The sequence below is a fragment of the Amblyomma americanum genome, chromosome 8 (assembly GCF_052857255.1).
Source record: "Amblyomma americanum isolate KBUSLIRL-KWMA chromosome 8, ASM5285725v1, whole genome shotgun sequence".
NCBI lineage: Eukaryota > Metazoa > Arthropoda > Arachnida > Ixodida > Ixodidae > Amblyomma > Amblyomma americanum.
In genome coordinates this window covers 17,659,448-17,914,652 of record NC_135504.1, presented here as the reverse complement: position 1 = coordinate 17,914,652, position 255,205 = coordinate 17,659,448, and the positions used below count along the sequence as shown (strand labels likewise).

At 46.1% G+C, this 255,205-nt stretch overlaps 8 protein-coding genes and 2 long non-coding RNA genes across 14 annotated transcripts; 6 read left to right on the top strand and 4 right to left on the bottom strand.

Moving 5' to 3' along the window:
• Positions 1-2,685: 2,685 nt before the first annotated feature.
• LOC144102182 (uncharacterized) lies at positions 2,686-8,884 on the bottom strand. Its single transcript, XM_077635495.1, has 2 exons — positions 8,779-8,884; positions 2,686-3,208 (listed from the first exon to the last, which is right to left on the bottom strand). Exons 1-2 carry the CDS (start codon positions 8,882-8,884, stop codon positions 2,967-2,969), a joined length of 348 nt encoding a protein of 115 aa, XP_077491621.1. The 3' UTR covers positions 2,686-2,966.
• Positions 8,885-11,621: 2,737 nt separating this feature from the next.
• LOC144100107 (complement inhibitor CirpT4-like) lies at positions 11,622-16,056 on the bottom strand. The gene is made up of 3 exons (XM_077633143.1): positions 15,747-16,056; positions 13,948-14,059; positions 11,622-11,740 (listed from the first exon to the last, which is right to left on the bottom strand). The coding sequence occupies exons 1-3, from the start codon at positions 15,853-15,855 to the stop codon at positions 11,638-11,640; spliced, it is 324 nt and encodes a 107-aa protein (XP_077489269.1). The 5' UTR covers positions 15,856-16,056; the 3' UTR covers positions 11,622-11,637.
• Positions 16,057-23,015: 6,959 nt separating this feature from the next.
• LOC144102181 (kelch domain-containing protein 3-like) lies at positions 23,016-24,104 on the bottom strand. Its single transcript, XM_077635494.1, has one exon. The coding sequence runs from the start codon at positions 24,102-24,104 to the stop codon at positions 23,016-23,018; it is 1,089 nt and encodes a 362-aa protein (XP_077491620.1).
• A 24,024-nt stretch (positions 24,105-48,128) lies between these two features.
• LOC144100105 (uncharacterized) lies at positions 48,129-59,422 on the top strand. The gene is made up of 4 exons (XR_013307523.1): positions 48,129-48,949; positions 57,025-57,122; positions 57,855-57,956; positions 59,308-59,422. It is a non-coding gene; the product is annotated as an uncharacterized LOC144100105 (long non-coding RNA).
• Positions 59,423-67,218: 7,796 nt separating this feature from the next.
• LOC144100104 (uncharacterized) lies at positions 67,219-69,293 on the top strand. Its single transcript, XR_013307522.1, has 3 exons — positions 67,219-67,413; positions 67,985-68,129; positions 69,132-69,293. It is a non-coding gene; the product is annotated as an uncharacterized LOC144100104 (long non-coding RNA).
• A 1,234-nt stretch (positions 69,294-70,527) lies between these two features.
• Positions 70,528-130,019, top strand: LOC144101003 (uncharacterized). 2 transcript variants are annotated; one of them, XM_077633979.1, is made up of 8 exons: positions 70,528-70,616; positions 71,369-71,470; positions 72,818-72,938; positions 74,214-74,346; positions 76,407-76,504; positions 76,997-77,230; positions 79,532-79,763; positions 117,384-117,522. In XM_077633979.1, the coding sequence occupies exons 6-8, from the start codon at positions 77,195-77,197 to the stop codon at positions 117,488-117,490; spliced, it is 375 nt and encodes a 124-aa protein (XP_077490105.1). In that variant the 5' UTR covers positions 70,528-70,616; positions 71,369-71,470; positions 72,818-72,938; positions 74,214-74,346; positions 76,407-76,504; positions 76,997-77,194; the 3' UTR covers positions 117,491-117,522. The 2 variants fall into 2 exon arrangements, 1 of the variants encoding a protein (XP_077490105.1); XR_013307908.1 differs by lacking the exons at positions 70,528-70,616; positions 71,369-71,470; positions 72,818-72,938; ... (3 more) ...; positions 79,532-79,763; positions 117,384-117,522 and adding exons at positions 122,514-122,650; positions 123,954-124,051; positions 127,017-127,141; ... (1 more) ...; positions 128,976-129,115; positions 129,921-130,019.
• On the top strand, positions 101,621-114,264 carry LOC144101005 (uncharacterized). Of its 4 annotated transcripts, none has more exons than XM_077633980.1 (10): positions 101,621-101,755; positions 102,564-102,685; positions 103,831-104,057; positions 105,906-106,028; positions 108,187-108,309; positions 109,464-109,694; positions 110,271-110,410; positions 111,220-111,341; positions 113,443-113,540; positions 114,036-114,264. In XM_077633980.1, exons 7-10 carry the CDS (start codon positions 110,378-110,380, stop codon positions 114,134-114,136), a joined length of 354 nt encoding a protein of 117 aa, XP_077490106.1. In that variant the 5' UTR covers positions 101,621-101,755; positions 102,564-102,685; positions 103,831-104,057; positions 105,906-106,028; positions 108,187-108,309; positions 109,464-109,694; positions 110,271-110,377; the 3' UTR covers positions 114,137-114,264. The 4 variants fall into 3 exon arrangements, 1 of the variants encoding a protein (XP_077490106.1); XR_013307910.1 differs by having other exon boundaries at positions 105,906-106,135; XR_013307911.1 differs by lacking the exon at positions 105,906-106,028.
• A 9,190-nt stretch (positions 130,020-139,209) lies between the features above and the next one.
• On the top strand, positions 139,210-148,599 carry LOC144102180 (uncharacterized). The gene is made up of 6 exons (XM_077635493.1): positions 139,210-139,227; positions 141,091-141,237; positions 143,208-143,309; positions 144,141-144,281; positions 146,050-146,184; positions 148,513-148,599. The coding sequence occupies exons 1-6, from the start codon at positions 139,210-139,212 to the stop codon at positions 148,582-148,584; spliced, it is 615 nt and encodes a 204-aa protein (XP_077491619.1). The 3' UTR covers positions 148,585-148,599.
• A 3,576-nt stretch (positions 148,600-152,175) lies between these two features.
• On the top strand, positions 152,176-190,607 carry LOC144101002 (multidrug resistance protein mrp-7-like). Its single transcript, XM_077633978.1, has 21 exons — positions 152,176-152,287; positions 154,562-154,690; positions 156,246-156,408; positions 160,958-161,215; positions 164,764-164,967; positions 165,949-166,095; positions 167,359-167,452; positions 168,109-168,329; positions 169,518-169,694; positions 170,358-170,525; positions 171,986-172,170; positions 174,329-174,401; positions 175,657-175,864; positions 177,341-177,651; positions 179,724-180,050; positions 181,001-181,099; positions 182,859-183,053; positions 183,955-184,113; positions 186,332-186,498; positions 187,266-187,460; positions 190,453-190,607. The coding sequence occupies exons 2-21, from the start codon at positions 154,638-154,640 to the stop codon at positions 190,601-190,603; spliced, it is 3,555 nt and encodes a 1,184-aa protein (XP_077490104.1). The 5' UTR covers positions 152,176-152,287; positions 154,562-154,637; the 3' UTR covers positions 190,604-190,607.
• Positions 190,608-190,674: 67 nt separating this feature from the next.
• Positions 190,675-205,668, bottom strand: LOC144101001 (uncharacterized). Its single transcript, XM_077633977.1, has 6 exons — positions 198,938-205,668; positions 197,297-197,563; positions 196,496-196,605; positions 196,022-196,139; positions 194,185-194,370; positions 190,675-191,931 (listed from the first exon to the last, which is right to left on the bottom strand). The coding sequence occupies exons 1-6, from the start codon at positions 205,640-205,642 to the stop codon at positions 191,656-191,658; spliced, it is 7,662 nt and encodes a 2,553-aa protein (XP_077490103.1). The 5' UTR covers positions 205,643-205,668; the 3' UTR covers positions 190,675-191,655.
• Positions 205,669-255,205: the final 49,537 nt, after the last annotated feature.

The following is a 255,205-nucleotide window of genomic DNA, read 5'->3' as shown; positions in this document are numbered from 1 at the left end:
TTTTACATGTTAGAATTAAATACTCTTTATTTGTGCTTGCAATATTCGTCACGGTATAACGAAAAGGAGCTTTTCAAAGCTTCTAATAGTATACAGAAGGGCACTGTCCTCGTTGTCCTCAGCGATATTTTTTTAATTCCTGAAGCAGCGAAGGAGGTGGAGGACTCTAGCCATAGCTGCGGTCGTCCGCTGCAGAGGGCCCTTCAGCATGCAGTCAAAAAAGAAATTGAAAATTTTTATGCATTTAGTCGGAATGCAGTGCATGGATTGTCAGCATACAAAAAGTATATGATATCGTTGCAGACTTTGGTCTATAGACAGTCTATCGGCTATGGTCTATAGACAGTCTATATAGACTGTCTATAGACAAAAAATTAAGGCGGTTATATACTTTAGTCTACAGATAGTTTACAGACCGTCCGAATACAAAGCAAGGCTGTTATACAGATTCGTCTATAGATGGTCTATAGACCGTTTAATAATAATAATAATAATAATAATAATAATTGATTTTTTGGGGAAAGGAAATGGCACAGTATCTGTCCCATATATCGTTGGACACCCAAACCGCGCCGTAAGGGAAGGGATAAAGGAGGGAGTGAAAGTAGAAAGGAAGAAAGAGGTGCCGCAGTGGAAGGCTCCGGAATAATTTCGACCACCTGGGGATCTTTAACGTGCACTGACATCGCACAGTACACGGGCGCCTTAGCGTTTTTCCTCCATAAAAACGCAGCCACCGCGGTCGGGTTCGAACCCTGGAACTCCGGATCAGTAGTCGAGCGCCCTAACCACTGAGCCACTGCGGCGGGTCAGACCGTTTATCGACGAAACGAAATTAAGGCGGCTATAGACTAGTCTATAGACTGCCTTAGACTGAAGGAAAAGTCTAAAGGAAGTCTATAGAGTCTATAAAACTCTATAGAGTCTATAAAGCTCTATAGAAATTATATTGAACTTTTCATACAGGTATACTAGGACAAACGTAATGAATTCTCCAGCGGCATGCGTCACGGAAGCAGCGAAAAACAACAGAGGAAAAAATGAAGTGAAAACAAAGTGAAAACAAAGCACGCCTCAAATTTCTGTACCAACTCGATTATCACCAGTTTAATATAGGTACATATAGATACAAGACTCACACGCCATAAACATTCTGTGGCTTTAAATGAATTTATATGCCATTCTGACTGTTTTAAACACTCATTTTTTCCCTTTGCAGTTAGGGTGTGGAACAACTTCAAACCATCAATTACACACTGTTTAACACTCGATGAATTTGCTAAGTTAGCTGAGGGTTATTTGTACACAAGTTCGTGAATTTTATATCCCATATTCCTAATCAGCATACATTAATGACTCTGAAATTGTGCTAAATATTTGTGTTATGAAGAATTTGTACATTTTTATTGTGATACCTTGTCACTGTATCGTTTCACCGATATGTATCAGCAGTTTCTTTGAGTCTGTATTGATTTTGCATTTTCTTATCTAAGAGCGCTTCATTACGGTAATTAATGTACACCTAACATTGTTTCTTCGTTCATAACTTACTGCAATTTTTATTCATTTACAAATCACTGGTCTTGCTGTGCAACACTTTTCAAATAGTGTCCGGCTTTTTGAATGTTTCTGCCCTGCCTGTAAAAATCCTGCCGGTGAATGACAATATTTAAAGCTAACTAACTAAACCGTTACATTGTACGGCCCCAGGACGCCAGAAAATGCATGCTAGCTCGTACGTTGAATGCGCGAAGGTAATGGTGCATGCGACGTTTATCGAGACGAAATACCTACGTCAGGCAAAGCCGACGCCGCTTCAATAACCACGAAACTATCAACTAACTTTGTCCTTAAAAGGAAGGTAACGTGTACCTACGAAAACTGTTCTGACGACAGCACTCATGAGGCGTGGAGCATGGCCCATCTTTTCCGGTAATGCGCGAGCCACCAATAAGAGGATATGAGTGTGACGGAATATTTTCAAAAAGGCTAGTGACATCAGATGTCATAAAACCTTTCGAGGATAAAAGTGAACAGGAAAAACATGGCTTTGCAGAAAGGTATCTTTAATGTCAGAACACATCTGGTAGTCGGCAGTCGTACCGGGTCTGTGTTGGACTTTGCACCAGCTCGCTTATCTTTTAGCTATATCTAGCGAAACAAAATTTATCGTAAGCAAGGAAATAGGAAGAAACAAACACCCAGCCAGTGTAACCAGCTCTCCTTTTTGTAGTAGTAAATATTACGCAGTAGTTCAGAGCGGTCTTGCACGAGTCAAAGCCATGGACGGGACTCGCATGCGGGGGCTTGTACGGATGGTCTTTGCCTTGTGAGCGAATTTATATTGCGCTTGTAAGTATTCTTCACCGAATAACACTTCACATGCCAGCGATTGCATTGTATTATTAGAACAGGCTTGTCCCTTTGTGTTTGTGTGTCACGACTGAGGAGAAAGAACACTGGCTGTCTATGCCAAAACCAGCGGATTAGGCCTAGAAGCTTGCAGATTCTGCGCGGTCCGCCTGTGATTAATTGCGACTCGGCGTGACTAGCTTTCACGTTTTATTTCAGCAGCACGGCGTCATGGCAGTGGGCTTAGTAAATATCGGGTGACTGAAGATTACCAGTTGGAGTTATATGAAAAAAATTCTCGCAAGGAGCAATTCGGCTTATATGATGCAGCGGTTCACTGCTACTTGGAAGTTTCTTGGAGGCGATACACAAACGGCTTAAAACCGGTCGGGCGTTTAGTTTTCGGGATGGAAAATTCCTCATAACGCCATTACCAACCTGTACACATGGCACGATTGGCGACCGGTATTGACGTCACCGCTGCGTCGTCACTGTGGCGTCAAGCCCACAACTCGTTGATCCAGCTTGGACAGGCGTCCGCGTCACCGTAAGGTTACTAGGAGTCCCTGGTGTTGGACATAATTAGTGGTCGGCCCCGAGTGCGGCACTGTCGTTCACTCTTCTGGCAGGCTTTCTACGTAAGGGGGTGGCTGTGAGTCCTGCGTGACGCACTCTTCGTACGGCGGTGGCTTCGGCTCTTCCTCGATCACAATCGGTTCGAGCGGGAGCGGCGGCAAGACATTGGTCCCTTCGGCAGGGTCTTCGACGAATGAAGTGGTTATCTCCTGGCAGGGTTCTAGGACCGATCCGTAGAAGAGGTCGTGGCCAGAGGGAGGCGTGTGGGGGGGCACCATTCCTGCAAAGATAGTTGCAGCGTATAAGGTACCCAAAGATAAATGTCGACAACGGTGTGACATGCGGCCTGCAAACAACGAAACTATGTTATCGGCACAGGCCGCTTCACTGCTGCGCAGGTTTTCTAGCACGCCGATATTGCGAGCAGCACGAGCTGGTACGCAAGGAAGAAGCGAAAGACACATAATACAGCGCTTTTGAAGGACGTGAGATAAAGTGGGATTTTCATCGGTAAGTATTTTGAGAAGTGCTCACATATAAGCCCTTCAGCGAAGAGTCTTGATTCTATACATATATGTATGTGTAAAAGACAAAAACGTTACCGAAGCAATTATATGTGGCCATTTCTGAAGCGAAAGCTTCGCTACGCTAGGTAAAGCCGATTTCACCGTGCGTTGCCGGTTAACCTTCAAGTGAGCGAGAGGTCAAGTGTGGCTATGGGCCTTCCATATGTGGTCCACCGTGGTGTCGCCCCAATTGACCTTTGACCTTTCGATTCGCCGGTAGAGGGCGGTACAGTAGGCCACAGCGTTCATTCGGTGACCAACTTTTCGCGACCAACCGTTAATTTAACTGCCACATGCCAGAGTGGCAGGGTGGGCGCGCTGCCTGTCCAGTGGCCAGAACGCTCTCAACGTTACAGAGGCCAAGCCGCGTCTAGTTTCCCGATACTCTACAACTTTCGCTCTCTAACCAGGTTCAGCAGTAGTTAGAACACAGATAATTTTTGTCACGTGTTTCGTAGCGAAAATGTGAATATTTCTAGGGGCTGGACGCGAGCCTACTAACAGTGTTTGCTGGCGCATCACCGCTTAATTTTCGTTAGGTTAGACGTGAGAGTAAAATTCGATCGTAAAAGCGTTCTCCGCATTACTATCCGCGCTACAGTACAGTTGCAGATAATATTCGGAGAATCGTATTCTGCGGTTGAATATTTTTTCCACTCGCTGCAAGGAAAAATAATACAGGCGTTAATGAATAGGGTATCGTGTGCGTTTGCGCATGAAGACCCCAAGCCTTACTATTTCTGTTACGGAACGTGGGGAAAGCGTTGAAACGTCGAAGAGCAGTCCGTGTTACACAACCCGCGGATGTGCAGTCGTGAGCAAGCATAACAGGCCCCCCTTCTTATTCGAACGTTTCCAACTTGTTTACATTTCCTGCAGCGCCGTGAAGTCATAATTCCAACCAGCTGGGGGAGATACATATACACACAAGTTGAAGATACGGCATGGGTTAACCATTTGCACAAGATACAATGCATGACTTAAAAAATAACCAGCGGCAACTGTGCATTCACATCCGCCAATGTTACGGCAATAAAAAAAAACGCGAAAGAAGAAAAATCGGGAGACGGCAACTGAGCACTCAAGCACGTCACACGTCCGACAACAGTGCTCGGAACTGAGCCTCGGATCGGCGTTCGCGATACCGCCAGAAACATTACTAGAAAAAATATGTTAGCGCGTATAATTACTGAAGTAGTGACTTAAAACGTTGTTGCCTTTCAAAAAATGATTGACAAGACCAAATACACACTTCAAAAGTTTGTACATGAGGCGTGGTGCAGGATTACCGCGCGGGATATGTTTGCCATGTCTGAAAATACTGTGGCGCCCACAGATATGGACGCTAACCTTTTGAATGGTTTTTATTCATTCTTCTAAACTGCCGATACGCTGGTTTATCGCTTTGTTTGCGATGCAAGACACAACCAGATTTATCTCTATTGATCGCAGCCAGGCAGAGCTGATTCTACGTTGTTCCAGAATGTTCTAGCAACTTTGCACGCTTTATCTCGAAAGTTCGCTATCGGCTTTAAACTGAGCACGGCCGACAGCGGCGGACATTTTGCTCGATGATCGCCGAGCACGTTTGTCGCTTCACCGCCGCCGAGTGGTTCAGTCCATTGTGGGCGCAGGTCAGCCCAAATAAAGAGTTTTCATTTAGAAGAACTTTTCGCTGCCTTGACTCCTGTCATCGCTACGTGCCGATATCATATGATCTACAGTCACGAAAACGGCGCACTCTGAAATATATCTGGGGCGGAATGTAACGTAACATGCCCGCCAATCTTTGTGCAAGTAATCAGAAATGCGGGAAAAGCCGATAGTACAAGTTTCATTAGAAAGCACCCCGTGCTTTCCCTTAACGTGCACTGCCATCGCATATAGCACACACGCGCGTAATTTTCACTTCGCCTCCATTGAACTTCGGTTCCCGGTGCTGAGGTTCGACCTCGCGACCTCAAGCTTAGAGACAGAACGTCATAATCAGTGATCAACTCCGAGGGATTGCAGAAGCAACACCATTTGCATTATCTTTTGACGTGATTTTCGAACTCAAGCTATCCGCCGCTCTTCTAGTGATAGCTTTGATCGCTGTCCACTTCGAGCATCGCTCCTGTGAATAGCTTAAAGCGGTGCGAAAGTTCGTTTGGCGAATTTCAAAAAGAAGAAAAATAGATTGCCACAAGTACAGCTATGATGTGTCCCGTAGAGATGCTTGTTTATTGATCACTCCGCTCTCCTAGCGCGATGAAACGGTGAAGTCTATAGACAAAAATGGTCTATAGACTCCTTTGACTATTTATTTCCTATACATATTTATTTTTGTCTAATCATATTCAATAGACTGTCTATAGACAAAAGCCTACTAAAATGTGTGGCCATAAATCTAGATTGATTATAGACGATTTGTATTGCCTGCGGTCTGTCCTCTAGAATTCGCTTATGGAGAGTGCATAGACTTTATAGACAGAAGTCTATGAACAGTCTGTACGCTGTCTAGAGAACTTTTGTAAGGGTTCAGATGCGTGCCGGCCGCCAGCCTCTTGCGTTGTATCATTGGGCGACACGAAGGAGTGAGTGGTGTATACGTCCGCGCGGTAGCCGAAGTTGCTGCTCTTGGTTTATCGAGACGCTTCCATTGCGTTTCGTCTACAACGCGACGCGCCTCCGGCAGCAGCCTCTGACGTCATTCCACTCCGTCAGCAGATATGTGGCGACAACAGTCACAACGTGCCTGGGGAAAGCCTTTTATCGCTGTTTGGCGGAATGATGACGATACACGGCCTCGCTTGCTTCTAGAACATGTTGCTCAGATTAAACACCTTGCAGGTGAACTTCAGTTCACTAGTATGTTACTTAATCACGACACCAAATTAATATCAAATTATTAGGTTACTTCATCGATGACTTAAAAACATACGTGCCTAAAATTTTCCGCCCAGTAAAAGGGTTTGTTGTGGCTGCGTTTTTGAAGAGAACTAATTGCTAACTTGGCAGAATTTATCTATTATTTAAAGCAGTTCATTAGCAGCCAGTTTTTAGTATGGGCATTTTCTTCTGAAGAAAACTGAATGGTCACGCCCGTCTAAAATTGTATCGATGTGTGTTAAACAATTTTGTTAAGACCTACTTGCTAATCAGCTTCTTTTCCTGCTCCATAATTAAAAAATGAGAATAGTGAACTAATTACTCGACCTATGAGACTAAATTTATAGCGCATTTGACCGCCCAGCGCTCCGCGAGATTAACTAGTTTTGAAGAACACACACACAACAGTTGACCTCGACATAAAGGCCCGTGCGTCCGCTGCCACCACTGCTCAAATCTCCCTACATTTATATCTATAGGATGATTGCTTGTAGCGTACGTTTTACTGACCTTTCTCTCGGTCCATCTTATTACTACTTTCGTACTTATCACCCTGGCCACACTATTTATGTTGGCCGCGGATAACGTGGTCGAGGTGAATGCGGCAGCATCTGCGATCAAGATTTTTTTAATTTCTATTTTTTACGTGATGCACCGCAGTAGGCAACGCTATCATGACGATTTAATCAAATAAGAGTCGCAAGGTGATTAGCACTAACATCGCTCAATGAGGGCTATCGTGCATGCGAGGTGAATGTTGAAAACATTCTTTCTTATCGTTATTTCAGAGCGGTTAGGAACGTTTGGAAGCAGCTTCCCGTCTTAAATCGCATTGCTTGTTTTCAAGCCTACTGTGGTTTCTACACTGCGTTGTTAGTTCAGCCTTATTCGGTTCGGGCACATCTGAACAGAAAGTTGGATTCTTTCTCAGCTGTCTCTGGAGATGATACAACCGTGTTTAAACACAGTCTGGATGCTCACTGGGGTCACTGAATACACCCCTTATCAAGTTCAAGCGGGGGATATACAAGTATACAGTACGTTTGCTGAATCGTCAGCCACGCTTTGAGGTATGTACCAAGAGCGGATAAAATTTCCCTTTTTTCGCAAAAAAAGCATGTTATCTTGATACGCTACACCTGTTATACAACTGATGTTTTGTGCTTATTTTTGCGCACATATTGCTTACGGCATGTGCAGTTTGGTGTAAGAAAAAAAAGACATCGGACAAGCGTACCAGTACCACACTTACGAGTTCTAACACACCCAGTATTTATTAGCACTGAAAACTACTCGGTCTGCTACCCCGTGAAAACTAACTGACTTTACAGCGCAAAGAAAGAATGTGACTGGCTTTAATTGGGCCGAGACACAGTACATTTTTCCCGGTCTTCTTAAAATGAGAAAAAAAAAACGCAACGCAACGCTCGATATCTCCGCACCCTTGAGAATAATAATAATAATTGGTTTTGGGGGGAAAGGAAATGGCGCAGTATCTGTCTCATATCGTTGGACACCTGAACCGCGCCGTAAGGGAGGGAATAAAGGATGGAGTGAAAGAAGAAAGGAAGAAAAAGGTGCCGTAGTGGAGGGCTCCGGAATAATTTCGACCACCTGGACAGAGGCTGCGTATTTGCTGCAGCGACAACCACACATGAACCACAGTCGCTACCCGCATGACGGAGACGAGAGGCTGGGCAGGAAGTTTGGGAATGGTTCTCAGCACATTCCATTATAAAGGTGACGGCATATGGTACCATGTTTCAGTTGCTGCTTGCCGCTAGCGCGAAAGTACATACTTTACTCACTTTAGACCGTTTCGGCAACAAGGCTAGGTTTAATGGTTTGTGACGAACATTTAAATCCGATGTAAATTTCTAAGCCTGTACAGTATACGCCTTGCATTGCTTACGTAACGACTGGCAAACAAAGCTCACTGTCGAAACCAACAAAAGTTGATAATTGTCGAAAGCAATGAAGGGTCCATGAAAATGGATTCTGGAGACATAGCAGCATCACCCAGTACTCTATCGACGGGTGACTGTCGGCTCTAAAAAAAAGTATGCGCAACTACTGGTTATGGTTAGTAACTTCCCAAAGTGACTCAGCTTATGAGGGACGCCGTAGTGGAGAGCTCCGGAAATTTCGGCTACCTGAGGTTGTTTAACGTGCACTGACATCGCACAGCACACGGGCCTCTACAATTCCGCCTCCACCGAAGTTCGGCCGCCACGACCGGGGTCGAACCCGCGTCTTTTAGGTCAGCACCTGATCGCCATAACTGCTGAGCCACCGTGGTGGTCCAGGATAGAGCCACTCAGGTCCGTTCGGTGGACGAAAATTGTTTGCATACACCTATGCTTCAAATAGCGCGCGGAAAAAGGTGAGAGAGAGATACGGAAACATGGCTTACCGAGGACGACCTTTCTGGAGTAGATGTAGGTCAGATAGGCCTCCGACAGACACCAGACGGTAACGAAGGACGCTGTGACGCCGGCGACAACTGTGAAACCGTCCATGCTCGAACTGTGCTTCTGTTTTCCGGGCGTCGCTCTTCCTTAGGGAGCTCGTCAGCGCTGGTCTTTGCTTTGCTTCGGTAGTTAAACAACAGCCGGGCAGTAGTGCCGCTATCGCCGCGGCGGACAATATCGGCGGTGATGGGTGGAAGCTGGGTGCGCTCGTTATCTCCTCGTCATCGGAATATGCGGCCGCAAACACACCTTTCATTTCTTTCCTGCATGCGCTTGCACCGATTTCCATGTCGAGCTGTTTGACCCAGCGCACGAAAAATAAACTGCTTCGGCATGCTGGTAGAAGGGTGGCGAAGGGTTCTGGAGCAGCGCTTACCGGACAGTGCAGTGGAAACTTCTAATCAACTCTGCACATCTGCAACAAAAAATTTTAATTTGAAAACCACGTTACTGCCCCTAGTCACCCCTGATGAATGAGCCGAGCCAGCTTCGAAACGTTGGGTTTCAAATTAAAGTTCTTGGTTGGAGATGTACAGAGTTTATTAGAAGTCTTCAAACCTAACAAGACAGGCAAATCTGTCAAAATGTTTAGTTTTCAGTAAAAACTTCCAGTCGATCGGTTAAATGCGCTTTGATTATGAAGGGGCTAGGTTCCCCTGGATGTATCTTGGTCAGGGTCGCTATAAAACTAATGGCGAATTCCAATCTACGATCCGGAGCAAACTTTTTTGCTGCGCGAAACCGAAGAGGATGTTTAAATTGGCGGTTGGCATTCATATCTTGTGTTCTGACTGGACCGTGACGATGTGGTTCCTATAGACTTCGAAGGCATCTTGTTCCTACACGGATTCAGAGAGCGCTCTGGAACGCTGATTCGAATTCGTCATAATACGTTACCAGTGGGGTTAGGTACAACATTTTTTTGGGATGCTTGTACGGGAAAAAGAAAACATTTCTACCAGGTCCCGTAAAGTATTTCACTGAAACGCATGGAAGCACGAAGAATTCTTTTTTTTTTTTGCGTGCACCTGTCCACACAAAACTTCGTCGCCGACTACAGAGTTGGATTCGCTATGATGGCGTTCTGTTTGTAGGCTCGATTCACTCGGTTTAAAGTGCAGTATGATGGTTTCTTTTGCCTGGAAATCTGACTGCAATTAACAACAGCCCAACCGTTACCTCTTGGTTTATTTATTTACACTCACGGCCGAAGCATTACAGAGAGTTGTGGGTAGTAATAAAAATATATACAAAACAATATTGGCACAGCAGATCTGTTGATCTTGTCTTGCATAAGCGAAAGCCATCACTGTCACGTTGACGCTGACCGTACTGTCATGATCACTGTTAGCGGGAACGCGTGAGCTTGTGGCGCTGTATCTTAACGGCGCCATGTACAACGAAACGCTTCAGCTAACAGCTTTGCTACCGCAACGATTGCGTCGTTATCTCACCAGTGATAAATCTCGTTGTGGCCTGCGTAATATGTCATGCCCGGAAACACCAACGGTCGCATGCGGACTAGCGAGGCAGTAACTCAGGTTTAAACCTAGGTCTTGAGTCACGTGACGCGTCAGAGTGGGCTCATTCAAGAATGCACCACGTGTGGTCAAAAGAATGAGGTGGTCCTTTTGCAAGTTCGCTGAAACAGAAAAAGGAGGGGACGCAGGGAGGGGGGGGGGATCTTAACAGCTTTCGTCGTTACTACCTCAGGTAGAAAAGTCGGGAACTTATGGTCAAGAAAAATGGTCAGCAAAGCGCAAAACAATTTTTGTAGACCGAGAGAAGGTATAGAGACGATTGCACTTTCAATAGACAGTGGTGCCAATGCAGGGAGGACCCTTGGTGGTTGAAGTATCCGCCTAGCAAGCAAGAGGTGCGGGATTGATTCTCCAGTGCCTCTTAGTGCCTTTGCAGTTGATGCGAGCTTTGCCATGTCCTGGAAGTCGGCTTCTTTACGGTGAAAGTCTTCCGAAAAATTGATCTTTGACCCGACTCAGTAAAGACCAAACACGTTAGCTCTGGCTTTATTTGATAAAGCTCTCCTTCTCGTGTTCTGCGAAATCAAATAATCACCTCAGGACGCGGTGCCATTTTTTAAACGCGATTAAAAACTCTCAGGCCATTAGCAGTCCTTCGAATGGGGATAGCCACCCACCAGCGGCGACTCCTTTTCCCCTCGCCGTCCATGAATAATAATAATTGGTTTTTTGGGGGAAAGGAAATGGCGCAGTATCTGTCTCACATATCGTTGGACACCTGAACCACGCCGTAAGGGAAGGGATAAAGGAGGGAGTGAAAGAAGAAAGGAAGAAATAGGTGCCGTTGTGGAGGGCTCCGGAATAATTTAGACCACCTGGGGATCTTTAACGTGCACTGACATCGCACAGCACACGGGCGCCTCAGCGTTTTTCCTCCATAAAAACGCAGCCGCCGCGGTCGGGTTCGAACCCGGGAACTCCGGATCAGTAGTCGAGCGCCCTAACCACTGAGCCACCGCGGCGGGGCACCGTCCATGATGGGGCACCCACATTTGAGGTCCGTGTAGTCGGTGCCTGTAAGGGAATCTCCTCCACGGAATATGTATAAGAACAGTCAAAGGCAACAAGCTAACAACTAAGGAGGGAGCAAACGTAAACCAGAACGTAATTCACATAGGGGCAATAACTTGATAAGAAGGTTGCCCGGGTAGCTGGTTTGACGCAGTTATGGCTACTCGCCGAGGTGAAAGACAGCATGATCCAACCACGGGAAGTACACGATACGTTCTTGAGCAGGGCGCGGTGCACATTTGCCTTTATTCATGAGCCGTGCACGGGGCACACCGCCTTGGGACAGCAGTGGGGGTACGCGCCTTTTCCCGTGACAGTCTTGCACGGCGGCTGTACGTAGGAGGAGCCGCACCTGTAGGGAGAGCGGGCACGTCACGTGAACCCATTCTGAACGGTGTTCACATCCAACATTCTTCGGCAAAAATTTTTAATATTGAATTATTGTAAGGTTTTTGTTATGCAAATATTGGAGATGGTAAATTCTTCCGATGAGCAGCAAAATCTGTCCTTTAAACTTTTTCCATCGCTCGCATTGAGTAGTTAAAATTTCGTTAGAAAAGTAATGGGGAACGTTTTTGGCGACAGCAGAAACGTTAACGGCAACAAAATGCAAGCCTACCGGCGGGGAATCTGCGGATATATCGATTGTCATAGAAGAATCTTACAGTATATGAAAAAAAAATGCGTTCATAAACTCTTTCCTGTTGAAAAGTGCGTTTGTCCAGAATTGCTGGGCATGTCTCGTGAAGTAATGATACTGGTTCACTGGCTTTAAGCATATTTACATTCCATCAATACAGCTGTTCTCTTTAATGAAGATTTTTGGCGGTGTATTGGTTGACAAGTGATCACTGATAAAAAAGTCAGAAAAAGGATGAGTATGCCGATGGAGTCAGATGAGAGGGTGAACGGGTGAGACAGTCATTAGATTCGTGCCTTATGGCGTGAACTGGTTAAGAAAAAAAGAAGAATGGCTGGAGTTGGTAAACCGTGAGTTTGTACTATTCATGAATTTGGGAAAGCTCCTAACTAGGGCCGCAAAGCTTTGCGGCCTATGATGTTTCAATGGGAGAAGTCGCATTTTATGTACACAATTGAAGAGATAACATTTTTTTATTACAGGTTTTACGTTCTAGTTGATCTGTTGTATGCGTCAAAGGTAAAGGCGCCCCGATGTCTGACCTAAAATTAGTTCCGGAACAATCTAAAGCTCCAGCAATTTGCCTACGTCTATGGAAAATACCAACATTTAAAGACCCTTCAGGTGAAACAAGCATGGTTTTTTGAAGTATCTGCAGCTCAATTTGCGTTTTCCAGAAGCTTCTAAATAAAACAGGGCCTCGGCTTTCTGTGCTTTGAAACGGTGTGCGTTGAAGCAAACAGAATAAGCGTCCGAAATTGACAATTTCACAATAAGGTTATCCCATCTCACGTTGCTGGGCACCGGGCAGATAAACAGGTGCTCAGATTAAACCTCAGTAATTTTCCACGCGGTTACCGAATTGCCTCCATTAGACCCTACGATATCTATTACAAGCACTTTTTCCCAGCAGCGGCTTGAAAACTTGTGCCAATTCTAAACAGGGGAGGAAATTTGGGTTCTTAAATTTCTCTGAGTGCCATCGACGTATCCGTAGCGAAGTGTTGCTCTTGATGTTTCCACGAATTTTTCTAAACTCTATTGTTGCTACATTATTGTTCAAGGCCATCGATACGCGCCTTATCATTCTTTTTGTCACGCCAGAGGAGACCAGATTTCTCGGGAAAAATTAGAACCAAGCATAACAGACCATATGACGTTCGAGATTCTTATCCGTTGATTTCTGGTCTTAACACGAAAGTTTTTCGCCTTTAAATTTGCCCTAGCTTAGAGCGACAGCGATTCTGTTTTTCAGCGACCCCCTAACAAGCAGGCTGCCATCATTGCAGTGGGATGGACACTTTGGCGATTTGGAATATGTGCGTATAGGGTGCAAAAGCGGAAGCAGACGAAAGACAGACAAAACAAGAAAACAGCATCGACAGCGCTCGTGTGTGTTGTTACCTTCTTCTTTCTCTCTTTCGTATTGTTGCGCTCTTCCACCAAATACTCTGTCATCGCTACTGTTTATTCACTGGCTGAAAAAAAGTAACTAGTGCTAAAAACAAAAGAGACAACAAAAATATACCGAAGATACCTATGTGTTTTTTTTTTTTTGAGCGGTAGTTACCATGCTTCAGCCAGTGAATCATAAGCGCCAACTAGCCCGTCTTTCTTCTTTGATAACGCTCTTACTGAGTTATTTCCGTTCGTGGGTGCAGATATCCAGGCGAACCGTTTTCCAATCTGATATAAGTCTGGTCTTCTTCACTCTGGACCGCCTTCCATCACCACAGGGTGAACATATTACTCCGATTTGTACCTTCCGAGGGTGTTAAATCTGAAACCTCGCTTCGTGTGTTTAATCGTCTACGACATCGTTGATTTAATCGCTAATCAATCGTTTGAAACAGCCCACTCGTCGTTTCATCTTTCCGAACTACATTACCTTTGTGTGGAGGGTACAGAGAGGCACTTACCCAATGAACAGCACCAGATCTTCGGTCTGTTCGCAGGACCAACGCTGGCAGGGTTTCTCCATGTCCACGTGCGCCCCGCGCGGGATTGTTTGATTCTTGTACAGGCACATACCTGAATGTCGAGAGAGCGAGAAAAAAAAAATGAAGCTGAAACTGGATGAGACACGAATTCTGGGAAGTAAGGAAACTTCACTATAGCTGCGCGACCTCACCTTGTCGTTAGAACATATACTTGCAACAAGGACTTATCGCATGTGTAGAAAAATATGTGATTGAACACATGCCATCGCGTTCAAGTTCAGTATGTTGCTAGCTACTAGTAGGATTTGATGAGGTACAATCCCTGCGCCTCGTTAAAGATGGGTTTTAGTCCACGGCAGTCAAATTGGCATTAAAACGCCGATAGCGTCTAGTATAGTAAAAACGTTTCTGCTCTATAATTCAATCTACTTTTGTAATCTGTTTCGTTTATGGCGCTTAACATCCCAAAGCGACTCAGGCTATGAGGGGCGTCATAGTAAAGGTCTCCAGAAATTTAAACCACCTGGGGCTCTTTAACGTGCATTGGTGTTCTTTAGCGTGCACTCGAACCAGCGCCTTTCAGGTCAGCAGCCGAGCACCATAACCACTGAGCCAACGCGGCCACTATCTCTACTATATCAGTCCGAAAGGTAATTATTAAATCGTTAAATCATTCACATTCCTTTTTTACAAAGCGTAAAGCAGTTTGGCGAGGTGACTACGTTGTTCAGTAACCAAGGCGCGTTGCGTACTAACAATGTGTTTCACATTTATAAAGGATCTCATGTACAACTTTTATAATAATGTGAGTAATTACCCATTAGCACCCATTTAATGGTAGCTGTGAACGGCTACAAATGAAAGCTAGCTGTCCTAGTTAGCTCAGATGGCAGAGCGACTGCTCTTCTTGAGGCGATGGTCTCGGGTTTGAACTGCGCACCAGGACGGATTTTCCTTCAACTACGAAGTTTCTGTGAAATTCGTTCAGCTTTCCTCTGTACCTGCGTGGCTACGCTTGGTTGGATGCTAACTAGTAAATATTCTCAATATTACAAATGTACTCCACCTTGGCGGATTTCCCTATATATGTGCACAACTTTTACGGATGAATCAATCGCATTTTTATGCGGTCGGAAATTATCCCTTAGTTCCTCGTTCATAGTTTACACGTTAATATTTAGGTATAAGTAGCATGCCTTGCTAGTTTTAAGGCTCAATTTTTAAAATGCTTTATTCGCCAAGCCAAATAGTTTGGAAAAGATGATATTTGGTGCAGAAGACAAGCCTGTGGTACTATTTCAAGTTAAAAATATGACACTAAAACATACAAAACGAATTGCTGGCGCTTATATCCAGGGCAGCAATAATTAAGGCAGCAATAACAGCGGTATAAGCTTATAGCGTCACAGCAAATATCGACCAGTAATTGACTGCATTATCAAAGTAAAGCCCAATTTCGGCGATGCCAATGCTTACTCAAAGCTGTCTCCACGCACAAATTACTCCTAGTAGAACGAGCTTCTCGTTGAAACTCTAGCCACTAATGCGATATTCATTTGAGTGACACAACTGCTAAGGCCGTAAAAATGAGCAGCTGCTTTGAATTGTAATAACGACATACCTATATTTTATAGCTCACAGTGTCAGCTGGCTCATCCCTGTCTATCTTATAGCATTATCCTTATTCTTCACGCTTGTCACCCCCCTCTCTCTCTATTGCTACCGTATCTCATGGCGGTGTATTAAAATGAAATGGAAATAAAATCTACGTTACTCGCCTTGGTGGATTTTCACCGCCTCCCAGCCCATGTCGATCCCACTGGCCAATCGCGCCACGACGACCATGTTCACGACGACCACAGAAAACACTATGTCCGTCCCCATCATGAAGAGTTCGTCTACCGCTAGCCTGCCGCTCCAATCGTGCTCTCAGAGAGCGTCCTTTCAAAACCGCGCTCACACATACATTGCGCTGGCCTCCGTTCGTCACCGCTGAATGCGATACGGGAGGCGTTAAATCTTTCCTTTTCAATTATGTCTCCCTCTTGAGGTATACGAACAGCGCGTCAGCATTGGTCCTGCCTCTTTCACGACGTCCTTCCGTATACCTACACAAAATCATGTCCGCTAGTTTATGCCTTTGCGGTGTGGCGTCGCTAGCATCTGTGGTTTCTCTTTTGTTTTTTGCCGGAACACGAAACGTTCGAATTGACGGCTTTTCTTGTACGCTTCGTCTGTGAAGAAATATGCAGCGCTGTCGAAGCTACGCTGGGCGTCTACTGATTCCAGACCGTATTCTCCAGGCTCTTAACGGAGCTTTCCAATTTCATCGGTTGTGACACATTGGACGTCAGCGGATGAAAGCGCTGCCTGTCAACTACGGTAGCGAACTGCAGACTCACCTCAATCTTGCTTTTAGCAGCATGATGTACTTCGTTTTAGTACCCCAGGATGGCGCGTTAGTTCGCTAATGCTGGGTCTTAGGACCAATAAGTTTTCACGATTTTGAACCGTCTAGCTTATCTTTTAAACCATCTTGCCTCGGTTTCTAAACACATCTTTGTCTACTGAACTTAGTGTCATGTCATTGTCTTCATTCGCAACCTGTATACCTAACTGCACTGTTAACTAAAACATTGTTTTTGCTGGAAAGCACCATGCTCGAAATGCTGTTTGTGATAGTATAAGAATGCAATCTCTCATTTTACTATTTCTGCAGTAGAAACTGGTATTATCGATATATGCCGCGTTCTTCTTAATGTTGCTGTCATGCCAAATAATTTTGTAATGCCCGAAAAACTAAAATAAATAAAGTAATGATGACCCACTGCAGTGGCTCAGTGGTTAGTGCGCTCGGCTACTGCTACGTAGTCTCGGGCTCGAACTCGACCGCGGTGGCTTCGTTTTTATGGAGGTAAAACGCAAAGGCGCCCGTGTGCTGTGCGATGTCAGTGCACGTTAAAAATCCCCAGGTGGTCGAAATTATTCCGGAGCCCTCCACTACGGCACCTGGTTCTTTCTTCCTTTCACTCCCTCCTTTATCCCTTCTCTTACGGCGCAGTTTAGGTGTCCAATGATATATGAGACAGATACTGCGCCATTTCCTTTCCCCCAAATTCAATTATTATTAATATTAAGAAAGAAAGAAATGAAATGAAATGATGGGTGCTGCAATTGATGTGATAAAAAGCTCGGTAGAGCACTAACGGAGAAGGATCGGCTGTTGGTGAGAATCCTCTGCACGGGACTCCTTACCATCTCCATTCGTTTTTACGTGCGAATTTCTCCGTTTATTTCACCTCTAAACATTTGAGAATCTAGGCCTGGCTAGTACAGCCCTGCATGCTTTTAGAGAGGCAGGGTAACAGCTGCAGCAAGAAACAGCTCCTTATCATGCGTCCCGTTTAGCACTGAGTACTGTGTTCACTATGGGTCGCGAGCATATATTACTGGCGCAGTTGTTTGCGACAAATTGAAAGGCGTGACGAATCGGACCGCCATAAAAGTGGCTAATTTATGTGACTGCCTGTCTTCAGCGGCGTCTGTCAAGACGTGAGATTGTAAAGAGTGTTAATTGATTCTCGGTAATCAGTTTCTTTGTTTGAAGACCGACAGCTAAGAAATGCTTTCAGTGAGGAGGAAAAGCACTGAACATTAAAAGCAAGGTAAAAGATGTAGAACTGCAATGATATGGAAACAACAATATTTGGTATGAAGCGCTTAAAAACATAATTCTGTCTGTCGTAAGTGCGCTTGTTGTATTGTATTTGTATTTGCATTGGTAGGAAACGGGTATACAAAATGAGCAAGAAGGATTACAAGAGGAACATTCTCCATGTACACATACTTTATGAACAGATCGGCAAGATGATGTCACTAAAACATGTCACAGCTTTCACAAACCACTTAGCTCCTGCGTTTTGATTTATTCGTTTCGTCTGCGTATGCATACTTCCAGCAGTTCTATGGGTCGAGGAGGAGAAGAAGGGGGGGAGAACCCATGATAAACTCTAGCAGGGTCAAAAAAGGACAACAAAACAAAGTCATGAAGGCAAGAAAGGGCCACTTTTAATAAAGAAAAAAAACAATCATTTAATCTAGTATACCAATCACCGTATGACAGGCCGTACCACAGCTCCATCTTTTTATCCAGTCCAGATATCACAGTAGGACACACCGTATCCTAGCTCGGCTCTCCTTATCTAGCCCAGCAACCACAGTGGGACACGCCGTATCCCAGTTCCATTATAACGATTGGAATCAGGTCACGAAAAGTGTTAATAAAAGCGGAAATTCAAGAAAAGATAGAGTTCCTGGTAAAGTCCAGTGCAGCTAAAAGGTAACATCATTTTATGTTTCCATCCTCGCAGGGAGAAAACATTTCAACTGAAGCAGTTTGTTCGTTCCTTAGCGCAGAATATATATAACGTCTTCAAGGCCGATTTATTTGCCGCTAGTTTGGGTTTTGATAGGGCCTAATCAGGAGCAAGCAACAACGTACGTAGCCATTCTCGTTCGGGAGAAGTAGCTGCAGTCTGAAAGTGTGCCTGCATGGAAGAGAAAAACAAAGAAAACTTTGTTTCTAAGAATCTGAGTCAACGCACAAAACCGCGCAGTGGGCTATGATTTACGACACGGAGTGAATTATGTGGCGCAAGTAAAGGCTTATAAACTAGGAGTTCACAGGTCTTTGTGGATGAAAGCCCGGCGAACCTATAAAAATCCCTGCTACTGCTACCTTATCAACGACATGATATGTTCCTTTTGTTCGCTAGCTAGCCTGCTCTTCAGAATGTTTTCATTTCATTTCATTTTATTACCTTAAAGACCCCTCGCGGGGTATTACATAAGGGGTGGGATTAGCAGGAAAAGGCACAAAACAATGCCATTAGTGATCATGAACAAAAAATGTTGTTTAAATTGTTTGCAAATGATGAAGGACAGGTGATGTCGACGATGTGCTGGGGAAGGCCGTTCCAATCCTTAGCTGCACGTGGGAAGAAGGAGGCTGAAAAAGTAACAGTTCGGGCACGTGGGCGAAAAACTTGAAGCGTGTGGCTAGTGCGATGAGAAATGTATGATGCTGGCGTGATGTAAGGGGCACGGTTAAGTGATGAGTAAAAGAACTTGTGGTACAGTGATAGCGTGGCTATGCGACGACGAACGGAAAGAGGCGATAGTGCTGATTTGGTTTTTAAGGCTGAAACACTGACGTCGTAGGAGTAAGAGGAATGAATGAACCTTGTAGTGCGGTTTTGAACGGCTTCTAGATCGTTTACGAGGTTAATATGATGCGGGTCCCATATGGCGGATGCATATTCAAGTTTAGGTCTAATGAGTGACTTGTAGGCGAGCAATTTCACGTGATGTGAGGTGAGGCGAAGGTGACGTTTAAGAAATCCCAGAGTTTTGTTAGCCGATGATATCACGTTAGTAACATGTGCATTCCATGTTAGGTCATTAGATAATGTGACGCCTAAGTATTTGAAAGATGATACAGATTCTACGAACTCGTTAGCGATTTTGTATTGGAAGGCATGAGTCTTTTTGCGACGGGTGATGGAAAGAAGCTTGCATTTGCTAGGGTTGAGGGTCATAAGCCAATCTGCGCACCACTGTTCAATTTGGTTAAGGTCCTGCTGGAGGGCTTCATGATCAGTTATGTTTGTTACTTGGCGGTAAATTACGCAGTCGTCAGCGAACATTCGAATTTGGCAGGATACGTATTGAGGGAGATCATTAATATATATTAAAAACAATACGGGTGCAAGAACAGAGCCTTGTGGGACGCCGGATGTTACAGGGAGAGGGTTGGAAGACTGGTTATTTACAATGACTGACTGAAAGCGATTTCTTAAGAAGGCCTTGATCCAGTTTAGCACGTTAGGATGAATGTTTAGAATAGAAAGTTTTTGTATTAAACGTTGATGTGGAACTTTATCAAATGCTTTAGCGTAATCCAGAAAGATGGCGTCAACTTGAAGGTTAGCGTCCAGGTTAGTATGTAAGTCGTTGAGGAACATGGCTAGTTGTGTTTCGCATGAATACCCCTTGCGGAAACCGTGCTGGGATGGATGGAAGAAATTGTTAGCGTCTAAGAAGTCCATTACCTGAGAGTATATGACATGTTCCATGATCTTGCAGGGGACGCTAGTTAAAGAAATAGGACGGTAGTTCAGAGGGGAATTTTTGTCACCTGATTTGTAGAGTGGAACGACCTTCCCAACTTTCCAGTTTTCCGGAATGAGACCTGTAGAGAGTGATTGCGAAAACAATAATTCAAGATACACTGCACTGATACATTTTGTGTTTTTTAGTAGTTTAGTGTTTATCTCGTCGATGCCGGCTGACGAGGAAAGTTTCATTTTCTCGATTAAAGACGAGATGCCAGTTGAAGAAAAAGTTATTGCGTCCATCGGTGAGGTGGCATTAGTAGGAGGTATTCTTGGAGGCGGGTTGCGCTCCTGGGTGAAAACTGACGAGAACGCCGTATTGAAGATGTTAGCGCATTCTATGTCGGAGGCTTGAATACCGGATGCATGAGTGAGAGTTACTGAGTGTGATGGTGCGGGATTGATAACGCGCCAAAATTTTTTGGGGTTATCGCATAGCATGCGCGGTAGGTCGCTGTTAAGAAATGAGTGTTTAGCGTTGTTTGCCTGTGAGCGCGAGGTAACTTCATGTTATCGAAGAGGGATAAACTGGCCTTTTGCTAATACAGAAGTGTTGTGGATCTTGGACGCGTGCCTGTAATCGGTGATGTTTCACCTCTTGTGTTTACTTAGGCACCGCTTCAACAAACCAGCCCCGTAACACAGCGACCATGATGCAGTGCTGCAGAGTGCAAGTTCGTCCGTTACATAGCTGACCTCGGTGAATGGTTTACTGTATAGCGGACGCGCTGATAGACTTTTGATATGCCGTTTGTTAAGCACATTACTAGAGGCCGAAGGAGGGAGAGGAGGCAGAGAGTGAGCGTCCTTTCGTAATGGAGGGTGTGTACTTATTCGTGCCCCCTGTGGTTGCTTAAGGGGTACTGAACACCACACAGTAAAAAATTGTTCCGCGCGATACCATTAGAAGCCTCATGGGAGGAAATATGCGTTGTCGGCTATAAAATTTACTGAGTGGCTGGGAGAAAGTGACGTCATCAGATCGGATAATTCCCATTGGCTGGAGGGAAGTGGCGCCGCCAAACCGGAAGTGACTTGAGGTGAAGACATCAATATCTTTCAATGCTACTGCGTTGCCAACACAGAATGTTAACGCAGAATGCTAACAGAGTGACGTTAATTATATGCGCACTTGTTTTAACGTTCTCTATTGTCACGCTTAACAATCACTCTTTTTAGGCGCTATCATCCCTTCTGCGTCACGATTTGCTGACGGGGCCGCATGCTGTGCTTCACGCTTGGCAGGCGTGACGGCCCTCTGCACCACCTCGCCACTCTCCAGTTTATTTCGTCCAGGTTTTACAGATTGGCAGTGCTGTTGACACCTCTGAGAACGAGCGTTAGGATCACCTGAGCCAGACCGGTTATGGGATGTAAATATGTCATGAGAACGCTATCTTTATGGGCATGGGTGGCCATCATTCTGAAAAGCGTGCATGAAAAAGTGTGTCGATAGCAGTACCATATGTGCCGTCGAAGTAATGCGGCTGATTAATGATATCATCATGAGAAAGTTCTAACGAAAACAAATGCACACGCACTCCTGGTGGGGTGCACACACGATTTTCACACTGATGATGTTCTCTAGTGAAACAAACGGCAAGATGAAATGAACAAAGGAGCAAAAATAAAAACTGGTTTTGTGGGGAAAGGAAAGGCCGCAGTATCTGTCTCATGTATCGTTGGACACCTGAACCGCGCCGTAAAGAAAGGGATAAAGGAAGGAGTGAAAGAAGAAAGGAAGAGTTGCCGTAGTGGAGGGCTCCGGAATACTTTCGACCACCTGGGGATCTTTAACGTGCACTGACATCGCACAGCACACGGGCGCCTTAGCGTTTTGCCTCCATAAAAACGCAGCCGCCGCGGTCGGGTTCGAACCCGGGAACTCCGGATATAAAGGAGCAAACGCGGCCTGTTCAAGGCGGTATGCAAGCTACGCTGCCTTCAGAAAATTCATCTAATGTGCAAAGACCTCGCGAGCGAGCTCTAGTGTACGCTTCCTGATAAGGCTTTGACTACAGTGAAAGTCAGGAACTGGCATCTTGACTATCCGGCATACGTCCACAGCAAGAGGAAATCTCGGAGGGCTGAAGCCTCCCCGTGCGCGTCGAGGTCGCCCATCAAGCTACGTATTCTCGTCTGCTGCATTTGCTGCTGCCACCAGGTAGGTCCTCCCTCCCTCCCCACCCAAGCACCTGTGCTGTAACTTTAATTGTACAGCGCCTTTGTTACGGACATTACATGTTTGCCTTATGGTTCTTCGTTTTTTAGTTCCTCCTAGTTAGGTTAGAGAGCAAGTAAATAAAAAGTAAGCAACTGGAGATTTTCAGCGTGAGCTGGGTGGTGCAGAATGGATCCGTTGATAAGGAACACAGTAACGTCACGAGTGAATTAATTGTATTTGGACCAATAAGTGATTGCAATGGTTCATTGCCAGCGTGGCGACTTGGCATCGCGTGACATCACTGAATATTAAGAAATCAGGGCCTGGCACCACCGTTATGTTATGCGTGACGTCACTTCATTCTGGCCGATCACAAAGGCGGCGTGTCATGGCATCAAGCGTGACTTTTCAGCGTACAACAATCAGAGTGACGAATTTCATCTGGTGTGTTACATCAAGCGGCCAACGCCGCATAAGTCAGGAACATGGAACCAGCACATGCCGCTGTAGTATGCGGCACGAGGCGTAAATATAGCAGAAAAAAAAGGATTTCCGCATTTATGTTAAAGTTGGCGCAATGCATGTTCTTAGTTGCCCTAGAGGAGCATATCCGTTGTCTAGTGAAGCAGCGCTGCCGTAGTCATCAACAACATAACAGGAGCGTTGACCGTAGCAGCGTCCAAGGGCAAAGCGCCGCGCCGAACGGTCGACTACAATGCGCTGGAGGTGCGGTCGTTGATCAGTACAGCGCAGATCTCGTTCCCAATGACCGGTGGCAGGCGATCGACCTCCAGACCTGCATGTATAAAAGCCAGTAGAGACAAGGTCTTCAAACTCGGCGCGAAATCGAACACGTGCATATCCATCACAGACTCGTGGTCGAAGGAAAACAACCAGACATGCTGCCTTTCCCGCAGGTTCGGTCTCCGACGCAAACCATTAAACACAAACACCCTGTCGCCAATCACGGAGCAGCCGTTGAGTCTCCTGGCACACGGGCCTGAGCCATGTGGCTTTAATTTAGTCCAGCGCGAGTTCTTGGGGTCGTACCTATGCATGTCCGCAAAGTCGATACCGTGGTCCAGGTTCGCACCTCCAAAGATGTACATGTTTCCTTTGTAGGCGAATGCAGAGTGGTCTACGCGACCTTCGGGGGGCGCGCCTTCGACTTGCGGGTGCACCCACGTTGAGGTGGTAGTTTCCAAATAACACAGGGAAAGGTCGTAGCGTCGGCCCCATGTACCATCCACTTTGCCACCCCAGACGTACATGCGGGTCCCAATGGCGCAAGCAGTGTGGAAAAAGCGCGAGTCCGCAGCTACTTCCCCCCTCGTGTCGACACGATGCCACGTCATTGAGTCCAGGTCGAGGAACCACACGTGCTGCCAGGGATCCCTGTGCAAGCCGCCAAAGATATACATCCCGTGACCCACAACACACGCCGAGTGGCCGAAAAGCGTTGTCGGGACCTCACCGCGCACTTGAGGACGGCTCCACGTCATCGTGTTGGTGTCGAAGCGGTAAACAGCATTGTCTGGCTCCCCGTCGTCCGTGCCGCCCCAGAGGAACGCGGCGTCGCCGTAGGCGACAATAGTGTAGCCGCTGAGTTTCACCGGCCCGCCGTCAGGGAGTGGCTGCGTCTTGACAAGGTCCCACCGGTAGCATTCGGGGTCGCAGATGTACACGTAGGTGGGCTTGCCTCGTTCATAGGTGTAGAAGGAATAGATCTTTCCTTTGATGCAGACTGCCTCGTAGACACTCACTGGCTCCGGAATGCCTTTGAGCCTCAACGTCCACATGCCACCGTTACTGATACTCTCGGCGGAAGATTCGGGGCCTTGTTGATGATGATGATGATGATGACCTCTGGTTTAATGGAGCGTACCCACGGTGGGGGATAGGCCAGGGTACATGTAATATGTACAAACTATTTACAGAATAAGAAATGTGTCCAGGTTGTGCGCGTGATTAGTTAATTTTAGAGGAATTAAATCACACACGCGCACAGCACTGGGTTGGTTACAACTGGAGTGGGGCATCCAGTTATTAATCGTTCAAGGTAGAACTCGCGGAGCGTTCGGTCATTGCGTGTAACTACCTGACGGAGAACAGACGGGACGTCAAGCCCGTGTTCAAGGAATGCACAGAGGCCAATGTTCAATTTTTAGTTTTCTCTTTCTTCTTTCCTTCTCACCTTTATCTCTTTCTTTACGGCGCGGTTCGGGTGTCCACTGAGACATGTGAGAGGTTACTGCGCCATTTCCTTTCCTCTAAAACCAAACGAAACAAGTGAGCCGACGGCGTCTATAGAGTTCATTGGCGTTGACAACTTTGCAAAGGCCGTTCATGTTTTATGAAAGGAAAGGCGCACAACCGGCTCCGTGTGTCAGTGGAGACCTCAATCTCGCTTTCATGTACGTGGCGGTAGTGTCCAACTGCAAAAGCGTGCTTTGATTGCGTTGCGCACACTGTATAGACAGGGCGCCCTCCCTGGAACCCTGGTAGGTGACATGCAGTTAATGGTTGGTCGCGAGAGATTGATCAAATGAACGCTGCGGCCTAGCTATTGCTGCAGTGCCGTAGGTCAGCCACAACGCTGTCAGCGCTAATGTATTCGGGTCACACCTCTCACCACCGCAGCATGTATCAAAGCACGAATGAGGCGTTATACGCCCTTCCTTTCCTCAAAGCCATCGCCGTCTAGAACATTGTCAACGCCAACGCCAATGAACACCGTGAACGCGGACATCTTTCGCTTTGTATATCCTGGAATAGCTGAGCTAATCTACATTATTTTTTTTGTCTTTAACCTTGAATACCTGAGAATGTGTCTTTTTTTAATCTGCCATTTTTGCAGAAAATAGTTAACATGTATGCAGTAGTGATTTTTATATGATAGCTTTACTCCAATAAAAAAACCATGCAACAGAGAAAACAATGAAGAAACAGTAAATATTAGGTATAAAATAGTTTACTATTTCAGCTATAAGAAGACAAAGTGGAGAATGAAATGCGGTCGCCGGAACCACATTTCTTCAAATATTATGTTTTCTTTTCGTGTACTTAGATGTACACATCTGCACATCCCAAGATTATCGTATACATCGACGTTCAAAAATAGACGTGACAGTAAGCACATAAGGCGTTTCTATTAAAGTTTGATGAGCATCTCTGCAAAAGTCGTAAAAGAAGCCTTAACCTTAGAGGTGGCAGTTTCGTCTCTGTGGTGCTCCAGAAAGCGATATCCTCAATTTCACCATCGTCAATTTCGACGGTTACTAGGGCACTTCACGCATAGACAACCATTTGCGGAAAAGAAATTAAGTTACAAGACCAAATTGGCACATGTTTCAGCGCTGTTAGCAAGAGACCTTTAGCCTAAACGATTTCATAATTAGCAAACAATTGTAAACTTGCACTCTAAATTCTCCTGAAAATTTTGCGCGGGTGGGTCAACGGCAGCCTCACAGCAAAAAGAGCAGGTGAAGGAAATTGAATTGCTTACGAGAAAAGGAAAGGCGCACTAACCCGCTCTCGGTGGACACCTCACCTGTGCCGCCAAGATAGGTTTTAAGTCGCAGTTTACTCGCCACGGTGGCTGAGTGGTTAAGGCGCTCGACTATTGATGCGGAGTTCCCGGGTGGGAACCCGACCACGGCGGCCACATTTCGATGGAGGCGAAACGCAAAGACGCCCGTGTGCTGTGCGATGTCAGTGCATGTTAAAGATCCCCAGGTGGTCGAAATTATTCCGGAGCCCTCTTCTTCTTCTTCTTTTTCTTCACCCCAGGTATATGGCACATACCCACGTGGGGGATTCCACTACGGCACCTCTTCTTCCTTTCTTCTTTCACTCCCTCCTTTATCCCTTCCCTTACAGCGCGGTTCAGGTGTCCAACGATATGAGACAGATACTGCGCCATTTCCTTTCCCCAAAAAACAATTATTAATTATTATTATTACTTTCCACCTTAGCCATTTTTCTTGACGTTGCGAAAGCTTACGACAACGTGCTCCAGTGCTCAATTCTAAACAGTTTGCAAGGCATGGGCATAAAGGGCCATATGTTAGGATTCATTTACAAGTTTATAAGTGATCGTGCGGTTCGTGTACGGCAGCGAGTACCTTAAGCACCGAAAGGGTTCTATCACGAGGTGTGCCTCAAAGAATTGTTCTTCCCCCCCCCCCCCCTCTTTAACGTCGAAATGGCTGGTCTTGCCGATTCGTTGCAAAAAAATTGCAGGCAAGTGCGTATGTCAATATATGCTGACGACGCCTGTATTTGTATTAATGGCTACCAACACAAGCGATTAGCCCTGATAGCTCGACCGGCCCTACTTTCGGTACAAGCTTACCTTCAAGGTGTGGGATTGTCTCTGTCAGTGGAAAAGTCCCGCTTTTTTCTGTTTCCAGGTGTAGGAGGACGTCAAGCGCGGTTGAAGATATATCTCGGTCACTCTTGCATCCGTCAATCCAACCACACGCGTTTCCTGAGCACTGCACTGACATCGTGCACTGACATCGCACTGCACACGGGCGTCTTAGCGTTTTTCGTCCATAAAAACGCAGCCGCCGCGGTCGGGTTCGGACCCGGGAACTCCGGATCAGTAGTCGAGCGCCTAACCACTGAGCCACCGCGGCGGGTATAAGGTGGAAAGGCCGAAAGCTCTCTGGTGTTCAATGTGTGTGTAATCCACCCGATTCTTCGACTGGGTTCTGTTTACGTGTCGCATATTTTACGACCCGCGTATTCCGTTTTTCCCATTTTGTCCTTCAGCGGAGGAAAGAGGGAAATGCCTCTCACATCCCGTTGACCCCACGGCGCAGATATGACGACGACCATCAGCCTTGCCCGCCGCGTGTGTGAACGGTGTAGCCGCTCTTTGAACTTTGCTACTCGACTCTTTAAACGGGCGCGGATAAAGAATGCATGAATGAAGGCCTTCGGCCGCTTGGTTTCCCACTGGACTTTGCTTTGTACACAATGTATATCCCTCGAAGTCAGTTTTGGGTTCTAAAGGCTTTGTAAGAAACTTCTTTGTTTTTCCACAATTTAACTTCTCTGTATTCCCTCCCTCCCTCCTTGCTTCCCTGCCTCAGTTTCTCACTCTCGCTAGTTATATATAACCAAGAAATTTGATCCCGTGTTGGCTTTCACATATGATACGCCACCGTAGTTTACGCTACTTTATTCTTGCGACCGCAGCTTATATTCTTGTGCCGTTGTGTCGATCGACACCTTTGATTTTTTGTGGGGATCCATTTTGCATTTTTTGTTTCAGATAGGTTTGTATATGTATATATTTCAAAGCCATACACATTGGCATCAATATACCTTTATCATTCATCATTCGCCTGGCTACGCCCACTGAAGGGCAAAGGCCTCTCCCAGGTCTTTCCAATTAACCCTGTCCTTTGCCGCCTGCGGCCACCGTATGCCTGCAAACTTCTCAATCTCATCAATCTGATCTTTGGGTACCATTTGAAGGAAAATTAGAACCGTTTCGGAATAATCATAATAATTCGTTTTTTGTTAAAGGAAATGGCGCAGTATCTCTCTCTTATATCGTGGGACACCTGAACCGCGCCGTAAAGGAAGCGATAAAGGAGAGAGTGAAAGGAAAGGAGAGGTGCCATAGTGGAAGGCTCCAGAATAATTTAGGCCACCTGGGACCTTTAACGTGCACTGATATCGCACAGCACACGGGCGCCTTCGCGTTTTGCCTCCATAAAAACGCAGCCGCCACGGTCGGCTGCGTTTTTATGGAGGCCGAACGCCAAGGCGCCCGTGTACTGTGCGATGTCAGTGAACGTTAAAGATCCCCAGGTGATCGAAATTATTCCGAGGAGTGTTTCAGAAAGGTGCTTCTTCAAGTCCTGTCCACCCGCCACGGTGGCTCAGTGGTGAGGGCGCTCGGCTATGATCCGGAGTTCCCGGGTTCGAACCAGACCGCGGCGGCTGCGTTCTTATGGAGGAAAAACGCTAAGGCGCCCGTGTGCTGTGCGATGTCAGTGCACGTTAAAGATCCCCAGGTGGTCGAAATTATTCCGGAGCCCTCCACTACGGCACCTCTCACTTCCTTTCTTCTTTCGCTCCCTCCTTTCTCCCTTCCCTTACGGCGCGGTTCAGGTGTCCAACGATGTATGAGACAGATACTGTGCTATTTCGTTTCCCCCAAAACCAATTATTATTATTAAGTCCTGCCCCTAGAGATTACTCGGCAATCTTAATTAAACCACTGCAAGGGCTGCAGGAAACGGTACTCCCACCACATAAATCTCTCTCCAGGGAAGACGCCGTCGCCTGAAGGCTGCTACAGACGGGCTCATACCCGAATCTAAATACACTCAACAAAATACAACCCACACAGTACACAGACAAATGCCCATGGTGCCATGAAACACCACCGCTCTATCACATAACGTAGGCCTGCCGGAAAATAGAGGTGGCACCAAAAATACCAAACCTGAGTGCGGAGCAATGAGAAGGAATGCTCTCCAGCGACCGTCAGGACGTCCAACCGTTGTTTAAAAGTTTAATGAACCGCGAGTTTATAATAGGACGTAGAACGAGGAGTACAGGACAAGCGGTACCGCTTGTCCTGTCCACCTCATCTTACGTCCTGTTCTGAAGTAGCGGTTCTTTTACCTTTTAAACATGTCACACCAACCAGCCCAAAGTTTTTCCTTGTTCAACCGTTCTTTGTACAACGTTCCGGGTGGTGTCACGCACAGAAACCCTTAGAAAAAGAGCTTTAATGCAGGTTAAACATGACGCGTAGACAATGCAACCAGGGAGATTTTCAGTAGTCTTAAGTGGCTCTCAGAATGTCTCTTTTTAATTCTGCCAATTTCGCAGAATAGTTAAGACGTACGCGGTAGTGACTTTTCTATAATAACTTTATTCCAATTAACAAAAGCAAAAACAGCCATGGATGTGGGAAAAAAATGAACCAGTAAATATTAGTAATTGGTTTTTTTTGGGGGGGGAAGGAAATGGCGCAGTATCTGTCTCATATATCGTTGGACACCTGAACCGCGCCGTAAGGGAAGGGTAAAGGAGGGAGTGAAAGAAGAAAGGAAGAGAGAGGTGCCGTAGTGGAGGGCTCCGGAAATAATTTCGACCACCTGGGGATCTTTAACGTGCACTGACATCGCACAGCACACGGGCGCTTTAGCGTTTTTCCTCCATAAAAACGCAGCCGCCGCGGTCGGGTTCGAACCCGGTAAATATTAGCTGGAAAACAGTTTTCTTCTTAAAAGATAAGAAAGGAAAGTGGAGAATGAAATGTGAACGCCACAGCCACATTTCTTTCAATATCATCTTTTTTTTCGTGTACTTTATGTACACATTTACACATCTCAAGACTATCGGATACATCAGCCTTTAAAAATATACATGACAGTAAGCATGTAAGGAGTTTATAGATTTATGAGCATCTCTGCATAAGCCATCAAGCAAGCTTTGATTGTAGAGGTGGCGGTTTCGTCCCTGTGTGGCTTCAGAAAGCGAAGTCACCAATTTTACCAACGTTAGTTTCGACGGTTACTAGGGCACTTGACGCATAGGCAACCATTTGCGGCTAAGCATTTAAGTTACAAGACCAAACCGGCACATGTTTCAGCGCTGCTAGCAAGAGACTGTTAACCTAAACGATTACTTAATTACATAACTGTTATAAACTTGTATTCTAAATTCTAAATATTTTGCTTTGGCGGGGCAACAGCAGCCTTACAGCAAAAGGAGCAGGTAAAGGAAATTGAATTGCTTACGAGGAAAGGAAAAGCGCAGAAACCCGCTATCGGTGGACACCTCACCTGCGCCTCCAAAATAATTGGTTTTTGGGGAAAGGAACTGGCGCAGTATCTGTCTCATATATCGCTGGACACCTGAACCGCGCCGTAAGGGAAGGGATAGGGGAGGGAGTGAAAGAAGAAAGGAAGAAAGGGGTGCCGTAGTGGAGGGCTCCGGAATAATTTCGACCACCTGGGGATCTTTAACGTGCACTGACATCGCACAGCACACGGGCGCCTTAGCGTTTTTCCTCCATAAAAACGCAGCCATCGCGGTCGGGTTCGAACCAGGGAACTCCGGATCAGCAGTCGAGCGCCCTAACCACTGAGCCACCGCGGCGGGTCACCTGCGCCTCCAAAATAGGTTTTTAGTAGCTGCGTTGTAGCCCCGCCGCGGTGGCTCAGTGGTTAGGGCGCTCGACTACTGATCTGGAGTTCCCGGGTTCGAACCCGACCGCAGCGGCTGCGTTTTTATGGAGGAAAAACGCTAAGGCGCCCGTGTGCTGTGCGATGTCAGTGCACGTTAAAGATCCCCAGGTGGTCGAAATTATTCCGGAGCCCTCCAGTACGGCACCGCTTCTTCCTTTCTTCTTTCACTCCCTCCTTTATCCCTTCCCTTACGGCGCGGTTCAGGTGTCCAACGATATATGAGACAGATACTGCGCCATTTCCTTTTCCCCAAAACCAATTATTAATATTAGTAGTGGCTGCGTTGCGTTTCGATGGAGGTGAAAGGTATGGTGCCTGCGTGCTTTGCGATGTCAGTGCATGTTAAAGATCCCCAGGTGGTCAAAATTATTCCGGAGCCCTCCACTGCGGGGCCCCTCTTTCCTCTTTCACTCCCTCCTATATTCCTTCCCTGACGGCGCGGTTCAGGTGTGCGAAGATAGGTAAGACAGATACTGCGCCATTTCCTTTCCCCAAAAACAAATTTTCATTTTCAAGTCGCTGCGCTGCGTTTCGGAGGCGAAACATAAGGCACCCGTGTGCTGTGCGATGTCAGTGCACGTTTAAGACCCCCAGGTGGTCAAAACTATTCCAGAGCCCTCCACTACCGCATGTCTTTATTCTTTCACTCCCTCCTATCTCCCTTTCCTTACGGCGCGGTTCAGGTGTCCACTGATATATGAGACAGATAGTGCGCCATTTCCATTCCCCAAAAGCAATTTTTATGAATATTATCATACGGCAAGGTTCAGTTGTCCTCCGATATGTGAGACAGGTACTGTGCCATTTCCTTTCCACAAAAACCAATTTTAATTTTTTCCACCTTCTGACCCGCCTGGCATCACTTACACATCCCAACAGGAGAAGCAGGTATCCCTGCCCGAAGCCTGGGGCTTCGCCCTGCAGGTTCGCCGCCTCCCGAATAACACGACAAAGGATGCCCATGATGGCCGCCGCCTGGCGGGAATGGAGGCCATTTCCGAGCAGTTTGGTGTTCGTGCAGGGTAATTTTACACAGACGCGGCCAGCCCATACCATGAGGATTGGTACACGGCGGCTTTCGTTCACCAAACGATGTAGATTGTCCGGACCCCGTAGAGTATCTGTTACGGGTCCAATTGGACTTATTTTTGGAAATGTGGCGGAGAGTTTGAAGAATGCTTCACTCCCGCCACCGGTTGGCCCGGTATTGCACTGTCTCCGGGATCGGCCTTGTCTTTAGCGCGTCTTTACTATCCTGTCTTTCTATCCCATCTTTCAACTCGCCTAATATCTGCACGTGATAGCGGTTGTGGCTCGGCTTGAGCCAGTGAGCAGGCCTGTGCACTTTCCTTTTCTTTCTTCCTGGCAACAACTTCTCTCTTCTCTCTCACTCCAGTTCAGGGCCTCACCTTCCGTGCCCCCGCATTACATTCGCGGAAGAAGTTGCTACTGCACTTGCAGCCGCGGATCCAGCGTCCCGAGTCATTATCACCGACACAAGGGGAGCTTGCCGAAATTTTGAACAGGGACGAATTCCAGATCGTGCCTTCGAAATTTTACATAGATGTGAGTACCAGGGTTTCCCAGCCTGGCTCACCATCATCTGGTCCACAGCACATGCGGGGATAGTGGGGAATAAGGTAGCGGACGCTACCGCCTGCGCTCTTAACCACCGGGCATCGCCTCTAGATCTCCCGATGCCTGATCCGGATCCTGATTTCAATCCGGCTATTACTTTTCGGAGGAGGAGGAGGAAAAATATTTATTCAGAGCATAGCAACTGGGTGGGTTCAGTACGAGAACCCATTGGTCGTCATCATAATCCGGCCCCTCTCAACCAGCGATTTCTGGTCGAGTGGGCTGTGGCTATGAAGGGTTGCCTCCCAGCGCTCCTGAGTCGGATCGGGATTGCTGTCCAAGTCTGGGTTTTCTTGACATTCCCAAACTGCGTGAAAGAGTCTGCCAACTGCTCCACAGAAGGGGCAGGACGAATGGTTGGTTTCTGGGTACCATTTACTCATTAGGTAAGGATTGGGCAGAGTATTAGTTTGTAGTCGCCTGATTATGTGCTCTTCATATTTACTTAGGGTTTTGTGAGGAAGAGGATATTTCCTTCTTGTGATCTTATAGTACTCCGTAATTTCTGCGTAGCTTAGTAAGGGTGAGGGGTTGTCAACTATGTCAGAGAGAGGCTGCGTGCCAGATGCTCGGAGGAGGAGAGCTCGAGCAGCTGTGTTGGCCGCCTCATTGCCCGTCGTTGAGAGGTGCCCTGGCGTCCAGAAGATCTGGATGTTGGAAGGATTAGACCTTTGCAAAATTTCCCAACACGGAGCGCCAACGCGGCCTCTGAGGTAATTGCGTACCGCTGCTTGTGAGTCGGACATAACCGTTGCCTCGCTGTTCTTTGATATCGCTAGTGCGATAGCTGCTTCTTCAGCCGATGTGGTATCCACCGCTTGGATAAGGCTGCTTGCAATGATATCCCCCCGGTGTGAAACAGCTGCAATTTCCGCGACTCCGTTAACGGGTCCAGCCGCATCGACGTAGATCGTGTCCTTGTCTCCATCCCAGCGCTTAGAGAGGTGTCTAGCTCTGGCTAGTCTCCGTCTTTTCCACCTCCACTCCCACCCCACATTTTTAGGTCCAAACGGTCTTTCGGCTTGATAATCACTTTAAATTCATACTTGTCGAGGTCAGGCAATCTCGGGGGCCTCTTGCGGCTCATGGGATCCGCTGCTGGTGACTTCGGGTCATCTTCGTATGCCTACGGAGCCGAGTGCCCTTTGCACACTGTCCTGCCCTGAGGTATATCGTCTTCCATCCAGGTTCTAGCTGTGAATTATCAAAGTTCGCCTCGCCTTGTTTGCTGCTGCTCGGAACGCTTCCGAATCCTCCAGACTCGGGGTCGTAGCCATGAGTGTGGTCCACATCCATCGTCGAAGCCGTAGCGGAGTAGCTGCTCGCTGGTCAGGCCGAACGCGGCAACGAACGCCGGGCCCGGTGCCGAAGTGCTTGCGAGGCTTAGCGATCCCATGTTTTAGCTTGGGTTTTAAAGTCCCGCATAATGCCAAGAAAGTCACTTCTTGAGATCAAAGCGTATCCTCGAGCAGTTCTCGACGTTATACATCTGATCCGAACAAAAATGTGGAACTGCGAATGGATCTTGCGCGCTCAGGACGAGAAATCCACGGAGCGTAGACAAGCTGCGTCCGCTCAATGCATCCGCTCAATGTGATCCCTACTTACTTTTCGGGAGATCTTTCTCCTGTATCAAACTTCCACCCTCCTGTAAAGGCCTCAAGAAGGCGGAGGAGCGCTGGCTTTTTCGCCTCTACACCAACACAGTACTGCGCCCGGCAGTGCTTAAACATTTCAATTCAGCCTTTTCGGGCGTGTCCACACTGTGCGGAAGTGTTTGCGGACACGTATCACATGGTGTGGGCATGACCTGTTAATCCTGCTTTCCCACCTCACACCCACCCCACCCGAGAGAACTGGGAGGCTGCCCTGCTAGGCTGCTCAGCTGTCCAGGACCAACGAGAGCCCTGCACTCATAAGAGCCCAGGCCACCGCAGACGCCACTGTGGCCCCGGACTAAGGAGAGAGGAGAGAGAAAGGGAGAGAGAAACCTTATTGTTGGAGAAGAATTGCTGGATCCCCGCACGACACCACTGGGAACCCTCCAAATGACTGTGAGGACAGAGCCCTTCAGGCCCCGGTCCAATTAAATACCTTTTTGTCAATAAGCACAAATAATTATATCACGCCCCCCACCGCCACCGCACTTTCTGACAATCCTATTCGTGTCGCTCGTCTCTCCACTGGCCGAGCACCATGCGGCACCACTTTTCCCGACATTCGTACCAAAACTGTGATGCAATCGTTCGTTCATCATACAGCGTTCCGGGTATTGTCATTTCGATTTTTCGTAGCATATAGCTTACATGTGCTTACATGTGCTAGTTAAGTTGGACGCTAACTTGCGACAGGGATTTGAACCGCCAACATATGCACTTTCAATTGTATTCCTTTCCAGACTCGTATCAAAAATATGGTGGTGGTGGTGGTGGTGGGAGTGGTTGTTTATTAAAATAATAGCGAAAAGGAAGGAAAAGATTTTTGCTAGCCCCGGCATCTGCCATCGATACTAAAGCACCTGAGCTGGGGCAGCGGAAACAAAGGATAGCAGGCAGAGTGGAGAAATGAAATCAAAGAGAGGGGACAGGAAGAGAGGATAGGGGAGAAGTAATATATACAAACTATTTACACAATAAGAAATGTGTCCAGGTTGTGCGCGTGATTAGTTCATTTTAGAGGAATTAAATCAGACACGCCCACAGTACTGTGTTGGCTACAACTGGAGTGGGGCGTCCAGTTATTAATCATTCCAGGTAGAACTCGCGGAGCGTTCATTCACTGCGTGTAACTAACTACCTGACGGAGAACAGACCGGAAAACAGAGGCTCACCAATGTTCGCTCACGAGTGCGCGCACTGCCCTGCGGCCACAATAGCGTCTTGATGGAGTCTGGTAGTATGCCCTGCGCCCTATATAGGCCGCGAGCATATCGCGACGAGCATCGGCGAACGCGGCACAGTGAAGTAGCAGGCGTTCTAGTGTTTCCACTGCACCGCAAAAATATGATGCAACCGTTTTTTGTGCAGCGTTCCGTGTGGTGTCATGCACAGAAACACTTAGAAAAGAGATTTAATGCAGGTAAAACATTACGCGTAGACAATGCGACCAGGGAGATTAAGTTCAGTAGTCTTAAGTATCTCTGCCGAATGCTTTAATTCGAAAGCTTTACTGGCCGTAATAATAATAATAATAATTGGTTTTGGGGAAAGCAAATGGCGCCGTACCTATCTCATATCGCTGGACATCTGAATCGCACCGCAAGAGAAGAGGTAAAGGAGGGAGTGAAAGAAGAAAGGAAGAGATAGGTGCAGCTGTAGTGGAGGACTCCGGAATAATTTCGACCACCTGGGGATCTACAACGTGCACTGACATCGCACAGCACACGGGCGCCTTAGCGTTTTGCCTCCATAAAAACGCAGCCGCCATGGTCGGTTTCGAGCCCGGGAACTCCGGATCAGTAGCCGAACGCCAAACCACAACAATTGAGCCACCGCGGAAGGTCCAACTTTCAATTAGTTTTCTCTATCTTCTTTCCCTCCCTCCTTTATTCCTTTCTTTACGGCGCGGTTCGGGTGTCCACCGAAATTTGTGAGTCTGTTACTGTGTCATTTTCTTTCCTCTAAAACCTAACAAAACAAGTGAACCAACGGCGTCCTTAGAGCTCATTGGCGCTGACAACTTTGCAAAGGCCATTCATTTTCACAAAAGGAAAGGCGCACAACCGGCTCCGTGGGTCAGTGGAGACCTCAATCACCACTGTGCGTTCCGCACACTGGATAGGAAGCGCGCCTTCCCTGCCACCCTGTTAGGTGGCACGCAATTAATGGCTGATCGCGAGAGATTGATCACCAAATGAACGCTGCGGCCTAGATATTGCTGCAGTGCCGCATGTCAGCCACAACGCTGTCAGCGCTAATTCATTCAGGCCACATCTCTCTCTCGGCGCTCGGACCGGACGGGATGACATACCAGATGCTGCGAAACCTGGATGCGCAGCAACGACCGATCCTCCTGCAGCAGATCAACCTGGTGTGGGAACGCGGGGAGCTACCGGAGGATTGGCGAACCGCGGTCGTTTGTCCCATCCGAAAGGCAGGGCGCTCGCTACGGAGCTGAGCGGATACCGGTCAGTGGCATTAACATCGGCGGCAGGTAAGATCATGGAGCATATGGCGTTGCAGCGTCTGAACGAGCGGGCTGCGGAGCCTGATTTGTTTGACGAGCGGCAGACTTTACTATTATTTTAATAAAAAACCACTACTACTACCACTAACACCACCACCACCACCACCACCACACATCTCTCTCTCACCACCGCCACCTGTATCAAAGCACGAATGAGGCGCTATGCGCCCTTCCTTCTTCAAAGCCATCGCTGTATACAACATTGTCAACGCCAGCGCCAATGAACACAGTGAACGCCGTCACCTTTCACTTTGTATATCCTGAATTAGCTGAGCTAATCCACATTAATTTTTTGGTCTTTAACCTTGAATACCACAGAATGTGTATTTGTTAGTGTGCTATTTTCGCAGATAATAGTTAACATGTACGCTGTAGTGATTTTTATATGATATCTTTATTCCAATAAAAAAATCAAAACTAACCATGCATCATACCAGAAACAATGACGAAACAGTACATATTAGCTAAAAACAGTTTTCTACTTCAGTTAAAAGAAACAAAGTGGAGAATGGAATGTGGTCGCCGCAGCCACATTTCTTCAAATATCTTTTCTTTTCGTGTACTTTCATGTACACATTGACACATTTGAAGATTATCGGATACAGCGCCGTTCAAAAATAGACATGACCGTGAGCATGTAAGACATTTTAATTATAGTTTTATGAGCATCTCTGCAAAAGTCGTCTTGTACGACCTGAGCTTAGGGGTAGGAGATTCGTCCCTATGTGGCTCCAGAAAGCCTAGTCATCAATTTCAACATCGTCACATTGGACGGTTACTAGGGCACTTCATGCATAGACAACCATTTGCGGAAAAGCAATTAAGTTACAAGACCAAATTGGCACATGCTTCAGCGCTGTTAGCAAGAGACCTTTAACCTAAACGATTACTTATTTAGCTAACTATTGTAAACTTGCACTCTAAATTCTAAATATTTTGCTTTGGCGGGGAAACAGCAACCTCGCAGCAAAAGGAGTAGGCGAAGAAAATTGAATTTCTTGCGAGAAAAGGAAAGGCGCTGTGACCCGCTCTAGGTGGACACCTCACCTGCGCCGCCACTCGCGAGGCTCACGAGTGCGCGCACTGCTGTGCGGCCTCAAGACGCTATTGTGGCCGCAGGGCAGTGCGCGCGCGCGCACTCGTGAGCGAACCTTGGTGAGACTCTGTGCATTCCTCGAGCACATGGGCTTGACATCCTGTCTGTTTTCCGTCAGGTAGTTACAGGCAGTGACCGAACACTCCGCGAGTTCTACCTTGAACGATTAATAACGGGACGCCCGAATCCGGTTGTAGCCAACACAGTGCTGTGCGTGGGTGTTTTGCTTCCTACAACATGAACTAATCACGCACACAACCTGGACACATTTCTTATTGTGTAAATAGTGTGTATATTACCACTCCCCCTATCCTCTCATCCTGTTCCCTCAGCTCTTTCATTTCATTTCTCCATTCTGCCTGCTATCCTTTATTTCCGCTGCCCCAGCTTAGGTGCTTCAGTATCGATGGCAGATGCCGTGGGTAGCAAAAATCTTTTCCTTCCTTTTTACTATTATTTTGAAAAAGAAACCACTACCACCAAGTCGCAGTTAAAAACGCAGCCGCCCGGTCGGGTGTGACCCCGACCGCGGGGGCTGCGTTTTTATGGAGGCAAAACGCTAAGGCGCCCGTGTGCTGTGCGATGTCAGTGCTCGTTAAAGATCCCCAGGTGGTCGGAATTATTCCGGAGCCCTCCACTACAACACCTCTTTCTTCCTTTCTTCGTTCATTACTTCCTTTATTCCTTCCCTTACGGAGCGGTTCAGGTGTCCGTCGATATATGAAACAGATACTGCGCCATTTACTTTCCCCAAAAAACAAATTATTATTATTAGGTCGCAGTTTACCCGCCGCGGTGGCTCAGTGGTTAGAGCGTTCGGCTACTGATCCGGAGTTCTCGGGTTTGAACCAGACCGCGGCGGCCGCGTTTCGAGGGAGGGGAAACGCAAAGACGCCCGGGCGCTGTGTAATGTCAGTGTACGGTAGAGCTCCCCAGGTGGTCGAAATCATTCTGGAGCCCTCCACAATGGCACCTCTTTCCTCCTTTCTTGTTTCAGTCCCTCCTTTATCCCTTTCCTTACGGCGCGGGTCAGGTGTCCACCCAGATATGTGAGACAGATACTGCGCTATATCCTCTCCCGAACAACCATTTTTCATTTTCATTTCAATTTACTATAGCGGAGTGGTCAGCTAGACGCGATTGGAATTTAGCGCCAGCAGCTTAAAGGGCTGCATCTTAGAAAAGAAGTGCGCAGGTCAGAGGTCATCTTATGGGCTTCTATTTAAAATCCCCGCATTTTCCTCGGTGCAGTGTTCCAAATTTTTAAGTCAGTGACTCACCCTTCTTTCCACTTTAATTCAGGTAACGGTATTCCGCGTCTGACGTCACGGTTGTCGTCCGGCGCTCCACGTCACCCCTTTTTGCCTCGCTCTTCGAAAACATCGCCGCAGCTAGGCTCTGCGATGATCGGGCTTGCGTGTGTAATCTACCCGATTCTTGGGCTAGGTCCTGTTTACGTCTCGCATAGTTTACGAGCCGCGTCTTCCGGGTTTCCTTAATCGCATGATTAAGCGGGTCTCGCAGAGACGATACGGCATGCGCGAGCAAGACACGCTTAAACTCGTAAGGAGCCTAGTGGTGAGCAGGATGACGTATAGTCTCCCCTACTTTAACCTTAACCAAGGAGAAACACAACAAGCAGAAGCAATTCTACGCCGCGCCTACAAAGCTGCCCTACAATTACCAAACAGCACACCGACCGAAAAGTTGATGGCCCTAGGACTCCTAAACACGCTAGACGAGCTCAAAAGAGCTCAGCTTGTAACCAAGCTACAACGTTTAATTCTTACACCAACGGGCAGGGAAGTATTAAGAAAACTGGGTTGCGAAGGAGCGCTAGTAGAAAGTCAAAGGACAGACACAACCCGACGAACACAGACAAACATCAAAGGCGGCTCCACTGTCCAAAAATATGGACACAAATCTGCACACTGCACGCAGGGCGGCCAGAGCCACCTATATATAAAGAACACTAGCCCTGAGGGACACAACGGTGCATGTGGACGCAGCCAGATACGCCAAAATTCCAGGACAAGGCAATTACAACATGGTGGCGACGGTGATAGGCTCGGACCTACGCGAGATCACTAGCGCATCTCTAAACGACTGCACAGTAGTCGAGGCCGAAGAGGCGGCCGTAGCTCTAGCGGCAGCGGAGGGCTACCGGTCCAAGCAGTCTTTAACGACCATATCAGACTCGCAAACAGCCTGCCGAAACTATATGAACGGCAGAATCAGCCGCAGCGCGCTCCGCATACTCCGCTCTTGCGGCGCACCCCAAAAGGATAAGCAAGGAAGACCACCTTTGCATACGTTAGTATGGACGCCAGGACACGAAGGAGTGGTAGGCAACCAAGAGGCCCACAGGGTAGCTCGATAGCATACGAAAAGCCGAGCTTCCCGCGTAGGCGGCCCCGAGGTTTTCGTACCTATCCCTCAGGGATATACGGCGATTTTAGATTATTTTAAGGGGGTCAGAAGACGCTACCCCCCACCACACAAATCACTTAGCAGGGAAGAGGCTGTAGCTTGGAGACAGCTGCAAACGGGTACCTACCGTAACCTGCATATACTAAGCAAAATTCACCTCACGCAATATAAAGATGCATGTCCATGGTGTAACGAAACGCCCACGCTATATCATATTTCGTGGGAATGCCCGAGAATACGCTTGGTCCCAGCCATACCAAACCCGAGTGCGGAGCAGTGGGAGGGATTGCTCTCCAGCGACCGCCGGTGCGACCAAATGGTCTAATCCGGCGGGCCAAGCTGGCGGCGGCATCCAGCGGAGCCCTGGAATAGGGGCAGACGACCCTGTGCAAGAGATGACCCCAGTCAGCTGACACCGCAGACGAACAAAACTAGAGCAAAATAAAGTTTATTCTCTCTCTTCTGGGTTTCCCGTTTTGTCTTTCAGCGAAGGAAAGGGGGAAATTCCTCTCACATCCTGTTGACCGCGTGTCGCAGATATGAGTGCGACCGTCTGCCTTGCCCACCGCGTGTGTATATGGTGGATGGATGGATGGAAACAACTTTTATTAGAAAAAAAGGAAAGAAAAAATCTTCCAGGGTGGTCTCCTACAGGTTCAGGAGTCCACGGGCTTGTGCCTCACATAAGGCCCGATCCACCAGCCATTTCTGGCCGGCGGGCTGAGCGGTCCGTAAAGCAGCCTCCCGGGAAGAATGAGTGGGATTGGGGATGGGGGTACTGCTTGTGGGGGAGGACATTCCCAAAGGTAGTGGAAAAGTGTGGATCTGGGCACGACACAGGTTTTACAATGAGGAGTAAAGATGGGGTGAAAGCATGAGAGACGGTAGGGTGAAATAAAGCAGCCCGTCTGTAATTGTCGCCATGTGGCGCTGGCTAAGGGCGACAAAGTACTGTGGGGTGGTGGTAATGTCATGAGGCTGAGTTTGTAGAATGCGGTGATTTTATGATAGGTATAAAGGACCGATGGGGCCTCTTGCGTAGGGCTGGGTGCCTGATCGACCGGGGTCCGGGAGGAGAGTTCTCGGGCCAGCGCATGAATGCGCAGATTACCGGGGATCGAGGCATGCCCAGGGATTCACGACAGAGTAACCGTTCGGTCGAGAGAGGTGGCTGTGGCAAGAATACATTGTGTGGCCGGCGTCACCACGCCCTTTAGGTAATGGCGGTATGCGGCCCGGGAATGTGTGCAAATTTCGGTTATGTTTTTGTCAATGGTGGAGTGGGCCAGCGCAAGTGCGATGCCGGCTCCTTCCGCCTCTGCAGGTGAATTAGTTCGGATAGTGGCGGCGGCCCCCACAGTGCCTTCTTCATAGGCTGCGACTGCCGTGAAGAATCCTACTTTAGAATTTTCTGCCACGTCGACATAAAGGATATCGGAGCGGTTGCTGTATGTTTTGGTGTAATAGCTCGCTCGAGCCTGCCGCCTACCCTGATGGAGGCTAGCGCTCATATTGCGCGGTAGGGGCTTCTGATATATGCGATCCTGCATGCGCAGAGAAATCATGTAAGGTGTAAGACTTGTTGGGGTTAGAATGGGTGGATTGAGACGGAGCTGTCGCAGTAGGCACTGTCCTGTTTCCGTGCGACTCAGGCGGACAAATTGGTTGGTAGCCTCTATTAATTCGATCACGGTATTGTGGGTACCAGTGGTCAGGAGGCGTTTCGTGCTAATCGTCCGTGGAAGACGTATGGCGGAGGTGACAGCCGTGCGTATTAGGATGTCTGCCTGTTGTGTTTGGTGCTGAGTAAGTATGTGGTATGGGAGGTGGTATGTAATGCGGGTGATGATTAATGCATTTGTCATATTGAGGGTCTCGCGTTCAGACAACCCATAATTGCGTGCCGCCACCCGCTTGATTAGTGCAGCCAACTGCTTGGTCTGTCTTTGCAAGAGCTGAAGGGTGGCGGTAGCATCGAGTGTGGTGTTAATAAGAATGCCGAGAATCTTCACCTGAGAAACAATGGGCACTGGATTCCCGTACATGTGCAGTTCAATGGGGGGTCACTGGGCAGGAGTTTCAGCTGCAAGAATTCCAATTTATTTGGAGAGCAACAGAGGCCTGTGTTTGCTAATTGGGTGGTGGTGATGTCTATGGCCAGATTGCAAGATATCCTGGGCTGCTCCAATGGATCCCCCTTTGTCCAGAGGGTCATATCATCTGTGTATATGGCTTCGTGGAGCCCTGGGATAGCAGCAAGGGCCTTTGGCAGTGGCGCTAGGGCAATGTTAAAAAGTAAAGGCGATAGGACCGTCCCTTGTGGGGTTCCCCGGTTAGGCAGGGGGAAAGGCTGGGAGGCGACATAATAATAATAATAATTGGTTTTTTGGAGAAAGGAAATGGCGCAGTATCTGTCTCATATATCGTTGGACACCTGAACCGCGCCGTAAGGGAAGGGATAAAGGAGGGAGTGAAAGAAGAAAGGAAGAATAGGTGCCGTAGTGGAGGGTCCCCAAGATAGAGTTTTGCCGTGCGTCCCTGAAAGAAAGCCCGAACATATTGCCATATGCGGGTGCCACAGCCGGTGGTGGCTAATGTCGTCAGAATATGGCCATGGTTTATAGTGTCGAAAGCCTTATGAATATCCAGGACCAGTATGTCTCGCGTAGCGGCTGTACGGCGCTTGGTGTAAAAGAGAGACTCTTTCAGGGCGAGAAATACGTCTTGCGCCGAGACGTTTGGATGGAAGCTAAATTGAACGTTGGAGAGGAAGCCTGTTGCTTCTAGGAACGGTTGCAGGCGGTTGAGAATAACATGCTCGAAGAGCTTGCGGACACAGCTCGTTAAGGAGATGGGGCACAAATTTTGAAGGGTGAAGGGTCTGTCCGGTTTGGGCATAAATCGCATGCTGGCATGGGTCCAGGCTGATGGGAGCGTCCCAGCGTGCCAGTGGTTATTAAAGAGCTCCGTTACTTCCTGAAGCGAGACTTCCTCCAGACTGAGTAGTTCCTTGTACGTTATGCCATCCGGGCCCGGCGCCGTAGCGCGGTGAATACTAGAGTGCTCGGTGGACTTAGGTTAAGATAATCTCGGCATCAATTTCCGGGTTAGGTGGAGGTAGATTGGGTGGATCTGCTGACTGAAGGGATGTGGGTATATAAGTGCCCCATAGTTGGCCAATTACGTCTGTGCCCTTTTGAAGCTCTAGTTGTATTAGACGTTGTGTGCTTACTTGTGTCTGCGATTTAGTGGTTTTTGGATCTAAGAGAGCACGTAAGAGGGACCACGTGCGTTTAGTGCTTAATGTATCTTTGAGGTCGTTACAAAAGGTTGCCCAGTTTGCGCGGGCTAGCGTGTTCGCGTGTTCTTCTGCCTCACGAGTGAGAGCGGCTATGCGGAGTCTCAATTTACGATTGTGTCGCTGGTGACGCCAGCACTTGAGAAGTCCCTGGCGGCCCTCCCATAGATGTGCCAGATGCGGATCAACCTGCGGTGCCGCAGGGCTGTTTTCAATGCGTTTGCTGTTCGCCTGGATAGCCTCCGCCAGACGGCCTGTCCAGTCGGTGACACTACGGGGTTCGGTAGAATCAGCTGCCGAGTATGAGCGCAATTTATCCCAGTCAGTGAGGAGCTGTGAACGAGGGTTGAAAACCTTGAAATCGTAAGCAATAGTAGTGGAGACTGGAAAGTACTCACTCCCAAGGCTGTCTTGGAGCACCGTGTGAGATTTAACGATTATGTTTGGTGTGACCCATGTGAGGTGCATACGGTGTAGCCGCTCTTCGATCTTTGCTGCTCGATGTTAAATGGGCGCGAATAAAGAACGCCTGAATGATGGTCTTGGGCCGCTTGCTTTCCGACTGCACCTTGCTTTGTGCACAACGTATATCACTCGAGGTCAGTTCTGAGTTCTAAAGGCTTTGTGAGAAACTGTTTTTTCCACAATTTAACTTCTCTTTATTCCCTCCCTCCCTACTTCCTTCCCTCCCTCAGTTCCTCACTCTCACCAGTTATATATAAGTCACAATTTTGATCTCGTGTTTGCTTCCACCCGCCGCGGTGGCTCAGTGGTTATGGCGCTCGGCTACAGATCCGGTGTTCCCGGGTTCGAACCCGACCGCGGCGGCTGCGTTTTTATGGAGGAAAAACGCTAAGGCGCCCGTGTGCTGTGCGATGTCAGTGCACGTTAAAGATCCCCAGGTGATCGAAATTATTCCGGAGCCCTCCACTACGGCACCTCTTCCTTTCTTCTTTCACTCCCTCCTTTATCCCTTCCCTTAGGGCGCGGTTCAGGTGTCCAACGATATATGAGACTGATACTGCTCCATTTCCTTTCCTCAAAAACCAATTATTATTATTATTATTATTATTATTATTATTATTATTATTATTATTATTATATTATTTGCTTCAGCATATGATACACCATCGTAGTATACACTACTTTATTCTTGCCACCGCAGCTTCAATTCTTGTGCCATTGTGTCGATCGACACCTTTCCTTTTTTGTGGGGATCCATTTTGTATTTCTTGTTTCAGATAGGTTTGTATATGTGTATATTTCAAAGCCATACACATTTGCATCAATATACAGGCGGGTTCGATCCTGGCCGCGGCGGCCGAATTTCGGTGGAGGCGAAATTCTAGAGGCCCGTGTGCTGTGCGATGTTAGTGCACGTAAAAGAACCCCGGGTGGTCGAAATTTCCGGAGCCCTTCACTACGACCTCCCTCATAGCCTGAGTCGCTTTGGGACGTTAAACCCCCATAAACCCATTCATCATCTGCCTTGACTACGCCCACTGCAGGGCAAAGGCCTGTCCGAGGTATCTCCTATTAACCCTGTCGTTGGTGACCTGCGGCCACCGTATGCCTGCAAACTTCTCAATCTCATCAATCTTATCTTTGGGTACCATTTGAAGGAAAAGAACTGGTTCAGAATAATTGATTTTTGGGGAAAGGAAATGGCGCAGTATCTCTCTAACATATCGGCCAACACCTGAACCGCGCTGTAAGAGAAGGAATAAAGGAGGAAGTGAAAGAAGAAAAGAAGAAAGAGGTGCCGTAGTGGAGGGCTCCGGAATAATTTCGACCACCTGGGGATCTTTAACGTGCATGCACTGACATCGCACAGCACACGGGCGCCTTAGCGTTTCGCCTCCATTGAAACGCTGCAGTTTCATTGGCAGCTTTTCGATGGGGTTGAAGCGGTTCAGCTACGTGTTCAGGCTCAGGTTCACTCAAAGTCATCGAGAACGGGAACTGAAAGCATTTCACGCTTAGAGCGCCTCGTTCAGCGCCCGGTGGCCGGTCATATTCTTGTCCTTGTACTCGTCCTTCGCTTCGGCACATGGCTCGTGACAGCCTGTGCTGGCAGGCACGACGGTCGATGGTGTAGCGTTCCTTGCCTCAAATGCGATGGGAATAAACTGAAATCAATTATATAGAAGCAAATAGCCCGCCCCGGTGGCTCCATAGTTTGGGCGCTCGGCTACTGCTCCGGAGCATCCAGGTTCGAGCTTAACCGCGGCGGCTGTTTCGATGTAGGTGAAACGCAACAGCGCGCTTGTGCTGTGCGATGTCAGTGCACGTTAAGGTGTCAGTCAGTGCACGCGGACACCCAGATGTGTGAGACAGATAGTGAGCCATTTTCTTTTCTCCAAAACCAATTTTATAAACAAATTTCGCGCTGTTTCACTCTCAGTGGACACCTCAACTGCGCCGCGCCGATACCCCACAGTGCGTGCTGCAGTAGTCGAAAGAAGGCGGCGAGGCTTCAAGCGAAGGCCTAAGGAGCCACAAAGGAGATGTGTCACAAGCTGTTGCGAGACTTTGATTACAGTTGCTCATCGTGTGTGGTGTCATGCAGTTCTGCAACGACCTCAAGACATTAATCTCCACTTGGCCCCGCTACGTTGCAAGTGGCGCTTCCGACTGCAGCCCCACTACACTGCTGTGCACCGACTGTCGCTCAATTGTGGGTTGCATGCTCGAACTGTGAAGTGTTTTTTTTAACTTCATTAACTAAATGAATAAGAAACGGACTTTCTGCTTATTGCCATACATGGCTGAGAGTATCAGGAGGATTTATCAATTTTCGTGGAATTAACCACGAACTGAATATGAAGCCCTAGCAAGCTAGTCTTCATTTATATATTAATGTCACCTTATTTAAAGTGATTAACCTTAGCCAAAATCATTGAAAAAAAAAGCCATGTAGTACCTCTGACGTGTACTTAGGCACATATGAGCACAGACGAAGCACAGATTTTGCCGTTTATGTAAATATATCTGTGCAAATTTGCATATAAACGTCGAGGCTTTACTCTTATCCGCCTGCAACATTGATTTGCCGGTTCAAGCAGAAATGGGCTTGGGCAGGACATGTAATGCGAAAACAAGATAGCCGATAGTACTTAAAGGTAAATGGTTGGATACCAGGAGGAGGCAAGCTAGCAGGGGCGGCAGAAAGGGTAGTTTGCTGGGATAAGGTGGCCGCCACGGCACAGGACAGGGTTAATTTTAGAGTTATGGTAGAGGCTTTTGTCCTGCAGTGGACGTAGTCAGTCTGATTACGGTGATCACCATGATGTGTCAGGAGTACGTCATGAAAACCTCAGGCACCCTCAAAAACAGTTTTCAATGAAAGTACTCCCTTTGCGATCTTTAAACAGCCATCCTTGCACGTGACTGGCAAGCAAGGTCTCAGCACATCTCTGTTATTGCCATTCGGCATTCGACGACCGTTGCATCTGCAGTGGCCTAAAGATGAGAGGACTCGATATGAGTTGTGATGGCGGTGTGACCGGAAGCGGACACCTGAAGACTACTATAAACGATGCACTTCCTGTTTACCTTCTTCTACCGGTCGACAGCTCCGTTCACGCATGTGTTCTGATGTCCGTGTCGGTCCCTTTTAAAGTTTCGCATGTACCTAACTAGATGTATGAATCCTTAATTTGCGCCGCCTGGAAGTGATTCTGCCGTAAATTAGTAGTTTCTCTGTTGCAGTTCTGTGCAGCTCTGGAAAATCGACAGAGTGGCACGTAAAATTAATTTGGTGATTTTAGCGGCTTAATAAATTATCGTTTATCTTTAGCGGACTTCAGCTCTTTATTCCATATAAAAGCTTTTAGTCCGTCTTGCAATGGTGAAACGTATTGTGCACAGACCCTAAGAAAGCAATAATAAAAAGAAGTCTTTTGGCTGAGAGGGTACGTGTGAGTCAGGCGGGAGTAGGCTTTCTGTCGCCGCAGCAGCATTTGACCGGAAGATATGTTTTAATGCAGTTGCACTTAAGTCCGCACTCAGCGATTTAGTCGATGTTCATATGACGGCTGCGTGACCTTGAAGGGACCTAGATTGGCCGCATAGGTCACGTGACCTTGTTACGTCATTACAACCTGCCCACAGGATTGTGAGGAAACTCAGCACCCTGACAGGTGGCGGTCAATGATTGGTCGCGAGAGAGAGCTCGGTAAGAGCAGCATGGATTTCGCATGCCCCACCGGTGGCAGCACCTGCCATCGCAGTATAGCGGCGCATCGCTTAAACGCTGCAGTGTAATCACTGCGCCATGAGGGTTATGAGGACTGCCAGAGATCAGTCAATGTAATGTCGATAATCATCAATTCAGCATATATATGGGCATTGACGCATTACGCTAAAGCGGCCTAGCGGTGATTAAGCGTCTTCTCCCTGTTTTCTTCTAACTGGGGCCTTTTGCTTTGCATCGTTCTTTATGCTTCTTTTGATTTTACTTTGAAAATGACTTCCGTAGACAGGTAACAATCACATTAATTGTGATGGGGTTCTCCACAACGCTGGAAATTTGCACTAAATTAGTTCAATACGAAATTACGCGCCCCACTGCGTCTGCAGTGCCGTAGTGGATATCAACGGCAGTATAACGCAAAAGAAAAACGCGAAAGGAGCAGCTCAAGAATAATTAGGGACCACTGAGGGAGGTCTTTGTCATGCAGTGAAGTTAGTTATGCTGGTTATGGTGGCATCGATGAAACTGTGCAGGAATCATTCCCAAAACATTACTCTCATTGCAACATCATAAACAGCGAAACACTCGACAGCGTATTTAAGTTGCCTGATGAAATGTTCGAAAACGCCAGAAACTAGGCAACTACAAGACTTTATTCAACTGCGCTCGCTAGGCGATCTTTATGATAAGGAAATATGTCACGTGAATTTTTGTTCCTCGGAATTTTTCTTTAATGGAGGTTGTTTCGTTTACAAGACATCAGCGTTCGTGGAACATGTGCAAATTGGTGATGCTGAAAATCTATATCTGAAAATCTATATATATACGCGACAGATATTGTGTCATTTCCTTTCCCCCAAAACCAATTATTTATTTATTATGAACAAAGGAAATACGCAGTGACTGTCTCGCTTCTTTGTCGACACCGACAGTGCTGTAATGGCCCGGAAGAAAGTGGGAACAAAGTGAAGCCTATAGAAAGAACATTCTGGAACGCGAGAACGGCATTCTCGACCGCTAGGGTTATTTATACAAGATTCTCAGCACTGGAGGCCACATGGTGCAGAACTGGAGTGTCTATGGTGCCTCGATGCCAGCGCCGCCGTTCAGGGTGGAGACAACTTAAGAGACGCCGCCATATTGAATCCCAACTGGCGTCTCCCATGTACCGTGAAATGCTCGACTGGTAGCCCAGTGCAGCTCTCGCTGCAAAAGGCCGTTCAATTTAAAGCGCTTTGAAGCGCGCCAAGATCATGAACTGTGCCGTTACAGACGCTAGCGCCGCTGATCCCGTGTGATTCAATATGGCGGCGCCGCTGAAGTTGTCTCCACCCCGGCGCTGGCATCAAGGTTCCCTAGGCGTGTCAAGCTAACAGCGCCGCCTGAGCACGAGGTCGGCAAGCCGACGTGTCAGTCGACGGTAAGCGGGCGTAGTGTTCTACACTTGCCGTACCACGTCATCGAGACGACCGCGGCAGGCCTCAGAACAGCTAACCCGCATGGAGATCGTCTTGTCCTCGTCCATGCCTGCTGCCTACGCTTCGAGTCAGCACAGTTGCCAGTGCCTTCCATGCGACCACGTAAGCAACTGAATTTTTTTCGCGTCCTAGAGTATTTGCAGCCCATATTTCTGCGAACGCGGCCTAAGCCTCGCTCCCAATACTGGTTGGTCATACACCGATGCGTTAGCACTGAGGAACATCCTATGAGCCTCTCATGCTTCCGAACGCGTCTGAATTGTACTTTGTTTCAAACGCCGCATGTTTAGATGGCTTGTGTGAAATTGTCGGCCGCGCCTTACGTTCTTTTTGTACTTTCGAACGCGCAAGCACAGTTTTCAAGTGGCTCCTGCGTTGTGCGTCTCCTTTTTTGCTTTGTGTTTAGCGAACGCAGCTTGAGCCTCGTGACTTGTATGTATGCTATCTGTTGTGCAGCTGAAGTGTTTTTTGTGTTCTAAGTCATAGGCTTAGATTTATCGATCCCCTTACCTTCTATATTTTTCCACCACGTGGGCGTACTGCTTTGCCACGTCTCTGTTCATGAGCAATTTGTTCTGTGGGTTTGCTTTTGTTGAATGGAATGAGCGCAAGGTGTTGCTGCGAGTACAAGGTCATAACATCGAGAAGGACGAGTTAACGGAACGCGTTCTTTAACAATTGTTCCCGAAAAGCTTTCCTTGGAACAACTGAGCGACCGCCTCCTCGCCAAAAGCGAACGCTCGAGTTCTACCAAGAAAAATTACCCCCAGGGAACTAACCTGATAGTTACTCGAATGTATTGCAATTTTATTCCTATTTCTTTCTAATTACATTCGAAATCTATTTCTGTTCGCGTTCTGTTAGAATTCTATTCGAATGTTTTTCAGTTGGCGCAGTTATAAGAACTGGTACTGATTATTACTGATTAACATTTCGTATTTCCCCATCTTCACCCACATCGTTTCTGCCAATCGTTAGTTTTGTAAAGCCGGACCTCTTTCTTACTTTCTTCTTTCACTCCCTCCTTTTTTCCTTTCAATCCCTTACGGCGCGGCTCTGGTGTCCGCCGAGATGCAAGATACTGCACCATTTCCTTTCCCCAAAAAACCAATTTTAAATTTTCCAAGTCGACACTTTTTGGGCGGTGAGTTTCCGAGTTCATGTAAGAATCTATGGCTTTCACATTAATATTATTTTAACAGAGAAAGTTTTCTATTCCAATAGCAACATATAAAAAAAACTGTCCAAACTGGGTGACATGGTTTGCAGGTCTTAATGCTTCCGTGTCACTACTTGCGCTGTTCTGAGTGCGAATCGCTGGCGGTGCCAGAACGCATTTCCTTCTTGCCGACATGTTTCGTATGCTCACATCTTCATGGCAAGAGAGCTATCTATGGCGCATACAAGCCGTGCTTTTAAAGCGAAAGCTTTATTACCCCTTTCCGTATCTTGTTTATATGACCTTGAAACGAGGATAATCACGTGACGTCGCCTTCCCAGAGTTGCCGAGACCATTAAAGAGCGGGAGCTTAGAAAGCAAAGGCGCATAACTGGGCCCCATGGGCCAGTAGACGCCACAATCACGCTTTGAGGTTCGTGGCGGTAGTGACAGAAAGTGCTCTGCATGCGTTGGCATTCACAACGTTCTGCCAGAAACGCGGCACTGAACCTACAAGCTGTCCGCGTTCATTTTGTTCCTTGGCGTTGGCGTTTTCAACCTTCTGGACTCCGATGATCTTGAGGAAAGGATTGACGCATAACTGGCTCCCTGGGTCAGTGGACGCCTCAATCGCGCTTTCGTGTAAGTACGTGGCGGTTGAAATTTTGGAAAATTGTTTGGGGAAAGAAAATAGCGCAGTATCTGTCTCACATATCGGCGGCCGCCTCAAGCGAAGGGATAAAGGAGGGACTGAGAGAAGAAAGGAGGAAAAAGGTGCCGTAGTGGTGGGCTCCGGAATAATTTCGACCACCTGGGGATCTTTAACGTGCACTGACATCGCCCAGCACGCGGGCCCCTTAGCGTTTCGCCTCCATCGAAACGCAGCCGCCGCGGTCTGGTTCGAACCCGGCGGTAGTGAGGGAGAGTTGTGGGCTACATGCATTAGCACTGACAACGTTGTGGCAGGCATGCGGCATTGCAGCATCGCAGCGTTCATTGGGCGACCAATCTCTCGCGATCAACCATCTGCGTTTTTATGGAGGAAAAACGCTAAGGCGCCCGTGTGCTGTGCGATGTCAGTGCACGTTAAAGATCCCCAGGTGGTCGAAATTATTCCGGAGCCCTCCACTACGGACCTATTTGTTCCTCTCTTCTTTCACTCCCTCCTTTATCCCTTCCCTTACGACGCGGTTCAGGTGTCCAACGATATATGAGACAGATACTGCGCCATTTCCTTTCCACCAAAAACCAATTATTAACCATTAATTCAACCGCCACCTATTAAGTAGGCAGGTGCGCGCTGTCTATCTAGTGTGCGGAACACAAAGTTACAGACGCCAAGCCGCGTCTACTTGCCCGATACACTACAGCTTTCGCTCTCTAACCACGTTCAGCAGTATTAAATCACAGCTGATTTTTGCGTTTGGCTTCCATTGAAACGCAGCCGCCGAGGTCGGGTTCGAGCCACTGAGCCACAGCAAGGTTGGAGAAAGTAAATTGAAATTCGGCTTTGATCAAAGGAGAGGCGCACTGAATGTCTCACTTTTTTGTCGACAGCAACAGTGCTGTAATGACCGGGAATAAAGAGGGGAATGAAGGAAATCCGAGAATGTACCCGGGAATGAATGAATGAAAAACTAAAAAAACTTTATTGGCAAGGACGATTCACGCGGCGTATGTGGGTCCCTCAGTCCAGGGCCCATGGCCTTTGCAGTCCTGCGAGCCCTGTCGATTATCTGGAGCTGTTCTTCAGGCTTCGAGCAGGACAGCGCAGCCTCCCACTGTTCCGGTGTTGGTGTGTTGTTTATCGGCACTGCCTGCGTTTTCTGAGAGGCCCATGTAACGTGATAAAGCGTTGAGTGTTCCCCATAGAGCGGGCATTTGCTTTCATATGTTGAAGGATAGAGGCCATCATCATCAGATTTTGCTTAGTAAACTGAGAAAGAACATTCTGCAACGCGAGAACTGCATTCGCGGCCGCTAGGGTTAGCGAAAGAATTCTGAGAAACTGTAGGCGACGCGGTGCAAAACGTGTGTGCAGGGTGCCTCGATGCGCGCGCCCTGTTGCGGTGGGGGGGAGCGCGTGCATCGAGGCACCCTGAACACGTGCCAAGCTAACAGCGCCACCTACCACAGCGCCAACTGAGCACGAGGCCGGGAAGCTGACGTGTCAGTCGACGGTTAGCGGGTGCACTTGCCTGACGCCATCGAGACCATCGGCAGGGCTCAGTCCCGCTCACTTGCATGCTGCCGACAGACTTGTCCTCGTCCATGCCTGCTGCATATACGCTTGGATTTCGAGTCGGTGCGTTTGCCAGGGCCTTCCGTGCCACAACGTAAGCAACTAAATTTTTCTTCCTTTCCGACTTGGAGCTTTTGCAGCCCACATTTCAGCGAACATGGCCTAAGCCGCGCTCCCTACTTGTGGGCCAAATGCAGAGGGATTGCCGTGCCTAATGACGGGTATATATTTTTTCCCACGCAGGTATATATGTTCTGTCTCGCCTGTGACATTCGCAGTGCGTCTGAATTGTGCTATTTTTATCAAACGGCGTATGTTTCAACGACTTTTGTGAAACTGTCGCCCACGCCTTACGTTCTTTGTTCTTTCGAACGCTCAAGCACAGTTTTCGAGCGTTTCTGCGCGCTGCGTCTCCCTGGTTGCTTGGCGTTTAGCGAACGAAGCCTAAGCTTCGCTATCAGTTTACTGTGCAGCTAGAGGTATTTTCGTGTTCTAAGTACTGAAGCTAACATTTAACGCTCCTCTTATCTTTAATATTTTTATACCACCAGGACGTGCTGTTGTGCCGCGTCTCTGTTCATGCGTAATTTTGTTTCTTGTGTCCGTGTTCTCGTGTTCGCGTTTGTGGAATGGACTAAGCGGAAGGTTTTGCAGCCCGTTTTAAAGCTTGGAACAGTTCATTCCGCATGTATAACGAGCTCACAACAAGGACTAAGAAGTTGCAGAAGTTAACAAAACGCGTACAAGATCATAAGTCTTATTTAACGGGAACACAAAAAATTGTCCTCTAAAAAGCTTGGCGTGGAACTACTGAGTGACCGGCTGCTCGCCAAAAGCTAATACACGCGTTTTCGTTATACCTAAATAAGTACCCGAGGAACTTAGTGCGAGAAATGCGAAAGCATTGCAATTCTATTCCAGTTCGATCTGAATTTCATTAATAATAATAATTGGTTTTTGGAGGGAAAGGAAATGGCGCAGTATCTGTCTCATATATCGTTGGACACCTGAACCGCGCCGTAAGGGAAGGGTAAAGGAGGGAGTGAAAGAAGAAAGGAAGAGAGAGGTGCCGTAGTGGAGGGCTCCGGAATAATTTCGACCACCTGGGGATTTTAACGTGCACTGACATCGCACAGCACACGGGCGCCTTAGCGTTTTTCCTCCATAAAAACGCAGCCGCCGCGGTCGGGTTCGAACCCGGGAACTCCGGAATCTGAATTTCATTCAAATTCTTTTTCAGTACTATTCCAATAATCTTGTAACTGTATTCAAATTCTGTTCCTTTGTACTTGGTTCTCTTGTAAGTACTAGTACTGACTATTACTGATTAGCGTTCCTCATAGCCGGAGACGCTTTGGAACATTGAACCTCCATAAGCCAAACCAAATTTAACATTTACTTTTTCCTGCTTTTGTTGAAGTCACATAATTTCCTCAATCACGAGTTTTGTAACGCCGAGACTTTGGGCCGTTTTCCGCTTTTGTTAACGGCACATAGCTTCTCCATTCGCGAGTTTTGTAACGCCGAGACTTTGGCCCTACCGCTTTTGTTGACGACACATAGCTGCCCCAATCGTGAGTTTTGTAACGCCGAGACTTTGGGCCCTTTTCCACTTTGGTTGACGACACATAGCTGCCCCAATCGCGAGTTTTGTAACGCCGAGACTTTGGGCCCTTTTCCACTTTTGTTGACGACACATAGCTTCCTTAATCGAGAGTTTTGTAACGCCGAAACTTTGGGTCTTTTTCCGCTCTTGTTAACGACACATAGATTCCCCAATGGGGAGTTTGTAACGCCGAGACTTTAGGCCTTTTTCCGCTTTTGTTGACGACACACAGCTTCACCAATCGCGAGTTTTGTAACGCTGAGACTTTGGGCATTTATTCGCTTCTGTTGACGACACATAGCTTCCCCAATTTCAGTTTTGTAACGCCGAGACTTTGGGCCTTTTCCTGCTTTTGTTGACGACACATAGCTTCCCCCATCGCGAGTTTTGTAACGCCTAGACTTTGGGCCTTTTCCGCTTTTGTTGACGACACATACCTTCCCCAATCGCGAGTTTTGTAACGCCTAGACTTTGGGCCTTTTCCGCTTTTGTTGACGACACATACCTTCCCCAATCGCGAGTTTTGTAACGCTGAGACTTCGGGCCTTTTTCCGCTTTTGTCGACGACACATAGCTTCCCCAATCGCGAGTTTTGTAACGCCGGGACTTTGTGACTCTTTCCGCTTTTGTTGACGGCACATAGCTTCCACATCGGGAGTTTTGTAACGCCGAGACTTTGGGCCTTTTTCCGCTTTTGTCGACGACACATAGCTTCCCCAATCGCGAGTTTTGTAACGCTGAGACTTCGGGCCTTTTTCCGCTTTTGTCGACGACACATAGCATCCCCCATCGCGAGTTTTGTAACACCGAGACTTTGGGCCATGCAGGGCTTCCGTGTCGATGAATTTCTAATGCTCTCGCATTAATAAAATTATTTTCGGAGCCATTAGAACTTTTCGTACTACAACGGCAATGTCAGAAGGAACAAAAGTAATGCAAGTATACGGCATGGTTTGCAGTTCTTACCGCACCCGTGTCAGTACGCGTGCTCTTTGCGTAACGTTACGCGGACATTTTCTCACTGCGCGATTCAAGTGTCCACCTACAAAATGAGCCGGGAATGTGCCTTTCCTTTCCTCAAAATGAACACTTTTTAGACTGTGAATAGGATCCCTATCTAGCCTTATTCGCAGGCTAGACTCAGCGTTCGCTCTTTAAAGCGCGAACTTTGCTACGTCATGTTCAGCGAGTTTTGGCGACTCCGTCGCTTTGACCTTCAACGACTTTCAGCCACTCCTGAGCAGCACCGAAACCGATGAAGAACGGGAGCTTCGAAAGCAAAGCAAAGGCGCATAACTAGCCCCCAGAGACTGTGGACACCTCAGTCGCACTTTAAGCAATGCGGCGGTAGTGACAGATATGCGCTTCACGGTTTGGTTTTGATTTATGGAGGTTTAACGTCACAAAGCGAATCAGGCTGTGAGGGACGCCGTAGAGGAGGGCTCCAGAAATTTAGACCACTTTGGCACTGCAACATTGTGGTAGATACGCGGCACTGAAGCTATAGGTCGTGGGCGTTCATTCTGTTCATTTGGCGTCTGACTTTGAGGAAAGGCAGGGCGCATAACTGGCTCCCTGGGGCAGCGGACGCCTCACTCACGCTTTGAGGTATGTGGAGGTGGTGAGAGATGTGGGCTGCATGCATTAGCGCTGACAACGTTGTGGCAGACACGCGGCACTGCAGCAATAGGCCGAAGCGTTCATTGAGCGACCAACCTCTGGCGATCAACCATTAATTTAACTGCCAGGGTGGTGGGGTGAACGCGCTGCCTATCCAGTGTGCGGAACACACTCAACGTTACACTCCAAGCCACCTCTAGTTGCCCTATATACCAAAGCTTTCGCTGTCTAACCAGGTTCAACTGTAGTTAAACCGCAGCTAGTTCTTTTTCTCTCTCAGTGCGGAGGTGTCTACACTGGCAAATTGAACTATTTATGCACCTTTCCTGACCCGAGATCCAGTGTAGAGTCTCGACCACTCCTACCAACATGGTCAAAACTGCGAATAGAGCTGGCCTGAGAATTACACTTCATAATTTTATAAAGCAGACCCTGGACTGCGCAGGGAAAGACTGAAATGGGCAGTCCATGGTGCAGAATACGTGTAAAACCAGCGGAAAGAACGTGTTCAAAAGCAGGAGTACACTGGACAACGCTGTCCAGAAGACGACTACCTTAAATATTCTGGAGTCATATTGAGCCGCCCCACCACTTGCAAAGTAAGGCAATTGGCCAAACCAGCTGATCAGAGCAGGGAGCCATGACTGAGGGTAGAAGCGACTCCTATATCTGTCTAGGAACACACCTAGATAGAAGACTATAGAGAACGTATGATTCTTGCTTGTTTTGTACGTGCGAAATACTTACCATTCTGAATGCGCACAGTGTGGCCGACAGTCAAAATGAGTTTTAAGGGACTGTCACCCAAGGAGCAGTAAATTCTAAATAATGGAGCAATTACTAGTTAGCTCACCCAAGTTCACCCGTAGGACTACAAAGCAAAGCTAACCAGCGGATGTCCGGCTTTCTCGGGCAAAAGTTTTGAAAATAGGAAAAATGTAAGACACTGTATTAAAATACTCAAGGTAATGCTCCACTATTCTGATATGTTGCATAATCTTTTTAGTGTTTCCATGGATCACACCAAACTGTTAAGACTGCCATAGAGAACCAATGGGAACGGATTTTATGATATCAAAAACGTGAATAGGAAAAAAAATACAGGACTGCCATCGGGTATCTGCGGATATGATTGTTGTAGTGAAATGTTGCACTATATGAAAAAGTCGCATTTTTAAACGGTTTCTCGCTCGAAAATGCTTTTGTCCAGAAAGAACTGCTGGGTTTGCTGCCAATACTGTTACTGCAGCAGCTGTATAGCTTTCCATTGTAGCTGTGGTGCTGCGCTTAGGTGGAACCTAATGAGTAGGCCGTCTAATTACTTTCTTGACTGAGGTTAAGCAAATGCCTATCCGGCAGGTGCCCGACGCACAATTTGCAGCACTGCACATTCGAGATTTGAATGCAGCGAAGCAAACTGGTAGCGAAATGGCAGTCATGAACAAGACATGGATTTATTGAAGGTGATTGGATCATGGAATGGTAGTGTGTACTAATCCATGGTACCGCATCCCACGCAACGCTCCCCAATGTCCCAATCTTATTTGCAGGTTGCCTCGGCTTCTTCGAATGTGGTGTCTGCCTGCTAGCGTCCACCCATCGTATTTGTCATCATCATCAGCTTGACTACACCCTCTGCAAGACAAAGGTCTCTCCTATATGTGTCCAATTATTCCTGATCCCCGCAATCTTCTTAATCTGCTCCGAATATCTAACTTTATGCTACCCTCTGCTTCATTTGCCTGCTCTTAGTATCCAGTTCGTTGCATTTAACGACCGTCGGTTATCTTGCCTTTGCATTACATGCCCTGGCCAACCCCATTTATTCTTCTTGGCTTCCACTAGATGCCACTAACCCGCATTTGTTCTCTGACCCACTCTGCCCTCTTCCCGTCCCTTAACGTTACACCCATCAGTTTCCTTTACATAGCTCGCTGCGTTCTCCCCAGTATAAGACCAACTCTTTTAGTTAGTCGCATTCTCTTTTATTAAAATATGTGCTCCATACTTGAAAACTAGTTGCTGGGGAAAAGAAATGGCGCTGTATCCGTCTCACATCTTGGCAGATACCTGAACCACGCCGTAAGGGAAGGGATAAAGGAGGGACTGAGAGAAGAAAGAGGTGCCATAGTGGAGGGCTCCGGAATAATTTCATAGACATGGGAATCTTTAATGTGCATTGACATCGCAAAGCACACTGGGGCCTTCTCCATTTCGCCTCCATCGAAACGAGGGCGGGTTCGAACTCGGGTACTCCGAATCAGTAGCCGAGCGCCCTAACCACAGAGCCACCGCGGTGGGTTGACTGCAAAATTTGACTGCAGATTCGCACTGTCATATGCGGGTTCTACGCTATTCAATGTCCCAACCTTGTTTGCAGGTTTCCTCGCCTTCTTTGAATATGGCACCTGCCTGCTGTTAGCTGCCATTCATCGTATTGGTGGCCTTCTGCGTCACCGTTTTCTTGCTGAACTCAAGGCAGGTAAGAGGGCAGGGCTGTAGCCAATGCATAGAGCCCAGTCGGGCAACATTATACAATTTGTAAGGAGCTTTGGACCAGTATAAGTTCAACGTTCCCAGGCAAGCTTGCTGTTTGGGATGTCCCCCGGGGTAACACACCTGGTGCTGTGAAGTGAGCGCTGCAGCAATAGGTCGCAGCGTTCATTGGGTGACCAACATCTCGCAATACCAGCCACTTGCCAAGGTGGCAGGGTTGTGCACGCTGCCTATCCACTGTGCAAAAAACAAAAGCAGGTTTTTACTGTTTGGACACCAGCCTATAAAAAAGGGAAATTGAGGTGTCCACTGACCCAGGGAGCCAGTTGTGTGCCTTTCCTTTCATGAAAATTAACCGCCTTGCCTCATTGTCAACACCAATGAGCCTCCTTGTCAACGCCAATGAACCCACTAAACACCAGGGAACTCATGTGTTCGGTTTTTGAGAAAAGGAAATGGCCCAGTAACTGTCTCACATATCTTGGTGGACACCTGAACAGTGCCATAAGTGAAGGGATAAAGGGAGGGAGGGAAAAAAGACAAGAAGAGAGGAAATTTAAAATTGAATTTTGAGGAAAGGCGATTTTGAGGAAAGGCACGGTGGAGAACCTGTGGCTCCATGCAGCTAGTGGTGCAAGCACAGTAGTGACTAATGATACTTACCCAAAATGCTCCGCTCACTAGCCTAGTGTAGCTTTCGCTACAAAAGACCACAACCAGTAACTACATCAACATAGAGGTAGTGCTGTTCATAAGGTAGCACTGATCACATCACACTATGATCGTTAATCAGAAAGGGAACAAAGTACGGTAAAATCATGAGAGGAACATGATCGTTGTCAGCCAGATGAGAATGTGTTTAAAGGTTTTCGCACATTCGGATGTGACTTCTGGCTTCAATGCGTATGTTCTCAAATGCCAGTTGGTTGCTGATCCGCATATAGAATTAGTAGCTCGTTCAAAATATTTGTGAAGCCAACAGTTCGGGAAATTTTTTCGTGATTCTTCAGCCGTGCATAACTAAGATACGGCCATGTCCTATTCACATATCAATGACCGGCCAGTCAGTGAAGCCGGTTGCTGATTGTTAATCAACGCTGACAATCAACAGTGACGTGTCTGGCCCTGCTGTTTCGACCATACCTAGCGGTTGTCAACCGACAACTGAGTCTAGCATACATATTGTGTTCATGCTCACTTCTCAGTTTGAAATCCATGCTCTACTCGGGCACAGTGTATTCTTTTCTGTATCTTATTTTGATGCGAGTTCAGGTGCAGCCCCTTTGCATGTAGGCGGAGGTCTTTATCCTGTTGTTCTGCTCTTTTTTTTTCTGCAGTGCTACACCTGGTCGTGTGCAATACTAGCGTCGCGTATGGCCCGGATGCCTGCATCATGTCCGCTTGCAGCAACCGGCCAAGCGCTTCACCCATAACCAGCGACAACAGCGCCGACAAATGGTAGGAACATTACAATGCTATACGCGTTCAACTCCCCTCAGGACGCAGTGCGCACCAGCCTGCCTTTCTTTGTAAGTGGTGGGGGGATAGCCCTTTTGCCATCGATAGCTGGTTTGCATACGTTAGCAAGTAGGGCACGCAAGCGGCAGTTTAAAAGTTTTGGTGTCAGAAATCACTCTTTTAAATGCTGTTCATAAGGTAGCACTGATCACATCACATTATGATTGTTAATCAGAAAGCGAACAAAGTACGGTAAAATCATGAGAGGAACATGATCGTTGTCAGCCAGATGAGAATGTGTTTAAAAGTTTTCGCGCATTCGGATGTGACTTCTGGCTTCAATGCGTATGTTCTCAAATGCCAGTTGGTTGCTGATCTGCATATAGAATTAGATGCTCGTTCAAAATATTTGTGAAGCCAACAGTTCGGGAAATTTTTTTGTGATTCTTCAGCCGTGCACAACTAAGATACGGTCATGTCCTATTCACATATCAATGACCGGCCAGTCAGTGAAGCCGGTTGCTGATTGTTAATCAACGCTGACAATCAACAATGACGTGTCTGGCCCTACTGTTTCTACCATACCTAGCGGTTGTCAACCGACAACTGAGTCTAGCATACATATTGTGTTCATGCTCACTTCTCAGTTTGAAATCCATGCTCTAGTTGGGCAGAGTGTATTCTTTTCCGTATCTTATTTTGATGCGAGTTCAGGTGCAGCCCCTTTGCATGTAGGCGGAGGTCTTTATCCTGTTGTTCTGCTCTTTTTTCTGCAGTGCTACACCTGGTCGTGTGCAATACTAGCATCGCGTATGGCCCGGACGCCTGCATCATGTCCGCTTGCAGCAACCGGCCAAGCGCTTCACCCATAACCAGCGACAACAGCGCCGACAAATGGTAGGAACATTACAATGCTATACGCGTTCAACTCCCCTCAGGACGCAGTGCGCACCAGCCTGCCTTTCTTTGTAAGTGGTGGGGGGATAGCCCTTTTGCCATCGATAGCTGGCTTGCATACGTTAGCAAGTAGGGCACGCAAGCGGCAGTTTAAAATTTTTGGTGTCAGAAATTACTCTTTTAGCGGGTCATTTTCAATGCGCTCGCTAATGTATTGAGCCTAATTTTTCACAGAGAGTATTTACACTGAATGTGCCAGGTTGAATGATGATTGCGAATGAGGGAAAATCGCAGTTTGTACTGTCAACTGATCCGGCAGTCGTGTCTCATTCAGATGAAAATGGACATAAGAGGGGGAGACAGGCGAGGTCTCGCAATGTCATTCTCTTCATGCTCACTGCGCAGTGCATGCCCGCTATAGCCTTCCATTGTCTCTCATATATCGGTGGACACCTGAACCGCGTCGTAAGCGAAGGGGTAAAGGATGTACTGAAAGAAGAAAGGAAGAAAGAGGTACCGTCTCTCTCTGCAGTACATGACATTGCTCTTCATGCTCTCTGCGCTGTGCATGCCCGCTGGCGTTTTCGGGCGGCGTATTTCCTTGAATAACGCATAGTTGAGTTTCATGTGGTTGTGTGTGTTTCTCCTTTTCTCCTCTATCAATTTGACTTGTTTCGTCTTAAGTGACTATAGCGCCAGTTTTAACAAGTTTGATTGGTTCAATCATTGACTGAATTCATTTATTTATTGGATGGTTGCTTGACTGATTGTTCCACTGGTGGACTGACAGACTGACAATAGTAGATAGATGTATTAATTGACTGGTTGAATGATTGTCCGGTTTTCCACTTAAACAGGTTCATAAACAGCACTTTCAACAAATTCAATCAACTAATTGATTTATTGGATGGTATTGACTGTTTGACTCTTTGGTTTCTCGTTTGGTCGACTGATTAACTGAGGTTTTTAGATAGTTTGATTGCTTGATTAGGAATTAGTGCATGCCGCTCACTGAAAGCGGTGTTTTAAGTGCTAACAAACATTAACTGCCTTTCGTTCTGCAAGAATGGAATTTGGGTTCAGTTAGCGATCGTGTTAGAATACCGGTACCAGGCATTAGAGTAACCCAATCCCCTCTGGTGTATCACAATGAACGACCATGATTCTACGGCCTGGCTGCTTAACTCTGCTATAGTATGTAATTCTTCATCGTTTTGTGCAAGCGTTTGTTTGCGTGTGAATACGTTTCAGGCAGATGCTGAAAATGGTCACCGTGTCCGCCGCGGGCGAAAGGCAAGCGCCAAGCGCCATAGGCCGGCATGTTTTCTGGAACCTCTGCAGGGAAGAAAAGAAGCAGGCGCCGAACCCCTGTCCACTGCCGAGCCAAGGTATCATGGCCGATGTACCCAGGAGTGGTGCCATGCATGGACAGGAGCCATCATACCCTTCTGCCGTATAAATCTTGTCTCTGCTGTAGGCAGCTGATGAGTTCACAAGCTTTATTTTTATTTTTTAGTATAGTCTTTATCGCAGATGGATGCTCTTTTAGGGTCATTTGTTCTGATTGTGCCATACCTTCCTTGTTTCTTCATTTTATTCCACACGCTTTCATTAGTTTCAAGATTAATTTATGTAATTAACAGCTGTAGTCTGGCAGCTTAGGTGAATTTTTCTGTTTTAACTGATCAGCTATTGCTCCCCAAGACATGGACGTGTCCCTTTCTGATATCTGTGAGCACGACGTCACTGAAGCTGATAGGTGATTATTTTCAAACTGATAAATTCCCGCCAACGCTCACAATCATCAAAGATGTAAGTGATGTGCAGCTCCTCTTGTAATCGTACCTACCGATTACCAAGTGGCCTCACAGTCTGCCATACATAGTCGCGATGCTCGCTTTTCACTTAAAAATTCGTGCACTTCTCGCCACTAACTGCACGGGAGCCTCCATTAATAGAAATATAGGAAAACTGATATGCAGAAAAACCGAATGCTATTAATAGAGTTGCACTGATCACATCACACTTTGATAATTAATCACAGAGGGAAAAAAATTCTCTCCCAACACTGCCTCAGTGCTCGTCTTTTCAAGAGTGCCAGCTACGGGAGCTTCACGTGTTCACATTGGGTGTGCTCAGCAAACGCAAAGACCAATGCAAACATCCCTTCTCAGATTACTTTAGTTTATGGGTGTTTAACCGCCCAAAGCGACTCAGGCTATGAGACGCCGCAGTGAATGGCTGCAGAAATTTCGAGCGTCATAACCACTCAGCCACCGCGGCGGCCATCCCTTCTAAGACACAAGCAGCGCCATCTATCTCATGGATTTTGCACTATTGCAATTTACAGCCACTTTGCTATATCCGGTTTACTTCCTCGTTATATCAGTTTATAAATTTTATGCATCACAACACGTGGAATAGTTTAAAACCATCCAGAACACCCGGCGGCTAACTGTTCGGCCCTAATCGCCACCTGAAGGTCCTTGGAATACACGGTTTGGAGGTGGAAAAGTCGTCGTTGCGAATCCCATAGATGTATTGGCTTCATCTCGATTAGTAACTTCATCTTCAGGAACATGCCAAGTCATTTGACTCCACTTCGAGCACTTGCGTCAAACGGGTGGTCCCCAAATCTTATGCAGATGGTGGCCCCGTTTGGGTCCTACTTTGATGGCTGCTATACTGGCACATATATAACGGGTCAAAAGTATAGGCATCAATTGAGCGCTACGCGCCCACTGCTGGTATGTAATACAGTGTGGTCACGCGGTAATTTTTATGGTCCATTTACCATTGACGACAGACGCGCACTTGACAAATGTAAGTGGCAAGAGCCAACCTTCTTAAAACAGTGAAATCATCAGAGGAACAAAATCTTTGTGTTAACATGACTGCATTATAAAATTACCAACGATAAATCTTGCATCTGTGCGCAAGCGAGTTCTTACTGCAGCTATCCAAGATAAGAATCGGTTTAAAGGTTTTCGTACATTCGATTCGGACATCTAGCTAAGATGCCTGTGTTCTCAATTGCCTGCTGCTTGCTGATCTGCATATAAAATTAGATGCTCGTTCGATGTATTTCTGAAGCCAACAAGGGTGAAATTTTCGTTTATTATTCTTCAGCCATGTGTACCTAAGATACGGCCGCGACCTAATCAGATATGACCGACCGTGGTAATAATTTCACGTCAACATGCGCACTAACAATCATCAATGACGTAAGTCATCCTTCTTTGCTGTTTCGACCATACCTAGCGGTTATAAACGGGAAACTGAGTCCAGCATACATGAAGTGAGTCGCCATGTTCACTTCTCAGTTATAAATCCGTGCTCTGCTCGGGCGCTGCGCATTCTTTTACGGATCTTATTATGACGCGAGTTCAGGTGCTGCCTAGTTCCTTTGTAGCCGGAGGTCTGTAGCCAACCTTCCCACTGATTCTTATGCAGGTCAGGAGCAGCCGTGTGCCGGACGCCTGCACCATGTGTGCTTGCAGCAACGGGCCAAGCATCTCACCCACAACCAGCGGCTACAGCGCCGCCAAAAGGTAAGAACGTTATATTGCGATGCCGGTCGAACTCCTCTAAGCAGGCAGTGCACGCAAGCCTGCCTTGCTATGGGGGAGGGGTGGGGGGATAGCACGATGGCTGTTTCCTCCTACACTACCAAGTAGTACATGCAGGCTGCATTTTTTGCATTTTTGATGTCAGAAATTACTATTTTCGTTTGTAATTTTGGCAGTTTCTACAAGTTATATCAACTCACTAACTTACTGACTGACTATATGATTGAATAATTGATTGATCAATCGATTGGCTGTGGTGCTTCACGCAAGCTCGTTGCTTGTGGTCTTAGAAGAGCTGCATTCCTGTTTAGCTAGCGACAGAAAATTAACAGTCCCTGAAGAGACAGTATTCAAATCTCCTATAGTGTACGACAGTAAAAGGATCGTTAGTCTACGCCTCGGCTGCCTAACTCTGGTGTATACCCAATTCTTCAGCGTTGTGTGCGAGTGTTTGTTTGCGGGTGCATCCGTGTTTCAGGCAGAGGCTCAAAATGGCCACCGTGTCCGCCGCGGGTGAGAGGCAAACTACGAGTGCCATTGGCCGACGTGCTTCCTGGAGCCCCCGGCTGGAAAAAATGAAGCTGGCGCCGAACCCCTGTGCGCTGATGAGCCAGTGCTGTTAGGGCTGATCTACCCAGGCGCAGCGCCATGAATCAACTGCAGCCGTCGTGCGCCTATGCTACATGAACCCTGCGTCTGGTGCATGCACTGGGTGAGTTGAGCGCAAGGTTTTTTTTGCATTTTAGCATGATAGTAATCGCAGATGTATGCTCAATTTCTGATTTTCCCGTATTTTTATTCTTTATTTTTATCCCACGGGCAGTCTTTAGCTCATGTCATGTAATTTGCTGAATATTTTTGTTTTAATTCGTCTGCCATGTCCTGTTAAGACATGGCCGTCTCTTTTTCGGATATGAGTGAGCGTCGTTTCCTTGTGGTACCTGAAGCTGATCGCCATTTGCTTGAAAAGTGATAATTTCACGCTAACTATAAAAATCATCAAAATCTCAAGTGATGTGTTCCTCCTCTTGTAATCGTACATAGCGGTTACCAACTGGGAACTCAGCGTACCATCCGCAGAGTCGTGATGCTCGCTTTTCACTTAAAACCATGTACTGCTCGGGCATGGCGCAGTCATTTGTGAATCAGATTATGACAAGGTTGCGAGCGGACCTAGAAGTCGCTACCGTACTCTGCCGTTGTATCTCTTGTGAAATCCTTGCATTGCGTCTCTACATGATGCGTGTACCCAGTAACGAGTATTGAGCCAACCCTCACTACCACAACCAGCGACTTTAGCTCCACCAACTGGCAGGACGTGGCGATGTGATGCCTTTTGCCTTAATCGCAGAACAGAGTGCACTTAAAAGAGTTCTATAGAGATACAAATCCCACAGTTTAATTCTTCACTTTCTATTCATTGGTGGGATTGCGCATAAACATCTTGGACGCTGTGCACCGGTGCCGGGGCGCAGCGCTTAGACGGTCCTTACGAAGCTAGAGCACTTCTGATTTCAAACTACCGGCAGCTGGAAATCGCTGCTTATTTTTTGCATTTTCGGTGCTTAATTTTTGCATTTTTGAGGGTAACTTTCGGCGTGCTTGCTCACGTTTTGAGCCTAGTAGTTCGAAGTACTAGCACAATACTAGCCAGAGTGGAGATTGTGAATAAGACAAAATCCCACTGATGTGCTGTCCACAGATCCGACAGCTGTCTCATTCAGACGAACCTTAAACCGACATTTAGGTAGACAGGCGAGCTGCCCATTCTAACCTTGGGCTAGCAGGGGCACGCGTTTCAACGATGACTGTGCTGAACCCACTCCTGAAGTGGGTCGAGGAGGGGTGGGGAGGAGCTTAGTCCTATTGTCCCCACTCTTTTGAAATGAAAAGCTTCACTACGCTGGCCAGAGCCGAGCTTCCTGTGAGCCGAACTGGTGAGCTATGCGCATGCACAAAAAAGAGTGACGTCACGCGCCGCGCAGGTGGTCGCTGCTTGCCGCCGCCGCAGCCGCAGCCACCGTCGCCGCCTGACCTTTCGGCGCAGCCGCGCGCTACTGCACATGTGCGTCATGTGCATGCGCAAGGAGGCTATATAATGCGCTTGCCAGAGAATAGGCGTGCGCACTCGACATGGAAGGGAAGGAGAGTGCGGCTGCTGCTAGACCACGCAGAAAAGCTGAGAAAATAAATTCGTTCGATCCAGAAGCACTCGCTTGGGAGTTGGCTGCAAAACAGCGAAAAAAAAATTAAAAAGCTAAAGGTAAACGTGCAGCCAAAGCGCCTGAACAACCGGATATACGCGTCTCAAAATGATGTCAGAAAGAAGCTGAAAAGCGTGTCTTTGCCGCATCTTCAGCCAGCAGCAAGAGGAAACAAGAGAGTCAGAATAGAAAAATCCCCGAGACTCGCCGTTATTACGACCACGCGGTGCGACTGCCATGTGCAACTCGTAAACATATGCCATTGAGTAACCAAGTCTACGCCTATCGATAAACAATGTATACAATACCAGCTCAGCCTCAATGCATAACCATGACGTCAAACCAATCATAACCGAAGCTTTTCACTTGTATATCCAGGCTTAACCAGAGCTAAGCCACGGCCTAATATTTTGTAAAAAAACGAAAGGATGACAGTGCTGTTCTTGGATAAAAGGAAAATTCGTTTCCGCCTTCTGTTCTCGTCTTGTATCAATTTGGCCGGCTTTCGGCATAATCGTTATCACTATAGCGCCAGTTTCTACAAGTTCCATCGACCGTCCATATGGTTGTTTTTGATCAGTTGGTGGGCAGACTTACTGACATTGCTTAACAGGTTGCTATAATAATTGACTGGGTTTCCGCTTAAAAAGATTCACAAGAAGCACCTTTTAAATGTTCTATCGACTGACATATTGATTTATTCTTATGGTTGATTCATTGTTTCACCGAATGTTTTGTCAGTTGGTGGACTGACTGAGATTGATTGACTGTTTGACCAACTGATGTGTTGGATTGATTGTTTGATCGATTGTGTGATTGATTGGGAAATGGTGCACGCGCTCAGTGAAAGCGGTGTTTGCGCAAAAAAAAAAACACTCAATGTCTTTGGATCTACAGATGATATATATGCTCAGCTAGCGATCGATTGAGAACGACTATCTCTTCCAGAGTAACCGAATTCCCTTTTCTGTATCACAGTGAGGACTATGAGTCTAGGCCTTGGCTGAATAACTCTCGTATATCATGTAATTCTTCATCATTGCATCCGAGTGTTTTTAATTTGCGTGTGCATGCATGTTTCAGGTAAAGGCTGAAAATTGCCACTGTGTCTGCCATGAGCGACAGGCAGGCGGCGAGCGTGATTGGTCAACTTGCTTCCTGGGGCCCACTGGCGTGAAAATGAAGCAGGCGCTGAAGCGCTGTCCATTGCCGAGCCAAGGTTTTCCTTGCCGATGTACCCAGGAGTGGTGCCATGAATGGATGGCACCATCATGTCCTGATGCCGCATCAATCCTGCACCTGGTGGATGCGCTGGGTGAGGAGGACACATGGTTCATTTTTGCTTTTTTATTGTGATCGTAATTGCTGATGGATGCTTAGCTGGGGTCATTTGTTCGGACTGTACGTTACCTTCCTTGTTTGCTTATTGTATCCCACGCGCTGTGTTTAGTTCAAGATTATGTCATGTACTCCTTTAATATCTGTAGTGTGGCAGCGGAGGGGAATTTTTCGTTTTAATTCCTCAGCCATCACTAAGACAAGGCCATATCCCATTAGGATAGAAGTTACCATTATGCAATCACGGTCACTGACACTGATCGCCAATTGCTTTAAAGGTGATATCACGCCAACGCTAACAATCTTCAAAGACTTAAGTGATGTGTAGCTCTTCTTGCAGCCGTACCTGCCGGTTATCAACAGGCCGCTCAGTCTACAATCCATAGTGTCGCGATGCTGGCTTTTTCACTTAAAAATCTATGAACTGCTCGGCATAGCGGCACGTTCTTTTCAGGTTCAGATTATGACGGGTTCAGGCCCTGTCCACTTTACTTGAAACCTGAGGACACTTCCGTACTCTTAGGTTGTACTCCCCCATTCTATTGCAGCCAGGGCCATCTGGACTCGGTGTGCTGCCTCCCGCGCTGTTGAATTTCCGGGCCTCAACCACCCAGGTCGCGCCAGTCGGAGGAGGAGACTGACCTGTTGACCTTGACCCGGATGTGTTATATCCGCTCATCCCACAGCCGATTGGTAAGGGCCAGTGTTAATTTCTGAGCTCCGGTATGACAAGTCTGACTAGCCTCAACAATCTGAGTGAAAAAAACACCAAACAGTAACTACATCAACTGCGAGATAGTCTCCATTCATAGCAATATAGCAAAACAGATATGCAGGAAAACCGAATGCTATTCATGAAGATGCACAGATCACATCACTCTGATCTTTAGTCACAGAAGAATAAAATAACGATAAAATCATGAGGAAAGTAATCATTGTATCAACACAACAGTGCATTAAAAAAATAGCAATGGCATTTCTTGCACCTGTGTGCGAACGAGCGCTTACTCTAGCCAAGCAAGCTGAGAATCGGTTTAAAGGTTTTTCGCACATTCGGGTGGGACTTCTAGCCACGATGAGAGGAACATCATGAGAAGAACATAATCATCGTACCAACAGATGAGTGCATTAAAAATAGCATTTCTATATTTTGCCCCTGTGTGCAAGCGAGTGCTTAATCTACTCAAGCAAGATGAGAATCGGTTTAAAGGTTTTCTCAGATTCCGGTAGGACTTCTGGACGCTTGTGTTATCAAATGCCACATGGTTGTTTATCCGTATAGAGTGCAATTAGATTATCGTTCGATGTATTTAAAAAAAACCAAAAGTTGGGGCAGTTTTCGTTTCCAATTCTTTAACCTAGCTTAACTACTTATATACGCTCTGTCCTATTCAAATATGAGCGACCGTCATGTGCCCACTCAGTGACGCTGGTTGCTGTCTATTAGTCAAAACACTAACAAGCATCAATGCTGTCAGTGATCTGTCTCTGCGATTTCGACCATACCTGGCGGTTATCAACTGACAACTGAATCTAGCATACATGGAGTCAATATGCTCGTTTTTCAACTAGAAATTCGTGCACTGCTCAAGCGCTTTGCTTTCTTTTACGGATCTTGTTATGACGCGAGTTCGGGTGCCGTCGCCTTCGTGCGTAGCCGGAGGTTTTTATCCTGCTGTCCCGTCCTTTCTGCAGTGCTGCAGCAGTCGTGTGAAACACTAGCGCCGCGTCTGGCCCGGATGCCTGGACCATGTGCCCTTGCAGCAACGGGCCAAAGATTTTGCCCAGCCAGAGATTAGATGACTGCGTTGAGTCACAGCGCAAGACAGACTCATGATGAGCTTCAAAGTCTCTGGGATATCAGCGCCGCCAACAGGTAGGAGCATTACTGTGCCACCCGTTGAACTGTTCTCACGACGCTGTGCGCGCAAGCCTGCCTTTCTATTGGAGCGGGGGGGGGGAGTTGCCCAATGGCTTTTTTTCATAAGCTACGATGTATCAGATGCAAGCGACAATTCTTTAAATTATTGGTGTCAGAAGTTGCTAATTTTGCGCACCATTTCCGACGCGCTCGCTCATATTTTGAGCTTAATATTTCCCCTCGAGTATTTTCACGGCCAATAATAGGTTGAATGGTGATTGCGAATGATGCAAATCGCAGTGACAACTATCACCTGATCCGACAGTTGTCTCATTCAGATGAACCTGAACATGAGAAAGGGGGAAATAGGCGAGGTCTCGCAATGTCATTCTGTTGCCGAGTACGCTGACCATTCTAGCCTTGGGCAGCGCAGGCATGCATTGCAATATGAAGCGGGCAACGTCTATGGGCATTGTTCAACAGCGATGATTGGTTTGACGGAGATGCTCACACTGTGTATAAACAGTCTTCTTGATTTTAGAAACTGCTTACAACTAATTGCCAGAAGTATCGTTATTCATAGTTTGATTTAACAGAACCTTCCAACGGTGAAAACGTTTCTTGTTCAGTAGGGCCTGTCTCCTATAACTCTGCTTGGAACTTAACATAACAATGCCACCTTGCGCCTTTTCGCTTCTGGGCTGTAGATTCTCGCTGCGCTGTGCACGCTCGCTAGCCTTTCGGGGTGACGTATTGCGTAAAAAAATACAGGACTGCCATCGGGTGATCTGCGGATATATTGATTGTTGTAGTGAAATGTTGCACTATATTAAAAAATCGCATTTTTAAACGGTTTCTCGCTCGAAAATGCTTTTGTCCAGAAAGAACTGCTGGGTTTGCTGCCAATACTGTTACTGCAGCAGCTGTATAGCTTTCCATTGTAGCTGTGGTGCTGCGCTTAGGTGGAACCTAATGAGTAGGCCGTCTAATTACTTTCTTGACTGAGGTTAAGCAAATGCCTATCCGGCAGGTGTCCGACGCACAATTTGCAGCACTGCACATTCGAGATTTGAATGCAGCGAAGCAAACTGGTAGCGAAATGGCAGTCATGAACAAGACATGGATTTATTAAAGGTGATTGGATCATGGAATGGTAGTGTGCACTAATCCATGGTACCGCATCCCACGCAACGCTCCCCAATGTCCCAATCTTATTTGCAGGTTGCCTCGGCTTCTTCGAATGTGGTGTCTGCCTGCTAGCATCCACCCATCGTATTTGTCATCATCATCAGCTTGACTACACCCTCTGCAAGACAAAGGTCTCTCCTATATGTGTCCAATTATTCCTGACGTGTGCCAGCTTTGGCTCCTAATCTCCGCAAACTTCTTAATCTGCTCCAAATATCTAACTTTATGCTACCCTCTGCTTCATTTGCCTGCTCTTGGTATCCAGTTCGTTGCATTTAACGACCGTCGGTTATCTTGCCTTTGCATTACATGCCCTGGCCAACCCCATTTATTCTTCTTGGCTTCCACTAGATGCCACTAAGCCGCATTTGTTCTCTGACCCACTCTGCCCTCTTCCCGTCCCTTAACGTTACACCCATCAGTTTCCTTTACATAGCTCGCTGCGTTGCCCCAGTATAAGACCAACTCTTTTAGTTAGTCGCATTCTTTTTTATTATAATATGTGCTCCATACTAGAAAACTGGTTGCTGGGTAAAGGAAATGGCGCTGTATCCGTCTCACATCTCCACAGACACCTGAACTGCGCCATAAAAAAGGATATAAAGGAGGGACAGAGAGAAAAAAGGTGCCATAGTGAAGGGCTCCGGAATAATTTCATACACATGGGAATCTTTAATGTGCATTGAGATCTCAAAGCACACTGGGGCCTTTTGCATTTCGCCTCCATCGAAACGCAGCCGGGTTCGAACCCGGGTACTCCGAATCAATAGCCGAACGCCCTAACCACAGAGCCACCGCGGTGGTTTGACTGCAAAATTTGACTGCAGATTCGCACTGTCATATGCGGGTTCTACGCTACTCAATGTCCCAACCTTGTTTGCAGGTTTCCTCGTCGTCTTTGAATATGGCACCTGCCTGCTGTTAGCTGCCATTCATCGTATTGGTGGCCTTCTGCGTCACCGTTTTCTTGCTGAACTCAAGGCAGGTAAGAGGGCAGGGCTGTAGCCAATGCATAGAGCCCAGTCGGGCAACATTATACAATTTGTAAGGAGCTTTGGACCAGTATAAGTTGTTCAACGTTCCCAGGCATGCTTGCTGTTTGGGATGTCCCCCGGGGTAACACACCTGGTGCTGTGAATTGAGCACTGCAACAATAGGTCACAGCGTTCATTGGGTGACCAACATCTCGCAATACCAGCCACTTGCCAAGGTGGCAGGGTGGTGCGGGCTGCCTATCCACTGTGCAAAAAACAAAAGCAGGTTTTTGCTGTTTGGACACCAGCGTATAAAAAAGAGAAATTGAGGTGTCCACTGACCCTGGGAGCCAGTTGTGTGCCTTTCCTTTCGTGAAAATTAACCGCCTCACCTCATTCTCAACACCAATGAGCCTCGTCAACGCCAATGAACCCACTAAACAACCCCAGGGAACTCATGTGTTCGGTTTTGAGAAAAGGAAATGGCGCAGTAACTGTCTCACATATCTCGGTGGACACCTGAACCACGCCATAAGTTAAGGGATAAAGGGAGGGAGGAAAAAAAGAAAAGAAAGGAAATTTAAAATTGGACTTTGAGGAATGGCGGGGCGAATTGGGGAAAACCTGTGGCTCCGTGCAGCTAGTGGTAGAATGGTGCAAGCGCAGTAGTGACTAATGATACTTACCCGAAATGCTCCGCTCTCTAGCCTAGTGTAGCTTTCGCTACAAAAGACCACAACCAGTAACTACATCAACATAGAGGTAATGCTGTTCATAAGGTAGCACTGATCACATCACATTATGATCGTTAATCAGAAAGGAAACAAAGTACGGTAAAATCATGAGAGGAACATGATCGTTGTCAGCCAGATGAGAATGTGTTTAAAGGTTTTCGCGCATTCGGATGTGACTTCTGGCTTCAATGCGTATGTTCTCAAATGCCAGTTGGTTGCTGATCCGCATATAGAATTAGATGCTCGTTCAAAATATTTGTGAAGCCAACAGTTCGGGAAATTTTTTTGTGATTCTTCAGCCGTGCATAACTAAGATACGGCCATGTCCTATTCACATATCAATGACCGGCCAGTCAGTGAAGCCGGTTGCTGATTGTTAATCAACGCTGACAATCAACAATGACGTGTCTGGCCCTGCTGTTTCGACCATACCTAGCTGTTGTCAACCGACAACTGAGTCTAGCATACATATTGTGTTCATGCTCACTTCTCAGCTTGAAATCCATGCTCTAGTCGGGCACAGTGTATTCTTTTCCGTATCTTATTTTGATGCGAGTTCAGGTGCAGCCCCTTTGCATGTAGGCGGAGGTCTTTATCCCGTTGTTCTGCTCTTTTTTTCTGCAGTGCTACACCTGGTCGTGTGCAATACTAGCATCGCGTATGGCCCGGATGCCTGCATCATGTCCGCTTGCAGCAACCGGCCAAGCGCTTCACCCATAACCAGCGACAACAGCGCCGACAAATGGTAGGAACATTACAATGCTATACGCGTTCAACTCCCCTCAGGACGCAGTTCGCATCAGCCTGCCTTTCTTTGTAAGTGGTGGGGGGATAGCCCTTTTGCCATCGATAGCTGGCTTGCATACGTTAGCAAGTAGGGCACGCAAGCGGCAGTTTAAAATTTTTGGTGTCAGAAATTACTCTTTTAGCGGGTCATTTTCAACGCGCTCGCTAATGTATTGAGCTTAATTTTTCACAGAGAGTATTTACACTGAATGTGCCAGGTTGAATGATGATTGCGAATGAGGGAAAATCGCAGTTTGTACTGTCAACTGATCCGGCAGTCGTGTCTCATTCAGATGAAAATGGACATAAGAGGGGGAGACAGGCGAGGTCTCGCAATGTCATTCTCTTCATGCTCACTGCGCAGTGCATGCCCGCTATAGCCTTCCATTGTCTCTCATATATCGGTGGACACCTGAACCGCGTCGTAAGCGAAGGGGTAAAGGATGTACTGAAAGAAGAAAGGAAGAAAGAGGTACCGTCTCTCTCTGCAGTACATGACATTGCGAGGTCTCGCAATGTCATTCTCTTCATGCTCTCTGTGCTGTGCATGCCCGCTAGCGTTTTCGGGCGACGTATTTCCTTGAATAACGCATAGTTGCCTTTCATGTGGTTGTGTGTGTTTCTCCTTTTCTCCTCTATCAATTTGACTTGTTTCGTCTTAAGTCACTATAGCGCCAGTTTTAACAAGTTTGATCGGTTCAATCATTGACTGAATTCATTTATTTATTGGATGGTTGCTTGACTGATTGTTCCACTGGTGGACTGACAGACTGACAATAGTAGATAGATGTATTAATTGACTGGTTGAATGATTGTCCGGTTTTCCACTTAAACAGGTTCATAAACAGCACTTTCAACAAATTCAATCAACTAATTGATTTATTGGATGGTATTGACTGTTTGACTCTTTGGTTTCTCGTTTGGTCGACTGATTAACTGAGGTTTTTAGATAGTTTGATTGCTTGATTAGGAATTAGTGCATGCCGCTCACTGAAAGCGGTGTTTTAAGTGCTAACAAACATTAACTGCCTTTCGTTCTGCAAGAATGGAATTTGGGTTCAGTTAGCGATCGTGTTAGAATACCGGTACCAGGCATTAGAGTAACCCAATCCCCTCTGGTGTATCACAATGAACGACCATGATTCTACGGCCTGGCTGCTTAACTCTGCTATAGTATGTAATTCTTCATCGTTTTGTGCAAGCGTTTGTTTGCGTGTGAATACGTTTCAGGCAGATGCTGAAAATGGTCACCGTGTCCGCCGCGGGCGAAAGGCAAGCGCCAAGCGCCATAGGCCGGCATGTTTTCTGGAACCTCTGCAGGGAAGAAAAGAAGCAGGCGCCGAACCCCTGTCCACTGCCGAGCCAAGGTATCATGGCCGATGTACCCAGGAGTGGTGCCATGCATGGACAGGAGCCATCATACCCTTCTGCCGTATAAATCTTGTCTCTGCTGTAGGCAGCTGATGAGTTCACAAGCTTTATTTTTATTTTTTAGTATAGTCTTTATCGCAGATGGATGCTCTTTTAGGGTCATTTGTTCTGATTGTGCCATACCTTCCTTGTTTCTTCATTTTATTCAACACGCTTTCATTAGTTTCAAGAATAATACATGTAATTAACAGCTGTAGTCTGGCAGCTTAGGTGAATTTTTCTGTTTTAACTGATCAGCTATTGCTCCCCAAGACACGGCCGTGTCCCATTCTGATATCTGTGAGCACGACGTCACTGAAGCTGATAGGTGATTATTTTCAAACTGATAAATTCCCACCAACGCTCACAATCATCAAAGACGTAAGTGATGTGCAGCTCCTCTTGTGATCGTACCTACCGATTACCGTAAATGTGGCCTCACAGGCTCCCATACCGGAGTCGCGATGCTTGCTTTTCACTTAAAAATTCGTGCACTTCTCGACACTAACTGCGCGGGAGTCTTCATTCATAGAAATATAGGAAAACTGATATGCAGGAAAACCGAATGCTATTAATAGAGTTGCACTGATCACATCACACTTTGATAATTAATCACAGAGGGAAAAAAATTCTCCCCCAACACTGCCTCAGTGTTCGTCTTAAGAGCGCTAGCTACGGGAGTTTCACGCGTTCACATTGGGTGTGCTCAGCAAACGTAAAAACCAATGCAAACATCCCTTCTTAGATTACATTAGTTTATGGGGGTTTAACTGCCCAAAGCGACTCAGGCTATGAGAGATGCCGCAGAGAACGGCTGCGGAAATTTCGTGCGTAATAAACACTCAGCGCACCGCGGCGGCCATCTCTAAGACACAGGCAGTGCCATCTATCTCATAGATTTTGCACTATTGCGATTTACAGCCACTTCGCTATATCCGGTATACTTTCTCGTTATATCAGTTTATAAATTTTATGCATCACAACACGTGGAATAGTTTGAAACCATCCGGAACACCTGGCTGCAAACTGTTCGGCCCTAATCGCCACCTGAAGGTCCGCAGAATGCAAGGTTTGGAGGCGGAAAGGCGTTGCAAAACCCATGTTTTGGCTTCATCTCAATGAGTAATTTCATCTTCAGGAACATGCCAAGTCATTTGACACCACTTCGAGCACTTGCGTCAAAAGGGTAGCCCCAAATCTTAAGCATATGGTGGCCCCGGTTGGATCCTACTTTGATGGCTGCTATACTGGCACATATATAACGGGTCGAAAGTATAGGCATCAATTGAGCGCTACGTGCCCACTGCTGGTATGTAATACAGTGTGGTCACGCGGTAATTTTTATGGTCCATTTACCATCGACGACAGACGCGTACTTGACAAATGTAAGTGGCAAGAGCCAACCTTCTTAAAACAGTGAAATAATCAGAGGAACAAAATCTTTGTGTTAACATGACTGCATTATAAAATTACCAATGATAAATCTTGCATCTGCGCGCAAGCGAGTTCTTACTGCAGCTATCCAAGATGAGAATCGGTTTAAAGGGTTTCGTACATTCGATTCGGACATCTAGCTAAGATGCCTGTGTTCTCAATTGCCTGCTGCTTGCTGATCTGCATATAAAATTAGATGCTCGTTCGATGTATTTCTGAAGCCAACAATGGATGAAACTTTCGTTTGTAATTCTTCAGCCATGTGTACCTAAGATACGGCCGCGACCTAATCAGATATGAGCGACCGTGGTAATAATTTCACGTCAACATGCGCACTAACAATCATCAATGACGTAAGTCATCCTTTTTTTGCTGTTTCGACCATACCTAGTGGTTATAAACGGGAAACTGAGTCCAGCATACATGAAGTGAGTCGCCATGTTCACTTCTCAGTTATAAATCCGTGCTCTGCTCGGGCGCTGCGCATTCTTTTACGGATCTTATTATGACGCGAGTTCAGGTGCTGCCTAGTTCCTTTGTAGCCGGAGGTCTGTAGCCCACTTTCCCACTGATTCTTATGCAGGTCAGGAGCAGCCGTGTGCCGGACGCCTGCACCATGTGCGCTTGCAGCAATGGGCCAAGCATTTCACCCACAACCAGCGGCTACAGCGCCGCCAAAACGTAAGAACGTTATATTGCGATGCCGGTCGAACTCCTCTAAGCAGGCAGTGCACGCAAGCCTGCCTTGCTATGGGGGAGGGGTGGGGGGATAGCACGATGGCTGTTTCCTCCTACACTACCAAGTAGTGCATGCAAGCGGCACTTTTTGCATTTTTGATGTCAGAAATTACTATTTTCGTGGGTAATTTCGGCACTTTCTACAAGTTATATCAACTCACTAACTTACTGACTAATTGGTTTAATAATTGATTGATCAATCGATTGGCTGTGGTGCTTCACGAAAGCTCGTTGCTTGTGGTCTTAGAAGAGCTGCGTTCCTGTTTAGCTAGCGACCGAAAATTATCAGTCCCTGAAGAGACAGTATTCAAATCTCCTATAGTGTATGACAGTAAAAGGATCGTTAGTCTATGCCTCGGCTGCCTAACTCTGGTGTATACCCAATTCTTCAGCGTTGTGTGCGAGTGTTTGTTTGCGGGTGCATCCGTGTTTCAGGCAGAGGCTCAAAATGGCCACCGTGTCCGCCGCGGGTGAGAGGCAAACGACGAGCGCCATTGGCCGACGTGCTTCCTGGAGCCCCCGGCTGGAAAAAATGAAGCTGGCGCCGAACCCCTGTGCGCTGATGAGCCAGTGCTTTTAGGGCTGATCTACCCAGGCGCAGCGCCATGAATCAACTGCAGCCGTCGTGCGCCTATGCCACATGAACCCTGCGTCTGGTGCATGCACTGGGTGAGTTGAGCGCAAGGTTTTTTTTGCGTTTTAGCATGATAGTAATCGCAGATGTATGCTCAATTTCTGATTTTCCCGTATTTTCATTGTTTATTTTTATCCCACGGGCAGTCTTTAGCTCATGTCATGTAATTTGCTGAATATTTTCGTTTTAATTTGTCTGCCATGTCCTGTTAAGACATGGCCGTCTCTCTTTCGGATATGAGTGAGCGTCGTTTCCTTGTGGTACCTGAAGCTGATCGCCATTTGCTTGAAAAGTGATAATTTCACGCTAACTATAAAAATCATCAAAATCTCAAGTGATGTGTTCCTCCTCTTGCAATCGTACATAGCGGTTACCAACTGGGAACTCAGCGTACCATCCGCGGAGTCGTGATGCTCGCTTTTCACTTAAAACCATGTACTGCTCGGGCATGGCGCAGTCATTTGTGAATCAGATTATGACAAGGTTGTGAGACCTGTTCACTTCACCTGGACCTAGAAGTCGCTACCGTACTCTGCCATTGTATCTCTTTAATTTTGCACCCCAGGCTTGTGAAATCCTTGCATTGCGTCTCTACATGATGCGTGTACCCGGTAACGAGTATTGAGCCAACCCTCACTACCACAACCAGCGACTTTAGCTCCACCAACTGGCAGGACCTGGCGATGTGATGCCTTTTGCCTTAATCGCAGAACAGAGTGCACTTAAAAGAGTTCTGTAGAGATATAAATCCCACAGTTTAATTCTGCACTTTCTATTCATTGGTGGTATTGCGCATAAACATCTTGAACGCTGTGCACCGGCGCCGGGGCGCAGCGCTTAGACAGCCCTTACGAAGCTAGAGCACTTCTGATTTCAAACTACCGGCAGCTGGAAATCGCTGCTTATTTTTTGCATTTTCGGTGCTTAATTTTTGCATTTTTGAGGGTAACTTTCGGCGTGCTTGCTCACGTTTTGAGCCTAGTAGTTCGAAGTACTAGCAAAATACTAGCCAGAGTGGTGATTGTGAATAAGACAAAATCCCACTGATGTGCTATCCACAGATCCGACAGCTGTCTCATTCAGACGAACCTAAAACCGACACAGAGGTAGGCAGGCGAGCTGCCCTTTCTAACCTTGGGCTAGCAGGGGCACGCGTTTCAATGATGACTGTGCTGGACCCACTCCTGAAGTGGGCTGAGGAGGGGTGGGGAGGAGCTTAGTCCTATTGTCCCCACTCTTTTGAAATGAAAAGCTTCACTACGCTGGTCAGAGCCGAGCTTCCTGTGAGCCGAACTGCTGAGCTATGCGCATGCACAAAAAAGAGTGACGTCACGCGCCGCGCAGGTGGTCGCTCCTTGCCGCCGCCGCAGCCGCAGCCACCGTCGCCGCCTGACCTTTCGGCGCAGCCGCGCGCTACTGCACATGTGCGTCATGTGCATGCGCAAGGAGGCTATATAATGCGCTTGCCAGAGAATAGGCGTCCGCACTCGACATGGAAGGGAAGGAGAGTGCGGCTGCTGCTAGACTACGCAGAAAAGCTGAGAAAATAAATTCTTCCGCTCCAGAAGCACTTGCTTGGGAGTTGGCTGCACAACAGCGCAAAAACAAAATGATAAAGCCAATGGTAAACGAGCAGCCAAAACGCCTGAACAACCGGAAATACGCGTTGCTAAGTGACGTCGGAAAGAAGCCGAAAAGAGTGTCTTGGCCGCATCTTAAGCCAGCAGCAAGAGGAAACAAGAGAGTCAGAACAGAAAAATCCCCGAAACTCGCCGTTATTACGACCACGCAGTGCGACTGCTGTGTCCAACTCATACATATGCCATTGAGTAACCAAGTCTACGCCTATAGATAAACAATGTGTACAATACTAGCTAAGCCTCAATGCATAACCATTACGTCAAACCAATCATAACTAAAAGTTTTCACTTCTTTATCGACTGACATATTGATTTATTCAATGGTTGATTCATTGTTTCACTCAATGTTTTTTCGGTTGTTGGACTGATATTGATTGACTGTTCGAGCAACTGATGTGTTGGATTGACTCTTTGATCGATTGTGTGATTGATTGGAAAATGGTGCACGCGCTCAGTGAAAGCGATGTTTCTTGCGCCAAAAAAACCACTCAATGTCTGTGGATCTACATATGAAATATATGCTCAGCTAGCGATCGAGTGAGAACGACTATCTCTTCCAGAATAACCGAATTTCCTTTTCTGTATCACAGTGAAGGACTATGAGTCTAGGCCCCGGCTGAATAACTCTCGTATATTATTTAATTCTTCATCGTTGCATCCGAGTGTTTTTTATTTGCATGTGCATGCATGTTTCAGGTAAAGGCTGAAAATGGCCACTGTGTCCGCCATGAGCGACAGGCAGGCGGCGAGCGTGATTGGTCAACTTGCTTCCTGGGGCCCACTGGCATGAAAATGAAGCAGGCGCTGAAGCGCTGTCCACTGCCGAGCCAAGGTTTTCCTTGCCGATGTACCCAGGAGTGGTGCCATAAATGGACGGCACCATCATGTCCTGATGCCGCATCAATCCTGCGCCTGGTGGATGCGCTGGGTGAGGAGGACACATGGTTCATTTTTGCTTTTTTATTGTGATCATAATTGCTCATGGATGCTTAGCTGAGATCATTTGTTCGGACTGTACGTTACCTTCCTTGTTTGCTTATTGTATCTCACGCGCTGTGTTTAGTTCAATATTATGTCATGTACTCCTTTAATATCTGTAATGTGGCAGCGGAGGGGAATTTTTTGTTTTAATTCCTCAGCCCTCCCTAAGACAAGGCCATGTCCCATTACGATAGGAGTTACCATTGTGCAATCACGGTCACTGACACTGATTGCCAATTACTTTCAAGGTGATAATATCACGCCAACGCTAACAATCTTCAAAGACATAAGTGACGTGTAGCTCTTCTTGCAGCAGTACCTGCCGGTTATCAACAGGCTGCTCAGTCTACAATCCATAGTGTCGCGATGCTAGCTTTTTCACTTAAAAATCTATGCACTGCTCGGGCATAGCGGCGCGTTCTTTTCAGGTTCAGATTATGACGGGTTCAGGCCCTGTCCACTTTACTTGAAACCTGGGGACACTACCGTACTCTCAGGTTGTACTCCCCCATTCTATTGCAGCCAGGGCCATCTGGACTCGGTGTGCGGCCTCCCGCGCTGTTGAATTTCCGGGCCTTAATCACCCGGGCCGCACCAGTCGGAGGAGGAGACTGACCTGTTGCCCTTGACCCGGTTGTGTTATATCCGCTCATCCCACAGCCGATTGGTAAGGGCCAGTGTTAATTTCTGAGCTCCGGTATGACCAGTCTGACTAGCCTCAACAATCTGAGCGAAAAAAACACCAATCAGTTACTACACCAACTGCGAGGTAGTGTCCATTCATAGCATTATAGCAATAAAGATATGTAGGAAAACCGAATGCTATTCATAAAGATGCACTGATCACATCACACTGATCGTTAGTCACAGAGGAATAAAATAACGATAAAATTATGAGAAAAGTAATCATTGTATCAACACAACAGTGCATTAAAAAAATAGCAATGGCATTTCTTGCACCTGTGTGCGAACGAGCGCTTACTCTAGCAAGCAAGCTGAAAATCGGTTGAAAGGTTTTTCGCACGTTCGGGTGGGACTTCTAGCCACGATGCGAGGAACATCATGAGAGGAACATAATCGTCGTACCATAGCCACGATGCGAGGAACATCATGAGAGGAACATAATTGTCGTACCATAGCCACGATGCGAGGAACATCATGAGAGGAACATAATCGTCGTACGAACAGATGAGTGCTATAAAAATAGCATTTCTATATTTTGCCCCTGTGTGCAAGTGAGTGCTTGCTCTACTCAAGCAAGATGAGAATAGGTTTAAAGGTTTTCTCAGATTCCGGTAGGACTTCTGGACGCTTGTGCTATCAAATGCCACATGGTGGTTTATCCGTATAGAGTGCAATTAGATTATCGTTCGATGTATTTAAAAAACCAACAGTTGGGCCAGTTTTCGTTTGTAATTCTTTAAGCGTGCTTAACTACATATATACGACCGTGTCCTATTCAGATATGAGCGACCGTCATGTGCCCACTCAGTGATGCTGGTCGCTTTCTGTTTGTCAAAAACACTAACAAGCATCAATGACGTCAGTGATCTGTCTCTGCGATTTCGACCATACCTGGCAGTTATCAAGTGACAACTGAATCTAGCATACATGGAGTCGATATGCTCGTTTTTCAACTAGAAATTCGTGCACTGCTCGGGCGCTTTGCTTTCTTTTACGGATCTTGGTATGACGCGAGTTCGGGTGCCGTCGCCTTCGTGCGTAGCCAGAGGTCTTTATCCTGCTGTCCCGACCTTTCTGCAGTGCTGCAGCAGTCGTGTGAAACACTAGCGTCGCGTCTGGCCCGGATGCCTGGACCATGTCCCCTTGCAGCAACGGGCCAAAGATTTTGCCCAGCCAGAGACTGGATGACTGCGTTGAGTCACAGCGCAAGACAGACTCATGATGAGCTTCAAAGTCTCTGGGATATCAGCGCCGCCAACAGGTAGGAGCATTACTGTGCCATGCCCGTTGAACTGTTCTCACGACGCTGTGCGCGCAAGCCTGCCTTTCTATTGGAGGTGGGGGGGGGAGGGGAGTTGCCCAATGGCTTTTTTTCATAAGCTACGATGTATCAGATGCAAGCGACAATTCTTTAAATTATTGGTGTCAGAAGTTGCTATTTTTGCGCGCCATTTCCGACGCGCTCGCTCATATTTTGATCTTAATATTTCCCCTCGAGTATTTTCGCGGCCAATAATAGGTTGAATGGTGATTGCGAATTATGCAAATCGCAGTGACAACTATTACCTGATCCGACAGTCCTGTCTCATTCAGACGAACCTGCTGTCTCATTCAGACGAACCTGAACATGATAAAGGGGGAAATAGGCAAGGTCTCGCAATGTCATTCTTTTGCCGAGTACGCTGACCATTCTAACCTTGGGTCAGCGCAGGCATGCATTGCAATATGAAGCGGGCAACTTCTATGGGCATTGTTCAACAGCGATGATTGGTTTGACGGAGATGCTCACACTGTGTATAAACAGTCTTCTTGATTTTAGAAACTGCTTGCAACTAATTGCCAGAAGTATCGTTATTCATAGTTCGATTTGACAGAACCTTCTAACGGTGAAAACGCTGCTTGTTCTGTAGGGCCTGTCTCATATAACTCTGCTCGTACCTTAACATAACAGCACGCTCGCTAGCCTTTCAGGGTGACGTATTTTCTTTAATGAGTGTGTGTTTCTCCTTTTTTCCTCCGTGATCAATTTGACTGGTTTCGTCTTCATCAAGTCACTAGCCCCAGTTTCTAGATGTTCGACCGATTGACTATTGACTGGTACATTCATTTATTGGATGGTTGCTTGAATCATTGATCAGTACGTCGACTGAGTGACTGGCAGACTGATTGATTATAACATTGATATATTAATTGAGTGATTGAATGATTGACTTGCTTTCTGGTTAAGCAGATTCATAAACAGCACTTTCTTCGAATTCAATCAATTGAGTCATTGATTTAATAAATGGTTGATTGATTCTTTGACCGACAAATTGGTGGACTGAGTGACAGAGATTATTGGATAGATTGATTGCTTTATTAGGAATTAGTGCATGCCACTCAGTGAAAGCGTTGTTTTCAGCGCTAACAAACACTAACTGCGTGTTGTTCTACAAGAATAGAATTTATGTCAAGTTATTGATCGAGTTAGCAGAAATACCGGTACCAGGCGTCGAGTACCCGATAACCCTCTAGTGTGTCACAATGCAGGACCGTGATTCTACGGCTTGGCTGCTTAACTTTGTTATATTATGTAATTGTTCATCGTTGTGTGCAAGCGTTTGTTTGCGTGTGCATCCATGTTTCAGGCAGAGGCTGAAAATGGTCACCGTGTCCGCCGCGGGCGAGAGGCAAGCGACAAGCGCCATAGGCCGGCCTGCTTCCTGGAGCCCCTGGAGGGAAGAAAAGAAGCACGTGCCGAACGCTTGTGCACTGCCGAGCAAAGTTTTCATGGCCGATGTACCAGGCTGTGGTGCCACGAATCGACAGCCGCCAACGTGCGCTGGCGCCGCATCTCTTGGAAGCGCTGGGTGAGGAGGACGCACGGTTTACTTGTACGACCCCTGAACACAGATCGATGCTCAGTTGAGGGGATTTGTTCTCATTATCCGGTTCCTCACTTATACGTTTATTTTGTCGTAAGCGCATAGTTTTCTTAAAGGTAGTTTAATAATAATCACGCACATAGCCAAGGCTTTTCTTTCATCAAAGGCCTATTGTAATTTCTTCCATTTTGTTTGGGGAAGGGGGTGTGAGGTGGCAGCTGGCTGATCACTGCCAAAAGCAAAGGGAGGTGGTGTAACTTGATTTCGGGGAGTGGGCGAGAGTCGGGGCCCCTTTGGGCTTTTTCTTGTATACGTGCCTGCCTATGATAGCCGTAGTATGCCAGCGGAGTTAGTGAATTTTTCCGTTTTAATTTCTGAGCCACGTCTCATTAAGACACGGCCGTGTCCTATTTGTAAGTGCACTACCGTCGTGCGAGCACGGTCATTGAAGCTGATCGCCAATTACTTTCAAAGCGATAATTTCACTCCAACGCTAACAATCCTCAGGTCCTCTTACATTCGCACCCAGCGGTTATCAACTGGCTTCTCAGTCTGCCACTCATCTAGCGGCGATGCTCGCTTGTTATAAATCCATGCACTGCTCGGGCATAGTGCATTCTTTTAGCGATCAGCCTAAGACAAGGGTTCAGGCCCTGTTCATTTTACTTTTTACTTGAAGCCGGGGGTCAGCACCATGCTGACCCGTTGTATTTAGCGCAATGTTGCACCCCGAACGTGAGGCAATCCTTGCATCGCGTCTCTCCTGGATGCCTGCACCTGCTTTCCTCGCAGTATCGGGCCGACCCTCTCGTCCACAACCAGCGACTGTATCGCCTCTAACTGAAGGGAAGTTGTGGTGCGGTGCCTATTGAATTAATCGCAGGACAGAGTGTGCGCTAACGAGCTCATTACAGGTGAAAGTCAGGCATTACTGCGCTAGGTAAAGCCGTCGTCTCGTATGCTGCAGAATGATCTTGAACGACAGTCGTCTGAACCACGTTCACAGTGAATGACTATGTGGTATGGTTATGGTGTCGAACCTTTGAACTCTGAACTTGACCTGTGATCTTTAGTTCACCCTCGACCTCTGACCTTTGACATAGTTACCTTTGGGTTGACGTTCGACTTTCAGAACATTCGATGTTGTAATGTGAAGCTACATGACATCTGGGGGGGGGTTGTCGTAAGACCATATGATACAACGCTATAGCCATGTGCATGGTCGTGTGGGTATATATAAAATGGCTGCAGCGAGAGTGCAAGGGAGCTGCCATGGACGAGCCACAGACGCTTAGCAAGCGTGCTTGCTTTTCACTAGATTCCAGGTTTATCCAAGTTAAGCCACTGACAATTTTTTCATTGCCCGTTAATTGGCGGTAAGACGGACAAAATACCGTGGACGCTGTGGATCGCTTCGGTTTGTAAAGATTACTGAGATGGCAAGGCTACTCTACTTCTGATATCTTTTGTAACGTCTTGCAGTCAGAAATTACTGCGTGTCTTGCATTTTCGTTGAGAAATTTCAGTTTTGGCATGGAATTGTCGTTGTGCTTGCTCACATTTTGTGCTTAATGCTTCCCACTGTGCCTGTCGCACTCACATTACTAACCAGAGTGGTTACTGCAAATGAGAAAAAATCAGTGATTGCTATCCAGAGATCTGACACATGTGTCTCATTCAGGTACATAATACAGAGAGTACTGGTTCTCATACAGAGGTACACAGGCAAATTGGCCATTACAATCTTTGTTCAGCATGGGCACGCGTTTCAACAATAACTACCTGGAGGCCATTCCTGAAGGATGTTGATGAAGGTATTGGGTTAGGAGCTTAGTCCTATTGGCTCCACTATTTTTTGTTGACATCGTTTCGGCAAAAAACAAAAGAAAGGCAGTGCAGGTCTTGGATAAACGGAAAATTCGTTTCCGTCTTCTCTCAAGTGATGATTTAAGTTATGTGTAGCTCCTTTTTCTGCATTACCTACCGGTTAAATAAATAAATTCTTTATTTCACTCATGAAGTGAGGGAGTGCGGGAAAAAAAGCTGAAAATTCAGCTTGACTTGTTCCCAGCTCCCCAGATTACAAAAAATTCAAGAAACAAAAGAGAGGACAAGGGGGAAAAAAATAAAATAAAATAAAATATTGGCAGAGCGGCATAATAACAACACAAATCAAAATACAGAAATGTTTTGTTTACAAAGTCAGATCGGCTTGTACAAGGAAAATAAACAAAACAATTCTAATTAAACTGTATGATACACCGGTGATAAGCGAAAGTACATGCCGGAAAAAGCCCGAAAAAACAAGAACGTTACATAAGTAAAGGAAAGAGACGGAGAAAACAATGTGCATGAACAGAAAAGCGTTGCTCAAGGAAAGGTACAGCGTACATATGCAAAATGCTAGAAATACCCCATCATATGAAGGAATTGTTTTCTATGAACAGTAATTTCAGTTCTCTTTTTGAAGTTAACTCGGGAGTGATACCGTTTCTGTAACAGATATTTAACAAGTGTGGTAGCAATCTGTTTATCATTTGTCGTCCATAATCTGTCCTGCACGTTTTTACTAACCAAGGCTGTGGGCTTCTATATTCATAAGCTAGTGTCCTTTTACAAAGAGATGCCAACCGTAATAGACAATGAGCGTTGTTTTTTATTTCAATCCTATAACGCGAACACAAGCCGTGCGAGTATAGGCTGTCTATTTTCATTATGCAATATTTCGAGAACAAAAGGTGGGAAGGGTGACTTCTGGGGACGTTTTCAATGTTTCTTAACATTTTTTTCTGCAATGTCAGAATTTTTTGCAAATTTCCTTTGGTTGTATTCCCCCAGACTAGTTGGCAATAGTTTATGTGTGAGTGGAATAGTGCATTGTACAATAAAAGTTTAACCTTTGGAGGTAGAGTATATCTGTTTGCGTACGTTACTCCCACGATGCTAGACAGTTTTGAGATAACGTGGCTCACGTGATTGTCCCACGTCATATTTTCGGTGAAATATACTCCAAGTATTTTGAATGTGTTTACTATCTCTATCTTTGAGTTGTTCAACTTAATGTCTCTGTCTATGCTAATAATTTTGTTTTTCGCACGGTATAGGACAGCCTTTGTTTTACTAACGTTTATTTTTAATTTGTTCAGTTGGGCCCATATGTCTAATTTCTCAAGAGTTTTGTTCGCTCTAGTGATGACCTCATCTGCGCTAGCTGCAGTGAACAACAGTGTCACATCATCCGCGTAGATGACAAATTTTGTCGTGGGATCGATGCTTATGATGTCATTTATGTACAAATTAAAAAGAAACGGGCCAAGAATACTCCCCTGAGGCACACCTGCAGAAATGGGCAATACATGGGACGAGTAGCCATTTAAATATACGTACTGGTTTCGATCATTTAGGCAGGATGTCAAAAGCGATAGCACAGTTGCACGGAAGCCGTACATTTCAAGTTTTTTCAGTAGGATAGAGTGATTTAAGTAATCAAAAGCTTTTGTGAAATCGACGTATACCCCAAGGGCTACTTCTTTGTTTTCGAGAGATTCTAGAACAAATTCCTTTTGCTCCAGCAGTGCCATTTCTGTTGATCTGTGTTTTCTGAAGCCGTATTGCGCGTCGTGAAGAATACTGCATTGTTCACTAAAATTTGTTATTCTAGAGGGAATCATTTTTTCAAATCCTTTAGAAAAAACGGGAAGTATTGACACGGGTCTAAAGTTTGTAAATTCATTCTTACTTCCTTTCTTGTGCAGTACACTCACTTTGGCAAGCTGCATTTGCTTCGGAAATAGTCCTTGAGATAAACAAAGGTTATATATTTTAGTTAAGCACCCTGCTATGTCTTCTATCACATACTTTACTGGTTTTATTACAATGTCGTCTGCGTCAGCACTTTTACTGTTTTTTAAGCCCATGAAAACCGATATCACCTCTGACTCTGATATTGGCGTTAAGAACATAGATTTCTCGTTTCGAGTATTAAGAGTATTTGAATCGACGAAATTACTAGTTATATCTGTAAAGTGGGTGTTAAATGCATTAGCTAAGTCAATGCCTGTCAATTCCTTACCCCCATTTTGAATTGTTGTTATTGGGCTTGAACCTGAAGACCTGCCCAGAAGTGCATTCAGTTTCCTCCATAATTCATCTGACTTATTCATAGAGGAAAACTTGTCACAAAAATATTGATCGCGCGCTCTCCGTATTTCCGTCGTCAGTTTATTTCGAAACACTTTAAACGCTTTAAATATGTCAGGGTCTCGTGTTTTTTCAAACTTTTTGTAAAGCTTGTCCTTTTTACGAATTTTCTTCAGCAATTCAGGTGTAATCCATGGCTTCCTAATGTTCTTACGTTTCTCTGCATGTTTATAAGGAAAACACTTGTTGTATATACGTAAAAAGGCCGTTAAAAACAAAGCGTAAGCCCTTTCGGCAGCTGTTTCATTGAGAACGTCACTCCAATCATGACTATTAACTTCCTCTTTGAAAGTGTTCAGTTTTTTTGTCGAAATGTCCCAAAATAATTTAGTTGTCACTTTTCTATTAGGAAATTTACTTTTCGGAATGCACATAAAAGTGGCGCGGTGGTCACTGATATCTGTATTTATTACACCTGCGTTCAGGACAGGCATGTGCGTATTGGTTATAATTAGGTCAATTAGTGATTCAGACTGCAGTGTAACACGTGTAGGATTGGAAATCACGTTCTGAACAGCGAAGGAATTTAATAGATTTTCAAATTCAATTTTCGTGGGGCTGTCTACAAGGAAGTTGATATTGAAATCACCACCTAAAATGACATCGTATTTGTTTTCGCTTATAAAAGATAAGAAAAAGTCGAGAAAGGAAAAAAAGGATTTTAAGTTTCCGCTTGGGGGGCGATAGATAACTGCCACAACCTTCCTTTCGATAACAAGAGACAGGACTTCATAATCTGGGTGGACAAGAGAAAATTCATGCAACACTTCAGATTGAAAATGTTTTTTTACCATCAATAGTACGCCACCACCGCGACTGTTCGTGCGATTGATAAAGTGTGAGTCATACAAAGGAAGCTTGAATACATTGTTATGTTCAGTATACCAAGTTTCGGTCAGCATGACCGTATCAAAATCAAAGCCTAACTGCGTAAAAAGCAACTCGAGATCGGCTGTCTTAGCCACCGCTGAACGAGCATTTAAATGAAATACACTAAATGATTGCGGGTTCTGAGATCCGCAAACATTCAGAAATTCACTTGGCATTACACAATCAGAAGTGTCCAACGCCATGTGCAATGAAGGAATTGCACCTTGACGCTGTCACTGACAAAACTGAAACTGAAAAAGACTAACGAAAAAGGAACACGTAATAAAGCTAAGCAGCTTTATCCAAATCTGCCGTACACGCAACATGGATTGCATTCGCCCCGTCTCGCTGTCTGACAAAAATTTTCCCATTTCTGTGCCAAACGTACTTGAAGTTGTTGTTTTTTGCCCAGTTTTTTGCGTCCCTAAGCAACTCCTTGTTCCTTTTTGTCAAGTTCTCGAGCATAAAGCAGTTTGTTTTCATTTGGTTCAGTTCTGCCCTCTTGCTCAAGAACAGATCTTTATGTGATTGTCTTGAAAACCGGACAAGAATCGCTGGGACCTTATCTTTAGCTGCTGGCAATCGATGCACAGCGGCCACATCGCTCACAGTCAGCGCGGGCAGGCTCACCTTGCTCGTAACAGCGTTAACCTTCGACAACAGGTCTTCATTTTCACTTTCTGAAATTCCATGGAATTCGAGGTTTAATTTCCTGCTCTGCCACTCAAGGTCATTAATATCCTTCATTATCTGTTCAGAGTCAAGCAAGGGCTCCCTGCTTTCTATAGCGTCAACCCGTTTCCTTAATTCGGCAATGTCCTTATCTTGGCGGGTAATGTGCTGAAGAATTGTGTCATACTGATCTGACATTGTTTGTACCGACTGCTCAATGTTCTCCACCGTGCACTTCAATGTCATAAGCTGTTCCAGTTTGTCATTTATGCTCATGAACAAGCTGGCATAATCAGTTTCCTGCTCCGTGTTCGACCTGCCACTTTGGCTGCCCCTTGCGCCTGCATGCCGACATGTTGGACAGCGCCACGCCTTACGCCATGCTTCACCCTTTGACCTGAACGTTGATTCAGCAACTCCTGAGCACTTTCCGAAGTGATACATATAAGTGCAATCCACACATGGAAAGCCCTCGTCATCTGGGCAATCGTCATTACAGGCCGAACACACCTCCGCAGGCATGGCAGCATACAAGCACAAATTCACACACGCGTATTTAGCCGCGAACTACGAGAGAAACAGATGAAATTACAACGACAGATCAGCAGCAGCAGCAGCAGCAGCAGCAGTAGCAGCAGCAAGGGTAACGAAGAAAGGTAAGAATAATACAGAGGAATTTTCGACCAACCTGCAAAAATGCAGTAGAACAGCGTTCACAGTTGGTAGACTTGGCTGCTGCCGCCGCTGCTGCCAAAAAGCTCAGCCGAGGGTGGTTCCGTCCTTCTTATACGCTTGACAGCGACATGCTTGGTCACGTTGACGTCACGATGCTCCGAGAGATGTTGCGCAGCCTCAGGCAGGGCGTCGGCCGGTATCGTGAAGATTTGCCCTCTTTCCTCTTTGAATCAAGGTGCGGTAGCTGATCACGCGAACATCGATGTACACATCTGTCGGCCCTGCAAAAATGCAGTAGAACAGCGTTCACAGTTGGTAGACTTGGCTGCTGCCGCCGCTGCTGCCAAAAAGCTCAGCCGAGGGTGGTTCCGTCCTTCTTATACGCTTGACAGCGACATGCTTGGTCACGTTGACGTCACGATGCTCCGAGAGATGTTGCGCAGCCTCAGGCAGGGCGTCGGCCGGTATCGTGAAGATTTGCCCTCTTTCCTCTTTGAATCAAGGTGCGGTAGCTGATCACGCGAACATCGATGTACACATCTGTCGGCCCTGCAAAAATGCAGTAGAACAGCGTTCACAGTTGGTAGACTTGGCTGCTGCCGCCGCTGCTGCCAAAAAGCTCAGCCGAGGGTGGTTCCGTCCTTCTTATACGCTTGACAGCGACATGCTTGGTCACGTTGACGTCACGATGCTCCGAGAGATGTTGCGCAGCCTCAGGCAGGGCGTCGGCCGGTATCGTGAAGATTTGCCCTCTTTCCTCTTTGAATCAAGGTGCGGTAGCTGATCACGCGAACATCGATGTACACATCTGTCGGCCCTGCAAAAATGCAGTAGAACAGCGTTCACAGTTGGTAGTCTTGGCTGCTGCCGCCGCTGCTGCCACTGGCCACTCAGTCTATAATTCGTAATGCCGTGATGCTCGCTTTTCACTGAAAAATCTATGTACTGCTTGGGCAGAGCGCATAATTTCAAGGTTCAGATTATGAAAATGGTTCAAGCCCTGTCCACTTTACTTCAAGCGTGTGGTCACTACCTTGCTCACCCGTTGTACTCATCCATTACATTGCAGCCGGGACCATCTGGACTCCGTGCGGAAAATCCCGCGGTGGTGAATTTCCGGGCCTCAATCACGCGGGCAGCCCCATTCGGAGGTGACTGGTCTGTTGGCCTCGATGCCGATCAGCTTTATCCGCTCATCCCACAACCGATTGGTAAGGGCCAGTTCATTTCAGAGCGGTAAAGAAAATCGTGAGCACTTGCATTGTGTATTGCATTTCTTGCCTCATGAGTGGCGAGAATAGGATGTATCACTTTCACCAATCCATAGCCAGTCCACACTCCAATCCACAGCGGTCCTACGAGCCAGTGCATAATTCAATTCATAATCAAACAAGCCAAGCCATAATCCACAATCCAATCCACAGTTGATCAAGGCACGAATGGTCAATGAAAAATAAAAGAAAAAACGGAGTCTAGGGAGCAATCGAACCCGGCCCTGCGGCGTGCGGGACAGGGCGTTTGCACTACGCCACGATGGTTAGACGTCTGCAGCTGCGCCTCTAGTGCAGAGTTTTTAGATATGTACTCAGGCGTACATGAGTAATTCTGAGACGAGGATTCACACATGACGGAATTAACGGAGCACAAAATAACGTTTCCGACAAGCGTACTACTTTCTTGGCGTGGAGTCGTAGCTCCATAATGCGGCACCCACTGAAAACCTCCCTTGCAATGTACGCCCCTGGCCCAGGAGATGGCGCACGCATAGTGGTGCAGCCGACGACAGCTCGACCACACAGCCATGCGCAAAAGCGCAAATTCAGATGGGGGAACGTGCACAGCTTTCGCATTTCCGTGTGTAAGGGGACAAGTGCACCCCATAATTTATTTACAGCGAACACGCAATCTCAACTGACATAGCAGGCTTTAGGCGCAGCATTATGGTGTAGCTGCTAGACGCAGTGGACGGTGTTGTTGAAGCGTTGTTTTCAACATCGTCTTATGTACGTAATACACTGGTGCAACATCGAGTAGTTATTATGCACATAGCGCACACTACCATTAGCATGAGATTCCCTGCGCGCGGTTCTGCTAATGGAATATTGTATGCGCTCATTTATATCCACTGGCGAACATGTCCACCTTTCAGTGTCAGTTTAACCAGCATCGATTTATAGGCCAATCACTGGACATAATTCTTCTCTGAAATGGTTAGAGTAATATAAAGAGATGTCACTGCAAACGATGCTAAAGGGAAGAATTAAGTTCTCTATTGAGAAAAACCACAATCCACTCTAAAAAATCTTCATTGGACTCCGGAAACGGTGTTTGACCAATCAAGACTGACTTCGTTTCGAGGTAGCCCGTACATTTAGGAGAGTAAATGAAAAAAGTTTGGTTCGAAGGTTACGGACAAACTAGCCAGCATTAGTGCTAACAGAAGGGAAGTGTGCTCTAATCCGTGGTATCAGATACCCACGCTACACTACTCAATGTCCCATTCTTGTTTCCAGGTTGATACGGCTTCTTCGCATGCGGTGCCTGCCTGCTGGTAGCTGCCATTCATCGTATTGATGGCGTTTTGCGTTGCTGTCTTCTTGGTGAACTCAAGGTGGGTAAGAGAGCAGGGCTGTAGCCAATGCATGAAGCCCAGCCGGGCAACACTGTTCACACTGTAAGGAGCATTAAACCAGTGAAAGTTTTCAACATTACCAAGCATGATTAGTGATATAAATCTCAAGGGCATTCCTCTAGCTGGTTAAATGTTCCGGATATTTACCGTGGCGACACGCCTGCTGCTGGGAGGTAGGTCTGTTGTAGGCTGACACCACACGATGAACCCTTCAATTAGGGCTTTGCCGATTGAACTGATATGCGAGGTAATGTTCAGCGCAAAACACTTAGATTTCGCATGCTGTGATGTAACGTACGTCATGAAACGCCTGTCAGAAAATTTACGTCCCTTTTAAAATGATGTTGCATGAATTTTTGGGGAATCGCGTCAAGAAATCTCATTAGACATGTTCCTAGCAAAGCCAGACCACTGGTTATTCTGTAGTGCTGTTACTGGAGTCTATACGTAAGCAGATAACATGGCCAATATTGTTTCTAGAGGGGCTCTTTACGGGTTTTGAACAGACCCCGCAGGTGAAGTGTAGATCAACCATGTGCAGCTCAGAGTCAAGGTCGAGGAGGTTCCTGCACCAGACGTTCACAGTTTGTTCTCACAAGCAATTCGTAGTTGATGTGCAGCCTAGCGCAACTTAAAGGTTATTATGTTGTCATCTTGATAACCGTCTTTAGCGTTCCATTTCAACCGTAATGATCCTTCCGTCTGAAATTGAACGAGAAATTTTTCCCGGTATGGCGGTCACATTATTCGCAGAAAAGATTACTGTGCAGCATAGCGAAATCCTTCGGCTAGCTAGAGTGAGGTATTTGTTCGAGAGCCTCTGAGAAAATATACTGAAGTTTAAACCGAGTAGGTTGAGGGTGAGGTAATCTTCACATCAGTTTACATCAAGTCTCGGAAGCCTGCAGGAGGCCGAAATGAGCATGTTGTTTTTGGGGAAATCTGACAAGTTGGAACAATCTGAATGAAAAAGACCGCAACAAGTCACTACATAAACTGCTATGTAGTCTCCATTCGTAGCTGTAAAGCAAAACTGATATGCAGGAAAACCGAATGCTATTCATACAATTGCACTGGCCAAAGAACATTGTAATCGTTATTCACAGAGTGAAAGAAGAGCGCTAAAAGGAGTGAATTAAAAATAACCATGCTATTTTTTGCAACTGTGTGCAAGCAAGTGCTTACTCTAAGCAAGTAAGAGGAGAGTCGGTTTAAAGGTTCTCGCAAGTGTTCTCGTTAAAAGAGCCACAGGTGGTTGGAAATACATCCTTGAAAGAAATACATCCTTGAAGCAAATATGTGCAAGCAAGTGCTTACTCTAAGCAAGTAAGAGGAGAATCGGTTTAAAGGTTCTCGCAAGTGTTCTCGTTAAAAGAGCCACTACTGGGGGTGGTTGGAAATACATCCTTGAAAGAAATAAGAAATACATCCTTGAAGCAAATACATTCTTGAAGCACTTCCTTTTGTGTGTTCGTTCCTACCCGTTTTTTGATAGCGCTCACCAATACATTCAAGGATGTGTTCTCAAGCGCCAGCTGGTTGCTGATCCGCATATACAATTATATGCTCGTTCGGTGTATTTCTAAAGACAACAGGTGCGGAAATTTTTTTTTGTAATTCTTCAGCCGTACGTAACTAACATACGACTATTTCCCATTCACATATAAGCGACCGGCCAGTCAGTGAAACTGGTCGCTGATTGTTAGTCAACATTAACAATAATCAATGACGTCAGTCATCTGTCTCAGCTGTTTAGACCATACCTAGCGATTATATACACTGACAACTAGTCCAGCATACATGGAGTCGCCATGCTCGCTTCTGAGTTAGAAATCCATGCTCTGCTCGGGCGCTTCGCTTTTCATTACGGATCTCATTATGACGCGAGTTCAGGTGCTGCCCCCTTTGTTTGTAGCCGGAAGTTCTTATCCTGTTCTGCTCTTTTTCTGCAATGCTGCACTTGGTCGTGTGCAACACTAGCATCGCGTCTGGCCCGGATGCCTGCATCATGTGCGCTTGCAAAAACGGGCCAAGCATATCGATCGCATGCAAATAGGGATAGCAGCGCCGTTAACAGGCAGGAACGTCATGGTGTGGTGCATGCTGAAATCCTCTAACGTTGCAGTGTGTGCCAGCCTGCATTTCTTTGGAGGGGTATTGGGGGGGGGGGGGGAATAGCACGAAGGCTGTTTTCTCCTACGCTAGCAAGTAGAGCATGCAAGCGGCACTTGTTTTAATTTTTGATGTTAGAAAGTTTAGCCGGTAATTTCCAATGCGCTCGCTTATATTTTGAGCTTCATACTTTCTGACGAGTTTTTGCTCTCTCTGTAATGGTGTGTATCCCTTCTTTTCTCGTCCTTCATCAATTTGTCTGCGTTTGCACTTAAGCACAGTAACTAGCGGCAACTTCTACAAATATGATTTGTCGATCGATCGATCGATTCATTATTGATTGAATGATTTGCTAACAGGCGCTATTTGCTTGCCGTTTTAGAATTGCCGAGATTCTGTTTAGCTGGCGATCAGAAAAATCGGTCAGTACCTGAGGTGAGAGTAACCAAATATTCTTTAGCCTATGGCATTAAAAGGACCGCGAGGAGTCTGCATCTGGGTTGTCCGAACTCTGGTATATTATGTAATTCTTCATCTTTGTGTGTGATCGTTTGTTCGAGTGGGCATTCTTGTTGCAGGAGCAGGCTGAAAGTAGCCACCGTGTCCACCACGGGCGATAGGCAAATGATCAACGATATTGCCCGACGTGCTTCCTGGAGCCCCTGCCGGGAAAAAAAAATGAAGCAGGCGCCGAACCCCTGTGCACTGCTGAGCCAATGTTTTTAGTGCCGATCTACCGAGCCAGATGTGACACCATGAATAGACAGCAGCATGATCAACCCTGCGTCTGATGCAGGTGCTGGGTGAGTTGCACGCGTGGTTTTTTTTCGTTTTACTATGATCGTAATTGCAGATGGAGGCTCAGTTCCTGATAGTCCCATATTTTCATTGTTTGCTCATTTTTATCCCACGAGCCTTCTTTAGCGTAGGTCATGTACTCATTGAATAGGTGTTGTGTGGCTGCTGAGATCGTGAATTTTTCCTTTTTAATTTGTCAGCCATGTCCCGTTAAGACACGGCCGTGTCACATTAGAATACGAGTGAGCGTCGTTTGGCGTTAGTCCCTGAAGCTGATCACCAATTGCTTGCAAAGTAGTAATTTCGTGCTAACAATAAAAATCGTCAAAGACTTGAGTGATGTGTACCTACTCTTGGAGCCGTACCTAGCAGTTCCCAATTGGCAACTCAGTGTACCATCCGTGGAGTCGTGATGCTTGCTTTTCACTTAAAAATCTATGTACTGCTCGGGCATAGCAAAGTCATTTATGTATCAGGTTATGACAAGGGTGCAAGCCCTGTTCACTTCACCTGAGTCTTGAGCTCACTATCACTCTACCATTGTATATCTGTAGCGTTGTACCCCAGCCTTATGCGATCTTTGCATCACGTCTAAACCGGATGCCTGTACCCAGTTTCCTAAGCAGGATTGAGCTGACCGTCACTACCACAACCAGCGACTTCAGCTCCACCAATTGGAAGGACGTGGCGATGTGATGCCTGTTGCCTTAATCCCAGAACACAGTGCACTTTAAAGGGTTCAATAGAGATAAATACCCCGCTGTTTGATTCTTGATTTCCGATTAATTCACGCTAAAGCACATAAACATCTTGGGCGCAGAGATTAGACGTTCCTGACTAGGCTAGACCACATATGATTTCGGACTGCAGGCAATTGGAGATTGCTGCATATTTTTGCATTTTTGGTGTCAGATATTTTGAATTTTTGCGGGTAATTTTTCGGCCTGCTTGCTCACATGTAAAGCTTTATTTTGCCACTGGGCAGTCGCAATCGCATTACTAGCCAGAATGGGGATTGCGGATAAGACAACATCACACTGATTGCTTTACACAGATCCGACAGCTGTCTCAAGGAGACGAACCTTAACCTGACACAGATGTAGACAGGCGAGTTGCCCATTCTAATCTTGGGTTAGCAGGGGTACGCCGTTCAACGATGGCTGTGCGGAGCCCATCCTGGAGAGGGTTGAGGAGGGGGTTGAGGAGGTGCATAGTCAGATTGACGCCGCTCGTTTTGTTGAGCTTGCTTTTCCAAAAAACGAAAGGATGGCAGTGCTATTCTTGGATAAAAGTAAAAATCGTTTCCGCCTTGCTTTCTCGTCTTGGATCTATTTGACTGGTTTTCATCTTAATGGTATTCACTAGCGCCAGCTTTTACAAGTTCGATCGAGCGACCGACTGATTGAACAATTTATTGCGTGGTTGACTTTCATCGGTTTGTGGATGGACTTACTGAGATTGATTGATTAATAGGTTGATATAATAACTGGTTTTCCGCTTAAGGAGATTCACAAGCAGCACCTTCTACATGTTCGATCAACTGACCAATTGACTTATTCAACGGTTGATTCAATGTTTCACTGATTGTTTTCTCGGTTGGGGGCTGCCTGAGATTGACTGATTGATCGACTGATGTGTTTGATTGATTGTTTGATTGATTGGTTCGGAAATGGTGCAAACAAACTATCATTATCTATGGATCTACTAATGAAATATATGCTCAGCTAGCAATCGAGTTGTTACACACATCTCCTCCAGAGTAACCGAATTCCCTTTTCTGTGCCATGGCCAATGTGGTGGCAGTGGTGGCAACAACAGAGCCTCATCTAAGTGCCTGCTGCCTTATTTGCTGCAGATCACAGATCAGCGCAGCTGCATCCGACGCCCTTTACCGGTTGGGCTCCCACGCGCCGTAGCCGAGCGCTGTCATCACCAGGAGGCGCATCTGTCAGCTGTGCGTGCAATCTGCGGCATCTGTGAGCAGCTGGGTATAAAAAAAACACATCGTTAACTGGCCGGCTCACTTGGCAGTGGTGGCGACAACAGAGCATTATCTAAGCGCCTGCTGCCTTTTCTGCTGCAGGTTAGTACGATACTCACGTACCTGTTTTCTCTGCGTCAGTCGCCACTACTGCCAAGTTGTCAGGTTGCTGTGCTTTCTTTGTTGATTTTCTCGCGAAAGATTTGATTAAAATGAAAGGCGATTTTGTTAGGCTAAAAGAAGAGCTCAAACAAGAGCTAAAGACATTCAAGGAATCGATGGAACTTCGGAATGAAATCAGGGAGTTACGCCTTGAAGAACGTAATCTCACTCAGTCTTGAGTATGCTCATGTTGAAATCCGTGATTTGGAGAAAACTGCAGGACAAAAAAACAAAATGCACAAAAGCTGGAGAAAATGATGTGCTTAAGGCTAAATGCTCTGGTCTTGAACTGACCGCCTCAACCCCAGAAAAATGAGTTAGTTGTTCAGTTAGAGAAATACTCGTGGATAGCAAATCTTGAGATTTTGGGGGTCATCGAGAATAAAAGCGAAAACATTGTGTTCATTTTGTCCGAGGTTGGTAACGCCATCAAAGAAGCTATCACTGAATCAGGCATCGAAACATGTTATCGTGTACCCACCCAGAAGCCTGACATAACAAACATAGTGCTTCAATTTAGGTCTAGAACAAAGCGTGACACTGTCCCCAAGAAAGCAAAAAAGACACGGATCACTAACAAAGGCATAGGACTAGTAGACTAAACACTGGTATACGTGAATGAACACATTCGTCCTGCACAGAAAAAACTGCTAGGAATGGCAGTGAAAAGGAAGCATATGACTTTAAATGTAAGTCAGTTTGGACAAGCAATTTTAAGGTCTTTGCAAGGCGGGCTGATGGCTCTGAAGTTAATATATATCTTGTGAAGAGGACCTTGCAAAGATAGGCTCCGTCCCAGAAGCTCCTTTATGTGGTGAAGCGGACCCGGTTAAGGCGAGCCCTGAACCAAGTTCTGGTATTGATAGCTCTTCATAAACGATGAGAATGGAATATCACGATTTCATTTTACCCTTGCATTTAGGCGTACTGCGCTGCTACCGTTATTGTACTGTTTCAGTTAACATAATAATACTAAAATGAAAACTGAATTGGCTCAACAGTTCTGTTATCTGGTCTTCTTTATTATTAGCGGAGCGTACATGTAAAACTGAACTAAGTAAGGGGCTCGTGTGGAAGCTGAACGCTAATGGGCAAAATAAAATTGATATTTTATTTTGACTGTTTCTGAAGGCCTACAAGACCTATCAATACCGGAACTTTGTTCAGGGCTCGTGTTAGCAGGGTCCGCTTCACCAGATAAAGGAGCACTTGCAGCTTCTCGGACCATGGCCCAGATGTGCTATATTCACTGATCCCAGAACCGATTGGTAATTGCCAGTGTTAATTTCTGGGGGCGAAACAAAATTGGCACTGCGAGCATTTGCACTGCGTATTTCATTTCTTTCCTCATGTGTGGCGCAGACAGGATATGTCACGCTTTGACCAATCCATAGCCAATCCACAATTCAATCGACAGCCATCGAACAATCCCGTCGATAATTGAATCCAGTATAAAACAAGCCAAACCATAATCTGCAATCGAATCTAACATTAAAGAAGGCGCGAACTGACAATGAAGAAATATAAAAGAAAATCGGAGCTTAGGCTGCAATCGAACCCGGGCCTGTGGCATGCGGAACAAGGAGTTTCCACTACGCCACGACGGTTAGACGTCTGCAGCTGTGTTTCTAGTGCAGAGTTGTCTTAGAAACTAATTTTGGAGATATGTTTATATATATGTAAGATTATGTATATATAGAATTAGATCCACGTTCGATGTGTTTCTAAAGCCACCAGTTGAGGAAATTTTAGTTTGTACTTCTTCAGCCGTGCGTAACTAAGCTACGGCCGTGTTCTATTCAGATTGAGTGCCCGTCCAGTCAGGGAAGCTTGTTGCTGATTGTTAATCGACACTAAAAGTCTCCAATGACGTAAGCCATCTATTCCTGCTGTTTCGACCATACCTAGCGGTTATCAACTGAAAACCGAGTCTACCACTCTTGGAGTCGCCATGCTTACTTTTCAGTTAGAAATCCATCCACTGCTTGGGCGCTTCGCTTTGTTTTACGGATCTCATTATGATGCGAGTTCTGGTGCTGCCCCCTTCATTTGTAGCCAGAAGTCCTTATCCTGCTGTCCCGTTCTTTCTGCAGTGCTGCAGCAGTCGTGTGAAACACTAGCGTCGCGTATGGCCCGGATGCCTGCGCCATGTGCGATTGCAAACAAGGGCCATGGATAGCGATCGCCCAAACCTGGGACAGCAGCACTGTTAACAGGTAGGAATGTCATAGTGCAGTGCCTGCTGAACTCCTCTCATAGTGCAGCGAGTACCAGCCTGCATTTCTTTGGAGGGGTAGTGGGGGGGAATAGCACGAAAGCTGTTTTCTTCTACGCTAGCAAGTAGATTATGGAAGTGGAACTTGTTTTCATTTTTGGTGCCAGAAAGTTTAGCCGATAATTTCCAATGCGATGGCTTATATTTTGAGCTGCATAATTTCCGACGAGTATTTGCACTCTCTGCAATGGTTGAATGGTGATTGAGAATGAGGCCAAATTGTAGTGATTGCTATCAGCCGATCCGACATTCGTGTCCAATTCAGACGAACCTCAACTTCATAGAGAAGGAGACAGGCGAGGTCTCGCAATGTCATTCTCTTGCAGAATACGGTGACTCTTCTAACCTTGGTTCACCACGGACACGCGTCGCAATATGAAGCGGGCAACTTATTTGAGCATTGCACGAGAGGGAGGATTGAGTTCACGGAGAGGCTCACTACAATATACATAAAAAGTGTTCTTGATTTTAGAAACTTGATGCACCTCATTACCAAATAACTCAATATTCACCCTTCGACTTGGCACTAAGAACCATCTGAGGGTAAAGACTCTTCTGTTTAGGCGGGTGCTGACTCACCTACTTCTGATCGGACCGTGATATAACAGTGGGGCCTTGTTTTGTCCGTTTTTGCTTCTGGGCTGTTCATGCTCTCTGCGCTGTGCATGCCCCCAAGCGTTTCTGGGGATGTATTTCTTTGAATAACGTGCAGTTGCCATTCCAGTCATCGTGTGTATACCTCCTTTCTTGTGCTTGATAATTTGACTGGCTTTTCTCTTAATTATGGTCACTAGAGTTAGTTTCTACAAGTTCGATCGATTGCGTGACTGATTGTTGACTAATTGATTGATTGATCGAGTGCGGTGTTTTGCGCACGCTCTTTGCTTGTGGCCCTAGAAGACCGGAGTTCCTGTTTAGGTCACTATCGAAAATTATCAGTACCTTAGGTGAGAGTAACCAAATCTCCTCTAGTGTATGAGAGTAAAAGGACCGTTAGTCTAGGCCTCGGCTGCCAAACTCTGGTACATACCTAATTAATCAACATTGTGTGTGAGTGTTCGTTAACGTGAGCATCCATATTACAGACAGATGCTGTAAATGGCCACCGTGTCCGCCGTGGTGACGGGAAAATGGCGTGCGCCATCGGCCGCCGTGCTGCCTGGATTCCCTGGTGGGAAAAAAAGAAGCAAGCACTGTGCCGCATTACGCTGCCGACCCAAGGTTTCATGGCCGATGTACCCAGGAGTGGTGCCATTAATGGACAGCACCATCATGCCCCTGTGCCGAATCAAGCTTGGGTCTGGTGCAGGGTGAGGAGGACGCATGGTTAATTTTTGCTTTTTTATTTTCATCATAATCGCTGATGGATGCTGAGTTGGGGTCATTTGTTCGGATTGTGCCTTATATTCCTTGTTTGGTAATTGTATCCCATGCACTCTCTTTAGTTTAATGTTATCTCATGTACTCCTTTAATGGCAGCGGAGGGGAATTTTTCTTTCTATAGTTTTCAGCCACGTGGCACCAAGACATGGCCGCGTCTCATTAGAATATAAGTGACCATCGTGCAATCATGGTCACTGAAGCTGATTGCCAATTACTTTCAAGGTTATAATTTTGCTCCAACACTAAAATTGAAATACGTTAGTGATCTGTAGCTTCTCTTGCAATAGGACTTACCGTTTATCAACTGGCCAGTCAATGAACAACCCGTTGTTTCGCGACGCTCACTTTTCACTGAAAAATCCATGGTCTGGTCGGGAATAGCACGTTCTTCTCAGATTCAGATTATGACAAGGGTTTAGGCCTTGTCCACTTTACTTGAAACCTGGGGTCAGTACCCTGCTCACCCGTTGCACTCTCTCATTTTATTGCAGCCGGACCTTGCAACAATGTGCGCAACTTCCAGCGCTGGTGAATTTACGGGCCTCAATCACTCAGGCTGTGCCAGTCTGAGGAGACTGGCCTGTTGGCCCTGACCCGGATGTGTTTTATCCGCTCATCCCATAGGCGATTGGTAAGGGCCAGTGTTATTTCCTGAGCGCCAGTCTGACCAGTCTCACCAATCTGAATGAAAAAGACACCGATGAATGATTACATCATCTGCGAGGTAGCCTCCTTCATAGCAATATAGCAAAAGTGATATGCAGGAAAAACGAATGCCATTCATAAAGTTGAACTCATCACATCACATTGTGATCGTAAATCACAGAGAAAAAAGAACGGGTAATTCACGATAAGAACATAATCATTCTATCAACACATGAGTGCATTAACAAAATAGCAATGGTATTTCATGGAAATGTGTGCGAACGGCCGCTTACTGGAGCCAATCAAGCTAAGAATCGGTTTAAAGGTTTTTCGCACATTCGTGTGGGACTTCTGACCATGATGCGTCTGTTATCGTGCTCCAGCTGGTTGCTGATCCTCCTATACAATTAGATGCTCGTTCGATGTTTTTCTGAAGCCAACAGTGTGGGAAATTTTCGTTTGTGTTTCTTCAGCTGTGTGGAACTAGGATGCCGCCATGTCCTGTTGAGATATGAGCAACAGGAGAGCCAGTGAAGCTGGTCGCTGAATTTTAGTCAATACTAACAGTTATCAATCACGCAAGTCATCTGCCTCGGCTGTTTGGACCATACTTAGATGTTATCAACTGACAACTGAGTCTAACATACATGGATTCGCCATGCTCGCTTTTCAGTCAAAACTCATGCACTACTTTGGCACAGCGCATTCTTTCACGTATGTTACTAGTCCAGGTGCTGCCCCGTTTGTTTGAAGCCGGAGGTCTGTAGCTCACCTTCACACTCGCTTTTCTGCAGTGCTGCACCCGGTTCGTGTGCACCATTAGCGTCGCGTCTGGCCCGGATGCCTGCACCCTGTCTGCTTGCAGCCACGGGCCAAGCATCTCACCCACAGCCAGCGACTACAGCCCTGCCAAGAGGTAGGAATGTTAGGGTGCGGTGCCCGTCGACCTCTTCTCAGGACCCAGTGCGCGCAAGCCTCCCTTTCTATGGGGGCATATAACGAAGGCTGTTTTGTCCTACGCTACCAAGTAGCGCATGCAAGCAGCACTTTTTAAAATTTTTGGTTGAAGGAATTACTATTTTCACGGGTGATTTCCGATCGGCTCGTTCATATTTTGAGCTTTATACTCTTCAATAATTTGCGCTTTCTGTACTAATATGACTTTGCGACTTAAGCAAAATTGCAGTGGTTACTATCAACCGATCCCACAGCCATGTCTCATTCAGTAGAACCCGAAAACGATAGAGGGGGAGACAGGCAAGGTCGCTCTTGCCATGTCATTCTCTTGCGAACTTGTCTTGCAGAGTACGCTGATTATTCTAACCTTGCGTTAGTGCAGACACTCATTGCAATATGCAGCGAGCTGCATCTGTGGGCATTGCAGCGCACAGCGAGGAGTGCGTTCACCGAAAACCTCTCCACACTATATATAAAAGGTGTTCGCGATTTTATCAACTTTTGATATCTTATTATCAAATAACTCGATATTCACACTTCGACTCTGCACTAAAAATCTTTCGAGGGTAAAAGTGCTTCTGGTTCGGCAGTACCCGTCTCGTCAAACACTACTCTGTCCTTTACATAACAATGCCACCTTGCGCCTTATTGCATATAGGCTTTTGATGCTCTCGTGCCTCGCATGCCGGCTACCCTTTGCGGGAGTATTTTCTTGATTAATGCCGAGTCGCCAGTCCAGTCGTCGTGTGTGTCCCTTCTTTTCTCGTCCTTCATCAATTTGTCTGCATTTGCACTTAAGCACAGTCACTAGCGGCAGCTTCTACAAATATGAATTATCGATCGATCGATCGATTGATTATTTATTGATTTAATGATTTGCTAACAGGCGTTATTTGCTTGCAGTCATAGAATTGCCGAGATTCTGTTTAGCTGGCGATCAGAAAAATCGGTCAGTACCTGAGGTGAGAGTAACCAAATATCCTCTAGTCTGTGGCATTAAAAGGACCGTGAGGAGTCTGCCTCTTGGTTGCCTAACTCTGGTATATTACGTAATTCTTCATCTTTGTGTGCGATCGTTTGTTCGAGTGGGCATTCTTGTTGCAGGAGCAGGCTGAAAGTGGCCACCGTGTCCACCACGGGCTATGGGCAAGCGCTAAATGATACTGCCCGACGTGCTTCCTGGAGCCCCTGGCGGGAAAAAAAGAAATGAAGCAGGTGCCGAACCCCTGTGCTCTGCTGAGCCAATGTTTTTAGGGCCGATCTACCGAGCCTGCCGTGACACCAGGAAAAGACACCACCCGGATCAACCCTGTGTCTGATGCAGGCGCTGGGTGAGTTGAACGTGTTTTTTTTTTCGTTTTACTATGATCGTAATCGCAGATGAATACTCAGTTTCTGATTGTCCCGTATTTCCATTGTTTGCTAATTTTTATCCCACGAGCCATCTTTAGCGTATGTCATGTACTCATTGAATAGCTGTTGTGTGGCTGCTGAGATGGTGAATTTTTCCTTTTTAATTTGTCAGCCATGTCCCGTTAAGACACGGCCGTGTCACATTAGGATATGAGTGAGCGCCGTTTGGCGGTAGTCCCTGAAGCTGATCGCCAATTGCTTGCAAAGTAGTAATTTCGCGCTAACAATAAAAATCATCAGACTTGAGTGATGTGTACCTCCTCTTGGAGCAGTACCTAGCGGTCCCCAATTGGCAACTCAGTGTACCATCCGTGAAGTCGTGATGCTTGCTTTTCACTTAAAAATCCATGTACTGCTCGGGCATAGCACAGTCTTTTATGTATCAGGTTATGACAAGGGTGCAAGCCCTGTTCACTTCACCTGAGTCTTGAGATCACTACCATTCTCTACCGTTGTATATCTGTAGTGTAGTGTTGTACCCCAGCCTTGTGCGACCTTTGCATCACGTCTAAACCGGATGCCTGTACCCAGTTTCCTAAGCAGGATTGAGCAGACCGTCACTACCACATCCAGCGACTTCAGCTCCACCAACTGGAAAGGCGTGGCGATGTGATGCCTGTTGCCTTAATCCCAGAACACAGTGCACTTTATAGAGTTCAATAGTGATAAAAATTCCTCCGTTTGATCCTTGATTCGCGATTAATTCGCGCTAACGCGCATAAACATCTTGGGCGCCGAGATTATACGTTCCGGACGAGGCTAGACCACATATGATTTCGGACTTCCAGCAATTAGAGATTGCTGCATATTTTTGCATCATCGGCGTCAGATATTTTGAATCTTTGCAGGTAATTTTCGTCTTGCTTGCTGACATTTAGTTTTATTTTCCCACTGGGCAGTTGCACTCGCATTACTAGCCAGGGTGGCAATTGCAAATAAGACACCATCACACTGATTGTTTTACACAGATCCGACAGCTGTCTCATGGAGACGAACCTTAATCTGACATAGATGTAGACCGGCGAGTTGCCCATTCTAACCTTGCGTTAGCAGGGGTACGCCGTTCAACGATGGCTGTGCGGAGCCCATCCTGGAGAGGGTTGAGGAGGGGGTTGAGGAGGTACATAGATTGACGCAGCTCGTTTTGTTGAGCTTGCTTTTCCAAAAAACGAAAGGATGGCAGTGCTATTATTGGATAAAAGTAAAAATCGTTTCCGCCTTGTTTTCTCGTCTTGGATCTATTTGACTGGTTTTCAGCTTAATGGTATTCACTAGCGCCAGTTTTTACAATTTCGATCGAGCGACCGACTGATTGAACAATTTATTGCGGGGTTGACTTTGATCGGTTTGTGGACGGACTTACTGAAATTGATTGATTAATAGGTTGATATAATAACTGGTTTTCCGCTTAAGGAGATTCACAAGCAGCACCTTCTACATGTTCGATCAACTGACCAATTGACTTATTCAACGGTTGATTCAATGTTTCACTGATTGTTTTCTCGGTTGGGGGCTGCCTGAAATTGACTGATTGATCGACTGATGTGTTTGATTGATTGTTTGATTGATTGGTTCGAAAATGGTGCTAACAAACTATCATTATCTGTGGATCTACTAATGAAATATATGCTCAGCTAGCAATCGAGTTGTTACACACATCTCCTCCAGAGTAACCGAATCCCCTTTTCTGTGCCATTGGCCAATGTGGTGGCAGTGGTGGCAACAACAGAGCATCATCTAAGTGCCTGCTGCCTTATTTGCTGCAGATCACAGATCAGCGCAGCTGCATACGACGCCCTTTCCCGGTTGGGCTCCCATGCGCCGTAGCCGAGCGCTGTCATCACCAGGAGGCGCATCTGTCAGATGTGCGTGCAAACTGCGGCATCTTGGTGAGCGGCTGGGTATATAAAAAACACATCGTTAACTGGCCGGCTCACCTGGCAGTGGTGGCGACAACAGAGCATTACCTAAGCGCCTGCTGCCTTTTCTGCTGCAGGTTAGTACGGTACTCACGTACCTGTTTTCTCTGCGTCAGTCGCCGCTACTGCCAAGTTGTCAGGTTGCTGTGCTTTTGTTGATTTTCTCGCGAAAGATTTGATTAAAATGAAAGGCGATTTTGTTAGGTTAAAAGAAGAGCTCAAACAAGAGCTAAAGACATTCAAGGAATTGATGGAAAGCGAACTTCGGAATGAAATCAGGGAGTTACGCATTGAAGAACGTAATCTTACTCAGTCTTGAGTACGCTCATGTTGAAATCCGTGATTTGGAGAAAGAACTGCAGTATGAGAAAACAGAACGCACAAATGCTGGTGAAAATGATGTGCTTAAGGCTAAATACTCTAGTCTTGAAATGACCGCCTCAACGCCATCAAAGAAGCTATCACTGCATCAGACATCGAAACATGCTATCGTGTACCCACCCAGAAACCTGACATAACAAACGTAGTGGTTCAATTTAGGTCTAGAACAAAGCGTGACACTGTCCCCAAGAAAGCAAAAAAGACACGGATCACTAACAAAGGCATAGGTCTAGTAGACTAAACACCGGAATATGGAATGAACACATTTGTCCTGCACAGAAAAAACTGCTAGGAATGGCAGTGAAAAGGAAGCATATGACTTTAAATGGAAGTCAGTTTGGACAAGCAATTTTAAGGTCTTTGCAAGGCGGGCTGATGGCTCTGAAGTTAATATATATCTTGTGAAGGGGACCTTGCAAAGATAGGCCCCATCCCAGAAGCTCCTTTATATGGTGAAGCGGACCCGGTTAAGGCGAGCCCTGAACCATGTTCTGGTATTGATAGGTCTTCACAAACGATGAGAATGGAATATCACGATTTCATTTTACCCTCGCATTTAGGCGTAGTGCGCTGCTACCGTTATTGTACTATGTTTCAGTTAGCATAATAATACTAAAATGAAAACGGAATTGGCTCAACAGTTCTGTTATCTGGTCTTCTTTATTATTAGTGGAGTGTACATGTAAAACTGAACTACGTAAGGGGCTCGTGTGGAAGCTGAACGCGAATGGGCAAAATAAAATTGATATTCCATTTTGACTGTTTCTGAAGACCTACAATACCTACAAGACCTATCAATACCGGAACTTTGTTCAGGGCTCGTGTTAGCAGGGTCCGCTTCACCAGATAAAGGAGCACTTGCAGCTTCTCGGACCATGGCCCAGATGTGCTATATTCACTGATCCCAGAACCGATTGGTAATTGCCAGTGTTAATTTCTGGGGGCGAAACAAAATTGGCACTGCGAGCATTTGCACTGCGTATTTCATTTCTTTCCTCATGTGTGGCGCAGACAGGATATGTCACGCTTTGACCAATCCATAGCCAATCCACAATTCAATCGACAGCCATCGAACAATCCCGTCGATAATTGGATCCAGTATAAAACAAGCCAAACCATAATCTGCAATCGAATCTAACATTAAAGAAGGCGCGAACTGACAATGAAGAAATATAAAAGAAAATCGGAGCTTAGGCTGCAATCGAACCCGGGCCTGTGGCATGCGGGACAAAGAGTTTCCACTACGCCACGACGGTTAGACGTCTGCAGCTGTGTGTCTAGTGCAGAGTTGTCTTAGAAACGAATTTTTGAGATATGTTTATATATATGTAAGATTATGGATATATAGAATTAGATCCACGTTCGATGTGTTTCTAAAGCCACCAGTTGAGGAAATTAAATTTAGTTTGTACTTCTTCAGCCGTGCGTAACTAAGCTACGGCCGTGTTCTATTCAGATATGAGTGCCCGTCCAGTCAGGGAAGCTTGTTGCTGATTGTTAATCAACACTAAAAGTCTCCAATGACGTAAGCCATCTATTCCTGCTGTTTCGACCATACCTAGCGGTTATCAACTGAAAACCGAGTCTACCACTCATGGAGTCGCCATGCTTACTTTTCAGTTAGAAATCCATGCACTGCTCGGGCGCTTCGCTTTGTTTTACGGATCTCATTATGATGCGAGTTCAGGTGCTGCCCCCTTCATTTGTAGCCAGAAGTCCTTATCCTGCTGTCCCGTTCTTTCTGCAGTGCTGCAGCAGTCGTGTGAAACACTAGCGTCGCGTCTGGCCCGGATGCCTGCGCCATGTGCGATTGCAAACAAGGGCCATGGATAGCGATCGCCCAAACCTGGGACAGCAGCGCTGTTAACAGGTAGGGATGTCATAGTGCGGTGCCTGCAGAACTCCTCTCATAGTGCATTGCGTACCAGCCTGCATTTCTTTGAAGGGGTAGTGGAGGGGGGGGGGGGGAGTAGCACGAAAGCTGTTTTCTTCTACGCTAGCGAGTAGATCATGGAAGTGGAACTTGTTTTCATTTTTGGTACCAGAAAGTTTAGCCGGTAATTTCCAACGCGATGGCTTATATTTTGAGCTGCATAATTTCCGACGAGTATTTGCACTCTCTGTAATGGTTGAATGGTGATTGAGAATGAGGCCAAATTGTAGTGGTTGCTATCAACTGATCCGACAGTCGTGTCTCATTCAGACGAACCTCAACTTCATAGAGGGGGAGACAGGTGAGGTCCTGCAATGTCATTTTCTTGCAGAATACGGTGACTCCTCTAACCTTGGTTCACCACGGACACGCGTCGCAATATGAAGCGGGCAACTTATTTGGGCATTGCACGAGAGAGAGGATTCAGTTCATGGAGAGGCTCACTACAATATACATAAAAAGTGTTCTTGATTTTTGAAACTTGATGCACCTCATTACCAAATAACTCAATATTCACACTTCGGCTTGACACTAAGAACCATCTGAGGGTATAGACGCTTCTGTTTAGGCGGGTGCTGACTCACCTAATTCTGATCGGACCATCATATAACAGTGTGGCATTGTTTTGTCCGTTTTTGCTTCTGGGCTGTTCATGCTCTCTGCGCTGTGCATGCCCCCAAGCGTTTCTGGGGATGTATTTCTTTGAATAACGTGCAGTTGCCATTGCAGTCTTCGTGTGTATACCTCCCTTTTTTGTGCTTGATAATTTGACTGGCTTTTCTCTTAATTACGGTCACTAGAGTTAGTTGTTACAAGTTCGATCGATTGCGTGACAGATTGTTGACTAATTGATTGATTGATCAAGTGCGGTGTTTCGCGCATGCTCGTTGCTTGTGGTCCTAGAAGAGCAGCGTTCCTGTTTAGGTCGCTATCGAAAATTATCAGTACCTCAGGTGAAAGTAACCAAACCTCCTCTAGTGTATGAGAGTAAAAGGACAGTTAGTCTACGCCTCGGCTGCCAAACTCTGGTATATACCTAATTCCTCAACATTGTGTGTGAGTGTTTGTTAACGTGAGCATCCATATTACAGACAGATGCTGAAAATGGCTACCGTGTCCGCCGTGGTGACGGGCAAATGGTGTGCGCCATCGGCCGCCGTGCTTCCTGGATTCCCTGGTGGGAAAAAAAGAAGCAAGCACTGTGCCGCATTCCACTGCCGACCCAAGGTTTCATGGCCGATGCACCCAGGAGTGGTGCCATTAATGGACAGCACCATCATGCCCCTGTGCCGCATCAAGCCTGGGTCTGGTGCAGGCACTGGGTGAGGAGGATGCATGGTTAATTTTTGCTTTTTTATTTTGATCATAATCGCTGATGGATGCTGAGTTGGGGTCATTTGTACGGATTGTGCCTTACATTCCTTGTTTGGTAATTGTATCCCATGCACTCTCTTTAGTTTAATGTTATCTCATGTACTCCTTTAATACCTGTAGTGTGGCAGTGGAGGGGAACTTTTCATTCTATAGTTATTCAGCCACGTGGCACCAAGACATGGCCGCGTCTCATTAGGATATAAGTGACCATCGTGCAATCATGGTCACTGAAGCTGATTGCCAATTACTTTCAAGGTTATAATTTTCCGCCAACACTAAGATTCAAATACTTTAGTGATCTGTAGCTTCTCTTGCAATAGGACTTACCGTTTATCAACTGGCCAGTCAATCAACAACCCGTTGTTTCGCGTTGCTCGCTTTTCACTGAAAAATCGATGGTCTGGTCGGGAATAGCGCGTTCTTTTCAGATTCAGATTATGACAAGGGTTCAGGCCTTGTCCACTTTACTTGAACCCTGGGGTCAGTACCCTGCTCACCCATTGTACTCTCCCATTTTATTGCAGCTGGACCTTACAACAATGTGCGCAACTTCCAGCGCTGGTGAATTTCCGGGCCTCAATCACTCAGGCTGTGCCAGTCTGAGGAGACTGGCCTGTTGGCCCTGACCCGGATGTGTTTTATCCGCTCATCCCATAGGCGATTGGTAAGGGCCAGTGTTATTTCCTGAGTGCCAGTCTGACCAGTCTCAACAATCTGAATGAAAAAGACACCAATGAATGATAACATCATCTGCGAGGTTGCCTCCATTCATAGCAATATAGCAAAACTGATATGCAGGAAAACCGAATGCGATTCATAAAGTTGTACTGATAACATCCCTCTGTGATCGCAAATCACAGAGGAAAGAAGAACGGCAAAATCTCGAGAGGAACATAATCATTGTATCAACAAAGGAATGCATTAACAAAATAGCAATGGTATTTCATGCAAATGTGTGCGAACGACCACTTACTAGCCAAGCAAGCTGAGAATCGGTTTAATGGTTTTTCGCACATTTGTGTGGGATTTCGGACTACGATGCAACTGTTATCATGCTCCAGCTGGTTGCTGATCCTCCTATAGAATTAGATGCTCGTTCGATGTTTTTCTAAAGCCAACAGTGTGGGAAATTTTCGTTTGCGATTCTTCAGCTGTGTGGAACTAGGATGCCACCATGTCCTGTTCAGATATGAGCGACAGGCCAGCCAGTGAAGCTGGTCGCTGATTTTTAGTCAATACTAACAATCATCAAGCACACAAGTCATCTGCTTCGGCTGTTTGGACCATAATTGGATATTATCAACTGTCAACTGAGTCTAACATACATGGAGTCACCATGCTCGCTTTTCGGTCAGAAGCTCATGCACTACTCTGGCGCAGCGCATTATTTCACGTATCTTACCAGTTCAGGTGCTGCCCCGTTTGTTTGAAGCCGGAGGTCTGTAGCCCGCCTTCCCACTCACTTTTCTGCAGTGCTGCACCCGGTTCGTGTGCACCACTAGCGTCGCGTCTGGCCCGGATGCCTGCCCCATGTCCGCTTGCAGCCACGGGCCAAGCATCTCACCCACAGCCAGCGACTACAGCGCTGCCAAGAGGTAGGAATGTTAGGGTGCGGTGCCCGTCGACCTCCTCTCAGGACCCAGTGCGCGCAAGCCTCCCTTTCTATGGGGGCATATAACGAAGGCTGTTTTGTCCTACGCTACCAAGTAGTGCTTGCAAGTGCCACATTTAAAAATTTTGGGTGTCAGGAATTACTATTTTTGCGGGTTAGTTCTGATTGGATCGTTAATAGTTTGAGCTTAAAACTCTTAATCAAGTATTTGCACTTTCTGTACTAATTTTATTTTGCGACTCGAGCAAAATTGCGATGGTTACTATCAACCAATCCGACAGCCATGTCTCATTCAGTCGAACCTTAACATGATAGAGATGGACACAGCCAAGGTCTTGCAATGTCATTGTCTTGCAAACGTGTCTTCCAGAGTACGCTGACTATTCTAAGCTTGGGTCAGCGCGGACACTGATTGCAATATGAAGCGAGCAACTGCTGTGGGGAGTGCACGACAGAGCGATGAGTGCGTTCACTGAAAGCCTCACCACACTATATAAGAAAGGTGTTCTTGATTTTAGCAACCTTGACACCTCATCAAAAAACTCGATATTCACACTTCGACTTGGCACAAAGAACCTTCCGAGGGTAAAAACGCTTCTGGTTTGGCAGTACCCGCTTCTCAAACACTTCTCTGACCTTTACATAAGAATGTCACTTTGCGCCTTTTTGCGTATGGGCTTTTGATGCTCGCTGCGCCTTGCATGCCGGCTACCTTTTGCGGGAGTATTTTCTTGAATAACGCCGAGTTTCCACTCCAGTCGTCGTGTGTGTTCCTTTTTTTATTGTACTTGATCAATTTTTCTGCGTCTCCTCTAAAGCAGAGTCACTAGCGGCAGTTAACGTCCCAAAGCGACTCAGGCTACGAGAGACGCCGCAGTGAACGGCTGCGGAAATTTCGTGCGTAATAAACACTCAGCCACCGCGGCGGCCATCCCTTCTAAGACACAAGTAGCGCCATCTCTCTCATGGATTTTTCACTGCTATTGCAATTTACAGCCACTTCGCTATATCCGGTATGCTTCCTCGTTATATCAGTTTATAAATTTTATGCATCACAACACGTGGAATAGTTTGAAACCATCCAGAACACCCGGCGGCTAACTGTTTGGCGCTAATCGCCACCTGAAGGTCCGCGGAATGCACGGTTTGGAGGCGGAAAGGCGTTGCGAAACCCATAGATGTTTTGGCTTCATCTCAATTAGTAATTTCATCTTCAGGAACATGCGAAGTCATTTGACACCTCTTCGAGCACTTGAGTCAAACGGGTGGCCCCCAAATCTTATGCAGATGGTGGCCCCGTTTGGGTCCTACTTTGATGGCTGCAATACTGGCACATATATAACGGGTCGAAAGTATAGGCATCAATTGAGCGCTATGCGCCCACTGCTGGTATGTAATAGTGTGGTCACACGGTAACTTTTATGGTCCATTTACCATTGACGACAGACGCGTCCTCGACAAACGTAAGTGGCAAGAGCCAACGTTCTTAAAACAGTGAAATCTTCAGAGGTTGTGTTAACATGACTGTATTATAAAATTACCAACGATAAATCTTGCATCTGCGCGCAAGCGAGTTTTTACTGCAGCTATCCAAGATGAGAATTGGTTTAAAGGTTTTCGCACATTCGATTCGGACATCTAGCTAAGATGCCTGTGTTCTCAAATGCCTGCTGCTTGCTGATCTGCATATAAAATTAGATGCTCGTTCGATGTATTTCTGAAGTCTACAATGGATGAAATTTTCGTTTGTAATTCTTCAGCCATGTGTACATAAGATACGGCCGCGACCTAATCAGATATGAGCCACTGTGGTAATAACTTCACGTCAACATGCGCACTAACAATCATCAATGACGTAAGTCATCCTTCTTTGCTGTTTCTACCATACCTAGCGGTTATAAACGGGAAACTGAGTCCAGCATACATGAAGTGAGTCGCCATGTTCACTTCTCAGTTATAAATCCGTGCTCTGCTCGGGCGCTGCACATTCTTTTACGGATCTTATTATGATGCGAGTTCATGTGCTGCCTAGTTCCTTTGTAGCCGGAGGTCTGTAGCCCACTTTCCCACTGATTCTTATGCAGGTCAGGAGCAGCCGTGTGCCGGACGCTTGCACCATGTGTGCTTGCAGCAACGGGCCAAGCATTTCACCCACAACCAGCGGCTACAGTGCCGCCAAAAGGTAAGAACGTTATGGTGCGATGCTGGTCGAACTCCTCTAAGCAGGCAGTGCACGCAAGCCTGCCTTGCTATGGGGGAGGGGTGGGGGGATAGCACGATGGCTGTTTCCTCCTACACTACCAAGTAGTGCATGCAAGCACCACTTTTTGCATTTGTGATGTCAGAAATTACTATTTTCGTGGGTAATGTCGGCAGTTTCTACAAGTTATATCAACTCACTAACTTACTGACTGACTAATTGATTGAATAATTGATTGATCAATCGATTGGCTGTGGTGCTTCACGAAAGCTCATTTCTTGTGGACTTAGAGAGCTGCGTTCCTGTTTAGCTAGCGACCGAAAATTATCAGTCCCTGAAGAGACAGTATTCAAATCTCCTATAGTGTATGACAGTAAAAGGATCGTTAGTCTACGCCTCGGCTGCCTAACTCTGGTGTATACCCAATTCTTCATCGTTGTGTGCGAGTGTTTGTTTGCGGGTGCATCCGTGTTTCAGGCAGAGGCTCAAAATGGCCACCGTGTCCGCCGCGGGTGAGAGGCAAACTACGAGCGCCATTGGCCGACGTGCTTCCTGGAGCCCCCGGCTGGAAAAAATGAAGCTGGCGCCGAACCCCTGTGCGCTGATGAGCCAGTGCTTTTAGGGCCGATCTATCCAGGCGCAGCGCCATGAATCAACTGCAGCCGTCGTGCGCCTATGCCACATGAACCCTGCATCTGGTGCATGCACTGGGTGAGTTGAGTGCAAGGTTTTTTTTGCGTTTTAGCATGAGTGTAATCGCAGATGTATGCTCAATTTCTGATTTTTCCATATTTTCATTGTTTGTTTATTTTTATCATACGGGCAGTCTTTAGCTCATGTCATGTAAGTTGCTGAATATTTTCGTTTTAATTCGTCTGCCATGTCCTGTTAAGACATGGCCGTCTCCCTTTCGGATATGAGTGAGCGTCGTTTCCTTGTGGTACCTGAAGCTGATCGCCATTTGCTTGAAAAGTGATAATTTCACGCTAACTATAAAAATCATCAAAATCTCAAGTGATGTGTTCCTCCTCTTGCAATTGTACATAGCGGTTACCAACTGGGAACTCAGCGTACCATCCGCGGAGTCGTGATGCTCGCTTTTCACTTAAAACCACGTACTGCTCGGGCATGGCGCAGTCATTTGTGAATCAGATTATGACAAGGTTGTGAGACCTGTTCACTTCACCTGGACCTAGAAGTCGCTACCGTACTCTGCCGTTGTATCTCTTTAATTTTGCACCCCAGGCTTGTGAAATCCTTGCATTGCGTCTCTACATGATTCGTGTACCCGGTAACGAGTATTGAGCCAACCCTCACTACCACAACCAGCGACTTTAGCTCCACCAACTGGCAGGACCTGGTGATGTGATGCCTTTTGCCTTAATCGCAGAACACAGTGCACTTAAGAGTTCTATAGAGATACAAATCCCACAGTTTAATTCTTCACTTTCCATTCATTGGTGGTATTGTGCATAAACATCTTGGACGATGTGCACTGGCGCTGGGGCGCAGCGCTTAGACGGTCCTTACGAAGCTAGAGCACTTCTGATTTCAAACTACCGGCAGCTGGAAATATCTGCTTATTTTTTGCATTTTTGGTGCTTATTTTGTGCATTTTTGAGGGTAACTTTCAGCGTGCTTTCTCACGTTTTGAGCCTAGTAGTACCCAGTACTAGCACAATACTAGCCAGAGTGGTGATTGTGAATCAGACAAAATCCCACTGATGCACTATCCACAGATCCGACAGCTGCCTCATTCAGAGGAACCTAAAACCGACATTAAGGTAGACAGGCGAGCTGCCCATTCTAACCTTGGGTTAGCAGGGGCACGCGTTTCAACGATGACTGTGCTGAACCCACTTCTGAAGTGGGCCGAGGAGGGGTGGGGAGGAGCTTAGTCCTATTGTCCCCACTCTTTTGAAATGAAAAGCTTCACTACGCTGGTCAGAGCCAAGCCTCCTGTGAGCCGAACTGGTGAGCTATGCGCATGCACAAAAAAGAGTGACGTCACGCGCCGCGCAGGTGGTCGCTCCTTGCCGCCGCCGCAGCCGCAGCCACCGCCGCCGCCTGACCTTTCGGCGTAGCGTCGCGCTACTGCACATGTGCGTCATGTGCATGCGCAAGGAGGCTATATAATGCGCTTGCCAGAGAATAGGCGTCCGCACTCGACATGGAAGGGAAGGAGAGTGCGGCTGCTGCTAGACTACGCAGAAAAGCTGAGAAAATAAATTCGTCCGATCCAGAAGCACTCGCTTGGGAGTTGGCTGCACAACAGCGCAAAAACAAATGGATAAAGCCAAAGGTAAACGAGCAGCCGAAACGCCTGAACAACGGGAAATACGTCTTGCTAAACAACGTCAGAAAGTAGCCGGAAAGCATGTCTTTGCCGTATCTTCAGCCAGCAGCAAGAGGAAACAGGCTTGTCAGAACAGAAAAATCCCCGAGACTCCGGCGTTATCACGACCACGCGGTGGGACTGCTGTGTCCAACTCGTAAATATGTGCCATTGAGTAACCAAGTCTACGCCTATAGATAAAAAATGTGTACAATACTAGCTAAGCCTCAATGCATACCCATTACGTCAAACCAAGCATAACTGAAAGTTTTCACTTCTTTATCGAATGACATATTGATTTATTCAATGGTTGATTCATTGTTTCACTGAATGTTTTTTCGGTTGTTGGACTGACTGAGATTGATTGACTGTTTGAGCAACTGATGTGTTGGATTGACAGTTTGACCGATTGTGTGATTGATTGGGAAATGGTGCACGTGCTCAGTGAAAGCGGTGTTTTGTGCACAAAAAAAACCACTCAATGTCTGTGGATCTACAGATGAAATATATGCTCAGCTAGCGATCGAGTAAGAACGACTATCTCTTCCAGAGTAACCGAATTCCCTTTTCTGTATCACAGTGAAGGACTATGAGTCTAGGCTTCGGCTGAATAACTCTCGTATATTATGTAATTCTTCATCGTTGCATCCGAGTGTTTATTTGCGTGTGCATGCATGTTTCAGGTAAAGGCTGAAAATGGCCAGCGTGTCCGCCATGAGCGACAGGCAGGCGGCGAGCGTGATTGGTCAACTTGCTTCCTGGGGCCCACTGGCGTGAAAATGAAGCAGGCGCTGAAGCGCTGTCCACTGCCAAGCCAAGGTTTTCCTTGCCGATGTACCCAGGATTGGTGCCATGAATGGACGGCACCATCATGTCCTGATGCTGCATCAATCCTGCGCCTGGTGGATGCGCTGGGTGAGGAGGACGCATGGTTCATTTTTGGTTTTTTATTGTGATCATAATCGCTGATGGATGCTAAGCTGGGGTCATTTGTTCGGACTGTACGTTACCTTCCTTGTTTGCTTATTGTATCCCACGTGCTATGTTTAGTTCAAGATTATGTCATGTACTCCTTTAATATCTGTAGTGTGGCAGCGGAGGGGAAGTTTTTGTTTTAATTCCTCAGCCCTCACTAAGACAAGGCCATGTCCCATTAGGATATGAGTTACCATTGTGCAATCACGGTCACTGAGACTGATTGCCAATTACTTGCAAGGTGACAATATCACGCCAACGCTAACAATCTTCAAAGACTTAAGTGATGTGTAGCTCTTCTTGCAGCAGTACCTGCCGGTTATCAACAGGCCGCTCAGTCTACAATCCATAGTGTCGCGATGCTGGCTTTTTCACTTAAAAATCTATGCACTGCTCGGGCATAGCAGCGCGTTCTTTTGAGGTTCAGATTATGACGGGTTCATGCCCTGTCCACTTTACTTGAAACCTGAGGACACTACCGTACTCTCAGGTTGTACTTCCCCATTCTATTGCAGCCAGGGCCATCTGGACTCGGTGTGCTGCCTCCCGCGCTGTTGAATTTCCGGGCCTCAACCACCCGGGCCGCGCCAGTCGGAGGAGGAGACTGACCTGTTGGCCTTGACCCGGATGTGTTATATCCGCTCATCCCACAGCATATTGGTAAGGGCCAGTGTTAATTTCTGAGCTCCGGTCTGACCAGTCTGGCTAGCCTCAACAATCTGAGCGAAAAAAACACCAAACAGTAACTACATCAACTGCGAGATAGTCTCCATTCATAGATATATAGCAAAACAGATATGCAGGAAAACCGAATGCTATTCATGAAGATGCACAGATCACATCACACTGATCTTTAGTCACAGAGGAATAAAATAATGATAAAATCATAAGAGGAACATAAATCATTGTATTAACACAACAGTGCATTAAAAAAAATAGCAATGGCATTTCTTGCACCTGTGTGCGAACGAGCGCTCACTCTAGCCAAGCAAGCTGAGAATCGGTTTAAAGGTTTTTTGCACATTCGGGTTGGACTTCTAGCCACGATGCGAGGAACATCATGAGAGGAACATAATCGTCGTACCAACAGATGAGTGCATTAAAAATAGCATTTCTATATTTTGCCCCTGTGTGCAAGCGAGTGCTTAATCTACTCAAGCAAGATGAGAATCGGTTTAAAGGTTTTCTCAGATTCCGGTAGGACTTCTGGACGCTTGTGTTATCAAATGCCACATGGTTGTTTATCTGTATAGAGTGCAATTAGATTATCGTTCGATGTATTTCAGAAAAACCAAAAGTTGGGGCAGTTTTCATTTGTAATTCTTTAACCGTGCTTAACTACATATATACGACCGTGTCCTATTCAGATATGACCGACCGTCATGTGCCCACTCAGTGACGCTGGTTGCTGTCTGTTAGTCAAAACACTAACAAGCATCAATGCTGTCAGTGATCTGTCTCTGCGATTTCGACCATACCTGGCGGTTATCAACTGACAACTGAATCTAGCATACATGGAGTCGATATGCTCGTTTTTCAACTAGAAATTCGTGCACTGTTCGGGCGCTTTGCTTTCTTTTACGGATCTTGGTATGACACGAGTTCGGGTGCCGTCGCCTTCGTGCGTAGCCGGAGGTCTTTATCCTGCTGTCCCGTCCTTTCTGCAGTGCTGCAGCAGTCGTGTGAAACACTAGCGCCGCGTCTGGCCCGGATGCCTGGACCATGTCCCCTTGCAGCAACGGGCCAAAGATTTTGCCCAGCCAGAGACTGGACGACTGCGTTGAGTCACAGCGCAAGACAGACTCATGATGAGCTTCAAAGTCTCTGGGATATCAGCGCCGCCAACAGGTAGGAGCATTACTGTGCCACCCATTGAACTGTTCTCACGGCGCCGTGCGCGCAAGCCTGCCTTCCTATTGGAGGGGGGGGCTGCCCAATGGCTTTTTTTATATAAGCTATCATGCATCAGATGCAAGCGACAATTCTTTAAATTTTTGGAGTCAGAAGTTGCTATTTTTGCGCGCCATTTCAGACGTGCTCGCTCATATTTTGAGCTTAATATTTCCCCTCGAGTATTTTCACGGTCAATAACAGGTTGAATGGTGATTGCGAATGATGCAAATCGCAGTGAGAACTATCACCTGATCCGATAGTTGTCTCATTCAGATGAACCTGAACATGAGAAAGGGGGAAATAGGCGAGGTCTCGCAATGTCATTCTGTTGCCGAGTACGCTGACCATTCTAGCCTTGGGTCAGCGCAGGCATGTGTTGCAATATGAAGCGGGCAACTTCTATTGGCATTGCTCAACAGCGATGATTGCTTTGATGGAGATGCTCACACTGTGTATAAACAGTCTTCTTGATTTTAGAAACTGCTTACAACTAATTGCCAGAAATATCGTTATTCATAGTTCGATTTGACAGACCCTTCCAACGGTGAAAACGCTTCTTGTTCAGTAGGGCTTGTCTTGTATAACTCTGCTTGGAACTTAACATAACAACGCCACCTTGTGCTTTTCGCTTCTGGGCTGTAGATTCTCGCTGTGCTGTGCACGCCCGCTAGCCTTTCGGGGTGACGTATTTTCTTTACTGAGTGTGTGTTTCTCCTTTTTTCCTCCGTGATCAATTTGACTGGTTTCGTCTTCATCAAGTCACTAGCTCCAGTGTCTAGAATTTCGACCGATTGACTGGTACATTTATTTATTGGATGGTTGCTTGAATCATTGATCAGTACGTCGACTGAGTGACTGGCAGACTGATTGATTATAACATTGATATATTATTTGAGTGATTGAATGATTGACTTGGTTTCTGGTTAAGCAGATTCATGAACAGCACTTTCTCTGAATTCAATCAACTGAGTCATTGATTTATTAAATGGTTGATTGATTCTTTGACCGACAAATTGGTGGACTGAGTGACAGAGATTATTGGATAGATTGATTACTTTATTAGGAATTAGTGCATGGCACTCAGTGAAAGCGTTGTTTTCAGCACTAACAAACACTAACTGCGTGTTGTTCTACAAGAATAGAATTGATGTCAAGTTATTGATCGAGTTAGCAGAAATACCGGTACCAGGCATCGAGTACCCGATAACCCTCTAGTGTGTCACAATGAAGGACCGTGATTCTACGGCTTGGCTGCTTAACTTTGTTATATTATGTAATTGTTCATCGTTGTGTGCAAGCGTTTGTTTGCGTGTGCATCCATGTTTCAGGCAGATGCTGAAAATGGTCACCGTGTCCTGCGCGGGCGAGAGGCAAGCGACAAGCGCCATAGGCTGGCGTGCTTCCTGGAGCCCCTGGAGGGAAGAAAAGAAGCACGCGCCGAACGCTTGTGCACTGCCGAGCAAAGTTTTCATGGCCGATGTACCAGGCTGTGGTGCCACGAATCGACAGCCGCCAACGTCGCTGGCGCCGCATCTCTTGGAAGCACTGGGTGAGGAGGACGCACGGTTTACTTGTACGACCCCTGAACACAGATCGATGCTCAGTTGAGGGGATTTGTTCTCATTATCCGGTTCCTCACTTATACGTTTGTTTTGTCGTAAGCGCATAGTTTTCTTAAAGGCAGTTTCATAATAATCACGTACATAGCCAAGGCTTCTCTTTCATGAGAGGCCTATTGTAATTTCTTCTATTTGGTTTGGGGAAGGGGGGTGTGAGGTGATAGCTGGCTGATCACTGCCAAAAGCAAAGGGAGGTGGTGTAACTTGATTTCGGGGAGTGGGCGAGAGTCTGGGCCCCCTTGGGCTTTTCCTTGTATACGTGCCTGCTTATGATAGCCGTAGTATGGCAGCGGAGTTAGTGAATTTTTCCGTTTTAATTGCTGAGACACGTCTCATTAAGACACGGCCGTGTCCTATTTGTAAGTGCACTACCGTCGTGCGAGCACGGTCATTGAAGCTGATCGCCAATTTCTTTCAAAGCGATAATTTCACTCCAACGCTAACAATCCTCAGGTCCTCTTACATTCGCACCCAGCGGTTATCAACTGGCTTCTCAGTCTGCCACTCATCTAGCGGCGACGCTCGCTTGTTATAAATCCATGCACTGCTCGGGCATAGTGCATTCTTTTAGCGATCAACCTAAGACAAGGGTTCAGGCCCTGTTCATTTTACTTGAAGCCGGGGGTCAGCACCATGCTGACCCGTTGTATTTGCGCAATGTTGCACCCCGAACGTGAGGCAATCCTTGCGTCGCATCTCTCCCGGATGCCTGCACCCGCTTTCCTTGCAGTATCGGGCCGACCCTCTCGACCACAACCAGCGACTGTATCGCCTCTAACTGGAGGGAAGTTGTGGTGCGGTGCCTATTGAAATAATCGCAGGACAGAGTGCGCACTAACGAGCTCATTACAGATGAAAGTCAGGCATTACTGCGCTAGGTAAAGCATTCGTCGCGTATGCTGCAGAATGATCTTGAACGACCGTCTTCAGAACCACGTTCACCGTGAATGACCATATGTGGTATGGTTATGGTGTCGAACCTTTGAACTCTGAACTTGACCTGTGATCTTTAGTTCACCCTCGACCTCTGACCTTTGACATTGTCACCTTTGGGTTGAGGTTCGACTTTCAGAACATTCGATGTTGTAATGTGAAGCCACATGACATCTGGGGGGGGGGGGGGGGGGTTGTCGTAAGACCATATGATAACACGCTATAGCCATGTGCATGGTCGTGTGGGTATATTTAGAATGGCTGTAGCGAGAGTGCAGGGCAGCTGCCATGGACGAGCCACAGACGCTTAGCAAGCGTGCTTGCTTTTCACTAGATTCCAGGTTTAGCCAAGTTAAGCCACTGACAATTTTTTCATTGCCCTTTAATTGGCGGTAAGACGGACAAAATACCGTGGACGCTGTGGATCGCATCCGGGGTGTAAAGATTACTGAGATGGCAAGGCTACTCTACTTCTGATTGCTTTTGTAACGTCTTGCAGTCGGAAATTACTGCGTGTCTTGCATTTTCGTTGAGAAATTTCAGTTTTGGCATGGAATTGTCGTGCTTGCTCACATTTTGTGCTTAATGCTTCCCACTGGGCCAGTTGCACTCACATTACTAACCAGAGTGGTGACTGCAAATGAGAAAAAATCAGTGATTGCTATCCAGAGATCTGACACATGTCTCATTCAGGTACATAATACAGAGAGTACAGGTTCTCATAAAGAGGTACTCAGGCAAATTGACCATTACAATCTTTGTTCAGCATGGGCACGCGTTTCAACGATAACTACGTGGAGGCCATTCCTGAAGGATGTTGATGAAGGTATTGGGTGAGGAGATTAGTCCTATTGGCTCCACTATTTTTTGTTGACATTGTTTCGGCAAAAAACAAATGAAAGGCAGTGGAGGTCTTGGATAAACGGAAATTTCGTTTCCGTCTTCTCTCTCAAGTGATGATTTAGGTGATGTGTAGCTCCTTTTTCTGCATTACCTACCGGTTATCAGCTGGCCGCTCAGTCTATAATTTGTAATGCCGTGATGCTCGCTTTTCACTGAAAAATCTATGTACTGCTCGGGCATAGCGCATAATTTCAAGGTTCAGATTAGGAAAAGGGTTCAAGCCCTGTCCACTTTACTTCAAGCGTGTGGTCACTATCTTGCTCACCCGTTGTACTCATCCATTACATTGCAGCCGGGACCATCTGGACTCCGTGCGGAACATCCCACGGTGGTGAATTTCCGGGCCTCAATCACGCGGGGAGCCCCATTCGGAGGTGACTGGTCTGTTGGCCTCGACGCCGATCAGCTTTATCCGCTCATCCCACAACCGATTGGTAAGGGCCAGCTCATTTCAGAGCGGTAAAAAAAATCGTGAGCACTTGCATTGTGTATTGCATTTCTTGCCTCATGAGTGGCGAGAATAGGATGTATCACTTTCACCAATCCATAGCGAGTCCACACTCCAATCCACAGTGATCCTACGAGCCAGTGCATAATTCAATTCATAATCAAACAAGCCAAGCCATAATCCACAATCCAATCCACAGTTGAACAAGGCACGAACGGTCAATGAAAAATAAAAGAAAAAACGGAGTCTAGGGAGCAATCGAACCCGGCCCTGCGGCGTGCGGGACAGGGCGTTTGCACCATGCCACGATGGTTAGACGTCTGCAGCTGCGCCTCTAGTGCAGAGTTTTTAGATATGTACTCAGGCGTACATGAGTAATTCTGAGATGAGGATTCACACATGACGGAATTAACGGAGCACAAAATAACGTTTCCGACAAGCATACTACTTGCTTGGCGTGGAAGCGTAGCTCCATAATGCGGCACCCACTGAAAACCTCCCTTGCAATGTACACCCCTGGCCCAGGAGATGGCGCACGCGTAGTGGTGCAGCCGACGACAGCTCGACCACTCAGCCATGCGCAAAAGCGCAAATTCAGATGGCGAACCGTGCACAGCTTTCGCATTTCCGTGCGTAAGGGGACAAGTGAACCCCATAATTTATTTACAGCGAACACGCAATCTCAACTGACATAGCATGCTTTAGGCACAGCATTATGATGTAGCTGCTAGAGGCAGTGGACGGTGTTGTTGAAGCGTTGTTTTCAACATCGTCTTATGTACGTAATACACTGGTGCAACATATCAGTAGTTATTAAGCGCATAGCACACTCTACCATTAGCATGATCTTCCCTGCACGCGGTTCTGCTAATGGAATATTGTATGCGCTTATTTATATCCACTGGCGAACATGTCCACCTTTCAGTGTCAGTTTAACCAGCATCGATTTATAGGCCATTCACTGGACATAATTCTTCTCAGAAATGGTTAGAGTAATATAAAGGGATGTCACTGCAAACGATGCTAAAGGGATGAATTAAGTTCTTTATTGAGAAAAACCACAATCCACTCTAAAAAATCTTCATTGGACTCCGGAAACGGCGTTTGACCTATCAAGACTGACTTCGTTTCGAGGTAGCCCGTACATTTAGAAGAGTAAATGAAAAAAGTTTGGTTCGAAGGTGACGGACAAACTAGCCAACATTTGTGCTAACAGAAGGAAAGTGTGCTCTAATCCGTGGTACCAGATACCCACGTTACACTACTCAATGTCCCATTCTTGTTCGCAGGTTGCTACGGCTTCTTCGCATGCGGTGCCTGCCTGCTGTTAGCTGCCATTCATCGTATTGATGGCGTTTTGCGTCGCTGTCTTCTTGCTGAACTCAAGGCGGGTAAGAGATCAGGGCTGTAGCCAATGCATGAAGCCCAGCCGGGCAACACTGTTCACACTGTAAGGAGCATTAAACCAGTGAAAGTTTTCAACATTACCAAGCATGCTTAGTGATATAAATCTCAACGGCATTCCTCTAGCCAGTTAAATGTTCCGGATGTTTACAATGGCGACACACCTGCTGCTTGGAGGTAGGTCTGTTGTAGGCTGACACCACACGATAAACCCTTCAATTAGGGCTTTACCGATTGAACTGATATGCGAGATAAAGTTCAGCTCAGAACATGTAGATTTCGCATCCTGTGATGTAACGTACATCATGAAACGCCTGTCAGAGAATTTACGTCCCTTTTAAAATGACATTGTATGAATTTTTGGGGAATCGCATCAAGAAATCTTATTAGACATGTTCCTAGCAAAGCCAGACCACTGGTCATCCTGTAGTGCTGATACTGGAGTTTATACGTAAGCAGATAACATGGCCAATATTGTTTCTAGAGGGGCTCTTTACGGGTTTTGAACAGACCCCGCAGGTGAAGTGTAGATCAACCATGTGCAGCTCAGAGTCAAGGTCGAGGAGGTTCCTGCACCGGACGTTCACAGTTTGTTCTCACAAGCAATTCGTAGTTGATGTGCAGCCTAGCGCAACTTAAAGGTTATCATGTTGTCATCTTGATAACCGTCTTTAGAGTTCCATTTCAACCGTAATGATCCTTCCGTTCGAAATTGAACGAGAAATTTTTTCCGGTATGGCGGTCACATTATTCGCAGAAAAGATTACTGTGCAGCATAACGAAATCCTTCGGCTAGCTTGAGTGAGGTATTTGTTGGAGATCCTCTGAGAAAATATACTCAAGTTTAAACTGAGTAGGCTGACGGTGAGGTAATCTTCACATCAATTTACATCACGTCTCAGAAGCCTGCAGCAGGCCGAAATGAGCATGTTGTTTTTGGGGAAATCTGACAAGTAGGAACAATCTGAATGAAAAAGACCGCAACAAGTCACTACATAAACTGCTCTGTAGTCTCCATTCGTAGCTGTAAAGCAAAACTGATATGCAGGAAAACCGAATGCTATTCATACAATTGCACTGGCCAAAGAACATTGTAATTGTTATTCACAGAGTGAAAGAAGAGCGCTAAAAGGAGTGAATTAAAAATAACCATGCCATTTTTTGCACCTGTGTGCGAGCAAGTGCAAGTAAGAGGAGAATCGGTTTAAAGGTTCTCGCAAGTGTTCTCGAAAGGTGTTTCCAGATGACGGACCACGGACCTGTTTTGGCCCGCGGACTAGCGATCACGTGGGGTTTTGCTTCCTGTCTGCGAGGTCCGCGCATGGTCCGCGGGCCGGATCACGTGAGAAATGCGAGAGCATTTTTTCTGGCGGTGGAACACGGTCTTTTTAGCCTATTCGCACACATCGAGTCTGGCAACTACACCACACTGGTCTTTCCCGGCTCGGTGCTCCCGGCAGTCGAGGCGACACCAGCGAAAGTAGTTTCGTTTCCACTGTTAACATGTCAACATGGTCGGACGACGCTACGTTTCACTTTTTAGCCTTAGTACAGCTTGATGGCTCGTTCATAATAGGGCATTCGGCGGCGACAGCGAGCGAAATTAGTAGCAACGTCGGCACTCGCGACGTACACAGATATGGTTAGAAAAGAACAATTGATGCGGTCTACGTGCCATAAGCGTATGCACTATCGTGTACCTTAAACGCAGGTATTTTTCGGCACGCTACAGCACTTCTCACATTTCCCACATTTAGTTCAGCGTATGCAAACTCACACGGAAGGATACGCTCAGCCTTGTGGTGCCATATAGTTTTTAGGACGGGTAACTATTTATTTCTGTCAACAAACATACGCTCCGCTTAAGCCTAGAAGGGGCACAGTCGTAACTCTAAATAAAAAATAAAGCAAATATTTTACTCATACATCTTCATATAGGCGAGGTGAAACCAAGCGAGAAATGGGTGCACCATTTATTGCCAGTGAACGCAACAAAAAAGGCAGTAACAACGTGGAATCCAGTCCGAAGCAAGTGGTCCAGCTTGGAAGTGCGTTGCCATATTTGCCTCCGTGGGAGTGCTACCTCCTCACCGCGGCATAAATCTGTCCCGTACCGTTCGAGCTTTCCGCTGGGTATTTAGGCTGAATCACTGCCGCGGCCGCGGATTCCGCTTGTTCTCGCTTCCGAATGTCGAAGCGTGAGACGAGCGTTGCTGCAGGGTGATCAGAGAGTCTTGGCCTGCCTTGTCGTCTGCTCTTTTGGTCCGTCGTGTGGATGCTGTTGCCGGCCAGACCCGGCCGGGCCACGCACGGTCGACCCCACGTGACCGGTCCGCAGGCCAGTCCGTGGCCCGCCGTCTGGATACACCTTTAAAAGAGCCACTACTGGGGGTGGTTGGAAATACATCCTTGAAAGAAATACATCCTTGAAGCAAATACATCCTTGAAGCACTTCCTTTTGTGTGTTCGTTCCTTCCCGTATTTTGATAGCACTCACCAATACATTCAAGGATGTGTTCTCAAGCGCCAGCTGGTTGCTGATTCGTATATACAATTATATTCTCGTTCGATGTATTTCTAAAGACAACAGTTGCGGAAATTTCCTTTTGTACTTCTTCAGCCGTACGTAACTAACATACGGCTATTTCCCATTCACATATGAGCGACTGGCCAGTCAGTGAAACTGGTCGCTGATTGTTAGTCAACATTAACAATAATCAATGACGTCAGTCATCTGTCTCAGCTGTTTAGACCATACCTATCGATTATACACTGACAACTAGTCCAGCATACATGGAGTCGCCATGCTCGCTTCTCAGTTAGAAATCCATGCTCTGCTCGGGCGCTTCGCTTCTCATTACGGATCTCATTATGACGCGAGTTCAGGTGCAGCCCCCTTTGTTTGTAGCCGGACGTTCTTATCCTGTTGTCCTGCTCTTTTTCTGCAGTGCTGCACTTGGTCGTGTGCAACACTAGCGTCACGTCTGGCCCGGCTGCCTGCATCTTGTGCGCTTGCAAAAACGGGCCAAGCATATCGATCGCCCGCAACCAGGGATAGCAGCGCCGCTAACAGGTAGGAACGTCATGGTGTGGTGCATGCTAAACTCCTCTAACGTTGCAGTGCGTGCCAGCCTGCATTTCTTTGGAGGGGTATGGGGGGGGGGGAAATAGCACGAAGGCTGTTTTCTCCTATGCTAGCAAGTAGAGCATGCAAGCGGCACTTGTTTTTATTTTTGATGCCAGAAAGTTTAGCCGGTAATTTACAATGCGCTCGCTTATATTTTGAGCTTCATACTTTCTGACGAGTATTTGCACTCTCTGTAATGGTTGAATGGTGATTGAGAATGAGGCCAAATCGTAGTGATTGCTATCAGCCGATCCGACATTCGTCTCCAATTCAGACGAACCAGAACACGACAGATGGGGAGACAGGCGAGGTCTCGCAATGTCATTCTCTTGCAGAACACGGTTACTATTCTAACCTTGGGCCACCACGGACACGCGTCGCAATATGAAGCGGGCAACTTATTTGGGCATTGCACGAGAGGGAGGACTGAGATCACGGAGAGGCTGACTACAATATACATAAATAGTGTTCTTGATTTTAGCAACTTGAGGCACCTCATTACCAAATACCTCAATATTCACACTTAAAGACGCTTCTCGTTGGCGGGTCCTGACTCACCTACCTCTGATTGGACCATCATATAACAGTGGGGCCTTGTCCGTTTTTGCTTCTGGGCTGTTCATGCTCTCTGCGCTGTGCATACCCGCAAGCGTTTCTTCAGACATATTTATTTTAATAACGTGCAGTTGCCATTCCAGTCGTCGTGTGTAGACCTCCTTTTCTTGTGCTGGATAATTTGACTGGCTTCTCTCTTAATCACGGTCACTAGAGTTAGTTTCTGCAAGTTCGATCGATTGCGTGACTGATTGTTGACTGGTTGATTGATCGAGTGCGGTGTTTCATGCATGCTTTTTGCTTGTGGTCCTAGAAGAGCGGCATTCCTGTTTAGGTCGCTATTGAAAATTATCAGTGCCTCAGGTGAGAGTAACCAAATCTCCTCTAGTGTATGAGAGCAAAAGGACAGTTAGTCTACGCCTCGATCGGCTGCCAAACTCTGGTATATACCTAATTTCTGAACATTGTGTGCGAATGTTTGTAAGCGGGCGCATCCATGTTTTAGGAAGAAGCTCCAAAGAACCAAGCACTGAGCCGCATTCCGCTGCCGACCCAAGGTTTCATGGCCGATGTAGCCAGGAGTGGTGCCATTAATGGACAGCACCATCATGCCCCTGTGCCAAATCAAGCCTGGGTATGGTGCAGGCACTGGGTGAGGACACACGGTTAATTTTTGCTTTTTTATTTTGATCATATTCGCTGATGGATGCTGAGTTGGGGTCATTTGTTCGGATTGTGCCTTAGATTCCTTGTTTGGTAATTGTATCCCATGCACTCTCTTTAGTTTAATGTTATCTCATGTACTCCTTTAATACCTGTAGTGTGGCAGTGGAGGGGAATTTTTCTTTCTATAGTTATTCAGCCACGTGGCACCAAGACATGGCCGTGTCTCATTAGGATATAAGTGACCATCGTGCAATCACGGTCAGTGAAGCTGATTGCCAATTACTTTCAAGGTTATAATTTTGCTCCAACACTAAGATTGAAATACTTTAGTGATCTGTAGCTTCTCTTGCAATAGGACTTACCGTTTATCAACTGGCCAGTCAATGAACAACCCGTTGTTTCGCGACGCTCACTTTTCACTGAAAAATCTATGGTCTGGTCGGGAATAGCGCGTTCTTCTCAGATTCAGATTATGACAAGGGTTTAGGCCTTGTCCACTTTACTTGAACCCTGGGGTCAGTACCCTGCTCACCCGTTGTACTCTCCCATTTTATTGCAGCCGGACCTTGCAACAATGTGCGCAACTTCCAGCGCTGGTGAATTTCCGGGCCTCAATCACTCAGGCTGTGCCAGTCTGAGGAGACTGGCCTGTTGGCCCTGACCCGGATGGGTTTTGTCCGCTCATCCCACAGGCGATTGGTAAGGGCCAGTGTTAATTTCTGAGCGCCAGTCTGACCAGTCTCACCAATCTGAATGAAAAAGACACCGATGAATGATTACATCATCTGTGAGGTTGCCTCCATTCATAGCAATATAGCAAAACTGATATGCAGGAAAACCGAATGCCATTCATAAAGTTGAACTCATCACATCACATTGTGATCGTAAATCACAGAGAAAAAAGAACGATTAAATCACGATAAGAACATAATCATTCTATCAACAAAGGAGTGCATTAACAAAATAGCAATGGTATTTCATGGAAATGTGTGTGAACGGCCGCTTACTGGAGCCAATCAAGCTAAGAATCGGTTTAAAGGTTTTTCGCACATTCGTGTGGGACTTCTGACCATGATGAGTCTGTTATCATGCTCCAGCTGGTTGCTGATCCTCCTATACAATTAGATGCTCGTTCGATGTATTGCTAAAGCCAACAGTGTGGGAAATTTTCGTTTGTGTTTCTTCAGCTGTGTGGAACTAGGATGCCGCCATGTCCTGTTGAGATATGAGCAACAGGCCAGCCAGTGAAGCTGGTCACTGAATTTTAGTCAATACTAACAGTTATCAATCACGCAAGTCATCTGCCTCGGCTGTTTGGACCATACTTGGATATTATCAACTGTCAACTGAGTCTAACGTACATGGAGTCACCATGCACGCTTTTCAGTCAAAACTCATGCACTACTTTGGCACAGCGCATTCTTTCATGTATGTTACTAGTCCAGGTGCTGCCCCGTTTGTTTGAAGCCGGAGGTCTGTAGCCCACCTTCCCACTTTTCTGCAGTGCTGCACCCAGTTCGTGTGCACCACTAGCGTCGCGTCTGGCCCGGATGCCTGCACCCTGTCCGCTTGCAGCCACGGGCCAAGCATCTCACCCACAGCCGCGGCTACAGCGCTGTCAAGAGGTAGGACTGTTAGGGTGCGGTGCCCGTCGACCTCCTCTCAGGACCCAGTGCGCGCAAGCCTCCCTTTCTATGGGGCCATATAACGAAGGCTGTTTTGTCCTACGCTACCAAGTAGCGCATGCAAGCAGCACTTTTTAAAATTTTTGGTTGAAGGAATTACTATTTTCACGGGTGATTTCCGATCGGCTCGTTCATGTTTTGAGCTTCATACTCTTCAATAATTTGCGCTTTCTGTACTAATATGACTTTGCGACTTAAGCAAAATTGCAGTGGTTACTACCAACCGATCCCACAGCCATGTCTCATTCAGTAGAACCCGAAAACGATAGAGGGGGAGACAGGCAAGGTCGCTCTCGCCATGTCATTCTCTTGCGAACTTGTCTTGCAGAGTACGCTGATTATTCTAACCTTGCGTTAGCGCGGACACTCATTGCAATATGCAGCGAGCTGCAACTGTGGGCATTGCAGCGCACAGCGAGGAGTGCGTTCACCGAAAACCTCTCCACACTATATATGAAAGGTGTTCGCGATTTTATCAACTTTTGATATCTTATTATCAAATAACTCGATATTCACACTTCGACTCTGCACTAAGAATCATTCGAGGGTAAAAGCGCTTCTGGTTCGGCAGTACCCGTCTCGTCAAACACTACTCTGTCGTTTACATAACAATGCCACCTTACGCCTTATTGCGTATAGGCTTTTGATGCTCTCGTGCCTCGCATGCCGGCTACCCTTTGCGGGAGTATTTTCTTGATTAATGCCGAGTCGCCAGTCCAGTCGTCGTGTGTGGCCCTTCTTTTCTCGTCCTTCATCAATTTGTCTGCATTTGCACTTAAGCACAGTCACTAGCGGCAGCTTCTACAAATATGAATTATCGATCGATCGATTGATTATTTATTGATTTAATGATTTGCTAACAGGCGCTATTTGCTTGCCGTCTTAGAATTGCCGAGATTCTGTTTAGCTGGCGATCAGAAAAATCGGTCAGTTCCTGAGGTGAGAGTAACCAAATATCCTCTAGTCTGTGGCATTAAAAGGACCGTGAGGAGTCTGCCTCTTGGTTGCCTAACTCTGGTATATTACGTAATTCTTCATCTTTGTGTGCGATCGTTTGTTCGAGTGGGCATTCTTGTTGCAGGAGCAGGCTGAAAGCAGCCACCGTGTCCACCACGCGCGATGGGCAAACGCTCAACGATATTGCCCGACGTGCTTCCTGGAGCCCCTGCCGGGAAAAAAAAATGAAGCAGGCGCCGATCCCCTGTGCACTGCTGAGCCAATGTTTTTAGTGCCGATCTACCGAGCCAGATGTGACACCATGAATAGACAGCAGCCGGATCAACCCTGCGTCTGATGCAGGTGCTGGGTGAGTTGCACGGGTGGTTTTTTTCGTTTTACTATGATCGTAATTGCAGATGGAGGCTCAGTTCCTGATAGTCCCATATTTTCATTGTTTGCTCATAAAGCAAATAAAGCAAATAATGAAGCAATAAAAAGCAAAAACAATAAAATCGAAAGAAAATAAAAATTAAATAGAAAAATCAAAGTAAAGAATAAACACAAAATATATCCAAAAATTAAAAACATACAACGCATACTGGTGTCATGAAAAAACCCGTGTTCTAGAAAGTTAAATGCTTTCGCATTCCTGCAGGTCAGCAGAGAAGTGCTTTAGAAATCTTTTTCAACATTGTGTTATGTACATAATACACAAGTGCAACATATTAGAAGTTTTTTATGTGCATACTGCACACTACCATTAGCATGAGCTTCACGGTGCGATCTTCCGCTTATGGCATAGTGTATGCTCTTGTGTCCTCTGGTGAAAATGTTCACCTTTCAGTGTCATTTTTAGCAGCATCGATTTATAGCCCAAATCACTGGACACGATTTGCCTGGAAATGGTTTGAATAGTATCAGGAGGCGTTATCGCAAACGATGTTAGCGGCTAGAAAATAAATTTCTTTCGAGAAAAACTACAATATACTCCAAAAAGGCTTCATTCTTTCTGGAGCGATGACTTTCATTGGACTCCAGAAACGGTGTTTGACCAGTCAGAAGAATAACTTCGGGTCGAGGCAGCCCGAAAATTTCAGGGACTATGTTAAGACATTGGGTCGAAGGTGACAGTCAGTGCTGTTAATAACAGACTGTGTCTTGTCTTCAGCTACCGTTAAGTTTTTATTGAACGGAAGAACATTGCTCAGCTCCGCTGTAGGTCCAGAAATCAAATGGGATGTTTACTTTTTAGTAAATTGTGCTCTTTATGTAATTGATGTTCATGACGTTGCACAAGAGTCGCTGTTGTGGCTCAGTAGTTATGGTGTTTGGCTGCTGACCCGAAAGATGCGGGTCCGACCCCTGCCGCGGTGGTTGCTTTTCGGAGCAGGCGAAATTCTTGAGGCCCATGTGCTGTGCGATGTCAGTGCACGTTAAAGATCCCCAGGTGGTCGAAAATATTCCGGAGCCCTCCACTACGGCGTTCCTCATAGTCCGAGTCACTTTGGAACCTTAAAGCAGAGGAATGCTTAAATGGATAGGGTGGTTAAAGCAGCAAGAAGTGTCCTTCAAATAACGCTGATTCGACAAAAAATAGAGAGGAGGCCCCACAGGCGCCGACCCTTGCTTCGTCTTCTCTCCCTGTGTTCCGTCAAATCGGTGCTGCTTTTCGCTATTGCGAATCAGCACCGATTCGTCGAAGTTCTCCTTTACTACAGTAGCGACGCCTCCGGCGAATTCGCATAAATGAGTCCCGTGGCCTGCATTCACACACGTCGAGAAGGAGTCGTCGCTTTTTGCATGCAGCATTTTCCGCCCTAAAACGGCTGTCGACATTACCTGCCGAGATAGAGGAGTATTCTAAGTGTCCCTCGCGTTGCGTGCGGAAGTCTCGCTTTGCACGCTCGACGCCGTCATTGGCACTTGCTAATGAGCGAAGCCGAAACAACGAGTAAGAGGCGCAGAGTTCCTCAGCCGCTGCACGTGCTAAAACTAACACCAGATGCGCGAGCACGATGGCTATCGCCGAGTTTAGTGCACTACGTGGCACAGCGGCAACATTGCCAATTTCTTTCTAACCTACCTACGGCTTCTGTTCGATTTTTTAATCAGAGTCGTACCACTTGCCAGTGTCGAATCGGCCTACTCGTGCCGGAGCCGAACTTCGCGTTCACTGAGCAACCCCGCTACGTGCAAATTAGTGCAAGGCCAAACCGGTCCAGCAGTATTACATATATGAACATTAAGAAACGACTGGGTCTGCGTGTCTTCTTTTCACACAGGGTTGACATCAAGTTAGAGGACTGGAGAATGTTTGATTCCTAAATCATCTGCCGTGTGACCCTTATAAATTGTTCTATAGACAGTCAATACACTTCATATCAACTCTATTGCCTTTCTATTGATATTTCCTTTCTCTAGTCATAGTCTATAGACTTTCTGTAGAAATAAGTCTACTAAAAGTATAGCCATAAATCTATAGATAGTCTATAGAGTGTCTATGGGATTTGTATTGCCCGTATACTAATCTCTACGATTTGCCTATAGACAGAGTCTATGGACAGTCTATAGGCTGTCTAAAGAAATTTATGACCTATAGTCCGAATGTGTTTAGAGAACTCACTTCCAAGGTGGTGTGAATTAGTAATAAGAGGGTGGCTTTTTTGGCTTGTTGGTAGTACATAGCCTCAAAACACTGTATCGGTGTAGTGCTTTGTTCCTATGTAGTTGGCGTGAAAGCTGTATATCTTTACTTTGTAAGGCATGGGTGTGCTTGAATGGATGCCCGTTTGCCGTGCCCAATGGAGCAGAGGGAAACAGCAGCAAAGTGACTCATGAGGGAGGCATAGATTTATTGAAGGTTTGAAGCTATGAGAAAATGTGCGTATTCTTGAATTTTAAAGATAATTAACAGCAAGCAAGTGACAGTTTCTATTAGAATACGTGCTTCATACTTGTGTTATGACGGTTTCCCTTGCGTGTAAAAGAGAGCTGTTATAACATTTTCTTTGGCGTACTGGTAACTATTTCCTTACTAAGCCACTGGCCACTGCGAAGGTTGACTACACTTCCGCACTAGATCGCATGCGGCTCCACTCTGTGTGTGCAATCTTATTCGCAGGTGGTCTCAATCTCTTTGGACGTGGTACCTGCCTGCTGTTAGCTGCCACTCATCGTGTTTGTGGCTTTCTGCGTGACGACTTCAAGGCCGCGTCGCGGTAACTGGGCACCCATGTTAGGGTAGCCATACCGACTGCAGGCTCTCAATAAAGTTGATTTTCTCTCTCTCTGGCTTTCTCTCTCGCGCGTTTTTCTTGCTGAACTCGAGGCGTGTGAGCCGGCAGGGCTGCAGCGTTCACAGGCATGATTAGTAATGTAAATATTAAGGGCATTTCCTCTAGTTGGGTAATGCATTTGCATCACAACCGGAGTGACACAACTGCTGCTGTGTGGTGGAATGTTCAGGTGGATGCCACACGATGAATCACTTATTTGCCCCTTCATTAATTTGAAATAATATGCACAAGATGCGCGACTGCTTTGTCACTGCTCAAAACATGCCGTCATTGAAGCCCCTGTCAAGGCATTTGCTTTTGAGAATGTATAGTATGAACTTGTTTAGTTTATAGTTTATGGGGGTTTAAAGTCCCAAAGCGACTCAGGCTATGAGGGACGCCGTAGTAAACAGCTCCGGAAATTTCTAACACCTGGGTTCTTTAACGTGCACTGACATCGCACAGCCCACGGGCTTCTAGAATTTCGCCTCCATCGAAATGCGCCTCCCCCCCCCCCCCCCCCCCCCCCCTCGCGGCCGAGATCGAACCCGCGTATTTCGGATCAGCAGCGTAGTGCCATAGCCAATGAGTCACCGCGGCGGATGAGTACTGTTGAGTGCATCGCAGTAATTGGGCGTAGCGATAAACAAGGCCACGAATGACCTTCATTTAATTTCTTTATTCGCATCATTATATGAAAGGAAGGAAAACGTTTATTGAGCTCTAGAGAGTAGGTGAGCAATTTGGTGGAGTCAAGTGTGTCGTCCGTCTTCTTAGCAATGTTCGTCTGCCCCTAGTCCAGGGCTCCGCCGGATGCCGCTGCCAGCTGTGCTCGCCGGATCAGCCCATGTTGGACGTCCTGACGGTCGCTGGAGAGCATTCCTTCCCATTGCTCCGCACTCGGGTTTGGTATTTTTCGTGCCACCTCTATTTTCTGGCAGGCCCACGTTATGTGATAGAGCTTGGGTGTTTCATGGCACCATGGACATTTGTCTGTGTATTGTGTGGGTTGTATTTTGTTGAGTGTATTTAGATTCGGGTATGAGCCCGTCTGTAGCAGCCTCCAGGCGACGGCGTCTTCCCTGGAGAGAGATTTATGTGGGGGGGGGGGGGGGGGGGTACCGTTTCCTGCAGCCCTTGTAGTGGTTTAAGATTGCCGAGTAATCTCTAGGGACAGGTTCGGCTTCCTCGAGGTCGCTTGTGGGGGGAGCTCGGTAAAAAGTGTACCCTCGAGCTACCCTGTCGACCGCTTGGTTGCCTTCCACTCCCGCGTGTCCCGGCGTCCATACTATCGTATGTTTTATTGGTTCCTCTTCTGTGCTTTTTTTGGGCCGGTCCCCAGAGCGGAGTATGCGGAGCGCTCTGTGACCTATTCTGCCTAACATGAAGTTTCGGCATGCCGTTTGAGAGTCGGTTAGTATTGTTAAGGATCGCTTAGTCCGGTAGCCCTCCGCTGCCGCTAGAGCGACGGCCACTTCTTCAGCCTCGACTACCGTGCAGTCCCGTAGCGACGCGCTGATGATTTCCCGCATGTCCGAGTTTATCACAGCCGCTACCGCGTTGGGGTTGTTTTGTCCCGTCCTTCTGGGGTATGTGGCTGCGTCCACATACACCGTTGTTGTCTGGCGGGCTAGTGATTTTTGGATGTACTCGGCTCTCGCCTTTTTGCGTTCTTCGTGTAGGTTGGGGTCCATGTTCTTGGGGATGGGGGTCACTAATTGTGCCCCGTTTGCCGTCCGGGATAGTCGCGGTTCGCTGGATTTCTTGTATTTGTTCATTGCACCCCAACTTCTGCAGAAGCTCCCTGCCAGACGGAGTCTGCTGTAGTCTCTGCAACTGGGCGACGTGTTGTGCCTCTCTCAGTTCTTCAAAGTTGTTATGAAGTCCTAGTGCTAAAAGCTTCTCTGTGGATGTGCACTGCGGTAGATGGAGTGCTGTTTTGTATGCTTTGCGTATGATCGCATCAATCTGTTGGATTTCGCTTTTGATTGGGTTGTAGTATGGAAAATTCTTTCGGCTGATGTAGGCTTCTGATGGTTTCGATTTGTAGGACATAACTGCTTGATTGCTGCCACCACCGGGTGCGCTGTTGAGTTCGCAGACAGGCTTTTGTGCTTCATAATATAATTTCAGTCATCTGACTCTCTGAGCAGCGAACTGACATTTAGGTATCCTACGCAGGCATTCCTTTCTGGCGCCTCGATGCACCCATCAGTCCAATCTCTCTGCCGTGCCTCTTCGACGGAAGCCGGAAAAAATGACAATAAAGAATGAGAAATGTTGTTCCAAGTCACTGGACCCTGCTGGGCTTCACTGGACTTGCTTCCGACCGATTCAATGACCAGCAAGTCCTGGTGCGCCTGGACTAAGACGTGCCCATCGACGCTTGAGCGACGTCATTTGTGACGAAGACGACGAAGCTGGCAGTAGCGCGGGAGGGAGCGCTTGCGCTAGGCCAGCGGCCAATAAAATCATTTCTTGTCCATCGTTCATCGCTCCTGATACTTCGACTGGCTTCCACGTAAGGATCTAAATAAAGATGTTTATTCCTTCCTACCTCTTTCCGCGTGTTGTTCGGTGAAACCATCTAAGGCTACTTTGTGTATCCACTCGGCTGAGCCATTTCGGGCGGCACTCGGCACAGACTCTGTAGCTGCGGAATCGTGATGTACAGCTCTCATAACTGGCTGTCAGAAATGGTAAAGGTTACTCCGACACCTCATCAATCAAAAGTTATTCCAGCATAGTAATTCCAGCCAATCCCGCGAAATGCACGCAGGTATGATTGGAAGTACATGCTCCATACCCTGGCAGCAATGCTAAGCAAATGGGTGTGGAGGCTGTGCTACATTATTTTTTTTTCTGAGAGCCTACGTTCTGTAACTTACAAGAGCGTTAGCTCTTACTCATCACTTTGCGAGATTTCGTGAGGTCCCCTACCACTCAAAGCGTCATCTTTGGCGGCACTAGAAAATAGCGCATCTCGCATTTAGACTTGTAGCACTATCTACATTACCATTGTAGAAACAACCACCTACCACGTGCCAATGATAACGTCCTGGTACAGTATGTTGGATAAAGGTGGAACTATGTGAGTATGAACCCGCCGCGGTGGCTCAGTGGTTAGGGCGCTCGACTACTGATCCGGAGTTCCCGGTTTCGAACCCGACCCTGGCGGCTGCGTTTTTATGGAGGAAAAACGCTAAGGCGCCCGTGTGCTGTGCGATGTCAGTGCACGTTAAAGATCCCCAGGTGGTCGAAATTATTCCGGAGCCCTCCACTACGGCACCTATTCCTTTCTTTCACTCCCTCCTTTATTCCTTCCCTTACGGCGCGGTTCAGGTGTCCAACGATATATGAGACAGATACTGCGCCGTTTCCTTTACCCAAAAAAACCAATAATTATTATGTGAGTATGACGTCAGGGGACGAAATGGCAGCATAGTTTAGGTTTCTCGAATCCAAGAAGACGGCCATTCAAATTGCTTGTGCGTGTTGCAGCGCTGCCAGGGAGTCCACGGAACGCCATCTCCCGTGCGGCGCGACACCTTGCCCGTTGAAAGCACCTTCGGTGCATATTACATTTTTCCAGTTGTTTCAAATAAATATTTACACTCTAATTTTTTAATTATCACCAATAATTATCAATCATTGGCTTTTTCATTCTGAGAATTTGGCACCTTGAACCTCCTTTTTCGTTTCTTTTTAAGTTAATTTATTTAAAGAAATAATTACAATGGTTTCATTAACACAGATCACCTATTACTCGCCCATCAATCGTCAGTCTCTAGAACCGCAAGTTACTATACGACGGTTGGTACGCAGCCCCCGATTATTTTCCGACACGTACCGAGACTGGGATCCTGCGCACTGATCTCTCGTTTGGGGTCCAGGTCACCAAGGCCTCCGCGGAAACAAGGCAACCGACGCCGCCACCCGCGCCCTGTCTCTCCGGGCATTTCCCGCGGGACCCAACGCTGACGAGGGCTCCGATTTCAATCCGGTTTACACTTTTAAGGAAATATGCGATTATTACAAACCCTAGCACCAAACTCTTCCTACCTCGTGCTAAGGGCTGTGGAAGGCCAACGAGCGGGTACTCCTGCGTCTGCTCACTAACACAATGCTGTGCCCGGCAACTCTAAAGCATTTCGATCCTCAATTCGACGGGCGGTGCTCACACTGTGGGGAGGTGTCTGACACCTACCACATGGTGTGGGGCTGCCAGCAGAACCGATCCCTACCCCCTATCCCAAACCCCACCCGAGAGGACTGGGAGGCTACCCTGTCCGGCTGCTGCTCCCTCGAGGCCCAAAGGGCCTTAACGCAGCGCGCCCGGTCTGCGGCAACCGCCAATGGGGTACCTGACTAGGAATCCCACCTAGTGGTTGTAAGGGAGTGACCCTTCAGGTCCGACCCCCAACACATTTCTCTGAGATTAATAAATGTTTTCAGCACCACCATCACCACCTCACTACTACTACGCCGACGGCTTCTCGACCGGACGAGCCGTATACGCTGTCGTATAAAAAAACCTCACAACAGCTTTTACCTGTGCTTTTTCACGTCTATTTTCACAGCGCTGAGCGACCAACTTCCGGTGGCTGCACTCAGTGTTATCGGACCAGTGATATCCCGCGCGCCTAAGCTAGTCTGCCAGGTGCTCTTTCGTCGAAGTCAGGGCTGTGCGCAGCTGCAGCGAACTTCAACGTTGAAGCTCTGCGCACGTGGAAGTGAGTTGTTACACAGTAGGGTTGCCGCCAGGTGTGAGTTTCCTGTTTTTCACATTTAGCCACAACTTTGGCTGCAGACACGGCACAGTTGTCAGAGTTGCAGCCGTTTCTTCACTGGGTGAGATAAAAATCTTTCAGCTGAAATTTACACAGAGCCAGCCATGGATGACGATCCTCAGGTGAGTTTTTCGAAGCATCGCCAGTTAATACTGTTCGACAGCATTTGATCAGCTTTCATACAGGATGCAGGATAATTTCAGAAGACGCTTCTTAGCTTAAGCGGTGCTCAAAAGGAGACTGGAATTACTGCTTTGCAAGTACTGCATTTCGAAAGGTGTTTCTTGGTAGAAAGGGTGCCGTGTTAAGCGGCTTTTGGATAGCTCGGGCCAAGTTGTATGGAGTGGGATTCGGTGAATGGAGTTAAATACGAGATGTTTTCTTCCTGTATTAGACGTAACAGGGCTGATGATGAAGCTCATGATTGTATCCACGTCGGATCTGTGGTAGCGCGGGACATCCTACTCGCGAGACCAGCCTTGTGTGCTAATCCTTTGGGCCAAATTTTAGAATGCTCCTTACCTCAGCGAGTATTCACTACGAGCACATCGTTTTTGATCAATTTTTAAACGCACCTACCTTTGGAGCCGTTAGCGAGGTTCCCTTTGATGCGTCGTTTGTTTGAAGCAGGCACAATGCATTACTAGCCCTGAAGGCCATGGGTCGAACCAACTGTGTGTGTACTGTTTTTAAAATTATTGATGAAAAAAAACGAAAAAAATGACAAAATTTAAAAAGAAACCCTACCTCCATGCTTCCTTAACCATGTTATTCAACCAAGCCATACAGCATTGAAACAGTACGCCTTAAGTGAAAAATGAGCGCACATAGGCGTGGGTACCTTAAAACAAATTAAAAGTTTGATGTGCACTTGCTTTTTTGTAATTAAGACAATTATATTTCAATTATTCGGCACACATTCTCGACACCAGGCACGAACAAGTGGCTCCTTGTTGCTTTGAGTGCCCCCTCACCCATGGAGCGCCTGAGGACGGTTCGCTAATTACATAGCTTCCTTTCGTTAAGGGGGCATGGAGGGCTCTTTGTTTCAGGTAAGGAAATCATATAAGCTAAGGAGCATTCTGAAGTTCGGCCATATCTACTCACGAAGCACATGGCACAGTGCGCGAGATTCTAGTGGACATCATGGCTTAAGGCGGGATGCAATCGGCATAACCAAGCCGACTTCCACCTTCCGCCGTAGTGGTTGTTGCCTCTATTATTTGGTCGCTATGTGTGAACTTGATGTTGTACTTTTTTCTGGTTGGCTAATTACCTCATGTTTTCTTTCGCCGAACTTCTGTTCTCTGTACAGTTCCAACATTTTCTGCATTTAATCATTTTTTTCTTTTATTACAATATCAGTTTACATGTATTGCTATTTCTGTGTGTGTAGATTGCCATTTCCTTAGACAATTCTTGGGTCATATACCGTAACCCTTGCAGAAAAAGTGGCATAGACTGGTCAAGACGTAACGTCACACTTAACAAGACAACCTTGCAGCACTGACATGGCCGGATTGGTGCCCGAAGTCCCCTCCAAAGTTTTCTGGATTTAATATTTTTTTTATTTTACTGCAATATTAGTTTACATATATTGGTAATTTTGCGCGTGTAAATTGACATTTGTCTCGACGATTCTTGAGTCAGATACCATCACCCTTGCGGAAAAGGTGGCATGGACTGGTCAGGACTTTTGACATCACACTTAACAAATCTTTTCGGTACTCATGCAGTAGGGTTGGTTTCCGAAGTCCCCTGTAATATAAAATTCCCTGTTGCAAATCACGTGTGCCACAGTACTTGCCCATATTGCATGTGGCTTTCTGACATTCCTTAACTGCCCCTCGTTCATATCATTGTTAAGGGCATGAAGGTTCGTGCATGTAAACGGACAATAAATCTGCAATTTTATCATCTGTACCGAGAAGTGAAAAAATAATTAAATTTCAATCCTCAATTTCATGCTTTCACACCGCGGTCAGACATCGGCCCTCGTTTACAACGCCTCCATTCTACTGAAGGAAGCTTTTTTGGGCTGCTCTCTCCTCTCCGCCGTGGAGCTGCTGCAGAGGCAAAACCTTTCGCCGAGACGGCCCGTGTGCATCACACTTTGTGACGTCGCCTACGCGGTAAGCGCAACGCCCTACTGAAAGTTTCCATATGATGTGTTCCATATTTTCATACGTTTCCATAAGAAATATTATGGAGTCAGTATGAAGCATATGGAGTCGGTATGGACTATACAGAAGCAGGTATGGAAACTTAAGAACTCCATATGACGTCATGTACACATTGTGGAAATCGTATGCGTGGAATGCTTATGGACTCTTATGTATAGTGCTTATGGAATGAAAAAATTGAAAATTAATTTTTGGGGATGGGAAATGGCGCAGTATCTGTCTCATATCTCGGCGGACACCTTAACCACGCCATAGCGGAAGAGATAAATACTTATGAAATGCTTATGGACACGCTAATAGTGTCTCTTTGCTTCGTGTCTTCACGTCTGCGCTGGGGCTGAAGAAACGTCGGGGATAGTAAGTAGACTAGCCCTCACCTAAGCCTAAGAGAGTCAACCATACACCCCTCATACCCATCAGTTCATTCGGTTTAAAGGCGATCGCACAGCGAGCGCAACTAAACGGGGTGACTAGTGGCGCAAGTTAGTGTTCACTGTCAACTGGAGGAGTGTGTAACATCACTTTAACTAACTCACATACACCTGGTTTGACTTCTCTTTGAGCTTAGCTATCAAAAGCATCCCTTAGCTGAAGTCTAAAACCGTCATGACGCTTGGATTCCTGGCGAAGGCAAGATTTTGTGCATTAAGCGAGCGCTGTACTTAATTTGGTGTCTTTTCTTTAATTAAGAATTCAGTTATAATTGTACCCAGTTCGTAGAAGCTAGACCGTTTTAGCCTAATCTGCTAGCTTAAGTTAGCTTCATGTGGATAGTTTTGATAATAGATCTTAGCAGAGTTTGGTGGCTAGTTTGCTTCACGCTTAAGAGTTCACCGCTCCATTGGGATACTTCGCTCCTAGTCCAACTTAGGCATTCGTCGTTCTTTTTTTTTGGTTTGTTAACACAGAATCGATTAAGTAAATGCAAACAGTAAACTTTAACACGCTCTATTGAATGCAACAAGCTTCTTTCCAGTCGGTTTCAACGGTTGCCTAGCGATCCACTCTCTGGATACGCGCATGAAGCGCTGGGTTGGAACTGGTGATTCAATAGAGGCTTCTGTATCATCCCAGAATATGACGTCACAAAACGCTAGAGCGGAGGGCCCCAGTGAAACCTGGATGCTGAAGAGTGTACTGAGAGGGCATATGCACGTCGTATGAGGAAATGCGAGCGGCGTAGAACATTTTTTTAGACTGCCTCGAAGTTTCAGGACGTACGAAGAAATATCAATGTACGAGCGTGATTGGATTTCGCCTCCATCCAAATGCAATGGTCGAGGATGGATGTAGAACCCTCGACCTATAACTCGAGACGACAAGTTCAGGTTTAGACTTCTACAACAATGGTGGAGTGAAACAGAACCTATCATACATTCTTCATACTAGTGGAGTCGTGATGAAACATGGACAAAGAAGAGGCAGAGAGACAAGGACGATCCTGCGCTGGCAACTGAAACTTCTTTGAAATTTCTCTTAGGTTTTAGAGGCATAGGATATCCGAGCGTGTGCTGAGCAGTCTGTCAGCACGGTATCCATAGGCGAGTTGAAAAAAAGGTGATGCTTTTGTGCACGACGCTGCAAGCAAATAAAAAATAATATGCTGATAATCTTCAATTCTTGACTAGAAAGAGCCGAAGTTTCTATAAAATTTTATTTATCAGTACATCATCGCCCTCGTCGATTTGTGCCTTCTTTGTAGATTCACATCTGCGGCAGTACCCTGACAAATGCACTACCAATTAGCTCAGCTATTCACCGTATTGGCAGTCATGCATACGAAGCTTTCTCTAGGCGCACGTCCAAGATTTATGTAGGCGTTTATTGTAACCCGAAATGCTGGCTTCTTTTCTTACTATATAGTGCCGGTCAAGACATGCGAGTCACTGCGTGCATTTTTTTTTTGCTTTTCGTTACAGCTCTGCAGTGTAGCCACAGTCGTCATCCTCGCCTTATTAAGTGTGGTGGCGTTTAATGGCCCCATGAGAGCAGCGATCGACGCTGCCGCCTCTGTGGCAGTCGTGAGTAATACTTTTTGGTTATCCCACTGTTCACTCGTTTCTGGTGCCCGTCTAGGCACCAACTTAAAATTTTAAAATGAAAGTCAGGCGTGAGAACTCTTTAAATGCTCTCAACTTCGAATAAGTTATTACAGGCAGCGCATGATTATAAATCATTTGCATTACTGAATGTCACACATAAAAAATAGAACTTTTTATGAAAACAATCTGGAGACGTTCCCAATGCAACAATTTTTTTTTTGCAGTGTAGGGTTAATGAAAAGTTCTTCGCAAAATCAGCTTCCAGCTTTACTGCACTCCCAGAAGACATTGGATTTGTTGAACCATTCTGAATTTTGCTTTGGTATTTCTTTTTTTTTATTTGCTGTTGGAGTTGGTATTTTTTTCTTCGAAAATTTGTGTAAAGCTTCGTAAAGCTTATGACGGGCTTGGTAGTTCTCAGACCTAGGAATTTACTGATCAATAGATGGAAAAGTATGCTGAACATCCACCCCTCCCTCACTATTTCATTCACCCCCACATAAAGAAAGTAAAAAGCAGTAAATAAACAAAAAGAAGCACAGCCAGCTTCTGACCTCATCAAAAAGCATATCGTAAAATATTATGACACAGCATAGCTTACAGCATAGCGCATTGACCTTCGTTCTTTGTCATAAAACTGAAATATAAATGAAAACCACAACTTTACTGTCCTCGTCCTGTTTCTATAGGAAACTGGTGAGCAGGCATAACACTTGCGTGTGCTGTTTTCGTCATGGTTTGTGCCCTGAAAAAAAAAAGCTTTTATTTTTAGGTCGTTCTCAAGTGCTTCGCGTCCTATTTATTCGACAGGTGTGGCTTATCTGCAGCACGGTCTGCCAGCGCTGGAAAGGTCTGTGTGCATCCAGCTTGCTGTGTGTGTTGCACGGACTTTACTTTGTTGCCGCTTTAAATGACCTTATGACGTTTTGCAAGGAGCGCCTGTATGATCAGGTGGGTAACCGTATGGCTGTTTCCTTTCTAAAAGCTCTCCATCGAACGGCCATGAGAGGTGACTAACCACCCGAGCAAAAATAGGGATGGGAAGGTGGCAACGACCGCGACAGGAAGGAGGCGCTTTTAGTTTTTCGCTCGGGCTCCTGTGAGCCTGTTGCGTTGTATTTTAACATTTGTGTTTATCTTTTTTTTGTTCCAAAATTGTAGCGCCTCTTTTTGAGTTCGCAGCTTGTTAAGGATACAACGAAGTGGAGCACAAACAGGCATACAGTGACGTCCACGTGAAGGTCTTCGTGAAGGTCCACGTGAAGGACGTCGCATGGGGGGGGGGGGGGGGGGGGGCTTCTTTAGGACAGCGTAAATCATGACGAAAAAGATGCTTTAAGAAAATGTAGGAGGAGTTCCCGGGTTCGAACCCGACCGCGGCGGCTGTGTTTTTATGGAGGAAAAACGCTAAGGCGCCCGTGTGCTGTGCGATGTCAGTGCACGGTAAAGATCCCCAGGTGGTCGAAATTATTCCGGAGCCCTCCACTACGGCACCTATTCTTCCTTTCTTCTTTCACTCCCTCCTTTATCCCTTCCCTTACGGCGCGGTTCAGGTGTCCAAAGATATATGAGACAGATACTGCGCCATTTCCTTTCCCCAAAAAAGCAATTATTATTATGAGATGTAGGAGGGCTGGCATCACGCATCAGCGTGCTAAATCTGCCACCACTGGGTGAACACTCGATTCACCCCTCCAGGAAACATTTGGGGGAAAAAGTAGGACAGTGAAAGCCTTCGATTTACTCCTGCGTTTCATCCTTTGATGCCTCATCGCAATATACTGAATTCATATTCAGTGCTCTGGCAAGACTATGGTTGAGAAAACAAGCAAAAACTTGTTTTTTGCATGCATGCAATTAAAAGTGGCCGAGTTTTAATGTAGCTGAACCGAATCAAACCGAAAAAATTGTGGACAAAAGCATTTTTGAACGGGAAACAGTTTATGAGCGAAGTTTTTCATATATTGTAAGATTTCGCTATAACAATATATGTGCAGATCTCCCGTCAGCAGGCTTGCATTTTTGTTATTAACGTTTTTGCTATCGTCAAAAGCATTCCTCACTGGTTTTTATATGGCAGTCTTGAATGTTCGATGCGAGCGGTAAAAACACTATAAAATAAAGATTTTACTACATATCGGAACAATGAACCATTACCATCGATATATCCATAACAGTATCTTAGTTTTCCAATATTCAAAATGTTTGTCCAGGAATGTTGGATACGGACATGTGAACGCATTTGTTTAGCCTGGTTGGCTCACGGTTGTGCATTGCTGGATCGTTGGCCCGTCTGGCGACGATATTAGTTCGATAGTAGTATTAGTTTATGAAGACGACAATGTGCAATGTGCAGCACAGGAGTGTGTGCATTCGTTTGATAGTAGTATTAGTTGGTAAATACGGCGATGTGCAATGTACAGCGAGAGCGTGTGTTGCAGTTTAACACGATGCGTGGTCTGCTGCGGCGATAGCATATATAGTGCTCTCGTGCAGTGGCCAGTGAAGCTGATCTCTTCGCTCCTTCGTGGGTTCGAATACCAGTCGCGGCAATATTTGTTTACTTAGTTATGGTTTGGCCAAGGTCACCCTCAAGGTCGAGCTTTGCACAAACCTCGGTGAGCCGGTTAGACCTCGTAAAGAATTGCTTTCGCAATAAAACTGCATTTAGAAGACTTCCGTTGTGGATTGCAATGGACACAGCTGTCTTGTCTTTCAGTGTTCGACCTTCATGAACCACGATAGATTGGCGCAAAAGACAACGTTGAATACCATGTTAACATTTGCCGTTTCGGGAAGCCTCTTATTCTCCTGCCTGCGAAGCAGTCCTGTGACCTACAAGAAGTCTTTAGAGGTGAGAATAGTGCAATTTGTGTACATCCCATCTGTAGTGCAGAGAACGACATCGGTGGAAAAAAAAAATTACAGATTGGCATTTAAGTCCGCCTTATGAGCGGAAATGCGATAGCATTTCCCTGTCCTCTTTTTGTACACCGATTTTATTTTTTATTTTATTCTCCTTTCTTTCGTTACTTTATTTTTCTTGATTTGTATTTTCTAAATTTTTATTCATATATTTTTTAAAAATTGGAAATTGGTTTTTGGGGAAAGGAATGGCGCAGTATTTGGCTCACATATCTCAGTGGACACCTGAACCATGCCGTAAGAGAAGGAATAAAAGAGGGAGTGTAAGAAGAAAGGAAGAGAGAGGTGCCGTAGTGGAGGGCTCTGGAATAATTTAGACCACCTGGAGATCATTAACGTGCACTAACATCGCACAGCACACGGGCGCCTTTGCGTTTTGCCTCCACTGAAATTCGGCCGCCGCGGCCGCGATCGACCCGCGCCTTTTGGGTCAGCAGCCGAGCGCCATAACCACTGAGCCACCGCGGCGGGGGAAGCTCGGAAAGAGGAGATTATACATAATAGGACACAACGACGGAAAACCCTCGGTTAGACGAATGTGTGTAACCGACTGCTTTTATAGTGACGCGGGAATGCTATTCTATGAGCTGCTGTGTTGCCAACCGTCGTAGAAAGTGTGGATCAGGCAATACCACAAGAACCTGGGTCAGAATCTCGTCCCATTTTGTGTTTCCCCCAGATGCGTTTCTGCCTGCGAAGATGAATCCTGGGGTGAAGCGAAGGCAACCGGAGAACAATATAAATCTCTTGCTTAGGTTACTTGCGGTTTGCTCCATCGTGAACTAATCACGCGCACAACCTGGACACATTTCTTATTGTGTAAATAGTTTGTACATATTACTTCTCCCCCTATCCTCTCATCCTGTCCCCTCAGCTCTTTCATTTCATTTCTCCATTCTGCCTGCTATCCTTTATTTCCGCTGCCCCAGCTCAGGTGCTTCAGTATCGATGGCAGATGCCGGGGCTAGCAAAAATCTTTTCCTTCCTTTTTGCTATTATTTTAATAAGAACCACTACAACCACCGCCACCTTATATATATCTGGCGAGAGTGAGGAACTGAGGAAGAGAAGGAAGTAGGGAGGGAGGGAGGTAGGGAGAGAGTAAAGAAAAGTTAAATTGTGGAAAAACAAAGGAGTTTTTCAGAAAGCCTTTAGAACCAAGAACTGACGTCGAGTGATATACATTGTGCGCAAAGCAAGGTGCAGTCGTAAAGCAAGCGGCTTTTTATTTTTATTATTTTTATTATTTTAATAAACCACTACACACACATACTTGCGACCTGAGAATTTTTCCTATCTCTAATGGGCTGGCGACGAACTTTGCTCTTGAGAGGCATTGAAAATAAAGAGGCTTCGTGACGGCATAACAGGAAGCTTTACCTTTAGGGCTCCTGCATCAATATAACGATATTAAAGAAATTAAAGTTGCATTAAAGTTGCGAAGTCTACCGTTGTAAAGTCGTTAACAGCTTTGGTATATTTCTAATGCACCGGAAATTTCTTTCTGTGCTTCTACGGCTTTGCAGACGGTAACCAACCAGCCCGACAAGAAATATTCCTTAACTATTGTGGTTTCAAGCAAAAGTTTTTGTTCACACTTCTCAAACTTTTTGAATTTTTCAGAACTATTACTGCAAATTTTTACCGCCAAAGTCACGTCAGGGCCGTCGCGGTGGCTGAGTAGTTACGGTGCTCGGGTGCTGGCCCGAAAGACGCGGGTTCGATCCCGGCCGCTGCGGTCAAATTTCGATTGAGGCGAAATTCTAGAGGCTCGTGTACTGTGCGATGTCAGTGCATGTTAAAGAACCTCAGTTGGCCTAAATTTCCGGAGCCCTCCACTACAGCGTCCCTCGTAGCCTGAATCGCTTTGGGACGTTAAAGTCCCGTTGCCTTTTTCCTTTATTTTACTGCCTCTCGCTCTCTGTACAGCTGGCTGAATTCTAGGGTTCTTTTATATCATTTTACCCTTTCAACCCAGTGCAGCGCTCGCAGCTCGAGGCATCTACGGCATATGTGCGATGAAGGAGATTAAAGTGCTCATAAAAGAGAATAAAGAGGTCATAAAGAATGAAAACTGTGCGTAAAGACTTAACGAGAGTAGACACAGATATAACAATGACGCCTTGCTTTGTCCTGTTTTTATATTCTGTTGAACATTCGCATCCCCCCCCCCCCCCGCCCTCTAACTTTATGGCTATGGCCAATCAGCTCAATTCAACCCACTCTGTTATAAAATTTCCTCATTGCTCCTACGCAGGTAAACCCTGCGCCAAATGAGGAAACATTCTCTCCCTGCGGTAAGCTTTTCGGAACGGTTGCATATCGGTGAGTGACCTTTGCCCCCTCACAGCGTGTTATTAGCTCTCAAAAAAGTTGGTTTGGTTTATGGGGGTTTAACGTCCCAAAGCGACGCAGGCTATGAGAGACGCCGTAGTGAAGGGCTCCGGAAATTTCGACTACCTGGGGTTCTTTAACGTGCACTGACATCGCACAGTACACGGGCCTCTAGAATTTCTCCTCCATCGAAATTCGACCGCCGCGGCCGGGATCGAACCCGCGTATTTCGGGCAGGAAGCCGAGCGCCGTAACCACTCAGCCACCACGGCGACTCTCTCAAAAAAGTAAATGAACAGCGTGGCATTTATGGAGGGCTATCAAATCGTTTTGATTGGGTTCCAAACTTTAAACCTATTGCAATCGGACGTCCACGGAACGCTACGCTGGCATCAATGGGCTCCGGTTAATGTGTCACGGAGCCGCCGTGGTGGCTAAGTGGTTATGGCGCTCGGCTGCTGACCCGAAAGACGAGGTTTCGATCCCTGCCGCGGCGGTCGAATTTCGGTGGAGGCAAGATTCTAGAGGCCCGTGTACTTTGCGATGTCAGTGCACGATGATGAACCCCAGGGGGTCGAAACTATCCGGAGCCCTCCACTACGGCGTCTAGATCTCATAGCCTGAGTCGCGTTGGGACGTTAAGCTCCCATAAACCAAACCAAGCCATGTGTCACGTGATGGGACGTGCCAGTGTACACGTTGAAATACGTGCTGACACCGGCGCAAACGCGCCTGGGAGCGGTTTAATGGACGTGTTTCCGAAAGAAGTGTGATGAATTGTATTGAGAATACTCAACACACAAGGAGGATGCGTTACGGAAAGCTTGACGCGTATTGTTCACTTCAGCATATGAACGAAATGTGATGAATGTCATCAGAATACTCGACATACCGTGGGAGGCATTATCATGTCCAACACCGCTGGATGAAAATTTTGAATATTGGTATGTTGTAAGGTACTGTTATGATAATATTGAAGGTAATGGTTCATTCTTCAGATGTGTAGCACAATCATTTTTTGAAAGTTTTTCCATAGCTGCCATCGAACTGTTAAGACGGTTATAGAAAGCCAACGGGAACGTTTTTGACGATATCAAAAACGTGAATAGCAAGAAAAAAACGCAAGCCTGCCGACAAAAGATCTGCTAGTATATTTATTGTTACATAGAAAGCTTACAACAAATTAAAAAGATGTAATCACAAACTCCTTCCCGTTGAAAAATGCTTTTGTCCGGAATTGTTGGGTATGAGCTGAACTTTAAATAGCTCACCCCTGGGAACCCGGCTGCTTTTGTCCGCACACAAGTCCCATCACGCGAGCATTTTCTATATTTCACCTTCATCCTGAGCTGGACTATACCGTAAATTACATTAAACATCCGGTGGGATAACATGCTTAGAAGAACGATGGGGATCACTCCATCTAATAATATTTATCGGTATAAGCTGATTCTCTGGCCTCTGTCTCGCTATGCTTACGTTTATACAGCAGCAAGAGACGTTTATCGATGAAGAAACTGAATTTAAAAATCTTCCCGCCTGTCGATTCAGGAACGTGACGTCCTGACCGGAAATGACGGGTTGCCACCGTATTGAAGTGAATGGTCGCAGATATCCATAAAAAAAAATAAAAAAGTTAGGTGTCGACGAACGCCTTTCACATGAGAAATCAGCAGATGGTGGCACATGTACTTCGTTTTATGGTGGTCTGTAATCTATGAAAGCGCCGTTTTTGGTTAGAGTGGAATCGTGACTTCAACGCTTTACATTATCCATACAAGCCAAGTTATTTTTGTTTTCAGTGTGCCATTAAAAGTGAAAATTTGGGTTTTGTCAGCACTCTATAGCTGCAGACAATACAGCCTTTCCTTTCCCAATATCGCCTAAGGCATCTTGAAATCCCCAAACAGATTCAGTGTACCAGATGTGGACTATTTGCCAGGTGCGGAGCATTTCGTTGTGAGGCGGGTGTAGTAAAAAAAAAATGGCGGTGGCTTAACTTGGCTAACCCTGGAATTCAGCGAAAAGCAAGCACGCTTGCTAAGCGTCTCAGGCTCGTCCATGGCAGCTCCGCTACACGCTCGCGAGAGCCGTTCTATATACACCCGCACGACCTCGTGTCTATGACGTGGTATCTTCTCAAAAGTATTCGAAGCAGAGGTGAGTGTTGGTCGCCATCACCATGTGAGACTACGAATTAAAAGGCAAAGCTTCTAATAAGCCGTTTCATGCCTTATGTGATCAAAATGCACATCTTAATGAAACCAATGGAAATAAACACTTAAGCGACAAGCATAAATTCCTATGTCCAAAGTAGCATTCACTAGTTAGGCTTGTGCCAGCTCTCGATGTCCGCCGCATTAACGCCCAAATTGGTCGATCCGCTCCTCTTTCTGAGCTGGCAAAAAAAAAATGAAACTAAGTTTGGAGTGTCGTATAGGTCGGCCAATGAAAGCTCTGCACCGTTGCTAAGGTTACCGCCAGAGCGCAACTTATATCACTGATGCTGATGCGTCATAAGAAATACGTAACGGGACACATCGCTCTGTGCCCCGCGCAAAGATGAGTATGTTCTGCTGAGGCGAGAGATGATCCCCTATAGGCTGCAAGGTGGTCTGTATGGAAAGCCTTTCATCTCTGACATTTTTGTCACTGATCTCTCTTTTCCTTTTTTTTTTGCGTTTGCGGCCTGGTTAGCGGTTTTCTCCTGGCCGTAACCTTTTTGTTGGCGGGAAAATTTCTTTAGCCGGAAAAAAAAAATCCCTAATTTTCTTGCTCATTCTTAAAATTACCTGATACCTCGCCAAGTTCACATTTTTCTTTCCGGACCAATTATCAGCTGAATAATTCCGCGAAAACGCAACTCCTCGAATGAAACAGTCGTTGAGAACCAAAGTTGTCCGCGGCGGTCGAATTTCATATGGAGGCGAAATTCTAGAGGCCCGTGTACTGTGCGATGTCAGTGCACGTTAAAGAACCCCAGGTGGTCGAAATTTCCGGAGCCCTTCACTACGGCGTCCCTCATAGCCCGAGTCGCTTGGAGACGTCAAACCCTCATAAAAGCGCAAGCCATGCCATAAATTTGGTCTCTTGACTGTGCAGTGTCTTGCGATAGCCGACGTTAACCCTCAGTTGAATTTTTTTATCGTGCGCCTCTGCTCATCTCTCATGGACTCTACGTCCGTGTCACATCAACCATTAGAGCCTTCGTAAGAATGTTCGCAAGCTGCTTATATTGATACCGAAATGACTTAACCGAGCAAAGCATGAAGCTACAGCGAATTAGCTTTGCCGATATCAGTCGAGCTGCACGGAAAGCACTTTCTGAACATTGTATGCTGTGTCTGGTGGCGAAACGACGGCCACTCGTATAGCGTCAGAACAGTGCTACGTTCTGGCTTTCTCTGAAAAGCATTCGCAAAGTCAACAAGACCGTTTCTTCGAAGACGCTAGAAATTTCGCGAATATTCGCTTCAAGCGGGATATGGACTGGTGTGCGTCCTGATGCAAACTAAGAACAAACCAAGGTCCACGTTTACATCTTTCCGGTGTCATAGCTCTGTGTACGCTTTTCTCCTTAGGCACATCTTAAACGCTGGGATTTTATCCAAGACAGTCCAGAGCGACATTCGTCCCCAATTGCTCCGTCTGAAATGTAAACATCTTGTCAACTGTTTGCGTTCTGTTCCCTGCAAGCGGTAAGTGTTGTTCTAAGATCTGCATCCTATATTATTGGGTTACGATATGCAGTACACCGAACAAAACATCCTCTTACGTCCGATCCGAAATGCCATAATATTCGCCCGTCTTTGTAACGCGAGCGTTTTGTGGCACATCAAATCCTTTAAATACTTTCTTACGTTTCTAAAGTGCAGAAAAACCCTCGCTTGGATAATTTTATTCAAGCTATACAGGGTTTAGGATGTAATCCTTTGGAAAAGACATGCCACATGAAAATGGAAAAAGTTTGCAAAATAACGAAGTGGAAACGCCGTCTCTATTGGGCGTTCAGTAATTAGTGATAAACGTCTTGAATCTTAAGGAAAACGAAAGCGTGAATCTTTGATTCACATAGACGTGCACTGAAGAAACTTGGCAGCGTACTCTAGAATCGGCGCTTCCTTGTATTATTATGAACCACGGCCGCTGCCAAATAAAACACGAGAAAGACCGCATTGTTCTGAGAACTGACAGAGCTTCTACTTTGAAGGAGATAGGATATATGCCGCAACTTACATATTCACTTAGTTCATCAGGGTGCAAGGGTTTGGGAAGCCTTTCTTGATCCCTGAATGAATGGCGGCATATGTAGCCCGGTTTTGGAGAGTCAGGAATATCACCTTTAAATCTTGCAGGCTCAGCTTGGAAAAAGTGCGCGCAGTCATTATTGAGCTTCAAGGCTGCTGAAGACAGGGCTCAAGATCAAAAGTAGCGATTTAGAAAATGAAATGAGAGATAAATTCATGAACGGCGTGAGATTGACTAAAGTTCAGTGCAAGTACCTAAGTTTTGAAACAGAATACGAGGTTTGATGGCTATGACATACTACGCTGAAGCCGTTTAACGCAGAGCAGTTGCGTGAAGGAGGTGCTTTTGTTAAAAGCGAACAATACAAAAGATAGTACCGCATAATTGGAACTCGTAGTCAAAGCGGTAAGCAGGATCGATTTGCAGGTCCACGTAAAAGCAGCTGCGATATGAATGGATGAAGTCGGTCTACACAGAATAACGAATGTCGTTCTCGCTTTAACGCCATCCGGCGGAGAAAATCGGGCGTCGTTGACCGTGAGTAAAAAATCCACGAAAGATCCTCAGGGAAGCAACTTAGGAGCCAAGTAGGCCACCTAGGTCACGTGACCTTGCGGTGTCATCGCAACCTGCCCACCGGATTGCGAGGAAACTGCCCACCGTGGCAGGTGGCAGTTAAATTAATGAATGGTCGCTCGGGAAGAGCAATCTGGGTTGCACAAGCCCCGCTGGTGGCAGCACCTGTCATCCCACGGCAGTGGCTTATCGCCTAATCGCTGCACCACTGAGCCAGGAGAACTAAGAGGACTCCCAGGGATCTATGAACGTAAATTACAGAACGACGAATTCTGCATATACGGGGATCAACCCCAGCCGCCGCGGTGGCTGAGTGGTTATGGCGCTTGGCTGCTGGCTCGAAAGACGCGGGTTCGATCCTGGCCACGGCGGTGGAATTTCGATGGAGGCGAAATTCTTGAGGCCCGTGTACTGTGCGATGTCAGTGCACGTTGAAGAACCCCAGGTGGTCGAAATTTCCGGAGCCCTTCACTACGGCGTCCCTCATAGCCTGGGTCGCTTTGGGCCGTTAAAGCCATATAAACCATATAAACCAAACGAGGATTAAGCCGTTACGCTATCGCGTCATACGATCAAGGTGGAGTTGAGGTGTCCCCTCCAATGTTTTAGTACTGACGTTAGAAATGGCCTGCTAGTAGTATTCATCTACATTAAAGATGTTTGGAAAAAAGAAAAAGAAAAGGTATGCTTTCTCACTTTTACCTGTGGAGCAATAATAATAAGAATAATTGGTTTTTGGGGAAAGGAAACGGCGCAGTATCTGTCTCATATATCGTTGGACACCTGAACCGCGCCGTAAGGGAAGGGATAAAGGAGGGAGTGAAAGAAGAAAGGAAGAGAGAGAGGTGCCGTAGTGGAGGGCTCCGGAATAATTTCGACCACCTGGGGATCTTTAACGTGCACTGACATCGCACAGCACACGGGCGCCTTAGCGTTTTTCCTCCATAAAAACGCAGCCGCCGCGGTCGGGTGGAGCAATCGTTGGTTAAATGTTCGAGGCGCGCTCCCTTTCATATTGCTGCCGCCTGTGCTACGCTCTCGTTTCCCCAACGCATAACATGAGAGAGAGGAAGTGTGTGTAGGGACGCCGAAGCCAGAAGGTCATCGCAGCCCCGGCTACTGGAGTACAGTGTGCGATCTGTTTACAGGCAGGGCGACTGTGCCAGAATCCGCGTGCTCTGCGGCTTTGCTAGCGTGCTCTGGCCTGAGGCGCTGTGGGTGGCGATGACCGGGTTTGCCTACTTCGCCAACCACATGGTGCGAGTGCCGCTGCTAGAGTGAGTGAATCGGCACGTTGTCACTATTGATGTATATCCGCCTCACCTATATAAGCCACTCATTACTACAGGATAGTTTTAACTTCCTGTGCACGTAACGTAGTATGCTTTTCTTTCATTTTTCCCCCTTGTCACCTTGCTTCAGCTGCTGCTCCTACAGTTATTTATTTGAAATATCTTACATGCCCGTAGGGCATTGTGTAAGGGGGGTGGCAAAACATCAAGAACAAATTTAAAAGGGGACAAACAAAAACAAGGAAACAAGGCACTATACATGATCAGTAAAAACTTGAAACACCTCAATATAATACCGAACAGTTGACATAGGAACACGGAAATAGGAACGCATGATAAGTGAAAGTAAAGTTTACATCGGAACACCGAAATAAACAAAAACAAGTGACCCAGGGTACATCATACAAAAAATAAAATTAAAAAAGCACATGGCGCGTTTGCTAGTGTCAACAAAATTTGGAAACAGAAATACAAACAAAAAGAGAGAAAAAAGTAAACGAAATGCGTAACAGAAAACGTAAAAGAGATTGCATCAACATGTTAAGATGGCTTCAGTGAAATGTGCAAGGAGTTGGTGATGGAAGGTATCATAGTGATATCTTTGAAGTTTAGATATGACGCTTTATACTCTATTTTTGTTCAGTTTTCTGCGCCACATTGCACTTCAACAATTGAGAAGTATAGTTCAGTAAAAAAAGAATATGATTGCTAGTTCATTGCAGCTCTTTGTAGTTTCCGTTGTCCCTTATTTAGTCTCTCAACGCAATGGAAGAAAGGTGCAATTGATAGCATGGAATATGCACGCATATATTTATCGCAACCCCACGCAAGAGAAACTTGTCCGCTGAGGACTTAGGTGCAGAAATTCACACACTCAGAGAGATTCAGTGGTGCGGACAAGTTGGGTAATTTCAGGATATGTGTAGTTTCAAAGGTTCTTCTCTCGTCTTTAGTATTTTGCTTTATGCATAATACTTCACAGCTAAGTAGTGTTATACGAGCTTTGTTCCTCACCCTACCTCCAGTCGGGCCGCAAAAGGAAGGAAAAAAGCAGTCTGTTCTGGTTGCTTCCGTTGCTTAAACTGGGAAACAATAACTCCTGTAAAAGATACAACTCTGAGACATGCAAGCAGCAGAGAGCCGAGCTACCCAAGCGTTAGTTTGAGTGTATTAGTTTAAGTCAATATAATATATAAGCGCTCCCTGGCCAGCTTATTTACCTTTCAGTTATGGGATTATAACTTTTTAATCCCCCTCTGAGCAAAGCTATACGGCCTTTTTTATTTATTTTGGTGTGATTTAACGCGAAACTTGTGAACAAGCTCAGAAGTTCTCCTTCGTGGCCATTTGGCGACACTCATATGGATGCCTGTCAGCGATTTACCGTTTATCGTTTTTTTTGCGTGATTTTTGTGCATATGAAGTCTATCCTTTTATCTTTGTTCAGTGGGTGTCCGGTAGCAACTATATGGGGTGGACGTTATATCTGTGGCGTCGAAACTATTTACTTTCCCTCATGGGCTCGACCTTGATCTTCAAGGGCACTGATTGAAAACTTCGGGGGCCAGGAGACCAAGTCGCTGACAATGCTGTTCTTGGCGGCCTGCGTCGCCGAAGTGTGTTTCTCCGGCTTCCTGGAGTACGTGTCACTACGCTTCAGCGTTCAAGTCAAGGTGCTGACGGAAACAGCGCTATTTACTAAGGCAAGCTTCCCTTCAGCTTGAGCACTTTCTAGTGTTCTATCTAAAATATAATGACAAAGATTTCCGCGTACTATCTGTTAACTTTTTTCTTCCTTTTCTAAGTCTCCAGGACTTTGACAATGTAATTTTGCCGCTTTTGTTTGCTTCTTGTCCTTTTATTTCTCACTCCCCTCTGTAATTCCATGGCTCTTGAGGGATATACATTATTGAACTGCTCTCGATATCCCGATCGGCTGAAACTATTTGCAAGATCCTCCTGTGTGCAGGAGGACGGCAACCGTGAAGAAATTTCCGGTTTACAGAAAACTTCGCAACGCCGACAGCTTGAAGCTGCTAAGTGCATCGAAAATATTTTTGATTACTTCAATTGGGGATACTTATTTTGTGATCATGTTGTCAAGAACCACGTATTTATTGAATTTAAGTACGGGTATTCGTGCGTTTTTGTACAGCATCCGGATCACACAAAGACCATAACGCTAAGAGCGAAAGTGCTTCACCAGTAAGGACGATTTTATTTTCAGGTTTTTTAAAAATATATGTATTATACACATCACATGCCATGTCTGAAAATTAGTTGTATAGGCTGCACGGAAAGAGGGCGTTACAATTTCTATGAAACTTCTGTAATTCTCATCGCTAAATTACAAGCAAGTGGAACACACGCTAAACTCTGCGTGTACCTGCTCTAAAAAATACATATCCTTCGGGTTACGAAGAGCAGAGTTCTTCACTGCTCCTTACGGTCATGAAACTCCGGTCAAAGTTTGGCGTGGGGACAAAAGCGGCCGCTAGGGGCGCCGCCGCCGAGCGGCGATTGGTAGACCACGCCGGCGGCGTATGGTGTGTTTGCACAAGAAATGCTTGCTTCCATGCCGGTGATTTAACTTCGCCTTTCAGTATCTGGTGCGAAATTGAAGCAGAGGTCCTGTATCCGCTAAGGAGTCGCAAGCCTGGCCCGCTTGACGCTTCTATGAAGGAAGAGCACTGCTGGCAGTGCCATGGCTGGCTCTTACACTCTAAACACAACTACGCCTGTATTGGAGTAAAAGGCAAGTAAGCTGTCCTCTAGCCTATTCCCTTTTACGCGTATAAAAGGGACTGCTCTAGAGGACAGCTTACTTGCTTTTTACTCATTTCTCTTTAGAGCGTACATTTTATAGTCTGGCTGCTGCGTCGAAACTTACCATGCTTAATGAGCCATTGAAACATTGCTTTGGGGTACGCTCATTAACCGACAATATAAATGTGACCGCAAAGATGTGCGAGTAAAGCAAACGCCGCGTTAATGGACTGCGCTCATTGCATTTGTCCAGCGCTTATGTCCCTTGCCCTGCTTTTCTGGACAAAACAGCAGGTTTAACAACACGTTACGTAATACGGAGGTACGCAACGCTGAGCATCAGCCGGTGTGTGATTTTAATAGAGGGTTTAATGGACGGCTAAGTTTTTTCAACTGTAGCCATCGAGCGAGTCAACACGTCTTGCTGGCTGTTGCTATGTTTGGCACCACGGCGTTCACTTTTCGCAAGTACAGTGCATTCGATATCGCTCGCAATACTTGCGCAGCTGAGCGTACTATGACTTCGTCATGTATGGAGTTTATAAATGACGCACTTGGGCGGGCAATGCTTTGCCATTTTGCCGGCGTGGTAGCGCCGTTTGTAAAGTAACGATGTTAAGGGGCGTCGCCACTAACTGCCCCGATCCCGATCGATGAACGCCGTTCTGAATTGCGACGTGCTAAGTCACGCATTACCGCAACGTACCGCGGTATGACTTAACGTAGTGATGTAAATTATTTTTTAGGCTTACCGAAGTGAGTGTGCCGCGTTAGAACAGGTTGATCCTAGACACTGATGCCGACTTCAGTGAGGCCTTCATAGGGGAGCGGCTATGCGGGAATTCAGAAAACAGAGACCCCGTTGCAATCTGTATGACAGAAACGATGATTGTTATGCAGAAACTCGAGTACAGAGTCGATCACACTTGTCTAGAGCGCTTGGGCGGTGCCGTCCGGCGGAAAAAAAGCGAAATTCTAAATGTAAGTTTTGCTTGCACTGATAATACTTGCGCTGGAGAGCAGCCTAATAGACATGTGAAGCACACAGGCACCAGCATCTTACCCCGAGGAAAGCAGCTGCACTACAAGTGTGGTCGACTCTGTACGCCGCAGAGGTATGGGACCCCCCACACGAAAAAAGACATTGCACAGTTGAAAAAAGTTCTAAGACGTGCTGTCAGTTTCATCTACAACAAATACAGGAATTCTACTCTCCATCAGTCTTTGTGAAAACAAACAGAATAAAACCTCTCGGTACCCGAAGAAAGATAGCAAGCGTAGAAGTTTTGTACTCCTTGATTCAGGGAAAGTTCTTGGAATCTCGGCAACGCCTTAGTTTACACCATTGTTAACTCGCAAAACGCGAAACACACACACAGCAACGGCTTGATTCCTCACTTCTCAAAAACGAGCTCTCACAGTTTTTCATTTTTTTTTCCGCAAACAGTCTGTGAATGGAACCTGGTACCTGAACAGGTTTACACCTGTGAAAACTTTATAAAGGCGATTAACAATATTTTCTAACCACTGAGAGTGACATCCTGCCACTTGGATTTGAGACCATTTTAGAGGCGACGACAATGTATCTGAAGTGTTTTGTACGCACATGCATGAGTTTTGAACATGTATATTTATTTATGTAAACTGCTGTTACATTAAATGTAATATAAACATTCCATTTCTGTACTTTCGCCATTCCTGTTTGGACCAAAAAGGTCTGCAGTATCTTGTAATAAATCAATCAATAGATAAATAAGTAAATAAATAAATAAATAAATAAATAAATCATAGTCACGTATTTGCCGGTCACCGTCTTGAATGATCAATTTAATCAGATATACTACGAAGAGCACAAAAAATGGTGGTGGTTTAGCTCTGATTAAACCTGGAGTGACGCGATAGCTACAGCTGGCCGAGTGGAACTTGCTCAGTTCAATTGCAAAGTCGTTGTTGTTGTTGTTAAGTCTTTCGCCGCTCCGTTTCGCTGGGCGTTCCTTCTTCATCTTCGTCCCACTTGACACGGCGCATGCGCACAGCTGTGGCAGCTCGGTTTCGCCGGCGCGCCGCTCCGCCGGCAGCAGCAGCTGCTCCACACCACGTGACTGGTCACGTGACCAACCACGTGACGAACCACGTGATCAGCCACGGCGCCGCGCCGCCTGCAGCTGCTCCGCACCGCGTGACCAACCACGTGACAGCGTGGCGGCGCCGCCACGCTGAAGGCTCGAAATGCTACCGTAATGTAGCTATGGCTACAAAAGAAGCGCGAACATAGTAACTGTCAGTGGCGCGACATTTTGCCTCCTTTGGCTGAACTCTTTCACGTACAGTCGCACGTTCAGACTCGCCATGTATGTTGGCAACGAGGAGGCTCACCGTCACCCCACAGGTTTTGGCAGAGCGAAGACACCCGTGCCTCGAGTGTGCTACGAAGGAAGCGCGTGGATCACCACTGCGGACAAGAGAGACTATTGTCGCTGTTTCACGCATTACGAAGCATTGGTTTGGCGGGAAAGGAAATGGCGCCGTAACTGCCTCACATATCTCGGTGGACACCTCAACCGCGCCGTAAGGGAAGGGATAAAGGAGGGAGTGAAAGAAGAAAGGAAGAAAGAGCTGCCGTAGTGGAGGTGCTCCGGAGTAATTTCGACCACCTGGGGACCTTTAACGTGCACTCTCATCAGTTATCAATTCTCGCCTATAGAATATGTGGACACAGACCTGCGCGTGTTACCGGGCAACGCGTTTGAAATCAGCGTCTCGAGCGCGTGCTTCTTTTCTTCAGGTAAGAAAGTTTTAAGGCGAAAGCCTTCCTTGGCTCATGAGTGGCGTGGATGGAAGTTGTAACGGAAATTGCGGACGGAAAAGGTCCGCACGAACTGTCAATCTTAAGTTGTGTGGTAAATAAAACAATCATGTAATAGTTGATTAAGCAACGGTTTTTAACAACGCATATGAAATAAAAGAAAACAAAATTTCAAAAACAAAAAAGACAGATAAAAACAGACGGAAATAAAAATAAACAAACAAAAATATAAAAACAAACGATAACAAAAATTGCAGCCAATGCAGAAAATGAAAAACGAAGGGAGAAAGCGGACAGGGGAAGGTTCTCGCATTTACACTTTTAAGCAGTGTGCTGTGCGATGTCCGTGCACGTTAAAGATCCCCAGGTGGTCGAAATTATTCCGGAGCCCTCCACCACGGCACCTCTATCTTCCTTTCTTCAGGTTCTTTGGTTCAGGTGTCCAACGATATATGAGAGAGACACTGCGCCATGTCCTTTCCCCCAAAACCAATTATTATTATCACTCTTAAGCAGACAAGTGGAGTCCTGTAAGTTTTCAATAGTTGCGGTGACGTGGTGGCGACGCGAGCGCCCCCGCTAAGCCGCTGCTCCCAAACACTGGCAGAAGGCCGAAGTCGCTGCCATTCGGGGACGTAGGAGGTAATATGTAATACCAGGTATGCATTGTATTCACTCAGATCACGCGCATGAGCACCGGCGCTCTGTCCGAGGCTCCCGCCGGCTTCCTGGTCTCCCTGGTCGGCGTCGACTGCGAGCAGCTCAACCGCGCCTTCATCGACTTCTCCCAAGTTTTCAGCGGCCTGCTCTGCTTTCCCGTGGTGCTGTGGATGCTGGCGAAGCGAGTGGGCTCCCTGCCAGTGGCTGGATGCGTCGCCTGGCAGCTCACCTCGCTCGCACTCTTTGTGCCAGCCTCGAAAGTGCAGACATCTCTTTGGGCGAGTCCTTGCATTCCTTTCGTAGTCTTGGTCAACCATTTAGGGGAAACACCCCAAGGGTGGAGCAGATCTGTAAAAAGGGGGTAATTACTCTTTGGTATCCACCCAAGCGCAGCCATATGGCTACAAAGGAAAGCCATGCGACCTATTCAGAAACTTCGCAGTTAAAGAAAAATTCGTCCGGGTCCGGGGTTTGAACCAGGGACCACCGCTTCACAGGAGCAGTCGCTCTACCAAATGAGCTAACCGGGACGGATAGCCTATGGCAGGGCGAGATCCAATTGATCAGTAACTCGCTACTAATGCGCCGGTGAAGCGGTGGTCCTGGGTTCGAACCCCGAACCAGGAAGCTTTGTTTTTAAACGGAGAAGTTTCTGAGAAGGCTATATAGCTTCACTTTATAGCCGTATGGCTGCGCTTAGGTGGATGCCAATGAGTAATTACTCTCTTATTCCTTTCGTAGTTGTGCAGCCTCGGTAAATTCATTCCTTGCCATCATCATCATCACCACTATTACTATACATGGCATATCATTAGAGGCCCCATTCTCGACTAATGCCGGCGGCTGTCCGTTCGTCCGTGGCACGAGAAAACAGGTCCCCCACCAGCAACGGTGGGTCATGCTGATTGGTCGAGAGAGGTCACGTGACCTTGTGACACCACCACAATCTGTCCACTGTGGTAAGTGTCAACCTGATGACCGAGTTGTGATCAACTCGCCTACTGTGGGAAGGGGCAATAAAATTAATCATGTTCGAGAGAGTTCTCGTGATCTGCTCGGCGGGTTGTGAGCAATCTGCTCCGTGGCCGGTGGCAATTAAAATAATTCGATTACATTTATTACATTCAAAGTCTTTGAGCCTAACGACAACAGTAAAGTATAGAATGACCATTTCAGCATATGTGGGCTTGTAGGCAGAACCTGGGCGACAGTAAGGAGCACTTGCGTGTGAGGGATCTCTACTCTTGTCGCAGTGTATTCTTAAGGATAGGCTAAGATTCGTCGAAGTTTTTTCAACATCACACCACAATCATCATCATCATCATCATCATCATCATCATCACAGTACCACCACTACTACTACTATTACTAGTAGTACTAATACTACTACTACTACTACCACTACTACTACTATTACTGCTGCTGCTACCACCACCACCACCATCAGCACTGGCATCATGGTAATTATCATCATTAGCCCAATTATTCACAGGCAGTTGAGATCTCCACCTTGCAACACTCATTATTCCAGGTTAGCCGTACCCGCACCCACGCTATTCCACCAAATAGCTGAAATAACGCTACGGTTTTCCTTCATGACAACGATCGCGTGTCGTGTAGCTTTCATAGCATGCAATATCAAGGATCTACCTAAATTTGCTTGATTACCTAAGGTAGAGACTCCATTTTTATCAAGGACTTGTTCCTAATGACGAAAGGCGACTTCCGTAAGAATACTGGAAATAATGAGGAGCTCGTGAATAACAATTAAAACGTTTTAAACTGGGCTAGTAGCTTCTTCTGCACGGTGTTGCATCTTTGTGCTATTGAAGAACATGGCAAACGATGCAAAACACTGATCCGTAGACAAGCAGCTAAACACTCAGCTTCTTGAGGCACTTCACAGTGAAAGCAGGAATAAAAAAATCGCTTATAAAAGCTGGTATACAGTATCTACGGGCACTTCACGGGGAAAGCAAGAAAAATTAATCAATTTCATTTGTTCTTGTAACCCTAAGGGCTGTCAATGTTTTTTGAATAGGGCAAAGATGGAAGACCATGTAAATAACAACAAAAACAGTGAAATAAGAACTGTACGTTATCCCGCCTCCCATGAAGCGAAAAAAAGGCTGCGTGTATAATTCAGAAAATTCAAGCTACAGCGGAAAAAGCTACTGGTGAAGCGAAAACAAAAAACAGCAGGAACATGTGCACCCGACCAAGGCGGCTGCGTTTTTATGGAGGAAAAACGCTAAGGCGCCCGTGTGCTGTGCGATGTCAGTGCAAAGATCCCCAGGTGGTCGAAATTATTCCGGAGCCCTCCACTACGGCATTTCTTTCTTCCTTTCTTCTTTCACTCCCTCCTTTATCCCTTCCCTTACGGCGCGGTTCAGGTGTCCAACGATACATGAGACAGATACTGCGCCATTTCCTTTCCCCAAAAAAGCAATTAAGAAAAGAACACGTGCGCAAAGAGGAAATTATTTCTGCATTTCCTTTTGGTTTATGGTCACCAAAAAATGAGGGATAGGTGATTTTAATAATTGATTTTTGGGGAAAGGAAATGGCGCAGTATCTGTCACGTATATCGTTGGACACCTGAACCGCGCCGTAAGGGAAGGGATAAAGGAGGGAGTGACAGAAAGGAAGAAAGTGATGCCGTAGTGGAGGGCTCCGGAATAATTTCGACCACCCGGGGACCTTTAACGTGCACTGACATCGCTCAGCACACAGGCGCCTTAGCGTTTTTCCTCCATAAAAACGCAGCCGCCGCGGTCGGGTTCGAACCCGGGAACTCCGGATCAGTAGCCGAGCGCCCTAACCACTGAACCACCACGGTGAGTCATAGATGATGAACAGAAAAAGTAGGGAGGCTAACTGGGAGTGTGTGCCGGTCGGCTACCATGCACTAGGGGGAAAGGAAAGAGTGCATGTAAAATGCAAAAATTTGGTATCATAACATAACGTCAAGGATGCGGAAAAAAATGAAGAGGACACACACTCGGCGCAGCATCTTGTCGGACAAAGTCGTGCTCTTTACCTTGCCATGCCGTCTTTAAAAAATTCTGCACGCGACCATCGGCCGGAATTTCATATACGTATTATTCATTTTTTTTCAACGTATATCGGCTAACTGCCTTCAGCTTCTAAAACATTTTGTATCATAAACAAAAACGCCCTGCGGCGCTCATCCTTAAGCAGCTGTTATAGATTTACGTTATGTTCCGGACGGTCGTTCGCTTCTCTGCGAGCTTCGTGGCTGAGCAACAACTTTGAGTGCTTTTACTCCGCGGAGAATGTAAAAGTGAGTCGAAGCGCATCGAAATTTTTTGCCCCTCATAGTGCCAGTCTTCAACTTTTTCGGCGCGGAGTAAAGCAAAAGTGCAGGAACCACGTCGCGTACTAAAGCATTAAAGACGCTCTTCTTGTTTTGCCACATTCTCATTTGTGAACCATTTATCACGTATCCCAAATATAAGGCAATGCAGATATATCTAACACGGGTAGCAGTCTTTCAGTCGCAAATGTGAGCTTTGTGGAGAAGCAACAACTTAGCATGATTTTTATTCATTTAAAGTGTTTCTGTCCTTGGACCAACTTGCGGCGGCCAGCCATGTGAACGCGACCCGGTTATATCCTTCGTAAAAATAAGTACATTGTTTATAGATTGCCCAGATTCCGTCCCTTATGTTAACACTATGCGATTGTAAAGATTAATGCCTCACATGGCGGCTATGTTTGAGGAAAACAAAATGCTTATAATGAGTTCCCGCTGTGATGGAATGTCCTACTGTGGTCTTACACGTGTCTTTTCAACTGCCCACAGAAACGCGTCAACCGCCATCGAGACGAGCGGCTGAAGAAGATGGCTGACACGTTGTCTTGCATACGGCTCGTCAAGTTCTACGCCTGGGAAGATGCTGTCTTCAGAGAAGTGAGCCAGTCTCGCGGCAGAGAGGGGTTCTTCATCTTTCTCGCCAACCTGCTCGATGGGTTCATCGATTCAGTGCAGAACTCGTCCAGTTCCATCGTAAGAGAGCGATGTCATGCTTTGAGATGATTTGAGCGGCTTCTGTTGTCTTGGACTGCAAGAAAATGTTAAGTGCTGCAAGGAGATGATCCTTTAGGTTGATTTATCTAGCTAATGCGAGTGGAGGTGGTTGAAAGTGACATACGAATATCGCTATTTTGGAGTAGACTTTGCTACAACTTTATGGTTGGGAGGTTGAAGTTGTTGCAAGTTAATGGTTGTGTGAGCCTTGCGGATTCTTCCAGCGATTGCTGCAGCGTAGCGACACTTAAATGCTAAATAAGGTCCACAAATCAGGCACTTACCTAAGACCTGACTGATCTACATAGGTCTAAACAAAATCACCTACAACAGTCTATAGTCAACGCCTGCTGTCACCATCTGGAGTCCAGATCAAAGTCCTGGAGAAACTTTAAAAGAAGGCGTGAAGGGAGTCGAACAGCGTCTTCTTCGTCTTCCTACTCCAACTTCATGGTTCTCACTTGGGGTTCTTCAGTTTCCGCATGACCTACACCTAATACCGTTAACTTTATGACTCTCACGGCTACTGGTATTAAGTTTAGGTAGTGCGAAAACTGACGAGCCCAAGTTAAAGTATTCGCATTGACTGAAGATAACGGAGCTAATCAAATTTCAGATCAGTCTCCGCTTTCTGTATTCGATGCCGTGTCAAAACACTTAAGTAAAGTGATCAAAATGTGAGTGAGGGACTGTTCTTGATCTGAATCATAAACACTGCGTAGGAAACTAGACGAAGAAGAGAGGACAGTATAAGCGCATAGCGCAGGTCACCCTTGGTGATGTTTTTTCTCAGTTTGGTGCTTTTCTCTATTACTGTTGATGACTACCGCCTTTGAGGCCACTGCAATGATAGCAAGCGAATGAATGCATTTCGGTAGTCTGTGGACTAACATGTTGAGAGACATCCAGTTTTTACACAACTATCGAAAGTGAATGCACCTGTTCTTTTTTCTTTTTCAGATGACTATAATACTCTTCGGAACATTTACAGCCGTTAATCAACCAATGACACTGACTGCAGCGCGGTCATTTTCTGCCCTGTACATGCTTTCGATCATGGACATAGTAGCTGTGAACATGGCGACCGTGATTCGGTCGCGAAGCATAGTAAGTATTAGTGCAGGGGTGTGTTGTCATGCCGGGGGGCTTTTTTGCTGAAAATGGCAATCAAAACAACCTAGACATTTACTGACACAACTGGTGTGATGCTCGGATTGGAATTCTAATACATTCTCCCCCCCCCTCCTCCTCCCCTGAAAATAAAAAGAAACTTCGAGGAGACTTAACGTGCCTTTCTGTGCCATGATTTATGCTTTTCGTGGTTGCTCCTGAGACATTTGTCAGCACTCAACCGGTTTGGTTCTAGCACAACAAGCCGAGCCAAGAACTGGTTCTAACCAATTTTTCCGCCTTTCTTGCTTCTCTTTCCTCTTATCTATTTCTTCTCTTTCTTGCTTCTCTTCTTTCTTCCTGGTCCAGGCTGTAATGGTGTCACAAAATCACTGGACCTCTCAATCCGGGGGCGGCCGGTTGGCGGTCGCGTTTCGATAGAGGCGAAATGCAAAAGGCGTCCGCGTGCTGCGCGATGTCAGTGCATGTTAAAGATTCGCAGATGGTGTAAATAATTTCAGAGCCGTCCACTACGGCACCTTCTTCTCTCCTTTCACTTCTACCCTTTCCTCAGGGTGCAGTTGAGGTGTCCACTGGGAAGTGAGGCGCTTACTGAGCCATTTAATTTCCTCAGCAAAAAACAGTAATGACGTCACAATGTCACTGGGCCTCTCAATTCATTGGGCCGGTTGCACCTGCCACGGTGGGCAGGTTGTGTGGGCAACACAAAGGCACGTGACCTCTGTCGACCAATAAGAAAATTTCGTGACCCACGCCGACATTTTTGTTTAACGTGGACTCTGATGCGATCGTATTAAAAAAAGAAATTAATCAATGACGCCAACAATGACTCTTCTAGCACTGTTAGCATGTGCCTGGAACCAAGATACCTGCAATAAGGCTCTTCTGCTTTTATACCTGTAATTGAGGATGAAAGCTCCCGAACTCTTCGGCTAACAGGCGGTATCTTCGTAGTTTGTTCTCTTAGCATTGCCAATGGTGGCCAACTAGGACATTCAGCTCACCAATGCTAAGTGAGATATCGCACTTGACGAAGAAATTTTCCCCGTGGTTATGTCTACTGAGATGGGGAAATTGTTTCCGCGAGCGAATAAATAGAAGCGTTTATATTAAAGGTGTAATAATATAGCTTTCGACAAAAAAAAAGATCGTCTTTCTGGAGTGATACTGAAAGACAAATTTTTAATTGAGAAAGCTCCTTATAATCCTTAGTATGCTTGTACTTACCGGGGCTTCTAGGTATCGCAAGGCTTGCGGAGAATGGCGAAGACTCTCACCGCCGAAGAAGATACTATAGCCAAAGCTGGAAATGAAGAGAACATTGTGGATAGGGGTGAGTATGGGTCTTTTTTATCTTTACTGAATTTGAAAGCCACTTATGGTTATGAGCCAAAAAAGCCACAAATCTAATGTGCTTCTGTTAGGTGTGCTCAACTGCAGTCTAGAGGTTATTTTCTTACAACAAATCATGTTTTATTTTCCTTACAGCCCGTTGCGAGAGGGCACACTGAACAGTTTTCTTACTGGCATTTTCTCAGTGGCGTTTCCTGATTTTGAGTATGTTCAACTACTCTCTAGGAGCCTTGACAGGGTTTGGGGCACACACATTGACCGTTCAAAAATTTGAGGACGGAAAAGTGCAATAACTGCAGTACGTCAGTATCTACTGGGAACCAATTACCTTACCTTATCGCCTAACTCATTACGAGCTCAGAATGTTGCTACGGTAGTTACGTTTTAAGCAATGGGAGTTGCGCAGTGCCTCTGAACAGCACTCTTACCCTTTGCGCTTCTCTCTTTTTTAAAAATAGAAACGTGCAGTAAAGGTTCACACGCCAAGCATCATCTTGCAAGGCTAAATTGTACCATCACTTAAGCCTAAGTCCGCGTTTGGGCCCAGCGCCAAAGTCCAAGAAAGAAAAAGACTGCTTCTTTCACGTATTGTGTGAGCCGTTAATTTTACTAACGACTTTTCCTGGCTAACTGCAGGTGCGGTCGTAATGAAGAACTGCTCATACGCCTGGACAGGAGAGGAGAAAGGAAATCGGCCAACTCCGCAAGGGCAGCAAATAGCGCTCCGTGACGTCACTTTTGACGTCACACCCGGTTCCCTCGTGGGTGTCGTGGGGCTCGTTGGAGGCGGCAAGTCGGCACTGTTGTCGGCGATTCTCGGAGAGTCGCGACGCATTGACGGAACTGCACACGTTGGCGTAAGTTAGAGAGGACAGCCGTCCCATTTACTCGGTGGATCCTAAGACAAGTTTGGTAGCGCCAGACCGTGCTGGCGGTGTTTAGGCAAGAGGACTTCTCTAGCATAGGCTACAAGTCCTCTCCCTACGACTTAGAAAAGTCTTCGCTCCGAAACTTTGATGCACGACTGATGCGCCATTCTGTTTATTTATATCTTTATCCCTCTTAATTTTATCTTTGTGCCGACGCGGTGGCTCAGTGGTTATGCCGCTCGGTTGCTGACCGGAAAGACGCGGGTTCGATACCGGCCGCCGCGGTCGAATTTCGATGGAGGTGAAATTCTGGAGGCCCGTGTACTGTGCGACGTTAATGCACGTTAAATAACCCCAGGTGGTCGAAATTTCCGTAGCCCTTCACTAAGGCGTCCCTCATAGCCTGATTCACTTTGGGACGTTAAAGCCCCATAGGCCAAACCAAATCAATTTTAGCTTTGTGGTAGCTGATGAATCTAGAGGCAATTTACAGATGTAAGCTTATGTCGTGCATGTTGAAGCTTCTAGACTGTGAGTGGAGTGGAGTTGTGTGAAGTTGCGTGCTTTATAAAAAGCTGTATCGAAAGTCAGAGGGGTTGCAGTTTTCTTGTGCAGAAAAGTCAGAACGCTGTTTCCATTGCATCAGGAGTTCCAAGGATATGCACAACATGATTCTTTCGCTGGTGCTTTGGTCTGTGGCCGTGTGTCTTTATGTGCAAGAATTCCGCCGTTATTCTGGCATCATAACATGAAGCGAGTTAAGTCGGGCTGGTTGGTTCACAGTCTCAGAAGACAGGAAATGGCGCATGAACAGGGACGCACCAAGAACGGGACAGACAACTATGGCGTACGTTTGTTGGACAGATGGCTTCCTTATGAAAATGGTCAATAGACAGTCTATAGACTATGAATAGACAAAAATAAATATATGTAGGAATGCAACAGAGTCTACGGGAAGTCTTTAGACTGTCTATAGGATTTGTATTGCATATAGACTGTTCTCTAGGGTTTGTCTATAGAATGTCTACAGACTTTACAGAGACTAGTATATGGACAGTCTATAGACTGTCTAAAATTTTGTAAGGGATTTCAGCTTCTTCGTGCATCTGCCGTCTACAACTGCAGTTTCCCCACTCTTTTTAAATCATATAATTTGTTCGACACCATCACGCGCAGGGTAAACTGGCATACTTGCCACAGACAGCATGCATCTTTAACATGTCCATCCGGGACAACGTACTCTTCGGGAAGGCCATGGACCGGATTCTGTACAGCCACGTCCTGGAAGCCTGCGAACTCTCCAGAGACCTTGAACTTCTCCCCGCGGGTGACCTCACCGAAGTGGGCGAGAAAGTACGTAACACCCAAGAGTCACCATCGTGATCATAATAATTGTCACCACAATCACCGTTATATTTGAGTCCTGTTTAAGGTAATGGCCTCTCACAGTGGCATCCAGTAATTTTTTTTCATCGCCAGTTTGGTCGGAATCGTGGCCACAGTATTCCAGCCAATTTCGAAAGCTTATCAATGCATCTAAATATTGCAATTAATATATGAAATGCTTAGGGGAATCCCCCCTAGGTGCAGTAGATTTGTAATAAGATTTGTGGTATTTTTAAACTGCGAAGTTTCTGAGAAAGCTGTAGAGAGTTCCTATGTAACCTTAGGGCTGCCTTTGGGTGGATGCCAATGAGTAATTACTTCCTTATTACTCCAGTCAATAGCGGTTTACTTTTCTGAGCATCCACACTGACGCACTAATGGTCCACTACTGTATGCATTATATATGCGCTGCCTACGTTTATTTTGGCTTTAAATTTCAAGTAAAATATCCTCAATCCGCTTTTACTTTTCAGACAATGCTACTTTCTTTCTGTCGCTTAATGCTAGGCTTGTAAATTTTGCTGATTCTTGTCATTTAACACGGCGTAATTGCGAAACACGGATGTGCTATGTGCCGTTCTATATAATTGACCAGTCGTGTTTTTGTTCCCTTGAAACTCGGGCGTGTAGGGTGAAACTCTGAGCGGAGGGCAGAAGCAGCGGGTGGCACTGGCGAGAGCTGTGTATAGCGACAGCGACGTGTACCTCATGGACGACACCCTGAGCGCTTTGGACGTGCACGTAGCATCGAAGGTATTCTCACGGGTCATCGGGAGGAAGGGACTGCTTAAGCACAAGGTACGAAAACCTTGGCACGATACGCTATTGAGTGGTGGCGGCCAGATATGAACACGGTGTCACCAAATAATTGAATTGACTGAAGTATCAGCAATAGCGGCGAATGTGTAATTAAGAAGACTAATTAGTCTTGCAGGGATTCTCCGGGTACGCTCATAGACGTGAACAATTTTAGGGTTTAGTACAGCGAAGGAATTGCAGCACTTGTTACGTAGACAAGTAATTATCTGGTCAATTCAAATGACTTAATTTTCATCTTAGGGCTTACAAACGTTCCAGCTTCTTAAAGGCCCTCAACATCATGAAGAACACGCTTGTTATTAAACTGTCGCGTTGTGTTCATATGGGATGTTGCCTGGTTTAGGAAAAAACATGTTAAAGGTGTACGGCCGGCTAAAACTTCCGCCTTGCTTGCACTGAAATTTCGCGTTCATCTAGAATTTGCTGGTCGTATTCTCCTATGGTATCACGTATGAAGAAGTACGAGATTTTTTAAATAGAATTCTAGAGCGACTTCTTATACTGTCCGCCAAACCCTTAGAATAAATTTGAACTGCCGAATCAGCGGTGAGGATGCATACCATCGGGAAACAAAGCGGCGGAAAACTTTTAGGTACTAGCATCGCACCTCTAACAACCGCTGATCTAGCTACATCTTTGTTCGAGAAGCTTGATGTCCTTGGTACTGCACCGGTATTGACGAAGCTGTCAACAACGTCCTAATGCGATTGTCGGCGTAGAAACGGACAGCAGTCGCACTTGAAACTGCTAAAAAACAGGAAGCACAACAAAATGCCACTTCTGTGCCAAACTTGAGGGAAAGCGAGAGAGTACTATATTCGGAAAAAGATTTGAACCTTGTCTTTCAAATTGGCAGCGCCTTCATATATTCACTGATTTATGTTTCTAAGACTGTTTCTCAAACTCCCAGCTGCGGTGAGATTTTTCCTTGTTTGCTGCTCAGAGCCCCTCTCCAGCGGTATGGACAGTCCTGCGCGCCTTCCACATACACAAAAAAAGACGTCTATGCTTCCTGCCTGTTGCATCAAGCAGTAATGGAATGCATGCAGAAAACCGCAATGGAAAAAGTCCCTCCATTTTTGAAGCGAACAGCTTCACTACGCTAGGTAAGACAGTCTTCGGGTGGACAGCACAACGGCCTTCAGCCCAAGCAAGGATAGCCGTGTATGACCATATGTGTTACAGTTATGGTGCCGAACCCGTGACTTTATTTGACCTTTGAATTGGGTTTATTTGACCTTTGACTTTGGGTGACTTATGGGTTGACCTTTGACCTTAAGAATATCCGACGGGGTGATGTGAAGCCATGTGGTGAGTAACTTTCTGTGCAGAAGCTTTTCGCTTAATTCCAGGGTTAGACAAGTTAGGCCACTGCCATTTTTTTTTGTTTTTGTCGACAAGAGAAGGCTACAAATTCTTTCATTCGTCTCGCTCCACAGACTAGGATTGTGGTTTGCAACCAAGGCGTGTTCTTAAAACACGTAGACAAGCTACTCCTGGTGTGGGAAAAGCGAGTGATTCCCTTCGAGACTCTGCCCCAGCTTATCGCGGATCCCAGGGCTCCGAGGTCACTGTTGTTTGGAAGCAGGCCAGACCCACCAGACGCCAAGAGACGTGACAGTGGGTGAGTAGATCTTTTATGTATGTAAATACTTGCGATGGGTTCCGCATTAAGTTTGGTAGGGAAAGTGTTGGCTGCGCAAGAGTTACTTCGTTGAGAATTACGAAGGTTCTCGAAAAGAGAATGATGTGGCTCCCAGTGGTCGTTAAACATGGTGGCAGAGACGACTTGGCTGTGCAGCGGTGGCACAAAATTCGTGCTCCCCCGCGGCCAATTTTGTAAGTTTCCCCTTGTTGTTGCAACCAGATTCCTTGAACGAGCGCAATCGGGGGACGTACGACAGCTGTTCTCGATAGAAATGACAGGCTTTCGCGTAAGCTTTGCCACCATGTAAGGATAAAGGCATGCAACGTCGTAAAAAAAAGACAAAGGAAAAAAAAAAACACTACCTAAGCAAATTGCTTGGGGAAGTCCATGCATGCGGGCTTGAGTGTTGTCAGCCGTGAAGTGGTCCACTAGCAAGCCTGTGGCCGCTGCCAGAAATGCCGACCACGCTAACGCGCGCATATTTTTTAACTCCTGCCTTTGTTCCTGTTCTGTAATTATTACTCGCGCAATGATTACAACCTTGTTATGTCTTTTCCAGATTCTATTTGCTATGCAGTAGCTCTTCCTCAGTTATTGCCCCCTTTGTAATCTCCGACCATGTTCTAATTGTTTGCTGCTCAGAATCGTACTGTCCTATGTTACTCGCTCTGGTGTAAAGTTGTCTTGCTGTCAACCCTTTACCGCTCACACCTCCTGTCAGAGGCTAATTAGGCATGGCGATACGCCGGTCAGTTGTCCGAACTTTCCTTACTGCAGGCGAGGTGGAATCGTTAGTCGCTTTACTCCGTCAAAACATCAGAGTAGCGTATTGGCGTGCAGATTGACCCGATAAACTGCCAAAACCATTGGCGCCAACTCACCATCTTGGCCATTATATTTTCACAAATGATCCTGATGATAACGATTGGCTAACGTTGCCTTCAAGAAAGATCGTAACGCTTAGTGTACCAAGGCGTTCTTGTACTACAGTTTACTTCATTGCGTTTAGGGTTGACTATGGGAAGCAGTGTAACGAATGGGCCACTAGATACCATTAGGTGCCAGTAGGTAGTGCAGAACGGAAGGTAGCGCTCATTTTTACGAAAGTGACCAATACGTGCCTGCCATTCTGGTCGAATCACTCGACGAACCGTGTGGGCCTCTCAGGAAACAACAGTTCTGAGGAAACGAGATTTACCAGTTCTAGAGCATATATGTGGCGATCTGTTTATCTGAGTAACTTCACAGCTCACGGAAAGCGGTTCAAATGCAAGCACTAGATCATTCACCACTGATTCATAATTTTTAAAAGACTTAAGGCTCCCGTATGAACATTACATAACGGGGGAGGACAAAAGAGTGGCAGGCGGTCATACGTACATATGAAAGGACAACTAAAAACAGAACTGAGCAAAACAAATGGAAGTGGCTCAAATTAAAATACTCAAGCAAGGACATATTGTGATAGAGAAAAAAATGCACAGCAAGACAGACTACAGCAGTACAATCAGTACAGTAAAACACGTCGATGGGATTGCAGTAGATAGTAACTGATGCAGGGTGCAGAAAGAAAAAAATAATGATTCGCGAGTGCGAAATCAAATGAGCAGCGTCAGGTATGTTGTTTTCATCTATGCTTTCGACAAATTTGGATGCCAACGTGTACATCATGAAACGACGATTTGTTTGATACCACTCCCATCCCTCTGAACTACTGTTTCGCCCGCCACGGTTCTCCGAAGGTCGCCCTCCATTAGGGTTTCGAGTACCAAAGGTCATCGGTACTAATCCATGCAACCGTTCTAATATCGAGCGAAGTTGTGAAGAAAAAAGGGCTGGCTCACAGGGCAGCCAGGCAATATCTGACGTCTTTGATGGTGTCCGATTCGCGCAAATGTCGCGCTACTATTCCATAGCAGAGACAAGTATGCGTAAGTATTGGCTTAATTCAGCGTATTTTATAGCATGCCACTGTACTTGCCGTAGCTGGACTTTAATCCGGTCGGCCATGACTGCGAAGAGAAGTATTAAAGAACAATGCAACGGGGTGCAGGTCAATCGGCACCCTTAGTTAGTTTCCAAGCTCTTTTTATTCTCGCTAGTCTTAACAAGAACGTATTTCTTTCGTTTCCAGGTTTCATGAGCTGAACGACGAGGATGTCTCCTTCGCAAAGCTTACGAGTGACGAAACTCGGGACAAAGATTTAGTAGGTATAACAAGATCTTGCTTCTTTTGAGAGGTGGTTAGCAAGCCAGGCGGTTCATGTGGGCTACCTCTTAGGTTTGACACCGAAAGTTCGGGAGAAACTTAAGCTCCTGCTTAAGGCTATGACGCGATAGCTTTGTAGCGAGAATCACGATTGCGTGATGTAACTAAAAGCACGAGTGAAGCGCAGATCTAAAACATGAAATTATATTGCTCATAAAATGGTGAATCGAACACAAATATTGTGGGAAAATCACAGGCTGTGGCTGAGTGCGAAGGTGCCAGGAGGGATAACTGATTCGTTTAGTCAAGGTCACTGCGCACGCTTGGCAAGAACACGGACGGCAGCTAGCAGCGGCTCTGTCTCGTCCTCCACTTCGTTGCCGCCGGCGACGGCGCTGGCTTTGGTGCAGCGGCGTTCCGCGGCACGTTTTAGTTCTGGCGCCTGCCGAATGCCGGCGCCACTATACCAATAAGTTGCGCTGCGCTGCCAAACCAGGCGACCAATCAGTGATTTTTCGCTCGCGGATTTTTTGCTCCGGTCAACGCCGACGGCGCAGCTGTTTTGTGCGTCACGGCACCTTTAAGCTATTGATTAAAAATGAGATCTAATTTTTCTGCACTGCGCAAACGAACAGTTTTATGCCGTTCGCTCATTCCATTGTGTACGTTCATAGCCAGAAGAATCTATGGAGAAACCAATCTAAGCACGTGTGCGGTCCAACACGCCTAGTGTTAAAACGTTACATCGCCCATTATTTTGCTCCAAATTACGGATTGCCTTTGCGTTTGTGGTATTTAACGGCGTCGTTTACACAGTGTCATCATTTCTAAGAACACCGGCACTCCCCGCGAACTGTCATTTGAACATATTAAATATATATCCAGGAGGAACAGCCCGTATACCTCTTAAATTTGGGTTCAGGGAAGGCTCCAAACAAAGGCAACTGAAAGAGAGAGTACGTTTTTTTTTTCTGGGAAGCTAGGCTCGGTCTGCTCATTCTCCTGGCCAGCAGGAGCGACCTATTGTGTAGGGCTGCGTACGGATATACCATGGGACCTAAGTGAGTTGAACCCGGTTAATTCGATCTTCCGCTTTGTTAGAACTAGCGCTTTGGTCGCGTTAACGTCATGTGTATTGAGAGGGAACTCCTTCTGGCTGCCCTTAATTGGACTTCCGCATAATTTGAAAAATTAATCACCTTACTTTATGTTCTAGTCATCGATGGGCCGCTGTGTCCTTTCATCTTTTTCAGGGTACAATGAAGCTCCTCCGAAATCTGGTTGTGATGTCGGGCGCCTTCCTGCCTTTGGCTCTGATCAGCATCGTGGCTCGTGCCGTGGCTGTGGCACTGTTCCTCTGCTGGATCAAGATGTGGACCGACGCGGGCGCAACGGCTGACAATGGAGGCCACTCCAACTCCACCTGGGTCACGGTTCTCGCCGTCCTCTGCCTCTGCGACTGTAAGCTTACGACTCAAATAATTAGTTTGTGCTGTAACGTCCCGGCTACTCCCTCAGTCACTGTGACGACATCGAGGCCCCCTTACCCAAAGAGGACGTCACCTAAAACACCAAAGTGGGCCTCAGACTAACGTGGGCCGTGGAATGACATGACCTCGCGTTACGACGACTGCGGTGGTCTTTGCCCAGCACGAGATCCCCAATCAACATACAGCTGTAAAAAGGCTTATGCTTCGTTTTAAAATTTCTCGTTCCCGTCACTACCTTCCAGCACAACTAAGACGACTTTAAGACGTCGACCACATAAGCCTAAACCGCTGAGTACCACAGCCACCCCTTGCAAAAACTGTCATGTCCAAGCGTCCATCGGTCCTCTAGAGACGCACACATCCTGTTTAAAGTTTCTTCTACACTGACATCCGTAGCCATGCTGAACATCTTACTGGTATAGCCATCTAGTGCTCACTTCCGTCGATGTGAAGTTGCTTTGACGATAAATTGAACAATGCTTGTCAAAGGGGTAGCTTGCGCGCCATCTTGAGGAACAGTTCATTAAGAAAACAACAGAAAAAGGGGCTTGCGATCTGTCCACTGTCGCGCTCAAAAAGAGGAGATTAAGAGTAAATGCGATCAGTCTATAAATCTTCAGCCCATCCCCTTTTTTCTTGTTAGCTTAGTTTCAATACACAGAGGGTATTGTTTGGAGTCTGTGTGTTGAAAAGTGATGACTTCATGGCTTCTTTCAACGTAATCTGATTGTTATCGTAGTAATAGTTTCGAGGTAAAGTGAGATCCTTCGACAATACGTGGAAGATGGTGAAAGACATGGGCTCAAATTACCTCTCACATATCTTTACTCATCGTTTGCTTTGACTGCGCGCAATATTTCTGTGCAATGTTCCCAACGAAAGAAACGTTTCATTCGGTGCGCATTACATGCTGAATTTAGCGCTAGCACTGGCAAATATATTTCTACAGAAAAACGTTCTACTCAGTGACGACGACAACGTGTCTGGGTCAACGAAAGCGTGTTTGGGTCAGTGTGACACTTTGAGCAAACCTTCGAGCGCCTTTCAAAACACATATGCCTCGGCACGATGGAAACTATGCTGACAGCAACCGCTCTACCATTGTCGCGTTCTGTTCCTTGAGCAATGCAAATCGTTTATATACTGAAGAATAAAATTGGTTTTTTGGGGTAAGGAAATGGCGCAGTATCTGTCTCGCATCTCGGCGGACACCTGAACCCCGCGTAAGGGAAGGGATAAAGAAGGGAGTGAGAGAAGAAAGGAAGAAAGAGGGGCCGTAGTGGAGGTCTCCGGAATAATTTCGACCACCTGGGGATCTTTAACGTGCACCGACATCACACAGTACATGTGTGCCTTTGCGTTTCGCCTCCATCGAAACGCTGTCGCCGCGGTCGGGCTCGAACCCGGCTACAACTTTCACCAACTGCGGATCTGGCTTCGTTCGCAGTGCTGTTCGGCTCGCTAGGTGGTTTCTTGCTGGCGGCGGCGTGTCGACGCCTCTCGGCTCGGCTGCACGGCGCCATGCTTGGACGTGTGCTGCACAGCGCAGTGTCTTTCTTCGAGGCGACCCCTCGCGGTCGACTACTGAACCGCTTCTCAGCCGATCTGAACACGGTCGACTGCCAGTTGTACATGACGACCAAAGAAGTGGTGCAGACCATCACGGTGGTGCTCGCCAGGCTTGCCGTGGTGGGGACGCAGGCGCCGCCTGCCTGCATCCTAGGCGTTCTTGCTGCCGTCGTGTATATAGCAGTATTGGTGAGTGAGCCGCTGAAAATCTCTCTACTCCATTAAATTTCCTTTCCTCTCCTTTCAGCTTCTTTGCTTCGTTTGGCCATCTTACAGTTTCTTGCACCTTACTGGCAAGCATTAAGTGGGAGCCAGGCCCACATTTTCAGACAATTCTTTTAGCCTTTTAGCATTGCTTGTAGGGACTAGCTACGTCACTGTTGGCGGCTAAACACAAAACGTCAATCACCTGCGCCTTGGTTTGCGCTGAACAAGGGCTACGAGGCAAAGAAAATGGGCCACACAAAAATATGATACAAAATGCTGACCTAGGTTTCTTCTCGCTATCGATTTATCTCCTTGATACGTTCTTCCCCCTGCATGCCCTAATGCAAAAGTACCTGCTCCGATGTCAACCGCCTTGGGGTCAACCCCCAGAACTAGATGTTTGAACTTAGTGGTTTCAAAATCGTACTTTAGTGCAGCTCGTCCCAGAGCCCGGAGTGAAGTTATATCATCGGTTCCCTTCATTAAAATAATGTGCTGATCACGGAAGGGTTCCAGAGCTCCTTTATCAGATCATCAGATCGATATAGCTATTAGAAGTGTCGCACATGCGTCCGGGTGGTGATAATCGTCACATAGCCATTAATTCTTACCTGTACTGATTTCTTTGGATCAACTACCAATTTTGTTTTTCCCTACCTAAACTAGCATCTTTTCCGTTTGCACCAGCCATCTAATCGTATTTTACTAGCTTCTACATTTTGGAAGATGAGCATGCCCTGGTTGCTCCTAAATCTCAGTTGACATCGGATTTTACATGCTGACCTCGTGCACTGAAGGCTATAGAGTGTTACACAAGATAAAGATGTGCTATATGGTTTCTGTATCCTGAATGCAGCAAAAGCGAATATCATCAGTGGAGTCAAACTTTTGCTGGTAGTACAACCGCTTCAAGCACCAATTTCTAGCCTCTAAGAGCCAAGTGCTTATATATATATATATATATATATATATATATATATATATATATATATATATATATATATATATATATATATATATATATATATATAAGCAGTGCTTATATATATATATATATATATATATATATATATATATATATATATATATATATATATATATATATATATATATATATATATATATATATATATTATAATTAGTTTTTGGGGTAAGGAAGTGGCGCAGTATCTGTCTCATATATCGTTGGGCACCTTAACCGTGCCTTATTGAAGGGATAAAGGAAGGAGTGAAAGGAAAAAAGGAAGAAAGAGGTGCCGTAGTGGAGGGCTCCGGAATAATTTCGACCGCCTGGGGACCTTTAACGTGCACTGACATCCCACAGCACACGGGTGCCTTAGCGTTTCGCCCCCATCGAAACGCAGCCGCCGCGGTCGGGTTCGAACCCGGGAACTCCGGGTCAGTGGCCGACCGCCCGAACCACTGAGCCACCGCGGCGGGTAGCCAAGTGCTTTCTTTTGAACTGTCGAAGAAGTTGCCCTATAAGATTTTCTATCGCTATACCCTCTAGGAGAGGGTAATAAAGGATCTGACATAGGGGTAATGGAGCCGTATTACGCGATAGCATATAAAGCTCGTTCGGTCGAAGAGCCGTCGGAGTAGTCGGCACCGCATGTAGGAAACAATCGGGGGCTGCTGAAAAAAAATGTTAACATGGTAATTTGTGGTTCTAGTGATTGATGATTGATTGGTGTGTGATAGGCGATGATGAGTTAATAAAGTCACTGTGATTAATTGATTAATCAAAGAAATGAAAAAAATTGACAAAAGGGGGTACAAAGGCGTGAAAAGCCAATTCTTGATGATGCTTATTAATTATTGATTATGCTAATTCAGAGTCTGTAATTGATCAATTAATTGAAACAATTGCAAATGAAAAATGCGCTCAAAGGTGTCAAATTGCTAATAATGGAAAGCCTAACCCACTGCGCTGTCGCGTCATGTCCTCTCGAATTTTTTTTTGTAATGCCTTGTGTTTGGGGTGGTGGCGATTGAAACGTCTGGGAACATGGCAATGCATGTTCTTTGACAGCCATCTCACCGACACCTTGCAGGCGGTTACAGTACGGGCGTCCAACGTGCTTCGGTCCCTGGAGACCGCATGCATGTCCCGCGTGTTGCAACACCTGACGGAGACTCGGGACTCCATGAGCAGCGTGCGTTGCTACGGCGCTGTGGAGCTCATGTGCCGGCGGTTCTACCGGCTCCTGGACGGTGCCGTCAGGTTCTTCTGGGCGTTGGCTGCATCCGTCCGGTTCACCAGAGTCTCCGGAGGCATCGCGGGCCTCTGTGCCGTGGTCGCCCTGGTGCTCATCGTGTCCCTGTCGACCACGCCTCCCTCGCCTAGTGGAGTCGGCCTGGCGTTGAGCTCTGCGATGTCGGTGGGTAAACAGAAAAGAAGAGTCGGGCCCACTGAGGGACATCGGCTTTTCCATTGACTTCCCAATGCTCCTATATTGCGCTATTCACAGCTGCACTGTAGCAACTTTCCTTTGCTCACAAATTTATCGGACTCGACTAGTGCTGAGTGCGTTAAGTGTTTCATTTAGGGCCGAGTCTGTCGTTCCAGTTGACCACAGATTTCCAGTTATGCGCATTATGCGACATATCCCGCCCATGTTAATTCTCTGCGGTCTTATTTTCCGCTACTTTGTCTTCAGTTTGAGCTCATTGTCTAAACCTCGGCTAGGAGTGACAATGACACCATCACAAAGACTAAGTAACGCAGAGGAAAAGTAAAGATAAGGAGTTTAATAAGGACAAAATGCAGGTTTGGTACTCTGCTCTGGCGGAAACTGATAGGGAAGGAATTTAAAGGGGAAGAAGAAAGGAAGTACAGTATCATCTTCGTCATCATCAATATCAGCCTGACACGCCCACTGCAGGACAAAGGCCTCTCCCATGTCTCTCCAATCAACCCTGTCCTTTGCCAGCTGCGCCCACCCTGTGCCTGCAAACATCGTAATCTCATCCGCCTACTTAACCATCTGCTACCCCCTGCTACGCTTGCTTTCTTTCTTTCAGAATTCACTCCGTTACCCTTTAGGACCAGCGGTATAGTTTAGAACAGAAGTAAGAAAATCGCGCGCACGGCAAAGTAATTGCCTATTAAGCTCGACACCGTCAGGAAAGAAAAGAGGACCTGCACACCATCCGAGCCGATGATCGCTTGTTCAAAGGAAGTGAAAGCTTACAAACATAAGCCACTTAAACATAACAATATTTGAATGTTCAATAAGAAAACAGAATAAATAACGCCTTCAATATTAAAATCTTAACTGACTATCGTTCATCGCCTTCGATGTAGTCATTTCTTTTTGCGATATTTCAGATACCCATGTTGCTGTCGGCCATCAATGCTTCTGTCTTCTGCTTCTTGGCGGCGATTGCCTTCGAACGGACCGTGGAGTACGCTAGGCTCCCTCCTGAGGTAACCCGGTGTTGCTTCTTCAGGTAGCTGATAATAATAATAATAATAATAATAATAATAATAATAATAATAATAATAATAATAATAATAATAATAATAATAATAATAATAATAATAATAATAATAATTGGTTTCTGGGGAAAGGAAATGGCGCAGTATCTGATTCATATATCGGCGGACACCTGAACCTCGCCGTAGGGGAAGGAATAGAGGAGGGAGTAAAAGAAGAAAGGAAGAAAGAGGTGCCCGTAGTGGAGGGCTCTGGAATAATCTCGACCACCTGGGGATCTTTAACGGGCACTGACACGTTAAAAATTCCCAGGTGGTAGAAATTACTCCGAAGCCCTCCACTGGCACCTATGACTGAATTAGTCTCGTGGATACCATCCGGCAACAAAAAAAATGAGGCCTGAGGATATCTAATTGATTTAAACATCTCCCGGCTATAGTTCGGGTGCGTGCCGTATTAAGGCGCAAGCTTTTCTTGGCTTATGAATGGCGTGGCCGGAAGTTGTAGACGGAGGTTTGTGGACGGAAGTTGTCCGCACGAAGTTTTTGTCATAAGCTGTATCGTAAATAAAACGAGAATATAAAAGCTGAATAAGCAACCTTTCTTAAGCAACATATATGTAGTGAAAAGCGAAAATTGAAAATAAGATATTGTGCTGAATAGAAATAAAAAGGATGAAAAAAGAAAACATAAATAAATAAAAAAGAAAAATAATAAAAATCACAGCATTACAGAAAATAAAATAAAACGAAAAATGGAGAGAAAGAGAGAGGACAGGGAAAGGCTTTCACATTTGCGCTCATAAGCAGACCGAGGTGCAATCCTGTGATTTTTTGAATGCTTGAAGGTACATTCCATTACAACAGGTAGCGCAGGGTCGTTTAATGACCACCGATGTCTTAAACAGACGATGAGCTAAAAAGAAAAAAAAGCAATTAAGACTTGATAAAAAGGAAACAGTATTCAATGCGTTGGTTTTAATATTGTTTTCAACATACTGCGAGTGACCGCAATTGCCTATTTGAGAAAACGGGGATAGCAGAAATTGCAAGTGTGAAAAGCGGATAATAATAAAATATACCAGTTTTACCGAGGAACGATAAATTTTGCGGAACAAAAATGTTGTAGAACTTGTTATCTAATCTTATGGAAGTTGCAGAAGATCTCTTGACATAAAAAGTCCTTTCGACGTCAGTTCTAATTATTACTTCATGTGATGAAACGATGGCTGTGGGGGGCATTTCTGTTTCAGAAAGTATCACACGGACATGTTCAATAAGATTCGACGAACTGCAGCATAGAAACTTAGATATGTCTCTAAACATTCAGTTAACGGGTATTACCTTATTTTCAAAGCCGGACATAACCGCCGCGGTGGCACAGTGGTTAGGGCGCTAGGCTACTGACCCGGATTCCCGCGTTTGACCCGACCGCGGCGGCTGCGCTTTTATGGAGGCAAGACGCTAAGGCGCCCGTGTTCTGTGCGATGTCAGTGCACGTTAAAGATCACCAGGTGGTCGAAATTATTCCGGAGCCCTCCACTATGGCACCTTTCTTCTTTTCTTCTTTCACTCCCTCCTTTATTCCTTCCCTTACGGCGCGGTTCAGGTGTCCAAGGATATATGAGACAGATACTGCGCCATTTCCTTTTCCCCAAAACAAATTATTATTACATTAAAGATTGTTGCGTCCACGCAATGGCATGAACAACCGGAAGTTGGCTTATCCCTTTCTACTCTTTTTTTACAGGATGAATACGATCGAGAGGAGGACCACAGTTCAATAGAAGCTTTGTCCTTGCGTAACGGGCAAGGGTCAAAATCTAATGATTCATGGCCTGACCAAGGAAAAATTGAGTTTGACAATTTTACGGCGTCCTACAAGCCGGGTGTTTTGCCGCCCGTACTGAAGAATACCAGTTTTGTGATCGAGGCCCGAGAAAAGGTGAGTTCTCGCAAGAGTGACTGATCTTGGTAGATGGCTATTCGAAGTGAGGTTTTATGACAAAAAACAAAAAACAAACAGGGCCACAAAACAGGGACATCGAGGATACAAACACCACCAACCTGTCAACGAGGCGAGGCTCCTCTCTTCTGTATCCCTGTGTTGTTGCGCTGCTTTTCCAATCAATGTTTTCACATACGTCTATGACGTTGTCTTGGATCCTCAAAGAGTGCGTTTTGAGTTGGACTAATGACTATTCAGATAATATCCTTGAATCTATGTGGAGTGCTTTTATTTCATGACATTGTTTCAGTGGTAAGCACTTGGACGAAGTATGTTCTGTTCAAAACGCTACTTGAACACTTGTTACGAAGTAGTTAAATATATTTTGCGGCATTTTGGCCCTGATGAGCCGATTCTCTACTTCAAGCAACAATAAAATAGAGAAAAATAATAATTGGTACCACTTAATTGTACTAATAATATCCCCACATGAATTTAATTGTTTGGTCGACTCAAGTTAAAATAAATAAAAGCGTTTTGATGTAGAGAGACGAAAAATTTCTATGATGCAATAAGCTCATACTGGCTCCCTCTTACAAATGTCATACAATTTGCATGATATTTTATGGTATATGGCTGAGGAATGTATGTTTTGTAAAAATGAGTTATATTTTTATATTACTGCATCATACTTTTTTTTCAGTAGGCGTATTGTAACCACGCTGACTGTTCGGCTTGGGAAATAGGGGTCTCAGTCTGAAGGCGCACATTTCAATGGAACTTTATGTGGAAAAACCGGGGAAACAGGTGGCGAACAGAACGTGACAAGCCTCCTGGACAGATGTATTAAACAAAACGAAGGGCTGTACTTTGACGCGAAAACATTTTTGTCCGACAGGTAGGCGTCGTGGGTCGTACAGGCGCCGGCAAGTCGTCGCTCATTCTGGCGCTGCTACGAGTACTGAAGCCTTCTGATGGACGCGTTGTCATAGATGGCATCGATATCGCCTCGGTTCCTTTGCACCAACTCCGTTCAGTCATCACTGTCATTCCTCAGGTGGGTTTGAGCAGTGTTGTGTTCGAGTTCCCGAAATATTTTCTGCATTCTTTCTTCTCATGCATAGGCTAACTTTAATAGCCTTTTAAGCAGCCTTTGTATGTTTAAAGTTGTCCACGAGAACCGGTAGAGCACCTAACGAACATGGCATAAATAAATTTTACATAAATTTGAGGACGCTTAAGCTTCGTCATTCAGAGCGAGACGCGACAGCGTGTCGCAGCGTTGCCGAGGAGTACACGGAACGCCATCGCCCGGGGCCCGTTGGACAATTTGTGGAAAGGACGCCTGTCTCATATATCTCGGCGGACACCCGAACCCGGGCCGTAAGGGAAGGAAAATGAAATGAACAATTGCTTTTAAGGGAAGGAAATGACGCCTGTCTCACATTTCTCGCCGGGCACCCGGATCGCGCTGTAAGGGAAGGAGAAATCAAGCAATAAATCAATTAATCAACAACCCAACCAATTAATGGTGCAATTAATTAATTAATTGTTGATTAATCGACCGATCAATCAATCGATCATAATAAATTAATCGATCAACCAATCGATCGATCGAACAATCGATCGGTCGATCAATCGATTAATCAATCAATAAATCAATCCATCCATCAATCCATCAATCAATCAATCAGTTCTTAACGCTGTCGCGTTAAAATCTATTCCCTTACGGCGCGGTTCAGGTGTCCACCGAGATGCGCCATTTTTCGCTCACGGCTAAAGACGCCGACGCCGACGACACCGGCTTTTCAGCGACACGAGCTCCTTAACGCTGTCGCGTTAATATATGTTGCTTGCTTCACCTGGACCTAACAGTGACTTCGAGATCCAAGGTGTCGTGGTCATGGGGTTGTCGTCACATTATTTGTCAGGGCTGGATGAATGTTTTCTTAACAATATATTGCATTATATATCGCTTTAACATGTTTGGATGGGACGAATGCTAACACAATCTTAATCCTTTAGAACGGGACGCTTAGAACTTGGAAACTTGGAGATCGGTCAGCTTACAGCAGTGCAACCATAGACATCAGCCAAGCAAATGACCAGGGAGGCTTTCCTAAAAGCTACTCGACAGTAAACCATATTCACTATAAATCAGTTGATAGAGAAATGCGCAGAATATAATGAGCTCCTATATATAGCACTCGTAGATTACCAGAAAGCATTTGAGTCCGTCCAAACCTTAGTGGTCTTGCAGGCACTGCGGAATCAAGGTGTAGAAGAGCCGTATCTAAAAATACTGTAAGATATCTATAACGGCTAGACTGCCAGCAAAGTGCTTCAGAAAGGCAGCAAAAAATTCCAATATGTGAGGGTGTCAGGCAGGCAGACACGATCTTTCTAATGCTATTCGTCGCCTGTTTACACAAGGTATTCAGAGGCCTGGATTGGGAACAGGTCGGAATAAGAGTTAATGATAATACTTTAGTAATCTGTGATTCACTGACATTGGCTTTCTAAGGCACTCACGCGATGAACTTCAAAGCGTGGTCGATGACGCAGGCAAAATAGGACTCTGGATCTAAAAGTTAATATGCCGAGAACTAAAATAACGTTCAATTGTCTCGGAAGGGAACAGAGGTTTAGGATTTAGAGCGAGGCATTGGAAGTGGTAAAGGAATTCGTCTACTTAGGGCTGGCAGTGACAGCTGATCCGGATGATGCGAGAGAAATACCCGGAAGAGTACCCATGGGGGAGGGCATTTGGCAGTTACTCGCAGCTCATGAATGGCAGTTTAACAATATCCATCAAGAGAAAAGTACACAACAGCTGCATCTTAATGGTGCTCACCTACGGGGCAGAAACGTGGAGGCTAACGAAAAGGGTTCAGCTTATTTTGAGGACAGTGAAGCGAGCCATGGAAATGAAAATGATAGGTTTAACGCTAAGAGACAAGAAGAGAGCAGAATAGGTCAGGAGAAGAGAGCTATGTTAATGACGTCCTAGTCGAAATCAGGGAAATAAAGGGCTTGTGCATGGCATTTAAAGCTAAGGCAAGAAGTTAACCGCTGGTCGTTAAGGGTAATGTATTGAATTCCAAGGGAAGGTAAGCGTAATAGGGGGCGGCAGAGAGTTAGATGGACAGATGAGATTAAGAAAGTTAGAGGGGAAAAGGAGGCCGTGGCTGGCACAGGACACGGTTAATTGGGGAGATATGAGAGAGGCCTGATGTTGATGATATCGTATTAAAGGTCTTGGTCTTACTTTCCAGGAGCCGTACTTGATGAAGGGAAGCCTAAGGAACAACCTGGATGCCACGCGAAGCCGTTCTGACGAAGAAGTGTGGGAAGCACTCAGGAAAGCGCATTTGGCCGAGTTGGTGTCGAGGCATCCAAAAGGACTCTTGCTTGAGATCGAGGATGGCGCTGAGAACCTTAGGTACTGAGAGTACGTTCATTTTATCGGGATAAGCACGGTACATTCTTAGTGGACAGTCTGCGCGAGCCTTCTTCGCCCAGACTGCCCACTGACGTCATTGGGGCGGGAGGCTGCGAGGTACTGTGAGCAGCGAATTTCAAAAATTATTTCTAAGTTACCGGGTGCACGCAAAGCTTTCAAAGTTGACTTGAATATCTGCAAGAACCACCTTTACAGATTTGTTGCACTAGAATGTCTACATCTAAATCATTTCAGGAACCCTTTTAATGTTTCGTACCTTACCATAGCATACCATACCATATCACACCATATCACACCACATCATATATGTATGATGATGATGATGGATTTTTATGGCGCAAGGGCATCTGTGTCCAAGAAGCGCTATGACACAAGTTATTTTTCTTCTACTCAAGCTGGGGTCAAAGACCCAGTTCTTAAGCATTTCACCTTAAATAAGCCGAGCACCTGACCAGGGGAAAGCTTGTACCCATTGTATCACTGGTGGGTACCAGGCCGCTCTGGGGATCGAACTCCGCCCATCCCGCATGTGAGGCGGAGGCTCAGATCACTTGGAAACCGCTGCGGTCATACATATAGCATATATCATATACCATGCCATACCATACCATGCCATGCCATACCATACCATACCATGCCATGCCATGCCATGCCATGCCATGCCATACCATACCATACCACACCACACATCACCATACCATACCATATCATACCATACCATATCTCTTTTTGAATGGATATTGCAGTGCCGGCCAGCGCCAGCTCGTGTGTCTCGCCCGGGCGCTCTTGCGGCGGCCCAGGGTGCTGTTGCTGGACGAAGCCACGTCACACATGGACGGAGACACGGACAGGCTGGTGCAGCAGACCCTGCGCGATGGATTCTCCTGCTGCACTGTTCTCACTATTGCGCACCGACTGCACACGGTGCTCGACTGTGACAGGTGAGTTCGTGTCGCTGCACAGGAACACCGAAATCAGAAAGTTTCAGTTGCAAAACTTTGAGATAAATCCAATGTGTTTTAGAGAGAGATGTTTACTCATCGGGGTACAACTTCCAATGTCGATGTGGATGAGACAATGACCTTCAATGCCTCACAAGGTCAAACCGAACTTATCTGCAGGGTAGTATGGCCCAAGCTATGGTAATATGACGGATCATATGACTGATTATTGGGTACCTGACTTTTCCTTCAACTTTTGATCTTGACCTTTGACCTTGACATTTCATTTGCGACAACGGGCACCATATCGACAATTACCTCCAATTCCTTACAAGGTCAAAGCGAACTTAACTGCGTGGTGGTATGGCCCAAGCTATGGTAGTATGACCACGTGATCATATGATAGCTGAACTTGACCTTTGACCTTGACCCTTGACCTTGACATTTGATTTGAAACAGTGGAGACCATGCTTAACAGAGCTTTCGCTCGTATAACTATAGGTTCAAGCCACGTTGAACCCCAGTCATTTTATATTCTTATACTCTCGACAGCACGGGAGACCAATTTTCGTTTGACGCTTGAAAGAGCCCCAGAAGAACCCACCAAAAGAAGTGCGCCAGAAGGCAGTTGTATGAACTGAGGTCTTCGGTTCTAAATCTGGCACAAATTGGTTATCATTTACGTGGCGAGGATTAAAAGAGCCCCTCTCGGCCTTTGACATAACGGTGGCCACATCTTGCAAGTATTTTTGTCGCTTAAAATAGCAGATTAGACCTGATTAAATGTTAGAAGTGTATATCGTTCAATGCATTCCAGGTTTTTTCTTTAATTCCTGGAATGTCGTGGAAATTCATTCGCATTATTTATTACCATCGTTATTAATAACGCGACAGCTCTAAGGATCGCGTTCAGCGGCAACCTTGGCTTCGGCATGTCGGAAAAAGCAGGTGGCCCACCCTCGACTTAGGTCACGTGACCTTGTGATGGCATCACAACCTGGCCACCGTGGTAGATGACAACCTGCCCACCGGACTGTCAGCAAACTGCCCACCCTGGCAAGTGGCAGTAAAATTAATGATTGGTCGCGAGAGGCCGCTCTGAAAGCCCCACCGCTAGTTGTGTTGGAAACAGCAATGCGCCTGGGCAATGATGCGTCACTCATTAGCTGCACCACTGCGCTAGCAGTGATAAGACGAGTCCTCCAAACCATGAATGTAAAATAGAGAATGCCCAATTGCGCATGGATGGGCGTGTTACTTCAGGTCGCCCTTACTGTCATTTTTGCCTTCAGTCATGACACTGTTGAAATTTTCACGCAAACTGAGGCAGTTCTAGTGGCTTGCCTTTCCTTGAGCTTTTTCACTTTAGTGGTTATGGTGCTCGGCTGCTGACCCGAGGGACGCAGATTGTATCTAGGATGCGGCGGCCGCTTTTTCGATGGAGTCAAAATGCCAGAGGCCTGTGTACTGTGCGATGTCAGTGCACGTTAAAGAACCCCAGGTGGTCGAAATTTCCGGAGCCCTTCACTACGGCGTCCCTCATGGCCTCAGTCGCTTTGGGACGTTAAACACCATTAACCAAACACCCAAATTCTTGTCACCCACTCAGACATTCAAATATAACATCGGTTTATTATGACGATCATTGCGTGTCCTGGTGTTTTGCAATTGTTCTTTATCTTATTTTTCAAATGTTACACATGCCTGAATCAGCTGTCCTATGGGCTAACGTTTCGAACAACATATAGTCTGCATGCTTTAGAAAACCGGCTTCCACGACTTCTCAACAACATACTGAGACACGATATAACACTTCAATATGTCACATTTCACAAACTTTTTTTATTTCTTATGCAGTGGAAACGCAATCGCTTTGCAGAATGATGACTATTAATCGAGGTTATTTATATATTTCATTAATATATCTTTGTCATGTCTTTGTGTAAATGATCGAAATAACTTTTATGTTCTGCCATGTGTAGTGTTTTTATACTTTTTGTTGAAAGATATAAAAAATGAAAAAATTAATATTGGCTTTTGGGGAAAGGAAATGGCGCAGTATCTGTCTCACGTATCTATCGGCGGACACCTGAACCGTGCAGTAAGAGAAGGGATAAAGGAAGGAGTGAACAAAGGAAGAAAGGCGTACCGTAGTGGAGGGCTACGGAATAATTTCAACCACCCGGGGATCTTTGTAACGTGCACTGACATCGCACAGCATACGGGCGCCTTAGTGTTTCGCTTCCACAGAAGCGCAGCCGCCGCGGTCGGGTTCGATCCCGTGAACTCCGGATCAGTAGCCTAGCGCGCTAACCACCGAGCCACTTTTTTCTTTATTGCCGACTTCAGCAGGTCATTTACAAATCCACACGAACAACACAACACAGATGCTAAAACTACGTCACCCGCACTTGGGGTTACGTAAACACATTATAATTCGCGCATGTACAACAAAGTTTCCTTTCTCGGAAGCCACTCAGGCACTGGGTCTTGTATCTCCTAACCACTTTGCGCATATCTTTCAAACCCGCCCCGGTGGCTGCCTAACCACAGAGCCACTGCGGCGGGTTTGAAATATAAGTGCAAAGTGCGGTTTTTATATTGCGTCTTTACAAAGAACTGCAGTGTAGGGTGACCAGCGCGAGTAGTGTCTGTCTGAGGGATTTGTCTTTTTAACGTTACTTTGCTGTTGCCAAAAACAGGGCCCGTTGCTTTGTCAAGCTGTCGAAAGGCGGCTTTTACAACGACCCCATTTATTAGCATGACATGCTGGTCAAAATAAACAGTATTTTTATTATTATTATTATGCGCAGCGACGGCGATAGCGGGCGCTTTATGTTTAGGCCGTTTAAAACACTGCACATGCCTGGGCCTTGAACGTGACGACAAAAAACAGCAGAATAAAACGCCAAATGCAACTGCTCAACTGTTTATGTGGCTTGTGCTTCTATCTGGAAGATGATGCTCATGAGGATGCTTTCATTTTTTTCAGGATCCTTGTGATGAGTGACGGCAGCGTCGCTGAATTCGGCACCGTCACTGAACTGGCGTCAAACTCCTGCTCCCTTTTTAGCGCAATGGCGCGGACAGCCGGCATTGATTTGGTGGCGCTGCAAAATGACACTGATTTTGTGCACCTCTGATATTAAATGCCTTTAGTGCGAAATAATTAGGATCCCTGGTGATGTGACTCCCTTCGTCCTTTTTTCTCCGTGCCACATGTATCAAGACATTTTCTTTTCTCGGAATAGGGTACATCATATTTACTGTTATCAGCCGGCTTGACGCAATGAAGCCAATCCTTAAATGTAGTATTGACGCATAATTTTATACTGCGGGTGAGTTGCGATATATGCGATTTGAAAAGGTCGGCCCGTTTTTTTATTATACAGGCCAGCGAGATATATTTCTATATCAAGTTGATACGGCAATGAAAGAAAATAAAACCTTTCAATAATTTTAATTGCATGCAAAATAAATGATAGATAACTCCGAAACATATCGGCTGGAAGATACACATACCAGCACCTTTTCATTGTTGAAGAGAAAAAAATTCGTCTGAAAGCTGGACGCAATGCAGATGCATGGAACGAGCGCAATTCTGTTCTCATTGTTGGCATTTGTGATCATTTCTCGAGAAAAGATTTGTTTCGTTAATAACAGAACACCTTTGCCTAAACAGTGCATGCACTTCTGAATATTTCACTGTCAGGAAGCCATTTGTTGTTGTTGTTGCCTCAAATACGATGACGCATACCCACGGTGGTGGATTGGCCAGGGTTTGGTGCCATTCAGTTGTGTTGGTCCTTACTTCTTCGTTCACACCTTTGGCTGAACGGGCCCACGGAGTGTCTTGCCTTCTGTCCAATCTTTGTCCTGACGAAAACGCACGGCGGAGTGAATTCATCGGTAAGTAGTTTTTGGCGCCAAGTCACTCGTACCTGACCCCGCCAAGGAAACCGCCAAACGAACATTGCCGAATAAGTGTTCATTTCATGTACGACAACCACCACTCTCAACTCCTGGCCGCTGCCGCGAACATCCTGAAAGGAAGATTGCTGAAAAGTTGGTTGGCCGTGACTGATGTTGAAAGCACGAAGACTCCGTCCCATGGCCTAGCCTTAAGTCTCGGAGGCTGCTTAGGCTGCGCGGAGCAGTGATCAAAGTGTCAATGCATGCTGATGAGTCGCCCTGTTCAGCCCCTGCCCGCTGGTGTTGCTGGCGGAGGATAGAGGGCCCTGCGGACGGCGCTGAGGAGAGGGCGGATACGGCCGCACTCGCCCCGGAAGTCGTCCATGCTTAGGTCCCAAACCATGAGGCCCGCGAGTCCCACTTTCTGAGCGAACCGGGCCTTGCGCGTCAAGGAACGGGGCCCGTCGAAACAGACCCACTGGTCACCAGAAAAGGCGTACACTCCCGCCCTGGGGTCCATCATGGTGGACCAGCCACCAGCCTTGATTGCGCTGCAGATCTGCAAGAGAGAAAAGCACAGGTGTATTTCTCATGTCCAACATAATTGGACAGAAACTCGAAGTTACAGGTATAGAAATGTTGAAACTAATGATCCATTCTTCCGATATGCAATCAGGCAATCAAAGCATCGCTAAAGTTACCATCACTCGAAAAGAGAAGAATACTAGTACTATTATCACACTTTCACAATTTGTATCACAGTCACTCCTCATTCGCTTCATACTGTATTAGACCCGCCCACCGTATCTTTCCGCGCTTAGATCATGCTCTCAAAATCGAACCCATGTTTGCACGTATCCACCGCTTTAGTCATTCACCATTGTTTCTCGCCGTTCACTACTGGAACAAGTTAGCGGGTGATATTATATCATGAGGCCTTTGTGCAAAAACTAAAGTGTTTTTTTTTTTTACAAACAAATTCTGGTTAGGAAGGCTCGATTCCTGCATATGCTCAACTTCGAATTTTCTGTACTTTTTTCCCATTTTGCCTATTGTTCTGGATTTGTGTTGCTTCTCGAGCTATGTGTGGAGCATTGTTTATATGAAACTGTACAGCCCCCCTATATAATGCCTGAAAAGGGCCTTTAGGGTATGTGAATAAATAAATAAATAAATAAATATGTTATGGTGTTTCCATCGCTCACATCCAGCCGTTAAGACTTCGGTATTAAACCAATGAAGAACGCTCTTAATGATAGTAAAAGCGCCAACAACAAGAAAATGCAAGTCTGCCGACGGGATATCTGCGGATATATTGAATGTTACGCTAAAATCTTAAAATATATGAACAAATTGCGTTTATAAGCTATTTCTCGTTCAGAGGTGCCTTTGTCCAAATTTGTTGCGTATGTGATAGATAAAGTTTTTATTTTTCAAACGTAGTTAAACCCTTAAAATGAAACTTCGGTGGTTATCAAGATGGAACTCTCCGCTGAATTTTAGAGTGCGCTCTATGCTTCCATCTTAAACATTTTTGACGAGGAACGGAAACATAAACGGCGACATTTCACCCAGAAGTTTCTGTCACAGTGGTACATCCTCCCCCTTCTTACTATTTTAAAAAAGGGGTAAGCCGTACAGTATAATTGGTGGCCATGTTAGTCGCTCTCTCATCACTGCCAACGTTCAATCGAGAGAACATGTGGATCCTGTATAGGACCGCTGGAAGGCCGTCTACAGAAGATGTGAAGCGAAACCCAGAAGCGACGTTTATGTATGTGGCGGTTAATAATGATTGAAATTGACTTCCTTGTTTGCGGAGCACCTTTCGCTACTTTTGGAGCTTGCGCCTTCTAATTCAAAATTTCAGTTTTCGGAAAGACTCTGAGCACTCCGTGCTTTATAACCACTCCGAGTTTTGTAAAAATATAACTGAAACTGCAGGCCTATGGCGCCGCCTGCTTAGAAACATGGGAAACTTTGACAAAGCTGGTTTTCTGACTACCCGAGAGACGTCGAAGCGCGGAGGCCGTAAATAGAGTTATTGCATTAATACCTAGAGCAGCGCGCACATCTGCTGAGTAGGTCAAATGTTTAGGGGAATCCCCCAAGGCGGAGTAAATTTGTAATGAGGGGGTAATTACTCATTGTCGCTTGGGTGGATGCCAGTTAGTAATTACTCCGGCATTATCTGCTGAGTAGCCGCAGAAAGCATTAAGTTATGCGGCTAAGCCCCAGAACTAGACAAAGCTTTCCCCGCCTTTCACTCGGTACATTTACAGAAATCAACTGTTTCCACGCTAAAATATCGGAAATGGGATTGCCGTATGTAACCGCTGGATGATTTCTCCGTCCGGGTTACGCTGTATGGAGTCTCCTGCAAAAGTGATGTGCGGCTTTGCCGCCTAACTTGGATGCTTTTTGTGCAACTCGGAAGACCTACGCGCACTTATACACTAAATATAGCCATGAAATGCTATCCGCAAAATGTCCTGAAAGCGAGGCGACAAAGAACAGTAGGGAACATTAAATTGTCCGACCGGCCCAGGCAAGCCGGGCTGTCTTGATGCCACATTTCCTCTTTTTCTGTCGCCGGGCATACTTAAGTTAGCCCTACCCGAAGCTGAGACCCAGATGCAGCCAATAAAGCACGCCACAGACTGCGACGTGGTACCGACCTTCTCGCTAGTATTTTCGGTCACTGCAGGCTTCGAAAACTGTCACGTGATGCTCACTCCTTTCTTTTCATTCCCCCATGCCTGATAGCGACCAGTTGTTCCTCTTCCCAGAGCTTTCACACAGTATTCCTTACCTCGTAATATGAGAGCACACCGGGAGAATCTGTCACGGGCCCTGGCTTGCCGGCACCTTTCGAAGGAGATCCAATCTCGTTGAGGCGGGGGTTGGCAAGCGTGAAGGATGTGGCGTAGAAGGGCACACCCAGGACAAGCTGGGAAGCTGGCGCTCCCATGGCTAGCAGAGTGCGCACCACATACTCCTGCAATGAGGTGGTGTGGTTAGGTGGCTTACGGTGGCAAGGGGCTGTCATGTGCTGAGTTAATAAAAAATGCAAATACAGCCGCAGTTTACTACGCTGTGAAACTGCTACACAGATGCATCTGCACCGATTGCCCAATAGCACAATTAATTGTATCGTGGTCATGTTGTTTGTGTACTATTGCTCCATTTTTACTGTCTTCTTGATAGAAACTCACCTGCACCTTATGAATATCTAATCTTCACAGGGATCGAAAATGACAGTATCGCTTACACATCTAATTGATGACGGATAGTTGATGAAAGATACATATGACGTGTTGGCTTTGGCTTTGGATATACCGGGTGTCCCAACAAAAAGTAACCAAGCATTCAAAAAACACGGAATGCCCTAGGCGCGTGAGAGCAACTGAGGGTTCTTTAGAGTCGCGTGGCCTAGTCTGCACTATTTTTTAGTTCTTCAAAGTTAATGGTTTATCTAAGTCTAATTAGCTAACTTTTCAAATAGTGAATTCAGGAACAAAGTCTCAATGTAAGAGTTGTAGATCACTGTGAAAAGCAGTTGATTGCAACGTTTGCACCAGTATACCGTTAACGTAAAGAAGTTTTTTTTTTCGGCCTTAAACCCTAGTTGGCACAATAAAAAAAAGCGTCTACTTGTCAATAATGGAATTTAAACATCCCAAGACGCGTCTTAGAGAAAAGAATTCAGTTTCACTAAAGTGCTCTCCCCGATGAGCCTTTGCGTGCACATTGGGGCAGAGATGTGACCCAGCAGCTGGTCACGTGATAGCGTTCTTTTAAGGCCAATAAGTAAAGCTACGAATATCGTACCGTGACGAAAACAGCGCTGCTAGCGGTTTTGTGAGACGATCTACAACTCTTGCATTGACACTTTGTTCCTCAATGTAATAAGTAAAATGTTAGCTAACTAGACTTAACTAATTACTTAACTTTGAGAAACGAAAAAAAATACTGCAGGCTAGGTCACGCGACTCTAAACGACCCTCAGTTGGGCTCACTTGGCGGGGACATTCAGTGTTTTTTTAAAGCTTGGTTACTTTTAGCTTGGCCGCGGCATATTCGAGGAACTCTGCGACCCTTAATTTGAACGCTGCTACAACCTGGTTCAACCAGTCACGGAATATTTCACGCGCTTAAAAAATGCGGCTTGGCTCTATAATGTAAATGTTTGCAATCAAGTATGCTTTTGCATCGCATTCGCTGTCGTCCAGAAGCTCTAAAAATAAAAATAAAAGCCTGACGTGTAGGCTCCTCATGCCTGCGATTTGTCGCACGCGCGAGAGAAAGCGCAAGGTTAGCACTTGCGCTAGTTTCCTTATCAGGGACGGTTAACACCAGGCACAGAAAACAGGGGGACAGCAAACAGGAGTGCTGACTATCGTGCAGTGTTTTATTGCTGAGGAGCAATGCAAAAGGGCCACCTGGACGTCGTTACCTCCAACCAACCAACCACCCAGCCCTGCACTTGCACTTTCACAGACGTGCAGTAAAAAGGCCGAGCACGTGCGCAGCACTCGTGTTTGCTGTTGTGGGCAATGATTTGTGCCGTGTGCAAAGAGTAACTTAAGTGAGTGCACGGAAATTAACGAGAGCAAGTAATCAACAAAAAGAAAGCCTGGAATGCTTACAATGCTTAGCTCGGGATTAGTTTCGTCCACGGCCGATTGAAGAGGCGCGTAGTGACCAATCACGGTACTCCAGGCTCCGTAGTAGTCGTACGCCATGAGACTTGCGAAGTCTAGGTGTCTGCACGTTGGAAAAAAAATCGTGAGTACTCCAGTGTCACTAATTTCTAGTGCATACAAAGTTTTTCGATCAGACAGACTAGAAAAAGGACGTTAATTCCATGGTAAATCCCCGATGTTAAATGGGAGAGCTTTTAGTTTGCTCGTCACGGCAGAACTGAGCAGAGACAGCTTTTCCCCAGCATGTGATCAATAAGGTGCTTGAATGCTTCCTGTAAAATAAAGGTACTTAAGTTACAAGAATGATCGGGTTTGCGTTGTTTTAAAGTAATTGATTTCACAACCGTTAAACCAACATGTTTTCCGTCATTTGTCGACTAGCGTTGGTGTGCGGAGATGCAGATACCATGCACTTACTTGAATATCTCGGGGACTTGGTAAGCTTCCTCAATGACTTCGATGCTTCCCGAAAGAGCTGCCGTGAGCAGGAGAGGTCGACTGTACTCAGCAAACACCTCTCGCAGGTCCTTTGAACGAAATGAAAGCCCGGAAACCGTTAACGTGTTGACAAAATAAAAAAGCCTGGAGCTAGGAATAAGAGGCCCTCCTTATATCCGTTGAGAACTTCACTCTATGTTCTCTTGACATTATAGTGCTGTTTATAAATTTCTCTATAAATTGTCTCGTGGCAGTTAAAGAAAGCGCGCCGTTCAAAACCTGACCTCAGGAACTGAAGCAAAAACTTTTCAGCTGTCCGTCAGACCTCACTACTTAGTGACGTGAGGTATTGAAGCATCTGAACTTGAAACCTTCTTTGGCCGCAGGCATGTACCAATAAGGTTCAGGAAAAGGCCTCATAAACAAGTTTTTCATTCGGGCAGATCCTATTGACAATAAAATTAATTTTCACGAAGACATATGATGCATGTTTTCATTAAACCGTTCGGTGTGCATTTCCCACTTTTCTTCTTGATATATTCGAAGTTCATAGACGTTTATATGTACATTTGGTTGTAATCAGCGGAAACGGTACAGAAGCTTGAGAGAATTTATGAGCTAATGCATGCACGTGGTATTATGGCTGTGCCTGGTGTTGCCTTCGGTAGAGTCAGTCTGATAGCAAATTTAAAAGAACGTATCCCTATTTCGGAAGGTAATTGCTAACTCTCGCGCGGCTACAATGTTTGCAATCAATAGGCTATGGTGCTCTTTCCTGACCTTCAGCAGCAGTACGAAGTTCTCCTTGTCCGGTGGGTTGGAGGGACACACGCCGTATTCGCAGTTGGGGAACTCCCAGTCGACGTCGAGCCCGTCAAAGCGGTGCTTGAGCAGAAATGAGGCAGCGTGACGAGCAAAGTTGCGCCTGGCAGTGGCGTTAGCCGCCAGCCTTGAGTACTTCTTGTCCGGACCGTCGCTGTCCACCGCCCCGCCCAGAGACAGGAGAACCTTCAGCCGCCGGTTCGCCGCCTTCAAGGACGTCACTCGCTGCGATACAAAGGATGGTTACGCATCTTGTACTATCGCCACAAGCTGCTAATTAGATGCAAACAAATTAGGAGACACGGTGAACTTCAAAACAAATCAGCAGTAGGCTTCAAATAATTCATGCGTCGAAGTAATCAATGCCAGCTAGTCCGCTATGTGGTCATGTAATTTTTACTGCGAACGCGGTAAATTCCCACATGCATTGTGTCATGTGGGCATAAAGAATTTACTAATCAAACACGAAAAAAAGGGGTTCCTGACTAACTATATTTCAGTGTTCTCACAATTTATGCGTGAAGTTCAATGGCCATTGGTGCAGATATGTAACTGCTATGCCGATGTCAGAATCCTAATTCCTTTTGAGATAAGTGGCGTGGATGCTGAGTAAATAAAATTAACATCCACTTAAAGTAACTCCTGGCAAGTTAAACAATTCAGGACAAAGTGTGCAAGTATATTTATGTCATCATGTTCAGAAATCTGTTTTGTGCAATACAGCTATTTGTTCTTTCATTTTTAGATGTCCAAAACATATGAAAATAAAAGTAAGAAAACTCCAGCACGGATTTATTCATGAAAACGTTTCTCACATATTTATTTTGAAGAACGATTCCACATAATAAGAAAAAATAGAGTCTTATTGCACTTCTCAAGATCTGATAACTCACGGGCATAAGCACAGTAGTATTCCACTGTCGTCTGTTACGAAATGCCGAATCGAGCAGCGATAGCGATCGCAGAAAAAGAGAAAGCTGAGAAAAATCAAGCTTGAGCTTTATTCTTCCGTTTGTCTCGTTTATCGCCACGTTTGCTCTTGCTTTTCGTCAGAAAATGCGGCATTACTTACAGTGGAAACTTCTGTCGCTCCCATTCACGCTGATGCAAAGTGATTGCAGAATGGCAGTGCGCCGTCGTCGGAAAGCCACAGAATCCGACATGTGCCAAGACAGTCAGAAGCGCGATTCGTTTACAATTCTCGTTGATCACTAATAAAGAAAGCATTTTTCCTGAATTTCTATTTCATCTTTTGTCATAAAGTTTCCCCACAACACAGATGGAGAACTGAGGATTACGAATTAAGATAAATTTAGATGTTACACTTTAAAGAAATTGGCTATTTTTTCTTTTTACTTGTTAACATGAAAGTGGCGTACTGAATTGTTTTTATTAACACCATTCGATTATTCGCTACAATTTTTTAAAGAAGAATCTAACCGGCCAAGTTCACCGCGTGGGGTATCACGCGTTGTATTTCTGATAATATAATAAATAGTTTGAGGACACATCTATGTGTTGGTGATATTAAAGGAATACTTGTGTTACTAATACAAAAACCATGACTTTTCATGCACCAAGCAGAAACATAGCACCAACCTTGTAGAGCTCCATGTCCTCGTCTGCCCAAGGGTCAGCCATGCTTATCAGCAGAGTGGCGGAGTCTAGAGTTGCGAAGGCATACATGATGTGGGTGCAAACCTTCGGGTCGATGTCCTCCGGTGCGAAGCGGCCGCGGTCGTCGCGGTAGATGGACCAACTGGTGAAATAGCACACAATTTTAGGACCATCAGGTTCCTCAATGGCGGGCTCAATAGTCGTGGTCAGCTCGACACGGGCTTCTACGCTGGACGCCGAGACTGCTGCGCTAGGCGTGGTGTCTTGAGCTTGATACGATGCTGTAGAGCTGGTAAGCTGGGCCATAGTCACTGCCGCCTCTGATTGTGACAGGAAATCCGATTTGGTACTCGTGGTTGTTTCAACACTAACTTCGACAGTGGACTGCGCTGTACCCGTCAAAGGTTCAGTGTCTTGATCTTGCCACGAAGTGGAAGGCTCAGACAGTGGTGCAGAATTCACCGTCTTCTCTTCTCGCTGTTCTGACTCGAGCTTTGGTTTAGCATTCGTGGTTGCCTCAACACTATCTCCGAGAATGGACTGTGTGGTACCTGTCCTAGGTTCACTGTCTTGGTCTTGCCACGAAATCGAATGCTCGGGCAATGGTGCAGAATTCAGCGTCTTCTCTTCTTCCTGTTCTGACTCGAGCTCTGATTTATTACTCGTGGTTGCCTCATCACTATCTTCGAAAGTAGCCTGTGTTGTACCTGTCCTTGGTTCAGTGTCTTGATCTTGCCACGAAGTCGAAGGCTCGGGCAATTGTGCAGAATTCACCGTCTTCTCTTCTTCCTGTTCTGACTCGAGCTCTGATTTATTACTCGTGGTTGCCTCACCACTATCTTCGAAAGTAGCCTGTGTTGTACCTGTCCTTGGTTCAGTGTCTTGATCTTGCCACGAAGTCGAAGGCTCGGGCAATGGTGCAGAATTCACCGTCTTCTCTTCTCCCTGTTCTGACTCGAGCTCTGGTTTAGTACTCGTGGTTGCCTCAACACTACCTTCTAAAATGGACGGTGTTGTACCTGTCCTTGGTTCAGTGTCTTGATCTTGCCACGAAGTCGAAGGCTCGGGCAGTGGTGCAGAATCCACCGTCTTCTCTTCTACCTGTTCTGACTCGAGCTCTGGTTTAGCATTCGTGGTTGCCTCAACACTATCTTCGAAAGTGGCCTGTGTTGTACCTGTCCTGGGTTCAGTGTCTTGATCTTGCCCCAAAGTGGAAGGCTCAGGCAATTGTGCAGAACCCACCGTCTTCTCTTCTCCCTGTTCTGACTCGAGCTCTGATTTATTACTGATGGTTGCCTCAACACTATCTTCGAGAATGGACTGTGTGGTACCTGTCCTTGGTTCAGTGTCTTGATCTTGCCACGAAGTCGAAGGCTCGGGCAATGGTGCAGAATTCACCGTCTTCTCTTCTTCCTGTTCTGACTGGAGCTCTGATTTATTACTCGTGGTTGCCTCATCACTATCTTCGAAAGTAGCCTGTGTTGTACCTGTCCTTGGTTCAGTGTCTTGATCTTGCCACGAAGTCGCAGGCTCGGGCAATGGTGCAGAATTCACCGTATTCTCTTCTCCCTGTTCTGACTCGAGCTCTGGTTTAATACTCGTGGTTGCCTCAACACTACCTTCTAAAATGGACGGTGTTGTACCTGTCCTTGGTTCAGTGTCTTGATCTTGCCACGAAGTTGAAGGCTCGGGCAATGGTGCAGAATTCACCGTCTTCTTTTCTCCCTGTTCTGACTCTAGCTCTGGTTTAGCATTCGTGGTTGCCTCAACACTGTCTTCGAAAGTGGCCTGTGTTGTACCTGTCCTAGGTTCAGTGTCTTGATCTTGCCGTGATGTGGAAGGCTCAGGAAATGGTGCAGAACCCACCGTCTTCTCTTCTCCCTGTTCTGACTCGAGCTCTGGTTTAGTACTCGTGGTTGCCTCAACACTACCTTCTAAAATGGACGGTGTTGTACCTGTCCTTGGTTCAGTGTCTTCATCTTGCCACGAAGTCGAAGGCTCGGGCAATGGTGCAGAATTCACCGTCTTCTTTTCTCCCTGTTCTGACTCGAGCTCTGGTTTAGCATTCGTGGTTGCCTCAACACTGTCTTCGAAAGTGGCCTGTGTTGTACCTGTCCTAGGTTCAGTGTCTTGATCTTGCTCCGAAGTGGAAGGCTCGGGCAATGGTGCAGAATCCAGCGTCTTCTCAGCTAGCTGTTCTGACTCCAGCTCTGGTTTAGCATTCGTGGTTGCCTCAGCACTATCTTCGATAGCGGACTGTGGTGTACCTGTCCTAGGTTTAGTGTCTTGATCTTGCCACGAAGTGTAAGGCTCGGGCAATGGTGCAGAGCTCACCGTCGTCTCTGCTAGCTGTTCTGACTCTAGCTTTAGTTTAGTACTCGTGGTTATCTCATCACTATCTTCGACAGTGGACTGTATTGTACCTGTCCAAGGTTCAGTGTCTTGATCTTGCCCCGAAGTGGAAGGCTCGGGCAATGGTGCAGAACCCATCGTCTTCTCTGCTAGCTGTTCTGGCTCGAGCTTTGGTTTAGTACTCGTGGTTGCCTCAACACTATCTTCGACAATAGACTGTATTGTACCTGTCCTAGGTTCAGTGTTTTGATCTTGCCCCGAAGTGGAAGGCTCGTACAATGATGCAGAACCCACCGTCTTCTCTGCTAGCTGTTCTGACTCGAGCTTTGGCTTAGTACTCGTGGTTGCCTCAACACTATCTTCGATAGCGGACTGTGATGTACCTGTCCTAGGATTAGTGTCTTGATCTTGCCACGAAGTGTAAGACTCGGGCAATGGTGCAGAGCTCACCGTCGTCTCTGCTAGCTGTTCTGACTCGAGCTTTGGTTTAGTGCCCGTGGTTTCCTCAACACTATCTTCGACAGTGGAGTGTGTTGTATCTGTCCTAGGTTCAGTGTCTTGATCTTGCCACGAAGTGGAAGGCTCGGGCAATGGTGCAGAACCCACCGTCCTCTCTGCTAGCTGTTCAGACTTGAGCTTTGGTTTAGTACTCGTGTTTGCTTCAGCACTATCTTCGACAGTTGACTGTGTTGTATCTGTCCTAGGTTCAGTGTCTTGATCTTGCCACGAATTGGAAGGCTCCGGTAATTGTGCAGAGCTCACCGTCTTCTCTGCTACCTGTTCTGACTCGAGCTCTGATTTCGTACTTGTGGCTGCCTCAACACTATCTTCGAAAGTGGCCTGTGTTGTACCTGTCCTAGGTTCAGTGTCTTGATCTTGCCCCGAAGTGGAAGGCTCAGGAAATGGTGCAGAACCCACCGTCTTCTCTTCTCCCTGTTCTGACTCGAGCTCTGGTTTAGTACTCGTGGTTGCCTCAACACTATCTTCGAAAGTGGCCTGTGTTGTACCTGTCCTAGGTTCAGTGTCTTGATCTTGCTCCGAAGTGGAAGGCTCGGGCAATGGTGCAAAATCCAGCGTTTTCTCAGCTAGCTGTTCTGACTCCAGCTCTGGTTTAGCATTCGTGGTTGCCTCAACACTATCTTCGATAGCGGACTGTGTTGTACCTGTCCTAGGTTTAGTGTCTTGATCTTGCCACGAAGTGTAAGGCTCGGGCAATGGTGCAGAGCTCACCGTCGTCTCTGCTAGCTGTTCTGACTCGAGCTTTAGTTTAGTACTCGTGGTTATCTCATCACTATCTTCGACAGTGGACTGTATTGTACCTGTCCTAGGTTCAGTGTCTTGATCTTGCCCCGAAGTGGAAGGCTCGGGCAATGGTGCAGAACCCATCGTCTTCTCTGCTAGCTGTTCTGGCTCGAGCTTTGGTTTAGTACTCGTGGTTGCCTCAACACTATCTTCGACAGTGGACTGTATTGTACCTGTCCTAGGTTCAGTGTCTTGATCTTGCCCCGAAGTGGAAGGCTCGGACAATGATGCAGAACCCACCGTATTCTCTGCTAGCTGTTCTGACTCGAGCTTTGGTTTAGTACTCGTGGTTGCCTCAACACTATCTTCGATAGCGGACTGTGATGTACCTGTCCTAGGTTTAGTGTCTTGATCTTGCCACGAAGTGTAAGACTCGGGCAATGGTGCAGAGCTCACCGTCGTCTCTGCTAGCTGTTCTGACTCGAGCTTTGGTTTAGTGCCCGTGGTTTCCTCAACACTATCTTCGACAGTGGAGTGTGTTGTACCTGTCCTAGGTTCAGTGTCTTGATCTTGCCACGAAGTGGAAGGCTCGGGCAATGGTGCAGAACCCACCGTCCTCTCTGCTAGCTGTTCTGACTCGAGCTCTGATTTAGTACTTGTGGTTGCCTCAACATCATCCTCGAGAGTAGAATGCGCGGCTGCTATGCCAGCTGTGATGTCTTGATATTGCAGCGAATCGGAAGGCTCAGGCTCCGGTGCCGAAGGAGACTTCTGTGCTTGCTGTTTTAACTGGAAATCGAATTCGGTACTTGCGACTGCTTGAGCACCATCTTGGATAGTGGCCGGCGTGTCTGCTGACCTAAGTGCCGTTTCTTGATCTTTCCACGAGGTGGAAGACTCAGACAATGATGTAGTCTTCTCTGCTCGCTGTTTGGACACTAAAGCTGATTCCGTACTCGTGGTTGCCTCAATGTGATCTGCAAGACTGGATTGCGCGGCGGTTGTCCGAAGTGTCACGTGTTGCTCTTGCCCTAAAGTGGAAGAATCGGATACAGGTGCCGAAATCGATTTCGTCTTTGCTTTCTGTTCTGACTGGAGATATAATTCAGTACTTGTGGCTTCTTCAAACCCGTCTTGGACTGCGGCCTGTGAAGTTCTTGTTCTAGGTGTAGTGTCGACGTCCTGCCAAGAAGCAGCAGACGTGGGAATTCGCGTAGATGTCAATGTTTCCTCTACTCCGTGTAGTGTTGGGTCTGATTCTATACTTGTGGTTGCTTGAGCACGAACTTCTAGAGTGGACTGCGCCGTTGTTGTTGTAGGTATGCTATCTTGATGTTGCCTTGAGATGGGAGACTCGGAAAGCGGTGCAGAGGTAGATATCTTTTCTTCTCGTCGTTCTGGCAGGAGATCTGATGTAGAGGTCAAGGTTTTCTCAACGTTATCTTCGACAGAGGAATGCGCGGCAGTCTTCCTTGCTGGATGGTCTTTATCTTGCCACGTAATGGATACCTTTGATAGTGATGCGGAAATCAACGTTTCTTCGGATGTTTGTTCTGGCAGGAGTTCAGCACTAGTAGTCTTGGTGGCTTCGCCAAGATTTTCGACAGACGATTGCACAAGTGCTCTCGAAGTCCCAATATCTTGCTCACTGCCAGCGGTGTAAGGCACGGAGTGAGAGCCAGCAGTAGACCCTTCTTTTTCATATGAAGCGGTGAGATCTAATTCTGAGACCGTGTCTAAAGTAGCAGTTTGTTTTATTTCTTGAGCTACTGAAAGAACCGCAGCAGACGTGGGCGGGCCTTCGTGTTCGTCTTTGTCTAAGAGATAAGGGATACTCGACGTACTAGTTTCTGCATGGTGTTTCTGGGACTCAGGATCTCCATTCGAAAAATTGTCTGCGATCGTTTCGTATCCGTTTTTTGAGGCTGTGAAAGGTGAGCGTGATAGTGAGGAAGCTGTGGTTTGTTCGATTCTGTGTTCTTCTAGATGAGGCAGTGTTTCAGACACAGAAGACACTTTTTTCTTGGACTCTGGCGCGTATGTGGCAGTGAAATAAATAGTTTCGGTTGCATGCTCATGAAATATAGTTGATGACGAAGCAGATGGTGATTCAGAAGCTTGCTGTTTTTCACGTGTCTGTGTCGCAGAGACAAGCATTGTGGACGTCACAGGAACCTCGTATGGCCTGCGTGCGGGTATGCCCGGTAGTTTTCCGGGAACGATTGCTTTTTCCTCTAGATTCACAGGTGCCACACTTGCCGCCAAGAGCGCGGGGTTCGTACTGTGTGGTTCACTGTCGTTAACAGCTCGGGTTGGTGACGGAGACGCGCTGGTTGCCTGATGTTTTCTCTGTCTTATGCGTTCATACAGTGGTTTGGACTTTTTCTTTGCCGATGGTGTATGTAGGGTTTCCAAGTTTGTATTAGAAACTGAAATTTTCGTCACCTTCGCCAGCTGGTCGCTTGATGATGAAGGCACTGTTTCTGGCGACTGCGCAACGTGAACGTCGCCATGCTGGTCAGACCTGAACAGTGGTTCGCGCGTGGTTAACATTTCTTCTTTGTACTGTGGGGTTTTGCCTAAACGCGAATGATAGGTAGCCTTTTGCTGCCCTTGACTTGAAGCTAAAATACGCGACCATGACGACTTTAAAGTGTCTTGTTCGAACTTAGCAGAGGTGCGAGATTCGGGAGACGCGGTTTTTCTGCCCCACCTAGTGTGGTACTCTTCTAGCTGCTCTGGAGCTTGAGTGCCATACGGAGGCGTCAAATCGTCGTATTCTTGGTATGAAGGCTCATAGGGAGATTTGTTTGACGCCGAGGAAGCTGTGGTGTACAAGTCCTGCTCCTTTTCCGGAAACGAAGACACCAATGTCTTCACTTCCTCTTCCTGTTTTTCGCGCAGATTTTCTGCGCACTGTAGCAGCGGTGAGGTCTGAGCCCAATGTCTGACTCTGTCGGGTACACCTGCGCGAGTTAGCCACGAGCACAATGCCTTCTCGTCATCATCTCTGCCTCGCCGTGAGGCGAACTGGGACAGCGAGAAGAACGCCGCAGCAGCGCACAGTCCCAACGCGATGCACAGCTTGGCCATCCAGTTTTAGACAACGTTCGATGTTTATCACTGCAAATACGAAGCACGGAAAGTAAACAGAGATAAGTGTGGGAGGTAGACTTTAACAGAACTTCTGAGGCTGGCCTACCAATAGTTTAAAAGTCAGTGCTACACAGAATAAAAAAGAAAGACAGAAAAAAGAATGAAAGAAAGAAGGAAAGAAAAAAGAAAGAAAGAAATGATAAAAGAAAGGAAGAAAGAAAGAAATAAATAAAGAAAGAAACAGCAGCGAGTAAGAGACACAGACATAGAGTTGTAACAATCACTCGCGGTGTCTCCCTAACACCTTGAACCTCGTGCTTTTTTTTAATGCACGAAGGTACAACAAGGCCCGCAAAAAGACCTCCTAAAGCGCATTGCGCATATGCAGGTAGCACACTAAATAAATGTAGCTATAAATGCGTCTTTCCTAATGCCGTGATTATTGCTTCCTGCTGCAAGCTTCGAAGTCCATAGGCCTATAAACATCTGCTGGCATTTATTAAAACCTCAAACTAACCATGGTGGCAATTTATCGCTTTTGCTCTATTACACGTTTGTATGTACCAGGCACCGTTCCAAACATGCACAATCATGGTAGCATAGCGTGCCAACGCAACGCGAGTAGAGTGCGGCGTAGTTGTCAGGTTACACTAGCGGTGAGAGCATAAATATTGCGTTGCAGGGTTGCAATGGAAATTAAGAAGAGCATGCAAACTAGCGCTTGTTACCCGGTAAAATTAAAACTTTTTCAAAAATGAATCACCTTGGCCGTAATTAACAATTAGAAGGATTTTCAATATTATTTACAGGACAAGATCAAAAATCACGCATTAAAATTTTTGCCATAGGCAACTAAACCAATATGCGAATGTGTGACGTGGCGACGCGGGTAAGACGGCTATGCAGCGGTTAAAAAAAAAGAAAGATTATTTGGCATGGTTCAGTACATGATACAGTTAATGATGGCAGGAGATAACGCATTCTGTGAGGCGCACACTTTCAGCTTTTTTTTTGTCATAAGCTGTGTGGTCGCTTGTTGACTTGCTGAGACGCATTGTTAAGGTGGTTTAAAATGATAGCAAGCAGGGAAACCTTGTATTTCTGTTATGAAACGGTACTGTCAATAATCTTTGCCACGTTTTCGCGATTCAAACGTTTCCTCCATGAGGCGAAAGGTGTAGTGCGTTTTTGTATTCAGTTATTAACACTGCGAAGAAAAGTTGCGTCAGACATTAGTTCCCGTCAGCAGAAAAACTGTTCCTTAGCAATCTGCGGTACGATCTCAGTTCAGTTCGAACTCATATCAACTATTGCTCCTTATCTAAGGAAATGTACAAAAAGACTAGTTTATAATGCTAAAATGCGAACTTCCTACAATATCCAGGTGGACTACTGATCCGGAGTTCCCGGGCTCGAACCCGACCGCGGCGGCTGCGTTTTTATGGAGGAAAAACGCTAAGGCGCCCGTGTGCTGTGCGATGATGTCAGTGCACGTTAAAGATCCCCAGGTGGTCGAAATTATTCCGGAGCCCTCCACTACGGACCTATTTGTTCCTCTCTTCTTTCAGTACCTCCTTTATCTCTTCCCTTACGGCGCGGTTCAGGTGTCCAACGATATATGAGACAGATACTGCGCCATTTCCTTTCCCCAAAAAACCAATTATTATTATTATTATTACAATATCCAGTGGAGTCATAGGAAAATCTGCTCAGTTCACAATTCTTCGATGGTAATAGACATACTTGTAGTTTCTGGCGAGGCTGTGAGTTATTAATATATAGCTGATAAGAAATGTGGCAATAGGCACATTAATTCAAAACTGAGATTACAAGAACCAGTCGAGAAGGTTCCGAGTAAGAGCATAGTAGTGGTTCAACAGCGCAAACACACACAGACCAAGTAAGAGACGAGACACACAAACCAGCGCTGAACTTACAACTGATTTTTTATTAGGAAGAAGCACGTCATATATACACACACGTAAAAAACAGCGCACACGCGCAATGTCAACAATACTCCTAGTGCTAGTACAAGGTAAAAATCGCTTTAAAAGCACGTGTGCATCTGCAGAACCGCTACCCACTATGTAGCACACTGATTTCTCGAAGCGATAATGTAACAGATGGAGTACTCAAGCGCCCTTTACTTTTTCTGATAATATGAAACGGCTCAGCTACTTCTCTAGTGCGCTGGTCAGAATGAGCGAACAAGACATCAGTATCATAAAAAAAGCGCACATTTGCACGTGAAACAGTGCTTAGCTAGGTTAGTTTCGTTCTTTCTTCAAGAATTAGCGCGCTCCATGAGCCGCACGTTAACGCAGCGGCCAGTCTGGCCTATGTACCACTACGCATCAACACCAACTAGCCCAATCTGCAGTTCTTCTACAGTTTATTCAGAGTAAGAATTCCCGAATACGATAGAAAACTACATCCTGAAGCAGCTGGCCGTCCGTGCATCCGACATGGTCTCACTAAAAGCCCCGGATATGACCAGCTTTATTATGGGCCGCTTGTTGACAGCGAATTCCCCTAATGAGCTCCTCGGTGCCGATGCAACAGAAAATCACCTTTGTGATGATATGCGTAGAAAGCTACTGGCCAGGAGCACTAAACCAGCAGGAGCACTTTAGGCATCAATATCCACACGTAAATGTACCCTCCCTTCAAAACATTTTGAGTTTAGATTAGAAGTAGCCACTGTGAGTGAAGGCATTAATGCGAGAAATTCGCAAGAGTAACGAGAAACTACCGAAAGCACTTACCTCAGCTGCTGGCGGCTGTCTTGCTTCGCGAACAAGTGTAGAAGGTGCCTATGCGAGGAAACTTTCGCCGAAAAGCTTTTGTTTTCCCACAGCTAATCCTCGCTCGTTAACTTATCTCCCTTAATATCCGCCTACAGCCTATAATGGCAGAGCCAGAGAAAACTCCGTGCACCAGCAAAAGCCAGCGGAGACTGCCGAATGAAGTGGCCGCGATCATTTCAAGCATGCGCCTAGAGTGATGCGCTCCAGTTGTCTAACGACACGTCTTCTGATGCGGAATCCGGCTGCAACCGGACGTGACGACAGCCACGCATAAAAGTCGAGCTTACGATCGAGTCGGCAACGACAAAAAAAATGCGCGAATGTCTGCTTGCACAGTGATTCTGGAAGCAGGTAATCCCCGCGGCAGCAGCTGCCTCGGGATAAACGATTATCTTTACGACGCCGTTTGCGACGACGACAACAGGCGTCGTGCGACGATTTCACTTGTCGCGGGAGGAGCACCCGTGAGACGCCTGCGTTGGCACTACCTGTCTTTTTGTTTGACTCGGTAAACAGCGCGAGATGGAGGAGGAAGGGTAGCGCAAACAAGTATGTAGGCGCTTACAGGGTTCGAATGGAGGAAAGCCCCTGTTGACGAATGATCAGTGTCATTGACACGGCGCTGCAAACAAGCTGTCTGCCTATATAATCGTCCGCGTAGAGAACAATGGCAGCCTGCGAGCCAGTGGAGGTCTCACGAGGGATTTGAAACGTGCAGAAACGGTTGTTTATGAGAAGAAAGGGCTCTTCTTTCGTCTAATGCGCTTCAGAGGTGTTTAAACTTCCCCGCGATTCGGAGCTTGCAACGTCCGTTGGACGATGGCGCTTGCTTACGGCGTTTCCGCAGCGTGTCGTGATGGCTTCAAATGAGTTGCTGTCATTGTTGTAGCAGCCAGGAGCGCGAGGCGACAGCTTCCACGAGTGAGCGGTTGTAGCTTACGCAATCGCGGGGCAACCACGCAGCTCGTGAAGTTATTGCTTCACACTAGGAGCTTTCTGCTAGGAGCATTATGGGGGCCGAGTTTGGCAGATTTTAGAGGTGCGAAGAATAAAGGAAGAATTTTTTAAACTGAGGCTGCGCATAAGTATGTTTACTTCAGGAGCAAAATCGCCACAGGGGCTTGAAGCACTAAATGTACAATACCGCTTTCGTCCGGCATGGCACGGTATTGTAACGCATGTCATGGTATGGTATCGTTTAGTATGATATGATATTGGTATGGTATAGAAGGGTATGATATGGTTTGGTATGGTATGGTATGGTATGGTAGAGTATGGTATGGTATGGTATACGAAGTGGAAGCAAGATGGCGAGAGTTGAACGAGTTGCGCATTATTCATGTCAGAAAGAAACAAGGTTAACATAACAATAGAAGGTGAAGCAAGGAACCAGTGTAGCACCAGTTGTACGTTGTTAGCAAGTATCCGAACGGTATTCATCATTTCAAAGGATAGAAATGCAGGTGGCAACGATTGGCTTTACGAAAAATTGAGATTTATCTGATCATGAAATTTTTTACATCTTGCAGCCGTGTGTTTATATGTTGTTATCGTGGTGCCGCTTTCTATCCTGTGAGGTGTGAAACATTTTATTTCTACGTTTAAGATAGTAAAATTGTTTTCATTCGGCTCCAAGCCGCGTCCCGGCACTCGTCGTTCAGTTTGTTTTATTATATTTCTCAGAAGCTGTTGGATTTGCGTAAAAAAATATTATCTGTGGTTTAAACTTTGCTTAGCCCTAGTGAGAAGCGAAAGCATCCTTCGCGTGGCTACGTCCACAAAGGCCACACACACTGAGTCCAGTGCCGAACTGGAAGAAACCTCCGACTCTGCGTCGCTGGCTAGACGGAAGACTTCGAGTTCACATGGCTGAATCAGCGGATGAAGTTAAAAAGTCACGTGGCCTCTCGGCCAATCATAAATTTAACCTCCTCCTGCCATGGTAGGGAGGTTGCTCACAGTCCGATGGGGCAGCTGCCACCTGCCATGTTGGGCAGATTGTGATGGAGTCAGTAGGTCACATGACCTGCCACGTGACATCTGTAACGTGACTGCACTGACGCTGCGCTCTTGAAAACCTAGCGTAGTGAAGCTTTCACTTCAAAAACAGCCGGTTTTATTGCAGAATGTTTAAAAGAACTGCGAATTGTGGGAGTCAACTGCTATGCCAGGATAAATGAATAACGTCTATTGCTTTTTCTACAGCGACCGGCGTACGTATAACCTAAACGAAAAGTGGTAGATATTCATTCTCGTTAGGTTGTAGCTATAAACTGGAGGCTTGGCCGCTCAGCTGTTGTTATCAAGAAAAGGCGGATGCGGATGCAAATGCTGTTAGCGTTAAGATGAACTTGCTGGTGACCTGGTGTGCCTTATCTCGGGCAAGGTCGCGCGGGTTGCTGTCTACTCGTTCACGGACGCAGTGAAGAGATTGCTCACTGCCGCTGCTACATGTAGAGCTCTGACTGTGAAGGGGCTCTAGTGCTGCAATTTTCATAAGTAGGTTAACGTCAGCACTTTATAGGCGTCTTCACAAGAAATTTGCATTGCTCTTTTAAACGCCCTATATCGTGCCTCTGTTATTTCTGTGACGGACAGGACGGCGTGAGACAGTTGTAAAGACCTGTTTGCTTTTCACAGCTCTCTCCCTTCCTACGCGGGAGTAACTTTATGGAGATTTATAGGGGGCGTCAGCTTATCAGGTGCAGTATATGCAAGGTTTTCTTTCCAGCTGTAAAACAAATTACGATTTCCTGGGACGCTCACCTTGGTCCCTAAGGATATCTTCTTTTATCAGAGCACGGGCATCTCCAACAACTACGGGCAAAAATAGTGAAAATTCGAAAATTGTGAGATACTTGTCGTGCAATATCGAAGGTAACCGTAAATTCTTCTGCTATGTAGCCAAACATTTCTTTGAATGTGTTTCCATTGAGCGCATCGAATAGTTAAAAATACCATAGATATAAATGAGGGACGCTTTTCACGATAGCAAGAATGTTAATAGAAAACAATTCAAGACTGCCGTCGGATGACCTGCGGATATCTTGATTGTTATAGTGAAATCTCACATTATATAAAAAACTCGCGCTCACAGAATTTTTTCCTTTCATAATTGCTTTTGTCCACAATTATACAGTACTAATTGTGACAGCCTATCACAATCAGTTCGCGCATGTGAAAAGATTTGACATTCTTGTAGCCATGCCTGGCCCTTCCCCAACTTCTGAAGCTTCCACAGAAAGAGATGAAAAACAAACTGCTTACTTTTTTTTATTCTGAACTTAGGTGCCATGGCACATTTAGCAGCACAGAGCGGGAGCTTTCGCCTGGGAAACTGAAGGCCTCAGTCGCTATTTTTTCTATCCAGTATATATTACTCGGGAAATGGCTGGCAGCAGAAAGCACGAAATAAATACTTATGAATTTGTTACATTAAAAATTCGGCACTGGTCGTCTTCGCTTCAGCCTTGTCTCATAGAAGCATGCTATTAAGCAGCGTGGGAATTTATAATAATATTTTTGTGGATCTCGGCATCATTATTTCTATTCTTTTTACTGCCCACTCTGTAGTCTGTCTAGACTACTCGATGTTGTCTCTCCAGAGTGCATTCACGACTGAAGTTTGTGAAACTCGCGGAGTTCTCAGCAAACACCATCCTCATAGTTAGACGGACAGGTTTGGGGAAGGTTGAAAGAGGCGAAAGCACGCACGATCGGAACAAGAAACAAGCCGGTAGAGGCGAAGGAGAGAATAATAATAATAATAATTGGTTTTTTTTGGGGGGAAAGGAAATGGCGCAGTATCGGTCTCATATATCTTTGGACACCTGAACTGCGCCGTAAGGGAAGGGATAAGAGAGGGAGTGAAAGAAGAAAGGAAGAATTAGATGCCGTAGCGGAGGGCTCCGGAATAATTTCGACCACCTGGGGATCTTTAACGTGCACTGACATCGCACAGCACACGGGCGCCTTAGCGTTTTTCCTCCATAAAAACGCAGCCGCCGCGGTCGGGTTCGAACCCGGGAACTCCGGATCAGTAGTCGAGCGCCCTAACCACTGTGCCACCGCGGCGGGTGGAGAGAATGCGCGGATTTCTTTTTTGTGAAAAAAAGAGTTAAGGTTGGCACTTCAGGGCCCTACGTGCTGTGAAAGCGTAAACATCCTTTGACCTAATGGCCTTTACCATAAAGCTCTTTGAACTAAAGGCTTTTAATCTAAAGGACTTCATCGCAAAGGCCTTCAGATTAAAGGCATTTACTTTGATAGCCATTGAAATAGGGGCCTTTACCATAAATGCCTTCAACCTAAAGGCTGTTATCAATGCCGCTGACAGTAACGTCCTTCATTCTTCTAAACCTACCACTATCACTAACTGTACTATCACTAATTATCGTCTAATGTCGTTGCTTAATTGCCTGTGATCCCCCACTGCTATCTTACGGCCTCCTACCGACGTCATGCGGGAATATAGTGACGTCATTGGGGTTCTTGGACCACTGCCCCTGGACAACGCCGGGTTGCGTTGCCAATTAGCCATATAATGCTTTCGCGTAAATACTTTCTTCTGAGCATGCTTCTCGCCTTTCTTGCCGGCACTGTCACGCCTCTCTGTGCGGGAAGCCCCAATTGTGTGGCGGCACCAGACCGCTACTTAAATTCTTTACGAACAGGTGGCGCCACCGACACATCACAGAGGAAGTGCCCAAGTAATCGATTTCTTTGCTCATATCCTCGGGGCTGAACCATTATAGAGGGGAATGGTTTACTACAGTATAGTGACAACATATTCCATGGGAACTCAATCAGGTAGACAATCCCAGCGACCTTAGTTTTAAATACAACCAGAACAGAACAAAAGCTAACTGTATAACCAATGATTGTTTTAGATGGAAGAGGGCGGCACTTGTCACGTGATGCTCTGGGAACAAACGCCGAAGCTGCTCCAGGATATTCCCGACGGCATAGAACGGTAGATGGGGTGGATTTTGGGTAGACGGGATGCGTCCAAGACATTGTGTCCGACAAAGGTAAAACAAAGATAGAATGCAGCGGAGACAGCTTGCTGTGTTCGCTGACCAGGCGGAATTAAATGCAGGGAATATTTGTTACTAAAATAAATCCCTCGTCAGTGGCTTAAAGGACCACTGATTTTTTGGGGGGCTTCAGCCATCTCTCGCCTCCCCTTGGTGCCATCATTGAACAAACGGCATAGAAAATGTAATAGTGAGGCACGAAGGAGTGGCTTTGTGATGCTGTTCGCGGTGAGGCAACAAGTGAGCTGGCGACAAGATCAAACCCTATCCTAATGTTACTCAGGAGACGACACAAGAAAAAGGCCCTTCTGCATACGGCTAGGAGTATAAAAAATTCTCGCCGGCATTTTCTCCACCTCCCTGTGTGTGGCAGCAAGGGGTCTGTATACAAAATATAGCATGCGATAAATGCAGCATTTTGTTTTTAAATGGATAATTTCGAATTCAGCCTTCGCAACGTCGCGGTCACAAAAATATAGCTCTGAGAAAGGAATGACAGAAACGAAGTAAATGCATGGCAGAAAAAAAAATTCTGGCTGAGATAAATGAGAAGTGCAATACGGTTTCTGAGCATCGATGTTAAGTGAGACTGGAAAGTTAATTAAACTGGCCGACTCAACGGAACGTGCTGAGCACTAAAAAACTAATGATGCGTTGAATTTGTCATTCATATATGCTTTTGTTCTCTTGTTCAAGATTCTTGCAAACTAATTTTAATTTTGAGACAACTGCAGAATATTGTAAGGCACTGCAATAAAAATATTGAGAGTAATGGTGCGTTCTTCGAATGCGAAGCGAACACTTTCTTTTAACGTTTGTTTGTCGCTCGCATCTAGTAGTGAAGACTGCTGTAGCAAACCAATGGGGAACGTTTTTGACGATAGCAAAAAGGCTAATAGCATAAAAACGGAAGCCTTTTAAGGCGAGACCTTCATATATTGATTGTTACAGTGTAATCTTACAATATCTGAAAAATTGTGGTCCTAAACAGTTTTTCTTTGAATAATCCGCTCGCCTAGAATTTCTCGGTATTTTACTGACAATGTACCCTGCAGTTTGGCCTATGGTGTTAGCAAGGAGCATGTATTAATGTACTGGTTTGCATGTAGAGTAGAGGCGTTAGAAATACATGTACAAAAGTTACAAGAAGAGAAACACAGCATATTTGATGTTTCTTTGCAGTAGTAGTGATATAGTAAATTGCAGTATTATAGAGTGAGGGCAGTCAAGGATTTAGTGCATCAAACACCATAAACACTAGGAGTCAGAGTTTTGAGGATTACGTATGTATGCTCATTCAGTTAGACAGTCGAAACCGGCTGTATCCAACCCGAAGAGAATCGCGAATACTTCGATATATCGATACCTCGATCAATAAATGTGCCAATAAACTTAGTAATAGCTTACAAGGAAGCGGCGCATGAGAGACATGTGGCGTGGAAATTATGCACAAGGGACCGAAGGCCACTCTCATTGACACCCCACGTTCACCTCGTCACTCGCTTCCACAGTTTCAGCGCCGCCAGCAGCTGACCGAGCAGTCCACAGTGCTTTGCGCGCGAAAAGTGACTGAAGAGCGCTGTTTGAAGAAGCACCCCTCGCAGGAGAGTGGCGTGGTGTTCGATAAAGAGAATGTTTCGCTGAACGCGAGTTCGATGAACGCGAACAATAGTGGTATGCTTTTGCATGGAAATTTCAATCGAACATTCTGACTCCACGATATGTAAACAATAATTAAATACACTATACCGGTTCGACTGGATTAAAACTAAACTTGGTTGACGTATTCGCTGAAACGTAAAAATTAAAACCTCTGATGACTCATTAAGAAGATATAATTGTGGAGCGTACTGTGATTATAAAGAGGTTTAAATACTCGATAATGCTAATAGCGCAGGTTTCGTTCTGCCAGTCCAGATTCTTAATTTTTTTCTGCGTTGGAGACATAAAAAAAATATTACCCGTCTCTATGAACCCATGGTGTGTGTTTTGAGAATGATAATCTGAATTAAAGCAAGCGGAACATCGGAAGAAAATTAATATTCATAATAAGAGGAAGAAAAAATGTTTAGCATCTGCCTTCTCCAATATATCGCCCTCATGAGAACGTCTCTCGAGGGCGGTGGAAAAATAAAAATGGTGCCAGGCTGTGTAATCTGCCTAATGGTGCCTAACATTCCAGTTTGCCGGCATCGAACTGAAAACTGCGAATCACCAGAAAAGGAAAAATGAGATAATGTTAAATCGCAAAGCAAAACGCCGCGGGGCGTTCGTTAGCGGAGCTCTTTGAGTGGAATGAAGCTAAAGGCAATTGCGGGAGTGAACTTGAAAGGCAGCCTTTTCTTTAATTTTTTCAAAGTATAAGAAAACGAGTTTCGTCGGCAGCGATTTGCATATAATGAGAAGTCCCGAATAAGCGCGAGTCTGGATGCGCCAGCGGTAAAAATCAAATCTGAAAAAGATTGTGTCATCTGTTATAAAATTCGCTTTCTGGCGCGAGAGAACTGAGGTCACAAGACCAGATATTTTCCCATTTATGGAGGAATATGACGTCACCAGACAGGAAGTCACGCCAGTTTCGGCAAAGAGATATACGGCTTGTAACGCTTTCGCATTGGCAACACATGAGGTGATTAGGTGCTCCTAGAATTTTTTTTAGTGCACCCCAAGGAAACACTTTTTATTGAAGCTTCAGTCATTTGAGAAGTGAATTTAAAGAGGCGGCGAGAAGGACGGCTACACCTAGTCTTTGACTGAATGAATGATTTTCTGTAACAAAATTGCTGATCGTTATTTTTATGAGCTAAGAGATGAGTTTAGTGTTGCGGTTCGTTCCTGAAAACAAAGGTCTCGCGAGAGTAAAACAAGATTTTACTGTCTGCCTTGCAGACAGGACCGGAGAAGAAGGGGCAGGAGTGAGACTTTCGACGACGGCTTATGTATGCTCATTCAGTTGAAAATGAAAATTGGTTCTTTGGGGAAAGCAAATGGCGCAGTAACTGTCTCATATATCGCTGGACACCTGAACCGCGCTGTAAGGGAAGGGATAAAGGAGAAAGTGAAAGAAGAGAGGAAGAAAGTGGTGCCGTGGTGGAGGGCTCCGGAATAATTTCGACCACCTTGGGATCTTTAACGAGCACTGACATCGCACAGCACACGGGCGCTTTGCGTTTCGCCTCCATCAAAACGCGGCCGCCGCGGTCGGGTTCGGAACCAGGTACTCGTGATCGGTAGCCGAGCGCCTTAACCACTGAGCCACCGCGGCGGGTACCAGAGGTTTTCTTTTTCTTTGTTTGTACACTTTATACTCCTCCAAGAAAAATAAAAGCTATGGTTTCTAATCATAGTGAAAACATTAATGGCCTGACATTGTCGTGTAATGGGATATAAGGTGGGTTTAGCCTTGCTCCATGGACACCTGTCGACCTATACAATGGGGTGCATCTTGTTTAGTACATGTAATTAGGATATAAGACTGTGTGAAGCTGCCGTTATGCAACAGCTTCTTATTCATTGGCATGACTACTCTGAGTTCCGGCGACCGCGCAGTCCTGTCCTGATGTACCACCCCCTTCGTCAACTACATACTGTCTGTGCATTCGAAACAAGATTCCGTTCATATTCACTGCCTGAGTTGTCGTTAACTGTTTCTTTCCTTTGTGTTGTGAATTGGACTAAGTGCTTAAGGCAGAGGAGAATAGGTCCTCCTGCTGCCCCTGTCATAGTCTACTTTGACCGAGTACCTCGAGGTCGGGTACACTGTGTGCTCAGCTCGTAGTACAACTTCGATCTACCGCCTATTGGTTTCGTACCACCCCTGAAGGTCGTGGTATCATACGACACTATGTTGGGTCTCCAATCGTTTGTTTTCGGTGTTTTTGATGATGGCCTCCGCTCCAAGGAAAAACGACTAGGAATACAAAAATTCGGCAGATACACTTAAGACTGAACGTGTGCGAATGCGAACGTATTGAAATGCTTAGTCACGTTAAAGAATGAGTATGACTACGAGGCATAGCTATGCATACTTTGTACAAACGTTTCCCTCTTTACGTTACTTGTGAAGTGCTGAGTCATCCAACGTTGCAGAATGACTATGAATCATGAATCAGTAAATTCAAACGTTACGTTTCATAACTCATGTCTATGCATGTTCGCTTACATATGCTGTGACGTGCACCGGCGTTCTGACATCATCTGTATTTCGTGCGATGGACAGCGACGGACGCCAGCTTTTAAGCAAATGGTGCATATAATGCTTTCGCATTAATAAAGGAATAAATATATAAGAGTAAGTTAAAGTTTTATGAGCTTTAGCGCAGTTTTGCTAAGCCTTTCCAGAATTTCTTTTGAAAATACTATAAATGACACTACCTATTGGTGAACACCACGACATTCTTGGGCAAATAAGCGTCTTTCGATTATTTACTTAATGCATGTAAGGTGAACCCTATCCACGCCCAATGGACCGTGATACACCAATAACCCCCCCACGCTGACCCGCTCGATACTTTCAGGGTTATATATTGCTTTTGTATCTTAACACAACAAATACAGTGTACACAGTAAACAGGCATTAACTACCGATGTTTTACGACTGCAAATCTGAGCTCAACGCAGTAAATAGCACAGCGCCTGGACATTTCCTGAAGCTTCTAGTAGGCATTTAACTGCAACACAGCCCTAAATAAACTGGAAGTGTTCTTAGATGCTAAGCTTCATTACATATATGTGTGCTTTGACTGCTGAACAATGCTGCCAGTAAGAAAAGTGTTTTTATTTTGTCCCCTATTTTTGTTTTGTGTTTAAGGGCAAAATATACATTACGTCTTATTTTACTGGTTGAATGGTTTTTCGGATCATTGAATTCAAACGAAAGTTTCTTGGAGTGCGATGTTGTGCCATTCCTCGCTTTAATCTTTTTTGTGACATTTTTTGTGTGCCCCTGTTTTCCGAGGCTTGGGGTACGCGTTCATTATGCAGTATAACGCCAAACGCCGCCTATGTCAGAAATGTCGACAACAATCTTCAGTGAGGTCTAGACATTGTAGTAGAGAGAAATTTTTGTTGAGTACCGCCCAATGCGCGCTGTGTAGTATGCTGGCAAAATAAGCTGGGGTTACGTTAACTGCGGCTTGCTATCTGCCAAATTACTTTTGGGCGATGTAAGAAACAGGCCCTTTGAAAAGAATTTAGAATGCAGAAAATATCACATTAATGCTACTGTGTGAAGCTACCTTTGGATCCAGTGAGCTCCAGGGTTGAAGAAACCTGAAACATATTTTCCAATTAACAATTTCAGTTAATTATTGACTTAGTTCTCCGCCATCAGCAGTTCTAATCGCAGTACATTGTTTAAAAGAAAGTATTCTACAACAAAAAAAGTTATGTGAATTCTAGCGTCCCAATGCCTTTCGGAATACCCCAATAACGGGTGTTGTTTCTTTCAAAATTGCGCGGAACCTGACAGAAAATTGAGAGCAAGCACACCCAAATGTGTTTTGACTCCTCCATGCTGCTTTGAGATCTCAGCGCGAATGCTTGTTTTGCAGCACTCATGGCGCACTAATAATTTTTTTTACTTCGCCTGGCCCGAAGCTGTTCCCGACCGGAAGTGAGAGTCAAGAGTTAAGCTGCACCAAATGGAGCGAGAGGCGATTTTTAGCCATAAATCACGCCCCTTCTAAGCGACGCCATTACTCTTCGTTTCAGCTACATTGACTCCCTGTGTGCCGTCGCTGCATCATTTACTCCTTTCTTTGTTTAACTCCACATCGCTTTCTTACTCCACATTTACTCCACATCGCTGGGGGCAATGACCGTGACATGTTCTGTTTTCATTCCTTACTGCGCGCCACGGCTCACGCCTTCTTTCTAACATCCGGGACGAGTTTTGCTTTTCGTTGTTGGAGCGCATGTCAGAATTTTCCTGATACTTTATTCCTTCAGTATGTGTAGGTAAAATCGGCTGATTGTTCAGCAAGATTCCCCACACAAAAACCGTTTTTCCAAAGTGGCCTGCACCGCACTTCTATTGCTTTGTCGTGTGATGACTTACTTAGCAATTCTTTTCAAACACGGCATCATTCTCATACTGCGAGTTTTTGAAAAAGTGAAAGTAACATTTGAGTTGAAACTTGTCACATGCTGTGCAGCGCGGATGGGTGATCCAGATCCCACATTTATATTTTAGGCTGGAAACAAGTGAAATCATGTTTTATAACTCCCAACATTAATAATGAAATAATTACTCATTAGCATGAACACAGGCGTAGCCGTATGGCTACGCTTGGGTTGGACTACTTATTTAGGCCTATTCCACATTCAGGGATTCCCATAAGACGTTCAACTAACTTCTAACAGCGTGCAACCATATATTTGGGATTAAGCCTTAATTTAGTTCCGCAAGCGATGAAGTCTATTCATTGCATACCCACTTAAGAACTTAGGCTTCCACAAAGGTAATCGCCTGAACATTTATTTTCAGTAGGAAAAAAACAATGCAATTAACAATACCCACGAATTGTTTTTGCACTCCCAAATTCTGTTTTTACCCAAATTAATAAAATTATGCAATAACCGGGTATTTTACCTACTAATGCGAAAAATAATAGTGTCTGCCAGTTATAACGAGCAAAGCACAAAGATGTGATAACTATCCAATAGCACAGCTCCGTCGTAAACACGAATGAAGTAAAAAATATAAAGCCATATATCGTGCCGTTTAATAGCACTAGACAGCACTGGCAATAGCAATGGCACTGGCCTAGTGCTTGGTTTATCTAGGGCGAAGAGCTTCGAAAAAAAATTTTTGAGTTCACCTTGAGCAGTGCGAGATACGCAGTGACGTAACGCTGTTTTACCAAATTGCTCTTGAAAACTGAAATCCATCATCATCATTATGAAAACACTGTACATGAAACTTTTGAGCTCTAACATGATCGATATTTGTGCGGGAGCAGGTCATGGTAAAATAAAAGCTGTGGGAATAGGCGACAGATCTTGAATTATTGCTATACTCTACGCGTTTTTTTATCTGCATGGTGTCTGTCTGCGATCTTTCACTTTACTGCAAATCTACTGAACCAATCAAGCAGCAGTACAATAGCACTTGTTGCCTACACTACAGAATATGCTGTAATAAAACACACACACACACACAAACAAACACACACACACACACACACACACACACACACACACACACACACACACACACACACACACACACACACACACACACACACACACACACACACACACACACACACACACACACACACACACACACACACACACACACACACACACACACACACACACACACACACACACACACACACACACACAAAACAATTTACGGAATCACGCAAGAAGGTAGGCAAAGAAGAACAGTTGCGATTGTGGTGTACCCGTTCACCTACCTACATAAGTCACTGCAGTAAAGCCAACCACCCAAGAGAGATTTAAGTTATGTGGTGAAGCTTATATAGCACTTATGTAGTAAGATGAACATATTTTGGAGCATATTCGTGCTCCAAAAGAAAGCAGTCCGGCACATAGCAAACGCGGATTACCGTGCGCACACAGAAGAATTTTTCACGCGCTTTCACATTACACCAGCTCATGACCTATATGAATATCATTTAGCACTGAGATATAAAAAGTGTATACGCTACCATTAGAATACGTTCCTAGAACTATCCTGCCTGAAAGCCACTATTCCAACATATGCATTTCGAAATCAGTCATTCTGGTGCGTTTCCTTCTGTCGTACAGAATACGGAAGTTCTATGTTAGCTTTCCAGTTCCACATGTATTAAATAAGCTGCTGAGTAGAGGCCTATCTGTGGAAAAAAGTAGCCGTACGTGACATTCTTTTCGCTTTGGAGCGGTGACTTTCAGTCCTGTTGATAAATGTGCTAACATACGCAAGCATTTTTTTTCCAATTATGTGTACTTGATTCTATCAATCAGTTTGTCATATTATAAAAAGTGTACAAAAGCTTTAGTGTTCATGTTTTGGGCTTATATGTTCCTTTCTTTGTCTTTTAACAATATATGCTCGCAGTGCCTCTTAATTTTTTGTTTCTACCTTGTCATTGTAAACCACGCTCTGTTGTCTTCGTTGTATTTTGCCTTGTAGAAGGGGGCCCGGACTCCTTCAAGTGAATTTTTTTCACTTTTCTGTCCGGGCCTACCTACATCTTCCTGATGTAAATAAAGACGAGCTTGAACTGGAACTTGAACTTGATACGTCAAACTCACAACTACCAGAAAGATAGTAGGAAACCAAGGGCAACCGAAATGATATCTTGCAGGAAAGAAAACTGAAGTACAAATAAAAAAAAGATCGAATAAAGTGCACAGCAGCATATACGCGTAGTACGGGGACAAATTGCAGAACTGCGGTGAACTGGATTATAACCAACAGCTTTACCCGCCGCGGCGGCTCAGTGGTTAGGGCGCTCGACTACTGATCCGTAGTTCCCGGGTTCGAACCCGACCGCGGCGGCTGCATTTTTATGGAGGAAAAACGCTAAGGCGCCCGTGTGCTGTGCGATGTCGGTGCACGTTGAAGATCCCCAGGTGGTCGAAATAATTCCGGAGCCCTCCACTACGGCAACTTTCTCTTCCTTCTTTCACTCCCTCCTTTATCCCTTCCCTTACGGCGTGGTTCAGGTGTTCAACGATATATGAGACAGATACTGCGCCATTTCCTTTCCCCAAAAACAAATTATTATTATTAACGAACAGCTTTCGAAGAAGGCTTGCTCAATAACCCAGCAAGTATATTTCACGCAGTACATGCTACCTTGATTATAGACATCAAAACTACCTCAGCCGAGTTTCTGCTGCATACGTTTCAAGCATTAGGAAAACCGCATACATTTGCTTCAAACTTCGGGGCGGCCATCTCCAAACACGCAGAACCAAGCAGCTTGTCAGCTATGCAAGCCTCCATGCGCTGAGAAAGGTGAGGCACGTGCAGATTTATGACTGAACTTTCCGCAAGTCCATGGCAAGGAAAAGCACAAAAAAAACATTAAAGCGCAGAAAATTCGAGGCAGAAAGTTGGTGCTCGAGCCAGCAACGGGGGTGAATCAGCGCCTCGAGTCGGTATATTCGCTTTAAACTAAACGAGCACGGTTGCATTGAATATGAAGATTTATGCGAGATACCGCTCAGTACTCTATGCTCAAACATTCATTTATGGCGACGCCAGCGCTCTCGGGGACGGGAGCTAGCGAAATCACAAGAAGCCGGAGGGGAAAGTTTTGAAATTCACGGCACTGGGCCTGTTCGCACCTTGCGAGGCTTTCCGGTCGTATTTCACGGCGGTTATTCACTGCTTGCGCTTTCAAGTCGAGACACGGTTTTTAAGGCTCCGTATAAAATAGAAAAGCGCTCTAAGTCTACTTCATGGAAATAAAGTTTGTGCTGTTTCGAGGATTGCGATCTTCTGGTTTACAAGGTGAATGTGAAAATAGGCTGGAGAGAGCATTTTTTATTTTTTGGAATGTGAATTTACTTCACTGGCGAATTATGTGCCGGACGTGCACGTATGCGCGCCTCGCAGTCTGGAAATATAACCGCAGAAATCATTTTGGAAGAGCGTTGCTTTAGGAAGGGCATAAGCACCGCAGAATTTACAGGTTACTGGGCAGGATATAGCACATTTCATATACGTCCGGTGAAGACCCCGATAAACATGTTTCTTTGATGTTTTATTTTTGGGCCTTTGCGTCGTATTTTCATCGAAAAAAAAGGATCTGTTGACTCATCCTGGAACACTCGAAAGCTACGTTATCTTAAACGTCCACCACAATGACTTCTTTTCACTGCTTTCGTCAGAATGCCATTGCTGCGACCTGTAGGCGCGCATTCTTCTTACTATTTTTATAAACAACATGTCTGAGAAGAATACATTCTTGACGATTTACTAAATAAGCTTGTTTCTGTCTGGTGATAAGGCGACTTTTTCCGTATTACTGGTGGCCACATTGCTATCAATAGCGCTTTTACCGCTTCATTCTTTATATATTTCCCCGTTACATCAAAGCACTGCCAGCAGATTTATTGATCCTTACAAGAAGAGTGCATACTTTTTTAGAATACAAGAATGCAAATAAGACGATGAACAAAAAGGTGGAAATAGAAGTACGGGCGCCAATGCAGCAACAATTTCACTGGCAATTACAATGAGATTGACAGCGGACGTTCTATATGTAAAACAAATACTGAAGATTGTATAAAACCAGCAAACTATCATCCAAATATATAACTTTGCAAGAAGGGTAAAAGCGACCGCTATTCGGGTGGAAATAACGCTTTTAATTAACCGCTGCTCAGTATGTCCGCTGCTGTGATTGCTAGAGTTGCAATAACTTGGAAGTGGAATATTTTGACCTCCGTCGATAAGAACGCCTAACATTCAATTCTTAACAGAAAGTGTTGGACATGGGTACTGATACGCTATATAAAGCGACAATGGGCAAAGGCGAATTTTCCAATTTTTACGTCTTATTCGATGGTAAGAAACGCCCCCTACTGAGCGAGACCGAATAGTCGCCTTAGCTGCTCCCTTCTCCTCCAGCATAGAGAGAGAGAGAGGCAGTGTAAAGAGAGGGCGGTTAAGCAGAACGGTGTACTGTATCGCTACCCTTCATTGGGGCAGAGGGATGAGGGTGTGTTTATGACAAAGTAGAGGGAACACCGTGGTTGATGGAGCACACCACTAGGGGGCTTTCGATTAATGTCGACAACTCAGAGGTCTCCTACGAGTCCTGGTATCGTGCAGCACACTGACGCTCTTGCAATTCGCCCCTATCTACATGCAGCCACTGTGCCAAGCACTCAAACCCGTAGGCTGTCCTTGAACCCGCAGGATTTGGCTTCACGTTTCGCATTCATTGATACATTTAGAACAAGAAAGGGGCAAGCTAGCAAAACTCAGTTCTCGAGTGCATTGACCACTGCTTCGTGTAGTGTGCCCCGTGAGGACTTCCAAGGACGAAAAAACAAACAAATAACAACCTTTTCGAGCCATTTGTAGCGTCGCAACCGCTCGGCTAGTGTCAAGGATATGATTAATGACAACCAGCTAGGAGGCAGCGCTAAAAGCGTAGATATGAGCTAATCCCAGGTTTGTCAAGCGCAGCTTCGAGTGAACAGATTACTAGTCGTGTCACGCCCGACCCGCCCAACGCGTGCCCACATAAAAGGGTCTGACGTCACTCTCTGCGGCGACCCTTTTCTCGTCAATCATGTAGCCTGCTCTAGCCACCGCTCATTACCGAACGTTTTGGCAAGGAATGCGGGTCTGAGCAACTGGGCAGCATGGAGCGCTTGTACCGTAGTTGCCGTCATACTAGCAGATGTGGTTGTTCGGCAAAAGGACAGCCAGAAAAACTTCATTTGAACGACGGAATTCAGGACACGCAAGTCCCTGGGTCCCCGCACGACCCCTTCCCTCAAGTGTTTATATTCCTAAGGTGCATAACACTGCTGGTCCGGCCGTTGGCTATGTTCTGGACGGCCGGGTCCTCCGAGCGCAGCAGGGTCTCCCAGTCCTTCCAGGTCTTGAGGTCTTCTAGGCCGCGCGGGGAAGGGTCTGCCGCTTACAGGGAGAGGATGAGGAGGGAAGAGGCGAAGGGTTCTGGGCACAGGGTGCAGGCAGGAGTGGGGAAGGAGTGGGATAGTGGGATAGGGTAATGGGTGAGGGAGAGTGTGTTTCTCTAGTCTGCGCCAGAGTGTTGCGTGTCTTTTATCTGGGGAGCGCTGGGTGGGGGCTAGAGCTGACGCGAGGCTCTGTTGGCCTGCGTGAGCTTGCTGAATGTGTGTATGCGCTCCTTCGTGAATTCCTTATCAGAGACCTCCGGAGCCTGGTTTATGAAGCTCAGACTAAAAGGCTAAAAAGCAAATAGCATAACAGTCAAACTCCTGATTCATACCTTCGGATTGGAAATACTGTATTCATACCTGCTTTTCAATAACGCCAGAAGATGATACAAAGAATCAAATACTTGGGTTTCTACGGATCCCGACGCGTACTCTTCAATCTGCGCTCCTGGCAAACTATAGCTGACCTGCTTTCCACACATGTGAAATTACGGTTTATAGTTGACTGAAACCTCTGGACTTGAAGGAAAGCAAATACCTGGTTCCTATGAGCAGGCCAGTGAGACTTCTTTCTTTCCATACGAGGTAACTGGAAGAACCCAACAATCAAAGGAACCCAATGCTTGAAGGAAAATGCCACGTGCCTATAAATGCAAATATCTCCGGACATATAGGGAGGGTAACTGGAAAAACTAAATGTTGTTGCTCCTCAACCTTAGTAAAAAGTTTTGATGCTTGTGTAGAACATAAGGCTTTTACTCTCTTCCAGCATGGCTATGGTGAGGTCAAACCGAAACGCAACCTGTGGAACACCACCGCATCCAAAATTCGATCTTTTCCCGGCGCCTGAGAGCTGCGAAACCTCGAGCGCGTTCGATATTAAATCGGTTGGTTTCGAAAAAAAAAATAGTACAGGCCAAAATATATGCGCAGACTGATCAGATCGATTCTTGCACCTGTGGTAAGACTGGGTTGAACTTTCTCGCTCAAACACAGGCGCTACACGCGAGAGTTGCGTTCGGAGTTCAGTTTCAGGCTTCTTTCAAAACTGCCTTGAAAAGCTGCATTCTTTATACTAGTGTAGTTATTTCTCTCAGTAAGGGTGTTCAGGCTGCAGAATGTTACTTTGACCTCACACATAAGTTCTCTTAGTTTGAAGAAACGTATCACAGTAACACCAGGGTGGCAGGGTGGGCGCGCTGCCTATACAGTGCGTTGCTGAACGCACTCAACGTTACAGACCAAGCCGTGCCTACTTGCCCGATAGACCACAGCTTTCGCTCTCTGACGAGGTTCAGCAGTAGCTAAACCGCAGCTTTTTTTTAATAGGCTACCCAGGTCGCTGGCAGCCATGGACTGATAGCCGCACGGATCATGTGCATTTTGCATTTTATAAAGAAATAAATGTTTCACAGTCCAAAATCCTCGAGGCCTCTGTAAAAGATGCCCGCCAGTAAGTCACTGCACTCCTATGCTTCGCCTCCATCGCAAGAACTCTGCCGGAGATCCAAAAAGCTCACCTGGGGAGTCCGCGCGCGGCGCCTTAGACGCAAACGGCATTTACAGAGAGAAAATTTAATAGAGAGAGTGGAGATATGGGGGGGGGGGGGGGGGGGGGGGGGGGCATACGAAGGACTGGAGACCACTTCACCAAGACAGCGTCTTTCTGTTTCGTTTATTATTATGACTGTTATGCGTCTGTCCCGCTGTGTGAGTGCCGAAAAGTGCTCTAGCCCCAGGCACGAAGCTCCCCAGGACGGTGAGCGACAGATTTTGTGATTCGACAGTGAAGATGAACTGTTTATCTTATTCTTGAAACTGTCGCTTGAAATAATAGTGAAGCAGCTGTTCTTCAATATATGTTTGGCTTGTGGAGGCAAAGTTTAGCTGGCTAATAGTATAGGTGGCAAAAACGGCCTCCGAAGTGTAGGGTCACCATGGAGACTGTTCATTTATTAGTAGTGCAAAACTGCACAGCTTGCTCGAGCGTGCATGGTGCCCAATTTTCAGTGCCGCCTCATAACACTGTGCCTGTGGTAGACCACGTAATAAAACTATCCCGTTGGTTGAAAAAAAAACAAAGAAAAGAAAGTCTTTTGCTGGGTGCAGCTTCAAGGGACACTGAGGAGAACAATCAGTGTCTCACAAATGAGGGAAGTCAAGTGGTCGAAATCAAAGAAACTGCTGTTTCTGTTGGATGAGGTGTAATGAATGTTGGCAATCTTCATTTGCATGTCATAACGAGCCCCTCATTTCCCTCCACTTGCCTGCTGTCAATGTCTTAGTGAGCATTGATTCTATGGCTTTTTCTGGCTATGCTGACGTTTGTTCGAAATAGAAAGACGCGCTTATGGCTGAGAAATTTGAATGTAAGAAGTTTCCCGCCATGCGATTAAAACTGGTGTCGTCCACACCGAGAAGGACTGGTTGCCGCCTATTTACGATTCACATGTTTGCATCAGGCAACAATTCGGCAAGTCTGCGGGAAGCGAGGAAGCCCATGAGGGAGTACTAATTCTCGGGCAGTGGCAATAAATTTGTGTTTTGTGAAATGTCGTTTCGAATATCAATTCGAAAACAAGGTACTTCCCCGACGAGAAATGTACTTCAAAATAAGAGGTGTTGGTAGCATTATGAACCCAATTTCACCTGTACCATAAAACCACGATTTATTCCGAGAGGCTCATTCTTCGGCGAAAACTTGTTAAAAGCAATTGAAGTGCCTGTACTCGTGTTCCTGAACTGGCGAATGTAATACGAAAGCAACACACAATGCGTCTCACGAAACAAAGAATACTCCGAAAGAATATGACTAAAGTTTGTATGTTATGATCTTCGTACACCTGAATAGGTAATCATAGGGAATTATTGGAAGAAAAATAGGATGCCAAACTTTGCACTGAGAATCCGTGTGGTAAGTTGAATTATTGCGTTCGCATTCAAGAGCTTTCGGATATTTGTCCAGGTCTAAACGAATACTTGATAATACTTGGCTGCGCATCAGGTTCAATAGACTGACTGAAAAAAATATATATCATCTCATGCTGAAAAATTCATCTCATGCTGAAAGGATTCAGTTCCTCCCGGTACTTCAGGGGGTTGCTTAGGAAGCACAGGAAGAATACGATATCAACCAAGTTTACAGGCTCCGCTGTTCTGACCTGTAGGCAGCCTTGGGTGCTTAACTGAAATTCCTGGTGGGACTTGAAACATCTACCGATTACACACTCCCCGTTATGCTACGAAACAAACACTACTTGCGTAAACACAAGAGTAAATCCAGCCTTGTGTCGCCACTACCATTCTTGGCCTAGCTCCTTGGCCTAGCTATTGAAGGCTGAACTTGACCAGAGTAACGTAAAAGGGCTAATTTTCGCTCTTACAAGTTTGCGCGTGTGTGTCGATGGGCGTAGGGCGCCTTGGAAGTCGGCAGTCTGCAGAGTTAGCAGTTGGAATTCTCGAGGTGTGTAAATGCTGGGCAATTGATTCGAAATAATTAGCTTGCTACAGCTATTCAAGACAGTTCTAAAGGGTTTAAATTTTAAAGACGAGATAAGAAAAAAAAAGTGGCTATCATTGCATAAGTTAGCTACGCTTAGAAGCATGGTAAGGGAAATAATTCACATGTTTGCATCAGGCAACTCAAGATTCCTTATCCCACAGACAGTTTACATGAAGCGATAATTTATTTACGGTTAGTAGAATGTGGCAGAATCGTGAATCGCGACGAAAGGAATAGAACGTGTAATCTTTTTCGCTACTACGCTGCCGAAAAGAGCGCCTCGGCGATGAGGAGATGCCTGGCCGGCGGCTTCACATTGAGCGTGGGAACACTTCGTTTATGTAAGGATTAATTGACAGGGAACAACAAAATGTTTCGTTGTGTGACCTAATGCGAGTGAATGTCTTTTCTAATAGCGCTTGGTGATTTACTGGGTGCCGCTGATGAACACTGTCAAGGTCGTGGGCTCGGATCCCACGAGAGGCGCGTTGGCTTTCTTTTCTTTCTTTGTAATTATCTAGCGTCTGTCCGATTCCGCAACTAATTTCTCGGCGTAATGAACTAGCACATTCAAGAAGTGACTTACATACACCTATGCTTTCTTTGAGTTTCAGTAACCGCTCTCCTCTTTTGCACATTAAAATTATTTGCACAAAAGATGAGTAAGCAATTTTGGGGCTTGAAAGAAGGCGTTCACTTATAAATTTCCCGAAAAGAAGTCCGTGAATGTTTTAGCCAGCGATGGAGAATTGAAGGGTACGACTGTGTGCAGAAAAAAAACCTAACGCAAACAGCGTACTCTGTTAACCTAGGGAAAGAGAAGTGCACTTGTGAAGCAACTGCACAGCGGTTTGTGTTTAATACTGGTTCCGAATCGGTTCCCCCCAAGGGCGCCCTCAAGGCAACTACCCTGTTTAAATCATGGAGAGTTACCATTCGGAATAATTTCTCAATGTGAGCGCTGACCAGCGCCCTTACGAAAGAGGCTTTCCGATTTCGAAGAAAGCTTCAAATTAGATAGTGCCCTTTTAAGAACGGTGAGTTTTAATGAGGAAGGCTGCCTCTGAAACTACCCAGCGGCTCAATTAAGCGAAGCACTCCGGTTTTCCGTTAAAACGGGGACCGAAGTTTTAACAACGATACCCCTTCACAGCGACTTCACGGCAATACCCGTCTTGAGCTTTCTTTGAAGACGCCGAACGCCTTTCATGAAAGCTTCCTCTCGAGCCATGAGTGGAGTGTCTTTGGAGTTTGGTTACACTCGACGTCAGTGCTGGACACTTGATAGTCTTACAAGGGCAAGGGGCTGAAAGCAATCTGAGAAAAAAAAAAGGTAGAAATGTTCGGGTTGACTGGGATGTGAGGCGCTTTCGGACGCGAGCCCAACTAGGCCTAACTGTCTTGCTCTAACTTTAACGTTCCTGCAACAATACGCTAGGACTGCAGGCATTGATAGCGGAGAGAAAAAACTTGTAGGCTAATCAATGCTACGCATGAGCTAGATCAATGCATACAATCAGCGTGTGCTGCGAGGGTCTATCTTTCTGTGCAGCATGTCTAGAGTCTTCAATCAGCATGCGTTTATTCGCTCTTTGGCTGTATTGTGCGAGCATACATGCGCTTTCTAAATCATGCAGGAAAAGCAACTCCTCCATTGCACGCAACTAGTCAAAAAAGCCAAATTTTGTCAAGCCACAGCGCCAAGGGTAATCGTGTTTTCGAAATTCTAAAAACTAATATGGCTATTACTAACGACACGCTGCAGATGTCTTATTGCAACTAGGCGCCTAACTCTACTAGTTGAATTGTTAATTATTAAAAATTAGTTAACGAGCTTACTACTTAAGACGATTCACCGGTTTTCTGGTGTCCGCCAACGCTGGTAATACTATGCCGCAAAAGCCATATTTTTACTCCAGAAAGCCTGTGTTTGAAAATTTTTGAAAGCGTTCGCTGAACCACCCGGTGTACGCAATACTACATATGTCGATGGAAGAAAATCCAGACTCTTAATCCCCTAGCTTTAGGAAACCCGGGACTTCCTAACCGAAGAGGAGGTGACTGTGGTGGCTTTAACACACTATCACCCTTCATTCCTTACTTGCTTCCGTTTTACTTAGCACTTCAATATTTCCAGGCCCATCCACACGACGGGACAAGAAATGACACTTCGACGGCATGCCTGTTACCCCGACCCGCTTGCCATACAACGTCACAAGACCCGACGCGTCCCCGACCCGCATACGATTTATGCCCGAGACAATTATATACTGGCACAGCAAGTAAAGGACGGTGTTTGCCGCCACAACTGATACTGACATGGACACCGTTCACTTCGATTAGGGTGGCTTACACAGATGTATGTGTAAAGTAGCCCAAAGTAGGTATACGCTTCAAAGTTCCTTATGTGCCAGGCATCATGAACACTCGGCACTACATCTTCTGAGAGGCTTTCAGCTAAGCCCCTAGAGGAGTATAATTAGAGGAACAGAGTACGCAAGTTAGCTACAGTGGATGTTTGTTAAAATGAAAAAAAAAATTACGTGGCTCACTTCCCGTAAATTTATCCCGGATGCACCGACTCTATAATGTATGCACCCGAGCAGGAACTCAGCGTCCGTTTCCCTTGGGACGGTCTACCTGGTATCGGCCATCAGGCAGGATAAAAGAAAATATTAAGTGCCTAAAAGTTAAAACAGTGAAACTCTTCAATACCACTCTCGCGCTGTGAAACTAGAGCTGACGGGCTTCCAATCGAGGCAATGGACTCAGCTCGTGCTGCCCTCCCTCGGGACCGAGATCAACCAAAATTGGAGTGGTGCAGCGTCTACTTTAGCTCGCGGCGCTGTAACTTGTGCCGGAAGTGCTTTGAAGCCATTTTTTGTAGCAATCTACTTGAATTCTAACATGACGATGCTCGCGCATAGTTTCACAAGGAGCCAACGTTTGCGCGCAAGGAGTGAAAAATACACAGAAGGCTTCTGTATCTCCGCTCTCTTGTACTCTAAATTGAGCACCTTCGTGAATACGTACAGGTGAGCGAACGTCTCAAATGAGTGAAATTGCTCACAGCTGCACGGACATATAGCAGAAAATTAGCTCTACGGTTGAAATCGTGAAAGACCGGAGCGCTTGAAATCTCATTTCTTGCTCATTTGAGCAAGCGCTGTGGGGCTTTCTATATCTATCAAGGGTTCAAAAATCAGGGTTCCCAGAATGCACTGCAGCACAGGGCTCTTTTCTTCGCCTGAAGGAAACAATAAGTGCATCTTTTAACTTCATGCCAAGCCTTACGCTTTCTTGTTTTCTGTCTTGAAGCCTTATTTATTGCGCGAAAATTGCTTAACGCTTATTTTCTCGGCAATAACAGTTTCTTTGTTGGCGGACAAACACTAGCATAGCAAGAAAGAGCCAGAGAACCGATTTTAATCAGAAAGAAAACCTTAGCGGCTAAACTATGTTACGGCTTAGTTAAAATATTCGGCGATACCCAACATCGTTCTGAGATGCACTGCAGTGAATATTATTAATTTAATAATAATAATAATAATAATAATAATAATAATAATAATAATAATAATAATAATAATAATAATAATAATAATAATAATAATAATTGGTTTTAGGGGAAAGGAAATGGCGCAGTATCTGTCTCATATATCGTTGGACACCTGAACCGCGCCGTAAGGAAAGGGATAAAGGAGGGAATGAAAGAAGAAAGAGGTGCCGGTAGTGGAGGGCTCCGGAATAATTTCGACCCCCTGTGGATCTTCATCGTGCACTGCCATCGCACAGCACACGGGCGCTTTAGCGTTTCGCCTCCATCGAAACACGGCCTCCGCGGTCGGGTTCGAACCCGGGAACTCCGGATCATTAGCCGAGCGCCCTAACCACTGAGTCACCGCGGCGGGTAGATGCCCTGCAGGTCAATCTGCATAGGTCTCACGGTAGGCACAAATCGACGCTTTCAGTGTGACTATAGTACCCAGTTCTACAAGACCAAAAGTGGCAGCCGGTGATACTTTTTCACTGGAAATTGCAGCAAAGAAGGAAAGGTCGAAAAGGGAAGCAGCGCGAGCTGCTGCAAAGAACCAGGACCGCCTCCTGCCTCCCCAGGAGGCGATTCAAACGCGCCTTTTCTCAAGTCTTTCGCCGCTTTTGTTAGACACAACCGACTGAGCTTGGTGTCAGGTTGCGCTAGATATCGCTGAACCAAGTTTATTTGATAGCACGAGATGCGCTTCATTTAAGGAGAGACACATCGTGAAAAACTAAATAAGAATAGGAATCCTTGTGTGTGCACTCCAGTAGAGACATCTGTGTCCCGCTGCTTCTTTGTCTCTCAATTTGAAACAAATCGTAATGCTTGAAGAACTTGGTCGCAAAGCATTCGAAAGTGAAATCTGTCGCAAAATAGCAAAAGCTCGCACTTTATTTGCGATCAGCGCATATTGGCAAACACTGGTCAACACCCTTCGTTTTCGTAGGTTTGAAAAAATCTGAAATTGGGATACAAAAAACTTATCTCATTGTTGCCAATCAATATGAAGTCGCTTTCTGTTTAGTTGCCCAAAGTTTTTTCAGCATTTAGAAGAACTTGTACCTGAGGTATCTAGGCGAGAAACAGTGGTTGAAGCATACAATATAATATCAGGAATATTCTCAGAAATTCTCTGGATTCTAAGAGTACTTTTTGAGAATCCAGACAATTGAGCACATCGACACGCTGAGCGCGGAAAAGTTCCCGCCGGAATAAGGAAGGCCCAAACTAACATATGCGTGCCCTTGGTCAAAAAACAGAGTTAATATGAGGTTAATCGTCAAGATCATCCGTGAGATCATCCAAGAAATATCAAGATTGAGATTATAGCGCCAATCTACAAAAACGATGACCCTAACGACGCGGAAATGATTTATTTACAAATACATTACTCTGACAGTATTTCGTCACATTAGAAAAGGGTTCAACTCTATTCACCATAACAAAGTGCGAGAGCATACGTTTTGCTTCTTGTTACGTAGTTTCAGTCTTTAATCATAACCGAGTTGAAATCTCTTTTGCTTCGACGCAGAAGCATAAACAAAATTTATTCTTGAGATCCGTAGGGTGTTACTTCATTACTTATTGCAATCACCTGTAGCTCGTTCGCGGGACACGCCGCTTCTGCCTCAATGCTCCGACGGCTTCCTCTTTATTAAAGGAGCCGGCATTCACCTCGTTGGCTTTTGCGTTTGAGCCAGAAAGTAACCTTAATTAGTTGACGCGCGAAGCTAAACGATGCCTCCGAGACCAGCGTCGGTCGACTCCCGTGATTAGAAGCCTATTGTTAGACTTTATAGCAGCCGCTTTGGAGTCGCGTCCATACATCCTTTGCACTCGCGGTGGAACGCTAACTTTCAACTTAGTTAGGAGGGTTTCGCCCAAGCGGTGGAATTGTACAGAAAAGGGTTGGGTTCCGTTTGGTACTTGGTGCGGATGGTTTATTGGCAGCCTAATTAGGAGTAAGGACATTCGCCTCCTCTGCAAAGAACTCGGCCAAGCTGTAGCGGTCTGATTCGTGCCAGAAACGAAAAAAAAGCGGGTTAGCCTCAACATTGAAAAGACAGATGCGTTGATGAATGGAGAGTAGGTTGTGAAATCTGAAAGATGCAGCGTGAAACTGAACATCCAATTAAGCTCTGGTAGAGTGTATGTGGGGTTCGACATCTCGTTGCTGCCCTTGTATTAAGAGGGAGTAAATATTGATGAGCTTGGATTGATTTTGTCCACCACTGACATCACGCATCACACGGATGGGCTTACAGTCTGGGAGCCTTGATCAGTAGCCGCCAAGATTTAACCATTTGAGATTTGCCGTGTCGAATATAGCCAGTAAATTCAGCATTTGCAACGCGTAGAAAAGCTCCAAAATGGGAAGATTGGTCGCCATTAATTTTGCTGAATTAATATAAACGTATCGCTTGATGCCTATAACAAAATCGATCAAGTACAACATGTTGCCACGCTAGCCACTAAGATACAGGTATTGCACCGTCTCTCACTTAACTTTTGTAGCACTGGAAAATATACCAAACTCGTAGACACAGCATGAGGGATATTGTGCATTATTGTATATGCGTGTATTTTGTACAATTTCATTTATTTGCGCCAACATGTTTACTAAAGGTTGTGTGCGAAAATCGGTTTAAGAGAGCGTGTTCTCAAATAGCACAGGCAATTGGTACAATATTGGAAATGAATGGTTTCACTCTGGTTTTTTGTGGGACAGACCTTTGTCCATATATTTGCATATTTGGAAGATAAGTTGTGTTGCTTGGGTTGTTGGTTCGACGGCGGTTTACTATCACATAGGTAACTGCGAACACACAAAGAAGGAAATGAAGGGTACACAACAAGCACAGGTTTGCATCCGCACTGGTTGTGCACTCTTCACGTCATTGTTTGTATGTCGGGACAAAACCTATTCGATGTCACCTGACTTGCCCGAAGTTCTGCTAAGTTGCGTCTTCTCATATAGGCATCAGAAAATGACCCAATATCGGAGAAAGACAGCTGTGATGATGACAGCAGAGCTCTTAGACACTTGCAATTTATTACAAAATTACTTCACTTCATACAATTTTTAATACGGTGCTCACCTCCAGCGCGCTGTCACGCTTTCTTTGCAACGCCACATGACAAGATATTTCGGTCAATTCCAGGTTATTCGCGGAGTCGCCCAAATTTCAGTATGCTTTGTTGAATGAAGTAATTAAGTACTTTCAAGCGTCAAAGGGCAGCCGTAAGGTTACATAAGAAGGCGACACAGGCTCTTCAGTATCTCTGATGTACATGTAGTGCTTCCAGAGAAAGAACCCACGACCAGCACTAGGCCGGGGCAGTAGGCCAATTAGCTGAGCTGATTAGGTCGGCTAGCGCATGGCAGAGGGAGGCCTATTTGACTGACCACCTGTTTGGTATAGTTACTCGTCTAAAAAGACGGTGATGTCATGCCGATCAAACGAGCTTTTCCCTCGGGGTTCTCTTCTCCAGTGCTTCGAGACCATTGAAGTTCAGGATATAGAGCACTCCTGAAGATGGACGCGTACAGACCAGTAATAATAATAATAATAATTGGCTTTTGAGGAAAGGAAATGGCGCAGTATCTGTCTCATATATCGTTGGACACCTGTACCGCGCCTTAAGGGAAGGGATAAAGCAGGGAGTGAAATATGAAAGGAAGAAAGAGGTGCCGTGGTGAAGGGCTCCAGAATAATTTCGACCACCTGGGGATCTTTAACGTGCACTGACATCGCACAACACACCGGCGCCTTAGCGTTTCGCCACCATCGAAACGCGGCCGCCGCGGTCGGGTTCGAACCAGGAAACTCCGGATCACTAGCCGAGTGCCTTAACCACTGAGCCACCGCGGCGGGTCCACAGACCAGTAGTAGTAGTGTTTGGTGCCGATGAAAACGGTATTGAAAATAAGTAGTGCAAACAAATCTTAGTTTTACTGCTGTACAGACCAGTAGTAAAATTAGATTTATTTGCACTACTTATTTCCAATACAGTTTTTATCGGCACCAAGCACGCAGCATTTGCGGGTGGGAAAGAATGAAATAGGCATCACGACAGCTCAACAGAGTAGATGTGGTCATGGTATTGTTATACTATAGTCGATCTGGTTATGATATTGTCTGACACTTGGGTGGGGACAATGCCAGCAGCTAGTGTTGTTAGCAAGCCGCAGCAAAGAAACTCGAGTACAAAAAAACAATAAATAGTAGCATTGCTTATTCTCCATTTTATATTTCCTCTACACTGTCTAAGTGTACGCCACCGTCATAAGTTCTTGAAGCGAAGCTCTGGCGAAGAAATTTAACCAATGCTCATTTCTTGACATTTAAATGTACACTAAGCAAAACGAAGGGCTGCATAATTGAACCAATGCTCATTTCTTGACATTTAAAGGTACACAAAGCAATGCGCAGGGCTGCATATATTGGTGCCAAGCTGCGTGTGAAAAAGGAACAGAAATTATTTTCTTTTTTAATATCGCATTCCAGAGCTTTTTGATTGGGGTTGTGGGTGCAGTATATGTCTACAAAAGCTGTTAGTTTAAGCCGTTAAGAAAATGTAAGAAAAAAAATAAGCGAAAACGTACCCAGTGGGCTTCGTATTGCTACAGCGTGTTTGGTTACCAGTTTTGACTTGGTCGCATAATTGAAAGCTCGTATGTACTATAAAGGACAAAAGTGTGCGGGACGCGCGAGTTATTGGAAAAACGTTTATTGTAACTCCGCCTCGCTACCCAGTCGCCTGATATTGCGTAAAGGTATTAAAGGCCTAAATGCTCTTTCCTCTGGTAACAATATCACAAGACTGAGTAGCAAGGTGGAGCTACGAAAAATGTTTTTCCAAGAACTCGCGTCCCGCATACCTTTGTCCCCGATTGTACAATGTGCATACTGAACATTTAGTCTTGAGTTGGCAACAGGGATATGCGTTGTCTTTTTTTCTGTGCCTCCTATTTTTTTTTTTACCTTGCGCGCAACGAACGCCTCTTTACCAACTTCCAAAGCTCGCCATTGTTATCGAGGATCTCAAAGTTTGAAAACTTGGACACTCACCGATGCGCAAAAGGTTGGGATAAATGAAGGAGCTTAGGACGCGCGTTGCACAAAGCGACATTATTTACTCGCTCTCTAGATTGACAGGTTTGGTAACACGGCTTGAGCGAGAACCGTGCTTTAGCTAATGAAACTTCGTTGCACGTCGTCTGCACACTGCATACAATGCCAAGCTGCGTTTATACGAGCCAGTGGATAAATTGACGCTGGCGCGAAATTAAGAGCGTCCTTACTTCCGGGAAAATTAAACCAGCTTTGTTTTTCTAGTACTTTTTTCCACGTGATGAAACCAGCCTATTTTCTGTAGTTATTTTGTTTGTTTAACGCGCCGTAGCATTTTAGCAAAATTTGACAGCATCCAGCTACTTTAGTCTATTAAGCTGGCTCTTCCGGCTTGCCGGTTGACGTGGCGGCTGACGCCCTGAAGTTATTTGCTGCGAGATAACGTGACGCGCTGACTTTGCCGCCTGCGTTGACGTTCCCCGACACCGCGCCGGAGCTTGTTTTGAGCTCATCAAGACACAGAAGAGGGAGGCAGATGTATTAGTGTTATGGATGTCACATTTGTGCCGTGCTCATGTGCTTCTATTTGTAATCAAGGTGAGTGTTGTCGGCGACTTCCGGAGTCTTAGACAAAATACATAATTGAAAACTTTGCGCAGAATAACACAGGACGGGAGGGAGAAACACGCACACACACACACGAGCGCAAACATGCAACTGTATTTTTAGAAATGGTACACCGCCTTAAGAAGCAGAGAGGGCGCAAGCGTACAAAATTCAGAACATCGCGTGTGGGAAGAAAAGAGCACGCTCATAGATACAGTAAAAATTGCATCAAGGATAGGCACATGCAGAATCTTATCAGAACTAATCGGAATTGAACAACAAAAGCAGGCTATCTATTGCGGAGAAAGGCGAGTTCTTTTTTGAGAAGGTCCACCGCAGCCTTACACACGCAGCCTTCCGTGGTGCTAAATTTAAGGGCCTCTACAATTTCCCGGCCCATCCTATCGGTAGCTTGCGCACATAAGGAATGACTTGAAAAGGTCTTGTTTCTCTTGCCAGCGTGGAGTGAGGCAACTGGATGACAGAGAAGAATTCGCCGCCGTTTACCGTTTAGGAAATCAATACATGGCATGAAATTATCCGGTAGAGTTAACAACGATATTTACTGCAGGCGTGCCGCTGCAATAACAGTGAAAAATGTCATAATGCCACATGTGTTTCCCGCATGTAGAAAGGAGCCTTGTATGTCACCTCTCATGATATTGGTGCCCGCAACGATTAAGGAGGCCATCAAGGTAATAGAGCAACCCATTAACACGAACCTGCCAGCCAAAACAGCAACGGGTCGGCGCCATTGCTGAAAAAATTCTGCCGCTGCAAACGAGCCTGGTTTCTTGCGATTCTTAGCACTTCTGATTAATCGAAGCATTCTGTAGTTTGTTATTTTCCTAACTTGAGCGGGTCGTTCTGCTCAATCCATTTATCTTTCCTACGGTTTATTCCGAACCTTGAGCTTAGATACTCCGGAGAGTTCAGTCGATCTGGGAACCCACGGTTGTAACGGTTCTCTTAATTGGAGTGTCTCCTAATTAGAAACTCGGATAACGCTCTTTGCCAGCGCAGCCGTATTCATTTTTTTAGCCTTCTCTACCCGGACTGCTGGGCTTTTTGGTTCGACGCTTTTTCAAGCGCTTTTTCTCGCCAGGAAGATAGAAGCTCCGGTCTTTAATTAGACACCTTACTTCATCCCGGTAAATGTTGCACACTGCTCGCTGAACCATATATTAAAATTATGCTTTTACTGCACAATGCACAGCTTCCTTTGCAGAATTCAACTTCTACCTGCGTAGAATGAAGTGAAGCACTGTATAAAATCAAACCCCCATCGGCTGCATACGGTTGACGTCATTAGGCAAATTTGTGCAGAAGATGCAGAGCTTCACAACTGACGTTTACTATGAAGCGTACTGAAGTAAACAGTGAGTCACAGTGACAGCAAGCGCAAAGGGCCTAAAATTCACCTCCGCATATGCGGCTTGCTTCTTTTCATCCCCCCTCACAGCTAGCGGCCTCCTGTGCCAGTTGCCGACAATTTCAATTAACTCCAACAACGTCACCATTGCCGCTCACTCTTGACACCACAACGACGTGTGGCATAAACAGGGGACGCCAGAGTAAACACTGCCAACGGACGTATGGGAAACAACCTGTGCTATGCCCGAGTTGTTTATACGGCGAAGCACTTCACGTGTCGGGTGAGTGTCGCGTTAGACAAGGACAAGCGTCTGTGCTAGCTTGATCGTCAACGAGCTCTTGTTACCTGATAATATTTATCTTTCTCTCTTTATGTTGTCTATGCCTTGCCTAAATTGCACTGTTCTTTGAAGAGTGACGTGAAACACGACGCCAGTGTTGTCGCCAGAGTATGACGCGTGCCGTAGAAAATTAAACAACCTCTTCTTCGTCCATGCTTTATAGGAAACTCTTGTATTAATACTTCCTTGGTAGACCTTGCTTTTCTCATCGGCTTAGCGTCCTCAAATGCCACCATCGCTTGGATTATAGCACGGTTTGATTAAAGTTGCTCCGGGCTGCTGTTTTAGGTTCCCCTGAGCCTCTTTTTCGCGGGCCCCTTTCGTGTTGAAGTTAATCCTAAGCAACATCGCCCTCTGTGCTTTCAAGTTCTCGTGGGATCCTTCCTGGCTACTACTATAAAACTGTTCCCTTTTGTTTGGCTGTTATGGGCCACGCCGTTAAGCTCATTTACAATGTTTAGTTAATGTCGCTTTAATTCAACAGTGTTATGAAGTGAACATTGTTTGCTGACATTTTTTTTTCATCTAAACGCGTCTCGATGGCTTATTGGCAATGGCGTTCAGTTATTGAGCAAGGTGTCATGGATTTGATTTCAAGACGCGGCAGCCGCATTTCGGTTGAGGCCGAATTCAACAACAACCTCGTTCCAATTCTTTACTATGGCTTGTATCATATACTACAGTCTTCTTTTATTATCAGGCTATCTGCAGTGAAGGGACAGGAAAGTTAGTCGCCACTTTACATTACCGGTGACGATGAAATAAAGCCCCCTTTTTGGAACACATTCACTTGCGTCTAAAGCATCAGAAAAACTGGCTGGAAGCAGCCCTCTTCTTTAAACGCAAACATCTGCGCAATGTGTACAAAAGAAAAATGATTTCAAACTCCTTTTTCTAGCCAGAGTTTCCTAAACAGAGCAGAATCGAAGAAAGCGTCAGGGGAAAACTGCTGGGTTGCCAGTCTTGTCTTAAATCGGAGATGGCTCGACAAAAACAATTATCGTTAATGCTCTTGCTATTTTTGCGGCATCGTGCTTAGCTCGCTGCGCGTGCAAGACACACGGAGCCGCAGTGGTAGCAGGACGAGATAAAATAAAACCAATTATACCTATTCAATATTTCACTTTAAATATTTTTCTTTCGCAATGGAGTGTGCGTTGTCTTTTAAATGATACCTTAATGACCGCTTTTCTGCCAGGCGAATAGTGAGTCTAACGCCTCCCAGCTAACGATGTCTGCCGCAATAAAAGTTAATGGTGCTGTTTTCGTTCAGACATCGCCCATCTCCGTGAATAAAAAATTTTTTTGTCGATTTATATCTATATTGAGTAATTGGCTGCCGTTACAATGTCTTCTAAAATACCTTGCTGGGAATGCCTTCATATTATCAGCACCAAGCACAGTGTATAATTTTTATATTTTATTGCTCAGTTCTAACTTCCTAGGAAAGACAAGTTTATTGGCGATGCGCCGCGGTGGCCTAGTGGTTATGGCGCTCGGCTGCTGACCCGAAAGACGCGGGTTAGATACCTTCCGCGGAGGTCGAATTTCGATGGAGGCGAAATTACAGAGGCCTATGACCTCTTCAGGGACCCGCATGTCGAGAATCGAAAAAGCAGTGGAAGTGACGTGACGTGCGGTTGATGCCGCACCTAAGCGGTTTCTTAGTGCTGCATGTATGACCCCGCCATCTAATAAATCTATCCAGCAGCGCCATCTGCTGCTGGCAGTGCAGGTGCAACAGGCATTTCCACTTGATACCTAAGCTTCATTCTGAAATCGGTTGTCAGTTCTGAGCTTGCCTCGGGAGATGAGGTCACCCAAGAAATTAAAGAAAAAAATGTGGGAACGTAGTTTTCAATATGCGAAACACTCACGAAAGAGTGTTATACCACTAATTCTCGTCATTCGTTGTGCGTAGATCTTCTGCTGCGCAGTGCTGTAACTCGCGACTGATTTGAAGATTGTAAGCAGAGTTTCAGAGGTGAAAATGTTCTGCTTTCGGACAGTGACTCAGAATAAGCAGTTTAATGTTTTATTGTAGATCACTTCAGAAGGGTCGTAACTTTCCGACAGAAAAAAGTGAAACAAACGCATAGCATGACACCGAACTTGCTATACACCGGCAATTTTTAGTTTTTACGAAAGTTTCCTGAATGCATAAACCGGAAGTAAAACAAATACATGTTTGTCTACTTACGGATAATATATCTAAGTTTGCGACATTGTAAAGAGAACGGTAAAGCGCTTGAGCGCGGGGAAAGCGTCATTTTCCCGAGGGACATGCCCTCTGCATAGGGTGTGTGAATAAAGTAAAATCAGACATTTTGAAAGTAAACCCAGCACAAGTTAGCTCCTGTCCTACGAAACTTCCGTTAACAGGGAACCAATCGGAGAAATGGGCAGCGGTCCCGTCGCTGTCCCTAGGGGGCTTAAGTCACCGGCGCTTATAGAGCAAAGTCGTATTCACTATAGGCCTTTAGATCGCAGCGTAAGCAGCCCGTGACAGGCAGTTTTCTGCCTGAACTTTACAACACGCTGAAAACACAGTAAAGCTTTTTAGGCTTGCGTGAACATAGCTACGAAATTGTGCAATGCAAAACTTGGCGAAGATTAAAAGTGAAGGATGAAGCGTTCTTTTATAGTTCTACCTGCTCCCTTCCCCTGAAAAGCTTTAGAAGAGCGTTGAGCTACTGTGAGAACTAGCTTGGCTGTACAAAAAAAAATATATTCAGGGTAAGAATTTGGACACGTCACAATAATTGCAAGTAGGCTGCTGCAGTTAAAAAAAAGGAAAAATCAAACCAAGATTGGGTTAAATGTACGTAACATAACCAGCCATTCTGGGCAAAAACATTTTTGACCAGGAAACAATTTATGAACATTATTTTCTCATATAATGTAAGCTTTCACTATAACAATCTGCAGATCTCCCGAAGGCGGTCTTGATTTTTTTCTATTAACGTTTCTGCTACCGGCAAAATCGTTCCCGATTGGTGTTCTATGGCAGTCTTAACAGTTCGATGCGACCGATCGAAACACTTTGTAAGAAAGATTTTGTTACATCTCAGAAGAATGGGCCATTAAATTCAAAACTACCGTAAAAGTATCTTGTAATTTTCTAATTTTCAAAATTTTGACCCGAAATTGCTGGACATGTAAGAAGCCTTATATTAGGCGGTCGTTTCTTGAAAAATGTTGGAAACCACCGCTGTGTGTCCGTTGACTTGGCGTTAGGCTGCTGACATCAAAGTCGTCTGTTCGATCCCGGCGCGCCAGCCGTATTTCGTTGGAGGCGAAATACAGAAACGCTCGTTTCCTGCGTGATGCCAGCACAGGCTTAAGAACCTCAGGCGGTCTGAATTAATTCGGAGATCTCCTCTATGGTGCCCCACGTGACCTATGTGTCGTTTCGATACACTAAACCCGACAATTTACGATTCCTCAACATCTTAGAAATGTTTATTGCCTCGACGAATCTCTCGAAAGCATTCTTCTTTTCATCCTAACTGAGGTTTCAATCAAGGACGCCTTGCTCTCAGAGAACGTAGGGAGAATATTAAGGGCATCCCTTGCCAAGACATTTTTTAAGAGCGTTAGCTCTTACTCATCACGTTTCGAGATTTCGTGGGGTCTGCTACCACACTGAGATCACAGCGCCATCTGTGTCAGCAACTAGATAACACATCTCGCATTGAGACTTGTAGCGCCATCTACAATAGCATTGTAGAAACAACCACCTGCCGCGTGCCAATGGTAACGTCACGGTCCAATATGGTGGGTAGAGGTGGAACTATGTGAGTATGACGTCATGGGACGAAATGACAGCCTAGCTCCGGTTTATCGAATCCAAGATGGCGGCCATTAAAATGGGTTGTGCCCTCCCATCCTTTCTTCCTTACGCCCCCCTCCCACCCCCCAGTATGACGCCAGGGGATGAAATGGTGGCATAGCTCCGGTTTATCGAATCCAAGATGGCAGCCATTAAAATTGGTTGTGACCTACCATCCCGTAGTTCTCGTACGGGATGAAATATTCTAGTAATTTGCTGTCGAGGGGTGAGGCTGTAATATATGCACCCGGCTAGCCATTCGGCCATCGAGCTCCCAGAGACGTTTTGGTGTGGCACTTAAACATGAAAAAAAAATCATCTCAGAAGCTAGAAAACTTCGACTAAGGGCCGTTTCACATGCTGCGAATTTCACCGCGCGGCACTGCGAATTCGTTCGCTCTGGGGCGGAGAGGGCCGCCGCTCTTGCCGCAGACGGCTTGCGAACGATTTCCGTCCGGTTGGAATTCGTTCGCAGCGTTGGTGTGTTCGCTCTGCGACTGACCAATAGGGAGCATCCTTTGCTTGGCTCCCCGCCAGGCTTGGCTTGGCCAGCTATGGCTGTCCTTGCACTCACGCCTCACGGGTCTGACGTCACTTGCGGCCACGTGCCACAGCTGAATGATTTCATTCAGCGCACCAACGTACTTTTTGAATAATTCAGAACTGTTTACTTTAATAAAAAACATTCAAAATATTTTTTTGTGTCTAAAAACACGCATGACTACAACAACACGACCACATTCCTTATTGCATTAATGCCACGTTAATCACGAGTTCCATGAGCAGTCATCTAGCAACCCTGCTGTCACACGGAACGAATTCGCAGGTCCTGCGTTGCATGTGAAACGACTGAGCGGCAATCGCATTGCGGCGTCAACGGCGGGACCGAATTCGCAGTGCCGCGCGGTGAAATTCGCAGCATGTGAAACGACGCTTACACGTGTACAATGGGGGTAATTTACTGCGGAAGAAGTTGACGAACGCTCAGAGCGACGTCCCTCGCTAGCATGAGTCATCAGCAATTTCTGTTGCGGCTTTTCACTCGTTGTGGCCGGAAGCATCGACAAGTGAGCATGACGCGCTTTTAAATCTTTCCCCGGAACATTGAAAACGACCTTAACAAGGCATATCGCTAAGAGGCAACCTACAGCCAAGAGTTCCTGAAATCCACCCAGGAAAAGGATTCACATTTCGAGAACGTGTTATTTACTTTTAAGAGTGTTAGCTCTTAATTATCACGTTTCGAGATTTCGTGGGCTCTGCTACAACCCTTGATCACAGCGCCATCTGTGGCAGCAACTACTCATAACGTTTCGAGATTTCGTGAGGTCTCCTACTAGATGGATGGATGGATGAATTTATAAGGGTGAACCCTTTAAATCGGGCGGTGGCTCAAGCCACCTAGCTATAGCTTATGAAATTTTACTCTTGTCTTGATTTTAGCCACCAATCAGATAACCTTCGCTTGGTTACTTCTACCCGCTTAAAATCTACTTTCCCTTCACTGTCCTTAAACCCGAATGCCCTGGATAAATCAGCCCCACTGCTTTTCACTGTAGGGTGAAGCACTTTAGAGAAAAGTATCAAGTGTTCAGCCGTTTCCACATCCTCTCCGCACGCAACGCACAACGTGCCTATCTCGTGGTACCTGACTCTATATGTCTTAGTCCGCAGAACTCCCGCCCTGGCCTCAACCAGCAAAGAGCTTCCACTAAAATTATCATAGATATTTTCTTTGGAAATTTCCTGTTTAAAGAGATTGTATGTTCCCAGTGCCGATTTCGTCAGCATTCCTGTTTTCCACAGAGCTCTCTCTGTTTCTTTAACCTTTTTCTTAACCGATAATTGCTGATTTGCCCCCTACTGCTGTCCAGATATTTGCTTGTCAATTTTCTAGTTCGCTTTCTCCATTTCGTGTCAACATTCTTTATGTACAGGTATCTGAAAACTTTCCTAGCCCGCTGCTTTTCCGCCATTTTTCTCAATCGCTCCACAAATGCTATCTTACTGCTAGCTTCTCTGCTCTCGAACGACGCCCATCCCATATCACCCTGTACCCCCTGATTTGGTGTATTGTCATGTGCTCCCAAAGCTAGCCTCCCTACGCCGCGTTGTTTGATTTCTAACCTTGCTTGAACATCTGGTCTCATGCACAGGACCTCATTACCGAAAGTCAGGCTAGGAACCATCACCCTTTTCCAGATCTCTCTTACCACTTCATACCTATGGTACTTTCACAGTGCCCTATTTTTCATGACAGCTGCATTCCTACTAGCTTTATTCATTACATATTTTTCATGCTCTGTCAGATACTCAGCACCGTTATTTATCCACAGCCCAAGATACTTGTACTCATCCACTACTTCTAGCGTGAACTCCTGTATTCTATGTTCGCCGTATTTATGACTGCAGATTTTTCCTTACTAAACTTGAAACTTAATCTATCTCTCTCTGTTCCACATATTTCTATCAACTTCTGCAAATCGTCCTTGTTGTCAGCTATTAGCACTATATCATCCGCGTATATTAGTCCCGGTAATGACTGTTTAATCCATTCACCTTGCTTGAAAAAAGAAAGGTTGAAGCCTAGACCGCTCCTCTCTAGCTTGGTCTCCAACCCTTGCAAGTACAACATGAACAACAAAGGAGACAGAGGACATCCTTGCCTAAGCCCCCGCTGTATCTCTACAGGCCCTGATACATTTCTTTCCAATTGATAAGGACTCTGTTACATTTAAACACTGAGATCAAAGCGCCATCTGTGGCTGCAACTAGAAAACAGCGCATCTCGCACTTAAAGGCGTAGTGCCATGTACAATACCATTGTAGTAACAACCACCTGCCGCGTGCCAATGATCCCGTAATGGTTCATTAGAGTCGATAGAGGAAGAAATATGTGAGTATGACGTCAGCGGACGGAATGGCGGCATAGTGTCTGTTCTCGAATCCAAGATGGCGGCCAATATTCTAAACATATTCTAAAACGGGTAGGAAAACTGTCTCTTTACGAGACAGGTATACATGTATACATTCGTTCCGCTATATATACTCTGACAACAACGGGCACCCATCCGGGGACAGTTGTATACCGATTTTGCTAGGCAAATAAAACCGTAGGGGTTGTGTTATAGAAATAAAATCACAATTAAATAACAGATAAACATTGTATAAATGCAATTACGAATTGAAGCGCTACCATATCGCACCGCAAGCCGAATTCTAGGTCCACCTTGACCCCCCCCCCCCCCCCCCCCCCCACCCCCAAGACTAAGCAAATTCCATTTGGCACGTATCTTGAGGGGGTGCAACTCGACAATGGGTAGACGTGCTTCGTAATTTCTCTGATAGATGGCGCTAGGTGGTGATCGTTCCGCTAGGCGGTGTGCGTGCACGCGTAGCCGAGCATGGTGGCAATCCACCCCGTTTTGAAGGGTACGTATTACATTCCGTTTGTCGAGACGAGCGGCGCGTCCTTATTCGTTTTCTTCATCTAGTAAACCAAACAGCTAACGCGCGTTACTTCAACGTCTTCCAGACGGCGGCGGCCTTTTTTTTTCTTGGGCGTAGGGCTTCAATATTAATGAGAATTAAAGAACGAGAAACTCGCGAGATAACCTGACTGCCAGCCGGAACTAATCAGAAGAATTCGGGAGCTCGCCACTTTTAGCGGGCGCCAAAATGACGTGAAGAGATTCATGAGGTACTATTGCTTGAATTTGTAGACCGCAAGGAAAAGTGACCTCCTTAATTAACAATAAAGCTATGGCGAATTTATGAGAATTCACAGTGTCCGCGATATTTCTTTTGTCGCCCTAAGCTTGCCCTAGCGGTTTGAAAGGAATGTGATTCATTTGTTGAGCTGTGTTCTTGGACCTCCGAAGAGAACCATGAGATTCAAGATGACATTCTCATAAGAGCTGAAGACACGTACGCTATAATAAAAAAAATAGACTCAATTGAGCTTGTAAGCTCACGTTTGCTTAGGTGGTACGGAACCGGCTCATATCTTGAGCGAAGCCATGCACAGCGAACATTACGCGCGCAGTGGTGCGTGTGTGCGTGCGTGAGTGTCATATTTGTGATCGGGTTTTGTTATATTATTAGGCTGGCCCTACATAGTATGTAATGTTCACTAATAATCTCTAATAACCTGAACTTTTGCCAATCTTACTTTGTTGTGGACAGGAGATTCAAATTGATTCTAAAACTGACCCATTTATGATTTGCTCTATTTTTATTATTATTTTTTTTTTATTCGAGAAGTGTGCCATGAGGCATAAGTTGAAAAAGGAAAGGGGGGAAGGAATGCACGGGATTGAAAGTTAAAAGAAGGAGTGAAGAACCGTTGCGCTGAGGTAGTCGCAGAGGTTGTTAATGAAACGGTTGTCCATTGTCCACTTCACGAAGTCACTTTCGCGGTTCCACCTCAGGCCCACCTCCCTGAGGAGCCGTTTTCTGATAGCAGCCGTCGCTGGGCACGTCCACAACAAGTGCCGCACATCACATATGTCCGGTGCAGCGCCACAGTGAGGGCACCTGTCAGGTAGTGGCAGATCTTTGGCACGCCACCGATGACGGACAGATGGTGTCAGAGCCGCCCCTGCCCGAATCCGGCGCACGGATACCTCCTCCTGCCGAGTAAGACTACGGGGGAGAGGGTGCGAACACGGAGGAATTAGAGCGCGTGTTCGCTGGCGCAGAACTTCGGAATCGGAAACGTGGGACAGGAACGGATCTGGGGGAAGAGGGGAAGGTGGCGGATCGTCTAATGTATGAAGATGAGTCATAGCATCCGCTTGAATGTTATGTGGATCCTGGGCATGGCCGCGAATCCAGTGTATGCGCACAGGACATGGATACTTTGCGCAGAGCACATGAATAGATTGTGAAATCTGGAACGTTCGTCGAACAGCCTTCAACTGTTTAAGGGCGGCGCGGGAGTCGGTGTAAATGTGAACTGTATTGAATGTTGGAACGAGCGGAAGGGAAGCAATGGCATTGTAAATGGCTTGAAGTTCCAATGCCAGGGGAGTGCACGTATCCGCAGTATACGTCGCGCGAGAGTTGAGATGCGGATGAGATGGACTATACACAGCAGTAACTCCCCTCTCTGCAGAATGAGATGCATCCGTGTATAATATGCACCCTTCAGGCAGATACGCTGCTGATACCGACGGGGAAACAGTGGGGCGATTGTCAGTGAGCTGGCAATAGGACCATGGTGGAAGTGTCTTTAAACGATGAAGTTTGAGAGACTGTTTTCGAGCTCTATTTGCCACCCGTTGGTCGATGATTTCACTGAGTGTATTAAGTTGGGCGAACTCCTGTAGCACAGGTATGGGTGTTAAACGAGGCAGATACGTTATGACGCGCATAGCCTCACGATTGATAGCTTCAAGGGAGTCCCACTGTCTGCGGGTGAGACGTTGAAATTGAGCCTGATATACTATCCGTGGCTGAAGGATAGAGCGCACAAGCTGGCGGGCCGTATGAGCACGTGCGCCACCAGAGCGCATAGCTATGCGACGAATCAGACCTAGAGTAGCGTGAGCCGATTTACGGGTGGCTGTCAGCCACGGGGTGCCAGTCCCAGATGTATGGAGGAGAAGACCAAGAATACGAACAGTTTCTACCTGAGGAATCAGAGAATTATGTACCGTAAAATTTAAAGGGGGAGCTTTCCGTAAGGCGGCTTTATTTCCAATTCGAATGAAACATGATTTAGTAGGAGAGAGTGTTAGACCCAAAGGTGGGAGGCGAGATGTCAATACATCCAGCGCGTGTTGAAGGACCGACTGATGAATAGACGCATCTGGATGACAGCACCACAAGGTGATATCATCGGCATATGCAAGCACACGGATAGAAGGGATGGTCTCTAGGGCTCGAACCAGAGAAATTAAAGCCACATTAAATAATGTGGGGGCGAGAACGGAGCCCTGCGGCACTCCTCTATTGGAAGTGAAATTACCAAAGGGCTTTCCGTGGACACGCACGCTGAAGGTTCGATTTGCTAAAAAGGCGTGAATGGAGAGGAGGAACCGGTGAGGGAGACCAAGAGTTTGAAGGGAGGCAAGAATGGCAGAGTGAAGGATGTTATCATATGCCTTTGTTATGTCTGTAGCGATTACGGTTCGAACAAGGTGACTCTGTGGAGAGTGGTCAAGCACGTCAGCAGCCAAAGTAGCAAGGCCGTCCTCCGTTCCAATATGTGGGCGGAAACCAATTTGGGAATCTGGGTAACAATCATGGGATTCCAGCCACCATGATAAGCGTGCGGCTAGAATGTGTTCATAAAGCTTGCAGATGGTAGGGGTAAGGGAAATTGGACGAAGGGCCGAGAGAGATACTGGAGGCTGACCTGACTTGGGGATTGGAACCACAATAGAATGCTTCCAGTCTCCCGGCATGATGCCAGAAAGCCACACTTCGTTAAAAGTATCAAGTAGGGTTTCCAAAGCCCTCCCTTCCAAGTTACGGAATAAGGAGTTAGGTATGCCGTCGTGCCCGGGAGTAGTAGTAGTTTTTAAACGGTCAATGGAGGCCAGCAGCTCTGCCATGGTGAGGTCAGAAGTAATCCCATCGGGGGGCTCTGTTACCGATAAGTCAGGTGGAGACGTAGCGGTGCAGTCATGGTTTGGAAAAAATTGACGGGCCGCTTGTTGTGCAAATGTGTCCTCATCCACATTTAGCGCGAGGCAAATGCTCTCTGTGTAATCTGCAACCTGAGAAGGGCGCTCCATGGCGTGAAACACTCTCCAAAGATGTCGATTGCCCTGCGTAGAGGACAGGCGGGCACACCATGCAGCCCAGCGTTGCCTGCCTAGCCGCTTTGCATAGCGCCGCGCCCGTGCGGTAGCGCGGTGAAGAGTAGGAAGAGCCGAAGGGTCATCGGGGTGACGAGTAGCGTAAAGATCCGCCTGGCGACGAAGAGCCCACAGATTCAAGAGATGTATGTCCGGGTTTGGGTCATCTTCATTTACAGTAGTGGTAATAGTGTGAGTAGCGAGAACATCAGATAGAGTAGACAATGCTGAAGAGGGGTTGAATGTAGATAAATGATTGTCTGCGCGTACAGAATCCCATGATGTTATTCGTACAGTGCGGCGTATTTTCCGTAGACGCGTAGGCGTGAGGGAGATAAAAATAGGGCTGTGATCGCTACCCCAAGTATCAGAATCAACAGCCCAACGAGGGTTACCGGGGCCTAACCACCAAGTCAAATCAGGTGAATACGGGCCACCTCGTGGGCGGGTAGAAGTATTCGGGTGATTTAAAAGTTGAAAGGAATGATCTGAAAAGCTCCCTTGGATGTGTGAACCCCTTGAGGAATCCGATGGGTAACCCCACGCAGTGTGTGCGCCGTTGAAGTCACCGCCAACTAGAATAGGAATACCCGAGTTGGTAGAACGTAGAAAACGAACCCATCCCAGATTGGGAGATGCGGAGCCAGGACGACTATAAAAAGAAACTAGAATAAGGGGTGTGCGTGCAGGTTTTACGAGAAGGGCGACAACCTCTTGACGTGTGTTGCACCATCGTGAAAGGTCGAGCGGTGTGTGCGGAACTGAACTGTGAATATAAATTGCAGATTTACCTGGGCTGAGGGAGGAGGCGGTGCAACGGCGATCAGGGATAGATGGTGAATGGTATGCGCAGAAACCTGAAAGGCGTGGGAGTGCATTATGCTCTTGCAGTAGGAACGCCCATGCCCTCAGCTTTCCGTCGCAAAGGCGGATGTTCACTTCAGAGGCCTTATTAGCGAAACCTCGACAGTTCCACTGCACCACCACCGATGATGATGCGCTATCCATGACGAGGCCGAAGAGCTTCCACGATGAGGGATGTCACCTGCTTCATCAGCGCTAATATCTTGTCCACTGTCGGGGTAGTCACGGCTAACAGGTGGTCGGCACCTGATTGTGGGCCAGTGCTTACCCTAGGTGATTCCTCTGATGATTGCTCCCGAGTTATGAGAATTCTTCGAGAGGATTGAGAACGACGCTGTTCCCGGCGCTGGGTGAGTTCGTCTAGTCGGCGGCGAGCCTCCGCGATTGCATTGTCTAAAGCTGTGTCTTCATCTGTAGTATCCACATGTGATGGATGCACTGGACGTTTGGGCGTACCATTTGATCCGGGAAGGTGAGCCGCTTGTGCATATGTGCGCTGGCGAGGAGACGTTTGGTGAGCAGCAGGCTCAGATAAAGGAAGTTCAGGGAAGTCGTTGTCGTCACATGCGAGAGCTGCAAAGCGATTACTTGTAGGGACATCCATTTTTGCAGGCGACTTGTGAACCTTCTTCGCTTGCTTCTTCTTTGGACAAGCGGGGGAGCGAATGTCATGGTCCGGCGATTTGCACAGGGCACAATGAGCTGTTGGTTCATTCATGTCGGCCACAGCTGCTGGATTAGGGCAGGTATTTTGCATATGTCCTTCTTTGTGGCAGTGATAGCAAAAAATACGACGAGGTCGGAAGGGCTGTGGTTTGACGATCGCACCGTAGTAGGTAAGGTACTTCGGGAGAGTCAACGGGCCTTGCAGGATGAGCAGGTATGAGCCCCGGCGACCCATAGGCCGTGCTTGCAGTACAACATGAGTTGAGCAGCGAATATTGGCGCGCACCTCCTCGGGAGGGCTCGTGCTGTCGACATGATAAACCATGCAGCGGAGTGTGTCAGGACCAGATGCAAAATATATTTGCACCGGGACATGCTTGCTGTCATCCAGGGGGATCCGCGTAACTGCGCAAAGTTTCTGGGCGTCCATCAAGGATGACAAGTTTACCGTGATGGTGTTCGATGGGCGATGGACGACAAACCCGCAGTAGTTCGAAGAGCCAAGGGCATGGTCAATTGTGGCTTGAACATTCCGGGCAGGGATGGCAGTCATATCAAAGCGCAATGTAGGCTTGATGGTAACGCGGAACGAGTTCGCAGCAGGAGAAAGAGAGCCTTGACTCACGGGAGGCATCTGTGGAGGAGGCTCAGACGCTGGTGACGGCCCTTGGTGGGAATACTGAACTGGCGCGACGGGCACAGTTTCTTGAGGGAGTGCCACGGGCACGGAGGCGGTAGAGCAGTCCATGTCACAGGCCAAAGTCGTAGCATCGGAAGACGGCGCAGGCTGGAGGCCTAGAGGCACTGACGATTGCGTGGACGTGGAGGCTGCGTCAGGTGGCAACACAGCGGGCATCCGCGTAGCCGTCGTCGACAACGCAGAATCCATGCAGACGCGTAGCGCGGCCTCGCTCGGCAGCGCCGAGCTAAGCCTAGCTTGCCCCTGAGGGTTCCGGTTGGGTTTTCTCACTTGAGAATGCGCCCGCCGTGCCGGGAATTTCTCCGTAGGGGCGTCGTCAGCATTCGGTCGCACGGAGGGCACTGTCCGACCCACGCCACACACGAGAAGACAGCGAAAAGCGAAAACACAGACCTAGAAGCAGACACGTATCCACCCACTAGGTCTTCGTCTTCTTCTTCCACCCTATTTTTTTTTTTTTCGCTTTGGTAGCCTGGATATAATTTCGGTCATATGGGTAGAGGGAAGGCTCTGCGATGTGGTATGTAGCCTCGATTTTAATATTTCTTGTTACTGCCAGCCCTAATTTGACATCATAACAGGCGGGCGAAAAAAGTCAGGAAGTGATGACTTAAACAATGAATTTAAGCCTAAAACAGTGAATTTAAATACTGTCGATAGCACATTCTTTAATTTTTATTTCGTCACTGTTTTATGAAGGCCTTCCGTGAGCACTAGCCCCCCTCGCAGGACGAAAACGAATGGCCGTATTTAAGGTGACTGTCAATGACCTCATCGTTGCGTTCCGTACACTTGCCAGTTCGGTATACTACACCTTGCGCGAAACATTATTTTTACAGAAAAAAATAGGAGAGATGGATGGAAGATATGTTAAGCAAACTTTAGTTGGGATTCCTACCCCCCCCCCCTCCCCTCCCCACACACACGGGGAAAATGAAAAAACAGAGCGAAGCAGTGGTGATATTTATTTGGCTTAGTGGCGGACGACAAGAATAGTGCTTAGATGTAGAAAACGTGTTAGAGCTGGTATTCGTTCCCATAACAGCACTGAAATAAAAACAATGACTCTGCAAGAACTTGCAAAATATCGCATGAAATGGAACTTTTCTGCATTTGGAAACCGGAATGCGCAGGAGACACGGCTATTCCGCAGCATCTCTTGTATATGTCACGACTGTTTTTTTTTTTTTGATCGAAGCAAAAATATAAAGCTTCCACTTCCCAGCCATCTGTTTTCTTTTTGAGGTCCTCCAATTTCCCATATTTTGAAGGAAATTGAACGCACTTCTTTCTGTTCCCGGCTTTGCTAGCAGGGTCTCGCTGGCCCACTTAAGTGCCTAAAACAGGAAAAGCCACTCAAGTTTGGACTGAGCAGAGCCTTCGTGGAGCCGTCAGGGAACTTGCAGGCCATTTCCGAGGTCATAAAAGCATGTTCACATCCCGTGACCCTCCTTTTTTCTGTGACCCTGCGCGGTGGAGCGTAGATTATAAACAACCATCGAAACGCCGTGCCTTCGTTGAAGTGGGTTTGGGTTTTCTTAAGTAGCTAGGTAGCTAGGTGCAAGCCGCTTTAATTTAAGCAAAATTATTTTAAGCAGTGGTAGCTGTATTACAGATTACATTTCTGAGGTAGGGGTGGGAGGGGGGGGGGGGGGGGCGTCTCTCCGCATGATCCTGCCTTCCAAAGTCTTCTATACACAGTCTATAGACTGTCTATAGACTTCTCTATATAACGTCTATTGACTTTCTATAGACGCACCCTAAGAACAGTCTACAAACAATACAAATCCTATGGACAGTCTATACATTTATGGTCATACATTTCTAGTAGACTGTTGTCTATAGACAGCCTATAGACTATGAATATACAAACATTAAATTTTTTTATCTTTCTTTTCTCACCCTTAGTTTGAAGTCCTTGAGCAACTCGTTTGTAACTCCCCTTCTCTACTTAATTTTTTTGTGACTGTTTTAATTGTGATCTCACTTGATGTTAGTGATTGTATTTGTTGTCCTAGTTTCCCTCATTGTATGCTTATACATATATTTTACTATATTTGTTTTTCTTTCTTTTTCAACCTCTGTGGCTTTGTTCTTGTATTGTCGTATGTACGTCCCCCCCCCCCCTCCTTATGTGAAGGGTCCTTAAGGGATCATTAAATGATGATGATGGTGATGATGAGAAGTATCTATATAAAGGCAATAGAGTCTATAATAAGGCTATAGACTCTCTACAGACCATTTTACTGAGGGTTGAGCCATGGGAGACAAGTGGAAAAGACACTGAGATGAATTTCCAACTCAAGGAGCGGTCCTGAGAAGAAACACTTCCTTTATCTTCAAGGATAGCGCAAGGCGGCCACTTTCTTTTAAAGCCATTTTTTGGAGCCCCTTTTTTTTAAGCACAAGTCGCAGTACCGTCCTCTACTGTACATCCTGAGGCCGGAGCCACTGCGGTTCTTTAAAGAAAGTCTCATTCGTCAAATTCGTCAAAAATGTGTCCCTCGCGAAAGAGGTCCGCTGAATTGATGGCTCTTGAAAAGCACTGCGCAGGCGGATGGTACCGGCGCTTCTATGGAATCTACCCACTATTCCTTTATGCGAGCGATGATCTACGTTTACACTATCGAAGACCTCGTGACATATTTGTTTGTCTGATTTTAAAGAGGTCCTCTTGTTTGGCTGCGTTACGCAGGCATTAGTAATGTTGACGTCTGAGTAAGTGCAACAGTCGCAGAGCCGACTATGGAACTCTTTCACAATTTGCACAGTACGAGTGTGCTGGAGA

Bases quoted from the DNA above. Each gene is read 5' to 3' on its own strand.
- LOC144102182 (XM_077635495.1), bottom strand. From the start codon at position 8,884: ATGGACGGTTTCACAGTTGTCGCCGGCGTCACAGCGTCCTTCGTTACC. The intron at 3,209-8,778 runs GTAAGCCATGTT...CTATCTTTGCAG, and splicing joins CTCCAGAAAGGTCGTCCTCG to GAATGGTGCCCCCCCACACG.
- LOC144100107 (XM_077633143.1), bottom strand. From the start codon at position 15,855: ATGATGGGGACGGACATAGTGTTTTCTGTGGTCGTCGTGAACATGGTC. The intron at 14,060-15,746 runs GCGAGTAACGTA...CTCGACATTCAG, and splicing joins GGCGGTGAAAATCCACCAAG to GTATGTGCCTGTACAAGAAT. The intron at 11,741-13,947 runs GTAAGTGCCTCT...CTCTCCCTACAG, and splicing joins GATCTGGTGCTGTTCATTGG to GTGCGGCTCCTCCTACGTAC.
- LOC144102181 (XM_077635494.1), bottom strand. From the start codon at position 24,104: ATGTGGACGTTGAGGCTCAAAGGCATTCCGGAGCCAGTGAGTGTCTAC.
- LOC144101003 (XM_077633979.1), top strand. From the start codon at position 77,195: ATGCCACATGAACCCTGCGTCTGGTGCATGCACTGG. The intron at 77,231-79,531 runs GTGAGTTGAGCG...TGCATGTTTCAG, and splicing joins GCGTCTGGTGCATGCACTGG to GTAAAGGCTGAAAATGGCCA. The intron at 79,764-117,383 runs GTGAGGAGGACA...ATTCTATTGCAG, and splicing joins GCGCCTGGTGGATGCGCTGG to CCAGGGCCATCTGGACTCGG.
- LOC144101005 (XM_077633980.1), top strand. From the start codon at position 110,378: ATGTGTTTTATCCGCTCATCCCATAGGCGATTG. The intron at 110,411-111,219 runs GTAAGGGCCAGT...ACTTTTCTGCAG, and splicing joins GCTCATCCCATAGGCGATTG to TGCTGCACCCGGTTCGTGTG. The intron at 113,541-114,035 runs GTAAGAACGTTA...TCCGTGTTTCAG, and splicing joins GGCTACAGTGCCGCCAAAAG to GCAGAGGCTCAAAATGGCCA.
- LOC144102180 (XM_077635493.1), top strand. The intron at 143,310-144,140 runs GTGAGTAATACT...TTTATTCGACAG, and splicing joins CTGCCGCCTCTGTGGCAGTC to GTGTGGCTTATCTGCAGCAC. The intron at 146,185-148,512 runs GTGAGAATAGTG...GCTCCTACGCAG, and splicing joins CCTACAAGAAGTCTTTAGAG to GTAAACCCTGCGCCAAATGA.
- LOC144101002 (XM_077633978.1), top strand. From the start codon at position 154,638: ATGACCGGGTTTGCCTACTTCGCCAACCACATGGTGCGAGTGCCGCTG. The intron at 170,526-171,985 runs GTACGAAAACCT...CTCGCTCCACAG, and splicing joins AGGGACTGCTTAAGCACAAG to ACTAGGATTGTGGTTTGCAA. The intron at 186,499-187,265 runs GTACTGAGAGTA...TGGATATTGCAG, and splicing joins GATGGCGCTGAGAACCTTAG to TGCCGGCCAGCGCCAGCTCG.
- LOC144101001 (XM_077633977.1), bottom strand. From the start codon at position 205,642: ATGGCCAAGCTGTGCATCGCGTTGGGACTGTGCGCTGCTGCGGCGTTC. The intron at 197,564-198,937 runs GTTGGTGCTATG...TTTGTATCGCAG, and splicing joins AGGACATGGAGCTCTACAAG to CGAGTGACGTCCTTGAAGGC. The intron at 191,932-194,184 runs GTAAGGAATACT...TCTCTCTTGCAG, and splicing joins GTGTGCTCTCATATTACGAG to ATCTGCAGCGCAATCAAGGC.